Source organism: Myotis daubentonii, chromosome 4, assembly GCF_963259705.1.
Source record: "Myotis daubentonii chromosome 4, mMyoDau2.1, whole genome shotgun sequence".
In the NCBI taxonomy this organism is placed as follows: domain Eukaryota; kingdom Metazoa; phylum Chordata; class Mammalia; order Chiroptera; family Vespertilionidae; genus Myotis; species Myotis daubentonii.
In genome coordinates, this window is record NC_081843.1 from 22507745 (window position 1) to 22778804 (window position 271060).

At 45.4% G+C, this 271060-nt stretch overlaps 5 protein-coding genes across 20 annotated transcripts; 2 read left to right on the top strand and 3 right to left on the bottom strand.

Annotated features, from left to right (window-relative positions):
* Nucleotides 1–7245: 7245 nt before the first annotated feature.
* LITAF (lipopolysaccharide induced TNF factor) lies at nucleotides 7246–28920 on the bottom strand. Of its 2 annotated transcripts, none has more exons than XM_059693171.1 (3): nucleotides 14453–14675; nucleotides 10179–10335; nucleotides 7246–8838 (listed from the first exon to the last, which is right to left on the bottom strand). In XM_059693171.1, the coding sequence occupies exons 1-3, from the start codon at nucleotides 14667–14669 to the stop codon at nucleotides 8730–8732; spliced, it is 483 nt and encodes a 160-aa protein (XP_059549154.1). In that variant the 5' UTR covers nucleotides 14670–14675; the 3' UTR covers nucleotides 7246–8729. The 2 variants fall into 2 exon arrangements, with proteins under 2 accessions (XP_059549154.1, XP_059549155.1); XM_059693172.1 differs by lacking the exons at nucleotides 7246–8838; nucleotides 10179–10335 and adding exons at nucleotides 10379–10682; nucleotides 28897–28920.
* A 3964-nt stretch (nucleotides 28921–32884) lies between these two features.
* LOC132232589 (basic salivary proline-rich protein 2-like) lies at nucleotides 32885–38738 on the top strand. Its single transcript, XM_059691958.1, has 4 exons — nucleotides 32885–32953; nucleotides 33241–33346; nucleotides 33503–34119; nucleotides 38163–38738. The coding sequence occupies exons 1-4, from the start codon at nucleotides 32885–32887 to the stop codon at nucleotides 38214–38216; spliced, it is 846 nt and encodes a 281-aa protein (XP_059547941.1). The 3' UTR covers nucleotides 38217–38738.
* Nucleotides 38739–107861: 69123 nt separating this feature from the next.
* SNN (stannin) lies at nucleotides 107862–117617 on the top strand. Its single transcript, XM_059693184.1, has 2 exons — nucleotides 107862–107985; nucleotides 114339–117617. The coding sequence occupies exon 2, from the start codon at nucleotides 114427–114429 to the stop codon at nucleotides 114688–114690; it is 264 nt and encodes an 87-aa protein (XP_059549167.1). The 5' UTR covers nucleotides 107862–107985; nucleotides 114339–114426; the 3' UTR covers nucleotides 114691–117617.
* On the bottom strand, nucleotides 115591–190155 carry TXNDC11 (thioredoxin domain containing 11). 11 transcript variants are annotated; one of them, XM_059693176.1, is made up of 13 exons: nucleotides 189722–190127; nucleotides 178146–178362; nucleotides 174349–174446; nucleotides 168225–168354; nucleotides 157283–157376; nucleotides 140857–140969; nucleotides 138529–138729; nucleotides 130741–131533; nucleotides 127820–127962; nucleotides 126943–127052; nucleotides 122582–122662; nucleotides 119692–119779; nucleotides 118036–118298 (listed from the first exon to the last, which is right to left on the bottom strand). In XM_059693176.1, exons 1-13 carry the CDS (start codon nucleotides 189976–189978, stop codon nucleotides 118188–118190), a joined length of 2436 nt encoding a protein of 811 aa, XP_059549159.1. In that variant the 5' UTR covers nucleotides 189979–190127; the 3' UTR covers nucleotides 118036–118187. The 11 variants fall into 11 exon arrangements, with proteins under 11 accessions (XP_059549156.1, XP_059549157.1, XP_059549161.1 ...); XM_059693173.1 differs by lacking the exon at nucleotides 119692–119779 and having other exon boundaries at nucleotides 115591–118298; nucleotides 189722–190125; XM_059693174.1 differs by lacking the exons at nucleotides 119692–119779; nucleotides 178146–178362 and having other exon boundaries at nucleotides 115591–118298; nucleotides 189722–190118.
* A 6010-nt stretch (nucleotides 190156–196165) lies between these two features.
* Nucleotides 196166–234187, bottom strand: ZC3H7A (zinc finger CCCH-type containing 7A). 5 transcript variants are annotated; one of them, XM_059693186.1, is made up of 24 exons: nucleotides 234030–234170; nucleotides 233159–233277; nucleotides 220850–220951; nucleotides 219556–219595; nucleotides 217360–217557; nucleotides 215544–215702; nucleotides 214855–214935; nucleotides 214724–214762; nucleotides 214058–214091; nucleotides 213307–213590; nucleotides 212526–212730; nucleotides 210595–210659; nucleotides 209567–209753; nucleotides 208649–208810; nucleotides 207819–208015; nucleotides 207444–207544; nucleotides 206838–207019; nucleotides 206340–206416; nucleotides 205475–205608; nucleotides 204958–205063; nucleotides 201505–201613; nucleotides 199840–199973; nucleotides 198051–198214; nucleotides 196166–197073 (listed from the first exon to the last, which is right to left on the bottom strand). In XM_059693186.1, exons 3-24 carry the CDS (start codon nucleotides 220915–220917, stop codon nucleotides 196884–196886), a joined length of 2916 nt encoding a protein of 971 aa, XP_059549169.1. In that variant the 5' UTR covers nucleotides 220918–220951; nucleotides 233159–233277; nucleotides 234030–234170; the 3' UTR covers nucleotides 196166–196883. The 5 variants fall into 5 exon arrangements, 4 of the variants coding, with proteins under 4 accessions (XP_059549169.1, XP_059549170.1, XP_059549168.1 ...); XM_059693187.1 differs by lacking the exon at nucleotides 233159–233277 and having other exon boundaries at nucleotides 214724–214759; nucleotides 234030–234186; XM_059693185.1 differs by lacking the exon at nucleotides 233159–233277 and having other exon boundaries at nucleotides 234030–234186.
* Between the last annotated feature and the right edge of the window lie 36873 nt (nucleotides 234188–271060).

Genomic DNA, 271060 nt, shown 5'->3' on the forward strand with positions numbered 1-271060 from the left:
CCTGGCCACCACCGATCAGTCCTGTCTCTTTGGGTGTCTCTATTCTGGCATTTCCTCCAAAGGGAATCTGGCCACATGTGGCCTGTGCCTGGCTTCTCTCGCTGAGCACCATGACTTCAGGGTTCATCCCCGCGGTCCTAAGTATCAGCGCTTCGTTCCTGTCCATGGAAATTGGCCTCTGTTACATTTTAACGGCATGGGAAATGTTTGCTTCAGCCCAGGTACTGAGCCCAGGGGTTCGCAAACGGGGAGGACGTTTAGCAATGTCTGAAGACATGTTTGGGTTGTCACAGCTGAGGTGTGTGTGTGGCACGTGGTGAGTAGAGACCAAGGATTCTGCTCAGCAACGCACAGCCCTCCCTCCCCCCACCCCCCGCCCACCCGGCCCCCAGGAGTGACTGGACCAGGTGCCAATTGTCAGCTCCTTCTCTCTGGTTATTCAATCTGGTCCCAGGCCGCATGGAGCAGCATTTCTAACGGGCCTGCCCTTAGGAAGCAGCAAACAAACAAAGCCATGTCCCCAGGCCCCTCCCAGGCCTCTGCATGGGATGCTCCAGGGGTGGTGCCCTAGTCTGTATTTTAACTAGTCCACAGTGTATTCTAGGACCCGAGGCCTGCCTCTGCTATGGACTGCTCAGGAGGCCCATGGAAATCTCGCTCTATTTTGTGTCTGCGTTACTTCAGCTGCAAACGGTGACGTTTTTCTTTTCCACCTGGAACCGTTCTCGGCAGGACTGGTGAAGACAGTATTCGAGGAAGCATTCGAATGCAAGATAACCTTATCGTAACGTGCAAAGCCGTCCTAAGATGACGAAGCTCCTGCCTGAGTGCCCCAGAGCCGGGGCCTGTCTCCATCTGCTGCTCTGTCCCCGTTGCTGAGTGGATAGTCACGACTGATCCGACCACATCGATGGAGCATTGCAACTGAGAGCAAACATCAGAGTCGACAACCCGGGGATGAGCTAGAGCCACGTGCTGATGTCCCGGGCCCCTCCCTCCAGAAATATATTTCCAAGAGTGTGTTTTAAGACTGTGTTGATAGCCCCGGCTGGTGTTGCTCAGTGGCTAGCAGCGGTTCTCAACCTGTGGGTCATGACCCTTTCATAGGGGTCCCCTAAGATCATCGGAAAACATATTGTGGTAATGTACCCCGCGAATCACAGAAGGACGCCTCAAGTAGTCGAATTAAAGAGTCACATTTATTGCAATCTGGGACTATGAGGGGCCATTCCCCAAATCTCATAGTAGTAAGATGGTCGCAAAACCAGACTTATATAGGCAAAGATCACAAAGGTATTGATTACTATGGGGCGTGGCTACAGTGTTTTGGCCAGGTCCAAGCCTCGGACTAATGAAAGGACAGGGTCCTCTCATTGCCACGTGCAAGTCCCAGCTGGAGGGCAGGGCCCCCCAGCACAATCATAGTCAACGGCTGTGGTTGTAAGCTTGAACCTATGGTCCGAACACGTGGCCCCACGTGCCTTGTGATAGAGTTCGGGTGCATGTAGTTAAGTGAGGTTGAAACTCACGAGAATGCTGTAAACAACGTGATCACGCCCCTACTTTGCCTCGTGGCATCTGCTATAAAATAAAGACACGGCTGTGGGCGCTGGCGCTGTCTCCTCATCAGGGAGCAGCGTCCCACCGAGACCCAGCTTTCATTCTCTTATCTGTCTTTCCTTAATCCTTTCACCACCACCCCCCCCCACCACCACCACTCAGTTTGCCTTTGGCCGCAACAGATTACATTCCAAGGTTTAGAATGAGGAACCTGATGTGCAAAAAGCGGTTTACAGAAGCAGAAGCAGCATGTTATCTAAATTACAGTTTGGGGTCTCTGGATCACTGAATTGACATGAAACACATTATCTAGAGCCCTCGGGTCTGGAATGAGGAACCTGGGTTAAACTTAGGCATGTTATCTAAATTACAATTTTTGGGTCTCCGGAACACTGAGTCAACAGGGACGTGTTAACTGGAGCCCTCTGACCTTGGGATAACTGTGCTGTCCTTCCCAGGTAAAGGAAAATGTGCTTTCTGAGACCAGTATGACCACAACCAATGGGATATTCACAATACAATTGATAGGGTATTCAATCGAATGGGGTGATTTATATAATTCAGAAAATCAAAAATAACTTTTCTATTGTTAAAGCAAATAAGTACAGAAGCCAAATAGCAGGGCTAAAGTTAAACTATAGTTTCTACCTGAGATGATTGCTACCATACTTCAATATATAATTACATAGTGTTTTTGTGATAAATCACTATGCTTTAATTATGTTCAATTTGTAACAATGAAATTGGGGGTCACCACAACATGAAGAACTGTATTAAAGGGTCGAGGCATTAGGAAGGTTGAGAACCACTGGTAGAGGGTCAGCCCACACACCAGAGGGTGGGTTTGATTCCTGGTCAAGGGCACCTACCCTCAGTCTCAGACATGAACGAGAAATGCAGGCAATAGCTTAGAAAACGCTCCTGGAGGGCTGCGTGTGTTCTTGCCTCTGCTCCCTTCCTGCTCCTCTCGGCCGGGGACTCCTGAGAACAGGGCCACAGAAACCCGCCCACCGAGAGCTGACAGTGACTGTCAGGTGTTGTCCACTTCCCCTTTCTCCAGTGTCCTCCCTGGGGGGCAGGTCTGGTCAGGTGAGCCCAGGCTCAAGAGGAGGACCCTCTCTCAGGAGACACCTGGGAGAACTCAGGCCCTCCGGGCAGGTGGGGCAGTTCTGCGGAGCAGGGGCGGGCAGTCACACCCACAGGAATCCGCCCACTGACTGGGAGCCCGCCTGGCCCTTCCTGCTCACTAACGGGAAATCAGAAGACCTCGCGCCAGAGAAAGATTCCGTCTCTAGGGCTGTCACTCTTCCAGAGGAAACGGAAAGGCTCTGGGGCTTCGGCCCAGAGAGGGCGACGCGCACATTCCGTCACGGGCGACACAGGACAGGGGAACCGCCTCGTGCAGCCTCACAGTCCGCGGCGTGGACTCCCACGGGCTGCCCCTCAGCAGGAGAAAACGGCAGAATGACTTGATAATTTTAAAGGATGAGGTACCCCCTCCACCCCCCACCTACAATCCCTACAATAGGCTGTTTCCTGTGCTTTTCCTCCCTGGTTTGTAATGGTAGGTTTTCTTGTTTAATGTTCCCGCCCCCCCCCCCCCACACACACACACACACCACCACCACCACCACCACTTCCACAGGGCGGGGCAGCGTCCCCTCCTTGCTGCTGTAGGCAGCGCTGTGCGTACAAGTAAACAGGGCCCACGGGACAGCTGAGGACTCTGTTTCTGAGCTCACAGCACCTTCTCCAAAGAGGGTCCACGCTGGGGGGCTGAGCTGCGGCCACCCCCCTCCTCACTTTCCAGGCTCAGTGGGAGCCCCAGGAGAGCCGAGTGGGGTCCAGATGAGCCGAGAGGAGGCAGGCAGGCGGAGGCCCGGATCCTGCTCTCAGTCCAGCTCTGTTGCCACCAGGCTGCTCCGATGGCTCTCGTGATGGAAGATGGCAAAGTTCTCTACACCAGGGCGGTTCCAAATGGGCAGCCTTGCCAGATGCGGCTGTGCAATCGGGAACATTTAAGGCGGCACCGGGCAGTTCCTCAACAAGTTAAACTGAATTTCCATGACTCAGCAATTCCACATCCAAGAGAATGAAAACATACGTCCACACAAAAACCCGTGAACCAGCGGTCAGAGCAGCATTACTTGTGCTGGCCCAAAGGTGGGCATGGCCAAATAGCCATCTGTGGGTGAGGCATAAACAAAACATGGTGTAAACATACAGTTATTCTGCCACTGAAAGGAACAAAGGCACATGCCTGGCCGGCGTGGCTCAGTTGGTTGAGCGACGGCCCGGCCCGTGCACTGAAAGGTTGCCGGTTCCATTCCCCGTTCTCTTCACATGCCCGGGTTGCAGGCTTGATCCCGGATAAGGGATGTGCGGGAGGCAGCCCATCAACGTTCTGCTCTCACATCGATGTTTCTCTTTCTCTCTCCCCTCCGCCACCTCTAAAATCAATAAAGATATTAAAGGGGGCGGGTGGGGGGAACAAAGCAGTGACACCTGCTATGTTGGATGAGCCTTGGACACATGATGGAAGTGAAAGAAGCCAGACACAGCCGGCGCATAGTATATGGTTCCGTTTATAGGAAATAGCGAGAGCAGTGATGGCGAACCTTCTGAGCTCGGCGTGCCAGCATTCTGAAAAACCCTAACTTAACTCTGGTGCCGTGTCGCCTATAGAAATTTTTTGATATTTGCAACCATAGTAAAACAAAGACTTATATTTTTGATATTTATTTTATGTACTTAAATGCCATTTAACAAAGAAAAATCAACCAAAAAAATGAGCTCGCGTGTCACCTCTGACACGCGTGTCATAGGTTCGCCATCACTGATCTAGAGGAAGCAGATCCGAAGAACAAGAGGGAGACTGGTGGCTGCCAGGTGCTGAGGGGCAGGGAGGGGTGAGGTATGGAGGGGGAAGTGGGCTGCTGGAAATGTTTTGGTGATGGTTGTGCACTGTACTAAATGTCATTGAATTACACACTTTAATCTTAGGCGAATTTCAGTGGGGTTTTTTGTTTGTTTGTTTTAAAGAAGCCAACAGAAAAGTTAGCAGGGCAGTGCTGAGCCCCACTGCTCACTCTTCCCAGGCAGGGCTGGGTTTGGTACCTGGGCCATACAACACCTCAAAAACAGCTGGAATCAATCAGCTGTATGATGTACCAGGTGTTGCCCCTGGTGCTCCCTTTGCCCTGTGACCCCACACATACACAGCTGTAGAACCACAGGTTTCAAAACTCTATGGTTTCGTTGTACATGATGATGACACATGGTATTGACACACTAAGTTGATTTTGCCCATTTGGGAAACCCAGTACAAGATCACTTGAGACACTACAGTGTGAAGAACTTTAAAAGTACTTAAATGTGCCCTAGCCAGATTGTTCAGTGGTTAGAGCGTTGGCCCTCGGACCGAAGGGTCCCAGTTCAATTCCCATCAAGAGCACGTACCTTGGTTGCAGGCACCTGCGGAAGGCAACCAATCAATGTGTCTCCCTCACATCGATGTTCCTCTCTCTCTGTCTCTCCCCCTTCCTTCTACTCTCTCCAAAAATATCCCTGGGTGAAGATGAACAACAACAAAAGTACTTTAATGTGTGGTTTACCCAGACAATGGAACGTTACTCAGCGCTAGAAAGAAATGAACTGAGAAGACATAAATGCATGAGTGAAAGCAGCCAGGCTGCAAGGACTACAAACCCTGTTCCCACTGTATGACTTTCGGGAAAAGGCCAAACTGTGGAGACAATAAACAGATCAGTGGTTGCCAAGGGCTTGGGGTTGGGAGGATGAACAGGTGGAAGAGAGGACTTCCAGGGCATTGGGCTACGCTCTGTATGCCTCTGTAATGATGGACACGTCATTATACATTTATCCAACTGCACATACGCCAGAGTGAGCTGCAATGCAAACTATGGACTTAGGGGGATGGTGAATCAATGTAGGTTCGTCAGTTGTGCCCAATGGGCCACTCGGGAGGATTTGATAATGGGGGAGTCTGGGCATGTGTGGGGTATATGGGAGCTCTGCTCTTCTCAGTTTGCCATAAGCCTAAAACTGCTCTAAGAAAAGTTTATTTTTAGGGGGCAAAGGGTACTTAAACATGTGAACATTTTCCTAATACTACAGAGAACAGTCACAAAACAGTTAAGTAAATGCACTGGACTGTATACTTGGCCACGAAGTGTGTGTGTGTGTGTGTGTGTGTGTGTGTGTGTGTGTGTGTGTGTGTGTTTAATCTTTCTGAGCCCCAGAATCATGTTTCTATAAAATTCTTGGACTAAAAACCTCCTTTCCTCTTTCATCGCCCTTTCTGGGTCTACTTTCAATTCCCTCATATGCCTCTGAAAAACAGACGACTCATTGTAAACCTGTGAGTCATAAGTGCAGGAGATAACTTTAAAAGGCTTCAAATGCAAATGGGAACTTGGTCAGTCAAAGCACAAGCTCTACACTTACTCCTAACGGAGATCTTTGACCCCAGAAAGTCGGAAGGATTTTAACGTCACTGGGAAGAAAACCAAGGCCACATGGTGAATGCAGCCACATTTAGAAACAGTTCAGTGCCTATTAGAAGAGTTCTCGGTAGCCCTGGGAAGCCAGTTGTCCCAGAAAAAACATGTTCATGGGCAGTGCTGTGATCTGCCAGGAATCGGTCATGTGCTTCAAGCTGGCTTAGCCAGATGCAAACAACTGAGTAGATTTTGTTAACAAGACACAAACAAACTCTTACCTCACCTAGATGGACTAACCGTAAATACGAAACACAGCCATTTGGGGTTTAGAAATTGGTAAATTTCGTTAAGGTTCAAATAGATATAAAGCACTTTTATTAACTGAATGTGATTCAGTCTTTGCAACAAGCTAACTCCAACATCCCTAACAAACAGTGGCAGAACAAAGAGCCTTTCATTTGTACAAACATGTGAATGAGTCTGTACATTGAACAATAAAGTGGCATGTCCAATAAATGCTCAGGTGCGCCCAGGTTCAAGAGGGAGTCTCCAGGCATCTGACATTAAAAGTCCCACAGGATATGTTATGGTCCTTGAAGCAGGGCTCTTGATTTGAAGACTTTGCATGTGTAATTAATAACAGCTTGAAAACCCTTACTATACCACCATCTGAACAAAACTGCTGAATATGCATGGCTTTCCATTTTGTCAAGTGAAAAGAAAAACGCATGATCAGAACTGAGGGAGGAGCAATTTTTCAAGACCCTCAGATGGGTTTCCGTGACAACATACCCCACACCGAGATGACATTATTTCCCTGCACCTGCCAAAATGAAGCCCTGTCGCCAGGTAGGGGAGGATGACATTCACATTCCCTGCGCGTGACAAAGCTCTCCTGTTAGCGTCCACCACCACCCTGACCAATGAACAAAGCGTGTTTTGTTCGGAGAATGAATGGGGACAGCTTTCTTCTGTGCGTTTTATTAAAACTTGAAAGCTGTGGCTGGCTGCCATCGATGACGCCTATTGAGTTCCAATAGCCTAATGTTCAAATCTGACTCACCAGCAACCCACCCAACTCCACATCCATCGGCATCTTGACATCGCGGGATGCGCAGCAGGTCTGAAGTTTTTATCCGGAAGGACTTTCTACTGCGATGGAGCAAATACAGGTCCTTTGTCACGAGGGCTAGAAGAACGAGACCTTTCTTCGCACGGTAAGAACTGATAAATAGTTCACCAAGTGAACCAAAGCCTTTATTTTTTTTAAAGCAGATAAACACCAAAGTACGATGTAGTATCCATATTCGTTGAGAAAATAATTACTGAAAACTTTCAAGACATCAAACGGATACACTGAATCAACGATTATGACTAATTTTCAGCCGACACACAGATTTTCATTCAAGGACGAGGCTTGATTTCTAAATAGTATTACTCACATGCACTCCTTGGACCTATTTATTATCAAAATGGGGACTCTGGGAAGTCGAGTCCGGCTTTGTCTTGATTTCAGAGATGACACAGCAGCCCCCCGAGAACCCTGGCTTGCTGCTTGAGTCCTAGAAATCATGTCTCCCGAGGTTATACAACAAATTCCATTTCTGAAAACTAAAATCAGACTTTCGATTCCTTTGCAATCACTCAGGTCCCAAGCTTTTCAGCACCGTGGTACCCGACGTGCTCACACATGCTTTTCCTTGTCTTTCCAAACACACCCCCAGGACCCCCAAACGGGCCCCGCTCTGAGTTCCCTGATAGAGGTTCGTAAGGACCACACTAAAACCCAAGGAAAGGCAGGGGATGCCATTACCCATTGCTTTTTCTTTGAAGGAAAAAATGTGCATATGGGAGTGCCCTGGCAAAAGGGAAAATGACACCGATGATATGGTCACGGAAAATGGTTCTATAAATCCCTTCTGTCAAAATTATGTTCCAAGGTGTTTAAGGCCAAAAGGTCATAAAAACTGTTAATACAAATAATTTCTCCACAAGAAAAGGCCCTTCATGAAAAGTGGCTGAGGGTCTGGCACCCAGAACCGAGGGAAGCTGCCCAGGGACGAGGGCCAGCTCCGTACCCCTAGCACGCATCTATGACCTCGTGGGTGTGGGTCTGGGGGCGGTGAGGGGTCCCTCCAGGTCGTTAAAAATGAAGTAGAAAATGAAAGTGAATTTTTGTGCGAGCAGAAAGCCTGCAGTTACAGAATCTGAGAGCCAAGGCCTTAAGGCAAGATTTCTGCCATCGGACGTGAGATCAGATGGGTGCGATGGCAGCACCACCGGTTGGCTGAGTCCTATTCAGGCCAGAACGGTTTCAAAAATGAGGCCACCTGTGGCTTCTCAGTCTGAGCCGCCACCGGAAAGGCCCACTGAGGTGAGAAAGAAGCTGGCAAGGCCAATCACCAGAAGGTATTCAGGCAGGGCAACCATCACAGTTAGACGGACGGCTTGGGTCGTGGGCAGGCGGGAAACCCTTGACCCAGTCCTCAAGGTCAATGTCTTTGCATGTCCTGTGCACGACTCCAAGCAGCAGTTTCTGGGGTCTGGGAAGTGTGTTGCTTTTGCGATATTTCCCCCCCAAAAAAAGAAGACACGAAGAGACGGAGAGATGAGACCACCGAGGTGGGCCCTCCGTCGGGGGTGGAGCGGGTGAGAGTCGGGAAGGACTTCCTGCCACGCACGGCTCCCTCCAGGTCTGGTCGAGTCCTACAAACGCTTGTAGGTGCCCAGGAGAGCTTTGCAGTTGGGACAGTAATGGTCCACGTCCTGCAGGGCGTCCACGCAGAAAGGGATGAAGCAGCAGCCGGCGATGCACCTGGGGGACAGACACAGCCCACGCGGAGCAGGTTAGCGACTGGAGCAGTTTGGCTGGTGGAGGCCAAAAAGGTACGTCAGGCCCTAACACAGTGGTTCTCAACCTCCTGGCCCATGGTTTTCGGGGAGGGTCCATGGCCAGGAATCAGGAGGCCGCCTTTATTTGTTTTGGGGGGGAAATTAAATTGTGTATCTTCAGGTTTCTCTCAGAACAGAAACTATTGTCTCTTCCAATAAAATACCCTTGGTGCAGACATAAATATTTACACATCCCCTTGTGGAGGCAATGGGAAAAATACTTGGGCTCATAAAAGGATGAGGCGTTTTAAAGAGATGACTATCGAGTATTTTAATGTGCAGATGTTTAAAGCTTCTCTCAGAGCCAGGCAAACGTTATTATTTAGGACACGAAATTCTAGAAGAAAAAGAAATCCCTAAGGTATCACGCTATACAGATGTAAGTAGATGCTATGCTGGTCACTACATACAGGGAGTGGTGTGAGCAGATGAGCAAGAAATTATGGGCCTTGGCCAGTGTAACTCAGAGGTTAGAACAGTGATGGCGAACCTATGACACTCATGTCAGAGGTGACACGTGAACTCATTTTTTTGGTTGAGTTTTCTTTGTTAAATGGCATTTAAGTACATAAAATAAATATCAAAAATATAAGTCTTTGTTTTACTATGGTTGCAAATATCAAAAAATTTCTATATGTGACACGGCACCAGAGTTAAGTTAGGGTTTTTCAAAATGCTGGCATGCCGAGCTCAAAAGGTTCGCCATCACTGGGTTAGAGCATCAGCTCTCGCACCAAAGGGTCTCGGGTTTGATTCCCAATCAAGGGCACATACCTGGATTGCAGGTTCAATCCCCACCCCTGGTTGGGGTGCGTGCAGGAGGCAACCAATTGATGTGTGTCTCTCTCACATTGATGGTTCTCTCTCTCTCTCTCTCCCTCTCTCTTACCTTCTCTCTCTCTCCCTCTTTCTCTCTTCTCTCCCTCTCTTTCTCTCTCCCACTCTCTCTAAAAATCAATGGAAAAATATCCTCGGGTGAGGATTAACAAACAAACAAACAAACAAACAAAAAAGAAGAAATGATGGGACAGCGACTTCCAAGCTTTGATATGTTCAAGAGCAGTGGTTCTCAACAGGAGACGATTTCTACTTATTACGATTTGGGGAGGCGCGACCGGCACACAGTGGGTAGAGGCCAGGGACGCTGCTCAACATCCTGCATGCGTAGGATGGCACCCCACCAGACAGAAGTATGTGCGACAGCTGAGAACTCCTGCGAGAGAGGACGTGGGAGAGCCGGGGCTCCGAGTGGACCTGACTTACCCGAGCAGGCACAGGCTCCCACAGGAGAGCCAGGTGAGGGCACCGGCGTTGTAGGACAGCTGGGTCACAATCATCTTGTTGCAGGAAGGGCAACACATCTGGACCGGGCGGTCGAAAAAGGAGACTGGCTGCTGCACGTAGACCGTCTGCACGGTAACTGGTGGGCGGGAAGAGGAGAGAGCCCGATCAGTAAACCAGGAAACATCTGCTAGGAGACAAGGCAGAGGCAGGGCCTCGACAGTTATCTGCTCACCCCTGTTCACCACAGCTCTATTTCAAGAGCCAAATGCCCATCGATGGAGGAGCAGATAAGCAACATGTGGTCCATCCATACAATGGAGTATTACTCAGCCTTAACATATGCAACAGGGATGAACCGTGAGGATGTTATGCTTGGTGAAATAAGCCAGACACAAAAGGACACATGCTGCAGAATTCCTCGTCTAGGAGGCACCGGAGCAGTCAAATTCATAGAGACAGAGAGTAGATGGTGGTCGTCAAAAGCTGGGGGGTGGGGAATGGGGAGCTAATGGAGTTTCAGTTTTGCAAGATGGAAAAGTTCTGGAAATGGGTGGTGGTGGTGGTGGTGGTGGCACAACGATATGAATGTACTTAGTGCCACTGAACTTGTACTTGGAAATGCTTAAGATGATATATTTTATGTTGTATATTTTACCAGAATTTAAAAAATGAGGTGGGGAGGCCCGAGGCTGCAGGAATTGGGCAGCCACCACCAGGAAGCCACTGCCAGGGGCTGGAGCACCTTCGCCTGTGGATTTATTTTTCACAAGCTTCCCCGACAAAATGACTTGTAGTTGCATGTGCAGCACTTTGCTCTGACATGTATGCACTATTAAAAAAACAGACAAGTCTAATATATTAAAAAAAAAAACCACACAAATCTAGTATTAAAAAAATAGGGGGGATGACAGAAAGGGAGAAAGAGGAAAGTGGCAGAGTTCCAGACATGTCCTTTGAGGGGCCAACGTGTACAGACACTCGCAATCAGGAGAGAATCTAGGCATGTCAGTCCCAAGGCCCTCAGAGCTCTACATGTTCTTTTTGGTATTTGGCAAAGTTGCTGAAGCTCATATTTCTGTCGCAGGGACTTCCTCCTGGTCCTTCCTTGGGCTGTCAGAATGCCACTGCCCTAAGAGGAAACGAACGGCCGCCCGGGGCTAAGTGAGCCGAACACTTCTCAGAGGACTAGAAGAGGCTCCTCCCAGAAAAGCAGCACTGAAGCCTACTCTAGTACCTACGGGTCCGTTTTATTAAGACTTTGGGGGGGGGGGGGGGTGCAAGAATGAGTTATTTACTGAGCAGAGAGTGATCTAAAATAATCAAGTTATCTTGTCCTCTCCCTTCTCAAGGGGTCCAAGTTACTTGAGCACTTTTATGAAATGATTACTCATAAAACTTCATCTCATTTTAAGAACTCACTGATGTAGGTACCTGATGAGCCCTTACTTACTTACAGATGGGGAAACGGAGGCCCAAGGGGGTGAGGCCCCGGGCAGACTCCGGGGACCACTCTCTGACCTGGCGATTTCCTCCTGAGCTGCTCCTGATTTTGAATCAGCTGTGTCCTTAGGCAGCAGGAAGTCCCCAAGGGCAAGGCCATGAAGCAACAATGTGATGCTGTAACCGGATAATCAATGGATCCGGGCTGCCTGTCACTACTTGAGCCAATGAAGCAGAGACAGGGCTGAGTCATATATGAGTAGCTATTCCAGGAATGCCAGCAGGATGGGAGAGCAGCAGGTCACCCACAAAAATCTGCTCTGCCCCCCACCCCAGCCAGCTGCTTATAGTGGGTAGAAGGACAAAGATTACATGGGGAAGTAGGCAACGGGTAATGGGGGCTGGAGATCTGCAAGGCCTGCGGGTAGGCAAAGGCTGGGGGTCTTCAAAGGGCTGGTAGCTCTGGTTTCTGCAACAAGGCTGTTAATGTTGCCATGATAATAGGCAGCTCCCTGATGGGGAGGAAGGGCTGCATTTCCAGGTGAGCTCCCAGCAGGGTTAGCATGTGCCCTCTTTAATCAGAACAAAACCATCATGGTTAACGGAGCATGATTAATATTTCTTACAATTATAGCTGGCCCCCAGTATTCTATTTCTGCCCTTATCAATGTGACAGTGAGAGGGACTTGGGTTGCTGGTGTGGCTTTAAAGGTGGAGGAAGGAGGCCATGAGCCAGGAAGGGGACCGGCAAGGGGATGGGTTCTCTCCTAGAGCTTAGAGCAGCGGTTCTCAACCTGTGGGTCGCGACCCCTTGGGCGGTCAAACGACCCTTTCACAGGGGTCGCCTAAGACCATCCTGCATATCAGATATTTACATGACGATTCATAACAGTAGCAACATTACAGTTAGGAAGTAGCCACGAAAATAATTTTATGGTTGGGGGTCACCACAACATGAGGAACTGTATTTAAAGGGCCAGAAAGTTGAGAACCACTGGCCTAGAGGCAGGAAGGCAGCCCCGCCTAGACCCCCATTTCAGCCCGGGGAGACCTGTCAGACTTCTAACCCGGAATAACAGGCATGGAATAACAAAGGAAGAAGGAAGAAGAGAAGACAGGAAGAGAGGAAAGGAAAAGGATATGAGAACGTCACATCTGTGGATGTTCTGAAGTTACTAAATCATGATCAACAGGCCACCATATTGCTTGTTCCCAACTCAAGCATTTAACAGCACAACTCGATGAAGTCTGGGAAGCTGGAGCCAATGCCGGAGGCGGAGCCCACCTCCCATCACCTTTGACTCCTTTTCCTTTCTCTCCAGAAGGATGGACACTTGGGGCAAAGTCCAGTTCTCCCACGCTGGTCCTTCGAGGACCGATATCAATGGAAGAGCATGAAGAAACATCCGGCTTCTGGGAGAAGGGGTTGGCAGCGTGACCGGCTGCAACCATAGGAACCTGCCCCAGTTCATTCCGCAAAAAGAGGAGTTATTACTAGGAAATGCAGATGGGCTTAGACAAATGAAAAGATGATAAACCTCCCTCATCCTAAGGTACATGAAATTTAAAACTGTACTAAGAAAATTTTTCATTGACCAGGCTGGCAAAATTTCAAAAGCTGGACATTATACTCTGCTGGCACTGTAACAGAGAATGAAAAAGGTGTCTGTGCACTCATATGGATATTTTGTTAAGTGGGGAAAAAATAATATATACAAAAGAATATACATATACACACCCAGCATGTGTATAGCATGCTACCATTTCTGTAAGAAAAGGAAGTGGCAAGAACATTTATTTGTATTCATTATGTCTGCAAAGAGAAATGCTGGAGGGGGACTTCAATGTGGAGAGTGGTGACCTAAGAGTTGTGAGGGTCAATGGGGTGCCACGGGAAAGGGAGTGAGACACGCCTTGCACACCGGATTGTATGTGTCGTGTCCACACTGGTGTCTTCACTGGGCTACACAAATGAATGCCAGCGCGCCCACATCCTGATTGCCCCGGAGTTTAGCACTGCGGGTGCCAACAGACGGAGCCCCAAGCTTGCTCCCGGCAGCACCACGCGGCCTCAGCCATGTGGCCCTCTGTGCACTACACACGGTATACTTTTTTACATGTGCTTTCTTTTCAAGTAGTTTGGGAGGCAATGATTAGAGAACAAGCTTCGAAAGAAAGCACCCCCCCCCCTTCTGACAGGTGTGAGGTGATATTTCATTGTGGTTTTGATTTGTGTTTCTGATGGTTAGTGACAGTGAGCCTATTTTCCTGTCTGCTGGCCACCTGTGTGTCCTCTTTGGAGAAGTGTTATTTCAGGTTGTCTGCTCATTTCTTAACTGGGTTGTCTTTTTGGTGTTAAGCTGTATGAGTTCTTCATATATTTTGGATAGTAAACCCTGAGCAGATATAAAAATAAAGGTGCTGGGAGGCAGGGGAGCACCCTTTGCCCAGGGTGCGCTGGTGGGCTGGGGCAGGTTTCAGCTCCCCCGTTCCTCCCTCTCCTACTCCCGCCCTGACCTCAGCGGGAAGGGTGGGGTCTTTAAAAGCAAACTGTCATTGCCAGATTTCTCTGGCACAGTCTAAGTGCCAAAGGGTTGATTTATGGCGGACTTGAGAAAGCTCATAAACGGTACTTTATTATGGAAAAGCCATGGGCCTCACCGATGCAGAACCTAAGGGACTGTATGTAACATTTCATACGAATGAAAATCGGACTGACTTCGCTTAGACTCAGAGGCGCTCTCGGGATTCTCACGGAGCCCCCACGGCCAGGGTGGGAAGGGGGACCAGGGAGGCGGAGAGGTCGCACGTACTTGGATTGGCGTTGGGGACGGACACGGGCTGGGTGTAGTATCCAGGAGGGTTCATGCCCTTCCCATCAGGGCCAGTCACGAGCCCGGTGGTGGGCCCAGGCATAGGCGCAGGAGGCGTCGGGAAGTAACTGTTAATGGCCACCGTCTCTTCATAGGTTGGGGGCGCGGTGGGGATCGAAGGCCCAGCGGCCGCCTGGTACAATCCTGGAGCAGACATTTTCACCTAAGGCAAAACCAGAAGACACCACATAAGCGATTTAATTGGCATCCCTCTCTCTCTTCTCCACGCTCTTCTTTAATTTTCTACCTGACAAAAAGAAAATCTGAGGAAATGACTCATGTCCAGCGTTGGTCAAAAGCCAGAAAGGGAGTTCACATCCTTTCAAGACCCAAGAATTATCACCTTAATCAGGATTCACTAAGTAAAGATAAAAGGTAAATAATGACACCCGAAAATCGCCCAAACCCAGAAAACCCCGAGGGCAAACACCAACGAACGGAACTGGAGCAGAAGGTTCTTCACACTTCAAACCACCACCCAACGAGGACCCGTCTTTCACGTTGAGTGTTTTTCCGTGTTTTGAACCGCTGTGTTTTTTTTTACAAATAAAGTTTCCGACCCTGACTGGTTTGGCTCCGTGGATAGAGCATCGGCCTGCGGACTGAAGGGTCCCAGGTTCAATTCCAGTCAAGAGCATGTACCTTGGTTGCGGGCACATCCCCAGTAGGGAGTGTGCAGGAGGCAGCTGATCGATGTTTCTCTCATTGATGTTTCTAACTCTCTATCCCTCTCCCTTCCTCTCTGTAAAAAAAAAAAAAAAAAAAAAAAAAATCAATAAAAATAAAGTTTCCGATGCCAGAAAAGACAAAGGCATTCGAAACCAACCACAAGCTATCGCAAACAGAGTGCTGCGCAAAAGCCAGACGCCAAAAAAGCCCAGAGTGTGATGCCCTGGACACGAAGTTCCAAAACGGGCAAGATGAGTCATGGGGCTAGAAGATAGGAAAGTGGTGACTCCGAGGAGGAGGCGGCGAAGAGTCTGGAATGGGATGGGAAGGAGGCCTTTTTGGGGGGTGCTGGTCATGTTCTTTCCTCATGGGGGACGGTTACATGGATACGTTAATTTTGTGAAAATTTGAGTTGTACGATTATGCACTTTTCTGAATGTATGTTACAGTTTTTTAAAAAGTAAACACACACACACACAGAGTTCCCATTTTGAAAAATGAGTATCAGAGCAGCAAAGCCAACATTTCCTTTTGTGAGGGCAAAGAAAGGATTTTTTTCTGGTGGAGCTGATGCCCGCCTAGAATTACACGGCCTGTACCCAGGGTGTGTTCCTGTCTGAAGGCCCATGCTCACAGCCCCAGGGCAGCCGCGGAGAGGACACAGTGCCGTCCTTTGTGTGGCTCTGTTTTCCGACGGGGCAGGGCCAAGGCTGCTGTTAGGAGATCCATTCAAACCTGTCTCAGGAGAAATGGGGATATGAGCTCCCAGGGCAGCGAGCCACGGTCCGGAGGCCCCGGGGGCTCCGACGGCCTGCGGCCCCTTCCCATTGGGCTGGGTCTCCTAGAACCCGTGGGAAGCAGAGGCAGCAATTAATTCTGCTGCGGGGAGAAGGGGAGAATCCTTCGAGGAAGCGCTGCCATCAAGCCGAGCATGAAAAAAGACTTCTCTGGGGGAAGAGAAGGGCATGTATTTCAAAGTGGAAGGAAAGAGAGGCACGGGAAAGTGGACACGCACAAGACAGTCAATACGTAGAGCTCCTCGGGTTGGGGCTGGGTTGTAGGACATTTTGAAAGTTCTTTTGGGGTGTTTGGACTTTATAAGACTGTGCTGTCCAATGGAACTTTCTGGAAGGATGGAACGTTGTCTGTTTGGGTTAATAGGGTCGCCACCAGCCTCACAAGGCTGTTGAACACTTTAAATACAGCCAGTGTGACTGGGGAACTCAATTTTCAAATTGTTTTCAAGTTTAAGCAATCTAAACTGAAAACTGAATATGGAATTCATTTACTAGAAAACTTTTATGTAAGTCTGGGACACCTCCGGTAGGTGAATCTATTTTTGCAACAGCAAATTTAATAAACTCTGAATCAAGATCGAATGTTTTTGATAAAATTTTGGCATGTAATTTGGGATACGTCGATGTAAAATACACCCTCGATTTCAAGTACTTTTAAAAACGTGAATGTGAAATATCTCGTTCATAATTTTTGAATATCGGCTGTATGTCGAAATGATACTATTTCGGGTATATGGAGCTGAGTTACAATATGTTGTTAAAATGCATTTCAGCTGTATCTTTTAAATTTTGTAAAATGTGGCTACTAAACAACTTAAAATACCTACATGGCCCATTCTTGGTTCTACGGGAGAGCAATGCTAGGAGCAATGGGAACCATGGAAGGTTATAGAGAAGAGGAAGGTCCAACCCTAGAAAACGGAGATGACACAGACGGTCAGTAAGAGAAGCACAAAGGCCCCAAGTCTGGGTGACAGGACAGCAGGTTGGACACCCAAGTCTACAGGGGAGGGTGAAGCCGGAGGGCAGGCCACAGGTCACCTTTGTGAAGACAGGCTGAGGGGTTACAAATGAGAACACTGTGAAAAGTGGTTAAGGAAGGTTGCCAGGTCCCTCTGACATACAGATACAGAAATGCAGAAGGACAAAGAAAGACCACAAAGACCAGCCTGGGGCCCTTCTCTATCAGGCTCACCCCTATGTCTGCTGATGTCCCCTCAGGCTGCCCCAGGCACTTCCCCATCAGCTTCCTGCAGGGACTGGGCTCTGCGCTCCCCAGTCTTCAGCTGGGGGAACAGGCCGAGGTACTTTGCAGGAATTTGCATCCACATTCAGTGTCAAGGACCAAGGACGTGCTGTCCCTTCCTGTCTCAGAAAAGGCAGACCCTGCTGCTGACACCATTTATAATGAACACTGAGTCCTATGGAAAAACACGAGAGCAGAAAACGCCATGCGTGCGGCAAGCCTAAGATCGCCCTGTTTGCTGCGGTTGCAATCCGAGTGCTTTTGGGGAGGGGAACATAAGGTCTGGGGTCCCCTAAATTGTACAAGTAGTTTGGGTCAAACCGCTGGAAATCAGTGACTCAACCCAGAAGCGGAATTCCTTTACTTCAAAACCACCACCTCTCTCCTCCAAGAGCAAAGAAACGTGCCCAGAAACTGTAAAGAGAGGACATAACGAGTGTCGGGGGCAGGAGCCTCCTGTCCCTGAACTGTAAAGAACTCCTTGTTTTGTAAATTAAGGCCCAGGGTCCCGTTCATGAACCAGGCATCATCTTTCTCGTAGTCACATTCCATTTTCTGGAATGTCAGGGCACTGTCTCCTGGGAACATTGCTTTTGATCAAACAGCCACATAAGCATGCTTATAATTTTGGAAAGAACAAGAGCAACAAACTAGAATAGTAAAAAATAAAAATAAAAAAAAGAAAGAAAAAAGCAACAACCCATAACCAGCTGGTTTGAAAGCTTTCTAAATAAACTCCACAGCATTCCTTCCCCAGGCCCCAGGCCAGGAAATGCCACTTCACTCAGTCCCACGTCCACCCCCTCCGCATTGCTTTTTATTTGACTTCCCCCAGGGCAGGAGGCCCAGCTAGCCACCCACCTACTCACCCTTCCAGAAAGAATGCGCTCAACCCGCTCAACCCGCCTCCTCTCCCTCCTCCTACCCCCACAACATGACACTCTTAAGGGCAGCAGTCTCTCACCCCAACACACGGACACAGACACAGATGCCCACACACACAGCATACGCACACTCCACTGTCACCGAGAGCCCTTTGTCACCCTGATCAGGCTGCCTGTGTGCTGAGGTGCCAGCCCCATGATATCTAACACTCGTGTCCCTTTTTCTGGGACAAACTGGAAACCCTAGGAAAGCATCTCAGCATTTAACAAAACGCAACGCCACAGTTTTGCTCACAGAAGCACAGCCTTGAGCATCCTGGGCCTGGAGGCATCGCTGCAGAGCCCTGGTTGCCATGGTTACCGGGAGCTTTTTGTGGGGGGAAATACAGAAATAAACAAGGGGGGTCCCCCCCCCCCCGCATTGTTTAACTTTGTTGTTAAACCCGAGAATGGCTTTTCTCGACTGCTCATTTACCAGAACACATTGAAGGCCGGTCTCCATGACCTTACACGCACCCCCATAGAAATCAAGAAAATGCTGAGGAACGGAAAGTGTGACCAGGCAGGAACCTGTGCAGTCCCACAGGGCGCTCCACTCACAAGGCCCCTCTAGGGTGGGAACTCCGGGCCACCACCTTGACACTCTGGACACCTTTGGAAGGAGGGCCCTGCATCTCCTGCTGCACAGGGCCCAGTGCTCTGTCTCTGAACGTCAGTGCTGGTTACAGAAAAGGAAAAGGAGGCCTGGCCGGTTCGGCTCAGTGGATAGAGCGTGGGCCTGCAGACTGAAGGGTCCCAGGTTCCATTCCAGTCAAGCGCACATGCTCCGGTTGCAGGCTCGATCCCAGCAGTGAGTGTGCAGGAGGCAGCCGATCAATGATTCTCTCTCATCATTGATGTTTCTAACTCTCTCTCCCTTCCCCTTCCTCTCTGAAATAAAAAAAAAAAAAAAAAATATCCTATATAATAAAAGCCCAGTGACCAGAATGACTGCTCGACCAGTCACTATGAGGTGCACTGACCACCTCTCGGTCCCTTTCCCCCGCCTGCAGGCTCCAATCGCCTATGGCAAACAGGGAGCTGGGGTAGGTGGCGGGGGATGCAGGTGGCGCCAGGCCAAGGCTCCTGCCCCACCGGTTGCCCACACACAGAGGGCGACCGGTGTCAGGGGTGGGGCTGACAAGTGGGCAGGAATGGCCAACCTCTCGGTCCCTCCCCCGCCCCCCTCCCCCACTGGGTGGGGAACAGGGAACCAGGGTGGGTGGAGGCAGGGGGTGGGGGGTGGGGCCAGCTGCCGGCAGCCGGGGAAGATGGCCCTGACAGCAAGCAAGGCCTAGGGACCGTACCCGCGTACAATTTCGTGTGCGGGGCCTCTAGTCTATCATAATAAAAGCATAATATGCAAATTGACCAAAAGGCTGAACAGCAGAACGACCATCCGGACGACCTTCTGGACGAAGCCACAGCTGCAAAAGGCCTACTCTTGCACGAATTTCATGCATCGGGCCCCTAGTATATATATAAAAGAAAGAAGGAAAGGGAGGCATTTCCAATCCATGGATCTGCATTTCTGACGCAGGAACTGGGCTTGGCCTTGGAAATATTGGCTCATTACCAGCTGCAAAACCCTGGCCCCCACTTTCTTATCTATAACTAGGCCACTTGGAATGTTGGGGTCGCTCGCAGAAAATTTCCCCTGTTCCAAGTTTCAACGATTTGCTTAGTGAAACTTATTCTCGTCAATGGGCAGTGAGGGTTAGGTGGCTATCACCTCTGAGCCCAGGGGAACGCATCTGGGAGTCGCTCATTCATGGAACCCGTAGAGAACAGGATTTCTCAAGCTTGTTTCCACTGCAGCTATCTCCCCCACTGCCCGCCCACCCCCCGCTCCAGAGAGTAAAATTAAATTATATTTAAATTTAATTAATTAATTTAAACATAATTTAATTTCTGCCTAACAAGAGTAATGAAATACTGAGAAATAAGATTTTGTTGGGTAGGGTTGAATTTTGGAGGGCCACACACCACTGTAATATCTAAGATATTTTTTTCGCTTCTCCCGTCCCCCAACCCCAAGAACCAATTTTCACTCCCTTGGGTCTCCCCTGAGAATCCACAATGTGGGTCCAATGAGTTTTCCAAAAATCACCAACATCTGTTCATCTAGTATTTCTAAAATGTGTCTCCTCTTTTCTTGCTGTCATCAATGCAATCGTCCAAACGCATTTTAACCTGACCAAGTCCTAGTGTCCCTTCCATCTGTATATTCTTTTGCAGGCATGCCCAGCCCTCTCACACCTCAATCTCATGAGTCACAGCTGAGGGGTGGGCAGGATAGGGTGACACTCCTTTCTGCATTGTAGCCAAGCAGGGCTGGGCTGACCAATTCCTCTTGTCACCAGTCACTCATCTGGGTCTTGAATCTGCTGGGTTCTCACCCCAGAAAGAAACGGAAGAGTACTGGGGCGAACCAGATAAGGAGGCTGTTAAACCTTATTTTGGCATCTTTGAGTCCAAAGGTCTGGCTTGAGCAAAATCTACTACTCTCCACCCCCAGCCCAGATTCACAGCTGCATTTACATGAACCATGTGGGGCTCTTACTTTATGGCAGCGGTTCTCAACCTGTGGGCCGCGACCCCTTTGGCGGTCGAATGACCCTTTCACAGGGGTCGCCTAAGACCATCCTGCATATCAGATCTTTACATTACGATTCGTAACAGTAGCAACATTACAGTTAGGAAGTAGCAACGAAAATAATGTTATGGTTGGGTCACAACATGAGGAACTGTATTTAAAGGGCCAGAGGGTTGAGAACCACTGCTCTATGGTAATAGGCCCTGTGATGTATGCCCTTCCAGGTGCCATCCCAGGTAGTTTTCAACCCTCCAAGTCAGGAATTACCATCATCCCAACTTATAAATGAGAAAACTGGGGCCCAGAGAGGTTAAGCTGCTTGTCCAAAGTCACACAGACACCGTGGCAGGGCTGGGGTTTGAACCCACGCCCATCGAACTCTGGAGTCCTCCTTTAGGATCCACCAGAGCACCTCCCAGGCTCGGAGGTCCAGGCGCCATCAGCAGCCTCGTTCTGCACACGTTGCCCCCAATGAAACGAATAGAAAGTAAATTCTCACATGTGTCATACTTTCAAAAGTAAAGATTTTAAACATAAAAAATTAAAGAAAACTTTTTAAAGAAATTCTCAGTGGAAGCAACACATCTGCACACCTCTCCAGGCATCACTCTCCCTAACAAGGGTGAAACGATGCGCTTCAGGCTTTCACACCACACAACCGAGACAAAGGGAAAGACCTGGCTATAACTGAGTCTAAGTTTTGTCCCTGGGGACTGCAATGCAAAAGCGATCTGCTTTCACAAGGGTGGGGCCAGCGTCTCAATGATCAACCAGAGGCAATGTCCAGGAAGCTCTTCCTTCTAGTTTGAGGAGAGAAACAATGAAGGGGGAAACCTCCGAATTTCTGAGGTGCACATTTTGTAAGTGACTGTGGGCTCGGATATCTCCGCCACAGGCTGCAACACCAAGGGGAGGAAAAGCCAAAGGCCTCTAACCAGCTGAGTCTCAGAGCCGCTCAGTGCTGGCTTTCTAATATTGCTCTGTTGAAAGGGAAGGCAACCCAGCCCGTGTGGCTCAGTGAGCGTCGACTTCTGAACCAGGAGGTCACGGTTTGATTCCCAGTCAGGGCACATGCCTGGGTTGCAGGCTCCATCCCCAGTGGGGGGCATGCAGGAGGCAGCCGAGCAGTGATTCTCTCTCATCACCGATGCTTCTATCTCGCTCTCTCCCTCTCCCTTCCTCTCTGAAATAAAAATATATATATTAAAAAAGAAGGAAAGAAGAGACGGGAAAAGCCCTGGAAATCCTAGAGAAAAGCCACGCCTTCAGGCCCTGAGCGGCCATTAGTTAGCTGATCCTGAAACCCCAGAACGTGGGAATGAACTCACTTTCAGCAATGGATCTGCTCCTCAAACATTTGGCCTCCACAGCTCTAGAATCCGCGGACACATACCAGGAGGGCTGCTGCTTCAGGCGCGCGGCTCACCACGAGCCTGAGGGCAGTCTCCCTCGTCCTGCGCCCGCACCCGCATTCGTTCGACGCTTGGGAGCCAGGACTGGCAGCAGTCTGCCCGGAATCCCAAGCTCTAAGGGAAGAAGCTGACTGCCAGGAGCCTGGAGAGGGCTGGCTGAGCAGCTCTGTCACTGATAGCTCAGAGCCAAGACACCCCGGAGCCAGCCCTGAAAGCGCCGTGCCAAGAGAGAAGCCAGACACAAACGGCCACATCCTGTGTGCCTCCATTCATCTGAAATGTCCAGAGAAGGTAAACCCAGTGACAGAGAGCACGTCAGTGATGGCCAGGGGCGGGAGGAAGGTCGGGGAGGAGGTAAGGAGTGACTGTTCATGGGTACGGTTTCTTTGGGGCAGATGAAAATGCTCTGGGACTAGAGAGAGGTGACGGTTGCACAGCACCGTGAAGGTACTACATGCCCCTGAACTGTACACTCTGAGTGGTGTGTTTTATGGTTCGTGAACTTCACCTCAATAAAAGGAAAAAGGAGGCACTGCTGGAAATCTCTGGTGTCCATGTCACAAGCCAAGGCCCACAAGCCGAGCCCCCAAATGCACCACAGTCTTGGTTCAGCCCATCCCGTTTTGCCCATTTATTAAAATCAAGACCACTGGGGTCTTTCTGACACCCCCCTCCCCCCAACGCGCCCCACCAAGGTGATCAAAGATACCAGGTTGCCCAGGATGGAGGGGTTTCCCAGGATGCACTGGGCCCCTACTTCCCACCCCTCTCTCACTTTACCCCCTACCACCAGTGCAAACGTAGATCTTTTGTGCATCTGCAGCCTCGCTTAGATGTCTCCAACATGCCAGCCACCCTCTTTCTCTGTTTTATTTCCCTTCCTTCCCAAAGTGTCTACAAATTCTTTTCACCTATCACATCCCAGTAAGCATGTCACTCCCTCCAAGAAACAGCTTCTGGCCTTCCCAGGCAGAATTCCTCCCCAAACCTCTCCACCCAGTGCAGAATCAAGGGTGGTCACACCCAGGCTCCTCCATGTCCCACAGCACGACAACGGAGCCTCGGTTTTTCCATCTGTATAATGGGCACAATGGTAGTTTCTTAAGGTTCTTGGGAGGATGAAATGAGTCCTTGTGAAAGCACCAGAGCGAGGGACACATAAGCACTCAGGATGTGACAGCTGTTACTATAAGTGTTCCTCTGCTGCACTTGGCACAGAGCTTTTTTTTTTTTTATGTCTTCCTGACCAGTCTGTGGGCCCTATAAGAACAAGGATTGGAAATGTATTAAAATCTGCATCTCCAGCTCCAAACATCATGGGTGCTTCACAGGGTGACGCACCGTCAGTTTGCCCACCCTGGGTATGGGACTTTTGGTGCTACAGCTGGGAAAGTCCCAGGCAAACCAGGACACGTTGGACACCCTGGTGCTTCAACAAATGTCTGTGGAAAATACCTGGGTATAAAAAGGACACCAAGACCCATTTTGGATGGCATCAGGTCTGAAAGCTGATGTAAACGCGAGGGTCTTACCCTCAGAGCCTCAACTTAGAACCTGAGAAAAAAGTTTTTGAAGAAAGACATTCATGGCCTCAATCACGGAGGCTCTCAAGGCAACATGAGGATTTGGCCTAAGTGTCTCCAAAGATGCTCCAGAATTGGAGTCACTTAATTGGGTCTGGAATCCTTCGCTTCCTCCAGGATTCCTGGGGGGAGCGATGTTTCGCAACAGGGCACCCTGGGATGTGCAGCAGGGAAGCAAGTCAAGACGTGGGTGGAAAGAACTTGAAAGGGGAAGTGTGGAGGCGTGCAAACACCGACAAGATAACATCAGAAAGAAAACCACAGTCTCCGAACCTCAAGATCGGTTCATTTTTATTCCTCGATGCTGGTTGGGTTACGGAAGTGGCAGTTCCTGCGACTTTATTATCCATTCAAGATCTGGACTCGTGATCACAGCCACCACCCCCAGCTCAGAAATACCTGTCACTCCGTGTTCACTCCCTGGTCCTGGGTGTGGCTCGTAAGCCACTAGCTCAACATGGATGATGTGTCACCCATTCTCCAGCAATGACAACCTGTCCTTTTTCAGGAGAAAATTTAGAGACTCTAAGTTGCTTGTACCCTGAGACCCTACCATCAGTAACTCCTGCTGACTAATGTGGACAGGAAGGAGTTAGAGTTCACACCTCTCCATCCTCAGTGCTTGTCAATACCTGGCAAGGACGGAGGGGCTGACAGTGGCGAATGAGGGACTTATGGAATCTTGGGTCATTTTTCCCTCCCACCCTCGTCTCTTTCTGGTGGAATGACCCACCGGCAGGCAGGGCCCAAAAGCAAAGGAGGAAGAGGACAGAGGGATAATGCCCAACACTGAGAATTCTCCTCAGGCAGTTGTTCAAGATACGAAGGGCTTCATAGCAAAATCCAATCAGAAAATGACCTGGTGGGGAAACCAAGGCCACTGAGCTCAGAAATGTCACAGGACGGACAGCTCTGCCTGGTGCCCAGATGTGGCATTTTCAGAAACATCCGTCTGTGTTCCCCTGCCATTCACAAGCGTGGACAGGTACCACTCATCTCTCAAGGCACAGTAAGACTAGCATGGACCGTGGCCTGGCCTACTGAATACCCACAGTCACTCCGAGGAAAGAGAGGGCATGGAAAAAATGTGAGCAGGCAGGGCATGGAAAGGGGAATGGAAAATACTGAAAGAAAACAATATTAAGACAATGGGATTGGAAGGCAGGTCGAATATTTAAGTGCAGAAACTCTGGCACCAAGCTCCCTCAGTTCAAATTCCAACCCTGCCGCTTCCAGGCTGGTTGAACTTGGGTGGGTTGCTTCATTTCTATGTGGCCTCGGTTTCCTCATCTGGAAAATGGGTTGAAAAAAGTATCTACCCCTTGGAGGGCTGCTGTACTAATGAAGTTAGTGGGTGTACTCAGAACACTGGGCTTGTGGGTTGCTATAGGCATACCAGTTCTAATTATTTACAGGGAAGCTGCGGAAAGCCTGGAATGGGGGGGGGGGGGGTCACTTGCCCACAGTGACACAGAGGTTTCACGGCTAGGCGGCAGGAAGACACAAGCACAGAGCCCTTCCCACTGCGTGCATCCCATTCTCGGCAGTGGTTCAAATCTTTCCTTGTTAAAATGTAAAAGCACAACGCCCCTGTACCCTCAGCCTGGGCCTCGGTCCCTGGGGCTCCCTGCCTCTCTCCCACACCAACCGATTCACCCTCCATCTCCAGCCTCCTTCCTCCCTCGGCCTCCACCCCTCCCAGCCCACTCCATTTCCTGTCAGGCACCCACTCTGGAAGGACCTCCTCCTCTGGCCTGGCCCTGAACCTCTGTCTCCTACAAGGGCTGCTCCTTCCCCGTCAGTCCTTCTACAGCAGGTCCCTGGGGACTTGGGGGTCTGCACACAGTTCCTGTGGTCACCCTACTCCTCAACCCCACACCCATCGAGCTGACCATGACCCATCCCTGGACAACTTCGTCTTCACATACAAAAAGATGCTCATCTCTCTCCCAAGCAGGGAGGTGCAGTTAAAACAACAGAAACAGATGGTCAGGCTTAACATCGTCGGGGAAAAGTCACGGGGACATCACATACGTGCTCATAGGATGGGGTGAAAAGGGCATTTCAGCTCTGTGGTCTTCCCCCCCCCAAACCTCTGACCCCAGGCTCATCATGAGGAAACATCAGACAAACCCCAGACCGGACAACTTTTTACAGGGGAACAGGCCAGTACTCCTCAAAACTGCCAAGGTCAACGAAACCAGAGGAGGAGGAGACATGACAGCTACATACAATGTAGGATCCTGGAACAGAATCTGGTGGAAAAAAACTGGTGATCTTCACATAAAATCTGGAGTTTAGTTAATAGTAAGTAATGGTCCATCCACCCAAGGCAATGGTATGCAACGAGGAAGTTTTATGTGCAGAAATGCAGTGATCCCTAAAATATATCATTGCATGAATAGTTTGAACAGCAATTATAGCACATCAGCATTTGTGTATAAGAAGGATATGCGTATTTCCTTACATAAGATGAATGAAATATCTCTAAAAGGATACACAAAAAACTGATAACAGTGGCTGTCTGTAAGCAGGGAGGTGAACTGGGGATGCAATGGGGCGAACCCTTTTCATATTTACACCCTTGCTGATCTTTTGTATATTAAACCAGAGCAATATTATATAATCAAAATCACATTAAGAAAAAAATTAAATTACATATTATTTATAACACAATGAATTTAGAATTTATTGATTATAACAATATATATTTATAATTATATATTTACTAGAGGCCTGATGCACGAAATCCGTGCAAGGGGCTTGGCCCTTGGCTGCCTTGGCCAGCCCTCGCAGCCCTGGCCAGTCCTGCGTCCGGAAGGTTGTCAGGATGGTCAGTCTAATTAGCATATTAGCTCTTTATTATATAGGATAATTAAAATAAGTTCAACCTCTTAATGGGGGAAAAGGCCTCCTTTGCAAACCCTTATCTGCCTTCCCCAGGCTGGCCTCCTCTGTCCTCCCGCCTCAGGGTGAAATGACATCATCACAGCCCTTTGTCCCATGAACTGGGACTGTATCCCTGCCCAGCACCTGGCCTTGGGCCCCTCCCCGAATGTTTGCACAGTGATTAAGCTGATCATTTCTATTTGGTGAGATGTGTTCTCTACCATTCCTGCTATATAATTCCCAAATTTGAACCAACCACATCCTATTTATCAAAATAAAGTTCTTCTCTTTGCATTTCGTGCTATTATCCATTTTTCGTGGGGGAGGTTCTGAAGGCTGATGGTAGACGAGGGATTGGGGAGACATGGACCCTCCCTCGATGGCCCTAAGGAGCCCATATAGGAAGATATGGAGGCAGACACAAAGGGGAAACTGAGTCCAGATTCTAAGGCAAGTAAAGGGTCTGGGCACCAGGCTGGACCTACTGAGGAGGGACCCACACAAGGGTTCTATTTCATTAACCAGTAGCCCAAAAGCAACTTCAACCCCCCCCCAAAAAAAGTATTCAACTCCTGCCAAGGGGAGTTCAGATTCTAAAAATAAGTCTCAAAACCTAGAATACTGGGAGAAGCAACCACAGCAGGAGCCACCAACAACTCCCCCGTCAGTGTAAACACGCATCAAAGGCCCCACAGCCCATGGCCAAGGGGGTCCTCCCCCCAGATTAGGTCTAAACACAACGAAAATGCCAGTCTCATGATTTCTGGTGTTGCTTCATTCTGACAGTCTCTTTCAACATCCCTCCCCAGAAAGTATCTTAACCATGTCCTCAAATCGATCCCATACTTCTCCCTCCCTTCTTAAAATGAGCAAAAATAAATACATAAGAAAGTGCTTGTGTCGGCCATGCTAGCCCAGGCTGCCCCAGGTCCAACCCGGGCTGATGCAGCACAGCCCCAGTGCGCCTCTCCTCCTGCCAATTCACAGCTCCCTCCCGACTTCCCACGCCCGGAAACCAGGTAAAGTAAGAGTTACTAGTTTCCTTGGGCACCTCCTATGAGAAAGGTAAACAACCCGGACATCTGGCCAATGATAACATCTACACTCCGGGGAGTCCTATATTTGCTTCTTTCCTCAATTTTGGCTCTATTCCAGATGCCTGCAGGTACTGTAACTGTCATGTCTTTGAAAACGATGGAAAACAATAGTCTCCACTTTAGCAAGACTTCGGAATAAAGTGAGACCGGGTGTTAAACGTTATGCCTTCTGCTCTTTTCAAGCCTGTCCCATTCCCCCTGACCTAACCCATACCATCCAGCCCTTGTGACATATGCCTTCCTCATGCGTCCTAATTACTTCCTGTCTGCAAGTTAGATTCTGTTGCCCAAATGGACCACATCACACCCCTCCAGGCCAGGCAAGGGCTGTTCTGTTTCTCTGGGTTCCCCACCAGGTTTTCGGAAAGCGGAACACAGCCTACCTGTTTGTAGAGCTGAGATTTCCTGCACATAGATGACCTACATTACCCCAGACAACAGGCTGAGGAACTGGGGAGACGTGGACCTCCCTCGATGGCACATTTATAGTGCCAGCTCTTTTAAAGTGTGCATTTTTTTAAATTTAAATTCTTTATTGTTGAAAATATTACATATGTCTCCTTTTTTCCCCCACTGACCTCTCCCCAGCCACTTTCCCCCCACCCCCTAGCACATGTCCCCGCCCCCCTACTGTCTGAGTCCTTTGGTTATGCTTATCTGCATGCATACAAGTCCTTTGGTTGATCTCTTCCCTCCCACTCCCACCCACTCTCCCCTGCCTTCCCTCTGAGGCTCGATGGCCTGTTCAATGATTCCATGTCTCTGGACCTATTTTAGTTCAGAGAGGAAGGGAGAGGGAGAGAGAGATAGAAACATCAATGATGAGAATCATTGATCAGCTGCCTCCCGCACGCTCCCTACTGGAGATCAAGCCCAAAACCTGGGCATGTGACCTCCTGGTTCATAGGTTGATGCTCAACCACTGAGCCACACCTGCTGGGCTGAAGTGTGTATTTTTTAATTGAAGAAGACAAGTCTTCCTTACAGCATTCCCAGTGATATGCATCGACACCCTCCCCTCTAGGAGGTGGGGCCTAATCTCTTCCCTCCAACTCCTGGGTGGGAGCTGGATTTAGTATCTTGTCTTTAAATAATAAATGAAAAGAGAAAAAGAGTAGCTCTACAGTGGAGAACCCTGGCAAAGCCCAGCTTCACCTAGCGAGGAAGGTTACCGTTATTAGCGATGTCATGCAGCTACCATGTACCCCCAGGTGATGTGATATAACCGGAGGGGCAGTTCGCCTCTGTGCCATTCTTCCACAAACCCATGACCCCTGTGTAATCATGACAAAAACATCAGACAAACCCAATTGGAGGAAAATTCTACAAAATCTCTGCCTGGTACTCCTCAAGTACAGTCCTGAAAAACAAGGAAAGATTGAGAAACTAGACAGCCAGAGAACACTGGGAGATGGGATTAAAAGCAATGTGGTACCTTGGATGAGATCTTGGAACAGAAAATTGGACATCAGTGGGAAACTGGAGTTTGGATACCAGTGAGGTACCCATGTCAGTCTCTTAGTGTGACAAATGTACCGCAGTGATGACGTAAGATATTGACAACAGGGGAACTGGGTGAGAGTATATGGGGACCCCTGTATTAACTGCAATTTTCCTGCAAATCTAAAATTAAACTGTAAGGTGAACTGGGGCAGGCAGGCCTCATCCAAAGGCATTCAAGTTCAATTATACATGTGTGTGTGTGTGCGTGTTTTAAAAAATGCAAGTATTTTTTAAGTGTATTTTGGATAAATACAAAAGATTAAGTAGAGGCGGGGTTTCTAATATTTCTAATTGGGGAGGTTAAAAAAATTAAGGTTTCTAATATTTCTGGTTGGGGAGGCTTAAGAAAGAAAGAAAAATATACCCCCAAATTTAATGGAATGATCAGGCCTTAAGATTTAAGGAATCTCCCAAACTCCTACCAGCTGCATATACATCAATACTCCACAAATCTGTACCCTCTCCCTTAAGGTGTAGACTTTAAAAGACGCACAAAGTGGTCTTAACCACATGTTGGTAATAAACTCTTCTAAAAATACATCTTCATGATGTGTATAGAGCTGTTTTCTAGATTTAGGTATCAGACCAACACACAAAAGGACAAGGCCTTCAGAGAGAAGATAAAGCAGTGTTTTCACCACCAACTTAATCCTCTAAAATCAGTTCTTTCAGTAAGAAAAAAAGGAAGATTATTCAATTCCATTCCCCGCCTCCACTCTCCAGCCCCAGAAAAGAAACCCAGGAGACATCCCGGAATATGTGCCTAACAGAAGTGACCCCAGGAGACCCCAGGAAAGAAAGGATTCCTTCAGCAAAAGAAGGGCACACATGCAAATGGTCAGGTCTCCAAAGAAAATAGCTCAGTTTGTACACAAGGTGGAGGACCAGCTGGGGAAGGCCCCAAATATCTGGTCTTTTACTGTCTCCGGAGAAAACGGTTCTTTACAACAATGTGAGCATAAGTGAAACCTGATTACAAACGTCCTAAGGAACTCTTTCACTTATACATTTATTAAATCGAGTATCACTCAAAATTCCTAAAGTAAGGGCCACTGGCTAGCCATCTTTAAAGTAGGAAGACTCCACAAGGCTGTTTTTGTTGTAATGGAATTTAACCTGCAGATGGCTGCTCCAGAAAATGTCCAACATAAATGATGTTTCTTAAACTCTAAGTCAATAAGGAGAAAGAATTTAGACAAAAGAGGATATTGGGAGCTCCAGCCATCTTCGGGGAAGGAAGTGAGAAATTGTACCATGGTGGTTAGGCTATTTGACCCCCCAACAAATTCAAACTCAGGATCCTTCCCTAAAAATACAGAAGCTCATCACAGTGAAATTTTCAGAGAAATGCTTTCAAATTCCATCTTCTGAATCCAATCTGTTTCTGCGGGGCGGTATATTCCACAAGTCCAAGATAAATTTACCACAATCTGAAAGCCGGGTTCAAACATAGCGTGAGTACAAATTACAGTGAGTTGTGGAATGGAAAATGCTTCGACTGGGGAGAACCAGAGAGGCAATTTCCCTCTGGGTTCCCGCTGAAACCACAGCCCCAGTTTCCACAGGAATGATGGCTTTTGATAAAACTGTGCAATGAGAACATGATTGGGACTGCATCAAGAGACAGAAGTGTGTGTACCCTGATTGCAACTTCATAAAAAAACCAGGCACTGTGACAAAAGACCAGGCCGATGAATGAACAAACAAACCGTGCTAGCCGTTTCATTCACCTGGTGACATTAGCCTCATTTTCTTCTATCTTCCACACTTTCTGTAATACTGTTATTTTCTATATCACTTTAAAAAAATAGCAATGCATCATCTATGAGTAACCTTCCTGGACTCAAGGTTCAGGCAAGGCAGTGCTAAGCTCTTAAATTTACCCCAGGAACACGGTCAATTCTAAAGCTCCCTGAGCTAAATAGTTTAAATTCTCCATCAGTTAACACCAATAGGAAAGCGATGCAGAAGAAAGTGCCTCAGGCGTTCAGGATCCTGGTGAATTACCTTCCTACCTAGGAGATGAGCAGGAAATCACTACAGACACCCTCCATCCTGTCCATGCCTTAAACCCTATGAAATTACACACAGTCCTTCTACTGAAATAAGCAAGTTGAAGGGAGAACTTCATTAGGTACGGAAGTGTTACCACAGCTGCCCAGAGCGCCCACGCAGATTCAAACAACAGGATGAAATTTTGAGGATTCAGGAAAGTACCACTTTAGGCTCAAATAACAATTTTACGGTAAGTAAACACCAATCAAGTGCAGAACAGGCCATGGGCAGCCCAATGAGCACCAAAGACATCACAGACACGCCTGTACTAACGAGAGACAGAGTTAAGGGGGTCTATTTGCTAAGGGGGTCTATTTGCCTGAAGAGGCGGATCCCCTCACCCACAGGGCTATTTCACAGCAGCAAAAGCAGCACAGAGGACGAGTCCCACACCAAGACTCTGGGGCACCCTCATGTGGATCTATAGCTGTGGGGAGATTCACTTGGGGAGGAGAATTTTACGTCCCTGCTGGGCACCAGCCTATTCTCAGACCTCTGGTCACACACACCTCTGGTCAGCATGGGGGGTCGATGGCCACAGTGCATGTTTATGTCCTTGAAAATCAACTTGGACTGGAAATGCCTTCTGGCTCCTTCCCTCTCAGTGGTTCCCTTTTCAGTGTCCTTAACCCTGGGCATGTCTGTGCCTCCTCCGAAGCTTTGTTGAGATGCTTCTACAAAATGTGGAATGCTGTCCACCGTGTCCACATGTCCCTCAGCCAAAGGTGCTCAGGCCTCAGCGTTGCTACTAAACTTTTCTTGGTTACCCTGGCCCCAAGCTCATAGCACCCTCCCTCCCAGCCTCCCAACCCCCTTCCAGGCATTAGTGAGCACTGGCTCTTTCACAACGGTGCGTTTCCACTTTCCACCCACAGTGAAAACCCCTCAGGACCAGGAACATTTCTTCTGTGTCCTTTCCAGGGCAAGGGTAGCACTTGATTTCCCCACAGCCAGCCAGCCCATAAAATGGACTGAAGCAACAACGGGGAATTTACTCACCCAAGAGAGCAAATTACTTCAGTCTAGTATTTTAGAGATTTACCCAATTGATCCTCCGGCTCAGATCAATCACCAAGTCACTTAATCCAGGGAAACATTACAACAAGGATACTTTTTCAAAAGTGAATAAAAGCATCTATTATTAATGCCTTAAAGGAATAGGAAAGAGGGAAGATGGGCCTCTCCCACTGTAGATCTACAGTAAGTGTTTCTTAGAGAGTCTGGTGCACATTAGAATCCAAAGCCAGGCCTGGCTGTGGGGGAAGCCAAGTGCAGCATGGGTGTTATTCTAGCCAGATAGAGCGAGTCACCTGCTCTCTGGATTCTGATCCAACTATGATAAAAACCAAACGGTGGTAGAATCCCAGATACAATCTCTCTTCACAGGCATCCAGGTTAGTCTCAATTTAAAGGAGCCACCCCGAGAAGGCCCTGGGGGTAGGGGTAGGAAAGTAAGTGAGGCTCACATGAATGCAAACCATGGTGTTTCCTTAAAAGGGCCCCAGCAGGACGGTGGGCCAACTTTCCTCCCAGACCGCCCTGAACCAAGGCGGAGGGGAGAGATGTGCCCCCATGAGAAGACTGGTGGGAGAGCCTAACCTGATGGTTTACACAGGAATGCCCTGTGGCTTCCAGAAACGGGATTTCCCAACCACCAAAGCACAGCGCAAGGTGAGTGACATCAGCCCCACTGTCCCAAAGGACAAAAGTGAAAACTAGTGAAGGTCCAACGGGCCCGCTCCCTGAAATGATGGCCCTTCCATGAATCACCATTTCCCCAACACACACACCCCTCACCCCCCCCCCCGCCGCCCCCCTCCCTCACCCCCGCCCTGACCTGGATCAGGAGCTCCTGGCATAACACCCAACCCACTGCCCAGATGCACATTGACCTGGAAAGCTGAGGGGAGGGCCCCTGCCTCGCTTGGCGGGAGGGGCAATGTCCTCCTCTGCCACAGGTTCCCTTGCCTGTGCCACCAGCTTTCATCCTGACGGGAATGGGCAGACTCCTGCGCTCACCGGGCGCCAATCTCGGGGCGGGGCGCCTGGCCCGCCAAGGCTCCGGTTGCGTTGGGTCCGGGACTCTCACTTCCCGGTGCTCCCCAAGCCCTCAGGTGTCCACACAGGCACCCACTAAGGGCGGTCCTGGGTCCGGCGAGGCTCTCCCGAGGAGAGGACAAAAGCGCAGATGGCGTGGCCCCTAGAAGCCGAACTTATGAGACCTGCGTCCGGGAACTGGTTGGGTTTGGTTTGGTTTTGTTTCTAAATCTCCGGGTGACGATTCTGGAAATCTCAACTTTAAGATCGCGGGCGCCAGAGCGAACCCCGACTTTCCTGAAAGGACTCTGGACGTCCTTTCCGCGGAGGGAGCACCGCGCACCCGCAGGGGCGCGACCCCACCGCACGCGATCCGCGGGCGCCCGGCCCACTCGGGGCGCAAGAGCGGAACCCCGCCTGTCCCGCGGCCGAGACAGCGCTGGGGGCTGGAAACCGGCCCGCGAGAGAGTTCCAGCCGGAGCCCTGCGCCCTCCGCCCGGTCTCGCACCCCGGGACCCGCCTGGTTCGTGGGCCGCCGCGACCGGCACGATGCCCGGGACTCCCGGCCTCAACTGCGCCCGAATCCCGGGCAGGTGCTCGCGCCGCAGGGACCCGCGCTCCCGGCCCGGGGGCCCCCGCCGCCCCCATTAGCGTCCAGCTGCTCGCCGTACTCACCGCCGCTCGCGCCGCCAGTCGAGCCGGGAGGTCTGAGCCCGCAGCGCGGGCGGCGGGAGGCTGGACTCGCCGGGGCGGAGCTGCTGCCGGGGCTTCCGGATCCTCCCCGCCTCCGCGCGCTGCCGGTACCCGCGCCTCGTGCCTTGGCCACCCCTGATCCTCCAGATTTCGGCCCCCTTTGCCCTCCGCACCCCTCTAGTCGCCCATTTCTGGCATTCCTTCTCGTCCCCCACCCTCAGACACGCGGGCCACCAACCTGGAGTCCCAGATCCCGCGTTGAGGGATCCCCGCTCCCTGTCCTGGCGAGGGTGGCCTTTATATCCCCGTAAGTCAAGTCGGCACATTCAGGCGGCGCATCCAGACAGCCTGAGACGCTCCTCGTGCCTTTGGGCAAGTCAGTTTCTCTGGGCCTCAGTGTCCTGTCTGCAAAATGGGCATAACAGTACCTATCTCATAAGATCTAGTGAAAATTAACTGAGATAATGCAGGCAAAGGGTTTAGCACAGATTGTGTTTAATAAAACCTAGCTGCTATTTTACTGCCTTTGTGTGTCCCATCCCAGGATGGCCTCTAACCCCTAGGCACTGTCTCACTTCATTGCTAAAAGCTCTGGAAATCAGTAACTCCTGTTTCAACAGCCACTCAACCCTCTGTCCCCAAATGGGTGCTTCCTGCCTGTTTGATAAGAGCCCATCTGCCTGCTACCAGTAATAGCAGCGGTCCTAACCCAGCCAGGTTCCCTGGTGAGTCTTCATCGGGCTTTAATGAGCTTGTGCTTGGCTTTGAGAATATAAAGCTCTAACGTGGTTGTCTAGAGAAATGCCACTTGGGCAGACAGCTTATGAGCCCTGTCATGGGTGGATTCATAGACCAGGAGCCTGGAACTCCTCTGGTGGCAGAATCTCTTGCCTTTACAGTGAGACCCAAACAGGGAGAGTGACTTGCCCAAGGCCCCATAGCAAACTGTCCTCTACATCCCTGTCCACTCACCTCCTTTCACTACATCAACCCAGCTACCATCAGCCATGCACCTGTTACTCAGTCAGAGGATATTTCAAAGTCCTCCAAGTATGGGGAGTTGCCAGGTACACGTCATTAGTAAGGCCAATCTTTTAGTGCAGTGGTCAGCAAACTGCGGCTCACGAGCCACATGCGGCTCTTTGGCCCCTTGAGTGTGGCTCTTCCACAAAATACCGACTTCTGCGCATGGGTCATGAAGTTTCAGTCGCACTGTACGTGCGTGCCCGCACGTGGTATTTTGTGGAAGAGCCACACTCAAGGAGCCAAAGAGCCACATGTGGCTCGTGAGCCGCAGTTTGCTGACCACTGTCCTAGACCATTGCTAGCAAGACACACGCCCTACAGAAAATCTGTCAGAGCAAACTGTTAAAAAAGCAGCCTACTGTGGATGCTCTCCTTCACCCTCCCGTTCTTTGCTTTTTCCCTTCTATAGAGCGAAAACCAATCACATACCTGAATTTTCTTTTTACTTGGTGCTACCACATTTTTAGTCATTTTTTCTCCCCCAGACTGCAGGAGCTGGCTTTGTTTTTTCATTTGCCCTAAAAACTTACTACAGCTGTGAGTATGCAATTTTTTTATGGGGAGGACAGTAAAAATATGTTTTTACTGAATTCTGGGAGAGGAAGGGAGAGGGAGAGAGAGATAGAAACATCAATGATGAGAATCATCGAACGCTGCCTCCTGCATGCCCCCTCCTGGGGAACAAGCCCACAACCCGGGCTTTTGACTTCCTGCTTCATGGATCGATGCTCAACCACTGAACCACACCGGCCTGGCTATAGCTCTTTTGTTTTAATCCTGAAAAACCACAGAGATTGAGTTTCCAACCCAATACTTCCAAGGATGGAAGAAAAGTAAACTGGCCAAATGATGGTCTCAATAGACGCAGAAAAAGCATCTGACAAAAATCCAACACCGTTCGTGATAAAAAACAAACAACCAATGAATTAGGAAACTTTTGTTTTAAATATAATTTTATTGATTTCAGGGAGGAAGGGAGAGAGAGAGAGAGAGAGATAAAAAAATCAAGGATGAGAGAGAATCATTGATCAGCTGCCTCTTGCACGTCCCCTATTGGTGATTGAGCCTGCAACCCAGGCATTTGCCCTGTGAAAATACTGATGGGTATTTGTCATTATGTATTTGTCCAAACCCATAGAGTATATAATACCAAAAATGAACCCTAATGTAAACTACAGACTTTGGGTGATAGTGATGTGTCAATATCATTGCAGGCTTATCAGTTGTAACAAATGTACCTCTCTGGTGGGGATGTTTATATTGGGGAGGGCTGTGTACTTGTGGGGCCAGGAGATATGGGAAATTTCTGTACCTTCTTCTTAAGCTTTCTGTGAACCTAAAACCGCTTTTTAAAATTGTCTTGTCTGTCTGGTGTGGCTCAGTGTTTGAGCGCTGACCTATGAACCAGGAGGTCGTGGTTGGATTCCCGGTCAGGGCACATGCCCAGGTTGTGGGCTTGATCCCCAGTAGGGGGCGTGCAGAAGGCAGCCAATCAATGATTCTCTCTCTTTATTGGTGTTTCTATCTCTGTCCCCCCCCCTTCCTCTCTGAAATCAATAAAAAAATATATTTTAAAACAAATATAAACAAAAATTTAAAAATTGTCTTTTTTTTTAAGAAAATAGTTCTGGAGATGAATGGTGTTGATAGTTGCACAACATTGTGAATGTACTTAATGCCAGTGAGATGTACACTTAAAAAAGGTTAAAATAGTAAATTTTACATTATGTATGTTTTTACCACAAAACAATAAAATTAAATTAAATTAAAAATGGGCAAAGGCCCTGACCGGTTTGGCTCAGTGGATAGAGTGTCGGTCTGCGGACTCAAAGGTCCCAGGTTCGATTCCAGTCAAGGGCATGTACTTTGGTTGCGGGCACATCCCCAGTAGGGAGTGTGCAGGAGGCAGCTGATCGATGTTTCTCTCTCATCAATGTTTCTAACTCTCTATCCCTCTCCCTTCCTCTCTGTAAAAAATCAATAAAATATATATAAAAAAAATAAAAAAATAAAAATGGGCAAAGGACTTGAATAGACATTTCTGCAAAGGAGATGTACCAATGGCCAACAAGCACATGAAAAAATGCTCAATATCATTAGTCATCAGGGAAATGCAAATGAAACCCACAATGAGATACCGCCCATTGCCCCTGTAGCGGTCATAAAATGTTTTCAATGGAAATAAGTGTTGGGAAGGATGTGAAGAAATCGAAACCCTCCTATGTTGCTGGTAGGCATATAAAATAGTGCAATTATGCCCTAGCTGGTTTAGCTCAGTGGATAAAGTGTGGACTACGGACTGAAGGGTCCCGGGTTCAATTTTGGTCAAGGACACATGCCTGAGTTGTGGGCTCAATCCCCAATAGGGGGCGTGCAGGAGGCCACCGATCAATGATTCTCTCTCATTGATGTTTCTATCTCTCCCTCTCCCTTTCTCTCTGAAATCAATAAAAATATATATTTTTTTAAATAATAAAAATAAAATGGTGCAGTTACTCCTTCATCCGTAGGTATTCAAACAAAAATTCATACAGGAATATACACAGCAGCATTACTCACAATAGTCAAAAGGTGGGGAAAAAACAAATATCTATCAACTGATTAATGGATGAACAGAAGGTGGAATACCCATATGATGGAGTATTATTTGGTCATAAAGAGGAAGGAAGTACTGATGCATGTTACAATGTGGATAAGACTTGAAAACAATGTACTAAGTGAAAGAAGCCAGTCACAAAAGGTCACATGTCATATGAGTCCATCTACATGAAATTCTAAGAATAGGCAGCTCCTTAGAGACAGAAAGCTGATCAGTGGTCTCCGGGGGCTGGAAGGAGCAGGGAGTGGCTGCTAATGGCTATGGGGTTTCTTTCTGGGATGCTAAACGCGTTCTGGGAAGTTGACACAGTGGCATGTACTGTTGGTGTGCACTATATTTGGAACGTACTAAATGCCACTGAATTGTAGAATTTAAAATGTTAAGCTGTATGTTATGTGAATGTTACCTCAATTTTAATAAAAGTAAACCAGGCATCTCATGTATGCCCTGTTTGGACACAGAAGGGGGGGGGGGGGGGACACACAGTGTTACCTGAACTCTGACGGTTTTCTCTTCCCACTGAAGACTTCACAGCTATGCTCTAACCCGCAAGGGCCCAGAACAAGATCTGGGAAGTAGACACACACGCCAATACCGTGGAACCACAGGGACTGGACAGAAAGGGAGAGACTTCCTCTGGGTGAGAGTTCCTCACTCTACTTTAAAAACGACAGCAGCCTGAGGAGAAGGCATGTTGCCTAAAAAAAATACAGAATATGATACATTTTGTTTAAAAGAAAAATACACACACACCTGGAAAGAAGTCTTCATACTTTTTCAAGGATACAGCACACTATAAAAAGTTGTCTCTGAGTGATAAAAAGTAGGATTTTTTTCTCCTTTTGCTACTCTCCATTATCTAACATTTCAAGAGTAAATACAAATTGCTTTAAAAAAAACTAATTTTCAAAAAAGGAATTCGGTTTCCAGAAATAGCCTCCACTGACTGGTCTGTGTTATTCATAATAATGAATTCTGGTAACTAATGTTTCCATAACACCTCTTCCATTTCCAAAACACATTTCCCACGCACATCACGCAATTCATCCTCGCAAAAGCAGACATTCTGACTGGCAAGTTATGCAGATGGAGATACTGAGGCCTGGTAGAATTGCCAGATATAGCAAATAAAAACACAAGATGCCTGCCCGGCCAGCGTGGCTCAGTGGTTCAGTGTCGACCTGTGAACCAGGAAGTCACAGTTTGATTTCCACTCTGCATTTGCCCAGGTTGTGGCTCAATCCCCAGTGGGGGGCATTGATGTGTCTCTCTCTCTCTCCCTCTCCCTTCCTCTCTGAAATCAATAAAAATATATATGTTTTAATAACCACACAAAAAACCCACAAGATGCCCAGTTAAATTTGAATTTCAGATAAACAGCAAGTGATTGTTTAGTATAAGTATGTCCCAAATGTTGCAGACCTATAATACATGCCCAGTCTTTCACAGGACATACTGAAACTAAAAACACACAAACAAGAAACCCACGCCACTCATCGCCTAAGACTTATGTGTAACTGAGTATTCTCTATTCTGTCTGGCAATGTCAGCTGCCTGTCTGCTTCTGGCCAGGGCAGGAGTTCCAAGTCAGTCCATGGTCTCTGTGGGCGACTGCACCTGCAGCCAGTGCCCAGGGGGAGGCCCAAATACGCTTCCTGGGGCCCATAATTACCTGGTCAGCTGCCCCCACCCCCGCCCCCACCCCAGGTGTAGAAGACTGTCTACGCCTCTGCCTTCACCAGGCCCACTGAGTAGCAGGTGAGGCCTTTTCTGGCTGCCCAGAGGGAGGACCTGGTTACCTGCTTCAGGCACACCACAAACGACAGGGAAAATGTGACCTCAGGATGAGAGAGGCCGGACGCCCTTCATACCAACACCCAGATGCCATGCTGAGTGCCTGCCTCTGTTTCTACCTAACAAAACACGCGGCAGCCACAGCAATCAGCACGGGACCCAAATGAGCACCCACTGCAGGCTGATGATGACGACAGTGACAGCGAGGATAGTGGTGGGAAACACCGCTGGGCCCCCACTGGGTGCTTTTTCATTCATGGTCTCATTTTTATTCTTCCCAAACCCCTCCTGTTTTACAGATGAGGAAACTGAGGCCCAGAAAGGATAAGGAACAAGCTCTACATCACACGGCAAGCAGGTGACTGAAGGTGGAACTGAACTGGGTCCGGCTGACGCCTGAGCTTCCACACAGCCTCTTCGTTCCCTCAGCTGATAGGTGCCTCGACTGTCCTGGGGCTCGGACCAGGGTGATAAAGGGCACGGTCCTGACTCCCCTGGAGTTTCCTAGTATGTTCTGATTGGCAGCAGGGGAGATAAATAATAAGTCAATAATAAGCGAGTGCCCTGTGACTTTGCAATCATCGCTGGCTCCTCCTCGTAGCCTCCAGGAAACACGTTTTAGTGGCCGGGAAGAGCTTCATTCTCTGAGATCCATTCTGTAGCCCTGGGCGGGGAGGAGAGATGGTGTGGGTGGAGCATGCATCCCAGAATCCTGTTTATTTTACTATAAGTCCCATGGTGCACTAGGCACTGGCCTCCCAACAACTCTATGAGGAAGTATTATATCTTCACTTTGCAGATGCAACAACTGAGGCCCAGAGAGGTTAAGCAAGTTGCCAAAGGTCACACAGCTAGTTATGGTAGCCACGGCATTTTAACCCAGGCAGCCTGGCTCCAAGTCTGTGTTTAGTCACCAGGTCATGGAGAGCTTCTTGGAGCTTAGAGCCTTCTAGATCACCCATATCCGTGTCTTTCAGGCAGTTGAACCTCAGAGCCTTTCCCTTCGCTGCAGTCTCCACAGAGCCCCAACCCACAAAACAGAAACAAGCAGTTCCATGTGGGCTGAAACAAGACCCAGTCTGAAAGGAAGCAATCTGCCAACTTCCCCAGCCCAACCAGGTCTCCAAGCAGATTCCTCCCCTCGTTCGGGGCACCCACAGAGGCCCTCTGTCCCTTGCGCCATTGTCTCTCTAGGTGCCCGAGACACGGGTGCCAGCTTCCCACCCAGCTTTCAAAGGGACTTCCTCGTCTGGGGCTTTCTCCCAGGCACACCATCGCTGGACTGTTTCTGTGTTTCCTGGAGTTTGAACCTGAACACCAGTGTTTGTCCATCAGTCCTAGGTTGCCTAGCACTAGCTGCTGAACTTGGTTCAAGGTCGGTTTCTCTTCCAGCCAGCGGGAGAAGTACAGGCCGGGGGCTGTGCATGTCGGACCGGGGAAGCCTGGAATTGCCCAACATCCAGAGGGTCTGGCCAGGGCTTGGGGGTGGGGGATGGGCAGTCAGGCCCCTTCCGTTTGAGGAAATGGTCAGGGCAGTGGTGAGGCCTTCGAGTTTGGCATGAGGCCTAGACCACGTCACCTTCTTGGCTCCTTCCTGGTGGCAGGACCTCAGCCAACCTCTCTTGCCAGACTCCCCCATTTTCTTAGCTGCCCTGCCATCTCCAGTGTGGCCATGACAGTGAGATGAACTCCTGAAGGGAAGCCGCATGGCCCCAGGCCTGGCACATGGTAAGGCTTCAGTCGTTCATAGCTATTATTATCGTTGTGTTGCTGTTGTTTCTAAGCTCCCCTTCCACCCAAAACAAAAATCCACAGGCCTCTGGATGTGCCCCCTGTGTTTCTGGAACCTCAGTTTTGCTCTGCTAGCAGCAGCCACAGCTCCCTGATAAGAAAATGGTCTTACCCAAGCAAATGTACTCATGGCACAAACCCAGCACAACCTGAGCTCCTGACTCAGTTTCCTCACTGTCTGGAGAGGTGTCAGGACCCTCCCTAAGGCCTCCACAGCCCTATATGACCTAAGCCCCATTTATTCTCTGCCTTCATCTCCGAACACCCTGGCCCTTGCTCACCTGCTTCAGTCATGCACACCTCCCTGCCGTCTCAGCACAGTCCTGCCTCAGGACCTTTGCACTGGCTGTCCCCCCACAGTAGACCACTGGCACCCCAGGTATCTACATTGCTCGCCTCCTTATTTAAGCCTTTGCTTAAATGTCACCTTCACAACCAGGCCCACATGGATCACCCTATCTGAAATCGCAGCCTCCTCCCCCAGCCTCCTGACACCTCCCCCACTCTTCTATACCACAGTCTAGTTAACAGCATCATGTTTGTTATTCCACGTCTGTCTCCCCAGTTAGACTGTCAGCTCTGGGAGGACAGGGATCCTTGTGTGTTGCTGTCCATGTGCCCCAGATGCCCAGCACAGGTCTGGCAAATGAATAAAGAGAAGGCAGTGTGGAGGGAAGGGAGAGAACCCTGACACCCTCCACACACTTCACTCCCCCTTTCTGCATCTTGCTCCCAGCACAGGTAGCCCTAAGGCCCCGCCCAACCCGGGAGCATCGTCAGGAGGCTTTGTTATCCTGAGTTTCCACAAAAAAAGGTGAATTATGCTATTTCCCCTTCCACCTACCTACCTTTCTGAGATGCCAAATCCTATAACTCATTTAGCCCTGTGAGGCAGACACCCTTACCCATCGCCCTGCCCCCCTCAGACACAGGTTTTTGGGGCCACTGGAATGAGACACTGAGAGGTAGAAGGAACACTCGGGAAACCTGCTGGGGAAGGGACCTCTGAGATCGTTTCTCCCTCCTTGGCTAGACAGAGTTAGGGTTAAATGCTCGCTACCAGACCTCCCGCCTTCGGAACCACGAATATGCTCTTTCTAAAACCATAATTTTAAAAAAAGCAATTATTACATGCCAAATCCTATGAACTCATTTCACCCTATGAGGTAGACACCACTAATCTCCCCATTTTACATGAGGAAACTGAGACACAGAGAAATTAAGTATCTTGCCCAAGGTCACACAGCTAGTTAGTGCGAAGCCAGGATCAGAATCCAAACAGGCTCTTTCTAAAGTCTATGTGCTTGCCCTAGCCGGTGTGGCTCAGTGGATAGAGCATCGGCCTGTGGACTGAAGGGTCTTGGGTTCTATTCCGGTCAAGGGCACATGCCCGGATTGTGGGCTCGATCCCCAGAAGGAGGCGTGCAGGAGGCAGCCAATCAATGATTCTCTTTCATCATTGATGTTTCTATCTCTCTCTCCCTCTCCCTTCCTCTCTCTGAAATCAATACAAATATATATATTTTTAAAAAGTCTGTATGCTTACCCATCATTCTACCCTTTTTGCCAAAGAATTATAATCCCCGTTTTATAAATGACGGAGAGACTGAGACCCAGGGTTTTGCTGCTGTGTCAGCATCAGGATTTGAACCCAAGACAGGACTGCAACTAGAGGGCCCATTCTAACTCACTGCAGCTGCGGGCCCATTCCAGCTGTCTGCCTGTGCACCCGAGCCAGCTCTTACCACCCGGAAACTTACTCACCACACCAGAGAAAACAAAGGCCTGAGCCTAGGAACAGAAAAGCTGGCAGAGTAGACAAGTTTTGGAATCAGGGCTGAAGAGGGTCCCCTCCCCGACACCCTGGAGTGACAAAAGGGGAAGCTGAGGAGAAAGGAGAAGTGAACAGGGGACCGACTCATTTCTAAAACGCACATAGGTATTTCCCAGCATCATAAGCAGGTTGAGAAACAAAGCAGATACGAAGTCTTGTGTAGTCATTGGATGCAGGAGGGCAAAGGATCCTTCTACCCCCAGAAGCGCTCTTGATGAACCCCTCCCTGGGACCTTCCCAGGAGCAATCCAGACGTTTGAGAGGTGCTTGTGTCACTGCTCAGATGTCCTTGCGTCTGTGCGTGAATGGGAGATCCCCCAGAACCTTGCTGGTGACGGCCCAAACTGGGGACAACACAAACAGCTATTAAGAGGAATCTGACAGCCCTCGCCGGTGTGGCTCAGTTGGTTGGGTGTCAACCCATGCACCAAAAGGTTGCTGGTTTGATTCCTGGTCCAGACACATGCCGGGGTTTGGGGCTTAGTTCTCCGGTGGGGGGCATGCAGGAGGCAACCATCAATGTTCTGCTCCTCATTGGCGTTTATCTTCTCTTTCCCACTCCTTTCCTCTCTCTAAAGATCAATACAAATATTTTTTTTAAAAAAAAGAAGAAGAAGAAGCTGACAAATACATCATGAAAAACCACTCAGTAATTTCCTCTGTTGCTTAAGGAGGAAGAAATAGGCCTGCATGTCCACTTAGGGAAAGCAGGCTATGAAATCCTCAAGGGCAAAGAGAGTAAGAAGTACAAATTGCCAGTTATAAAAACTGCTGGGATAGAAAGCGAGGCATAGGGAATACAGTCGATAATACCGTAATAACTATGTGTGGTGCTGGGTGGGTACTAGCCTTATGGGAGTGATCACTTCATAAGCCAAATAAATGTCTAATCACTATGCTATACACTTAAAACTAACATAATAGTCTATGTTGACAATCATTTAAAAATAAAAATTTCTTTAAAAGCACCAGTGAGCAATCAACATTGTGTGTTAACATCTACAGCAGCTGTTCACAGACGGTCATGCCACGCCAGTGGGACATGAAACCATCTGACTGGGTTATGACCAGCACCTTTGTCTTGGAATGGAATGGAATGGAATGGAATGGAATGGAGTAGAATGGAATGGAACAGAATGGAGTGGAATGGAATGGAACAGAATGGAGTGGGGTGGAGTGGAGTGGAGTGGAACAGAGTGGAGTGGAACGGAGTGGAGTGGAACGGAGTGGAGTGGAGTGGAATGGAATGGAATGGAACAGAGTGGAGTGGAGTGGAGTGGAGTGGAGTGGAGTGGAGTGGAACAGAACGGCATGGAATGGAACAGAATAGAATACAACCCCATCCTTATAATAGTAACGCTGCATAAAACTTACGTTTTAAGAATATGCTGGTGTCTGTGTTCTGGGTTGCAATGCAAAATCTATTTTTTCACTGTGGCTTGAAAGTAATTTGAAAACCCTTGATATGGAAAATATCTAAACGAAAGAAAGGACCCAAACAGACCGGGAGGCTCCCTCTGAAGAGAAGGGAGTGGGAGCCTTATTTTATACAACTTGGTACTATTTGGGGTTTTCTTTTAAACAATGAGCATGTATTGCTTTTGCAATAAAATAAAGACCTTTTTAAACCTTTTAGAGAAAATAAACACGCCTGCCTCAGTCTCCAGGAGAGAGGCCGTGCGGGGCGAGCTGTCGACAGGTTTTTGATGTGAAAAAGACCATGTCCTGGCCCCGCGGGCTCTGCCTCCCAGGGGCCTGCAGGGCCGCCCTGGTTGGTTTCCAGGTGGCCTCCCCTCCCCTCCAGAAAGCCACCGGGTCCTCCAAAAAGGAAACACGTCTTATGATGTCAGTCTTCATTTTCCAAAATGGATTTTAGCGTTGGGTTGGCGGCAGAGCCCTGGGGATGCGGCTGCCAGCTGGGAAGCGGGGCTGGGACCCCCCTCGCCACCCACAGGCAGGTTTCCTGGCACTCGGAGCAATAGGACAACATCACAGGCTGTTAGGAAAGTCTCTGGACCCCCAGCCCAGCCAGACCATCTCCGCATGTGGGTATTGTGCTTTCAGCTTAGCGTGATATCGCAGTTTCCATGTTGGTAAAGAATTCTCATAACTCCTTTTAAGAAAAACTTTAAGACTCCCCCGCGCAGTCACAACATACCTGTCACACCCGATGACCTCCTATTGTAGATGTCGGCTGCAGTAGACAACCAAGGGGCGGTTGGCCTTTCTTTTCTTTTAGGATTAGTTCCTCCAGGCAAATTCCCAGAAGTCTGATTGCTGGAAAGGAAAGGGGAGACCTCTCCAGGCCCTGCAAGGCTCTGCCAACCTGCTTTTGGAAAGAGCAGGGGCCAGCTGGAGTGATTAAGGCACCGCCACCTCCTTCATGGGACCTGAATCACCTGTGACCCAAGAGCCCCCGTTCCCAGCCGGCAGAGCGGACCTAGCCTGAGGGCTCTCGGGGCAGCGAGGGTACCTTCCTCTCCTCCCTCCTCAGAAACCTGGAAGCCAGGTCCTCGGCGTCCCGAAGCCAGGGCAGGGAGGAGGGCATTTTTTCTGAATTATGCACATTGACTTGGTCAGTAGCTGTGACCATGAAGAATGTGGGTGTGTCAGTCCATTCAGGCTGCCCTACCAGAAAATGACAGACTGTGTGGCTTATAAACAACAGACACTTATTCCTCACAGTTCTGAGGCTGGAAGCCCAAGATCGAGGCACCAGCGGATTCGGTGTCTGGTGAGGGCCCACTTCCTGGTGCCTAGACGGACGTCTTCTCTGTGTCCTCCCAGAGTAGAAGGGCGGAGGGAGCTCTATGGGTCTCTTTTCTAAGGGCACTAATCCCACTCACGAGGGCGCCACCCTCATGACCTAGTCACCTCCCAGAGACCCGCCTCCTAATGCCACCATACTGGGGGTAAGTCTCAGTAAATGATGTGGGGAGGGGGACACACAAACATAACTCTGGGCACATGCTGAGCAGAGAAGACAGGGCCATCGTTTGTCCAGACAGGGCAGATGGATGGGTAGGGACCCAGCCCAGCGCCAGCTCTACCTTCAGGGACCGCCATGTGTCCCCACGAGACCTCGGGTCCCTCATGTCTGAAAAGCTGCTGCTTCCTGCCTCCAAACAAGACCCCCATTCCCCGGGCTGCCCACCTCCCAGTGTGTGGCCCCTTCCCAGCCTCGTCTCTGCAGCTCACAGCCGGGCAGGAGGAGAGTAGAGGGAGAGAGCAAGAGTATGGGCAACAAAGAAAGAAGAGGGGAAGGAGGGAGGAGAAGAAAAGGAACTGCAATGAAACAAGGAATGAGAAAAAAGAGAGAGATTGAGGGGAGAATAAGGGGAAAGGGCCCACAATGGTGAGTCTGCATGCTCTGAGCGGTTCACACACAGCCACACCCAAGACCGGCGCCCCCATGCCTGCCACTGACCATCCACTTAGAATTGAGACGCGGCCCACCGAAGCCTTCCTCTTCCGCCTTCGGGTCCCCATTTTCTCCTTAGAGCATCGCTCACGCGGGGCGTATAATCACCCATTTAGTTAAGGGATCGCTTTTTTGTTAAACTCATCATGGGCCATTACAAACACCTTCCACAGCATCTGCTGTCACCTCTAGCCCCCACACCGCCTTCCACCGCTGGATTTATTTTTAATAAACTCTTTTTAGGGGACTGCATTATGTTGGAGCAAATCCCTACCATCACATCATTTCATCTGTAAACACTTCAGTTTGAGTCTCTAAAAGACGAGGACTGTTTTTAAAAATATAACCACAAAGCCACGACGTCCCAGAAAAGAAATGAAAGATTACTGGACTTCATCCATGTCATCCAGCCCGGGTTTACATTTCCCTGACCGTCTCACAAACATTTGAAAAAGGATCTGGTTTGTTCGAAACAGGATCCTGTTCACTGTGTCCCCATCACCTGGCAATCAGCTTGTTTGGCAAATAGTAGGTACTTCATAAATACTTGCTGACTGAACAGATACGGATAGGGAATGGTTTAAAAAAACAAAAAACAAAAACAGCTCCCATGTTCAGAATACTTCTTAAGCTGGACTCCATGGACATTCTTATTTCATCCTGACAGCCATGTTGAGAGGTAACACCTTTTATTGTCCCTTTTTGAGGAGGACACACTGAGGCACAGAAAGGTGAAGTGACTTGCCCCAGGCCACACAGCGAGGTGGTGACTCCTGCAGGAACAGGTGAAGAGAGTGTGGGGAACTAGCTCACTGGCCAGGTGCTACACTTTACCTAACAACAGCCCTCAACCTGCTGGTGAGGAAACATACACACACACACACCAACAGCCTGTGCTGGGCCAGCCTCACCCACTCCCACCTGTTCCCCAGCATCGGGAGGACAGACTGGCAAGTGGCACAGTTTCCAGGGCTGAGGGTTACTCCTCACCCTACCAACACCCCCGTGGCCTCAACGGTGCCCTTCAGAGGAATTCCTGACCTGCTTTCCCTCCTCCCAGAGGACTCCAAGAATGTCTTCCCCTGGGCCGCAGAGGGAGGACCAAAGGCATCTCACTCTCCTCATTAGCCACACAACAAATATTTATTGACTATTATTAGATGCCAGCCATGGGGGCAGGTCATGGAGAACAAGTAGTGGTCAAGACCCACTTTGAGTCCAGTGGGGAGACAGGCCTTAAATGAGACCATTAGGTGCATTTATAACTGCCAATGGGCGAAGGTCACGGGGGAAGGATAGAGAGGCTCTGAGTGCACCTGGGTGGGGTGGTCAGGGAGGGCTTCCGGGAGGAAGTGAGGCCAAGGCCGAGGAATGTAAATTTCTGAAGCTAGTGGTTGAGTCCTCTTATTTATTTTGAACAATCCTAATTAAAATGAAGTACTATTAAAATAACACTCAAACAATAATGACAATGGCTAACAATTATTAGATTGTGTTGTTTTGTTTTGCTTTTTCACATATAACATATCCTTTAATCTTTACAATAATCCAATGAGACTATTACAAACCCCTCTTTAGAGATGAGGGAACTGAGGCTCAGAAAGGTGAAATAATTTAGCAAAGTCACAGAATTTGGTAGGTGGTAAAGCTGGGATTTGAACTCAGGCCAGCCGGATCGCAGAGTGCAGTCTGATTATGGCCTCTCCTTTCTGTTAAGAAGCCCTGCCACGCTGATGGACTCCGGCCTGGGGCCTCATGGCACCATTCCAGGTCATCACCCTTCTCTAGCCTTGGACCCTAGGCTGACACATGGAGTTAGGAATATGACCAGCCTTCAGAGCCACAGGCCCTGCATGAACAGCGCTCAGAGCCCGGCTGTTGGCCGACATGGGCCTGCAGTTGGGAGAACCTGAGTTCGACAATGGCTCTGAGGCTCAGAGGCTGTGTGACCTAAGGCAAGCTCTGCAACCTCTCTGAGCTGCTGCCTCAACCCCTGAAAAGTGGGGATGACAATGGGACCGACCTTGTGAGGCATTCCAGGCAGAAGGAACAGCAAGAGCAAAGAGGAGGGAGCCTGCAGTACATGTTTGGGAAACTAGATAGGACATAGGGCTTGGGGCTGGGGAGGCTGAAGGTAAAGTCAGAGTTTATATCAGGCAGTTTATTGGGCACTTACTAGGTATAAGGCCTAAAGACACCAAGGCCCAGGAGTAGGGATTTTTGTCCATTTTGTTCACTGCTATATCCCCATTGCCCAGAACATTGGCTGGCAACAGTAGGCCCCCAACTATTGATGATTGATGAATGAATGAATGCAGAATGAATGAATGGATCATTAAGTGAATGAGTGACTGGGTGAATTAAAGAATGAGTGTATGAATCAATAAGTGGGTGAGTAATATGCATTCTGACAGCAGTCTTAGTGGAATAGCTGGGGAGGAGCTGTATAAAGAAACTATCGTTCCCTAGCGGGTAGGAAATCCAATAAAGGCTTTATACAGGAGCTGATGCTCAGGTCAAGTCTTAATATCTGGGCGAAGCAGATAGGGAGGGAGAGCGTTCCAGGCAGAGGGCGCTGCGTGGACCAAGGCCTGGCAGGTTGACAATATGCTCGAGTTTGGAATTACGGGGGCATAGCATAGAAGTGGGTGTAGAAAAAAAAAAGATTTGTGGTTAAGTCAGGAGTGGGCCCCAAGGGTCTGGGATACAGCGTTTGGATGCTGCCCTTATGTACTGAGGAATCAGAGGAGGTTTTGGGTAGGAACACAGCAGGATCAGATCTGACCACTTCTGGCTACAGGAGGTCCCCCGGCCAAAAATCTTCACCACCACCCCGTCGTCCAGAGCAGGACTGGATTCCAAACACATACACCCCACCCCAAGGTACATACCATCTCATTTAATCCCCCCACAGCCCTGTGAGGTACGTAGCATTTCTGCCCTGTTTTATGGATAAAGAAAGTGAGCTCACAGAGATTTAAACTAGAGAATGGCCCAAGGTCACACAGCTACTGGGGAGTCAGTCCAGGACTTGGCCCCAGGCAGGCTGGCTGCGGAACTCCTGTTCCTTCTCTATTCTGAACGGCAGGGGCCCTGTTTTCGGCCATGAGTTGGGAACATAAACCACCGCACTCCCAGGAGCGGGAAGAAGGCCTTACATCAGAGGCTGTGACACTCACCATGGTGCTCCCTGTAGGGCTGGTGTTGAGGACAGAGCTGTCGCCTCCAGCACTTCTCCCTGGTCCCTGTTCAAGGGCCTATAAGAGAAAATCCTGCAAATGCCAGGCCCCGTGAAGCCACACTTCCCGGGAGCTCTTCATTTGTCTTCAACTTAGAAAGGTGAGGATCTTGAAATGCATTGTTTCCCTTTTTGCTCTAGCGACTAGGAATCTCAGACCAAAGGCACAGCCGAGCTCTGGAGGCAGGACTGTGTTTTAGCATAGGTGCTGTTTTATTTCCCTTCCCTCTTATTAAGAAAAAAATTTTTTTTTACCGTAGTTTCCTCATTTTAAAAAATCCAATTATTTTGTTGCTATCTTTGTTAGTTACTGCTGATCCCTTCTGGCAAGAGACAAGGTTGCAAAGAAATTACATACATGTGAAAAATGAGTAACAATGATACCATTCCATCAGGGTTTCTCAACCTTGGCACTGTTGATATTTGAAACCGGACCATGCCTTGTGGCTAGGGGCTGTCCTGTGCATTGCAGGGTGTTCAGCGGCACACCTGGCCTCTACCCACCAGATACAGTAACACCTACTTCCATCGCCACAATCAAAGATGCCTGCTGCCAAATGTCCCCGAGGGGCCAACTCATCCCCGGTTAAGAACCTCTGCTCTAGCCTAAGCTTCTTAAAGGCAGGATGAGGAGAGGGGTTGGACAACAGCCAGGGACTAACTTGAGGTGGAACTTGGCAGGGCTAGCTGATAAAAGATGAACAAACGCCCGCCCACTACCACATCACCCCTCCCCGGGCTTCCAGCCCCAGATCTCGTGTCATCTCAGTCCTCACAAGCAGCTCCATGAGGTCAGAATTAGACCCTCACTTCAGAAACAAAGGCACTGGGGTCCAGGGAGGCCCAGCGAGTGGCCCAAGATCACACAGCAAAGGCAGTAAGCAAAGGACGCAAGTGCAGAGGGAGCTCCCTGCCTCTGGCCGTGGCTGAGCGGACAGGGAGCGGCCACTGTGAGTAAAGGCTGGAAGCTGAGGAGTAAATTGGACTTGCCCGGGCAGGGGGTCCCAGCCAGGGCAGTCCCAGAGTGGGAAGGCCCTACAGGTAGGTATTTGAATGGTTTGCTTAAGACCAGGAGACTCCTGAGAGAAGTACAAACGTGCACACGGACGTTCATAACAGTATTATTCACAATAATAAAAAGGTGGAATTAACTCAAATGTCCATCAACTGATGAACGGATAAACAAAACATGGTCTCTTCACACAATGGAATAGTATTTAGTCATAAGAGGAATGAAGTTTGACACATGACACACGCTACGACGTGGATGAGCCTTGATGCTGAGTGAAAGAAGCCAGGCACAGAGGTCACACAGTGCAGGATTCCATTTACATGAAATGCTCTGAATAGGCGAATCCCTAGAGACAGAAAGTAGACAAGTGGTTGCTTAGGGCTGGGGGAGCAGGGGGTCGGGAGGTGATCGCTAAAGGGCACCGGTTTCTTTTCAAGATGATAAAAATGTTCTGAAACTGACTGTGGTGATGTTTGCACGACTCTCCTATACTAAAACCCGCTGATGGACCTGTACATTTTAAATGGGCGCATTGTATGGTATGCAAATGATAGCACAATAAAGCTGATAAAAAGAAAAGAAGGGGAAGGGGTACTCCCAAGGTAGAGGATTCAGGCTGCTGTGCTGGCTGTGACCACGGGCAGGTCACCTCACAGAACCCCAGTTTCCTCATCTGTAAATGGGTGCATCACTGCTCCCCCGCCTGCTCGGGCTGCAGAGAAAGTAAGGAGAGAAAGCGTGCAGCCTAGAGCCTGCCCTACGAGTGCTTAGGCTCTGAATGTGTCTCCTTCCTACCCTCTTCTTCCTCAGACTCCAGAAGCCTCGAGAATGCCCGTTCCAGGAATGGGGCGATTCCTTGAAATCTGAAAAGACTGCAGGCTTTCCTGGGCTGAGGAGGAAACAAAATCCTTGACTGTCATCCAAGTTCCAGATCCTAGCACACTGCCCTGCCGGCTTCTTTTCCCAGCCCCGAGGTCCAGCCGGCCATTTACAGCTTAAAACACCAAATGACCCCAGTGACCTGCAAAGGGGTCTTTGCGGCCACCACCACCACCACCACCACCACCACCACCTGGGGCCCTCGAATCCGTTGACCCCACTGTTCCTGGTGGTGTTGGGGACCCCAACAAGGCAGAGAGAAGCTGGCACTGACCCTGCAAAATCATGCAGTCCGGGTGGGGTGGGGTGGCGGGGAGACCCCACAAAGGAGTGAGTGTGCGAGGACCTCGGCGCACAATGGCCCCTCAGAAACCTGTCCCCGGGGAAAACAGAGGCTCTCTATTGACATGGCCGAAGAAAGAACGCCTGTATGCTGTGAGGGCCTGCCCCCGCAGGCTCCGGGCCAAGAATGTGCAGGGCAGCCACTATTACGTTTCTAAAATTATGCCTAGTCGGGGGGTGGCGGGCGGTTTGGCCAGGGCGAGGAGCAGGAGAGGATGTAGCGGCCGGCCGGGCAGGAAACCTTTAATCCTGCTCCTTGTGCCCCAGCCTGCACGCTGGGCAGTGGGAAGGGAGTGCCCCTCCAGCAGATGTCAGGTCCGCCCCCAGGAATCAAAAGCCCTTTTGTGCACAGCCTGGGCACTCAACTGTTTTCAACCAGGCGGGCGGCGGTGCCTTCCGAATGGCTCGAATTTTCCTTGGATCTAGGGGGTTGGGGGAATGGGAGTTGGGTGTCCGTCCGTGGGCAGCCTAGCCTGAGAAGTAAATGAGAGAAAGAAAAGTCCTGGTAGTCAAAATCCAGATGTGCAGGCGCGCTGCACAACAGCAGAGGGCGCTCTTCTCGATTACGGAGTCGCGCTGGCAGCCTGACCACCGTTCCAGGTGGCCTGTCACGCACCAGGAGGACCAGCTGGCCACGTGGCCAGGGCCTCACTCGTGGTGGGAGCTGGGGGGATGTGAACGAGTAGCCGGTTTGTATGTGGGGGACAGCAAGACCTCATCACAAATGTCAATCCTGATTGAAATAGTTAGACACCCGACTCCACAAAAAACTACATCTAGGAGGGAGGGGAAAGAAGGAAAAGTCAAGGGCATAAGGGCCTCAAAATCTGTGGGCTGTCCTACCACACCGGTTTGGTTGCCAGAAAAAATAGAGAACGCCCCATTAAATTTGAATGTCAGATAAACAACGAATAATATTTAGCATAAGCATGTCCCAAATACTGCATGGGATATGCTTACCCTAGAAATTATCTCTTGGTTCTCTGGCGTTCAGATTTAACTAGGCTTTCTCTGTTTTTATTTGCGAAATCTAGCAACCCTGCCCCCAGAGCACATGTCTATGAAAACTCTTTCCCGCCCACCATTGCCTGGGAATAGCTATTAAACCAGCAGCAAATTGGGAGCATGTCCCCCCAGGTCTTCTGGCTGCAGCGCAGTAGGCAGGAGAGCACTCCCCACCCCGCACACATACGTCATCACAGAGGCCTCCTTCCTCCCCTGGGGGCTCTGAAACCACCACCTGGCCTGGCTGGGAGGCTGTCGATCTGCATGTGGGAGCCGGGCAGGGCCACGTGGCCCTGGGGGAGGGTGGAAGCACAGTCATTGAGCCTCAGGATCGCAGGGCACTGCCCACGCCCCTGAAACTGGAGATTCTTGGGCAAGGCCTGCTCGCTCGCTTGGCCCCGACTTATGATCAGCTGGCCCATGTGAGATCAGGCCTCTCCAGTAAGTTAGAGCAGGTGGTTTCCCGAGACAGTGACATGGTGACCCCTGGGAGCCTTGGTGGCCTTGGGCTCCAGAGTCCTCTCATTCATCTGAGATAGGAGGGGGGGTGGGAGGGGTAGTCTGGAAGGGTGGTGCTATGACCCCTCCCAGGCTGTCCTGGGCTTTCTGGGAGGCAGATAGAGAATGAGGAAGTGCCCGAGGTAACTCCCAGGTGGTTTCCATGAGAACAGCTGGCTGACATTTTGTGGGGCCACCTGCAGCCACAGCAAACTGCAGATGGCCAGTGGGCCTGTAGCCAGCCCAGCTGGCGGGACACCCACATGCACAGGGAGCCTGGACAGAAAGTCACCCAGGGCCCAGGCAGGCCTGGCCTGGATCCTGAGCCCCTGGAAGGGCCCTGCTCCCCACTCCCCCACCTCAGCTCAGAACTGGCCACCAACGCCCCCACTCCTCCCCACGTCCCTGTTCTTCTGTGCCCCTGACAAGGCAGGTGGCCAGGTGAGGCGGGACTAGAATGACATGCTTCAGGGATGAGCCAGCCCTTTAGGCACGATTCCACTCTGCTAGACCAGTGGCCATTGGGCTCCTGAGCACTGTGGGTCCCTCCCCATCACGGGAACAGATTCCTGTTCCCTGGAGAGGCACAGGGGCACTTGGTCACAATGCAAAAGCAGCCCCATGTGGGACATAACTGGAGGCCGGAGGTGCCCTCTTCTCACCAGAGGGCCAGCCAACTGAGTGAATGATCTACTTTCCATCCCTGTGTTATGGGGAGAGGGAAGGACACCCACATGGACAGAGACCAGAACTCCTGCACCACTTGGGGGAACATGCAATGTAACCAGACGTCAGGTCCCTAGTCTGCTTTCTCCTCATTATCGGGATAATTTGGTAACAACAGGGTTCAAAGTATCAGACCCTGCTGTTCTGCCTCTTCAGACAGACCTGCCCGCTCTGAGCATAAGTGATTCACATCCTCCCCTCTGACTGCCAACTCCGGGAAGGCAGCGACCCTGCTGATTCAGGCGAGGCTTCTGGGAAGGCCTCAGAGAGAGGACAGTCAGGGAAGGCTTCCAGGAAGAAGCAGCTCTGGTGGAAGCCAGCATTTGCTGTGGGAGGAGTGGTAAGGGCATTGTCACAGGGGGACAGTAAGGTCAAAGGTAGGGCGCATACGCAGACTCAGCACTCAGGTAACCCCTAGGCAGTTCAGGCTGGTGGCCTTGAGAACACGGCGGGGGGTGGAGGGTGGTGGGCAGAGAAAAGGCTGAACAGAATGGGCATCCTGGAAACCAAGCTCTGAACTCAGATAGCAGGCCTCACCCTGCCACACGCTGCACGATGACAGATAACTCCGGGCGAGCCACTTTACTCCCTGAACCTGCTTCCCCATCCCTAAGATCGGAGCAATGATAGAGATGAACATCGCTGCCCTGTGGGGTCCTTGCCAGGCCTTGGATTTGCACATTTACCCATCACCTGCACATCTCATGCATTCCCACAGCACCACTAGTAAGCAGGTGGCACTGTTGTCCCATTGTACAGATGGGGCAGTAGAGGCCCATGCAGGTTCAGAAAGACAGCCCAGGTCTCAAGGTGAGCAAGCTTTGAACCCAGGTCCAGCAATGCAAGGCCTAGGTTCTAACTGCTCCACAGATGGGTGTGGGGGGTGGTACCCCTTTGGGATGTGGGCGCAGTTGTCTTTCACTCTCCTTTTTCCTTCCTGGGGTGGCCATATCAAATGACCACACGTCAGGTGGCTCGAATGGCTTGAAACAACAGAAATGTATTTTCTCTCAATTCTGGAGACCGGAAGTTCGAAATCAAGGTACCTTCCAGAGGTTCTGAGGAAGAAGCTGGTCCATGCCTTTCTCCCAGCTTCTTCCAGCTTCTGGGGTTCAGGACATGGCACCCCCAAATAAAGCACCTGGGGGTGTTTTATTCCACTGTATGAATAGACCACCTTTTGTTTATCCATTCAGATACATTGGTGGACATTTGGTTATTGTATTTTTCTTACTTTTTAAAATGTGCCTATTAGAGAATACCTCCAGCTGAAGGAGTTTGAGAAAACGGCAGAAGCAGAAATGTCCCTCTGACCTTGGCCGCTTGCTGTCTTCCCTCAAACAGGTGAATAAAACCTCCATGTGACAGGTCCCTTCCCTGCACCAGGAGGAAACAAGACCTTCCCATCACCAGGGTGGGGGGCTGGGGCTGAGAACCCTGAACAACTCAGCCTTACCTTCCTAGTTATTTCTGCACCACGTACTCCCCAAGTCCCCTTGTCTTGTCACTCTTCACAAATGTATTGCTTCTTTGTCCCAAAGGTACAAAAGCTCCCGGCTCTGGTCACTCTTGGGGCCTTCATTCTCCTGTGACGGCTCCCATGCGCATGTAAAATTCCATCAAGTGTGTGTCCTTCTCTCCAGCTGGCCTGGCTTGGGAAGGTCAAGGAAAACTTTTCTCCTCCCACAGGGCAATCCCGGGAGTTCCCTGGCTCGTGTCTAATCCCAGTCTCTGCCTCCACCAACACGGGCCTTCTCCGTCTGTGCCCCTCCTCTTCTTATAAGGACACTTGCTGGATTCGGGGCTCCCCTACATCATCCAAGACGATCTCACACGGAGATTCTTAACTTAATCACATCTGCAACAACCCTTTTTCCCAAGAGGGTCATGTGCACAGGTTCTGGGCAGACACATCTTTGGCAGCGGGGAGTCAGGGGGCTGGGAGGCTCCATTCAACCCACTGCACTCATCTCTGGGAGGGAGGGCTCGCCAGAGGGGACAGGACCCCAGACAGGTTCTGAACAAATCAGCGCCAGGGAGTTCGATAAGGGAGGGGCTTCCCAGGAAAAGGTTTACTTCCCGGTGGCTCCTCTGAAGAAACCAGAAGCCCTCGCCTCCTCCTAGTGCCCAGCTGTCCGGTGCGGGAGTTGCCAACCGCACAGGCTGCTGAGAACCCGAAATGTGGCTGGTCAGAGCGGGACCGCGGTGCCCGTATCCAACACTCACGGATTTCAAAGACGTAGCCCAGGAAAAAAGAATGTAAAATTCTCATTCCTAACTTCTCGTATCAATTACATGCCGAAACGACATTTTGGATAGGTTGGGTTAAAAAAGGTTGTTCCAATGAAGTTCACCCCTTCACTTTTATGTTTTCAATTGTAGTAAAATTCACATAAATCAACTGCTTTAAAGTGAACAGTGTGGTGGCATTTAGTACATTCACAAGGTTGTGCCGCCCTCACCCTGACCGAGCTCCCAGACATTCCCGTCGCCCCAGGTGGAAACCCGCCCATGAGCAATCATGCCCCTCTCTCCACAGCCCCGGCCACCATGCCTGCCTTCAGTCTCTAGGATTTATTTACTCTGGATGTTTCATGTACGGAGAATCACACAACATTTGTCCCTTTGTGCCTGGCTTGTTTTACTCAGCAGAAGGCTCATCCACGTTGTAGCATGTATTAGAAATGCATTCTTTGTTAAGGCTTAATAATATTCCACTGTATGAATAGACCACCTTTTGTTTATCCATTCAGATACATTGATGGACATTTGGTTATTGTATTTTCTTACTTTTTAAAATGTGCCTATTAGAGAAGTTTAGGTTGCCTGTGCAGCACACGTTATATTTCAGTTGGTTCAGCTCTATCCTTGACAAGACCGCCAGGAGTTCAGCGGCCCCTTGGTGCCAGGGAAAACCTGGCTTCCAGGACCGCGTGGAGTGCTGCTAGATAGGCCAGCCGCAAACCCACCTGAGCCAGATCTGTGTACCTCATGCAAAGCTGTTCCTCCAGCCCCCAGCACAGCCCCCAGCACAGAGTGGATCTCCCGAAACATGTGCAGTGGGAGAAGGAAGGACTCAAAGGAGGGAGGGAGGGAGGGCGGGAGGTTGACAGGAGGAAGGGAGGAAGGGAGGAAGGCTTACACTGTGACTCTGAGGGAAATCAGGGCAGGAAAGTCCAGGGCGACGGGGATGCTGGGGAAGGAGAGAAGGGGGATTCTAGAAAGGGAAGTGGTTCCTGGAGTTCATCTGCCCTTCGGTCCGAATGGCCTAGGTGGCAACTCAGTGGAAAAGTAAAGATGCGGGTTGCCAAAACCGGTTTGGCTCAGTGGATAGAGCGTCGGCCTGCGGACTGAAGGGTCCCAGGTTCGATTCCGGTCAAGGGCATGTACTTGGGTTGCGGGCACATCCCCAGTGGGAGATGTGCAGGAGGCAGCTGATCGATGTTTCTAACTATCTCTCTCCCTTCCTCTCTGTAAAAAATCAATAAAATATATTTAAAAAAAAAAGATGCGGGTGAATAAAAATATGTATCTGGTCTTTGTCCCGGGTTCCTAGCACAGAGCCCTAAAACCTTTGGAATTTCCTGGTGAGTGTGTTTTATTTTTTAATTTTTATTGTTGAAAATATTACATATATGTGTCCCCTTGTTCCTCCATCAACCCCCTCCAGCCCATCCCCACCTCCAGCCCCAGGCCCTCACCACCCCACTGTCTGCATCCATGGGCCAAGCATATATGCATACAGGTCTTTGGTTGGTTACCTCCACCCACCCACCCTCCCTTGCCTTCCCTCTGAGAACTGCACTCTGTTCCATGTCTCTGGATCCACTTTGTTCATCAATTTATATTGTGGCTTAGATTCCACATATGAGTGCGATCATGTGATACTTGTCTTTCTCTGACGGACTTATTTAGCATGATCTCCAGGTCCCTCCATGCTGTCTCAAAGGGTAAAAGATTCTCCCTATTTACTGCTGCAGTTTCCATGGTATAAATGTACCACAGCTTTTTTACCTGAGTGGTTTTTTAAAAATGTTTTTATTGATTTTAGAGAGAGAGGAAGGGAGAGGGAGAGAGAGACAGAAACATCAATGAGAGAGAAACATCGATCAGCTGCCTCCTGCACACCCCCTACTGGGGATGGAGCCTGAAACCCAGGCATGTGCCCTGATGGGGAATCGAACCAGTGACCGCTTGGTGCATGGGACAAGGCTCAACTACTGAGCCACACCAGCCGAGCAAGAGTGTCTTTTGCATGGTGAAATGACTCAAGGGGGATGGTCACCAGAAAACCTAACCAAGTGATTAGGGTAGGAACTTTCAGCCCCGTCCCCTGACCTCCAGGGAAGGGAGAGGGGCCACAGCTCAAGCACTAAGGGCCGATGACTTAATCAATTGTGCCTGTGTAATGAAACTTCAATAAAAACCCCTAAATGACGAAGTTCGGGGGACATCCAGGTTGGTGAATACATCCACGTGCCAGAGGGTGGCCCACTCCAACTGCACGGGGCAGACCCTGTGCTCAGGGCCCTTCCAGCCCTTGCCCTGTGCCTCTCTTCACCTGTATCTTTTATAATAAGCTGTCATAGTAAGGATGGCACTTCCTCCAGTTCTAGCACATCTTTGAACCTGTACTTGGCCGGGCAGAAGAGCAGGTAGCCTGGGGACACCTTTCATGGCTGGCGTCCGAAGTGGGCCTGCGCTAACTCTGGTTAGTGTCAGCATTGGATAGTAGGACACCCAGGTGGTGTCAGAGAATCAGAGAGTGTGTCTGACGGGCTCCTGTGGGCTTCTGTTGTGTGGGATGAGCTAACAGCGCGACGGCTTTCTTTCTGGTAATGAACTTGGGTAATGCCCTTGCTGCCTGGTGGGTGGAGTATTTCAGGGGGTGCACAGGCCCGTCTTAAGGATGGATGGGAAGATGTGGGCTGAGAGGAAGACACTCCACCGTGGGCTCAAAGGAAGACACTCCCTGTGGTATGATCGCTGAAAGCTGGCGTCCCAAGGGCCCTAAATGTCACGTGAACAATGGGGCACTTCACTCTGTGGGTGAGGGGCTGCCAACTCAGTCCCCTTCAGGGGCCAGGCCAGCAACAGCAATAGGAGAAGGGAGCAGAGTGGGATTATAACCACAGGACATTCTTGGCTAATATTTCACTTTCCTATTTTTGAAGACGATGTGGGCAAAGGAAGTTTGTATGCTGTAAGGAAATCATCAGTACAAGAATGGTGATGGGAAGAACTAATCCTCAGCCTCCCGTCAGGGAGGCATACAATAGGGAGTGGTAGGGACTGTGGCAAGCTGGAGAGCAGGCCCCACGGGCACTGCCATGGTCCTGCCCACATGCTTTGGCAGCTACCATTCGAGTGCGTGTCAACAGTGTGAGTGGTCACTCCCCATCTGTGACTTTCTACCTGAGGTGTTTCTCTTGGACAAACTGGCAGTGCCAGGGAATTCAAACCCCAGACGTAGCCCGCCACCCACGACAGACAGGAGTTGGCGGGAAACACCCAGTTCCCTCGCCCCTCAGGCAGTGGACTCTGAGGCACGTTCAATGCAGTCTCCCATGTCCCCCGTGGGACTGAGCGCCAGCTGCCCACAGCTGTAACCGCTCACTGACGCTCAGTGGTGTGTGGGCCCCTTCCCTTCCCCGCCCCACTCCCCCATCTCCCAGCTGTGCTTCCTGGGACCCCCTCCCTAATAAACTGCGTGCATTCCGGTCTCAGAATCTGCTTCTGAGGCGACCACAACTAAGATAAGGGACCAATGAACTGCTCCTTAGCTACAGCCAATTTTTGCCGGATGGAAAGGCAGGTCTAGTATTGCAACTTTTACAAAGAAACCAGAATCCAGAGTTTCCTATGAAACCGTCTGAGTTTCCATGGCCAGCTCAAATCAAACAATACGGAACCAAATAACACAGAAACAAAACAAAACAAAACGTGTCTATGGGCCCACGCTGGTCCTTCACAGACCTGCCAGTTCAGAGCTGGTAGTGGTGGGGGGAGGGCACAGAAAGCTGCAGGCAGCGGGACGTGGTCAGAGGGGTGCTTTCAACTCACCCTAGTGGCCTGAGTGGGGACAGGCCAGGAGGCCCGTGGTAGGCCGGGCTGCATGGAGTGTTTGTGGGATCCCAGCTGGAAGCATCTGGAGGGCCTGGCGTGGTCCCTCTGAGCCAGCAACAGTCCCAGAGTAAACAATCAGCCTGCGTGCTTTTCAAACATGCAGACCCTGAGCCGCCGGCTGCCTCCCCCGGCTCCCGGGGTGGGGAGAAATCCCAGGACCCTTCCACCGCCTGACATCCAAACTCAGGCCCAGGAAAAACAAACTCGAGGGGGCCAGAGCGCCGAGGAGGAGGCAGCCGTGAGAGCCACTTCCAGACCCCACACTGCTGAACTTCTTTTTAATTCTGTGCAGATGGAGGAGGCTGTCTTTACAGATTTCCATCTCCCTGCGCTGCCCCTTCTCTCCTCTTGCAGAGAAAACAAAAGGGTGCCTCCTGAGATTCTTTTTGCACCATTTCACATGGTTATTTAAAGCCTGCCTTTTCAGCTGCCTCCTCAGAGTTTAAATTAAGAATACAGGTGTAGCCCTAACCGGTTTGGCTCAGTGGATAGAGCATCGGCCTGCAGACTGAAAGAATACAGGTGTCAAGCGCACAAGTGGGCAATGCAAACTGTTGGTTCTGTTTGTTGTCCTGCAGCCAGCCCAACCCATCCATGCCTGTTCCAAATGGTTTCATGGATTTAGTAGATTTTAAGTTGGAACTGTATTCCCTGGGGGAGGGGAGGGAGAAGAGGAATTCCTGAGGGTTGGCCTTTAATGGGCCACCGATGGGCCACAAAGTTCATATGTTGTTAGCGCATTTAATTCTCCTAGTGACTCAAATAGCTGCATAGGACTGTATTCTTAAGGTATCTTTTGGTTGTAAGGGATAGAAACCTAGAGCAAAGGGAAGTGATTGGCTTGCATCACTGGAAGGTCCATGGTAAGGGCTTCAGGCAGGATGAATCCAAGAGCTTGAATGATGTCGTGAGGAATCCCCCTCTTCACCTCTTGACTCTGCTCTCCGCTGCGACTGTTTCATCCTCAGGCAAGCCCTTTTCTTATGCTTGTAAAGATGGCCCCCAGCAGGTCCAGGCTTCCAACCAGCCTAGCAACCCCAGTGGAAAAAGAACACCCCTTTCCTGAAAGTTTTGGCCAAAGTCCCATGACTGAATCTCATTGGTGCAGCTTGGGTCATGTGCCCATCCTTTGACCAATGACTGTGGTTAGGGTGATAGATTCCTGACCACATCTTCACCCCTGGAGTTGGAGAGGGTCAGCCTCGCTGAAATACAGGTGGTGATGGAGAGTGACAGTACCAGAATTTGGGCTGGACACCGGGCATTCAGAAATAACAGGTGGCTACCACAGGGAGGCATATGAACAGAATGGATGAGTCCCATGGCACCTGCAGGGTTGCCGTGACCATTGCACAGGTTGTGCATTGCACGTTCTGAAGGAACTCCATTTACATGCACTGTCATTGTACTGGTAAGTGTCTTATGACTGAAAAAAATTATAGAAAAACATGGCCACAGTATTTTGTAACTCTTACCATCAAGGATCTATGACCTCACCCTGTAAATCTGGGCTGGCCTTGTGACTTGCTCTGACCAACAGAATGCAGTGGAAGTGACGCTGTAAATTAGAAGGCTGGGCCTTAGGAGGCCAGGCTTCCACTCTCGCCCTCTTGAAATGCCGCCTGAGACCGGCATGCCAGGAAGGGAATAGCCTATGGGGGATGAGAGTCACCTGAGGGAGAGCCAAGGTGCCCAGCCACCTCGCTCTGGACTGAAGGACCCCAGGAGCTGGCACAAACTTCTGGGGTGAACCATTTAGGGTGGATTTAACTCACGTAAACTGGGAAGCCAGTTTCCCAGAACCACTTCCCCACGTGGTTCCAGGTTAGAGTTAGCCAAAAGAGGAACCTTAGCAACATCTGAGGGTGAGAGCAGAACAGTGGATGAAACTACATAAAGGTCAACATGGTCAATGCAGTGACTGTCTCCTGGATGACCTCCTGAACAAACCACTCGAACCCAATCCTGTCTCTGCCGCTGCTTCTGGGGGAACTTTCTCTGAGACAGGCTTCTCAGGGGACCCCAAGTACCCCTGTGCTGTGTGCTGAAGGAGCCCAGTGACAGCTCCAAGCAGAAAGAGATAAACCTTTCCTTCTATTCATTCATTCATTCATTCATTCATTCAACAAATAGTCAACAAGCTCCTTATCTGGGGATAAAAAGAGCCCAGAACTCAGAGTCAGCCATGCTGAAGCTAACCCCAGCCTGAGACAGGGGCAAGTCCCACAACCTCCGAGCTGCATTTAGTCCTCACAGTGGTCTTCTGAGGCAGGAATGTCATGGTTCCCATTTTCAGATGATGGAAAAGAGGCACAGAGAGGTTGAGTGACTTCCCCAAGGTCACATAACTAGGCATGGCATGCCAGAGCCAGGAGTCGAACCCAGGAGTCGGCCCCAGATCCCACATTCTTAGCCACTTCTGCAGGAGTTCTGGGCTAAGTGAGGGAAGTCCCAGAATGTAGAACTTGCTCCCATAAATGGTATGATCAGCTCCATAAATACTTGTGAGAAAAATCTTGTTACTTTCCTTTTCTAAGTCTGAAGAAATTGGGATCTGATGCCCCTTGCCAGGGGGGCAAGCCTTGGCAACTCAGAAGCCTCCCCAGAGACCCTCACTCAGCCTCTCTGAGGCAGCCAGGTCCCATTCCCCAAGTTTCCCTCATGTAGACAGCGCCTCTTACCTTTGCAGCCAAAGCTTTCCTTCTTCCTAGCCCCACCCCAGGCTCTTGGGGCTGAGTCATGCACATGACCAGGCTGATCATAGCCATTGCTTCAGTCATGGTCATGTGACCCAGGCTGAGCCCCTGAGACTCAACCCCAAGACTCTTGCTGGAGTTATTGAGTAAGAGGAACTCTCCACTAGGCTGGTGAGATGAAACCCTGGCGCTGCAAGGTGGAGAGCGCCCACCTGAGAACGAAGCCAACACAGGAAAGCAAAGTCAAGAGATGGAGACAGATGCCCCACAACACTGCTCAGCCCTGGATCCAGCTGTTCCTGAAGCTGTCACACTCCTCCTGACTGTCCAGCGACATGAAACAATATATTCTGCTTTGGCATAGCTAACGTCAGTGGCATCCTGTTTATCTGTAGCTGGATGCGTCCTAACATACTAACTAGGCTTTAATTGGCCCGGGCCAAACACAGCCCCTCAGAACATAAAGACACAGTTGCTCTTTGAAGGGCATGGAGAGAGGAAAAAATACTCCTCATTCTTTTGTAATGAATCAATAGCCAAAATAAGACCTAGTTTGTTTCTCAAGCAGGTCATTCTGCCTTACAACTATTACTCATCCCAGCTCCAACCAGTCCCGAGAGCCTGCTACACTCGGAGCCTCCCCAGATTTTCCATGGTCATGTGAGAAGAATGTCTGTGTCTTTACTCTTTGCTCCTTCAGCTCCAAGTCCTGGTAGCTGGGTTTTCTCCAGCTCCAATAAAACACCGTATAGAATGTCCAGCCAAATCAACACCCAACAAATGCTTGCAGTGCACAAGGAGGCCTCCGGAAATCCCGCCTCTACAGGATGTGATCAAAGCAGCTGGCCTTGCCCCTTCTTGCCGACTGGTGGGCTAGCAAGGGTCCTCAGAAGCGAGGGGGAGGGGTCTGCAGGGGCCAGATGAGGAAAGGCTTCGAAGGCTGAGCCAAGGAAGTGAGACTTTCTGGAAGGACTGGGGATATAGGGGAAATCAGACATGACCTCATCTTAGCTTAGCTCCCTAGAAGCAGAGCCTGAGATGGGGCTCTGGGTGCGTGTGGCTTGTTGAGGAGAATGCTCCCTGGGGGAGGCGTGGCTAAGGCGGCGGGGGAGATAGCTGTGAGCTGCTGGCCAACACTCACAGCAGCTGGCACACAGCAGCCTGGTAAAGAGGGTCTGGGCAGCCTGTCCTCCTTCCTTGGGACCACATACCTGCTTTCCGGGAAGAGACTCCTCGACTGGTTGCAGGTGGGATGGGAGGGATCCATGGGAGGGTGTAGCTCAGTGGTTGAGCGCCCAGGGCTTTGGGGGCAGACAGAGCTGGGCTCAAATCCTGCCTCTGAGATGCTCAGGCTCCTGCCTGGAGCTGCAGTGGTACACAGCTCGCAGGACATGGTGCCGATGAAAGATGATCGTGTGTTAGATGCTCCTTCACCCAGAGCCCAATGTGTGTGTGTGGGGGGGGGGTTCCCCCAAAGTCTCAGTTTTGCACATATCTCCAGTGTCCTAGGCCTGGGGGCCATGGGGGCCTGAGTAGGGGCCTTCTTGGACCCTTCCCAGCACCCACAGACACTGTGTGCCAGGTGTCACCAGACCCCTGGTCCTTGGGGTGTCCAAACCTCTCTGTGTTGGGAAGTCCTAGCTCCCACTTTCCTTCCCATTCTCAGTCCATCTGGTGGAAAAGTACCTCAATTGGCATGAGAATCAGGTCTGGGGCACAAAGTGCAAGTCCAAACGGAGAGTGACTCAGTAAGAAATGCAGGAAGCTTGGCCTTGAACTGGAATTGCTCAAATGCTTCAATGACCACGAAGGCCTTGAGGACAAGTGCCAGCCCCACAAACTATGCTGGGGGGAGACCTCTTAGGACTCATTGTTCACCCTAAGCCACTTCCTGTGTCCTGGCCGCTCAAACTATGGGCGAGTCCCACGTGCTCCTGCCCCGGGCCTTTGCATAGGCTGCTCTCTCTTTCCAGAAGGCCTTCCCCTACCTCGTTGGGGCCTACTTGTCCTTCTGCTCTGACCTCAAGCCTTCCCTGATTCCAGGAAGCCTTCCCTGCCCCAGGCCCCTTTGGATGGGGTCCTCCTCCCATACCGTGCCCACCTCCTCCCCCTGCAATCACTCTCCTTCCTCACTTGCCCCTGAAACAAGACTGAGTGCATCTGGGTTTGACTGATTTGATATCTACAGTATAGATGCTCAGGCAATGGGTGTGGCATGAATGAATGGAAGCTGGTGAGTGGGGTGGACGGCCCCTTCTGCCAGTGGCCAATCAGATGCCACCACTAATTATATCCACTTACATTGCACCAAACAACAAGCTAAGCCAGTACTGCCAGCTAATTTTGACCATGGTTTTAGATGGCCAAAGACTGCAAGATACATTTATTTATAATGTACACCTTCCCCATCAAATTAAAATTCTCCGTTTGCCTTCAATGCGTGGACTACAGGTCCCACCCCGTGAGTGGCAATAGCCATGACACTAGCGACCGCCGCTGCAGGCTCAGCTAAGCCTGTCCACGTGTTTTTTAAATTACTGTCTCTGGCATGGGTGGGCCTGGAGACTATTATGCTAAGCAAAATAAGCCAGTTAGAGAAAGACAAATATCACATGATCTCACTTACATGTGGAATCTAATGAACAAAATAAATTTACGAACAAAATAGGTCTAGAGACATGGATCCATGGAACAGACTGATAGATGTCAGAGGAGGGGGGGGGGGCAGGAAGAAATTAACCAAAGAACATATTGGGGTGGGGTGGGGGTTAGGTGGAGGGGGGCAAAAAGGGAGACCATGGGGAACATCTGTAATACTGACAACAATGAAAGAAAGAAAGAAAGAAAGAAAGAAAGAAAGAAAGGAAGGAAGGAAGGAAGGAAGGAAGGAAGGAAGGAAGGAAGGAAGGAAGGAAGGAAGGAAGGAAGGAAGGAAGGAAGGAAGGAAGGAAGGAAGGAAGGAAGAAAGAGAAAGAATTGTCTGTTTCACATTTATAGAAACTGAGGCTTAACCGGGTTAAAGTCACCAGCCCAGGGCAGGTGGTGGAGTGGCGACTTGAGCCCAGGCCTGCAGAAAATAAATAACCAGGCTCCAGCAGGCACTGCAGGGGAGGGGCTGTAGGTGCTGTGTCAGTTTCTCGGGGCGCCTGTAACAAATTACCAAAACTGGTGGCGTGGTGAAGGCCTGGGGTGGGATGGAGGCTGGGTAGAGGGGGGCAAAGGGGAGAAAATGGGTGATATCTGTAACACTGTCAACAGCAACAATAAAACCCAGAAACGTATTCTCTCACAGTTCCGGAGGCTAGAAGTTTGAAATCAAGGCATCAGCAGGGCCAGGCTCCCTCTGGAGGCCTTAGGGGTGAATTCTTCTTGCCTCTTCCAGCCTCCAGTGGCTCCAAGCATTCCCTGTCTGGTGGCTTCATGACCCCAGTCTCTGCCTCCAGCTTTTTCCTCTGCATCTCCTGTCTCAGTCTCCCCTCCTTTCTCTTATAAGGACACCAGTCGTTGAGTTTAGGGCCCTCCCTAAATCCAGGAGTATCTCATCTCTCGATCCTTAACCGAGGACCTCTGCAGAGACCCTATTTCCAAGTAAGATCACATTCATGAGGACTGGGGGTCAGGACGACATCACTGTTCAGGGGGCTACTACTCCAGCCGCTGCGGGGGTGGCGAGAGAGCAGGGTTAAGCTCCACAGGGGCTGAGCGGGGACAGGGAGCCACCAGGCTTCATTCCCTGCTCCAAACCGTGTACAGAGGAAGCAGTTCAGGAGGCTCCGAGGCTCCCGCCGGTCCCAGCTCAGGACTCACAGCTGTGGCTGACTCCCCAGAGCCCCGCGATGCCCCGCCCACACCTCTGGCCCTCTGGCCGGTGTCCTGGTGCCTGGGGTCCCTTGGCCAGGCCCATCCTGGGGGAGGCCTGGCAGAGCCAGACCAGGCTCCTGGCCAGACTCCAGGCCCAAGGGAGATGCCCCCAGGCTCTATTTTCCGTTCTGCAAATGCCACCCGCCCTGCTCCCTCCAAGGACAGAGAGTCCAGCCCCCATTTGCACACAACCCCCGCTGTGCCCTCAGCCCCCCGCTGGGTGGAGTATTTTAGGCGCCTCCCAGGCCCTTGAAAGGCCGAGTGCCTACAATTCCATGTGAATTCCCACAGTGCCTCCCCCTCCCCGCTCCCACCCCCAGCCTTTGGCCCCCAGTAAAGGAACAAAGGCTGGCTCTGGGACTGGGAGGGGGGTAGGGAGCGCAGCTAGCGCTTCCATTGCCTGAGAGAGAAAAGATAGCCCAGGTCTGGAGCTTCCAGTGCAGGGCCTGGTGAGGGAGGCCTCTTGGACCCCATCACACCTGCATACACATACGTGTATTCCCCAACACACACGTGCACACAGGGGCCACAGACACACCCACATAAGGCCTGACCACACACGCAGGTGTGCGGCGCCTTTCCCCGACTTGTACATCACGCTAGGGCGGAACATAGGTGGTCACGGGCAACCCAGGACCGTATGAGGGGGAGCTGGTGTAGCCTGAGGGCTGAGGAGAGCAAGCCAGCCTGGTTTCAGTCCCACCTCTGCACCCTCGGCCCAGGCACTCAACCGCTCTGTGCCTCAGCTTCCTCATGTGAAAATCAAGATATGTTAGTACCCATTTCAAAAGTTGTTGAGAGGGTCAACTGAGCTAATGCACGCAAGCACTCGGCAGCCTGGTACCCAGCAAGTGCAGTATAAGTGTTTGCTACGATCATTAGCATAAGCACACGGGTATGTATGAGGCCACCTACCTATACACAGAAACGTGTAGAAAGACATAAGTAAGCCCTAATGAAAGTTCACATGCAAATACAGATACATGCTTGCGCACACAGAGGCACGCGTACACATGGGTCCACACAGATACACATTCAGAATATTTACATGATGCACATATGCCACATGCAGCATGTATGCACAGTGATGTTCACATATACCCACATGCCTGCATGCAGACACCAGCCAGCACAGGGAACCCTCCAGCCAGCCCTTGCGGCTGGCTCACTCTTTTCAGTGCTTCGTCTCCCTCTCCTCCCCCACTGCCCAGCTGTGGACAGGACACATCTGGGAGTGGCCATGGGGACCAGAGCCTTCCCTGTCCTCCAAGAAGCACCTGTGACATCTCGCAGGTTACAACACACCATCACACATAGGCTGGTTTCTGTCTGTCTGACCACAGACACCTCAAGGCACACTGTTCCTGCTCTGCCTGAGGTCTGGCACCAGGAGTGGGAACCTCAGCGGGCACTGCTTGGGGCCTCTCCCCCATGCTGGGTTTCAAAGGCGGAAATGACCAAAAACCCAACTGCAACAGGTCCTCCCGCCTCCGGAAGGACCAGGACTCCCACAAGGGCCCCTTTTGTCCTCAGTGCCCCACCCGACCCTGTGGGTTGAAACTTCTTGTCTGTCGGACAAAGGGCATTTCTGACCCAGGACTCTAGCATTTTAGCTCCTCGGGGGCCTGCATGTGGGCCTCCCCGCCAGCACCACGCGGGGGTAAGAGCAGTGCTGGGGCGTACAGAGACCCAAGGCCTTTATGGAGAGGCAGGAGGACGGGGAGGAACAAGGCTGCTGGGGGACCGTTCCTCCCTGAGCCTCTGTCTGCTCACCTATGAAGAGGGTAAGAGGAGCAGCACCTGTGTGGGCGATGGGCACTGTTTGGGGCGGCCCAAGGCTGCCCCTTCCCACGCTTGGGAGTCTCAGTGGGAGAAAGCCCTGCTCCTCACAGGGAAAACTGAAGATGGCAGCCTTGCCTATCGCCAACCCCTGGCAGCTAGGATGCGGGCATGTGTCCCCGGCTGAGGAATCACATTCACGGGCCCCAGACAGAGTGGGCACTGGTGCCACAAAGAAGTAGGAATGGGGGGCTCCCCCGCAGGCGGCCGGGACACCCACCTGAAGGCTCCAGGCATGAATTTGCTGCCCACTTTGCAGACCATAGTCAACCGGGGGCCGAGTCCTCCAGTGTTCTTCCTGGAGATTTCTTTTCTGCTGACACCAGCCGGGTCTGTTTCTGCTGCTGGCAGCTGGGACCAGGGCTCATCCATCCCCTGTACGTTGGCTGTGAGGAGCGAATGCAGTCATCCACTGGAGGACTCAAATCCTGTGGCAAGCCTGCTATTAACATGCTATTAGCCCAGGAACTGGGCATATCACGCCACCCCTCTGGGCCTGTCTTCTCAGCTGTAAGATGGGCTTATACTAGTTCATCCCCCCGTGACATAATAGGAAATAGGTATTTGGTCTCTGCCCCCAGTTCCTGGCACAGAGCTCCTACGTCCCTTGGGATCTCCTGGATGACAGGAGTGCCTTTTGTTCTAATGAGGTGACTCTGGGTGGGCTCCTGGGTGGGGGCTGGTCACCAGAAAGACCAAGTTGTGACCAGAAGCTTGAAACTTTCAGTTCCACCCCCCTCCCCACCCCGCCCCATCCTCAGGGAGGGAGAGGGGCTGGAAACTGAGTTAGTAATCAATAGTGCCTACATGAGGATGCCTCCATAAAAATCCCTAAACTACGGGGTTCAGAGAGCTCTGGGGTCCAACACACCCACATGCCAGGTGGGTGGTGCACCCCGACTCCAGGACCCTTCCAGACCTCCCACTCTGTGTATCTCTTCATTTGTCTGTACATCTGATCCTTTATCTCATCCTTTACAGTAAACTGGCAACATAAGTAAGTGTTTCTGAGTTTTGTGAGCTGCTCTAGCACATCACTGAATGTGTGGTGGAGGTTGTAAGAACTGCTGACACTGTAGGCAAGTCAGACGGAATTGGGGGTACCATGGGACCCCGTCCTTATGGGTGTCTAAAGTGAGCTTGGTCTTGTAGGTCTGAGCCCTTGACCTGTGGGGTCTGACACTAACTCCAGGTAGTTAGGTCAGAACTGAATTAATTTATAGGACACCCGTTGGTGTCCAGAGAGTTACAGAATTGGTTGGTCTGGGGGAAGGGAGGATGCACACATTTGGGGTCAGAAGTGTTGTGAGTAGAGAAACAGTTGTCTTTTATCCCCAGAGGGTGGTTGTGAGGATTCAATGAGATGACACACATAACAAATGGCCAGGAAGTATTTCCCATTGGTAACATTTGCCTTAACTTGGTAGCAGCATAATTTATTTGGATTTTATCAAATAAGAACTGAGTAGGGGTCCTCAAATACAAAGGATGGTGGATTTAGATAGGGGAAAAATACGTCTTTGTTTTCACTAGTCTGCAACTAAAATTTAGCATAGAGCTTCAATTCCTAATGCAGCAACACACCCACAGTAGTGTTAGCAGGACTTGTGACTTTGTCACCCTCATGAATCACAGGTATTTTTTTAATCCTCACCTGAGGATATGTTTTTGTTGATTTTAGAGAGAGAGAGAGAGAAAGGAAGAGGGAGAGAGAAGTATTGATGTGAGAGAGAAATATCTATCGGTTGCCTCCTATACACTCTCTGACTGGGGGATTGAACCTGCAACCTGGGTATGTGTCCTGACCGGGCATCAAACCCACAATCCGCCGGGGAGAGTAGGGGTCAGAAGGGGGGGTGGGGTAAGAGATCAACTGAACGAATTATATGCATGCATATAAGCATAACCAATGGACATAAGACACTGGGGGGTAGGGGAGGCCAAGGGATTGTCAAGGGCGGGGGGAAAAAGGAGACATATGTAATACCCTTTGTCATACTTTAAGCAATAAAACAATTTAAAAAACCCCCCACAATCCTTCAGTGCATGGGATGATGCTCCAACCAACTGAGCCACACCAGTCAGGCAGGAATCACAGGTATTTTTATATTCTATGACCATTGCAGATATATATAGCTAGTTTTCCTTGTAACCTGTGTATACTTTTCTGCATTGAAAAGTATTATTCTAAATATTCAATTCTGGTTATTACAATGCATGCCAAAGTGTTTAAAGGGATTGGTACTGTTGTTAGCAATTTACTTTGAAGTACATTTAAAAAAATAAGATGCCTAGATAGAGTTATGAATGGATGGATGGATGAATGGATGGATGGATGACAAAGGGATAAAAAAGAGACAAAGCAAAATGAAATGTTACCTGGGTGCTGGGAACATGATTGTTCACTGTACAATTCTTTCAACTTTTCTGTATGTTTGAACATCTTCACAATAAAATGTTGGGAGAAATGATTTCTAAAAGAGAGAAAAGGATAAAACTGAGAAGTAAGGCGACATTCAAAGTATGGGCAAAGGGAGAAGATTCATGACGTGTGAAAATTCTGAGAAGTTTACCAAAATGCATGCTTTTGGAGTTATTCTTGTCCTTTGAGTGGCAGGCCAACTGTGGCTGTGCCGGAAAAGGCAGAATTGCTGTCTTCCGGTTATCTTTGGGGGTAAAGACTTTATTCCTTCTTCCTGTGATCAGTAATCTGGGAAATACTGCCAAACTCGTGCTCAAGATATTCAGAAAGAGCCCTGGCCTGTGTGGCTCAGGCAGCTGAGCATCGTCCCACGCACCAAGAGATCACCAGTTTGATTCTTTGATCCGCATTAGAGGGTGCGCAGGAGGCAGCCACCTCATTGATGTCTCTCCCTCTCCCTAAAATCAATAAAAAACATATTTTCAAAAAAGATATTTAGAAAGAAAATAAAATTTTTATGGTAAATATATTTTTTAAAAAAAATATCCAGTGCTAAATCAACAAAAAATAAAACCCCAGTTCATCTTCAAGAACCAAACAAAACATTATTTTGGAAGGAGTCCATGGGCTTTGCCAGAGGGGTCCCCAGGAATCGAGGTGTCCCAGCTGGTCCCCGGTCCACCTGCCCTTTGAGAACCACGTGCACTCTGGTTGGGGCTTCCTTCCCTGTTTTTAGATGACTGCCATGAAAAGATAGTGGTCATGAAAACATGAGGCACCATGTGACAGTCGCCTGACCCTCTGTGGGCAGTGGCCCTGGCCCTGACTGGGCAGGCACGCACTTTGTCCCTCCTGTCCTTGCTTCAGAGCAAGGAGACTTTGGGAGGAATCTGGGCAAGTGACAGTCCTCCCCCATCCTGCCAGAGCCTGGCATGGAGCTAAGTCAGAGCCCTGAGCCCCCCTAGGGCAGTGGGGATACCTGAATTCTGGGAGGTGGGGCCAGGCTGTTGTCAGCAACTTACTGGGAGGCATTTCCTAGATGAGGGCCTTTTTGCTGCCCACCTCCCCAGCCCTGAGCCTTACTAACACATTTCAAGCTTGTTCCAGGTGCTGGCACCACACAAACATTATCTCATTTCGTACCTACACACCCTGAAAGAAGAGCGATCGTTACTTTCCCTACTCCACCAGCAAGGAAGCAAAAGCAGACAGGCGAGTGACTGGCCCAAAGCCACACAGCACAGGGCCATATTCTTGACAACCACCCCATCCCGCCTCCTTGAGGATGGGCCAGAACCCAAATGGACCCCGATGAATCCCAGTTACCCATGCCTGCCTGAGAGACACTATGCCGCTAGCCAGATCCTTTGCCAGGAAGAGCTGCTCCTCCACCATGTATTCCGCAGCCTGAGGCCATTCCCACCCACAAGTCACCCGACCAGACACCTAGGAGTCTCCCTCAGCCACCCCTAAGCCTGACAATGCTTCCTCCACAGGCATAAGTGTCTCCAGCCTCAATCCCTTTCCCTTTAACTCCTCCCCTCTTTACCAACTGAGTGACCTGGGGGCAAGTCACTTCCCCGTGCCTCAGTTTTCCCATCTGTAAAGTGGGGGTAATGATAGGCCTATTTCCTAGAGTCATCATAAGATCAAAGCGAGTTTTTTAATTAAAATACACACCCATATGAATATATCAGGGCTTACCGTGGGCCTGGCACAGAGTCCGTGTTCAATGTTCTTTCACTACCATAATTATCATCTGCTTCCAGAGCCAGCAGAGTGGATGGGATACCGGAAGCCTCACAGCAAATGTCTAGCAGGCTTCAGATGGTTTCACAGGCAGATCCAGTCATGTCCCTCCCAGCCAAAGGTGAGGCACAAACGCCTCAGGCTGTCTTAGGAGCTGGTGCTAATGTCCCCCACCCCCTCCTCCTGCCCACTGTGCTCCCTCATCCTCCAGTGAACTCCGAAGCCATGACCCTGTCCTGCCTCAGGCCCTTTGCACGGCTGCTTCCCGGCTCAGGATGTTCTTCCTCCAACACCCGGCACAGCTGCTCCTCCCATGCTTCAGTCTCAGCCCACAGGTACCACATGTAATTCCTCACCCGGGGTCCCTGCCTCCCCCGCCCAAGGGCCAGCATGTGGCTCCTCTCCTTCCCGGCACAGACCACATTCTGTCAATTTAGATTTGCTTGTTTTGACTGTCCCCTCACTAGAGTGTCTGCTCTCTGAGTGCTGGGACCTCATGGGGCGCTCCTGGCTGGATCCCCAGGACTTAACACAGCACTCGGCGCCTGGAAGGTGCTCCACAAATGTTTGTGGGATGACCAAAGGCATGAATCAGTAAGTGAACAAGTGAGCAAATGGGGGTCTCATCCTGCTGTTCGTTTTGTGCCTGGGAAACCGAAGCCGAGATGAGGTGACTTCCCAGGTCACATACATCAAGTGGGTGGAGCCACCTACACATCTGAGGTTATTATTATGAAATATTTTGTAAGTACAGAGGGACGCATGCAATGCAGACAGAGCTCTAGAAGGCTCCCTCTTTGATTTGCCACCAGCCCTGGTGGCTCAGGCAGCAGAAGGCTCCCCCAGTCACAGCCCTTCGTCACGGCCACAGCTACCCACACCCGCTAGGATGGGGTCATGAGGACCCTCTGGCAGGTCACACGGGAGCTCTGCTCCGTTGGGTGGGAAATCTCATCCTAACTGCTGAGTCACACACAGCCAAGAGGGAGGCTGGGTCATGACAAACACTGTTCATTCCAAACTCAGTCCCAGCCCGGCTTTCCCCTCCCCACACAGCTCAGCTGTATTCAAGTCTGCTTCCTGGCAAGACACTGCCGAGGAGGAAGGAAGCAAACAAGCCCAAAGAGAGTGGGCGCTGGTTTGTGGTGGGCGGCCTGGACCCATGTCCCGTGTGTCGGGGAGAGAACTGCGTCACCATTCCAAGAATAACCAGGCCCACAAGGTGCTTAGTTAATCCTTGCCCACACCCCTGCGAAACGGTCAGAGCTGTTATCTCCATTTCACAGATAAGGAAACAGGGCTCAGAGAGGTTGAGGGTTTTGCCCGGGTCACACAGCTTGTCACAGCTACCTCTGGGCTAGCACTCCAGAGCCTCCCCCACAGCTGGTTGTAAACTACCTTTGGCCACAATGTCAAGCGCTTAGAACAATTTTTTACCACAAACTTAGGAACTACATGCTGTGTTGAGCCCCATTTTACAGATGAGAAAATCGAGGCTTGAATAAGAAAATTTGCCCAGAATCTGTAGTCAGGGGCTGGCAGAGGCAGAATTAGAACCCAGTGTATCTCCAGTGCCCATGCGCTTCCCTCCGCACCCAGTGCCTCCTTTGTCATGTCAGATCGCCGGCCAGATTCTTGGCTTCTGTACAGCTGGGCAGAGAGCAGGTGAAGTGACCTCCAGGCCAGGAACACCGGGCTGCAGCCACCCCTGCCCCGGCCACAGGGAGTCTCCACCTCCCTCCTCTCCTGGGCCCCTCTATTAGACAAGCCCCAACAAAAGTGACCCACATCTGCATGCACTAGAGCAGGAATGGGACACAAAGGACATTTGCGAGTGACACCCCTGGGAGGTTGTGGCTGGGGAGGGGCTGAGGGTTGGCTGCCCTCCCATATAGGAGCTGGGACAGAAAAGTTGGTGGCTCGCCCTGTCACATGCTGGTGGGTGGGACGGCTTCCAGTGAAGCGCACCTCTCACTGCCCCTGAGAGGCCATCCGACCACCTGGGCCCTCCGGCTGTTCCTGTCTTCTGGACCCTGCTCTCCGTCCACTGAGCCCACCTCTCTTCTCAGACCCCTTGGAGGAAGGGAGAAGCTGGGTGTGTCTCCCACCTGCGGTGCTCTCTCTGCATCCCCTCTGGGCTCCAGTCCAGGCCTCGGGCTCTCCCAGCACTGGTGTAACTGGTCCCCAGGTCGAAGCCCCTCTATTCGCAGGTACATCTCCTGCCTTGGCCATGCGACCCACCCAGCCACAGGAGCCCCTGTTAGAGTGTGAGCGGAGCTGGAACGAGGGGCCAAGGCTGAGGGATGGACAGATGAACGGACAGCCTGGAGGCAGATGGGGACACAGACAACTACGCCGAGCAAAAGAAAGCAGGCGTTGCGCATGCAAAATGTTTGCTCCGGTGTAAGCAAGGCAGATACAGGGATCTGTGTAGCTGCAGAGCACAGAGCAGAAATAAAAATGTCCTGATTTCTCATCAGCCAAACATGCCCCCTAGAGGCCAAGTGTGTGACTTTTAAAGAAATACCCTGAAAAGGGCCTGGCTCAGCTGGGAGCCTTGGAACCTTTTTTAAAAAACAGCTTTATCAAGATATAAGTCAATGCCACAGAATTCACCCATTTTGAGTGCACATTTCAATGGTTTTAAGTAAAGTCACAGATAGGTGTAACCCTCACCAGTCCATTTTAGAATATTTTTGTCATCTCAAAAAGAAACACTTTAGCTATCGTGTCCCTAGCCTTCATCCCCACCCCCCTAAGCCTTAAGCAGCCAGTAGTCTGATTTTCTGTCTCCATGCATTCACCTATTCTGGACATTTCATGTAAATGGGATCATGCAATTTGGGTGCTGGTCCCAGACGGTGTTGGGGAATGACCCTGGGCAGGTAAAGCAATTTGACACCCACTGTAGGGCACTGCCTGCCAGCTCAGATGTCCTGGGGCTCTAGGATTGCCCCCATCACCCTTCCAAGATGTTGCCCAGGTCTCCAGGGAAGAGGTTTGCCCTAGTCTAGAGGACTGTCAGCCCAGAATTTCAGGTTCTAATCCTCTGAGATCATCAGTCCAGGTGGGGAAGGTCAATTTTAAGGCCAGGGCAGAATATGGGACCAGGAACGGACCACTTGGGCCATTGGCCTGTGCGCACAAACTCATGTAGACACACATGTGTGCACACATCCGTACAAGCTGAGCATATATACATGTGTGCACACGGGAACACGTTTACATGTGAACAGGATCGTGCAGGGGTAGGAAAGGGATCAGTCAGGACTCTGAGCTGCAAGAAACAAAAATGCAACTCGAAACGATGCAGGCATATAGGGAATCTGCCGGCTCATGTTTTAGAGATCGATGGTGGGGTCCAGAATCAGGCAGCAAAGCCACCAGAATTCTCTCACTTCTCACGTGTTTCTCTCTGTATATTGGCTCCGCACAGGCAAGCCATCTTGTACCACTGGCAGCCCCACCTGGGCTCACATCTTCCCACCCCTGTGCCAACTCCAAGTAGCAAAAACCCCAGGGAAGGCTTCTAATTGGCCCATCTTGGGTCACATGTGTGCATTACTGGACCAATCACTATATTCCAAAGGAGGAGAGTAGCAAGGATTAGCGCCCGAGGGAGGGGACTGCTACATGGAAAATTACTGTGAGCTGAAAATGTATGATCTATACAACTAACTTAGTCTCTCGGGTTTTTTCATCTAAAAGTAGGAGAAATAATCAAACCTGCCTCAGATGTGCTTATAAAGACTAGATGAGTTCATATGTATAAAACACTTAGCACAATGCCTGGCCCATGGTAAGTTATACCAAGTGTTACTTATTGTTGATTACTATTATGACTCCAGCCTCCACGGTCAGCAGAGCCGTGCTGGGAGGCACGCATTACCCCCAAAGGCCATACAGAGCCTGCAGGGCTGTGCACTTTGGGGAACTGAAGAGTCATCAGATACCAGCTTCGTGGAAGTTGCCTCAGGGGGCTGGGAAAAGCATGATGGTGCACTATTCAAGTCTGCCTATCACCAGAGTAGAAGTCTGAACACTTTGTGCCCACTGCTTCTTGGTCTGTCACCTGGAAAAATACAACTTGGTCAGGCGCTGTGTGTCCCGAGGCTCCAGTCACATCGAGAAGAGACAGGACAAGTCAGCTTCAGCAGTGGGCATCCGTCCCCCATGGCCTGAGGCTCCCTCCCGGCAGCCAGCCAGGGCCATTGGCCTGCATGCACAAACACCCCTGTGTCACAGAAAGGACCTCGTCCCCTCCCCATGGGGGACAGATATATGGGTGGGGTTGGCCAGGTGCCATATGAATCACATCCTTAAGCAGAACAAAGGAGCACATATTAAGTCTGAAACAGGGGAAGATATACCCACACAAGGCGATAAGCCAGCGGAGACTGAGCGGGCTCTTTATCGCCTGGGAGGGAAGTGTTCCAGCCCCAAGGCGTATTCTTCTGCAGCCGAAAGGGGGTGGAAAAACTGCACGCTCCAGACTGCTTTTCCCAGGACAAGGCAAGGCAGATCAAGTTCAAAGATCTTGAGGGCTATCTAGAGGTTATCTTAGTCCAGGATTTCTCTGCCTCGGCCATGCTGACATTTGGGGCTGGGTAATTCCTTACTCTGGGGGCTGTCCTGCGCGCCATAGGACACTTAGTAGCACCTCTGGTCTCTACCACTAGATGGCAGTAGCACTCCCCCCTCTCCTGAGTTGTGACCATCAAAAATGTCATCTGGGGGTAAAATCTGTTGAGAACCACTGATCTGGATAAATCCTGTCGAATTACAGATGAGGAAATGAAGGCCTAACGAGGTGAAGGAATCAGAGCCAGCTCGAATCCCCGCCACCGCTGTCATTGCCTCCCTCACAAGCAAGCTGCATATGAAGCTCAGAAAGGTCAAGGGACTTGCCCGGGCCACATAGCAGGGAAGTGGACATCAGAGCCCAGGCAACCTCCTCTGTGAGCTGAAGATGAACCTCACTGAGGAAGTTTTTGTCAACAGACAACAGATGCTGGCAAATTCTTTCCTTATGTCGGTTGACACGTCTACTGTCAACTGCAAACATCTGTGTGTTTACGCTGGAGTCGGCTTGGCTCCTGCCAGTTCCTGCGGCCTGTCAGCTGTGGGCAGAATTACAGGCTCTGGTTGATGGGCCACCTTTGGCCCATATTATCCAGGGTCTCGGTGGGCAGGTGGCCCTGGTGGGTACGTGACCATCTGTCACAATAAAATCATAAGCTGTTGGGGCCAGAATGTACCTGATTCAACACCTGTGTTCTCCAAGTGGGAGACTGAGGCTCAGAGAGGGGGAGCACCCTGTATACGGCTGCACAGGGAGCTGGGGCAGAGCTGGAAGGCGAACTAGCTGTGCTTGTTGCTTATTTGCTCTTCTTTTAACAACTTTATTGAAATATAATTCACATACCATATAATTCACCCACTTACAGTGCCTAATCCAATGGCTTTTAGTCTATTCACAGTCAGGGGAACAGGCTCACAGGAGCGAAGGGACCAGCTCAAGGACCCAAGTCAGAGCTACCCCAGAGATCTCAAACTGGCAGCCTGAGGGCCACACAGGACACACTGTGTGTGGTTTGGACTGAAAACCATTTCACAGTTGTTTGTATTAGCTGCCCACATTTGAAACTTGGGAGTTGTGTTTAAAAATAAACAAACAAACACAGCAAATCGATTTCTAGCTTCTCATGAAAAAATATTGAAAAACACAAGATCTGGCCCCACAGAGCCTGCCTTTCCCTTTCCAGAAGGTTGGTGACAGTTCCTGCAGGCGGGTGCGTCCCCTTCGGACAGCCCCACCTGCTTGGTTAGGATGAACACCCCAGCTTGCCCGGTCTGTCTGAGTTTGCAAACGGAAGGTCCAGTGCCCAGAAAGTCCTTTGTTCCAGGCAAACCAGGATGTTTGGTCATCCTACTGGCCCTGAAGCCTCGTCGCCTGCCACCCCTGCCACCCCCCACTGCTCCCCAGAACCTTTCACTGCACAATCACCCTCCAGCTTTTGTCGAATGTCCTGTGCTCTTGGTCATGATCTTTAACCATTTCTCACTCTGCCCATATTTTCCAGGGCTAAAGACAGCCCTAAACTTCTCATGGGTCCTTGTCAAGATGAGAAAAATTGAGTCTGAATTCTTCGTTGACCTAGACCAGTGGTCGGCAAACTCATTAGTCAACAGAGCCAAATATCAACAGTACGACGATTGAAATTTCTTTTGAGAGCTAAATTTTTTGAACTTAAACTATATAGGTAGGTACATTGTTATTAACTTAATTAGGGTACTCCTAAAGCTTAGGAAGAGCCACACTCAAGGGGCCAAAGAGCCGCATGTGGCTTGCGAGACGCAGTTTCCGACCACTGACCTAGACTTACTCCATTCTGAGATGGAGGCCTTCCTGCTGTTCCGAACATCCTTCCTTTTATCAAACAACTAGTGGCCTGGTGCACGGATTCGTGCACATTGAAAGGAAATTAATTAGAAGAAAGATTCGTGTGTTAATTATGTTACTGCAAAAAATTATGTCAAAATAATATATACTAGAGGCCCGCTGCACCGGCGGGGTCCCTTGGTATGGCCTGAGGTGATTGGGCCAAAACTGGCAGTCCAACACCGCCTGCTGCTCCTGCCTGCCGCTCCCACTCATCCTGGCCCCACTGCACCTGCCACAGACTTGCACCCAGGCAGTCCCAATCGGGAGAGTCTCACACCGCCACAGCAGCGCTCACCAGCCATGAGCCCTGCATCTAGAACCTACTGGTCAGCTGAGTGGCGCTCCTGCTGTGAGAGCACACTGACCACCAGGGGGCAGCTCCTGCATTGAGCGCCTGCCCTCTGGTGGTCAGTGGGCACCATAGTGACCAGTTGACTGGTCATTTGGTCATTTCGTCACTTAGGCTTTTATATATTATAGATAATATAGTACTATATTATATTAATATGTATCACACATGTGCGAGTCAACATTTATTTTTAAATCACCAGTGCGCATCATATGTACCTGCCAGTCAGTCGGTCAGAGAGTCAGACAGACGGATGGTCAGTCACTTAGACTTTTAGATAGATAGATAGATAGATAGATAGATAGATAGATAGATAGGGAGGGAGGGAGGAAGCGAGGAGGGGAGATGGCTTGGTGAGGTTTTTAATGTCTTCATTAGTTTAAATAAAATGTTAACTATCTTATGTCCACCCTCAAAATGTTTTAATAAACTTTAAATTTTAGAATAGTTTTAGATTTAGGGGAACATCGTGAAAGTAGTGCAGACTTCCATATACGATATCACCTATTATTAGCATCTTATATGAGTCATGCATTTGTCACAGTTAGTGAACCAACATCAATACATTATTACTAACTCAAGTCTGTGCTTTGTTCCCATTTCCTTAGTTTTTTCCTAATGTCCATGTTATGTTCCAGGATCCCAGCCAGGAGACATTACATTTATTATTTATTTATTCCTTTAAAAATGTTTAATGTCAACATATGACTCCAACAAAACAAACAAGCGTATCAGGAACTCTCTACACACCCCCAAACAAAATAAGCCGACTTTAAAAAAAAAAAAAAAGAACAAGAACAAGTAATTTTGAAATTAAAAGTTACTTGAATTATTGCCCGTCCGACGTGGCTCAGTGGTTGAGCATTGAATCAGGAAGTCACAGTTTGAATCTGGGTCAGGGCACATGCCCAGGTTGCAGGCTCGATCCCCAGTAGGAGGTGTGCAGGAGGCAACCAATCAATGATTCTCTCTCATCATTGATGTTTCTCTCTCTCTCCCTCTCCCTTCCTCTCTGGAATCAATAAAGATATATTTTTTTAAACGTTGCTTGAATTATAACTACACAAAAAGTTTATAAGTGAGCCCACCTCTTGCTGAGACCCTGAGTTTCTGGACAGCCGGCTCACTGGCTCCCTCGTGCAGGCCAGCCTCAGGGCAGAGCCCTCCCTGCTCACTTCACTCTTCCTGTGCCAGCAACAAGCCTTTCATCATGTCTGCGTGATCACATCAGCGGCTCACCTTGGGATGAGCAAGGAGCTTTTCCAGCGGGACGTAAAACTTATTTCCTAAGTAGAAAGCCTTGGGAGACGTCTCTAGGTTGAGTTTTTCAAGCTCTGTGAAGACTGGTCCAGAAAATGTGATGAGCCCAGTATCACTTACTTTATGACCACATTCCTAGCCGTTCTGTAGCTACTCAGGCTTGAGACACAGATCTTTGTCTCATGCTTTGGGAGTGAATGCGAGTTTGAGGACTTCTTTTTTCTGAAACTCGAGTATGAAACTGAATAAACAATTTCATAAGCATGCGCACCACTCTGCCTGCAGCACACGATTTGGTTGGCGGCGCTCCGGTTTCCAATCAAAGACCCCCCTCTGGGTACAGCACCCAACATTCCCCGCTCCTCCTGTGGTTCCCACACCAGTAAACTCCAGAGCAATTGTAGAAAGTGGCCACGCGCAAGGCCCAGCGAGACCACGTTACATTTAGTTTCATGTGTCCTTAGGCTCCTCCGAACTGTGACAGTTTCTCAGACTTCCTTGTCTCTGGTGACCTTGACCGTTTTAAGAAGTATTCGTCATATATTTTGTAGAATGTCCCTCAAGTGGGATTTGTCTGATGTCTTTCTGATGGTTAGAGTGGGGTGCTGTGTTTTAGGAGAAAGACCACAGAGGCGAAAGGCCATTTTCATCACAATCACAGCAAGGGTATGTGCTCTCAAGATGCCCTATCGCTGTTGGTGTTGACCTTGAACACCTGGCTCATCAAGGTGAATTATTTGGAATTCTTCTGCCTAGGAGATTTACCCCTCCCCCAGTTAAAAATGTACTATCAGCAAAGCCCTAAATTCTGGCTGTGATCCCTGCAGACTCCAGATGACGGAATGGGTCTGCTAGAGGAGAGAGAGCCCCCTCTGTGTGGGGCGCATTTTCATTTCACCCGGGAGGCCAATTTCTGAGGCTCAGAGAGGCACAGTGATGAGCTCCAGGGTTTGAATCCACCGGCTTCCCACCCACCTCCCCTCCGCGCCCCCTCCCCCTGCCCCCCACCACCACACTGAACTGCGCTTGCTAAAGATAACTGCTGACCAGGAAGCTGGGAAATTATACCAGCCTGGATCCTCCACCCTCTATGCAGGGTGCACCACCAACCCTCAGGGAGAAATCCCACAGGGTGGAACTTCAGAGGGCTCCCACTGTTGCTCCAGAAATCTCCAGTTAGACAATTAAAAAGGTCAGGAGATAGGCTACATGGTGCTCTGGCCTGACGGGTGCCACCTGGCTTTGGCCCTCCCTCACCACCCTTTACACAGGGCGTGCTGGGCACCTACCCACAGGGAGAAGCCTAGACACTGCATTCGGGTGTCTGGACTTATTCCTGGACCACAGCCCTGAGGGTAATCTCCATCAGTCCCCTGCCTCCCAGCTGGGTTGGGCTGGGCTGGGCATTGGTGAAACTGGGGGTCCTGGACCCCACTCTTGACCTCTAAGGTCTCTGTAGTGTCCTCATACCTGGGAGATGCAGCTCAGGTTCCTGGGCAGGAACACAGGATTAGGGGACCTAAGATGCTGATTCACCCCCTTGGGGGAGCCCTTTCTGCTCTCTGGGCCTCGGGGTTAAGAGCTGACTCCCTGCTCCGGCCAGTGTGGCTCAGTTGGTTGGGCATCATCCCGTGCACCGAAAGGTTGCCAGTTCAATTCCCATCAGAGCATGTGCCCAGGTTGCAGTTCAATCCCCAGTAGGGGATGTGCAGGAGGCCTAGCCGATAGATGTTTCACTCTCACATCGATGTTTCTCTCTCTTTCTCTTCCTTCCTCTCTCTAACAATCAAGTTAAAAATCTTTTTTAAAAAAGAGCTGACTCCCCGGAGGCTGCCTGGAGGCTGCCCAGTCCTGACTCACTCCCGGGCGCCATTCACCCAGCTTCCCCGCACCAGCAGCCAGTGACAGTGACAGTAGCATCCTCCTCTGACCTCCCTGGTGCCTCCCCTGCTCTTTGCCTCCCCCTGCAGGTCATTCTGGGAAGGGCAATTTGGTTGGAAGCCACCAGAGCTGGGTTTCTAGACTTGGGCTCTCTGGGTTACGATCTCTGCTCTACCAGCTACTAATGGAACCTAAGTGTGCCACCGAACCCCTCAAAACTTAGCCTAATGCGCTGTCATTTGTAAAGTGCATATAACATATAACATATTTTTTTTCTATTTTTGGTTGAGGTGTAAAGCCCTTACATAAAATAAAAAAGGTACACATCTTAAGTACACTCCTGCCCTGGCCAGTGAGCCTCAGTTGGTTGGGCACTGTCCCATGCACTGAAAGGCTGCCGGTTCGATTCCTGGTCAGGACACATGCCAGGGTTGTGGGCTAGATCCCTGCTCAGGGGTGTACAGGAGGCAGCCGATGGGTGTTTTGCTCTCACATCAATGTTTCTCTTTCTCTCCCCCTACCTTCCTCTATCTGTCTCAAAATCAGTTTGAAATCTTTTTTAAAAAAAACCACACTGGTGAGCTACCCAGGGCAAGAACTGAAGCATTATCGGCATCCCAGAAAACTTACACTGCCCACCCTAGTCACTGCTCCCTTCTTCTTCCCCAGATGTGGCCATTAGCCTACATTCTAACACTGCATGTAATGAATACAGCAGATGCCTTTCTCATAGAATTGTGATAGAGGTTAGATGCGGGTAACATGTAGGAAAGTGCTCATACTTGGGCTCTAGTATCATTTTCTCTTCCACTCCACCCACTCTAGTCAAGTGACAGAGAGTCCTTTCCTCAGAGCTGTCTTTGTAACCCACGCTGAGTGATGTAGAACAAATGGCTAGATAAACAAGTGACCAACACATCTTTGCTCTCGGTGGTAACATTTGCCCAGGGACTTATGGCCCTCCAGCCTCATCCATTCTGCATCCTCAGTACTGTCATTTCCACCACCATTCTAATATTGCTCTGTTGAAAGAGAAGGCAGCCCAGCACGTGTGGCTCTGTGAGCATCGACTTATGAATCAGGAGGCCATGGTTCGAGTCCCGGTCAGGGCACATGCCAGGGTTGCAGGCTTGATCCCCAGTGGGGGGCATGCAGGAGGCAGCCAATCAATGATTCTCTCTCATCATTGATGTTTTTATCTCTTTCTCCCTCCCTCTCCCTTCCTCTCTGAAATCAATAAAAATATATTTAAAAAGGAAGGAAGGAAGGAAGGAAGGAAGGAAGGAAGGAAGGAAGGAAGGAAGGAAGGAAGGAAGGAGTCACCCTGAGGCTCTGCCGAGGGCAGCCTGGGCATGTTTAGAACCGTGGACAGCACCCCCAATCACTTCTTCCATCTTTTCGTTCAGTTGTGCCTATAACTGGGGCGCTCAGAGGCTGACCCCAGAGGGGATCAAGGACCACTTGAGATCTGTTGGTCCCCATATCTTGGTCAGCTACTGAGCAAACCCCCATCACGCCCAGCCTCCCTACTAGCCACTCCTCACACCCTCCTGGTCCACTTGAGCCCACCTATGCTCTCTTCCTCAAGACCATCATGAAGAGCAGGAATCAGCATTTAACTCCTCACAATGCCCAACCAGGTGGGAATGGGCCTTCCCACTGCCCAGATGGAAAAACAGGCTGAGAGGTATTGAGTTGCCTGAGCTTATGCCACTGGGAAGCAGCTGATTCTGGCATCTGTGCCCTTGTCCTACCCCCACACTTTCCTCTTGTTGGCTCATCCTCCTGGGAAGCCTGGTCATGGGGTGCTGGTGGCCCATGCCAAGGACTGAGTCACCCTCATTTTGTGTGTGTCATCTCCCCAGCAGCAGATGAGAGCTGGGGTCTGCAAATATGAACTGGAGGCAGGAAGGCTGTTTTCCCAGTGAGAAAGGAGCCTGCTGTCCAAGCACCCTGGACGTCTCCTGCCCTCCGTGTCCATACAGCCAATGTGTCTGACCCATTCTGCCTCCAGAGTATCCTGGAGCCTGTTCCCGCTTCATCAAAGCCAGCACCCTGGCCAGGCCCCCGGCCCCTCTTGCCTGGACTGCGGGAGCTTCCATCAGTCTCCCTGCTCCCTTCCTCGCTCCCTCAATCTGCTTTCTGCCAAAGAGAAGCGGGCAGATTCCTCATATGCTTTGAAGGTGGGAATAACACACTTGTGACAAAATGGACAAATGAGCACAGTTACTAGTAGCTGCTGCCAACATCAATGTGCCTTCCTATGCCTCATTGTATTTCTTTTCAGATAACCGTACGGTGGAAATACCAGGCCCTCCACAGGCCTGAAGGCTGGGCCAAGCCCCTGCACCCCACCCTTCCACTCCACTTCCTGCTGGAGGCCACTTAGAGGCAAGAAATCAATTACAAGCAAGGATAGCGCACTTTCTGCAATGACTAAAACACAAGGAGATTTTAAAAAGAGAATTTTTGCCCTGGCTGGTATGGCTCAGTTGGTTGAACATCATCCCGTACACCAAAAGGTTGTGGACTCGATTCCGGGTCAGGGCACATGTCTGGGTTGTGGGCTCGATCCCCAGTAGGGGGTGTGCAGGAGGCAGCCAATCAATGTTTCTCTCACATATTCTCTCTCTCCCTCCCTTTCTTCCTCTCTCTTTTAAGTCAATAAAAAAATATATTTTTTTAAAAAAGAGAATCATTATAGCTTAAAAGGAAGTTAAGAGATAAACCAGCCAAATCCAATGTATGAACTCTGTTGCTTGATTTAAACCACTACCCATAAAAACATATCTAGGAAACAATGGGGGAAATGGGATTTTAGGGGATATTATAGAATCATGGATTTCTTCTAGGTTTGAAAATGGTAACTGAATAAACATGTAGTGATTTAAAGGAGTTCTTATCACGTAGAGATACATTCTGAAGAATTTATGAATGAAGTAATATGATGATATGATTTGCAATAGAATAATCCAGCAGGGGGCCGGGGTGGGGAGAGCTGAGACAAGCTTATCTAGAGGAAGTTGCACCTTTCTCAAAACACATGCGTCACATGATTGCAGTAAAAGCAGTTTGTCTGGAAACTGGGCCAGCCTGCAGTTTACTGGTGCTGATAAGAACAGGAGGGGAGCCCTAGTCGGTTCGGCTCAGTGGATAGAGCCTTGGCCTGAGGACTGAAGGGGCCCGGGTTCGATTCGGATCAAGGGCACATGCCCGGGTTTCGGGCTCAATCGCCAGTAGGGGGCGTGCAGGAGGCAGCCAAGCAAAGATTCTTTCTCATCATTGATGTTTCTATCTCCCTCTCCCTTCCTCTCTGAAATCAATAAAAATATATTTTAGAAAAGAACAGGAGGGGACCTGCGGTTGGTCCACTGAGAGGCACTGACACTTGTTTATCATACAGTCATCCTCTTTATTGCTGAGTATATTGGGGTGAGGCAGTGAGGGCTTTGGAGCGAGGCTGCATGGTTCAAACCCTGCCTCGGACGCTTTTTGTGCTTGTGACCTTGGTGGGTCACATTCCTGCTGTGTGCCTCAGTTTTCCCATCCGCCAAATGGGGGATAATAATGTCGGCCTGATAGGGCTGCTGTGAGAGTCACAGGCGTGGGCACTTAGAACATGGTCCAGCACATCACCCGCACTAAGGAAAGTTAGTTCTGATTATTGCTATGAGGCAATATTTGAGTCTTCTCATGATTTTTTTTAATTTTTATTTTTCACTTGTCTGAGATCTTGATCCCCACCCACAGAATACCTGAGGGTTTTTTGTTTGTTTGTTTGTTTTAAATATCTTTATTTATTTCAGAGAGGAAGGGAGAGGGAGAGATAGAAACATCAATGATGAGAATCATTGATCAGCTGCCTCCCGCACGCCTCTTACTGGGGATTGAGCCCAGAACCCGGGCATGTGCCCTGCCTGGCCAGGAATCGAAATGTGACCTCCTGGTTCACAGGTCAATGCTTAACCACTGAGCCATGCTGGCCGGGCTGAGGTTTAAAAAATGTATATATATGTATATATATATTGAGATATAATTCACACACATTACACAAAATCCACCTATTTAAAGTGTACAGTTCTGTGGTTTTTATTGTCTCCATGGAGTGAGTTATGCACCATCACCCCAATCCGTTTTAGAACATTACCCCAAAACAGGGCACCGCTTCAAGAAAGGTGGGGTAGTGACTGGGAGCCCTCTGACTTCCCTTAGGACAGAGGGGTGGGCTGTGGGGGCCACCACTTCCCTGGGGCTTCTCTCCGGTGGGGCCGATGGCAGGTGCTGTGGTGTTCTTGCCGGCTGGCCCAGCTTCCAGATGCAATGCATTGCCTGCGATTGCGTGAAGTACAGTATACTGGTATCTTTAGAGAAAGGTGCCCACAGACCTCAGTACCGCTTCTCTAGATCCATAAAAACCTGACACAACTTATTTCCTCCTTTTTCTCAAGAGGGAGGGAGCGATCACCTCTACTGATGTGGAGGGTGTCAAAGTTGGTAGAGGGCCCACCAAGGGGCATGTAATAACCGGCCCCTGAAGGAAAGATGGAGAATGGCTCTAGGGTGTGCAGCTCAGCAGCTAGGGACCTGGTGGCGGCATTCACCAAAATGAGGGAAGTGAAGAGAGGCAGGAAGAAAAGGGGTGAAGGATAACTTCGGGATGAGGCTGAGCTGGGTCCTGATTTGAGAGCCTCACGGCCTTGAGTGAGTCACCCTGTGCCTGGTCTCCTGCTCTGTAAACTGGGGTCTGTGCGATCTGAAGGGTCTGTATGAGGGTCCTGGGGTCCTGGGGGCTGGCCCCCAGCAGAGGCCCACGCCCAGTGTTTTTACAGTCGGGGGGTGGGGGTGCAGGAGGGGGAAAGGCTAGTTCCCTCTCTGGCTATAGATCCTGGGGAAAGTCCAGCCCAGCGAGTACCTGTCACGGGGGAGGGAGACAGACGCTGGAAAGACCCTGAGAAAAGGGCTGAAACAGGGAACTACCGTGACGGGGTTTCTAGGCTGGAGGAGAAGGGAGATTCCGAGGGTGAGGGAATGGAATCCATCACTCCCTGTCTGAAACCTGCCATGTCTCCACGGTGTCATGCTCAACCCCCTCCCCCAGCCTGGTCTACCCCTTCTCTGGCCCTTTCCACCACTTCCTCCCCTCCCAGGCCCCTGCCTTTGCCCTGGAGCTGTTCCCCCCTGCCATGTTCTTTCCAAGACTGGTTTCTTTGCACCCTCAGAGGGGCCCACCCTGAACTCCTCTAGATGCAGCCCCAGCCCACCCTCCCTCTTAGTCTCCATCACATCACTTGTGAGAGCGTTTGTCCCTCTCTGAAATTCTATTGCACAAGCTGTTATTAATGTTCTTCTGTCTTCCCGTCTCCCCCTCTAGAACATCAGCCCCATGAGGGCAGGGGTCTTGTTCACAGTCCACCCCCAGGACCGCCATGCACATCCTGAGTGGCTGAAGGGACAGTGGGCAGGGGCTTCCTGGGAGGAGCCTCAGGGAGCCCTGGGTCCCCAAGGAAGCCTGGGGAGGGCCCTGGGCGCTTAGCCCAGAAGGCAGGGAGCTCCCAGAGGTGGTCACCCAGCAGCTCCAGGGGGGCGGGTCCAAGATGTCTGTGTCCAGAGGGAGAAGGGTCTGGCTCCTGAGTTTTCTGTGGGGACAGGATCGGCACCCCTCGTGTCCCAGGCCCATGGCTCTGGCTCTGCGCTGGTTGGTGGCTGGTGGGTGGCCAGGGACCTGGCGGCTTCTTGGACCTTGCTCCTGAGAGCAAGCTGCTCCCTGCTGGCCCGGACCAGCTCAGGTTGGACACCTGGGTCCTTCCCTTCCTCTATCTGCAGACCCAGTCCATGGCTGGGCCTGTCACGGGCTCTTTGCTAAAAGTCCACCGACTCCTCCAGACACGGTGCCTCTCAGTCCAAGTCACTCAGAAGCTGCAGGAGCCGCCTCCTGCTCGTCCAGCCCCTCTGAATTTTCTCCACAGGCAGACACAGCCATCTTCCCAGGATGCCAAAACCCTTCGATGTCCTCAAATTGCTCTGAGGATAAAGCTCAGCCACCCTCCCACCCTAACCTTTGTGGCCTCTGTGGCTCTGCTCTGTGTTCCCTGACCCCTGTGTCCTTTAACCCCTGGATCTTTCCTCTGCCTGGAAAGATCCTTCTGCCTCCCTCTGCCCAGTTATTCTTTCCGAAGCATCGCTTCTTCCAGTAAACGTCCTCAGACCGTTGGTCAGGACACATTCCCTCTGCTACACACTCCCATGGTGCCATGTTTGCCTTCAGGGACCATATGAGGTGGTTATATAATTACTTGTTTCACATCTGCCTACCCTTGGACTTCAAATGCCCCGGAGGCAGGAACCCGCGCTTCCGGGCCTCAGCTAGCAAAGCAGCTGGTACATCAAAGTTTGGGGGCAGGGGGAGACGTGTTACTTCCTTCCTACATTCATTCCTTTGCTCTCAATAAGCATTTACTACTGAGAATCCACTGTCGCTGGCTACAAAGTTGGCACAGATCGGATCCAGGCCCTCAGGGGTTTCAGCTTGTTGGGGACCACAGAAGCTACAGTGAGACCTGGGCTGGGCCGGGCCACAGAGCAGGACTTCAGGGAAGGCATCCTGGGGCCGAAGTGTTAAACAGTGGGTAGAAGTGTTCCAAGGGGGGGAGGGAACCCCAGGCCATGGGAACAGCCTGTGCCAAGGCCTGGAGGTGGGGGAAGACACAAGGTGCCAGGGAAGTGCTGTGGCTGAGCGTGGATGCAATGTAGGGAGGGAGGAAGTGAGCGGAGGATATGACAGATGGAAAGGCTGAGGCCCCAGAGTCTGAGCAGGAACTCAGGGCCTGAGCTGCCTTCCTGCCCCAGCCTCTCACTCCCCTCCAGTCTCAGCCAGGACAGGTCAGGGCCTGCAGGAGACAGCTCACCAGCTCCAACCCCTCCCCTCAGGGCCAGCGCAGCAGGGACAGGGCCTGGCTGATGCCAGGGCAGTGTGGGTGGTTTTCTGTTCGTGCATCAGGAATTAGGGAGCCCTGGGAGGCACCAGCTCTGCTAAGAAACGCGTCTCATTTCCCTGCACACCCCTCTCAGCCAGAGTTCTTAACAAGTGCCCTGGCTGCCCATGTACCAAGCCCATGCCACAGAAGGAGAAACGGAGGCTCGGAAAAGTGGGGTCTCAGAGCTGTGATGGGGCAAAGCCAGGCCTGAACCCACAGCTTGTATGGCTCAGAGCCCAGAACAATGTTCCCTGTCTCATTTCCTGTAGAACCCGTTCCAGGTGGGGGAAAGGCCCCTCCCGGAGCTGCAGGGCCCATCAGGGTTCAGGACTATCTCACCAGCATCAGCTACCACATAAGGAGCTTCCGGGCCCCGTTGAGCACTCTGCACATACAAACGACCTGTCTCACCACAGCCTCAGAGGCAGGGACTATTCGCCGCCCCCCCGCTCCCCACCACCACATCAGCCCATTCCAGATTCATGGGGGTTCTCAACAGGGCGGGCACACCACCTGGAGCCCCAGCGTTTACAGAGCCCCATGCGTGCCCTGGCAGAGCTCACTGGCTCGGGGTCCCCAGGAAAGGAGGGAGCAGCTGATCAGGGCACAGAGAGTCCTGGAGCTGGGGGTGGGCTAAGGTGCCAGAGGTGCCCTCTACCCACCTCTCTCCTCACACGTGAACCTGCTAACAGATGGCTTCCATCTTGATTCCATCCTGGTTCATAGGTTGACGCTCAAATGCTGGGCTCAAGATATATTTTCAAGTGAGGAAAGCAAAGGACAGCCATTGCATGTTTGGAATAGTACCACCTATGCTTTTTAAAATTGGGATATAGCACTCACACACTCAACAGCAAAAACAAACAATCTGATTTTAAAATAGGCAGAGGATCTGAATAGACACTGGCCAATAGATACATGAAAAGATGTTCAACATCACTAATCATCAGAGAAATGCAAATCAAAACCACAATGAAACTGATGAACAAAATAAAACCAGAGACACTGAAGCATGCAACAGACTGATGTATTTCAGAGGTAGGGGGTGGGGCAGGAAGAGATTAACGAAAGAACTTATATGTACTGGTATATATACATAACCCATGGACACTAACAATAGTGCAGTGAAGGCCTGGGGAGCAGAGTGGAGGGGGTTATTGGGGGGGGGGGCATCTGTAATACTTTCAACAATAAAGATATATATTTTTTTAAATTATAAAAAACACACAATGAGATATCACCTCACACCTGTATAATGGCTATTATAAAAGAGACAAGAAATAAATGTTGGTGAAGATGTGGAGAAACTGGAATCCTTGTGCAATGTTAGTGAGAATGTAAAGTGATGCAGCTATTATGGAAGTTCCTTAAGAAATTAAAAATGGAATTACCATATGATCCAACAATTCCACTTCTGGGTATTTATCCAAAGGAAATGAAAACACTAACTTGAAATGATATCTGTAGCATCCCCACCCCCGCCACCAATGTTCATTGCAGCATTATTTACAACTAGGATTCATGCACCAGTGGGGTCCAGCAGCCTGGCCTGGGCCCTCTTGCAATCTGGGACCCCTCAGGGGATGTCGGACTGCCAGTTTCGGCCCAATCCCTGCAGGCCTCTAGTATACATATAAGATCTTTGGTTAATCTCTTCCCGCCCTCCCCGCTCCCCTTCCCTCTGAGATTGATGGGTCTGTTCCATGTTTCCATGCACTGAGCGTCTGCCCCCTGGTGGTCAGTGAGCATCATAGCAACCGGTCGAATGGTTGAACAGTTGCTTAGGCTTTTATATATATAGATAGACAAGACATGGAAGCAACTTAAGTGCCCATTGATGGATGAATGGATTGAGAAAATATGGTATATATGTGTATGTGTGTGGAGGGTGTATATGTGTATATATATACACACAATGTGTATATGTACACATACACAATAGATTATTCTTCAGCCATAGAAATAAGGAAATCTTGCCATTTGCAACAAAATGGCTAAACATGGAGGGCATTATGTTAAGTGAGATAAACCAGATGGAAAAAGACAAATACCATGTAATCTCACTTATATGTGGAATCTTAAAAACAAAAAACAAAACAAAACAAAAAAACAACCCCTGAGCTTATACTAGTAGATACTGAGTACAGATTGGTGGTTGCCAGAGGGGAGGGTGGGTGGTGGATGAAATGGGTGAAGGTGATCAAAAGGTGCGAACTTCCAGTTATAAAATAAAGTCATGGGGATGTAGTGTATTTCATGATGACTACAGTTAATAATACTGTGCTGTAGATTTGAAAGTTGCTAAGAGTGAAGATCCTAAAAGTTCTCATCACAAGAAAAAAAATTTTTGTGACTATGTAGGGTAATAGATATTAACTAGACTTATTGTGGTGATCATTTCACAATATATACAAATATCAAATCATTATGTTGTACACCTGAAATTAATATAGTTACATGCCAATCATATCTTTTAAAAAGGCTGAAAAAATAGGGATATATTTATATATCTCTCCATCCATCTACCTGTCCGTCCATCCATCCATCCATCCATCCATCCATGTCCTGTGTTTGTACAGAATATCTCTGGAAGGACACAGAAGAGACAAGAATATCCCTTGCCCTAGTTGGTTTGGCTCAGGGAATGGAGTGTCAGCCTGCGTCCTGAAGGCTCCTGGGTTCAATTCCAATCAAGGCCACATGCTCAGATTGCTGACTGGATCCCCAGTGTGGGGCATGCAGGAGGCAGCAAATCAATGATTCCCTCTCATCACTGATGTTTCTATCTCTCTCTCCCTCTCCCTTCCTCTCTGAAATCAATAAAAAATATATACTTTTTAAAGTACCCCTGGACCCTACCCCCTTATGCTTCCCTCTCCTTTGTTTTACCCCCTAGAATGTATATGGCATATTATTCACTTCGCGTCTTTATTTATTGTCCGTCTCCTCCCATAAACTGGAAGTCCCATAAGGGCAGAGATGTTTGTCTGCTGTGTTTGCCACTGTGCTTCCCACACCAGTAAGCGAGATCCTACACTGTAACCACCAACCATGAGTGGTGACTGGGCACTTGAAATGGGGCTGGCTGGAACTGAGATGCGGTGTGGGAGTAAACACACTTCGGGTTTTGAAGACAATGTGTGCTATAGACTGAACTGTGTCCCTCTCAAAATTCATGTGTTGAAGCCCTAACCCCTAGTTCCTCAGAATAGGACTGTATTTGGAGACAGGGCCTTTACAGAGGTGAATAAGGTAAAATAAGGCCATTTGCGTGGGCCCTAATCCAACCTGACCAGTGTCCTTATAAGAAAAGATTAGGACACAGGGAGAGGAGCCAGAGACATACACACAGAGATAAGACCACGTGAGGACAGAGCAAGAAGGTAGCCAACTGTAAGCCAAGGAGAGAGGCCTCAGGAGAAATCAGCACTGCCCACCCTGATGTTGGACTTATGGCCTCAAGAACTGTGAGAAAATTAGCATCTGTTGTTTAAGCCCAGTCTGTGGTATTTTGTTGTGGCCATCCTAGCAAACTAGTACACTATAAAAAAATCACTAGGATCTCATTAATAATTTTTATATTGATTCCATATGCTGGGTTTGGATAAGCTGGGTTAAAGAAATATATTATTAAAATTTATTTTTTGTTTCTTTCTACTTTTTAGATATGGCTCCTGGCTTGTGTCATATTTCTATTGGACATCATAGCCTAGCATGGTGCCTGGCACATAGTAGGTGCTCAACAAATAGCTGTTGAATAAATAAATTAAATAGCTGTCCTTGAGAACTGACTGGAGAAAAGGAGGGAGGGAGACTGGCTTTTCCCTGTATTCCCTTTGATTTGCCAGGAATGAGTATCTCCTTTAAAAATAAGAGGTCTACAATGAAGTATAATAAACACACCCCATTGTGATGGCAAGATATTAAGATAAGATAACAGTTGCATCATATACTAAGAGATGCTTCTTACATGTATGGACATAACAGTGGGCCACCAGGGGCGCTCAGATGGATGACTGTGTCAGCCAGGAACAGCCCAAAAGCTGTGACTCTCAGATGACAGGAGGGATTCCTCTTCACACCCCAGGCTCAGTCAGGGAAACAGCCCCCCACCCCCACCTCACCCTCGCCCAGAGTCCCCTGCACAAGCCCCTTCCCAGGATGAACAAAACAGGGCTGTCGGGGATTTCACTGTCAATGCACTAAGGCCCCTGCTCCCTCTAGCCCTCCTCCCTGGCGCTGGGTCTGCTTTGTTCATCTGTAAAATAGCACACTGGGCTCACTCCGCTTCCCACTCTGGAAATTTTCAAACACATACAAAAGCAGAGAGAATAGTAAAGGGAGCCTTCACGCACACTGCCCCTCCCCTCAACAACCATCAGCTCGCGGCCAATCACTCTGTTCCACACGTAACCCTCCCGCCCTGCTGATTTTAAAGCAAATCCCCAACAGCATATCACTGTGGCTGTAAGTAGTTCAATATGTTTCTCTTAAAAGATAAAGCCTCTTTATTAAAACAGAGCCACAATACCATTAGCACCCCAAATAAAAGTGAATAATAGCAGGGTCCCCTTGGGGTTTACATTTCCCAAAGGTCAACTTTAAAAACAAACAAAGAGTTAACATTTTCAATTCAGGATCCAAACAAGGTCTCACATTAAAATCGGTTTATATGTTCTTTAAATGTCTTTTTTTTAAAATATGTCTTTATTGATTTTTTTTTTTTTTTTTTTTTTTGAGAGACGGGAAGGAAGAGGGATAGAGAGATAGAAACATTGATGAGAGAGGAACATTGTTGATCAGGGCTGCCTCCTGCATGCCCCACACTAAGGACCTAGGCCACAACTCAGGCATGTGCCCTGACCGGGAATTGAACCAACAGCTTCCTGGTTTGACACTCAATCTCAGCCATACCAGTCAGGTCTTAAATATCTTTTAATGTAGACTCTAAATTACTCCCATCTAGTAGGTCCCTCTATCCCCCTAACCCAGCCATGGGCAAACTATGGCCCGCAGGCCGGATCCGGCCCGTTTGAAATGAATAAAACTAAAAAAAAAAAAAGACCGTACCCTTTTATGTAATGATGTTTACTTTGAATTTATATTAGTTCACACAAACACTCCATCCATGCTTTTGTTCCGGCCCTCCGGTCCAGTTTAAGAACCCATTGTGGCCCTCGAGTCAAAAAGTTTGCCCACCCCTGCCCTAACCTGTCTCTCCCCCTTCTGCCAATATCCATCCTATTAATTATCTATTTGCTGCATAATGAATTACCACAAAACTTAGTGACTTAAAACAACAAATACTTGTTATCTCAGTTTTTGTGAGGCAGGAATCTGGGCTGACTTCCTCCAGCTCAGGGTCCCACACCAGCTGCAATCTAGGTGCTGGCGGGGCAGTGGTCTTGCCTGCAGGGTAATGGGGAAAGGACCTGCTTCCAAGCTCACTCAGTATATGTTGGCAGCATTTGGTTCCTTGCCATGCAGGTCTCTCCAACAAGGCACCTTGTCGACCCATGAACCAGAAGGTTACAGTTCAATTTCGGTCAGGGAACATGCCCGGGTTGCGGGCTCAATCCCCAGTAGGGGGGTGTGCAGGAGGGAGCCGATCAATGATTCGCTCTCTTCATTGATGTTTCTACCTCTCTCTTTCTCTCCTCTCCTCTCTCTGAAATCAATAAACACAGATTTTTTTTAAAAAGTGGAGTCTCACCTTGAATGTGGACTAGACTTAGTGACCCACTTCTGATGAACAGCATATGGTGCAGTGACAGATGATGACTTCTGTGACTAGGCCATGAAAGGCATTCTTGCTCTCTATGTAGACCCGCTCAGGCTAGGGGAAGCCAACGACTGTGCTGTGCCACTTGTTGGGGAGGCCCCCGTAGTGAAGAACCCAGGCCTCCTGCCTACAGCCATGCGAGTGAGCCTCTGGGCGTAGGTCCTCCAACCTGCCAAGCCTTCATGTGACTGCAGCTCTGGCTGGCATCTTGACAGACCCTGAACCAGAACCAACCAGCTGAGCTGATTCTGAATTGCTGACCAACAGAATCTATAAGAAAAATCAGTGTCTGCAAAGTGTTGGGGTAATTCGTTATGCAGCAACAGAAACGAATACAGCCCATAATTCAAACTCGGGTCTGTGATTCCAGGGGCTCCACTCTTACCCCTGCCCTTCGTCAGGGCCTTCTAACAGGCAAAAAAGAGAGATGAGCTTTGTTCAGTTTCTGGCATGGGGGTGCATGAGCCTCCACCCCAGCCATGGGCAGACCTGGGGAGTCCTCTGCCCCCCACCTGTGCACCTGCCTGATCCTAGGAGGTCTCTGTTTTTCCCGGGGACCTGAGACTGTAGGTGTTATGGATGCCAGACTGACCTGATCACCACTGCAGGTAGCTGGACACACAGTAGGTGCTCAATAAAAAGTTGTTCCATGAATAATCAATCACCTTTAACCCGCTTTTATGGGGGGATATATTGTCTTACTAAAAGCCATTTTTGCAGGGGGTCTGTCTCTCCCAGGGGGCTACAAACTCGCTGAGGGGTCACACAATCTCCATATTCCCAGCAGGGCCTTGGGAGACAATCATTGAAAGAGCAAATGTGATAACAGCGACTCCATGATCAAGGCCACTTGGGCTACTCACGTCTCTTATGTGGGTTATTTCTAAATCTTTTAGCAAGGCCAGTCCAGTTATTCCCATTTTATAGATAAGGACATTGAGGCTCAGAGAAGGTAACTGGAAAGTGGCAGAGCTGGGCTCCAATGCAGCTCAAAGCCCTTTGTCCGAGTCGCCCTCCAGTGGGAAGCCACAGCCCTCAGATCTAGAGAAGAGGGATGCTTGTGCTCAGGCTCAGCTGTGGATAAAAGCTCCTGAGAGCTGGGCCTAGGGAATAATGCCTGCCTGACCACAAAGCAACCTCAGGCCCAAGATGGCAGCTGTGAATAATGGATGACACTGGGGGGGGGGGCGGGGGGGGCGGGTAGGGGAAGGAACTATTGTGGCCAGTGATTCATCTCCACAGTGCCTGGCCAACTACCTGTGGAGGGGGAGGATGGATGGACTTCCCCACCAGACCAACATCCTCCTTTCCTCCCCAGCCTCGCTCCAGCCTCAGAGTCAAAGGCAGGGCCCACAAGGGAATTGGGGGTCAACCCCACTGCCTACCACTCCCCCCATTTCAACTTCCAAACCCTTCCTCCTGGAGAAGCAGCCATTTCTCCCCCCAGCCCAGGGGACTGGACTCCGGAGGACAGAGGAAGGGAAGGGAAATGGTTTTGATGTGTGGTGGTGATGGGTGAGGGACCTATTCATCCTATATGAGATGCATCTGTAAAGTGTAGAAAATTCCATCTACTTCACACTGTTGTCAGGGGTTGAGTTAATAACATATGTAAAGTGCTTAGCACATCACCTGACACATAGTAAGTGTAAACGCTAGTTAGTGTTCTTATGCTGTGGATCTGGCGATGCGGGAAGCATTCTGCATAACTTATTTCATGTAATCCTCATGGAAACCCAAGGCAGTATCTAGTATAATTCCCATTTTACAGATGAGAAAACTGAGGCTCTCAGAGATAAAGTTAAGATCTTAGACAGTCCATTGAGGATTTAAACTCAAATCCAGTGAGCAACTTCCAGTACACTAAGAGTTCTAGTCAATTATCCTGTCCCACCATCCTCAAAATAAATTTGTCTCCTATAAAAGCTCCTAAGATTATACAACCAATCACTCATTACACAAATATCAACTCCAGATTAAGAACTTACATGCCCTAACAAACAAATAAAAAAAACAACACTTTAAAATCTTTAGTGGAAAGTATAGGTAAATATCTTTTAGACCTTAATGTTGGGAAAGATGACAGATTATGAACTTAAATGTCAAAAGCAAAGCTTCAGAAAATATAGGTGAATACAATTTCGACCTTAGGGTTGCGAAAGTTGTTCAGCATCATTATGCTCAAGTAAGTGCAGATTAAGATCTCTACCAGTAATAATTTTACATTCAACTGGCAAACATTTTAAAATTTAATTATACCAAATAAAGGCGAGGGCATGGATCTTACACGCTGTTGGTGGCAGTGTAATTAGCACAGCCACTTTGGAAAGCAGCTTGCTATTGTCTCCTAAAGGTGAACATTCACATGTTCTGAGTCCCAGTGATTCCACATCCAGGTAAACACTCTAGAGCAGGCGTAGGGAACCTTTTTTCTGTCAAGGAAAATTTGGATATTTATAACATCATTCACAGGCCATACAAAATTATCAACTTAAGAATTAGCCTGCTATATTTGGTCAAACCTTGAATAAACTCACCCCTAATGCCTTGGCAGGGCCAGGCCAAATGATTTCATGGGCCTTCTATGGCCTGCAGGCTGGGAGTTCCCCACCCTGCTCTAGAGCAACCCTTGCACGCATGCAGCAAGAGCCACTTACCGAATGTTCATTTTAGCAGACAACGGGACACCACCCAGAGGCCATCTATATGAGAGCAGATGGTACAACTGTGGTACAATGACCTGGTAGAATATGACACAACAGTTAAAACAAGTGAAGCACAGTATGGGTCAGTCTTAACTATATACTATTCCATGAAGAAATGAAGTCCCAGAATGAGTATAAGATTCATACAGCGTATACTCATTTTTGGTTGTCTGGATTCTGTTTGTTGCAGATTGAATTGTGTCCCCAAGGAGCTATGCTGGAGTCCTAATCCCCAGGAACTATATATGTGACCTTATTTGGAAATAGGGTGTTTGCCGATGTGATTAGTAAAGTTTAGAAGTCATACTGCAGCGGTTCTCAACCTGTGGGTCGCGACACCTTTGGGGGTCGAACAACCCTTTCACAGGGGTCGCTTAAGACCATCGGAAAACACATATATAATTACATATTGTTTTTGTGATTAATCACTATGCTTTAATTATGTTCAATTTGTAACAATAAAATTGGGGGTCACCACAACATGAGGAACTGTATTAAAGGGTCGCGGCATTAGAAAGGTTGAGAACCACTGTCATACTGGGTTAGGGTGGGCCCTAAATCCAATGACTGGTATCCTTATAAGAAAAGGGGAACATCCTAGCCATAGCAATTAGGAAAGAAAAAGAAATAAAAGGCATCCAAATTAGAAAGGGAGAAGTAAAATGATCTCTGTTTGCAATGACACGATCTTATATACAGAAAACCCAATTCCACCCAAAGGCTGATAGAATTAATAAATAAATTCAGTAAAGTTGCAGGATATAAAATCAACCAAAGTTATTTGTGTTTCTATACGTTAACAACAAACTATCTGAAAAAGAATTTAATAAGACAATCCCATTTTTAATAGCATCAGAAACAATAAAATACTTAGGGATAAATTTAACCAAGGAAGTGAAAGACACTGAACACTATAAGACATTGATGAAAGAAATTAAAGAAGACACACAAAAACGGAAAGCTATACCGTGTTCTTGGATTGGAAGAATTAATATTGTGAAAATGTCCATACTACCCAAAGTGATTTATAGATTCAGTGAAATTCCTCTCAAAATTCCAATGATATTTTTCACAGACATAGAGAAAACAAAACTTTCCAAAAATATGTATGGAACCACAAAAGACTCCGAATAGCCAAGGCAATCTTGAGAAAGAAGAACAAAGCTGGAGGCATCACACTTCCTGTTTTCAAGCTATATTACAAAGCTGTACTAATCAAAATAGCATGGTACTGACATAACAAAAAAACACATAGACTAATGGAACAGAATAACAAGCCCAGGCATAATCCCATGCATATATGGTCAATGAGCACACAATGGAGAAAGAACAGTCTTTTTAATAAAGGGTGCGGGGAAAACTGGATACCCACGTGCACAAAAATGAAACTGGACCCCTGTCTTAGATCACTCATGAAAATTAACTCAAAATGGATCAAAGATGTAAATGTAAAGCCTGAAACCATAAAACTACTAGAAGAAAACATATGGAAAAAGAGTCTTGACATTGGTCTTGACAATGATTTCTTGGATAAGACACCAAAAGCTCAGGCAACAAAAGCTAAAATAAATAAGTGGGACTACATCAAACTAAAGAGCTTCTGCACAGCAAAGGAAACAATTAATAAATTGACAAGGCAACCTACAGAATTTGAGAAAATATTTGCAAACCATATATCTGATAAGGGATTAATATCCAAAACAATCCCTAGAACTCAATAGCAATAAAAGCAAATAATCTAATTTAAAGCTCTAACCTGTTTGGCTCAGTGGATAGAGCGTCGGCATGTGGACTGAAAGGTCCCAGGTTCAATTCCGGTCAAGGGCATGTCCCTGGGTTGCGGGCACATCCCCAGTAGGGAGTGTGCAGGAGGTAGCTGATCGATGTTTCTCTCTCATCAATGTTTCTAACTCTCTATCCCTCTCCCTTCCTCTCTGTAAAAAATCAATAAAATATATTTAAAAAATGGACAAAGGATCTTAATAGATATTTTCCCAAAGAAAACATTCAAATAGCCAATAGGTACATGAAAAGGTGCTCAACATCACTAATCATCAGGGAAATGCAAATCAAAACCCCAATGAGATATCACCTCACATTTGTTAGAATGATTATTATCAAAAAGACAAAAGATAGCAAATGTTGGCGAGGTTGTGAAGAAAAGGGAACCCTTGTGTATCGTTGGTGGGAATGTAAATTGGTGCAGCCATTATGGAAAACGGTATGGAGGTTGCTCAAACAATTAAAAATAGAATTACCATATGATTCAGCAATCTCACTCTTGGGTATATATGTGAAAGAAATTAAATCAGTATCTTGAAGAGATATCTACTCTTCCATATTCATTGAAGCATTATTCACAATAGCCAAGATATGGAAACAACCTAAATGTCCTCCAACAGGTGAATATATTGAAAAAATATATATATATATAGTGTGTGTTTTCCATTATCTATATCTATCTATCTATACACACACACACACACACACACACACACACACACACACACACAATATTCCATTGTATATATTCAGGATGTCCTCAAAAAATGTATACACACTTTGAATAATTATCAATTCCAATGGGTTAAATATGAAAAGAAAAAAAAACATCAATTGAGCTACCAGCTATTAAGTGTTTATACATTTTTGGGGATACCCTGTACATACACAATTTTTTATTCAGCCATAAAAAAGAAAATCCTGCCACTTACAACAATGGATAAACATGGAGGGCATTAGGTTAAGCAAAATGAGCCAGACAGAGAAAGACAAATACTGTGTGGTTATCACTTAAATGTGGAATAAGAAACAAAGAAAAGAAAACTGAATTTGTAGAAACATAAAGTAGAGGGGCTGGGTGAGGGGAACATGAGGAGATGTAGGTCAAAGGGTACAAACTTTCAACTATAAGAAGAATAAGTTCTGAGAATCTAATGTACAGCATGGTGACTATAGTTAATAATTTGTTATTGTATACTTGAAAGTTGCTGACAGTGGATCATAAGCATTCTCACCACACACACACACACACACACACACACACGAGGTAACTATGTGAGGTGGCAGATATGTCAATTATCTTGATCTGAGTAATTATGTGTATGTATATAAAAGCACCATGTTGTATATTTTTAAAATATATACAATTATATGTCAATTATTCTTCAATAATTTTGGGAGGAAAAAAGACACAATGATACACGGAGTAGAATGCATGTGAAGACAGAGACAGACTGGAGTGATGCATGTAGAAGACAAGGATTGTCAAGGATTGCTGGCAACCAGCAGAAATCAGGAGAGGCAGGGAACAGATCTTTTTCCAGAACCTTCAGAAGGAGTGTGGTCCTGCTGATACCTTTTGGCCTCCTAGTCTCCAGAACAGTGAGAGAATAAATTTCAATGGTTTTAAACCATCCAGTTTATAGTAATCTGTCCCAGCAGCCCTATGAAACTAATATGTATACCCTTTTAATAAAGTTAGTAAGGTAGGATGTAGGTATAATAAAACTGTCCAGGAAATTACGGAGTGATAAAGACAGGATTCAAAGTGACAGGAACCCCAGGCAGGGGATGAAATGGGGGGGATCTCAGGACTCAATGTTGGCCATTGTTAGGGTCCTAGCTTTTGTTTTAATTGATGGGCTACCTGGTGTTTATTACATGATTAAAATAACTATGTGTCCTGGCCAGTGTGCCTCAGTCAGTTAGAGCATCGTCCTGTGCACCAAAAGGTTTGATTCCTGGTCAGGGCATATACCCAGGTTTCCGGTTTGATCACCATTGGAGCCATGAATGGGAGGCAAGGGATCAATGTTTCTCTCTCACATCAATGTTTCTCTCTCTTTCTCCCTCTCCCTTCCACTCTCCCTTAAATCAATTAAAAACAAGAACAACAATGAAAAATCACCAGGTTAAAAATAATAACAATAAAATAACTATGAAATTTTAAATAAAAGCAGGTCATACAAGGATGAAAGAGGAATACACCATGATCTGGAGTATAATCTATCCATCATTCTGTGTACCCGAAGTTCACTGAAAAATTACTTAAAAATAAAAATAAGAGAGATCCCTGCCTGGTGCTGGCTCATTATCTGCCTGCTTCCACATCTGTGAGTTTCTCTGGTGTCAAGACAAGGCTGCATCTGTCCCAGTGCCTGACACACCTTCTCAGAAAGGCCCTCCACCTCTACCCCGCCATGCCCTCACACCTCTTATTTTACTCTCTTTCTCTTTTTCCATAGCACATACACTGTCTGACATGCCATATATTGTACTTGTTTCTGTGTTTATCATCCGTCTTCTCCTAGAACAGTGGTTCTCAACCTTCTGGCCCTTTAAATACAGTTCCTCATGTTGTGACCCAACCATAAAATTATTTTCGTTGCTACTTCATAACTATAATGTTGCTACTGTTATGAATCATAATATAAATAACTGATATGCAGGATGGTCTTAGGCGACCCCTGTGAAAGGGTCGTTCGATCACCAAAGGGGTCGCAACCCACAGGTTGAGAACCGCTGGTCTAGAAGACTGTAAACTTCATGAGGGCTAAGATTTGCCTAACTGGCTCATGGTTGTATCCCCAGCCCCTAACACAGTGCTTGACACATAGTAGGTGCTCAATAAAGATTGGTTGAATGAATGAATAACTGAATGAATGTATGATTAACAGGCTCCAGTGCTTGTGTGTGTGTGTGTGTTGTGTGTGTGTGTGTTTGGCGGTGTTGGTGCTACAGATGGAAAGCAGGGCAGGCTGTGGGTGGGGAGCATCTCAGGCTGGGCCTGCCAACCCCGCTCCCTTAGTCTGCTCCTCATCACACTGACACTGACCACAGACCTCAGGAATAAAGCCCAGAGTCAACCTAGGCCCCACTCAACCCAGGAAAACATAAATGGACTTTTCTGGCCGACACAGAGCCTGTGGGATGTCTCTGCCTCGGGCTGGTGGTCTGCTGGGCCCTGCAGTAAGAAGTCTGTGGGGTGCCTAGGCTGTGAGCAGCCCTCTGGTTCACCTCGAGCAGGTTCCCCACTTCAGCTAACATTTGCCACTGTCCCCACTGCTTTCATCTCCCTGTACCACCTCTAGTTACTTCCCTTAATACTTTGCTTTAACTCACTTTTCCCCCTTAATGGACGGATTTTTAAAGGGATAGGTATGTCATTATCACAAATGGAAAAGCAATACCTGAGCCCAAAATAGAAGGTAACTGTAAACATAAATACGCAGAAAATGACACATTATTAACCTCTAGTTCAAGAATGTGGATTGCCCACACGTTGAGCCTGAGGTTTGCAACCTCCTGGTTATGAGGGAAGCCAGGTGGAGAGATGTTAAAGCAAGTGAGGCCTTCTCCCCTTGAATGAGAATTGTTGTCTGATTCATTGCTAGCTGTCCCACCTGACCTAACCCTGCAGAACTCACTAGGGGGTCACCTCTCACCTTTTGGGAAACTCCCCTCTGGCCAAGCAGTTTTCATTTCATTTTAGGTCTGGAACCCTTATGGGGATGCCCTGGAAACAGAGGCCTGTGCAGCCTGGTGGCTGGTGGCGAGGCAGAAAGGCCCAGTTGGAGGGAGTCTCCCACGAGGCTGGCTGAGACCTCCCTACTCCTTAGCAAGTCCCTCTCTTGTCCCACCTCTCCAGCAAAGGGGAGCAGGCACAGGGCCAGACTGGCACAAGGCAGACTCAGCTGAGCCATGGCAATCCCCAGGGAGCCAGGATGAGCTCATCCCTTGCCCTTAGTTATCTTCCTGGCTAATGAGCATCTGAGAGCCTCTTTGCAATCGCCAGGGAGGACCCCTGGGACACTAGAGGCAGGGGGGTACTATGGGCCAAATGTCAGCTTGGAGGTAGAGGCCCCGGGAGAGGAAATGAGCTTGGGGAGGGGAGCTCTACTTCCTGCCTCTTCTTTGTAGGGGAGAAAGCTGGGGCTGGGGCTGGGGCTGGGGCAGGCAGGGTGGCAGTTAAGCACAGGACTCTGAAGCCTACCGTGTGAGCTTGAGTCCAGGCTCACTGCTCATCATCTACGTGGCCTTAAGCAACGGCTTTAGCCCCTCACTGCTCAGAGTGTGGTTCCCCAAATATCAGCACCACCTGGGAGCTTATAAGAAATGCAGAATCTCACACCTAGACCTACTGAGCCAGAATCAGCATGTTTGTTTGTTTTTAATCATCACCCTAGGATATTTTTTCCATTGATTTCTAGAAAGAGATGGAAGGAAGGGAGGAAGGGAGAGAGAGACAGAGAAACATTGACCTGAGAAAGACACATTGATTGATTGCTCCCCACGTGCCCTCCTACCGAGGCTGGGGAACCTGCAACCATGGTACATGCCCTTAACCAGGAATCAAACCCACGGACTGACGCTCGCCACTGAGCAAACCTGCATTTTAACAAGACCCCCAGGTAATTTCTGTATACATGTGCCATTCTGTGCCTCAGTATCCCCATTTGTAAAATGGGGATTAAAATGAGTTTATGCACATGGAGTGATTTGAACAGTGTTTACTGCCATTATTATTATTATTATTATTATTTATCGTTATTCTTGAAGCAACTCAATTTGGGCAAGATGATGGCTGAGCCCAAGTGGGCTACTCTCAGGCCCCCATCTCTCAGCACCCCAAAGGGACTTACATGAGACCCAAATGAAGATGAGGAGCCTGAGGCTCAGAGAAGTACAGTAACTTGCCCAAGTTCCAAATAGGGAAGTCCAAGTTCACCCCACCTGTCAGACCCTGCTACTAATGTTAACATTAAATACCAGGTAGGTGGAATTGCTGCCTCTGCACCAAGCTCTTGAGGTGCTCACAACCACTCTGTGAAGTCAATCTTACTGTCTCCCCTATTTTTCAGATGAGGAAACTGAGGCACAGAGAGGTTAGGCTGCTTTTCCAAAGGAAAAGCTGGATTTGGACCCAGGAAGTCTGACTCTCAACTTCTATGCCATGTTGCATTCCACCTTACCATTTGTTTCTCCCAGAATCTTTTCCTCACGTGTCCCTGCCTCCTCTGTCATCACTTTGCCAGCTCTGGCTCTGGGGCTCTGAGACTGCCCCTCCCACATCCTCCCCATTTATGAGGTCTTTGCCAACTTCAGGCTGGAACCACAGAGGCCACTGGAACTGGGTCTGCGGGAAGAACCTGTTTCCCTCTGTTCTGGGCTCCCAGATGTGACAGGAGCCTTTGAAGGCAACGCTGGACAGACGGAGGTTGTTTGAGATGCTTGGCTCGGGCCTCTGGGGCAGCTGGCCTGGAGCCGGGCTTCCCTCAGTCTCTGTCCCCTATTCCCATTCAACCACCAGTTCACCATCTGGGCCTGGCCTCTTGGCAAGGATGCAGCTGGGCCAGGCCTGGAGCTCTTCAGACTAATCATTCATTCATTCATTCAACATATACACTGAGTGGCCAGATTATTATGACCACCCCATCAGTACTTCGTTGGGCCACCTTTTGCCTTCAATACTGCGGCGATTCTTCTTGGCATTGACTCCACAAGATGTTGAAAGGTGATGCGAGGAATCTGACACCATTCCTGATGAATAGCACTGTCCAGTTCTGTGAGATTTGATGGTTGTGGAACCAGCTGCCTGATGGCTCTTTTAACTTCGTCCCACAAATGCTCAATTGGATTGAGATCTGGTGATTGTGGGGGCCACCTAAGCAAGGTAAAGTCTCCCTCATGTTCTTGAAACCACTCCTGCACAATTCAAGCACCGTGGCATGGTGCATTGTCTTGTTGGAAGAAGCCATCTCCATTGGGATATGCCATCAACATGATAGGATGAACTTGATCAGCAACGATACTTAGGTATGTTGTGCTATTCAGACATTGTTCCACACGAATTAAAGGGCCCAAATCATGCCAGGAAAACATGCCCCAAACCATAACACTGCCCCCACCAGCTTGAAGGGTTGTACTCATGCACGTGGGGCGCATGCTTTCATGCTGTTTTCGCCAAATTCTCACTCTGCCATCTGCAGACCACATGACTTTTTTCCAATGCTCGACTGTCCAATCCTTGTGTTCCTGTGCGAATTGGAGACGTTTTATCTCGGTAACTGCAGACAGCAAAGGTGTTCGAACAGGCCTTCGGCTTCCATATCCCATATGATGCAGTGTACGGCTAATTTACCTACAAACGTCAGGTGGTCATAATAATCTGGCCAGTCAGTGTATATATTCAACACCTACTGTGTGCCAGGTACTGTTCTGCAGACGTGGCAATGAATGAAACTGCCCTACTCCTAGAGAAGAGACAGACCAAATTTAATCACACACCCTCAAAAACGTACAATTTCACAATGCACCAGGCGGACAATAACAAAATAACAAAAGAATCATTTAGGTGGAGATCAGGGAGGGCTCTCCTGAGGAAGGACATTTAAGCTGAGATCTGAAAGATGAAGTGGAAGAATAGTGCAGCTAGAGGACACAGCACGGGCAAAGGCCCCGAGATGGGAAACAGCTTAGTGCATCTGAAGCAGGAAAGAGACCAACCAGCCAGTCTGCCCTGGAGGGAGTAAGGAGAGCCTGGCCCCCATGGCATTGTGAGTTGAGTACTCCATCTTCTCCCAGAGGGTCTGCTTGAGGCTGGGAGAGATGTTTCCAGCTGACAAGCCCCCCAGCTCTCAGAATGAGAGGCTTCCCCTGTCCCTTCCTATCTTCCAAGCCAGAGGCAGTGACCCAGGAGACTTGGGCCACAGAGGTCTTGACGGACCCATCTCACCTTCTTGCAGGCTCTAGCTGGCCACAGGGCCCGGTGTCCTCTCACTGGATTCCCTTCTTGGGTGCAGGCCTGGCCTCAAATCCTGCCTCCACCACAAGAGAGCTGTGGTACTTGTGTCCTGCGGACCTCGGGTTCCTCATCCCCACGTAAAATGGGACAGTTCTCCTTTCCGAGTCACCTTGAGAAACGTGTTCAGTGGTTAGTACAGGGCGTAGCCCTTGGTGGGGGCCTAATCGAGGTTATTACGTTAAATAACCATGATTATACGAAGCCAAGGGGCGGCAAACTCCTGGCAGCCTCAGCCCTCAGCAGAATGAGAGCTCCGTGAGGGTGGCCGGGATCTTGTTTGTCTCCTTGTTAGCGGTTGCCCAGGTACAGGGTTGGTGTTCCATAAATGTTGAATGAATGAAAATAAATAAATGAACTAACAAATAAGAGAATAACCAGTTCCCCGCCCCAAGCAAGGACTTTCAGCTAAGGGATCCTGCTTCTCTCCAGCTCCGGGCCCGGAATCCCGCCGCTCCCGCTTCCGGGCAACACGCATCTGCAGTCAGCCTCAGTTTCCCCCTCGGTACGGGATTGGGGTGAATACGAGCAGCCTCTAAGGTCAGAGGGAGGTTTCCTGGCCCGGGACCCGCAGCCCCGGGTGCCCAATCCTCGCGCGCTGAGGCTAAAAGTGTCCCCCCCTCACCCCCCTCCCCGTCCCCCTTTCTGCCAGCTGCGCGCAGCTCCCGCCCCGCCTTAGCAGACCGGCCCCGCGCGCACGTGACCCCGCCCCGCCGTCCCAGCGCGAGCTCCCATTGGCCTAGCCACGAGGGCCCCGCCCCCTTCCAGGGCGGTGCCTAAAATGCCCCGCCCGCCGCAGAGCTGGGGCTCCTGCGTCCCGACGGAGCGCAGCGGCCGGACCGGGCTGGCAAGCGGGTAGAGGCGGGCCCGCAGGGCTGCTGCGGGGCGATCGAGCCAGGCTGCAGGCGGCGCCATGGTGAGCGGGTCCGAACGGGCTGGGAGATCGGCCGTATGGGGACTTACAGGAGGGGAAGGGGCAACCCTGGATGGGGTTGGGGCGCGCGCTGGGCGGCTTGGCCGTGGGCCGGAGGGAGGGGGTGTCCCTGCGGCGGGGGAGGGGCAGCCCGGGCGGGGACGCGGGTTCGGGGGAGGGTCTGTTCCGGGGAGCCGCGCCCGCGGGCGGGGGTTCTTTGTCCGCTGCGCTGCGGCGAGATCGGGACAAAGGAGGCGGCGGGGGGGCGGCGGCCGCTTTGCGGGGAGCGGGTGTTCCCCCCTACGCGGCGCATGCCCCCTACTGCGGCCCGCAGTTTAGAGCCCTGGCCGGCCGCCGGGCTTCTCCCTATACTTCGGGTTTTTTTTAAATAACGGAGGAGGCGCGGATCCTGGCAGCCCCCAGGGTGGTCAGGAGGGTTCCGGGTGGCAGGGATGGGGTCCTGGCGAGGTCTGGCACCCATTTGGCAGGTGGAGAAACTGACGACGGTCCCCAGTGTTTGGTGCCGGGTTCCGTCGGTGGTGACTGCGCGGCGTGGGCATGACTGGGTCTCGTGGTCCCAGATCCCCCTGGCTTCCCCTCCCCCCCCTCCCCCCAGTGTGGCCGAGGGAGTTATCTCTCCAGTTGTCCTACCCGCTCCAGCTGTCGCCCCCTGGGCCAAGCCCCTTCCTCCAGCCTCGCATAGCTCCTTAGTTAGAATGGGAGAGACGACGGCTTTGGCTGGGAGGGTTAAATGAGAGGATGCCTGGAGCGCGCCTAGCACCGCGCCTACACGTCGCCGGCGCTTAGCACGCGGGAGCTGCTGGGGCGCTTGTCATCCCTGTGTACCCCGCATCGAGGTCTCAGCCCCCGTCACCCAGCCTGCTCCTGCTGGGTTGGGGATGGGGAGAAGGGAGGCTGACTGGGGTTTACCTGTCCCCTGGCCCTTCAAGCACGGGATTGGGGAGGTGTGGGTCAAGAGTATCATAATAAAATAAAATAGAATATCACTTTAGAGTCAAGGTTGAAATCTGGGATTCTGGATTCAGGCTGGCTGTATGTGAATCCCTGTGCAGCAAATTTCGAGCTGTGTGACCTTGGGCAATTGACTTCTCTGAGCCACAGATTCTTTATCTGCGAAGTGGGCATAGTAATAACTCTTCTCTGGGCTGTTTTGAGGCTGAAAGGAGATGATTCTGTCAAGTGTTTAGCCCGGTGTCTGGCACACAGTAATCATCGCCAACTTTTGTCAGGCATCTGTTATTACCAAACTTGTTTAGCCAAGTAGGCTGACCCTGGGGCAGCCTGTGAGAATTACCAGTGGCTGATTCACAGGGTGGGGGCATGAGCTTCAGACCTGGGTCTGCAGGAGACCCCGTCTGACCTTGGTACAGTCCCCAGGCTCTGCCCCAGGCCAGCTTCCTCTTCTGCTCAGGGGAACCTAGGGGGTTCTGGTGCGAGTTTCCTCTTCAGGAGGGTGGGGGTAGAGGATGAGATGACACTGGCCAGAACTGGGCACAGCCCTGTAATTGTTAGTCTCCCATGAGGATCCCCACTGTTCTTGGTCCTGGCATTTAGAGGACAGGGCCCTTGTGTGATGTGTCCTTGGGTCCCAAGGACAGCTGGGGCCTGGCACAGAGCAGATGTTCCACCTGCACCCTCACTATGCCCAGCAGTGTCTCATCCTCTCTACTATTCTATGTTCCTAATCAGAAACCAGGCAGGAAATGTTTCTGATTTGTGAACTGGGGTCCCATGAAGAGGTGGAGCTGGGTTTGTTGGCATACCTAGCAGATGGCTTTGTTAGGGGAAGGGTGTGGCTTAACCCCTAGGGGCAGTGCTGGAAGCCCCTGGGTTAGGATGGTTGGCCCCCTCTAAGCAGGGCAGCCCCAGAAGGCGGGGGTGGTGAGGTAGTGTCCAGCTGGGCTGGGTGACACTCGTGATATGCTCAGTTAAGTGAGAAGGCAGCAGCAGAGTGTCCCTGAGGAAGGGACTGTTTGTGGCATTGGGCTTGGGCCAGACTCTGTACCCTTCTGGGAGACAAGTCTTTGGAGAAAATGGATCCTAAGGGCTCACTGTGCTCTCTGTGGCCCTTCCGTTTTCACATTTCTTATCATTTCTCATCCTCCACACAATTTGATGGGTGAGGTCAGGGCCTCATTCCCATTTTGCACACTGAGAAACAGGTTATTAGGAGCAGCTTGCTTGGCTGGGTCAAAACAGCTCAAAATAGCAAGTCAAGGAAGAAGTGGGGTGGGTGAACAAGGGGTCTCAAATCTGCTTTTTGCTGGCTGTGGCCCCACATGGGCCTTGAGTGTGAGCAGTGACCCATGGAGTGGGGTTAAGGCTCAGTTTGGGGGTTCCATGAAGTGTCAGGGATAACTGAAAGAAACCCCACCTAATAATGGGCCTCTTAGGGGCAGCAGGACAGTGAGAGGTGTTGGCTGTGGAGAGGACTATCCTTTTGAGCCCATTGGTGGGCAGAGGGGGCATGGGGTGGGGAGCTCAGAGGAGTGGCCTCTGCAGATTGGAGAGGCTGGGCTTTAGCGCTTGGTGACTGTCTTGAGGGGGTCAGGTTTCCAAGGTGCCATCCTGGGTGTCTACTCAGCCCAAGCCATGGCCCTCCCTATCTCATCTGGGGGCTTTCCTGGATTCGAGTGAGGGGACAGCTAACTTGCAGAAGACACCTTGGCTCAGAGGGGCACAGAGGTGGGGGATAGGGAAAGCCCCAGTAGAGACAACACAAGTAGGGTGGGGGTCACACTCAAGCAATCCAGCCAGCCTCCCTCATGCTTCATGTCTCCTCTGGGCTATGCTTCTGGGAGGCCTCCTCCCCTCCCCACTGCTCAGTACTTGCAATGACAGCTGCCCTTCCATGGGCTCAGGCCTGCCCGGCCTCCACCTGCACACGTTGCTCCCACCCCCACACTCAGGCTGCAGCCTGTCCTCCCCTGCAGGCTGCTGGCTTCCTGAGTCTGTTCAGACAGACAGGGGGACCCATGACCAGGGTCCTGGGAGTGGCTTTGGAGTGAGGGAGCTGGCTCAGGGATGGGTAACTGCCAACCGGGATCCCCATGACAACAGGGTCTCCTGTGACTCATCACTATATCCCTGGGCTTGGAGCACTCAGCAGACATTTATTGAGCATCTGTTGTGGGGCTAGGGATCCCGCAGTGGACAAGATGGTCAGTGCCCTCCTCTTTCTGGCTCAGTCCACTGCAGGAAGGAGACAGTAGCTAGGGAAACGTGTTCCCTGACCCAAGAGGATGTCAGGTAGCAGAGAGTGCTGGGAAATAAAATGAAGTAGTGCAAGGTAGTGGCAAGTGTGGGGTGGAGGGGTATCGAGCCAGGGTGGTCTGGGAGGGCATTCCCCAGGAGGTACCTTCTAAGAAAGTCCCCCCAAACAGGAAGGAGCCAGACATGGAACAATCAGGGAAGAACATTCCAGGCAGAAGGAACAGAAAATGCAGAGGCCTTGAGGTGGGAGGGTTGAGAGTGTGCAGAAGCTTCGGGAGGCAAGGAATTTAGATTCTTTGCTGATACTGGGGAGGTTCTGAACAGGGGATGATCAGATTTTTTAAAAGGTGAGTTCTCAGGAAATACTTGCTGAGTAAATGAAGGAACAAATACACTCAGGGGAGGGCCAGAGACACAGGCCAGGCGTGACTATGGCCTGGTCACCTGGCTCTGTGCTCATGGGGGTGAGGGGCCCAGACCTGGCTGTGCCCACTCCTGGCCTGGTCAGGGGCAGCAGGCACTTGGTAGTGTCTTTTGAGGTTACCACATCTCCAGAAAGTCCCTTTGAGTCAGGGGGCTGCCTCTGCTTTGGTTTCCTCATTAGTTTGGGACTTCTGGCTTCAGTGGGATTGGCCCTTGGGTTCCCCCCATCCCCAGGTCCTGCTGCCATTGTTTGATTTCCCAAACCACCCCCACTCCCCAAACACACACAGACTTCCCCTTCTGAATTGATAACTGACTTCCTGTCCATGAGCACTGTGGGAGTGTAGGCACCCCAGCAAACACTGGGCAGGAGAGGTCCAGTGGGGAGAGGGAGGTGGGCAGGGACAAGGCAGGCAGGTGGTCTCCCCAGCAGGAAGAGAAAATGGAGGTCAGGGTGGGGTGGGGGGTTAGCCACCTGTCCCATCTGGAGGGCTGAGAGGACAGGGCAAGCAGGGTTGTGGGAGAATACAGCAGCCCTGATGGTGGCAGGGGAGAGTCCAGGGTGACCTGTACACTTGGGATACAGAGGTGTGCAGGGCCATTCATGGAGCACACAGTCTGATGGGTAGGTGGGTGCTAATCAGATGACTATGCTACAAAAGCGGGGTTGCAAGCTGAGGCTAGTGCCCTGGAGGGAGGACTCAAAACCAAGAGTCCCTGCCTGAGCTGGAGTTAACTAGGTCAGGGTGTCTCCACCTGCACACTGTTGGTCTTTTTTGGGGTTGGGGAGCTGTCCCATGCTCTGTGGGGTCTTGAGCAGCATCCCTGCTCTCTACCCACTCAGTAGCAGTAGCACCCACACACACACCAGTTGTGACAACCAGAAATGTCTCCAGATATCGCCAAATGTCCCCTGGGGGACACAGTTGCCCCATAAAGAACCCTTAAACAAGGGTAAGGGGAGCAGAGTGTTTGGGCAGAGGGACTGGCCTGGGCAGCAGGGCTTGCAGATGCATCATGAAAGGTTCTGTAGGTCACTGTAAGGACTTGTGGGCTTTTGCTCTGGGTCACAAGGGCACTGGCTGCAGTGGGCCCACATGGTAGACCAGTTAGCTGTAAGCCTGTTGAGAGTGATGGCAGTGGCTTAACCCTGGAGGTGGTAAGAAGGAGGCAGACTCCAGGGATATCGCTCCCAGCTGCCCAGGATCCTTCTGCAAATGTGGGCATGGTGGCAGGTGGAACTCGGGTCTGCAGTTTTCCAGGGCCTGGTCCCCAAACAGATGCCAGAGTGTTGACCTTCAGGATAAAAATCATTTCTAATTAAGGCTGTTATTGCTCAAGGATGGCAAATTCCATCTTGTTGGGAGGGAAAACCTTCCCCTTCCAATGCTGTCTACCTGCGTTGGTGTCAGTCTTCTCAAAAAACCGAATTCAAACAAGTCACTCTTACTGAGTGACAACTTGGTGCTTTTCCACATCCTCGTAACCACACCACCTGGGTGTTAGTTACTGTTATTTGCTCTGCTTATGGTGAGACGCGAGAAAAAAAAGTGCAGGGACTTGGGACCCAGGGGAGCCTCCTAGCTTCAGCACTTGAATCTCAACAGGCTGCTAGTGGCCTCACCTATAGTGAGTCTTCTGCACTTTCCGCAGCTGCACTCTCCTTAGCCTCTCACCAGCCCCATTAACAGGGCCTCTGTGAAATGGAGTTGTCTGAGGTTAGGAGGCCAGGAAATGGTGGTCCAGTACATGTACATCCCCTCCCACCAAATCAGCTGATGCTCCATCTTCAGCTCCTTGCACTTGTCTACAGACCCTCTCTTGCCTTCAGAGCCTTAGCAGATGCTGTTCCCAACGGCTGGCTTTTCTTGCACATCTTAGCATCAGCATTGCCTCCCTAAGTATGTCCTGCCCCACCAAGTCTAGCATCGTGAGACCTGGTCCCCTATTGTGCTGGCATGGCATTCCTGCATTTGTAGTGAAAGGTGGTTGGTATATTGATCTATCTGTAGTCTGGCTCCTACACCAGAAGTTGAGCTTGAGGAGGGCAGGGCCGTCTGTCTTGAGTGCCTCCATCTTCCAGGACTTTGCTGCCTGGCTTCCCTCTCAGCTGGTGTGGTGGATCGGGGCTCTTCCCAGGCGGCTGCTGTTCCCATATGGGCAAAGGCTGTCATCTCCTGCCTCCTCTCACAGGTTTTCCTGAAGACTTAGTTGAGCTACCACCTGTTCATGAGGGGCTGATGCCACTTCCCCGCTGTCAAATCACTCATCTTTGGCCATCACGAAGCACTGGCTTTCGTCCCTGAATTGCTGTGAACACCCAGTGGTGCTGGCCTTCGAGAACATTCACCTTAAACAGACCCTCTTTTGAGCCTACGCTATTGTGGGGTTGCAGGTTGTAGATACCCTTCTCCCCCACCTCAGGCTCTGTGGCTGGGCCAGGGTGGCTGCCTGTCTGGTAGCAGAAGCTCCAAAGGTAGTGAATGGAAGTGGGCCAGGGTGAGTGAGAAGGCTGGTAACACCAGTCAAAGAAACAACAAAAGCCAACCAGCATGTTTTCACTAGGATGAGGACAGGATGGTCAGGCTTCAGAACTGATTAAAACAGATCCTGTGGAAGAGCCAACATGAGCTCGCGAGCTGTCCAGGTGGGTACCTTGCAGAGTCCCCAGTGGAGCCTCATGTCGCTTTCTCTTTCAGGGCTCTCGTGTACAGCCTGAGTTCCAGCCTCACTGAGCCGGTTACCCCCAAGACCTTCCTGCGGAGGAAGCCTCCCCCAGCGCTGACCATGTCTATTATGGACCACAGCCCCACCACGGGTGTGGTCACAGTCATTGTCATCCTCATCGCCATCGCTGCCCTGGGGGCCTTGATCCTGGGCTGCTGGTGCTACCTGCGGCTGCAGCGCATCAGCCAGTCAGAGGACGAGGAGAGCATCGTGGGGGATGGCGACACCAAGGAGCCCTTCCTGCTGGTGCAGTACTCAGCCAAGGGACCATGTGTGGAGAGGAAGGCCAAGCTGACCCCCAATGGCCCAGAAGTGCATGGCTGAGCCGGGATGCGAAGGCTCCTGGGCCTGTTTGCAGCCAGCCAAGAGGCGTGGGAGGGGAAAACCACAGACGTGCCGCCGTTTGAGAGGAGGGGTTGACGCTGGCATGGCCTCGCCGGGCTTCATTATCGCATGCACTGACTCCTGGGGTCCCAGCTGTCCTAAGCCAGGACTTGGTGGCCCTGGGCATTCCCTCTGCCTCCTGGTGGAGCTGCCCATTGCAGGCAGTGGGCAGACCTGACCTTGCTTTTGTTACTTGAATGTTTAGCTGAGCCTGTTTTGATGGCGCTACTACTGTAACGCGTGAACTCACAAACCTGTGAACTGTAAATAGGACCCAGAAGCACGTGCTTAAACCTCTTTTGCTGATTTTAAAAAATACTGCATAGTGTACATGGGATTGACCGTACTAATAAGCTGAGTCAAGGCTGTGGGGGAGGGTCTTGGACATGTAAGGCCCAAGTTGCACTTGGCAGGGGCCTCTAATATATGTGTGTGTTCGTAGAGGATGTGACGTGTTTGAAGTTTCAGAGCTGACCGGCTGGGGTGCTGTGGTGATTTCTGCTTGGTTAGCAATAGATGGGAGAACCACACCACTGTCTTTCTATGTAGGTTCGGTCGTTAAATACCAGTTGCTGTTGATATTGCAAGGAAGCTACTGCAGCTGCTTGGGAGCCAGTGAAGGACGAGTCAGGCACACGTCCTGAGGGCTGCCAGGCATCCCAGTGGCAGAGCAGTTTCTTGCCCCCCTGGTCTTGAGCATGCTGAGCACTCTGTCCCCTCCCCAAGCCCACCCCCACTCCCACCCCCACCGGGCATTACTTAGCACAGGCTTAGTGAGCAGGCAGTGGCTTTTATCTGGAACCCAATTGGCCCAGGAAAGAAAATTGAGGTTCTTATTTGTTGTTGTATTTAATATTTTCTGCACTGGAGGGGAGAGGAGGGAACTGGGGTTTCCTCACTCCTTCCCTTTTCACAAATTAGTTTCCTTTCTTAAATTACCACTCACCTGCTGGATACTGGATTTTACTTTCCTCAGCAGATCACCTAGAACAGGGGTAGGAAACGTCCAGCCCACAGGCCATATAAGGCCCATGAAATCATTTGGTCTGGCCCTGCCAAGGCATTAGGTGTGAGTTAATTAAATGTTTGACCAAATGTAGCAGGCTAATTTTTAAGTAGATAATTGTGTATGACCTGTGAATGATGATGTCAATATCCAAATGGCCCTTGGCAGAAAAGGGTTCCCCACCCCTGACCTAGAAGGAGAGTCCCCTGACTCCACTAAGAGAGCACCAAGTGCAGTGGAAGGGCATTTCTTATGTGCATATGTACACAGGAGCCCCCAGATGTGCCCTGACTGCCTGTGCTTAGTTAGCACCTGGGGGGACGGGGGGCAGGGGAGAGTGAGTTTCAGTTTCTGTACTTAGTTTTCAAAAAGATGAGTTAGTGGCTCTTGGATCGGGCCAGTGCCTCCACAGCCTGCATCTCCAAGGTGTCCCTTGTATGAAATCACTTGGATTTTTAATTCCACCACTGTAAACACATTAACGGTCACAATTAACTAGGATTTGTATCGGCATCCTGGGTAATAAACTGGAGGCCAGCCTTGTTTTAACCTTGGTGCACTGGCCTTTAGCACTTGAGTAGCCTGCCAGCAGCATGGGCATGGAGCTCCCAGGAGGCCCTCAGCCTCGCTCGTCAGCTCCCACCACCATCAGAGCCCTGGCTTCCTGGTCAGGCTGAAGGCAGCTTACTTATGGCTTCATTCAAGTCTCCTCTAGAAAGCATGTTGAACTAATCTACTTTCTAGAACCCCAAGGAGGGAGCTTAGGGAGCATTTACTTTAGCAGCATATGTCTAAATTGGGGACCAAACATTAATAGCTTAGAGGGAGGGGTAAGGGCAGTTAGGCAATTTGAGCTAAAGGCAAGAAGAAATGTCCCTGGCCCTTAACTGAGGATGGCCAACCATGAGAGTTAAGCTGGAGATCAGCAGAGGCCCTTTGGGCTGGGAGTGGAGACAAGTTCCAAAGGTGCCGACTTAGAAATCAGGGAGATTTACTTTCTAATGAAGGATGCTCAAGAAAAATGGAAGGTGTAGGGGCATTTGATCCATTCCCCTCGCATTCCAGAACCTCCAAGCTTTCTACCTCTAACTTTCTGCAGCCAGCAGCTTACACCTAGGCTGTCTTTCACCCTAGTAACCCGGGAGGCACCTGGGACTTGCATTTTCAGTCTCTGAAAATGACCATCACTTGACTGTCAGACTTGCCCTGAGGTTTTTACCGTGCCAGTGAAGTTTGAGTTCTGAAATGTTGAAATGTCGCTTTCTCCTTAGTTTCACGTCTGGAAGTTCTTTATTCCACTCCTTGGTTGCCAGGGATGACATCTTTGCAGCTTGAATCAGGCCCATCCCATCAGCATGGTGGGGCACTCGTGGGGGTCTCTGGGAGGAAAGTGAAAGTGCCTGTAGAACTGGTGAACAACCACACAATAGCTCTCACTGTTCTTATTTGTCAATAGCTACTTTTTTAGTACAGAGACCAGAGCCACACACTCAACTGGCTTAGTAAGTTATGACTCTCATTAAGTTCATTCTGAATTGACCACTGTTGTGTTCAAGTTTTCTGACTAGTCAGTCAAGAAATTAACATCTCATTCTGTATGTCATCACAGAAGCAACAATAGGAGAATGGGGAGGGAACTCTGACGCAGCCACTAAAATATGGACTAATTTTTCAGACAAATCTTCAAATGGACTGTGCTACTGTTTTTGTCTCAGTTACCAAGTTTGTGCAATAAGTGGAAGGGATGCCATCCCTGTTCAATAAAAGCTGAATGACATTCACATTGATTTTCTAGACCACTGAGAAAATCTTTATTTACAATAAATTTCAATAAAATTTGCATAAATATATTCCCAATGTACAGATTTCACCTCTGATTTCTTCATGTCGTTTAAAAAGTTAGTCTGTCCTATTCTCATTGCTCCTTTCAGCCGCCAGCGAGGAGCTGATATTGGCAGGTGGAGGGGTACTGCCAGGTAACCGGGGGGACCCTGAGGGCTCAGGGTAGTCAGCGTGCCCCTCCTCCGGGGGAGAGAGATTTTCAGCTCCGTCCTTGCTCTCCAGTTTCCGCTCCATGGTCGCCACCAGGATCTTGAGCCATGTGTTCTCCGTGAGCAGGTTTTCTGAGGCGTCGGCCAGCTCCTGGAGCTTTCGGGCCACCTCCTCCAGCTCCCTGGTTTTCTGCTCATACAGGGCCTGCAGCTGCTCACTGTGCAGCTGGAGCAAGCTGTGCTGCTTCTTCAAGGTCTGCTGTTGCTGCAGCAGCTGGTGCTCATCCCTGCGTGCGCTGGAAAGCTGAGCCTCCACCTGCATTTGCGCTCGCTGAAGGGTGCTGATTTCAGCCCTCAGCTTCTGGATCTCTCTCTCCAAATGGGAGATGTGCCCCTGCTGTAAGACTGCCTCGCTCTGAAGACACTCTTTGGTAGAAGGGTTAGCCAAGTTCTGGGGGACAGAAGCAGGGTCTGAGTGATGCAAAATGAACCTCAGCAGGTTTGGAAGGGTGATGGGAAGATCTTCGGGGTATTTCACACTTAGGTCCTTTCTGAAGGGAAAGGGAAGAGTCAAAGATGAGAGTCACACCAACATGTTTAGTCCAAAACCAGACTGCTACTGAAGATCAGGCCATTTATTTCCTACAAAAGACATTCCGAGGATTGGACTTAAATCAGCAAGGAAAATGTTGTCTGGGGAAAAAATTTTATACAAAGCTGAGGATGTGCCACATGCTCATTCTGTAATTAAGGTGGCTTTTCTCAAACATGTCTATTCCTGAGGAGAAAGAGCTGTTTCTATTCACAGCCTTCCAAGAAGACAAGAGCTCCCAGACCTAAGCCTAAAGCCAGTGATCAGGGCCCTGGGAACCGAGGGGCAGAGTGGCCTCTGTATGTTCCGAGAGGCCCAGGGACATGTCCTGGGGCAGAGCTGTCCCCCATCACTCCTGTGGCCATCAACAGTGCTTGGTAAAATAGGAAAAACCTGACACACTCAGCTCAGTTTCTTCAGCAAGCATTTATTCCATATTATCCAAGGCAGGAGTTCTTAACTGGAGGTGACTGTACCCCCCAAAGGACATTTGACAACATCTGGAGACATTTTGATAGCCATGATGGGGGAAGATGTTACTGGAGCCCTGACCCTTGACAAATAGAGGAACTGAAGCTGCCTGGTCCTGAGAGCACAGGATAAGGAGGGAGGGTGACATATGAAGGGGGTTTGTCCAAAGCTTAACTGCAAGTCCATTTGTAGAAAATTCTTCTTTAGAACTTGTCATTTAATTGTCTGATGAACAAGTTTCTACCACAGATATATTTCCCTGTGTATACAGAACCTGGCCACAATACATCAAAACCACTAGTTTTATGTATGAGCTGGACAAACAACGGTTATCGTCACCTTTGAGTATTAAAGAAATGGAGGTTAAGAGCAAGGCCTCCAGAAGCTGCCTGTCGGGCCAACTCACAGGGCTAATGCTCACTGTCAGGGGCTCCCAGACAAGTGGCTTCTCTGTGTCCCTCCATTGCCTCATCTGTAAAAGGTTAACAAGAGTACCATCTCCCTCACAGGATTGCTGTAAGGATTACACTAGTTACCCAAATGCTCAATGAGTGTCAGCTTAAAAAAAATGTTCCTTAGAAAAACCTGAAACCATTCATTAAAAACTTGCACACCCTCTCCAAACACAGAGCCAGTGGCCAAATACCTAAGAAAAGATAAAAGGTGTTCTCTTAATGGGTAAGTACTTGCCCTAGGAAATAAAAATCACAGGGAAATTAAAATCAGATATGCCCTATTTTTATACAATCTTAATGGGAACTTTCAGGTAAATGGATTAATTTCAAACATTTTGGGGATAAGTATATAACCACGCCCTCCTTAAAGCATAGTTTTCTAAACATGCAAGCTGTCTTTAAGTGGGGCCTCCCAGCCATTCTCACCTGGCCTCTGCAGGTGAGGAACAACAAGCAGAGGCTGATCTGCAGCACAAACCTGGGCAGAGAGCTGCTGAGAGACCAGTTTATGTACCTGGAGACAGTTACAGGACAGAAAACGGGCATGTCATTTTAGAGTTCCTGGCGCAATCTTCATGAATCTACCTGATGGATATGCTAAAATGCTTCCAGCCTTTTTATAAGTAGCAAGGACAGAATGTCAACAAACTGCTCCCCCAAAAATAATCACTTTGAAAGTGTGGTGGTAAAGGTCTCACTATTTACCTGACTCTCCTCTAAGTTCACTAGGAGCATGTTTATTATGCACCTCTGGCACGTAAAAGGCCAGATAAAAAAAATAACAAATGGGGTCTAAGGCTCTACTCCCAAGAAGGGGCTATCATACTGAGGGAGGGTGGGCCTGCTCCTCTGAAGAAGTGAGGTCCTTCCCCAGGGGATACACTAGGGTGAACCCTGCCACACTTCTGATATCCTAGCCCAGGGCTGGGCCATAGCACCTATATCAGTGATGGCGAACCTATGACATGCGTGTCAGAGGTGACACGCGAACTCATTTTTTTGGTTGATGTTTCTTTGTTAAATGGCATTTAAATATATAAAATAAATATCAAAAATATAAATCTTTGTTTTACTATGGTTGCAAATATCAAAAAATTTCTATATGTGACACGGCACCAGAATTAAGTTAGGGTTTTTCAAAATGCTGACACGCCGAGCTCAAAAGGTTCCCCATCACTGACCTATATTATGAAATGTCACACAGAGTGGTGGAAGGAAGGTAGTTCTAAGATGCCCCTGAACAGGAAGGCTGGCCCAGCCAGGAGCAGGAGGGGCCCGGGTGGCACACTGTGTCAGAGGACAAGCTCTTTCATATAGTTTTCCTTTAATGATTATAAAATAAGATGTGCTCACTGTAGACAATTTGCAAAGGATGCAAAAAGCACACAAGAGACACCACCAGATCACCCGTAACCCTCACTCCTCCAAAACAATCATTGTCAACATCTTGACATCTTTTCTTCCCTTATGTATACATTTTAGCCAGTGCAACTTTGTATTTTATCAAAACACATTTCATATTCTTTTCACTAAAAATAACATAAGTATGTATACTTTGAAAAAGGTCTTGTTACATGTTATCAAACAGTCTTTTTTATTTCCTCTTTTGTGAGCTGTCAGCTCATATCCTTTGCCCATTTACTTCCTGAGTAAACTGAACACTCACTTTGAACGAGGTAATGAGGCACTTACTTCTGATTATAATTTATTTTGAGGAAATAAGTACAATTCCATTCCAAAGCAGTAATGCTTTAGTTTATCAAGGAAGCTCTTACCATTAAAACAGAACTGGACAGTCTTTTCATGTTTAATATTTACCTTCTTGATTTTTCAATTCAAGGAATATACTAAGGGGCTGCAGTGACCCCAACGAGGGTGTGGAAAACAATCTCACCTCCATGCTGACTACATCAGACAACTTTAGAATGAAAGCTACTCAAGCCAGACTCAGGCCCCCAAACACACAACTTCCTGCCACCAAGTCTCTGGGTGCTTTCCCTGTCTCCTACTATATATTCATGGATTCTAGTTGCTGAGAACTTCTTTATGCAAAGGCCAGAGCTGGATGTTATGGCTTTAATACTTTTGTAAACTGTGTTTGGAATTCTAAAATTATGTTTCATTAAATTTCATGCCCAGCCTCTGACCCATAGAAGGAATTGTTAGTGTTACTGTCCATGATTCTGTGGCTGTGTGGCTCTTTAAAGCTCCTTAGAAAGAAAAGGGTCATCACAACACGTCAGTAGTATAATAGGGTGAGTCATGCTCTGTTTTTAGTGTGTGATTTGACAAGACTCTACTACCACAGGAAGTATTTCAGAAAAAATTCTTTGAGATAAAGAGGAAAAAACAAGGAAATGATTCAGTATGTATGAAGGAAGCACTCTCCTGGAAAAAACACAAAAAGCAAGGCAGTGGCTACAATAAATGGTAAAAGTGAGCGCAGGAAATTAAAACAATAAATGTCATATATGAGTTAGGGACCTCACTGAAATAACTCAGCAAATGCTTTTCCCCAGTAAAGCCATGTGACTGGGTCCCCAAGGACCCATTCTTTTAATAACAAAAGGGAAATCTGTAAAAAGGGAGAGAACATCTGGTTTATTGGCTTTGAAAGGCCAAGAGTTAATTTCCCTTCCTACCAAAACATCCACATCCACATATGCTAAGTCGTATCCCTTTTGCTAACCTTCACCTCTACTTGCCGGGCTTTCAGAATAGCAGCAGTAATCACTGAACTTGGAGTAGCACTCAGACAAATATGAGCAGATCCAGGTGACAGCCCTGTGGTAGATGTTCACAGAAGTCTGCACACTTGGAGAAAAGGCTCCTTGACTGCTATTTCCTCTTTGCATTGGAGGAACAAGGTAGTCATGGCCAGGACTCAATGAGAAGAAATGATACGCATGAAATCTAGGACAGGCGGGCCCAACACACCTTGTAAGGCTCAATAGGTGCCTGTTGTTTTGCCCCAGAGGAATGTGGGGCTCTCTGCTGTCAATCTTGGCATCCATTGTATGCTCATAAGGCCAAGAAAGCAAATGAGTTTTGATGGTGACATCTTTGCTGGTGTAAAACACACACTCAGGGAGGGGCAATCTTCTTAAAAAAACACACACCATCACCACCACCATAATGTGACCCCAAAGCTGTTTTACCTTTTTCCCTAATAGCATTTTTTGCTCAATACATTTTATTCAAAGCAATTTAGTAATAACTAATGATTTACATATCACTTCCATTAAGTATCTTAAACCCAATTTATTTTCAGCAAGAGAATCCCATCTGCCCAAATATTGAAAAAATTCTGCATTACCTGTTACAGGGAAAAAATAAGACAGTAGGAAGTCGGTCAACCATAAATTCCCAAGGAAGATCATTCTGAGATACATCAATCCTAGAAAAGGGAAAGAAAAGAAAAAGTAAAAGACCTGGGAAAAATTACTCTGACATGAAAGAACCTTGTCAAATAACTGAAGATCCGAGAGCATTTTCTTCGACCAGCCCCTTCTCAGTGAGTGTACCATTAGGTTTTAAGTTGGGCACAGTTCATGCCAGATGCACTGATACTTCCAGAACATGAATCTTCCCACTTTACTTACTGAGTGGAAATGTGAAGTTGTGAAAGTAAAAATGAACTTCCCAAAAAATGCCTCACTGACAACCCTGGAGTAGTCCCACCTACCTGACAAGATCTGGGCAAATACTTTAATTCCTAAATTAGCTCTGGAAAAACAAAGGAAATCATTGTACAAAATACATCAAGCCTCTCTGAAGATGCAAGAAAACTAGAAAAAAGCCTCAGAGAGGGCACCAAAAAAAAAAAAAAAAAGTAAATTTGAAAAGAAATGCTATATTTTATATTTTGTAAATCTGGACAGAGGAACCAAACGGTGCATTTTCTTAGCAGATTTAAAATTAATTTTCTAATACAGAAAATGACATCTGTGCTAAATTACCCCACCTACCTGTGTTTAATTACTATTGAACTAGGTGGTAGCCCCTCCTGCAGCTAGCTATACGTGGGACATACTAGGGCTCAGCACGAAAAGAACATTCTAGAGCAGCAGTTCTCAACCTGTGGGTCGCGACCATCGGAAAACACATATAGCATATCAGATATTTACATTATGGTTCATAACAGTAACAAAATTACAGTTATGAAGTAGCAATGAAAATAATTTTATGGTTGGGGGCACCACAACATGAGGAACTGTATTAAAGGGTCACGGTATTAGGAAGGTTGAGAACCACTGTTCTAGCGGGAACCGATCGCTCAACCCTATTCTTGCAAATAGTGCATACAAAAGATGGAAATGTTTTGACTCATTAACTTGACAGAAATTTTCAAAAAGTATTGGTGGGATGGGATTAGTGCCATTTGTCCAAAAGGATAAAATTCACATTAAAAAATGACATAACCAAATTATAATGTTTAAACAGCTTTACTATTAAAACAGCATTCCTGCCTACCTAAAACATTTGAGTTCCATTTTTTAAACAAATGGTGATGAATACTTTATTCTATAATCAAATGGTTTTTTCCTCCTGATTTTGGCTTCAAAGAAAGACCAAACTGTAAAATTAAAAGAAAATCATTTGTAAGCATCCACTCAGAATTCCATCGGACTAATCAGGACCTTCTTTTTGGGATTCTCATTTAGGCTTGATATAGATGCCTACATATTGTTAAGAGCAGTAATCATATATTTTATCCTCAATTCTTTTCAATTAATTGTATGCAAAGCATTGTTCTGAGTGGGTCAGAATTCCATCAAATGCCCAACCATTAATCTACTGCTGTATACTAATAAGTAATGTTACCATGCCTAGCTCATGCATCTATGGAAGTTCTATTTCCTTAATTCCCCAAAGTGAAATTAACTAGGTCAACAATGCACAACTACTCTTTGATTTCTTACAGTGTTGCTAAAATGCTTTCCAAAAAGTTACATCAATTTATTTATTCTGTTAGCTACATCTAACTATGCTAATTTCACTTTATTTTATCAAAGCAAGATTCTGTCACTTAAAAACATGTTAATTTAATATGCATAAATGAAACTTATTGCTTTAATTTACATTTATTATTATTTCCCCACTTGTTTATTTACTCTCTCCTCTTACATGAAAAATCTGTTCATGCCTTTTCTTTTCTCTTCTTTTCTTTTCTTGTTAATCCTCACCCAAGGATATTTTTTCCATTGACTTTTAGAGAGAGTGGGAGGGAGGAGGAAAGGGGAAGAGAGAGAGACACACACACATATTGTTCAGTTGCCTCCTGCACGCACCTTGACTGGGGCTGGGGTTCGAACCTGCAACCCAGGTATGTGCCCTTGACTGGGAATTTAACCCATGACCCTTTGGTGCATGGGCTGATGTAACACCAGCCAGGGCTTGTGTCCTTTCTTCACACTGGAATCCTTCTTAGCTGTTTCTCCACACCCCCTCACCATTGTCTTTTATTGTGATAAATAATATGCAACACAAAACTTATTATCTTAACCATTTCTAAACGTACACTTCAGTGGTATTAAGTACATCCATAATGCTGTGTAACCATCATCTTACAAAACAAAACTCTGTACCCATTAAACAACTTCCCATTCTACCCTCCCTGCAAACCCTGACAACCACCATCCTACTTTCTGTCTTTATGAATCAGACTAATCTTGGTGCCTCAAGAACCATACAGTATTTGTCCTTTTGTGTCTTATTTCACCTAACATTATGTCTTCAAGATTCATTCATGTTGTAGTGTGTGTCAGAATTCCCTTCCATTTTAAAGTTGTACTCCATTGTATGAACCCGTTTCCTCTTAGCAGTTTCTTAAACCATTTTAATTTTTCAGGGTCTGGAGCACAAACAGTTGCTTCTGAATCCTGGTCCCTCACAGGTTGTGTGACTCTGGGCAAGTTACCTAATCTTTCTGTGCCTCAGTTTCCTCCTCAGTAAAAAGAGAGTGATACTCATTCCTGTTTCACTGAATGTTCTGGGATTAAGTCATAATACATACATATATATATATATATCTTATATAATAAAAGAGAAGCATGTAAATTAACCGTCCCTCTGCTATGCTCACCAGCCAAGCAGAGTATGCAAATCAATCTGACAAAGATGGCGGGTTAATTTGCATACACAGGCACCAGGCAGCCGGGGCAGGACAGATGTGGGGGAAGTTCTGGGCCCGTGGCCACTTGCACAGGCACTAGCACCGGGGAGCTGGGGGCAGGGTGGCGCGCATGGACATCGGGGAGCCGGGGCTGGGGCAGAAAGCACAGGCGCCGGGGAGCCGGGGGGGGGGGGGTAGGGGCGGGGTGACGCACGAGGACGCCAGGGAAGCTTCTGCCTGGCTGGCGCACATGTGTAGGTGCTGGGAAGCCAGGGTTAGGGTGGTGAGCGCAGAAGTTGGGGGCAGGGCCTGGAGACGCAGGGGAAGCTCCCACCCCACTGGAGTGCGTGCACGCCAGTGCCAAAAGGCCTGTGTCCCCAGGATAGGTATCCTCAAAAGCCAGGCCACCCCGAGCCTGTAGGCCCGCCCCTAAGCCCAGAGCAGCCAGGGTCCCAGAACATGACAGAGGGTGCACACTGGGGTGAAGGGACTCCCCTCCCTTCGTCCCCCCACACCCCGCACGAATTTCATGCACCGGGCCCCGAGCGTGTGTGTGTGTGTGTGTATATCTATATATCTATATATCTATATCTATATATATATCTCAGTAATGTAACTCCTCAAATTTGGCTCTCATCATCACTTACAGAATATATAATAGGTAAAATATATATGACATAAAATACAACTATTACTTTTTTTTTTTAGTCTGTTTTGCTGATTTATTTTCACTGCTCAATTTTTCTAGTGGAATTTGTTCATTTTCTTTCATTATTTTTTAAACTGCTTCACTTTGGAAGTTTTCATTTCTCAAAGGAGCTAGCCAATCCAATAGTCTATCTTCTATTTTATTTCTGTGATTTGATATTTCATATTTAATTGTAATCTATCTGGAGGAGAGGGAGAGAAGATATACCTTATATCTAAATAATTTTCCCCAAAAACTGCTTTTTCCTTATCCAAAACCTCTTTATTTGAGCCCTGTTTTTACAAAACACAATTTTAAATTTTTTGTTTGCTGAGGAGATCACATACAGTTTCCACAGAATCACAAAACTAGAACATGTGGATATCGACCAATCTTTCCTTTCAATTTTACAAATGAGGAAAAAAACAAGGCCTGGTGGAGAGATTTACTCCAGGTCCCAGGGCTGGCTGGCAGCAAACCAGGGACTGGCCTCCTTTCAGTGGGCCGAGGCCCTAGTGCTATGCAACTCCAGGGCACCCTTCCTGTGGTATTCCAGGAAGCTGGCCTCTCCAGGGGGCTGTCCTAACAACCAGGTCAGCACTGCTCCCACAGAATTACACTCATTCACCCTCTTATGAATTCAATCAGGGCTAAATATACTCAACATCATAGAAAAAACACTCACTCAGAATTCTTCTGGAAATCTTTGGTTTCAATGAGGCTTTGCTCATGCCTTTAAGCTGATAATTAAATTCAACCAAGTCTTTCCCAAAGTTAGTGAAAAATGGGCAGACCCTTGCAAACCATATGGCTAAGCTGTAAGGAAGAGTGAAGATGAACATAGCCAAAGGTGCTGCAGAACAGGCTTCCTTACCTTGCCACAGTGAATGTATCCGTTGGCAGGAGGCGAGCTAGCTGGATGAAGACATGATTGAGGGAAGGACAGAAGCCACACCACTGTGCATAATAAAGCAGCAAAACATCCTGTGGGAAAGGGGAGATGGCTGTGACTGCGATCCTCAGGCCCTCATTCTTAGAACCCTGCAGGCATTCAATAAATGCTGCTTGTGTATATATTACAGTGAAAAAATTAATCCTCAGATTTTTCTGATTATGTGCTTTCGTAAGAACTTTTGCAACTAGAAAACCACACGTAATTCATACGTTTGTCCTGTTAATCTTCTGTACATCAAAACCAACCACTCACTCCAGCTTTAGAAATAATTTTTTTTTAAATCCTTACTCAAGGAGAGAGGATATTTTTTCCATTGATTTTTAGAGACAGTGGGGGTGTGGGGGGGAGAGAGAGAAAAACACCGACATGAGAAAGACACATCTACTATTTGGCTCCTGTTCACACCCTGACAGGGGCTGGGGATTGAACCTGCAACCAAGGTACATGCCCTTGACTAGGAATCGATCCCAAGAACCTTTGGGTCGATGCTCTAACCATTGAACAACTGGCCAGGACTAGAAATAATTTTAATAAGATAGATGGCTTGATTTCTGCCTCTCTCATGCTTCCGTACCTGCTTTTTTTTTTTAATACATTTTTTACTGATTTCAGAGAGGAAGGGAGGAGATAGAAACATCAATGCTGAGAGACAATCATTGATAGGCTGCCTTCTGCATGCCTCCCACTGGGGATCGAGCCCACAACCTGGGCATGTGCCCTGTCTGGGGATCGAACTGTGACCCCCTGGTTCATATGTCGATGCTCAACCACTGAGCCACACTAACCAGACCCGTACCTGCTTTTGAAGGACTATTTCCCAGAAGGTATCAGTTGTCACTTCAGTGATTAAATGCTGAGAAGGGAACTGGGCAGAGTCACTTCCAATAAGATGTCTTTTCAAGGGACTGTAGAGAACACTGAAGTTTTGAATAAAAGACTCTAAAAATAAAGAGAAAATGAGATCAACTTTTCTCTAAGTACAAGGAGAGTATTTGGCCTACTTTAAACTCTACATTTTAAAAATTGGGATGACTTCACAGGCTCACATTTTTAACACTTCAGCTACATGCAAAACCCTGAACATAGCTGCCCAGAGTGGCACCAGGTTTAATTTTGGTGATATTAACTCAGCAGACAGTAATTTAAATAACAAAACACCATGCATTGTTAGATGCTCTAATATCCTGGTTTTTTCCCTAACAAGACACCTGAGATTGCATAAATCATCAACATGCCACATCTTTTAAGAGATTTCAATCTACAATACTAAGACCTTTAAGTATAACTACACATGCAATAATTGCACCAGTCTACTGCAATGTATTAGTTGTTTAACACTCATTAATTTGAGGACAAGGAGCTATGTTTTTTGTTTCATTTATTGAAGTTCTTCAAGTTTCTTTCTTAAAAGGTTAAGAAAAATAAACCCAAATATACTTAGCAGAAAAGCACGTTAAAAAACACACATAAATAATCCAAAAACCTAACTTGAACCAACAGTTTTACCCTCCCCGAAAAGGCCACTGTATCATCTAAAGCAGCACTAATCTGAGTTTCACTTCCTTTTCTTTCATCTAACTCTCTCCATTTTGAGGTCTTAAAGAGCAATGCAATGTTCTGCAGAGGGAGAGGAAGTGAAGAATGTCACATGAATGCTAAAGAGAATTCATTACCAGCACTGAATAACACTTACTTGGATATGTGTTTGAAACATAAAACCAAGAATTATTTCCTATTCTGTATGAACCCTAAATTCTGAGATTGCCCCAGAAACAGCTGACTTAAAGAGTCAACTCTCCTAACTGACCATGACTCCTAGTATATGTGGGTTGTTTTTTTTACAAGGACCCTTATTTTTGACACCAACTACAGGGCAAAGAACTACTGAGCTCAATGTTCCAGAATAGATACAGAAGATGAAAAGGAATCTTAAGAAGGCTTCTTTCAAATTACCCTTAAATTCAAAGTGACTACATTATGAGCTCATTGAGTACTTGGGTATAACTCAGCGGTTCTCAACCTGTGGGTCACGACCCCTTTGGCGGTTGAACGACCCTTTCACAGGGGTCGCCTAAGACGATCCTGCATATCAGATATTTACATTACGATTCATAACAGTAGCAACATTACAGTTATGAAGTAGCAACGAAAATAATTTTATGGTTGGGTCACAACATGAGGAACTGTATTTAAAGGGCCAGAAGGTTGAGAACTACTGATATAACTGAACAGAATTCAGGAAAATTCAATAAACACTTACTTAAAAAAATACAGGCTTATTTCATTTTAAGAAAACTCAGTACACCAAAATGTAACTTAAAAAAACATGAATTGGAAGCAATTTGAAAAATTAATAAGAATACACAAAGTGACAGGTCACAGGGTCCTTTAAACACTCAGGTGCCTTCCTATTTATCCTATATAATGAAACCCTAACATGCAAATAGACCGAACAGTAAAATGACGGATCGCTATGACACGCACTAACCACCAGGGGGCAGACGCTCAGTGCAGGAGCTGCCCCCTGGTGGTTAGTGCCCTCCCACAGGGGGAGTGCCGCTCAGCCAGAGCACCACTCACAGGCTGGTGAGTGCAGCAGCAGTGACGGGAGCCACTCCTGCCTCCACTGCAGGCGGGTGGTAAAGAGTGAGGGGTCCCAGACTGCGAGAGGGTGCAGGCCAGACTGAGGGACACCCCCCACCCCCCGCCGCCTCCAGTGCATAAATGTCATGCACTGGGCCTCTAGTAATATATAATTTGATATAGAACAAAATCATATTGACATAAGCCTTTTCAAATGTGTCTAATGGAAGAAACAAGCTTCACCTGGACTCTAAAAACGACAGCTGAAAGGACTGTTGCTCAGGGCTCTAACTTTATTTTTATAATACTCTCTAAAACTTGAAAACAAAAGGCTTCTTTCCCTACCAAATTCCTCCTGTCTCCATTTGGCAAACATTGACTTTCCCTGGTGTTTCCAATGAGGCTGAACTAACATGGCTTTTGAATTCTCACTTCCTTGTGTGTATATCAAGGATGTCAGCATGGTCCTGGGAACAGGGCAGTGTGGGTTAGATACTGCAGCTGTCAAGCCCCTAGCAGTCCCAAGGGCAAGCTCTCCTATAATGACTGGTCTTACCCCACAAAAGGTGGTTTGCAACCTGACACTTGTTTATTACAATCTAGGCACCCAAGGTCATAGTAGCATTTCCCAACCCTTATAAAAGAGCAGCAGAAATTAGGCCTTAACACTTATAAATTTAAAGCTTTGAGACAAACAGGGAGGACAGGCGGTTCTATTGTTCACTGATTTCTGTTTAAGTTCCTTGAGAATGAAGCTGTTATTAGGACTCACACTCATCAGCCCCATGGGACATTCACACCAAAAGGGCTCCATCACAGTGTCCAGGTTTCTACCACTGCAGCTCACCCTATCTTAGAAATGTGACAGGTACTGCCAATCTGGAATGTTTGACTCTTACCCTTAAGGGCTAAATGACAAACTTACCAAAAATTTTGAGTTAGAAAGTTTCTGTTCCATTTAATAGACAAAATTAGCTTCTTATAAATTATGACCAGTGTAGCCTAAATATTTCAAATGAGCTAAAGAGTTGACATCACCCCCATGACCAAATGTAATGAGATCCCTAGATAAAAGTTACCTATATCAAGTTATGCAAACTTATTGTGCTTGGGGAAGTAAAGTGCCTACAGTACCTAGGGTGAACTTCATAAGAGCTTGTTTTGGATCCAAGATATAGTGAGATTCTTCTTTCACATCAACAATTGCAGCAAATTCTTTCACCTGAGCGGTGCTAGGAGCACCTAGCCTTTCTGCATATAACCAAAACAAATTTGAATCCAACAGGTAGAGGTTCAGGGTCTTATTGGTTCTGCAGCTCAGGCCTGTGAAGTTTGTGCTATTCATGTCCACTTCAGGAAAAACATGCCTGTTCTCCTCAATGTGAGGAACGGAGCTTGGGGTATCAACCTCACATTCTTTCTCGAGGGAAGAAAATGCAATGTTTGGGGATTTGAAGACATCTGGTTCAGAATCAATGAAGCCTGCCACACCCCTGTTCATAGTCCTGCAACATGCAGTGTAGTAGCTGAAAGGGCTGTAGGAACTCAGAAAATTGCTACACTCCATGCTGTCCGACACCACATGATAAAAGGCCTGTTCCTTGAGGTAGAAAGAATCCAGAGCTGCTGCCATCTCGAGAAAGCTGCACTGTGGCACACTAACGGAGCTCAGCCTAATGCCCACAGCTGTCTGGTTGACACATAGTTCACAGACATTGTGGGTCCTGGAGATGGAGTGCCACTGGGGCAGCACCACAGTGTTGCAGCAGGGGGACGCCGTTATCAGCGGCGGGTCCAGCAGCTGGACTGGGGGCTCAGATGCCAGAGACTTGACCACCGGGGCATCCACTCGCCGCAAGTGCTGAAGGAGCCGCTCCACCACCTGGTCCCCGTGACAGTTGTTGTACTCCAAGGCCACCTCGGTGATCTGCAACACAGGGTGGGCTGCATGAGGCATGCGATGACAGAGGCCTACAAATCATCCGAATCTGATTCACAAGTAGGAACCCTGGCTGGAAGCACTGTGTCAAATCAAAAGCTGTCACACCGAAATCTATTAATAAGGAGGCTAGGGTTATTTTTCAGAACATGTAATTCTATTAACAAATAGTGAACCAACTGTTTAGAGACGAAAGGGGTCTTAGGATAGATGTTTTGGCCCATCATATGACAAGAACAAAGCATGGAGGGGTGAAGTGGCTCACCCCACAATATACATCCAGGTTGTTGATGAAAAACCAGAAAAAGAATTTAAATCTCAATTCCCAGTAAATTTCCTTTACACCTGGAAAACTCCTCCATACGTCTTTCTTCGTCTAAACTAATAGTAAAAACCTTCCCAAATAACTAATGAGTTCAATCAAAGCATTTCATGCCATATTTCCAAATAAATTCATGCCTCACAGGCTGCAAATTCAACATTTTTTAAAACATACCCATCCATCTTGCCTTCCCCCATAATCTCTTTTTCCTCCTGTACCCACCTCAGGAAAAGGGCATCATCAAACTGGAAAAATCTGCTTCACTGCAGGCCTCAAATCCAGTCAGTTCTGAATTCAGGTTGGGAAAGCAGGTCCCTCATTTGCATCCCCATGGCCGCTGCCTCAATTCAGGCCCTCAGCTGTCACAGACCACCATTTTTTTTGCCCCTACTTTAACTAAGCTTCCACACTGTGAATACTTTTTTTGTTTTGTTAATCCTCACACCCAAGGATTTTTTCCATTGATTTTGAAAGAGAGTAGAAGGGAGGGGGAGATACAGAGAGAGAAAAATCAATGTAAGAGAGACACATCGATTAGTTGCCTCCCACAAGCACCCTGCCCGGGGCCGGGGACTGAGCCTGCAACTGAGGTGTGCCCTTGACCAGAGTCGAACCTAGGCCCCTTTTGTCTGAAAGCTGATTCTCTATCCACTGAGCCAAACTGGCTAGGGCACCACTTATTTTGTTTTTAATATTAAAATTTAATAGCAAATATCAATACAAATTCAGAACTTTAAAGTTACATATATATATATACACTTTAAAAAGTATATTCCTAAGGCCTGTCTGCAAAAATGGTCTAGAAACAATGACATCTCAGCATCAGTGAGCATTCCTAGAACCCAGATGTTGGTCTCTAAGTACCATAGCCCCACCAGAGGGAACAGTGGTCTCTGACAGAAATGACTCTGTATCACAGGCAGGGAGAGAGCACCTTGCATCTGAGAGCTGGGAACCCAAGTCAGGTTTTGTTTGGAGGACTGACAACTGCCCAGGCAGCTCTCCCCCAAGGACGGCTCCCCAGTAAGAAATGCTTCCCAAGGCCCACGCCCCTTGGTGTGGTGCTGTCATTGGTCTCCACATCAGAACCAAGGCTTGCACGGACTCCAGCTGCCCCTGTGGGGACTTAACTGGCACTGGGAGCTGGCGGTGTAGATGCCGACCACCTCTCATGGGTCCTGTCCCCGCCCCTCCCCGCACTGGCCACCACCTGCCTCAAATCCGGCTGTGCTGCTCAGTGAATCTCGGGAGCCTGTGATGGATTCGGTTGACCTGAGTTCACAGTGTCTACAATCAATTGGCACTTAGGGATGAGATTATGGGGTTGGCCTGCGGTTGTCTCAGCCTGGACCTGTGTGTGCAGAACAGCTGAGGGTGATGCTAGGCTCGGGAACAGTGCCAGGGTAACTGACTATGACTCAACCAGGCACTGGCCCCTTCTATAGGGGCTCAACACAGATGATGTACGGTGGGATGGGCCTGGCGGATGGTCTCGCTTGAAAGAGTGGTCTTTAGGGAGGAAAAAATTAGAGCAGACTGGAGCCCTTTCCCGAACTTGGGAGCTGGTGCACCAGACTGTGTCTGGGGGTGCGTCCAAGGAAAGGACTTTGATCTGGGGACCCTCTGCCCCTCACCCCCACCCAGTGCAGATAGTCTCTCAAAGGCAGGTCTTCTTCCTGGGAGGGAGGTGGGCTGACTGAGGCCCCTGCTACTGCCACTGCAGCTTTTTTATCGCCCTGTAGGCCTGCACAGCCCGCTCTCTCTCCTCCGCCATGATCCGGGTCATGGAGGTGGATCATGGAGGTGGATGGAGGCCAGGACACACCGCCAGGGCTCCAAAGCATCACATCAGTGATTTCTTGCCAGGCTGGCCCGTGCTCATGCTCTTCCTGGGCTTGGCGGTCAACTCAGGGGGCTGCAGGGCGACCTCACCAAACTTCATGGTGCCTAGAGGGACAGAGGAGCACGCCTGAGGCCTGGGGTCACCTGAGCCGCTGGGGGGCACCACTTATTTTTAAAAATACTGCCTTAAACATAAGACTCCTCTGGAAAATGGCATTCAATGGCTCCTATTACCTGTAGCAAAAAATCTAATACAATCTGGCCTGCGTATGCCTTTCCAGTGTCACCCCACCCTCTTTAGACCATGCCAGGCCCATTCACAATGCCATGCCTTTAGAGTCCTGGTTGGGACCTACTCCATCTGACAAACCTCAATGCCGTCCCCAAGACCCAGGACAGGGTGGCTGCTTCAGTAAAGCTATCCCCATCCCCACCCCAGAAGAGTTGGGTTCTGCATCTTCAGGGTTCCAGAGCCCTTTCCAAAGTATCTCATAAGTGTCTGCTGAGATGCCCCTCTTCCCAAGCTATGAGTCCTCATGGGCACAAACCACATTTGATTTATCCTGCTATCTGCAGAGCCTAGTACAGAGCCAGGCACAAAACAATGCTCAATAAATACCTGTTGAACAAAGTGGCACTTACATGCTCCCATTTCCTAGTAAGATTAACTGTTAGCCCTCAGGTATTAGCCATTTAGATTTACATTTCATTCCAAGACACTTCCATTTCCAAACTAAGTAACTTTCACCACCCATCACTCACCCCAGTTTCAAAAGAAAGACGAGCAAGTCATATTCCAAAATGTATTTACTCTCTAAAATAGAATCATATGCTAAGTTCAATCAAATCTTGCCAGACAGTTAAAAGGAGAAGCCACTCGGGATTATTTTTCATTAAATGTGTGTGAAGGCCATTTAATGAGTGCTGTTCCAATTTCAAAAAACCTCCAAATTTAATAACATATATTTATAGAGAGAGTTAATCCAAAACATATGCATTTGTACAGAAAAATAGTTTGAATAGTTCTTGGGCACAAAAGAAAGGTCATTTTAGATGATATCCAGTGTTTTGTTTCTTTCCCATAACAAAACATAAGCCTCTCAGCCCTTTCTGGATAAGACTCTGACAGTATATTATACTAGTAAGGTCAGGCCTCTACAATCCATAAAGAGCCCAGCTGCCCTCTGGCCCCATCTTGGTACTGCTTAATATTCAAAGACACAATAGTACATTACCACTCCTACCCATGACCCCCCACCCCCCGCCAACTCAAGCATTTACTGCAGTTTTTTACAAAAGGTCCAAGTAGGAGTATATTAAGTACAGCAAAATTCCTTAAAAAGTCTTTTTTCTCTCATCTTTCATTCTTTTTCTCACAAAGCAGCTATATCAAGGATATTTTTAATTGAAGAAACTATTCTGTATAGAGTAACGCTCTTGAAGAATGAGGAATTTTTATTTTTCTCCTGTAAAGTGAGCCAGTTTTTACTTTTATATTCCTTTTTTATATATTCTTGACCCTAGGATATTTTTCCCATTGATTTTTAGAGACAGAGGGAGGGAGGGAGGGAAGGAGGGAGGGAGGGAGGGAGGAAGACGTCGATTGGTTGCCTTCCACTTACGCCCAGACCCAGGCCAAAGATCAAATCTGCAACTCAGGTACATGCCCTTGACTGGGAATCGAATTTGAGACCCTTCGGGGTGTGTGGGGGGGGGGGGGGGGGGGGGGGGCGGCAACACTCTGATCACTGAGCTACACCAACCAGGCCTATATTCCTTTTATATAACAGGCAGTTTTGAAAACTGTAGCTCAAGTTACATCCCATATGTAAATCACTTGATGCCATATTTAATTTCATGTGAACTAATAAGGAAATTTTGGCAAATAAGTTTGTTTGCACTGTAACTGCTTCATTCCATTTCTTTAATCAGAGAAATTGGTAAATCTGAACAACATAACCACCTTTGCTCACCAAACTCACAGACTATGAATGCTTCAAAGCAGGGCTGTGAGAGCTGAAAACAAGTCACAGAGACTCTGCTGGCTGCGGGAATCATCTCTTGATAAGCACACTGAGATGTCTTATGACCTCTCTAGACTCTAGTGACCCAGGGGTCATGGCCTGAGGCTGTATGCAGTACAGGCTGTGCTCTCCTGTGGGGAGAGTGGGTCTGTGTGTGGGAGCAGCTGCCTGGTCCTGGACTGGGCCTCACAGTGTGGCCACCACATGGCCATCTTACTGACCCCCATCACGTTGCCCACCACAGCTGCTCCAAACTTCCTTGCTTGGCAAGCCCCCAACTCTACTACCCTCATTCCACGATTACCTCATTCTTCTCACAATGTAAGCTTCCTCAGCTGTCTGCCCAAAATTAGGCCTAAAGGTGGTAATGGAAAAATAAGGATTAAGGCTTAAACTATTTTGTGTTTGAGGAGCCAATGAGTTTAGAACTCACCCTGTGAAGTGTGTTCATTCCTCCCACCCTTCCTACTTCTGGTCAATGTGTCACTATTTCCCTGGCATTACCCCCTTCCCATCCCACCACCAGCATCCAAGTTCAGGATCTTACTATTCTTCTCTTTTATGGAACACTGCTACCAGGAAAACTTTAATAATAGTAACACACAGCTCTCCTGACATTTCTACACTGTCAGTGAGACTTTGATAGCTATGATGAATGCTAAAGTCCTCCAAGAAGCACCTAAGGGCCCTCTTCCAAAGGTTTTTTTGGGGTCTTCTCCAACCAGCCATTTATGAAAGCCAGGCAACTTATAGTATTTTCTAAAACTGCTGCAACTTCCCCAGCCCTGTGCCTTTGCTCAAGCTGTTCCTTCCCATAAATTTCTCTCAATCCATTAAGACCCTGGCTGCTAATGAAGGTCTGTCTCAAATACTTGCCCCTCCCACAGCCTCTCCCAACCTCTGCTTTGCCCAGTCCCCAGCATCCTGGAACACAGCCTTCTATCCTTCAATTCCTGGGGCAGACCTTCCTCTGCCTTGAATTATAAGCAGGCTCTTGCTCCCCTATTGGACAAGCCCCTGAGACCATGAGACCAAACCTGTATCTTTTCCAACTTTCTCCCCTGTGGCTCCCTGACATGGTGCTCAGTAAACATCTCCTAAATTTTACTTGCTAAGTAATTCCCAATACTGCTAAGATGCCACTTGGTTTTCAGCAACTTTAACCACACAGGTTAAGGGAATCCATTCACCTTGCAGGGACACTATGAACCCTGCGGGAAGGAGCCATAGGCAAAAGTGTAATAAACAGAAGGCCTAGCCATAGACAAAGGAGTGAGCAGAGATGGGGAGAGACATTCAACCAGGAACAAAGGGCTGGAAGGGAAGAGTCCTTACACCAGGTGTCTAAATCCAACCACAACCTCCTAAACCGAGAAGTAGGCTCTACAAAATACCACCCACCCAGGACCCTGGCATGCCCAAACTAGACAAAATAAAATTCTCCAGAAGGAAAGTTTAAAAATTAAAGTAAAAAACCCACATCTTGCTTGAAAACCCCTCCTTTTCTACAAAGTTTTAAAGCTCTTAATATTAGATGCAGTAAAGGCCTAATAACTCAGAAGAGTGTATCAGGTCATACTAGTAAAATGTGTAGTGAAGATTTTCCCAAGAAATTAAGTCTTAAGACTTCAAATCCTCCTTAATCAAAGCAGAAACAAAGCTACTTCATTTCTCCTTTCTTCCTCTAAACCAGGATAGCAGCGAACATTCAGAATGTCCCCCTGCAGGGATAATAACTTAAACAAAGTGAAGGGTCTGGCTGGACAAGAACCCTGCCTCCCATTCCCTCTAGGCACACCATTAGGCTCACACGGACAGGCTGGGGACAGGCGGTGTCTGGTTAACCTAGCCAGTGGTAAACTGGCTGTCTGAAATTGGTTTTGACCAAATTAAGGGATCCTTGAGGGAAGAAAAAAATAAAACCCCCAGTAAATGCAATTTAGCAATCCCAGGTGCTCTTTGCTGATTGTTATTGCTCTCTAAGTGGCTCCAAATGATCCATGTATGAAATAAACTCACACCCAAAGTGAGTACACCAGATGAAGCAGAAAGGCAGGAGGGAGGGGCAGACTCTGGCTATCTGCGTAAGAGAAAGGTTTAGAAAAATAAGGGATTCCAATGTCAGCACTATTGCTCCTGGCTCTTGAGCTGAAGATGGCGAGGGCCAGCAATCTGGCCGGCCCCCATGACAATAGCATCTCCTAGGCCAGTGGTTCTCAACCTGCGGGTCACGACCCCTTTGGGGATCGAGCGACCCTTTCACAGGGGTCGCCTAAGACCATTGGAAAACACATACGATTACATATTGTTTTTGTGATTAATCACTATGCTTTAATTATGTTCAATTTGTAACAATGAAATTGCGGGTCACCACAATCATGAAGAACTGTATTAAAGGGTCGCGGCATTAGGAAGGTTGAGAACCACTGTCCTAGGCCATACTAAACCCTGCCTGTGTTGCTGTCCATCCCACTCCCTGACATTAGTCATCAAAGAAAGAGGGACATATGGTCCTTCTCTGGGGAGGCATGGTTTGGTTTCCCTGTCCCCTCCGACTCACCCAGACCTGAGCAGCTGTCAGTAAATGTGGCCAGAGAGGCTTTGGTGGATCCTATCCTAGGCATGGCTCTCCTGCCCCTTTACAGGAGAAAGGGGTAACTGTAGGAACACAACTGCCACTCCTGGCAACCACTCAGCTACTCGTGGAAATTATTCTGAACATGCAATGAAAGAAGTCCCAGGGATGGAGATTTTCCTACTCCTTATGAGATACCTTTTAACATTAGGACTCTTACCTCATCTATTAAAGGATGACTTTCAGCTAAGGGATTAAAAGGAATAAATAAAAAAAGGGCTGGTCCTTTCTTCAGTTCATTATTCAGCAGGAGACTCTTTCCACCATGTGGCCGCAGCCATCGAAGGAGTGTCTCTTGGTTTTCTAAGGCCCACTTGCAGATGTTCTCAGCTGTGTAGTTGATGACCTCCCTGGGAAAGACCTGTGAAGGACAAACATGGGATAAAAGGCAGGGCAGGATCAAAGCACAGCAGCACCGTCCTCAAGAGAACCAATTAACCCTACCACTTCACAGGTGAGGAAAATGAGGCCTAGAGCTGCCACACGACCTGCCCCTGCCCGTGCAGTTAGAACCTGGCTCTACTTCTCCAGGCAGAGCATTTCCTCACAAGTGGCTGGAAAAAGCAAAAGCAGTTGCAAGAGGTGACTTTCATATCGTGTGATTTATCTTTTTCCCATTAGACAGATTCATCGATCAATAAATAATTCTCCCTGCCTGCTTCTGGCAACAGGGACCTCTACCACCTTATAAAGGGGAGCTATTAGTGTTATTGGGCTATTTTATAAAAGGATCAGTGAATATCTAAGGAAACAGAAATTATGGAGTCATGGTTCATTTAAATTTTCACCTTGCCCCTCAAAGGCTGGCTCATAAGGGCAGGAATGAACCTTCCATTAGGACACAATCTGTATCTGTTTTTCTCATCTACAGCCCAAGTGGCTAAGAAGAACACTGACACTGAGCTGAAATTCAATAAATATTTGAATGAATCCATAAATGACCTTGAACTTGCATAAGGCCACGAATCACACTTTATGTGTACAGAATGAAGGAAAGAGATGCTTAGATTTTTTGCTTTGTTTTCCTACAACAACCCAAGTGAGTCAATATATAATTATTTTTGAAATTCCAATAATATATATCAGTAAGTTTGAAACAAAACTTACACAAAAGTGCTTTGGAGGGCTCCACACAATGAGGTATTTTATACCCTGCCACCCCCAAAACAACAGACTTACATAGATTCATAACAAAGATGTCCATTGTATTTATTTTTTAAAATACTAGTATCATGACAATATTTCATTTGATAAAAGGAATTCTGCTGGTAAATCAACCAACCAACTTTAATCTATGGAATGGATGCAGGAAACCCAATATATTTTTCAGTGTCATTCTCATAGTCCTATTTTCTTTTCTCCATCTATTTTAATTTCTTCCTCAGTACTCTTTATTATAAATATGATATATGTTGGTTATATAGCATGTTATGAAAAACAGATGAAGAAAAATGATAGACAGCAAAAGCAGTTGGAGTTAAAAGAAGCTTAGACAGGGGCGCAAGGAGAGTGGGTGTGTGGAGGAAAGATAATCACAAGCAGTGATTCTCAAAGTAGGACGATGAGAGTTTAAAATAACATAAACATCAGAATAAACATTTTATTTAGAAAATACATTTTATTTTGGGGGATATAAATTGCAAGAAGGAAAGCACAATATGTGGTCTACTAGAAATATGCAGAAGCTGGGGTGACTGGCAACCAAGGAGGGGTCCCCTGGAGAGTGCTGCCGACCTGTACCTACAAGGCACAATATTTGTCTGCTGAGCCAAGGCGGGTACAGAGAGACTATTGGTCTTCACTCGACCTTTAAGTCACTGATACTGTCAATGAAGTTAGAAATAGAAAATATTTAAGAGAAGTAAACTCTCAATATTGGGACCAAGGAAGCAACAATAAATAGAGCAGAAGCACAGGACTAGCAGGATACAGGTCAAAAGTTCAGAAATAGCTGAGTTGAGGTTGGTCCACCAAAAGCAAATGAAATCAGGAAACAAAGACAACAATGGAGGTGAGAAGTCATCAACTTCTCACTGTGACTTGACAAGAACTTCAAAATTCATTATATCAGCTAAGGAGAAAAGCATGCCATATTGCTACTCTTTATCGATAAATGGAACCAATGAACAAAGAGCATCACCCAATGGAAGCTTAACCTCTGAGAACATGGGCCCAGAGTAACAATTCCCCAACGGAATAGTTCTGTAATTTCATCCAAGAAGGAAAACTAACAAGGCTGTCCCAAAACCTAAGAATATAAACAAAGAATTTCTAGATTTTAAATTCAAGAGCCCTCTAATGCATGGGTTCTTAACCAGGGGCATGGGCCCTAGAGTGGGATTGTAAGAACTCTCAATTTGCATATAAAATCATGTGCACTTTCCTAGGGAGAGTATCCACAGATTTTATCCAATTCTCAAAGAAGTCTGTGACCTAAATAAGGTTAAGAACCACTGCACTAATAGAAACGTGATTTCAAAATACTTACAAGTGATGTGTTGAAATGTCTATGTAAATACACACTTCCAGAGTGTACTAAGGATACCAGTTTCGCAAGATGTTTATTTGTGATAACCCCAAATCGTACTGTTCCTAGGTAATCTGAAACAGAAAATTTTCCTTTATTAAAGAAAAGGCCTATGCCTTAAAACAACCACAAAACCCAATGATCAAGTCTAGACGCACAAATTCCCCAGAGCAAAGCCCTTTGTGGTCACCTAGCCTGACAGGAATGGAAGAGGAGCTAAGAAACCCTCTCCTGACACAGACCTCTCGCCTACTCCTGAGTAACACTCTGACAATCACCTCCACTGCTTCTGTCCATCTGTGCTGATCTGACTTCATTTTATGCTGCCCCTCACTCACCAGCCCCACCTTAGAGCCCAGGCATATGCTGCTCTCTCTCTGTCTGGACACTTCCATGGCTAGCCCCTTCTTCTCATTTAGGTTTCAGTTCCGACTGCACCTTCTTTGAGAAGCCTTCTCTGACCATCCCACCTCAGGGCAAATAATCAGAGGATAAAGTCTGTATGGGAAAACTGGGCTCCTTCCTTACTCAGGCACTCTCTCTACCATTACCCTATTTTTAATAGCACTTACTAACATCTATATAATTTTACTGACTTAGATTTTTTTAAAATCTAACTTCTTAAGTTCTGTGAAATTAGAAACCTGGTTTATTGCTGTTACCCCAGAACTTACAACAGTGTTTGGGCATATTATAAGAGATCAATAAGTGAATGAGTCTAGCACATACAAAATCTCATACAAATTAGTAAGAAAAAAAGTTAAAAATGAGCAAATCGCCCTGGCTGGTTTGGCTCAGTGGATAGAGTGTCGGCCTGCAGACTGAAGGGTCCCAGGTTCGAGTCTGGTCAAGGGCATGTACCTTGGTTGTGGGCACGTCCCTGGTGGGGGGTGTGCAGGAGGCAGCTGATCGATGTTTCTCTCTCTCATCGATGTTTCTAACTCTCTATCCCTCTCCCTTCCTCTCTGTAAAAAATCAATAAAATATATGTTTTTTAAAAATGAGCAAATCACAGAGAATAAAATGTTAAAGGCTAATAATTACATGAAAAAACATTCAACCTCACTATTTCAAAGGAAAGCAAATTAAAACAAAATAACACCTTTTATCCTCAGATTGTCCAGAACTTGAGATAGGAAATATCAAGTATTGATGATCAATAAAGAAATGAGTACTCTGATAGGATGCTGATAGAAAAGGTAAAATGGCAACCACGAGGGAAAGCAATGACACACGCTGTACTGATCACAATGACACATGGACATAACCTACAGCCCCGCAATTCCACTTCTTAGTATCCACATATGTGCACTAAGAGTCGGGTGAGGAAAGAAACACTCTGCAGATGTTAAAAGCAATGGGGCAGGGCTACCTATAAAACATGCATAGGTTTAAAGGCATACGTGAGTGAAAAAGCTGAGGGAGGATAGTTTACCTTTTCTTTAAAAAAAAATACCCCAAACAAACAAACAAAAAACCCCTCACATTTATAAAACAGTATTTTTTTCCTACTGGCACACATGTTCAGAAATGTACAAAAGTATCTCAAAGAATATGAGATGAAGAGCAAAAAGGACTTTATCCTTATGTGTGAAGCGTTCTTTCTTTCCCCAAGGAGTATATGTAAGACTTGTATGATTAGAAATGGACTTAAATATTTAGATGATGAATAAGATGGTGTAGGAAAAGATACACTTTTTTTCCCTATCCACTTTCTACTTTATTAGCAATACGATATTGGTTACATTTTAACGTTACCAAATTATACCTAAGTAGCTAAAATATAAAGTATTACGGTACTAAACACACGAGGTTTCTGCACAAGCAGTGGTGTCTACCTCCCAGCAGTGATGTCTTTTCTTTCAGAGGAATGGCTGTCAAGAATGAAGTAGAAATGACTATGTCCCTAATACCATGCTGGACAATCTTTAATACAAACCTGATGAGTTTAAAATGGCACAAACCCAAAGAAACACAGGAAGAATAAACCAGAAAGTACAGAGATTGGTTCCTTATATGATGGGGGGCAAAGAAGTAAGAATAGAAACTGGAGAACAAGGATGAGGTGGCCTGACCCTCCTCTGAGTAGACCATTTTTATATCAGACTCTTGTTTCACACCCTTCACGTGCTCAAAAACGAAACAAATCATTAAACCAACCCATATGTGGGGAAACCTAATGTGGAATACAGACACGAGAAATTACACCTAACTTTATCACAAATGTACCAAACTACAATGAAGGGGTGAAGGCTTAGGGATAAAAAACTGAGTAACCAGAAACAGTATCTTAACTGGATACCGTAAAACTAAAGACCGTCAGAGCTAGGACTCTCAGGGCAGAGAGAAAGAAGTTATATACTAGTATTAAGAAGGGACCCCTAAAATGAACCCTGTAGTATCATACTGGAACCAGAGGAAATCAGTATAAACTATGGCTTTTAACACACACAACTATAGATATGTGCATATGCGTGGATATAAATACATGAAAGGATAGGGACTTATTCAAAGGACATGGGAACTAACCCAAGATGCTCCTAAAGGCCAAAGCTGAAAAAATCTGAATAAAATAAACACTCACCACTATTTTGCAAAAGTATCAAGGTTATAAAAGATAAGGAAAGAAAGGAATTGTCACAGGGTGCAGAAGACTAGGGAGAAAAAATAATTAAATGTGATGTGGGATTCCAGACTGGATTTGGGAACAAAAAACAGACTGCAGTTTAGTTAATAATACTGTACCAATGTTAATTTCTTGGTTTTCACAAATCCTATCTAATAAAAGAGTAATATGCAAATTAACCATCACTTTGCAATAAAGATGGTGGCACCCACAGCCAATAAGGAGGGAATATGCAAATTGAAGCAACAAAGATGGCAGCACCAGCCAGAGCCATGGAGCCGGCCAGAGAGTGGGCGAGAAGCCAAGCCTGGCCAGAGAGTGGGAGAGTGGGCAGGAAGGCTTGGCTTCCTGGGTCACCCCAGCGACCAAGGAATGGGGCTAGGAGTAATCAGGCTGGCAGTGAGGGAAGTTGAGAGCGAGCAGGCTGGCAGGGGGCGCCAGTTGGGGACAATCAGGCTGGTGTGGGGGGAAAACGGGATGAGCAGGGGGATCCAGTTGGGGGCAAAGAGGCTGGCAGGGGGGACAGTTGGGGGCAAGCAGGCAAGTGGGGGGGGGACAGTTTGGGCTGAGCAGGCCAGTGGGGGGGGACAGTAGTGGGCAAGCAGGCCAGCGGGGGGCAGTAGGTGGTGAACAGGCTGGCAGGGGGGCAATTGGGGGTGAGCAGGCTGGCAGGGGGGCAGTTGGGGGTGAGCAGGCCAGTGGGGGGACAGTTGAGGGTGATCAGGCTGGCGAGGGGGCATTTGGGGGCAATCATGCCAGCAAGGGGGGGCAGTTGGGGGTGAGAAGGCCAGTGGGGGGGGGGGCAGTTGGGGGCGAGCAGGCTGGCAGGCAGAGTGGTTAGGGGCAATCAGGCAGGCAGGCAGGTGAGCAGTTAGGAACCAGCGGTCCCAGATTGAGAGAGGGATGTCCGACTGCTGGCAGTCGGACATCCCCCAATGGGTCCCAGATTGGAGAGGGTGCAGGCCAGGCTGAGGGACATCTCCCCATCACCACCCCCCCCCCCGACCCCCCCCCCGTGCACAAATTTTGTGCACTGGGCCACTAGTGGTTATATAACATGTTAACATTGGGGGAGGCTAGGTGAAGGTAGGGAATTAGGGAACTCTCTATTTAGGCAACTTTTCTGCAAGTATAAAATTAGTTCAAAATTTAAATAAAAATTTAAAAAAGCATGTCATAAAAGTTCAGATCCCAAAGCTGTCAGAAGAAAAAGCAAGACTTAAGATAGGACATGAATTGGCAGAACCAATGGACACCACTCTCCAGGAGGGGATTGAATCTTGGTGGACAGCCAAAGCTAAAAAGAGAAAAGAAGGAAAAAAGCAGCCAGTAAGGAAATTCACTTGATAGTCTGCCAAAGTCACCAACATGATTTATTGGATCAGAAGAATAAGAAGTGACAGCTCAACCCGAAAGTTGAAAGGTCATTCAATAATCCATTTAATTAATAAGAATGGAGAGCTTGCCTGCACAGAACGAAACAGATTTTATCATGCCCAAACATACCACAATTTCAAAACTTTATTTTTTTTTCACATTGAGAAATTTATAAAAATCACACATCTATTTAAGTCTCTGCATATCGGGGGCATCTTGCTGGAAAAGCAGCTTAAATTTGCCATTTCATATGTACAAGGAGTAACTGAATTAGCAGAGGAAGTTCACAGTGTAAGTATGATGCAAGAAAATAACACTTCTCATCTCCATAGCCAGAACATTCTCTGTTAAGCAGAGCTCATGGCTTTTTACAATAGGGGTCTTTTGTTATTTATAAAATTGAATAATTTTGTCCGAAAAGTAATGAAGCTTCAATATTTCAGTTAAGGACTCTGAATTTGTTGATTAAAAATAAATTCAGGTCTGGCAGGGTGGCTTGGTTGGTTAGAGCGTCAGTTGGTACACCAAAAAAGGGTTCGGGTTTGATCCCCACTCAGGAGGGGGCATACAGGAGGCAACCAATGTTTCTCTTCCACATTGACAGTTCTCTCTCTCTCAAATCAATAAATATATCCTTGGGTGGGGGTTAAAATAATTTTTTAAAAAATATATTCAGGCCGAAACAGGTTTGGCTCAGTGGATAGAGCGTCGGCCTGCGGACTGAAAGGTCCCAGGTTCGATTCCAGTCAAGGGCATGTACCTGGGTTGCAGGCACTTCCCCGGTGGGGGATGTGCAGGAGGCAGCTGATGGATGTTTCTCTCTCATGGATGTTTCTAACTCTCTATCTCTCTCCCTTCCTCTCTGTAAAAAATCAATAAAATATATTAAAAAAAAAAAAATATATATATATATATATATATATATATATATACACACACACACACACACACACACACACACACACACACACATATTCAGAAAAATGCTCTCCCATCCTTTCACAAAAAAGGTCCAGCAGTGGCATAACTCTATTCAAGTAGTCAAAAATAATAAAATAAAAATCTCAATAAACTCAGCCAGGTAATTGGCCAGTTTAAAGTCTCTATTAAACATCCAGTGAAAGGTGTCAGAAAGACCACTGCAAGATATAATGGGCTCTTAAAAAAACATCTGGGTAAAATTATTAGATTCTGAGCAGTATCTGCAGCTGGTCATACAGGCAACTAAGTAGGTCAAGGTGACTTCAGCATGAAGACTGGCTTGCCTGCTGCTTGCTGGGAAAGGTGGAGCCCTTGGGCCCATGTCCACTTCCCACCTAGCCACCATGTAGGCCTACTGCATCACATCCCAGGGATACCGGGTGGGGATACAGGCAAGAGAACCAACACTACTCATGCCGATTCACTGTGTGCTTTGAGTAACAAATGGCCTTCCTTTATCCATTAAATCTCTACTTTGGCGCTTCTGCAGGTTTACCCTTTGCTATCTTTTATGAGGTTGGGGTTCTTCTCTGCCACTAACAGAATGCTCCATCCCTCTTCCCACACTCCCCTAGGCAGAGATTCCACTGACCTTTTTGTGCCTTTCATATTCCACTGTCACCATTTACCTTGAGTTGAAATTCCATCTGTTTTCCACTCAAATTCACCTGGCTCACTTGTGATCTCTCTGGTTTGCATCAAGGTTTTTTGTTTTTGGCTTTCTATATAATACATTATCATCAGACTACTATATTCTGCTTTAAACCACTTGCCTCAAATTCAATTTTTAAATTCAATTTTTTAATAATAAAACTTCAGTTTAGTATTAGGGTAAAGCACAAACACTCTGAGGCAAGAACTACCTCAGTGAGACAAGATATTAAAATTTTCAAACATTCCAGGAAGAATAAAATTAGTTTCTTCTGTTAGGAAAGAGAATATGTTTTTAACTGTGCTTTAAAATTAACAATGAAGGGTCCTGCCAGAGGCAAAGCTACACAACTCACACTCACCAAGTAACAGACTACCAGACACTCTGAAATGTTAACAACACAAGAAAATGCCTGCAGTAGACTCAGTATCTTATGAAACAATTGCTTTTCCCTGGACACTTGGATAATAAGGCCTGTGCCACAGCTGCACCATCCTATATTGGCAGCCACTAGCTAAATGTGGCTAGTGAGCACTTGAAATGTGAGCAACCTGGAAACTAAATTTTTAGCTTTATTTTATTTTATTTTTTTTAACAACAAGGATATGTTTATTGGTTTGAGAGAGGAAGGCAGAGAGAGAGGGAGAGAGAGAAACATCAACAACCAGTTGCCTCCTGTACAAGCCTGACCAGGAACTGAACCCACAACCCAAGTATGTGCCCTAACCGGGAATCGAACCTGAAACCTTTCGGTGTACAGGAAGATGCTCCAACCAACGGAGACACACTGGCCAGGGCTGATTTTAATTATTTTAATTTTAAAGTGATATTCAACACAGTCATTGGAAACTTTTATGTATGTTTACAAACACTTGGGTATGCAAATGGCTTTTTCAACTATAAATTTCATGACATCTAAATACAGATCAAGTATTTCCGATAAAAATTTAGCATCTGAATTGATATGTGTTGTTAAGTGTAAAAGTATAAAAGACTTGGTTTAAAATAAAGAATATAAAGTAACTCAATAGTTTTCGTATTAATACATGTTGAAATAATAATTGGGACACACTGGGTTAAATAAACTATATTATTAAATTAGTTTCACCTATTTTTCCTTAAATTTTAATTCAGCCACCAGAAAAATTTAAAATATCTACATGGTTCATGCTATATTTGGACAATGCCAGAGTAGTAATGATGAAAAAGCAAGATTCATTTAACTCAGGAAGAAAATTAGGCTGAAATAATTAATCCAGTAGCCAGTAAGTCTGAATAATGGGCAATTATCTAAGAAGGATACATAAGACAATATTTCTCAAATTTGGGGGGAGAAAACCCCTCCAACCCCCTCTCTCTTCAGATAAAGGGGGAGGGGGCCCTCCAGACCTGGTGGCTCTAGGTATAAAGTGCTCAGCTTCTGAAATAAATTCTCTCTTAGAGGCCTAAAGTAAGCAGTACTTGCTGTACCACGAAGTAAGGTACCTAAGGACACTGAAAGAATAAACAGAATGCCTGAGTGAACAATATGGAAATTTTCACATCAGGACTGGCCATCTGCTCTCTAGAAGACTTCTGTGTGAGCCAGTCTCTCCACAACCACTGAAGTGAAATGGAGTATCAGGTCAGGAAAAACCCTCATGAAAATAACTACTAACAAATAAATCATGATATACTTCAAAGCTAAATACCACTGGACTACATCACATGGCTTTTAATCAGTATGGCTAGGAAGTCATATATTTCCTGGGGGAATTTCTCTCACTTCTTTACTCTGGGAAATAGTGACATTCCAAAAGGCAAACCTGTAATATGGTACCTTCCATCCTGGAAAGAGTCCTCATTTTACTCTATACTCTGCCATTTTATTAACTTCTGCTTTCCCACTCTTCTTTCCAAGGTTTTGGACAAGGAAGAAAAAAGAAAATGATAGGATTATATAACAGGTAACAACAACCTCTCCAATGTTACTAAGCACTTACATAGTGACACAGTCACTCAGTGGATAATGACTCACGCATTTCCAAAGATAAATACATTACCAAAATTAAAAAACCTTGAAAGAAATGTAATAGATTACAGAGATGTTTGTTTTTAATAAATGAACTCTCAGATTACTTGCATTTTCCCCTAGAAATTCAGCTTTGGGATGTGTATATTTTCAAAATTCTTAATATAAAGCACAAAGCAATTACCTGGAAAAAAAATCTGGCATTTGGGCACCATAAATACAATATGCATATTCTGATGCTTGCCAAAATACTGCTAACCCCTAAGTAAACATGTAAGTCCTTAGTTGTGATTTTTTTTTTATTTCTTATGAGTTAGGGAGGAGGGGAAGAGAAATCAGTTCCAACTACATTATCTTAGGGGAACATAGACTAGAGAGCTAAATATACACTGGCACATATACTAATATGAAAGTAAACTAAATACCCTCACACCAGCCAATCCCATTTAACCAAAGCACAATATTAAACTGATCAGTTAGAATACATCCCTTGTATGTATTTCAATTAAATTCCTTTCTTTAACAGCCTTGTTGAAGGAATCATTTCATAAAAGAAACATATCTGCTTAGAAATGCCTCCTACACTCCCTTTTAGGCTGTTCTTTATCGTCCAGCATGGAGTCACATGTTCACCTCAAAACAACCCTTTACAAATATAAAAACAATTCTTAGCTTGCAGGCCTACAAAAACAAGCCAAGAGCCAATGCATTTTTCAAGTTGAAGTGTCCTTCAGAGGCAACTAGGGCAAGACTCCCTTATCTTACAGATGGGATCTGAAGTGAGAAGGGGTGACTGAGTGGGTCCTGGTCACACAGGATACTTGCCACTAAAATGATTTGTTTACTGCCTATTGGAACTTCTTGTTAGGAAGAACCACTGAAATCCAAGGGAAAATAAGAAAACAATGCTAAGTGCTAAGTAGGAGACAGCCAACCAGTGCAGAAGTTCCAAGAAGGGGACCAGTGATATGGAAATCTTCATTTCATGTCCACAGTGTGCCCGTCATCATCCTAGCTAGACAATATTTATCAATCCCATAGGCCTTCAGTTACACTTTGAAAAGTAGACAGGAAATATTAGCGAAAGGCACTATATTTAAAGCAGTATCATGGGCAAGGCCAGGAGGTAAAAATCAGCATATTGTACCACCTGCCTCATCCCAGGAGTACAGCAATAAGTGGAGTAACTTGGTCCTGGGCTCATCTCAGCTCCTCTTTTATGGTATCTGACTATATTAATTTGCTATTTCTGCTATAAAAAATTACCACAAACTTAGTAGCTTAGAACACCATAAATTTATCCTACAGTTCTGGAGATGAAAAGTCCAAAATGGGCCTCACTGAAATAAAATCCAGGTGTCAGCTGGGCAAGTTCCTTTAAGGAGTCTCCATCTCCTTGCCTTTTCCAGCTTCTAGAGTTTACCTGCATTTCTTGGTTTGTGGCTCCCATCCATCTTCAAAGCCAATAATGGCCAGACAAGTCCTTCTCAGTGTACCACTTTGACATTATGCTTTAGCTCTTGATTCCACTTTTAAGCATCCTTCTGATTATATTGGATACTCCAGGATAAACTCCCTTTCTCAAGAAGAGATGACTAGCAACCCAATTTCATTTGCAACCTCAAATTCCCCCTTGCCACGTAACATAACATATTCACAGGTTCTGATGATTAGAATGTGGACATCTTTGAGGAGCTATTATTCTGCCTACCACAGTCACCATGAGTCAATAAGCAATCTCCTCAGAGCCTCAGTTTCCTCACCTGAGATAATAACACTGAGCTAACAGTTCCTACTGCAAAGAGTGGCAGTGAAGACCGAATCATCCAGGTAAAGTGCTTGACTCATGAAAGGGCTCAGTCCAGAGTCAGCTGAGCATGTTCAACTTTACATAAAAAGTGGTCAGACAGAGGTCAGGACTGGGTCTGTCTGCACAGTTTATTCACTATAAGCTTGTGACCTTGTTATATAAGAGTGTTTCAAGATTTTTAATGTTTGTGGTTCATCATCTATGAGTCTTATCACAGCTTCAAAACAAACAGAAAACCTAGAAGAAATAAGATCAACACACACACTCTAAAACAGGACAACTTAAAAAGGTAGAAATTATCACAAAACAATTAGAAAGTAAAGATGGCACAATTTAAAAAACAACAACAACATATTTTTATTGATTTCAGAGAGAAAGGGAGAGGGAGAGAAAGAAACATCAATGATGAGAGAGAATCATCTATCGGCTGTCTCCTGCACAACCTCCACTGGGGATTGAGCCCACAACCTGAACATGTGCCCTGGTCAGGAACCGTGACCTCCTGGTTCATAGGTCAACGTTCAACCACTGAACCATGCCAGCTGCACAAGATGGTATGATTTTTTTAGATACATGGATTCAAGGGATCAAAATATATACAAAGACCACTAAATTTGGTTCTGAGCTTCCTGCACAACTTTTGCTTTCTCCAATCCCTTATATCTTCCTCTCTCTCTAGTTCTTAACACACTTACCTGAAGGCTGACCCCTCATTCTCCTGGGAAACCCTCCACACCCCTAGTGCCAACTCCTCAGAGCAGTCTTCCCTGAACTAATCCAATCAACTGACCTCCACGATCCAACAAAGCTTGTCATAGACCTGTCACCACACTCATACTACGGAAAAGCCTACATATTGGCCACACTAGCTGGTGGCACTACTGATGTCAGGGAACAAGTTTTATTCATCTTTATAGCTGTTAAGTATAGTGGACCCTCAAATGTTTGTTGAAGTACTAAGTCATGCTTCTGAGTCTAACTTAAAGTGTGAGGAGATCCATTTTTGGCTTTAGTTCTTATGTAGCAGCATTTACAAGACTTAAGAGATATGTAATAATGGGAATAAAAGCATCTCTTATGATATATGATGACAACCTTGCTAAAATAATAGCAAAATATTAAAAAGTCAATTTTAAGTATGGGTACCAAAAGTATGAAATTCCTAATATGTTTATTCTAATGTACATTAATCAGTACCCAGAGGACATGACAGATAGAAAATGATTTCCTTCTATGAGTAAGTGTAGTGACAACTATGAGATTATCAGAGAAAACCAAGGGATCCTAGAACGATCTTCAATCATGGGCAATTGTTAAACCCAATGCCTGGTCCAAACTCTGAAGAGTTAGACCCAGGGCCCTGGCAGGTTTGGCTCAGTAAATAGAGCATAGGCCCATGGACTGAAGAGTCATGGGTTCAATTCTGTTGCCCAAGAAAACTGACATCTTAGGCAAGATTGACGCTGAAATTGCTTTATTTTCTTTATTGCTTTATTTTCTTGGGCTCCTGGGTCCCTTTTGTTGTTGTTGTTGTTGTTGTTGTTGTTGTTAATCCTCACTGGAGGATATTTTTCCATTGATTTTCAGAGAGAGTGAAAGGCAGGGGTAGAGACAGAGAGAAACATTGATGTTAGAGAGAAACATCGATTGGTTACCTCCCAAATGCACCCCAAATAGGGTTCGAGCCTGTAACCGAGGTACGTGAATTGAACCCATGACTTTTCAGTCCATGGGCCTATGTTCTATTCACTAAGCCAGGGCCCTAGGACTAACTCTTCAGAGTTTGGACCAGGCATTGGGTTTAACAATTGCCCATGAATTTCAGCATCAATCTTGCCTAAGATATAAGTTCTTTGTTTTTTAAATGACTTTAAGAATGTCACCTACAGGGTAAGAAAATCCAACATCAAATATACCCTTGATGTTGTATAAAAAGCTTTATTTATGAATAAGGCAATTTTATATATACTGACTCAATTCTACCAGCAAAGCACAGCACTATCAGATGCCACCTGGTGGCACAGAGGGACCCTACACTGGAATTATAAGTTTTTCCCCCTAATAAATTCCTCTTTAAAAAATTCATTACAACAGTATTTCCCAAAGGGTGTTCCTTAGAACTGATGCCACAAAGTTCCCTTGGCAACTAAGTTTAAAAATTCGTAAAGGCGTTAGAAGGGAGTGAAAATGTTGTCTTTAGTTAATAGTTTAGTGTATTTCTTTTTTTTCCATCACCATTTATTCCCCTACACCCTCCTCTTTCACCTCCACCCACTCCCCTTCCCCCAAAAACACACTATTGTCTGTGTCCATGAGTTCTTCCTCTTTTGCCTTTTTTGCTCAATCCTGATCCCCGCCCCCCCCCCCCAACTCCCACACACACACAAAGCTGTCTGCCTGCTCTCTATGAGTCTGTCTCTATTTTGCTTGTTAGTTCAGTTATAGTCTATTTTCAAGGTGACACTTAAGTATCATGTGAATTTCAATTCAATTAATTAGGATTTTAGTGTCAGGGACACTGAGAAGCCAGTGAAAAAAGTAAGAAGAATGAACCAGGCAGGGGCACCAAAGAGCTCTGTTGTAAATGATTCCTACATATTGATCTATGGAACCTGAAAGGCCAGGCATGAGGAGAGTGGTGGTGGTGAGAGGGGACCCAAAATGACTTAACGTACCACTACTAAAATCATTCTCATTTGAGCAATTTCAAGATAAAATGCCCTTTATTAGCCATTCATTCAACCTCTCAGTTACAACATTGATCAAGCTGTAGGAGTAAGAAGGCAAAACTTTGGCTTCAAGGCACTCAATAAATATTATCTGAACAAATTCTTTTCATTCAACCTACCCTAGAGATGCAGACAGTTCTATAGTGAGGACGCCATGAAGTACAGAGAAGCAGATATGGAGTGCTACAGGAAAAAGGAGGAGGAACACCTGTGCCCACTGGTTGGTCACGTTACATAATATCTGGTGTAGATGCTTTTAAGAAAACAGACACAATACTTGCTTAAAGTGCTTTCAGCCAGGTGGCTTTCTAATTAGGCTATTTTAAGACTATTACTTTATTCATAATCCGATGTATTTCACTCAGATGTGACTTCGTAAAACAAGCATTTAACTCCACCCTCTCCACCCTCTCTAATTTGAGAGAGAATCTCAAACACAGAAAAGTCAAATATTTTGTTTGAGTTTCCAGATTCTGTCCAGGGCAGACAAAGGGTAAGGATCAGGCACTGCCAGTTCTCGAGCTAGTGCTGTACTCCCAACAGCACTATTGTAGGTTGAATGAAAAAAAGAGTACTTCAATTTATTGCAAATTTTCTTTTTTAAAAGAAGTCACTAACCACAGAATATAACATTTTACCAGAAAACATTTTTACAGCGAATAATGAAATAAGATGGAAAAAAAATCAAGTAAGCAACCAGGGAGAGGGAGAGGGAGGGAAGAAAGGGGGAGGGGAATGGAGAAACATCAATGAGAGAGAAACATCAACATTGATTGGCTTCCTCCTGCAAGCCCCCTGCTGGGGATTGAGCCTGCAACCTGGGCTTGTGCCCTGACCAGGAATCCAACCAGTGACCTCTTGGTGTATGTGTCAATGCTCAAACACTGAGTCACACTGACCCAGCAAAAAAATATATTTTTTAATCAAGAAAGAAAAAAATCCACAATTCAGCCAGTGTGGCTCCGCAGTTGAGCAAGGACCTATTAACCAGGAGGTCACAATTCAATTCCCGGTTAGGGCACATGCCTGGTTGCAGGCTCGATCCCCAGTGTGGGGAGTGCAGAAGGCAGCCAATCAATGATTCTCTCTCTTCATTGTTGTTTCTATCTCTCCCTTTCCCCTCCTCTCTGAAATCAATAAAAATATATTATAAAAAAAGAAAAGAAACCACAGCCTTGGCTGGGGTGGCTCAATCCCGAGCACTGAGAGGTGACAGGTTGGATTCATGATTGGGGCACATGCCCAGGTTGAGGGCTTAGTCCCCAGTCAGGGTGCATATGGGAGGCAACCTACTGATGCCCGCCCCCTCTCTCAAATCAATAAAGAAAACATTTTAAAAATAAAAAGAACCACAGATTTAATTACACAAAAATATAGAACTGCTATATAAAAAATGATAATAAACCAGCTAGGAAAACAATAAACAGAAATATAACAAAGGGTTACTGCCCACACCACCTAACAGGCAGGCCCACATAAACTGACAAATCAACACCAAGACTGAGATCAACAGGTAAAGGACATGGGTAACTGAGATGAAATAGTTAAAACAACAAAAAGAGAAAGCAGTTAACATTAAGTGCTGAGGTGGTAAGTAAAAATCTCCCTAATTTCCTTATTATAATGTGCAAAAATATCAAACATTAGATAAATAGTATTAAAGGAATGGCAATGGTAAAGTCCCATGGAAACAGATCTTACAACATTCTTGAGGGCAGGAATGAGCTACCCGCCCTCTTAGCACCCCCCTAGGACCTAGGCACGATGCTTCATATATGGTACATGCTCAAAATATTTGTAGACCAATGCCCAGCTAGTTTCAAGGATCAAATGCCACAGGCTATTTCTAAGATAATTTTTAAAAAATTACTAAGGCAATGGAAAGACGTGCATTTTGTAAATGCTTGTGGCTTGTTGAATGAGAACATCTGCTTTCTACAACAGTCTAAACACTTCTTCAGTTAAGCTCTATAGCCAAATGTTAAGTGTGTCACATGTTCCTCAGGCCTTATTTTGTGTATACAATCTAAACACAACACTAACTCAGAATTTACACTTCAAGCTGTACCATTAAAAAAGAAGTGTGCATATGTTTCACTTATTGAGCATCTGCTATTAATAAATAAGTTAAAACTATTTGACTTCAGGGTAAGAGAAAGAAAAGAGGAAAAAAAGCCTAGATGCCCAAAGCATGATTTACTTTAGGTAGTTCTTCATAGCACATATTATGGAAAATCATTCCAAATTTGTCTTTTTCTTCTAAAAATGGTTCACTAAGCTAAGTGGCAGATTATCCGCAAAAAATTAGGTGAAAAATGATTAATTAGAATTAATCTCACTTCTTGCAACAGGATTTTACAAGACTGAACTAGAATCACAAGATAGGAAAGAAATGTAATAAAGCTAAGCCAGACTAGATTTATTCTAAGAAATTTCATGTAATCATTTGTCAAAATTAGTGAATTTTGCCCAAAGAGCTTCATTTTGTACCTTCAAGTAGTTTTTACCCATTTAACGCCTTCCTTTGCTTAAAAACAGAAAAGAAAAAAATGGGGATGAAAGGCTACTGAAAGGCTTTTGCAAAAAGCAGCAATATTTTGGAAACCTCTGAATGAAAAGTAATACAAGATGAATCATTATAGCACATTATATAAACTAACTAGGTAACTAAATATCTTTCCACAATCTTGAAATATCCTTTGACTAAGAACTTGAATATTACCATCACTTTAGTGAATGTCTCTAGATTTCCCTTTCATATGTAATCTTCCGTTGAGATCTTCTTCAAAGGGCTTTACTTTTCAAAGATTTTTGAAAGTCTGCTTCTTAAGCTTAAAATGGTAGTATTTTGTTTTCAAAATTCAAACTAAGTCTTCTTAATCATCTGAACCTGTGTAGCTCAAAGTCTTTAAAATGGACAGAAGACATACTATGTGTCAGCTTGATCTCCTCTCCCAATGTCCCCTGATCAAAAACATGAATACAGATTTTCTATGCATAAAACTTTAAGATAATGTATATATTAAAATTGCCAGTCATATAATTGTTTGATATATTAATAGTATACTATTATAACCAAAAAATAATAATAAAGCAATCTAATACCCAGTAATAGAAGGATAGTTACATATTTTTAGTTGAGCTACTGGGGAAAAGATGGTATGGCCATTAATCTGATCACTCACTTGGCAAATAGTGATTGAGCCCCTGCTATGTACCAGACACTGGAGAAAGAATGCTAAACTGAAGACACACGGTCCTACCCTCAAAGTCTCACAGTCTGGGGAAGAAGGCAGACATTACACAAATCATCTCATAAATACATACATAAATACTAACCATGTTAAGTACTATGAAAGAAAACAACAGGGTACCCAACTGAGATTGGAGATTGCAGAAATGATATTTGAGGGGATTCTTAGGTATGAATAGGGGTTTGACAAATGGGGAGTTGAGCCCTAGGGACCGGGGAGGCAGGGGGCACAGTACAGGCAGAAAGACAATACATGCAAAGGCCAAAGTGTGAGGGAAAAGGGGCTAGAATGAATACTAGTTAAGTGACCATTGGTCTAGCCCAGGGAAGAGCAAGGGGCTTGGACCAGTGTGCTAACAAAGGAGATGGAGACGAGAGAGCGGATGAAAATGTATTCCACAGAGAATGGACATGATGCTATAACTGATATAAAGAAAGAACATGGAACAACATGAAAAAAGGAGTATGATACAATGTTTAATTTAAAATGTAGGACCTCATATAATATATGATTTAGCTAAAGTGAAAAAAATACATTTGAGAATTATGAAACTGGCAGTAGGCTTATAGTGTAATGTAACATGACTTTTATACTTGCAAACACTTCTTAAAGGAAATGTATTCCTTAATTATGGTACATCAACTGACAATATAACCATTACAAAGTTGGACCAGAACTTATAACTGTGAACACAAAAAAGAAATTACGACATAATAAAATTTAAAGTGCAAAACCTGTAATTGCAGACAGTATAATCAAGTTACATTTTAAAAAGCTAAACATTTAAGACACTACAGAACATAAAACAATACAATTATTTAATACAAATACAGAGAAAAGGAATCAAGAAAATGAAAGTAATCATAAAGGTAACACATGCAAAAGAAGCTATCAATATACATATGTTTTTGTTAAAGTTCTAATGTCTTACTACAAATGATTTTTACCTTTCTTTAATGAATGTAATGCTGATGTGAAGAAGGTCAAATAACCAGGTGGCTGGGGTGAACCACTGAACTCAAAGTACCCAAGTACTCCAGGCTGCAGGAACAAGAGCAGAATTAGGTGACTGAGGTATCACTAATCATTGTGCAATGGGGACATTTTAAAACAAGAAAGAACATGGCATTATAATTTGACAATTGTCATTTGCTGCGTTTAATTTTTTTTAAAAGCCTAACCACATGAAAAAATTTTGGGTTTAGGGTGGACCTTTCCTTCCATTTAGACAACAGGGTTAAGGGATACAATTGCAGCAGCTTTTACAGGGGGAATTAATTCAGAGCTGAAACTTCCTTCCCTCTTCTTAAGCAGGTCTTTCCACTCTCTGTTGACAGTTCTCCTAGGTCCCTGGTTCAAAACCTCACCATCAAGTACAAGTACTCACTTACTTCTGTTTGGCAACTCCAGACAAGCTGTCAATTTCCTCGTAATCTTTCTTAGATTTATTTCTCCCTCAAATTGCTTTCTCGCATCCCAACACCCCTTCACACTTACTGGAAATCAGGTTAAATCTGATTTGCTCCACTTGTGTTCCAGGTAGTTCTTCGAGGGGCTCTTTTCTCTCCCACACCCAGAACCCAGCATTCTACCATAAAAACCCTCTTCTCTTGTCAGATCAGTCTGCAAAGGGCCCATCTCCTACTCTCTTGCTCCTCTTCCCCCACAAACTTATTTCCACCTGTTCATTCAACTTCTCTAAGCTTAGGACAGAATTCCCCTCCATTCTGCTAAACCAATAAATTATCTCTTCCATATACATCCTGCCTTCCTGTTCAGAATAATTCCTTCCATCGCTAAAGGCCCTGTGGCACTCATTCTCTCTGGTTTTGTTCTGAAATGATTGTATCTGTCTTAAAAGCCAAACTGAGATCCCTGAGGAAAGAGTGCTGAGCTTGGAGTCAGAACACTTAAGCTCAAGTCCAAAAGCTAAATGATCTTGGGTGAACATTTCAAAGAGAAACCTCAGTTTCCTTACATAGCAAATGGGTCAATTCATCATAGGGTTACTGAGAAGAATGAGCTTGATGAACTATACAGCACTAGGCAAATGTAAAGCATTCTCTCTAGCCCTAAAGCATGCAACATCATGCTCTTAATAAATAATTGTGGAGCTGATTTGATCATTGGGGCAAAATCAGACCCAAAAGATAAGGTAGGAATTTCATCTGTTGGTAAAATTTTAAATCAGTAATTTGTATAAAAAGAAGAAAATTTCTGATCTGTAGTGGAACATACTGTCTTTCAAATCCAAATCACATGCTTACTCTCATAAAATTTTATTTATTTATTTATTTATTTATTTATTTATTTATTTATTTATTTATAAAACTAGAGGCCCAGTACATGAAAATTCATGCACTGGAGGGGGGGCCCCCTCAGCCCAGCCTGCCCCCTCTCACAGTCTGGGAGCCCTCAGGAGTGGGAGATGGCCTGGAGATCAGGGGAAGGTGACGTCCATCACACCTCTGCTGCTGCCACTGCCAGCAGTGCAAGCCTCGGCCGGCCCTGGTCACCTGAGCCTCGGCCGGCCCTGGGTGGCTGGGCAGCCACCATCTGAGGCCTGCCTGCACCTTGGGCCGGCCCTGGGTGGCTGGGGGGCTGAGGGACTGGGGGACTCCAGAGGCAGGCTAGTGGAGCAGCCACACGCCTGCCACCACAGCGGGGCTGAAGGGACTGGGCGCCATCATCTTGTGGCTGGGGTGCCACCATCTTTGAGGGCGTGGCAGTCAATTAGCATATTCCCTCCTTATTGGCTGTGGGTGCCGCCATCTTTGAGGCAGGGCAGTCAATTAGCATATTCCCTTTTTATTGGCTGTGGGCACCACCATCTTGCGACAGCATGAGGATCAATTAGCATATTCCCTCTTTATTAGATAGGATATATTTTTATTGATTTCAGAGAGGAAAGGAAAGGGAGAGATAAAAACAATAATGATGAGCGAGAATCATTGATCTGCCTCCTGCATGCTCCACACTGGGGATTAAGCCCGCAATCTGGGCATGTGTCCTTATCTGGAATCGAACTGTGACCTCCCGGTTCAACTACTGAACCATGCTGGCTGGGCAAGATTCAATTTTAAATAAATCACTTATTCTGACAGAAACTGAGATAGTCAGAATGTTGAGTCCTAATACTATCTAAGAAAATCCAGCAGGAGAACCAAGATGGCGGCATAGGTTAACGCCGGAGTTTGCTGCTTTGAACAACTACTTCAAAAGTGAAACTAAAACACGGAACGGACATCACCCAGAACCACAGGAACGCTGGCTGAGTGGAAGTCCTACAACTAGGAGGAAAGAGAAACACACACGGGCACTCAGAGGAGGCGCAGTGGTGAAGTCAAATTCTGAGGTGCGGAGTGCGCGGAGTGGGCTGGCGGTGGAGGGCGCGGTTGTTGTTTTCAATTGGGAGGGAGTCGCAGACTCTGAGCACCAGATCCGGGCGAGTCTTTAGGGACCCAGACTCAAACAGGAGAAGCGGGACTGTCTGGCTTCGGTCAGAGCGAGTGCAGCTTTCTCTCCAAGCTTTGCAGCGGGTGCTGGGACTCAGAGAGGCAGAGCCCCTGGGGACAGGACTGAGAGCTGCCATAACTGCTCTCTCAGGCCCACCCTGTTGATCCTGTGCGACCCGCCCTGCCCAAGCCCTGCACAGAGGCATTTGCCGGGTAGCCTCAGGCAAAGGCTAGATTAGCACCTCCCTAGAGGACAGAAGTTCTCTCACTGCTGACACAGCTGATTCTCATAGCCACTTGGCCTGGAGGTCAAACCCTCCCTGGAATTAGCTACAACAATCAAGATTTAACTATAAGACTGCGAACAAAGACCACTAGGGGGTACACCAAGGAAGCATAACAAAATGCGGAGAAAAGAAACAGGACAAAATTGTCAATGGAAGATATAGAGTTCAGAACCACACTTTTAAGGTCTCTCAAGAACTGTTTAGAAGCTGCCGATAAACTTAATGAGATCTACACGAAAACTAATAAGACCCTCAATCTTATATTGGGGAACCAACTAGAAATTAAGCATACACGGACTGAAATAACGAATATTATACAGACGCCCGACAGCAGACCAGAGGAGCGCAAGAATCAAGTCAATGATTTGAAATGCGAGGAAGCAAAAAACATCCAACCGGAAAAGCAAAATGAAAAAAGAATCCAAAAATGCGAGGATAGTGTAAGGAGCCTCTGGGACAGCTTCAAGCGTACCAACATCAGAATTATAGGGGTGCCAGAAGATGAGAGAGAGCAAGATATTGAAAACCTATTTGAAGAAATAATGACAGAAAACTTCCCCCACCTGGTCAAAGAAATGGACTTACAGGTCCAAGAAGCGCGGAGAACCCCAAACAAAAGGAATCCAAAGAGGACCACACCAAGACACATCATAATTAAAATGCCAAGAGCAAAAGATAAAGAGAGAATCTTAAAAACAGCAAGAGAAAGAAACTCAGTTACCTACAAGGGAATACCCATACGACTGTCAGCTGATTTCTCAACAGAAACTTTGCAGGCCAGAAGGGAGTGGCAAGAAATATTCAAAGTGATGAATACCAAGAACCTACAACCAAGATTACTTTATCCAGCAAAGCTATCATTCAGAGTTGAAGGTCAGATAAAGAGCTTCACAGATAAGGAAAAGCTAAAGGAGTTCATCACCACCAAACCAGGATTATATGAAATGCTGAAAGGTATCCTTTAAGAAGAGGAAGAGGAAGAAAAAGGTAAAGATACAAATTATGAACAACAAATATGCATCTATCAACAAGTGAATCTAAGAATCAAGTGAATAAATAATCTGATGAACAGAATGAACTGGTGATTATAATAGAATCAGGGACATAGAAAGGGAATGGACTGACTATTCTTGGGGGGGAAAGGGGTGTGGGAGATGTGGGAAGAGACTGGACAAAAGTCGTGCTCCTATGGATGAGGACAGTGGGTGGGGAGTGAGGGCGGAGGGTGGGGCGGGAACTGGGAGGAGGGGAGTTATGGGGGGGGGGAAAAAGAGGAACAAATGTAATAATATGAACAATAAAGATTTAATTTAAAATAAATAAATAAATAAATAAATAAATAAATAAATAAAAAGAAAATCCAGCAAATAACCAATTTCTAAAAAAACTGATAACATCAGAAAATAAAGTATTGAAAATAGGAATTTTCTTTTGCTAAACTCTTTCAAAATCTTTTTTTTTTTTTTAATTCTCAACTGAGAATATGTTTAGAGATGAAGGGGGAGAAAGAGAGAAAGAACAATGATGTGAAAGAGAAAAATCAATCGATTGCCTCCCATATGCGCCCTGACCAGGTATTTGAATCCACAACTAGGAATGTGCCGACTAGAAATCAAACCCGCAACCTCTTGGTGTATAGGACAATGTTCCAACCAACTGAGCCCCCCAGCCAGGGCTCCTCCAAAATCTTTTTAACAAGCCAATCCAGAATTGGCTGAAAGTAGAATTGCATACTGTTTTGGTTTCAAACCATGCTACAATGGTTTAATAAACCTTACTACAAAGAACAAAAGAAAAACAAATCTTCTGATATTCTAGTAACTTAGTTAATGTTGGATGCAAGATTACAAAAATGAAAACTAGTGGAAACAAAATGGACTTATTTAAGTTTCTTTATATTACAACCAATCTCCCAAACCAAAAGCAAATGAAATAAATTCATCTAAATACTAATAAATGTTTCATTGCTAAAAATTAAATGAGATGAATGTCACATCATGTTATCACCAATGGCTTCACAGAAGTGAACATATGGCCCATAAACACATTTATATCTACATGAATGTATGCAATTATATATATGTTTATATATAGAAATGCACACTTGTACAGACATTAATGGAAGTAAAAAAGTTTTTAAACCTGAGTCTTCAAGAGAAACTGCAATAAACCTTTAAAAATGTACAAAGGGCCAAACCAGTTTGTCTCAGTGGATAGAGCATCGGCCTGCGGACTGAAAGGTCCCAGGTTCGATTCCGGTCAAGGGCATGTATGTACCTTGGTTGCGGGCACATCCCTAGTAGGAGGTGTGCAGGAGGCAGCTGGTCCATGTTTCTCTCTCATCCATGTTTCTAACTCTCTATCCCTCTCCCTTCCTCTCTGTAAAAAATCAATAAAATATATATATTTTTAAAAATGTACAAAGGTTGGACCATTTGCAGGGGTCCTTTGTGGACATTTCTACAGGTTTATTCTTGTCGAGGGCATCACTGCTGCAATTTTCCAAGGGGCTACATAGCTTGGACAAAGGAGCCTATCTTCAGAAGAACTGGTATTGAACTTTTCAAGTAGTTTGACCAAAGAAATTTCATAAACAATACAAAGCAAGTAATATCATATGCAAAATTATTTTCTTTTCATTGTCAAAAACGCAGATAAGATTCAACAACTATGAGACGATTTAAAGCTGTATATCAGCTATTTTAAAACATACCAAAAAAAAAAAAACAGACAAAATATATTTTAAGTATTATTTTTAAAATATTCACCATGCTGTGACAATCTGTATAAGTTTTGAAAATTGGCCTGTTTGAGAATGTAACTTAAAATTAATATTTCAAAATAATAAAAAGAAGAAATAAAGTGTTAATTATCTGTTTATTTCTATTACAAATTATCATTTAAAAGTTACTAAACTGGCTCTGGTTTTGCTTAAGATCAAACAAATTTTGCAACCATTTCCTCAAAGTTTCAGTCTTGCCTAACAGAAGCTGTATTTGAAAGGTGATTACATATCTCAGAGTTCCTTCCACAGTTCTTTCTTAAATCTGGAAAAAGGGGAGTTTGGGGAATATAAACCATGCATATTCACATATGTAGATCTTTCTAGGTCAAGGTCCCTTGTTTGCTCAGCTGCAAATAAACCAGGGGCTGGTTGAAAGCACAACTGTAACCCTGCCTAATATATTTTGAGGCTCTCTTTCAGCACATAAGCCAGCCTGACACTGGGTTATATAGTTGGGGTGCAAGCCCTGCTGGTACATAAGTTGTCCCTCCTCACTCTGCTGCTTACCATGTGTAAGATCACCTGACCCCAGATTCCATCTGCAGTGTTTCTATTAATCCACTCCCAGATTCTTACAGCTATCAGGTAAACAGCCACGGGAACTCAACTGCAAACAGGACACTACTCAACCCCCTACACCTTATCTGTTTTCCTTTGTTATCTATCTCCACTTTAGAACTCCATGAAATAGAGGCACTCTCTTGTTCATCACCATGTTTCTAGCACAGAGCAGACACAAAATAAACATTTGTTAATAAATGAACGGGGATAAAAACGTGAATAAGACAATACTCTTTTATCAAGTTTACAATTTAGCAAAAAACATAACATAATGAATGCCACATTATAATTTGACCTCCTTTGTGTTTTTAATTCCATTCCATAATGTACAGTATATTCAGTACCTGCTAAAATGAGGTTAAATAGACTATAGGAGGCCAGCAAATCCTCATGAGCATTAAATATTTATTTCCTAAGTGAATACTATTTGCAGTTTGGCATAAATTTCAGCAAATGATGTATACAACCTCTAGTGGTGTGTTTTTATTAGTGGCAATTGAAATATTTCTGCACTAATGTTAACTCACACCTAGAATACTTAAAACTATTTAGTCCACAGTGCTATAAAACTATAAATTGACAGAAACAGTATATCTCTTTATTTGCTCAACATTCAGAGTATTTTTACTAACAAATAACAGTATAACAGCAGGTAGCAGACATTCTATTAGATGTTTCTCCAAAATACTCAGGTTTTCTGTCACCTGGCAATTTACTCAACACCATCCTTCCACCTCCAAAAGAGTCCCAAGCCTTTTCCCATCCCGTTTAAATATAAAACAATTTGGTTTACCATAACTGATAAGAATAAATGAATGGATGCATGCAAAATCACTACTCTTAAACGGATAAATTATAGAAATTCATGAAAAGACAGAAAATATTTTGGCCCCATATGTAAGATAAGAGTTAAATAATATTGTTGGCACTTAGTGGGTAGAATAAAAGATACAAATCAGATGATTCTAACAAAAAAATAAAAAAGAGCCCGGCTGGCATGGCTCAGTGGTTGAGCATCAACATATGAACCAGGAGGTCACAGTTCGATTCCTGGTCAGGGCATATGCCAGGGTTGCAGACTTGATTCCCAGTGTGGAGTGTGCAGGAGGTAGACGATAGATGATTCTCTCTCATCACTGATGTTTCTATCTCTCTCCCTCTCCCTTCCTCTCTGAAATCAATAAAATATTTATAAATAAGTAAAATAAAAAATGAAGCATTACTGATGTAGAAGCTACCATAACCAATTGATACCTAAAAAAATACCAAAATTATGCCCTGACCTGGTGGCTCAGTTAGTTAGAGCATCATCCCCAATATACCAAGGTTGTGGGTTTGATCCCCGGTCAGGGCACATACAAAAATCAATCAATGAATGCATAAATGTTCTAAACTGTTCAAAATATCTGGATTAGAGACAAATGAACAAATTGATGTTTCTCTCTCTCGATTCCTCTCTCTCTAAAATCAATAAATTTAAAAAATACAAAAATTAGAAGAGCCATAGACTAATGACTTTGAAAGTGACATTACCATAACTTAGTCCTATCTCCTTTCCACCAAACTTAATGTCCACCAAAATAAAAATGACACTGGGATATGCTTCCCTATGTTGTCCACAAGTAATAAATCACATTTTCCTGTCTGTATCTTAAATAGGCAAGAAGAACCTCCAGGAAGAAGGATTCTACATTTAGAATAAATGAAGTAAAATTTCTTAACATGGTTTACAATGAGATGACTTAAAGCTCTTGAGCTCCCTCTGTAGTATGCATTGGCAAGTTCACTTCAGTTTTTCGCTAAATTCATTGTTTGTAAGGTAGCTATGATTTTAGTGCATATCTGGGAAGAAAATTCTAGAACCGATTCTGTCTCAATATTATGATTATCATACATAGAACACTCCCAGTTCTGCAGAATAAATGCTAATGACCCAATAAATAATAGCAGGTTGAGAGAGAACCAAGATGGTGGCATAAGTAAACGTCTATACTTGCCGCCTCCCACAATCACATCAAAATTACAACTAAAATAGAGAACCACCATCATTCCAAACCACCTGAAAGCTGGCTGAATGAAGTCCTACAACTAGAGAAGTAAAGAGGAAAGCACATTGAGACTGGTAGCAGGGGCAGAGCCTTGGAACAGGCTGGTCCCACACCCATGTTTGCCATTTTTTAATTGGGAGGGAGATTGACCCTGCGGAGGCTGGGAAGCAAGGGGTCCAAGCTCCACACCAGACCTTAGCCCAGGGTTCCAGAGCTGGGAGAAGTCTACGGGCTGTAAAAACCAGCGGAGATTGTGGCTAAGAAACACGAAGGCTGCTGGAGACCCAGCTGTTCCTTTTAAAGGGCCAGCGCACAAACTTACTCGGACTGGATACCTCTGAGCTCCAGCACCGGGTAGCTCTGGGGGACCCAGACACATAAGGGGAGCAACTGGATTGTCTGGCATCAGGGCAGAAACTCAGGGGTGGCTTTCTCGCAGACAGGGATGTTCACAGGGGTCACTGTTCCTATGCTCCTTCCCCGTTGCAGGGCTGACTGGCAGCCATAGCTAAGTCTCAATCAGCCTGGAGCACACTATTTGCTCCACCTGAGGATTCCCTGAGACCCTGCCCCATCCAGTGTGCAGCCCTGCCCAAGCTGTTTGCAGCAGCTTTTCCATATGAATGGCCTGTCCTGGCTCAGGCTTTGCTAAAATCAATCAAACAAGCTGCAGTGGGTAACAGCATGCCCCAAACCTAACAATAAAAGGCCCAAGACCAAGCACTAGTACCAGCCTGCCTAGCTTTAAGCTGGGCCTCACCTCCTACAAAGCAGCTCTCTCACTATAGTCACAGATGGTCTTCACAACCAATTGGCCTGGAGGCCAACTCCTCCCAGAGACGCCAACAGCAATCAAGGCTCAACTACAAGACTGTGCACAAAGCCCACACAGGAGCACACCTAGAGTGCCCAACTCAGGTGACTGAGGAGGCTGAGCCACTGGGCCCTACAGGACACCTATTACACAAGGCCACTCTACCAATTTCAGGAGACATAGTAGTTCTACCTAATACATAGAAACAAACACAGGGAAGCTGCCAAAATGCAGAGACAAAGAAATGTCACAAATGAAAGAAATGGAAGCAAGCAAACTACTGGTTATAAGGTTACTCAAGGATCTTCATGAAACTTTCAAGGATCTTAGTGAGAATGTCAAAGATATGAAAAAAGTCCAGTCAGAAATTAAGCATACACTAACAGAAATAACAATTTACAGAGATTCAACAGTAGAGAAGATTCCAAGAATCAAATCAACAGACCTAGTTAGTGCTACCAAAGACACTAGGCCCAAATGCCCTACCTCCCAGTGTAGCTCGGGCCTACCAGCCTACCCAGGCAAAATGGGAGACAACATAGTGAGGACCACGGAAATCCGTTCTTTATCCACCTTAAGAGTAAAGAATTTGCTCTAATGTATATCTGAGAACTACAAGCAGAACTAAATATTAATACTGCTGCTTGGGGAATCTGCTCATAGTTAACATATAAATAGTATTTCTAACATGATTGAAAAAGCTGTTAATGATGTTCTGGTGAAAGAAATGAATATCCAATCTACATAAAATCTACATAGCACAAAAATTCAATCCATCACTATTACTGAATTCTAAATTATGAGGTCTGGTTTCATATGGTATTTATCTGTATCTGGTAACTTAAGGTCCTGATTTTATTGTATCTAAGCACCATTTTTCATTTTTTCTAGTTCTCTGGTGGTCTAGTACAGTGGTCGGCAAACTGGCCCCTTGAGTGTGGCTCTTCGACCAAATACCACGTGCGGGAGTGCACGTACAGTGCGATTGAAACTTCGTGGCCCATGCCACAGGGCCAAAAAGCCGCATGTGGCTTGCAAGCCGCGGTTTGCCAACCACTGGTCTAGTGCAGTGGTTGGCAAACTCATTAGTCAACAGAGCCAAATATCAACAGTACAATGATTGAAATTTCTTTTGAGAGCCAAATTTTTTAAACAAACTATATAGGTAGGTACATTGTTATTAACTTAATTAGGGTATTCCAAAGGCTTAGGAAGAGCCACACTCAAGGGGCCAAAAAGCCGCATGTGGCTCCCGAGCCTCAGTTGGCCGACCACGGGTCTAGTGGATTCAGCACTTTCACTTGTTGTACCCAAATATGACTTTACACTTGCTCCAATAAATTTTTGTGAAACTATTTTTACAATTTATTGAGATTATTTTAAGCTTTATACTGGTCTCCCAATAATAAACTGTCCTGCACATACACTGAACATCCTATAAAAATAATTTATCAGGTGTTGAAATTGGCAATGGAAAAGCAGTTAAGACCTTAAAATAGTTATACATTTAAAATATAAAGGAATGTATTTTCAGTTTTGTTTTGCTTTGAAAGGCTAAACTACAACTGACAAGAAAAACCAGATACCTCATCAGTAAGATGCCATAAAGCATCAAATAAAATTTTTAGAAATTTGCCGCTGTATATAAATTGTAAGTTAATTCTTACATACTCTAAGTTAATTGTGAGGCAAATTGAAAGTTTGTTGGAAATTCCCAAATAAAAAATAAAGGTTTTGCAAAGCATTCTATTTTCTTAAAACTCACTTGGTCAAACCAACCCTATAATCAAGTATCTCAAAAAGCATTTAATTTGGGCTTATCTATAACGTAACTTTTTAATTGCTACAAAATCAGGAGGTATAAAAACTTTTCTATACAAACAATCCAATACAACCCGGTGAAGTCTTGGGAATATAAGGAGATATGAAAGACAGGTACCTCGTAGTTTGAGAGAAAATCTAGTAATTCTGATTGAGATGGGATGTACAGAAGTGGTTTCATCACCCGGCGGACAAACTTCTCAATGTAAACAGCACTCATGGGGCCTTTGTATTCGATTGGTCCAAAACTAGTACCAAAAAATAAAAAATAAAAATAATACACCATGCATTAAACCTGTAATGTGTAACTGAAATCAACAACATAAAATGAAAATGTCCTGCTTTAGGATCCTGACTAGTTCACATTAAGCAGCCTTCTTTGTCTCAGGAGGTGACTGGAGAGCCAATTAAGAAGCATTTATGTGAGGAAAGATACAGCAGCCATCACAAGCAATCTCTGAAAAACGAATTAATTCCCGCAATATTTCCTTAAAAAAACAAACAGAAAGGCAACCTTGGAAACTGGCCAAAAGCTAAAGGATTCCAGGATCTGAACCACACAATTCAGAGGGGCAGGCTTTCCACTGAGCAATTGGCCCTTGGCCTACTACAAAGCAGTTATTAAATATCCCCAACCTAGCCATTTTGGCTCAGTGGATAGAGCATCGACCTATGGACTGAAGGGTCACAGGTTTGATTCCGGTCAAGGGCACATGCCTGGGTTGTGGGCTCGATCCCCAGTGGGGGCAGTGCAGGAGGCAACCGATCAATGATTCTCTCTCATTGTTGATGTTTCTCTTTCTCTTTCCCTCTCTCTTCCTCTCTGAAATCAATAAAAATATCTATATATATAAAAGGCTAATATGCTAAGCGTCCATTTGGGTAATGACATCTTGTAGCAATGCCCGGCTTCCTCTCCATAGCAACTGGCCTCCTTGCAGTTTCTTCAGCCCAGGAACACAACTTGCTTTATAGCCAGGTGGAAACATTTTACAGTGTAACCAAATGTCTGTGAAGCGTTTTCCCCTGTCTCATCTCATTTGATCCTCACAGAAGTCCTAGAGTAGGTAGATAGGAGACTCAGTGGAATCCTATTTTCTTTTCATTAGCCGGAAAACAGAGATTTAGAAAGCTTAGAAACTTGACCCGACTGAAAAGAAGAAATGGTGGACCTTGAAAATGACTTCAGGTTTTCTTACTGTGCAGAATATAGTCAAACACTGCTGCAGTTAAATATTTTACCCTTTGTTCTCCCTGCGTGATCTACAATAATAATCTGCTTTGTGTTGATATTTACTGCTATGTTGCTGACAATTACCTGAAAGAGAAGTTGGGGTGCTTCACTGGGCTGGAAAAAGTTTAGCTAAATCAGAAAGCAGGTCTAATTAAGCAAGTTTATTCTATATCTATAAAAGGCTAAGTTGACTCATGCATGCGCAATACATATAAAGCTCTCACTGGTGCCAATCGCACGTGTGTCTTTCGATCTGTCATTGTCGATCGTGAATTTGGTTGACACTTCTATTATAAAGAAAGGATGAAGAGAATATTAAAATATTTCTTCTAACTATTTTCCTTTCAATGTGCACAAATTCATGCACTGGGCCACTAGTATTAAATAAAAATAAATAAATATTCACATAGGCACTTACACAAAGGATTATTAATTGAATGTTAAACCCAGTTAAAGCTTTATTACAACAAAAAATTATGTGATGGTACAAGTCAGGGGCCTGTATAAATGATTCTCCATTCCAGCTGTATTAGGGGATGCATAAGAATTTGATTTGGTATTGCTAAGAATACTACTAATATTTGGCTAATCTCCTAATAAGCTGATCAAGAATCCTCAAATGGCTTTCTTTGATTTTGTACAATACCAAGAGATATTGCTCCAATATAACTGGATGGTATGTGGAGTGGATAGGAAATAGAATGACATTCAGCAACTCCATAACCATTCTTCTCTCTAAACAGAAATTGACATTAAGCTTACTGTTAATAGCAAGAATAGACAGAGCACAGTTAAGAATTATAAAAATGCCATGGTCATAATAATATAATATTTGATTACAGAAATTAACACAAATATATAATGTGATAAGATAAACACAATTCTTCAGTGTGCACTGCAGAATGATGCAAAGAAATATTAGCATGAAAAAGTAAAAATAGCATTCTACGTGCACAACTGGGAGACAGTTAAGAATTCTATAATTCAAGACTTATTACAACTAATTTTTTAATTTTAACGGTTAGTTTAAAAAATCACCATCAGCCCTACCCAGTATAGCTGTGTATAGAGCATTGGCCTGTAGACCAAAGGGTGCGGGGTTCGATTCCGGTCAAGGGCATGTAACTTGGTTACAGCCTCCTCCCCAGCCTGGGTTCTGGTGAGGGCTCATGCAGGAGGCAACCAATTGATGTGTTTCTCTCACATCGATGTTTCTCTCTGTCTTTCCCCCTCTTCTGCTCTCCCTAAAAATCAATGGAAAAATATCCTCAGGTGAGGATTAACAAAAAAAATAAAAATTAAAAATAAAACAAAAATAAAAATCACAACCATCAACAACTCCAGCAACCATGAACAATTTTTAAAGGCCTGGCTGGTGTAGCTCAGTGGTTGAGTATCAACCTATGAACCAGGAGATCACAGTTCGATACCCAGTCAGGGCACATGCCTGGATCACGGACTCGATCCCCAGTGCGGGGTGTGCAGGAGGTAGCCAATCAATGATTCTCTCTCATCATTGATATTTCTCTCTCTCTCTCTCCCTCTCTGAAATCAACCAAAATATATTTTTAAAAAACAAAAAATAACTTTTAAAGGAAGAAATAAAAAATCATCTGATAACTTATTTTATTCAGCAAAAAGGAGGCAACCAATCTGGAAACCTCATCTATTCAAGCAAACAGACTCTGCTGAATTTCCTGGCATGATGTTATAGAGTCCCAGTGACTTGTAATGAGAAGATCCCAGAATGCAGGATGGGGGACATATTTTAGTAACATGCTATAGTCATTGCAGTAGGACAAGCTGACCTAAGGCTGCTGAACTTTATATAGTGTTTTGAGAAACTACTGCCTCAGAGCCTTTATAACTAGTATTAATACAAGCCAAAAAAGTGGAATCTGTGCTCCCTTTGGCCGCACATATACTTTTAAAAAAAGTGGAATCTAGTTTCACAAAACAGAAGTCTATTAATTTCTTTAAGCAGCTACAACTAGGTAAGTCATTATACAAACAAACACAACACACACAACAGTCTATCCAGTGATGAGACAGACTCAAGGATGACATTTGCAAGCACATTAGCCAAAAAAATCTCAAGACTACCAAATACTCAGAAGAGAGTTTAATTAGAGGAACACATTCATTCATATGTGTTTCATGTAAAATAGAGGGCTTGAAGATTCTTAAATAGAATATGAAAAGGCTACCTTTCAGATATTTCTGTGCCTTAGCACTTACTTCTGTTTTTGAGACATTGGGAATGACTTACCAAGTGAAAATTTAACAGATAAAGATGAGGGGCAAGCACTTCAAGATGAGTACTAACCTCAAAGTCCTCATCTATATAATGAGAGGAGTGGACTAGATTTTTCTAAAGTCCCTTCCATGCCTTTTCAATCTTTCTATAAAACTAAGAAAACAAGCAGCGTAAGACAACATTGCAACTCCACATAAACCAAAATGACATTTTTTATTCTATTCAAGGGAATTCTTCTAATTTTAATCAAGTTAAGTCCACCTCTGGGCAACTGGCTTGGTTATATATTGTTGCAAGTCTTTTACTCCCTGCTAGGCATCTGTGTCCTATTTCCTATTTCCAAGAAAAGAAACGCAGGGACCTTCATGAGGCAAGCTCATTATCCATTTGACAGAGCACAGAGTTTTAGAACCTTCAAGCATAGCACCTTATACTTACCTTAAAAAAAGAAAGAAAAAAGAGCCCTATCTCAAGCATGTCAAACTCAAAGGCTAACACAAGCCAAATAAACAAGGCTTAAGTTTATATGGGCCACAAAAAAACAAAAGCTTCAATTTTCATAGAAACGTAGGTTTATTTTGATAGAGACATGCTGAATACAAAGGGCTAAAATAAATGAGTAATCGTTAACATAAAATAATAGAACATTTTAATAAAAATTAGTATTTTTCTTGAACATTAACTTACCAGACACTGAATAACTGCACAAATTAATAAGCATAATGCAAATAAACCTATTTTTCTTGTTCTTCGAAAGCAAAATATTTCCTGTTGTGGACACCAAACAAGTTGGTACAAGACTAATGACATGGCAATTGGCTGCTAAAATATTCACTGCGAGTATTAGTGGAGAGAAATGGTGTGTGATTATAGATATCAGTCACTAGCGAACACTGTAGTTCTTTATTAATAATTATGTATAACAGAATACTGTAAAAATTAAGTTACGACACTTCTGTTAAAACATTTCTTACATACCATTATATTGGCTGGGCCGCAAACATATTCGTTGTGGGCCGCATGCAAAACATGAGTTTGCCCTAGCTGGTTTGGCTCAGTGGGTAGAGCATCGGCCTGCGGACTGAAGGGTCCTGGGTTTGATTCTGGTCAAGGGCACATGCCCAGGTTGCGGGCTCAATCCCCAGTGTGGAGCTTGTAGGAGGTAGCCAATCAATGATTCTCTCTCATCATTGATGTTTCTATCTTTCTCTCCCTCTCTGAAATCAATAAAAATATATTTTTAAAAAAAAGAAGAAGAAGGAACTATGAGAAAGTTCCTCAGAGAAAGTATTCATATACCTAGAGGAAAATTTGAAGTTGAAGATGGGGTAGGAGAGTATGTTTTTGCTATTTACTAGCTCCCAAGAAGTAAAATTATGTGCCACACAACATTTTATGTTAAAGTCATGGAAATGTAATGGAATATGACAGATAATCCACAAATGGTAATTTGTTGATGCTTATTATAAATCCCCATTGATTAAGGTCCAAGAAGTTTGGAGGGAGGGAAAAAATAAAATCTAAAAAGTAAAACTCTTACTAATCACATCATTTTTACCCAATTTATCATCATTAACAAACTTTAAGACAACTACATTGAACAAAGTCCAGAATCCCATCAAATGTCTTCAAAATCCTTTAAGTCAAATTTTAGACATTACTTAACACCCATAGCAATGGTCAGGCAGTGCTCCAAAAACAAGCACCAATATTTTTCTGCAGCAAAATGAATAAACTGGCACCTTAAGTGAAATAAAGACTATAGGCAACCTCTTATTATTTTAGGCCAGATGAATGTATTTGGGGACAAAATTTATGAAGTCTTTAGGTTTCCAGAGCTCTTTGGATTTCAGAATTATGGATACAAAACAATGTACTTGTAGTAATTTTCTTCCCAGTTGAAAAGATGGGAAGATACCCTCTTGATTATGCTATCCTGTCAAGTAACAGGATAAAGACTTTTATGTATTTTTTACCACAAAACACTTTTAGAATATTTGAAATGTATAGCCACACAATGGAGTAACTGGTACTATTAAAAACAATGCTTTAGAATATATGTAATGACATGAAAAGTAAGAAAAACCAGTTTAGTCCATCTGTGTGGCTCAGTGGTTGAGCGTGAACCAGAAGGTCACGGTTGGATTCCCAGTCGGGGCACATGCCTGTGTTCCAGGTTCAATTACCAGTAGGGGGCGTAAAGGAGGGAACGAATCAATGATTCTCTCTCATCATTGAAGTTTCTACATACAGCTCTCCCCATCTCCCTTCCTCTCTGAAATCAATAAAAAATATATTGAAAAAGAAAAAGTTTAGGAAAGAATATTACTACAGGGTAATTTTTTTTTTTTATTTTTAAAGGAGAGGATGTATTTATAATAATAAAAGGGTAATATGCTATTAGACCAGACGTCATTCCAGACGAAGCCAGGGCTGGAGGAAAGGCAGCTGGGTCCTGGGTGCTGGAGGGGAGCTGGTGCTGGCAGCCGGGGGAAGGAAGACCTACTCTTGCATGAATTTTTGTGCATCAGGCCTCATGTGTGTGTGTGTGTGTGTGTGTGTGTATGTGTATACAGAATATAAATCAAAACACTTAATGATTACATATGGCTGATAAAATAATGCAGATCCTTTTTTTATTTCTGCTTACACGTGTTTTCTTAATCTATCTAATATTTTAAATGAGAAAAAAAATCACTTCAAAATTGATAAACTTAGTTGGAATTAGAAACATTACTTAAAATGTCTTACCTCCGATGATATAGATATATTACAGGAAAATAAAAGAAATGCTTCTGTTTTCTGCATTTCCCCTGGTTCCACCAACAGTTAATTGCCACAAACAACACCTGCAGAGTCAAAAAAGGTTTCAAATGACTATAAATAACAACTGAAAAACTACGAAGACTTAAAAGATAAACTTGTAAATATGAACTATTCCTCTCTGAAACAGAAAGTGTAAAAAAAATTGTTCCAAGAGTTCAAAGAAGGTCATCACTGACTGCTACAATAAAAAAAAAAAAAAGACTCTTATCTATAGTGTCTAGCTAGGACTAAATAATTTGGAGTCTGGCCCAAGGGGAAAATGATTTCCTTTGAATTCTAAAGTGAATGAGCATCAGAGCTTTTCCTAAGCATGATTAATATGAAAACTTGGTAAAAAGATATGTCTTTTGATAGTCAAACTGAGTATCTGAGAATGAAAAAATATACAAATCAAACATCACAAATTTCAAGAGACCATTTTAAATGATTACATTAAAAACTAATAAAAATAACAGATGATTAAGGCTATTTTCTAAAATATAGTACTGAATAGCAAAAATATGGATTAAGTACATATTTATAGATGGATGTACTTAAGAAGTGTCCCTATGTCTGCAATTTACTTTGAAATGTACCAAAAATAAGATGGATTAATAGTTAAATTGGAGAAAAATTTTCCAAGTTTGGCAGAATTGAAATTTTGGAATTAAACTGTTGTGAGGCTTTTTTTCCTTGTTGCTATGTGTGTTTTTATTGTGGGGGCTGTCCTACAACAAAAGTAAACACAGGATGGTGTAGAGCGTTTAGCAGTATCCCTAGTCTTTTACCCACTCGATGCCAATAGCGTTCCCCTCTCAAGTACCAAAAAACCCTCTCTGTACATCACCAAAGGTCCCTGGGGGGGGGGGGGGGGGGGGATGGGACCAAACTGCCACTAGTTGAGAACCACTGATTAGAGGGATAAGATGAGTAAATACATAATAAAATGTTAACAGTAGAATTTAAGTGGTAGGTATACAGAAAATTCCTTCACCTCTGCTATATGTTTAAAAACTTATAACACTGAAAAAAATATGAAGACTATAAAAAGTCACTTTTAGATGCCTTATACTTACTAGATAGCAATATTGCTCAAACTTAGTGGAAGCTCTTTATAGCTCCTTTTGGAGTCTATGTATGAGAAAGAAAAGCAAAAATATCTTTACTTAAGGTTGACATTTCATTTTTTTACCCAAATATAAGGCAGAATCTACCATGGTCCCTCATTTTATTAAGCAATGTGGCTCAAAAGATTTTTGCCTGTTTCTGAAAATAAGCCTGCTCCTTTTCCCTACTGAGAACTTGGAAAGGAGCTAGGAAAATTTGGGGGGGGGGGGGGGAATCAGTGCCGGTCAGTTGTTTATGGCACTATGACCTCAATCATTTGTCCTGTGATGTTTAACAAACTGTTGTGCCCTCTAAGTCTGAGGTCTTGCCTCAGAAGAACAGGAACACCAGCATCAGCTTATAGAACTGTTGTGAGGGACAGCATAGGGCAGTGATAGTGAACCTTTTGAGCTCGGCGTGTCAGCATTTTGAAAAACCCTAACTTAACTCTGGTGCCGTGTCACATATAGAAATTTTTTTGATATTTGCAACCATAGTAAAACAAAGATGTATATTTTTGATATTTATTTTATATATTTAAATGCCATTTAACAAAGAAAAATCAACCCAAAAAATGAGTTCGCATGTCACCTCTGACACGCGTGTCATAGGTTCACTATCACTGGAATAGGGCCAGGCATCCCAAATACTATTCCTATGTAACCACTCTAAAGGGCATATTGCTTAAGTTGATAATAAGATAATAAGTGATTGATACCCTAATATATAATATATTCTCTACTTATTCTCTAAATTCAGAAAATTTGGGGAATGATTGGCAAAGTGGTGATTTCCTTTATGCTAATATACTACTTGCCTCCAGTGCTCCATTACACTTCCTATTTCCTCCCTGGAAGTATCTGCCAGTGTGGTTACTATTTGCCATTTGAAAGGGGGAGAGGGTGTAAAGGAAAGACAGGAATAGATCAAATCTATTGACCCACAGTTGGAACACAAAATCATACCCCACCCCAAAGAATCAGTGTTAAGGGAATGAAGAGTTATATTTAAACAGTAATTGGTACTACATTCGGGGATATATAATGGTTTAAAATGCTTTACTAGGCTGAGTAGGAAGCCTAGTCAACATTTAAAACATTGTTTCTAAGAAAAACCAACTGAGAGATCCAAATGAACTTCTGAAACTCAGCTGCCTGCTTAAGTAACGTCAGATCAGTAGGTCCCAGCAGCAGTCTCTTAGAAGTCTGTGGATGCTTTTTAGCGACTTGCAATAACTGGGGAAAGGAGGGAGGGGGCAGTGGGGACAGGGAGGCTACAAGGCATGTGGTCGGTGGTGGGCAGGGACTGTGGTAGATATCTTGCAATGCTCAAAATTGCTCTGCAAGGGAAGATTCATCCCAGAGCAGTAAATGCCCTGCCCAACACTGATGTTGAGGAAAACCCATTTGCTATTATTAGAGCCCAGAACCTAATTCCATTTTATATGTGAAACCAAAACATGGTTTTTGTATACACTGAATTTCTCAGGAAGGCAACTTCTGTGTCAACTGAGGGCAAAAAGTACTTTGTTTGGTTTAAAACTTTACCAAGACCTTTTCATTGTTTAGAAAAATCAAATCACCGAGTGCAATGCCCCCATGGTATCTAAGTCCAACACATACCTTTATCAATCTACATTTGTAACTGTTCCATCCACAGTAACTCTACATAAAGGTACAAGGACCTATTTTGCCCAAGCATTTACAAACTGAAATACATATGATTTAATTATACATTACTTTGCTCCCTTCTACCTTTGTTATAAATAATGCATTAGATGAACTATTTTGAAATTTTATGTGTAGGAAGGTTGCCTTATCTATGAATTCATTTTCAAGGCATAAAAAGGAATAAATATAAAATACTTGTTTTATAAAAAGCAATCAGGATCCACCTGGTTGAAAACCACTGTCACAGATAACTCAAATATTTGCCTATATATCACTCTTACCTATCATAAAGGTTGCATTCATTTATTAAATAGTTGTTAAATACAGTTCTCGTCCAAGTATGGGTATTTAAAAGGTCAGTCAACTACACTGTAGTCATGATGCATAAATTTCTCCTAAATAAAATACCTAATTAGCAAATATCAAAGAGATAATCAACTAGGACTTTCAGTTCCCCACCTACTTCAGCATGAAAACTAAATAGCATGGCACCTGGGAATGAGCACTGGCTTAGTCACAGGATGCAGAATCTGTTCCCCATCCTGCTAACTGATTAGGATCATCACAATCAGAAATCTTTTTTTTCTTTATAGAAGGCTTTAGAATTTTAAAAGTGCTCCTGGTAGCCCTAACCGGTTTGGCTCACTGGATAGAGCGTCAGCCTGTGGACTGAAGGGTCCCAGGTTCGATTCCGGTCAAAGGCATGTACCTCGGTTGCGGGCACATCCCCAGTAGGGGTTGTGCAGGAGGCAGCTGATCGATGTTTCTCGCTCATTGATGTTTCTAACTCTCTGTCCCTCTCCTTTCCTCTCTGTAAAAAATCAATAAAATACATATTTTTAAAAAAAGTGCTCCTGGTATTCACCTTGGCAAAATCAGCCAGCTGCTAAGATGTCTCTATAGGGACAATCTGCTCTGCAGCAAAACTGACAGTCATTTGATTCTTAGGCCGAATGTCAGCATTACCTGGTCTGAAAGCTGACTCGCCGCTTGCTCAACTTCTGCCCTGGCAGCGATGGACTGTCCACACCATGGGGCGTAGAAGAACAGAAGCACCACCTCTGAGTGCCGGCGAACAACCTCTGCGTAGTCCAGCTGACCCTGGAAGAGGTCAAGAACCGGAGACCTCGAGGAGAAAAAGCTGACAGGTGGCTTTGCTGGTATTATCACATCTTTTGCTCGACTAAAAAAGAGTAAACACAAATAAGATCACTGAGTTTATTTTCGTCCAACAACAGCTTCATGTGGAAGGAGAATGAAACTTAAATATTCTGTGATAAGGCAATATGTGGCTGAGAAAATGAAAGACATGAAATATATGCTGGAAATTATTCTATAATATTGTCTTCCCACATGTGGAGTGGGAGGGCAGTGGAGAGCAGAGGAGAATGTCTTTGAGTAATCCACATTCTTGCCTCCACACCCAAGATTCACATCATCTTTCTGCAGTCCTGTTCTCCACAGGAGCCACTGATCTCCAGGGCTTCAGAGCCACCACGTAAGCTTGCTCAGAATTAAGGGGAGGGAGCACATGTGGCTACTGCTAATAAGATTTCTATAGGAGCCCTAGCTGGTTTTGCTCAGTGGTTAGAGGTCAGCCTGCGGACTGAAGGGTCCCGGGTTCGATTCCGGTCAAGGGCATGTACCTCGGTAGCGGGCTCGATCCCCAGTAGGGGGTGTGCAGGAGGCAGCCGATCAATGATTCTCTCTCATCATTGATGTTTCTATCTCTCTCTCTCCCTCTCTTTTCCTCTCTAAAATCAATAAAAATATTTTTTTTTAAAAAGATTTCTATAGGAAATGCTTACAATCAACTCAACTTTGAGAAAACTTAAAAGTGTATTAGCTGGAATTGGCCTGCACTTATCCAGGGCATTCAGGCAAAAGTAATAACCCAAAAGAAGGCAGAAAAGGATCAAGAAAAAGACAAAAACCAGAAAGTACAAATGGAAAACAAATAGCCAGAAGGTAGACTTAAACCCAACCATATCAACAATTACATTAAATATAAACCATCCAATTAAGAGGAAAAGATTGCCCTGGCCGGTTTGGCTCAGTGGATAGAGCATCAGCCTGCGGACTAAAGGGTCCCAGGTTCGATTCCAGCCAAGGGCACATGCCTGTGTTGCGGGCTCAATCCCCAGTAGGGGGCGTGCAGGAGGCAGCTGATCGATGATTCTCTCTCATCATTGATGTTTCTATCTCTCTCTATCCCTCTCCCTTCCTCTCTAAAATCAATAAAAATATGTTTAAAAAAAAAAAAGAGGAAAAGATTGCCAGACTGGATAACGAAGCTATCTAAAAGAGACACATTTTAAACATCAAGACATAAATAGGATGAAAGTGTAAGGATGGGGGGGGAAATAGTCCATCTAAATAGTAAGCATAAGAAAGCTGGAGTAGCCCCAACCGGTTTGGCTCAGTGGATAGAGCTTCGGCCTGCGGACTGAAGGGTCCCAGGTTCGATTTTGGTCAAGGGCAAGTACCTTGGTTGCAAGCACATCCCCAGTAGGAGATGTGCAGGAGGCAGCTGATCAATGTTTCTCTCCCATCAATGTTTCTAATTCTCTATCCCCCTCCCTTCCTCTCTGTAAAAAGTCGATAAAATATATTTTAAAAAAAAAAAGAAAGAAAGCTGGAGTAACTAATTAGGTGAAAGGATAAACAAACGGGGGTATACTCTTACAATTAAACGATATGTACTATATATAACTGGATGAGTCTCAAAATAATGATAATGCATGAAAGAAATCAGACAACTAAAGAATACATATAGGCTAAGCAAAAGTAGCTTTACAGTTGTGACTACATCACTTTATTCTTATATTATTACTAGTGGCCTGGTGCACGAATTCATGCACATTGAAAGGAAATTAATTAGAAGAAATATTTTAATATTGCTATTTGTCCTTTCTCTATAATGTAAGTGTCAACCAAATTCACAATCGACAATGACAGATCGAAACACACGTGCAATTGGCGCCAGCAAGAGCTTTATATGTATTGCGCGTGTGTGAGTCAACTTAGTTTTTTATAGATATAGAACAAACTTACTTAATTAGACCTGCTTTCTGATTTAGCTAAATTTTTTCGAGCCCAGTGAAGCACCCCAACTTCTCTTTCAGGTAATTGTCAGTAACACAGCAGTAAATATTAACATGAAGCAGATTATTATAGATCATACAGGGAGAATAAAGGGTAAAATATTTAACTGCAGCAGTAATTGACTATATTCTGTGCAATGAGAAAACCTCAAGTCATTTTCAAGGTCTACCATTTCTTACTTCTTTTCAGTCGGGTCAAGTTTCTAAACTTTCTAAATCTCCATTTTGTGGCTAATGAAAAGAAAATAGGATTCCACCGAGTCTCCTATCTACCTATTCCAGGACTTCTGTGAGGATCAAATGAGATGAGGCATGTGAAAACGCTTCACAGACACTTGGTTAAAGTATAAAATGTTTCCACCTGGCTATAAAGCAAGTTGTGTTCCTGGGCTGAAGAAACTGCAAGGAGGCTAGTCTCTAGGGAGAGGAAATCAGGCATTGCTATGTGACATCATTACCTGGATGGAGGGAAGGACACTTAGTGTATTAGCCTTTTATATAGAGAGAGTAGAGGCCCGGTGCACAAAAATTTGTGCACTTGGTGGGGAGGAGGGGGTCCCTCAGCCCGGCCTGTGCCCTCTCGCAGTCTGGGACCCCTCGGGAGATAACAACCTGCTGGCTTAGGCCTGCTCCTGGGTGGCAGAGGGCAGGCCCAATCCCTAGGTGCAGCCCCTGGTCGGGCTCAGAGCAGGGCTGATTGGGGAGTTGGGGCGCCGCCCCTGTCATGCACAGAGCAGGGCGGATCAGGAGGTTGCAATGTCACCCTCAGTCACGCTCAGGGTAGGGCCGATTGGGGGGTTGGGGCACCACCCGTCACACTCAAGGCAGGGTCAATGGGGAGGTTGCGGCGCCACCCCCTATCACGCACAGAGCAGGGCCAATCGGGGTTGGGGCGCTGCCCCCTGTCACTCACAGAGCAGGGCCCATCAGGGGGGTTGGGGCTCCGTACCCTGTCACACACAGAGCAGGGTCGATCAGGTGGTTGGGGAGCTCCCCCCTGTCACTCACAGAGCAGGGCCGATAGAGGGGTTGAGGAGCTCCCCACTGTCACTCACGGAGTAGGGTCGATAGGGGAGTTGGGGCGCCGCCCCGTCACACACAGAGCAGGGCGGATCAGGGGGTTGGGGCGCCGCACCGTCACACTCAGGGCAGGCCCGATGGGCAGGTTATGGCTCTACCCCGTCACACACAGAGCAGGGCCCGTGGGGGGCAGTTGGGGTGCCGCCCTCTATCACCCACAGAGCAGGGCCAATCAGGGGATTGAGGAGCTCCCCCGTGTCACTCACAGAGTAGGGCCAATAGGGAAGTTGGGGTACCGTCCCCTGTCACACACAGAGCAGGGCGGATAGGGAGGTTGTGGCTCCGCCCCCTGTCACACACAGAGCCGCAGGGCGATCAGAGGGTTTGGGCACTGCCCCCTGTCACGCTGATCCCGGTGCTGGGAGGCATATTACCCTTTTACTATATAGGATAGAGGCCTGGTGCATGGGTGGGGGCCGGCTGGTTTGCCCTGAAGGGTGTCCTGGATCAGGGTGGGGGTCCCCACTGGGGTGCCTGGCCAGTCTGGGTGAGGGGCTGAGGGCTGTTTTCAGGCTGGCAGGTGACTGAAGCTCCCAACTGCTTTTTTTTTTTTTTTTTTTTTTTTATTCTGGGCCAACTTTAGCTCTGAGGCTTGGCTCCAGCTCTTAGGCCTCTGCTGCTGAAAGCAGGTATCTGGTTTGTTTGGGTTCTATAATCAAAACTCTGTATCAACTCCAGCTCTGAGATCCCGGCTGGCTGAAAGCAGGTTTCTGGGGTTTTGTTTAGCTTCTATATGTGTAACAATGTTTCAAACTGCAAGCTCAGAGGCCGGCAGCAGCAGGCGGGGAACGTTGGAGTCCTCCGTCACTGAGGCAAGCAAGCCTCATGTTCGCTTCAAGCTGCCTGGCCGCCAGCCGCTATCTTGGCTGGCAGTTAATTTGCATATTGCCCTGATTAGCCAATGGGAAGGGTAGCGGATGTACGGCTAATTACCATGTTTCTCTTTTATTAGATAGGATTATACTAAAGGCCCAGTGCACAAAATTTATGCAGGGGTGGGGGGCGGTTCTTAGCCCAGCCTGCACCCTCTCCAATCCAGGACCCCTCAGGGATGTCTGACTGCCTCTCACAATCCGGGACCGCTGGCTCCTAACCGCTCGCCTGCCTGCCTGCCTGATTGCCCCTAATTGCTCCCCTACCAGCCTGATCGCCCCTAACCACCTCTGCCTCACCCTGCACCCAGGACCCAGGATTCCCTTTGGCCGGTCACAGGCCCCGGGACCAGGGCTTCCCTCCCTCTGGCTGGCCGCTGGCGTCCTGGACCACGGGGCGCGCAGCTTGTCCTTCTCCCATGCCGCAGACACAGGCGCAGCCGCTTGTGTCCCGGACCGTGGGGCATGTGGCTTGTCCCTCTCCTGGGCCGCAGGCACAGGCATAGCCGCTGGCACCCTGGGCCACAGGGTGGGCAGCTTGTCCTTCTCCTGGGCCACAGCCTGGCTGGTCCCCATTCCTCTCCCCCCAGTGTTGAATGTCTGAGCCATTACCACGTGACAGCGTGAGGGTGTGATGACCATTTGCATATTAGCTCTTTAATATATAGGATTACTTTCCATGCAAACAAATGTAAACCTACTTTTGCCCACCCTGTATAATATGAATGCATTTATATGAAATCCCTAAACAGGCAAAGCTAATCTATAATGAAATAATCAGCATCAGTGGTTATCTAGAGTAGAGAGTGGGGTAGAAACTAACTACAGAAAGGTACTGAGGAAATTTTCTCTCAGCTCCCTATTGGTTGCCTTCATAGCTCTTACCAAACTCTGTTACTTATTTTACCTTTTTATTATTTATCTACTCTACAAGATAGATCATTAACTCCATAAGGGCAAGGACACTATCTTTTACACTGTTAGATCCTCATTGTTTAGTAGCTGCTGTTACTATGAAATTCAGTAACTTGTGAAATGAACAAACCTCCCCTACTTACCTCACCTGAACATGTGAAAGGAAATGAAATATAAATCCATACAGACATATATTATTAAGAAGAGTCTGAAAGAATCAAAGTGTCAGAAGGCCCATTTGCATTACTAGGGATCATTCCAAAGGACACCTAACTGCACTCTAACTTTACAGGTGTGCAAATGAATTTGATAATCTGATTTCTCAGAAAACCGTCAAGTACAATCAGTCCTCTGTATCTCTGGGTTCCACATCCATGGATTTAATCAATCTTGGATCAAAAATATTCTTTTTTTAAAATATTACATTGTTGCTGATGTTTACTACATAGTTAGGCCTACCATGGTTGTGTCTGTACTGAACATGTATATACTTTTTATCTTATCGTTATTTACTTAACAATACAGTATAACAACTATTTACATAGCATTTACATCGTATTAGATATTATAAGTAATCTAGAGTTACTTAAAGTATATGGAAGAATGTAGGTAGGTTATATGCAAATACTACACCACTTTACATAAAGGATTTGAGGATCCAAGGACTTGGGTATCCGAAGGGGGTCCTGGAATCAAGTCCCTGGCACATACCAAAGAAGACTGTAGTAGGAAGGAGGAATGTGAAGGAAGGTGCTGACAAGTCTGAGATATGCAGCAGATGCAAAAAAGAAACATATCTTCACCTAAGACCTAGAACTAAGCTACTCTAAGAGCCTTGGGTCATTTAGTATGAGGGAAAGAGTCCCACATTCTCCTTTGCATCTAAAAGGTGTTAACTTCCTGAATTAAGAAGACACTTTTAAATATATCACTTAACTATTTTTTAACAAAAAATTATTAACATCATAAATGTGTTAAAAGTTAGAGCAAATCTATTTATTAACTCAAACTAACATTTTAACCTTGCAATCAGGGAGCTTGTCTATGTAAAATATCTTCATAACCTGAAAAATTCAGTCACAAAATACAGTCAAACCTCAATTCTCGAACATCTCCCATCTCAAACAATTTGCTTCTCAACCTGACAACCCTTTCATGCTGATAGCTATATGATGTCACAAGGCTCTCAGGCAACAAACAAAGGAGAGAATGTGTGAGTATGAGTCAGTTTACTGCCGGGGTCCAGCCCCAGCGGGTCCAGGGGTCCCCAAAGGTGTAGACGGAGTCGGTGAAGAAGGAAGGACACGGAGACAGCGTTCAGTTGATCAGCAGCCTAGCCAGGATCTCTAGCCAGGATCTCCAGCCAAGTTCTGGTCTGGATCTCCAGAGAGGTTCTGCTCAGGTTCTCCAGTCAGGTTCAGTCACCAGGTTCTAGTCAGGCTCTTCTGCCAATCTCCGCAGTCAGGTTCAGTCCAGGATCCCCTGCCATACTCTCTTGCTAGGCTCTGTCTCTAGGCTCCGAGGCCAGTCCCTGTCCAGGATCCTCCGGCATGCTCTCGCCAGCGAAGTTCTTCTGTCCCTAGAGACCGTTCTGTGTAGGTTCTGTGCCTAGGCTCTGTCTCTCTTGGTCCTGTCTTCCAAGCCCTGTGTCCTTAGTTCTGTGTTCTGAGTTCTGTCTCATGAGTTCTGTCTCTTGCTGTCTTGTTACATCTGTATTTATACCAGTTGATTCAATCCTATCAATCTCTATTACAAAGGTTAGGGCGTTTCTTATCTCCATTCCAGGGAGTAAAGATTATGTAGCTTAAGCATGATTGTTCATAGTTAAAGTGATTAATTACCCGCCTGGCACTTAGTTGAGGGGTTTTATTCCCTCCCTAACTTCAGGGGAAAATCCCTACCTGGGGATTCAACCTTTCTCGGAGAGTTGACCTTGGTTAAAACACAGCGCCAAGAAGGTGAGCAAACATATTAAGAACCGTATGCCATATATGCCAGGTCCCTTGAAACAGCAAGGATGGACCGGCTCCCGGCAGTTTACTACTGTTAAAATCTCAGGCCGTAACCGGTTTGGCTCAGTAGATAGAGCATCGATGAGCCTGCGGACTGAAAGGTCCCGGGTTCGATTCCGGTCAGGGGCATGTACCTGGGTTGCAGGCACATCTCCAGTGGGGAGTGTGCAGGAGGCAGCTGATCGATGTTTCTCTCTCATCGATGTTTCTAGCTCCTATCTCTCTCCCTTCCTCTCTGTAAAAAATCAATAAAATATATTAAAAAAAAAAAATCTCAGAATACTGTGCTGTGAATATTTTCATGGTTTTTTTTTTGCTTTTGTTGCTGCTTGTTACTAAATTTTCATTTTTTATTGTACATTTCCTTTTCTTTTTGTTCAATTTTCATTTATATTTCAAGTCCTTTTTGTTTTTAAAGTGTTCATTTATAGACTAGAGGCCCGGTGCACGAAATTTGTGCACTCGCAGGGGTCCCTCAGCCCAGCCTGTGCCCTCTCGCAGTCCAGGAGCCCTTGGGGGATGTCCGACTGCCGATTTAGGCCCGCTCCCCTCAGAGGAGCGGGCCTCAGCCGGCAGTCAGACATCCTTAGCGCTGCTACGGAGGCGGGAATGCTACCACTGCTGCACTCGTCAGCCGTGAGCCCAGCTCAGGGCTTCTGGCTGAGCAGCACTCCCACTGTGGGAGCACACTGACCACCAGGAGGCAGCTCCTGCATTGAGTGTCTGCCCCCTGGTGATCAGTGTGCGTCACAGCGACTGGTTGTTCCACTGTTTGGTCGATTTGCATATTAGCCTTTTATTATATAGGATCAGACAGTACATTAGACATGTACTATATATATATATATATATATATGTGTGTGTGTGTGTGTGTGTGTGTGTGTGTGTATGTATATGTATGTGTGTATATATATATATATATATATATGGCGATATAAAAGGCTAAGCAACCACCTGATCGTCTGACCATCCGGTACCTATGATGCGCACTGACCACCAGGAGGCAAACACTCAACACAGGAGCTGCCGAGCTGCTGTGACTTGGCAGCGGCAGTTCTCAGGTAACACGCCCTGGAACCAGAGAGGAGGGAGCCGACTCCTCATGGGGCCGCGCTGGGGCACTGTAGGCCCCAAATCTGGTTTATTGCACACTTGCATTTGGGTTCTACACACTGTATGACAGCAACTTTGCAGAGTGCTCTCTCGCACCAGGGACCCCTTAGGGGATGTTGGAGAGCCAGTTTCAGCCAATTCCCACAGGCCAGGCCAAGGGACCCATCTGCTGGAGGGACCCTAATCACTCCAAAGATGCCCTTCAAGCCAGTGGAGGAGGGACTGCAGGAGGTTGGCTCCAGGGTGTGTCCAGCCCATCTTGCCCAGTCCCACCCCACTGGCCACCTTCTAATTAATTTCCTTTCAATGTGCATGAATCCATGCACCAGGTCACTAGTATATATATGAAAGGTTAGAACAGGCAATCATTTGGGGGTCTGAAATGGATTAGTTCAATTTACATTGTTTCTAATGAGAAAAAATGACTCAATTTTTGAACAGCCTTCTGAGTTTCCACTGTAATTCAATAAAATGTTCATTGAGCAAACCTTATTGTGCTGCAGGCACTGGACTAGATACCAAAGTGAGCAAAGATATGTCCTCCAGGGGCTTATTTTTCTCAGGGAGGAAGGCAAGCAAACAATCAAATATGTAAACAACAAACAATAAAAACACAAAATGATCACTGCTATATGGGAAATTTAACTAGTAAAAGTGGTTATCTTTTTAAGCTGAGATCTGAATGATAAGACAGCATGCAGAGTCATAAAAGCGCTGTGTTGCAACAAAGACACATTTTCAAGAATTCCAAAATTCTGCTCTTTGGAGGTATTATTTTTCTACTATTTTAGTTGCATGTTAAGTGTTAAATAACATAATCTGAGGGAAAATGTATGTCTATGACGGCCAAGCAAAGGACAATTATCAACGTAGTACTGCAGCTTTGCATGTTCAGAGTAAACACACCAGATAAGACACGTGGCACATCAAAAAACAAACATGCCGAAACTGGTTTGGCTCAGTGGGTAGAGCGTCGGCCTGCGGACTGAAAGGTCCCGGTTCGATTCCGGTCAAGGGCATGTACCTGGGTTGCGGGCACATCCCCAGTGGGAGATGTGCAGGAGGCAGCTGATCGATGTTTCTCTCTCATCAATGTTTCTAACTCTCTATCTCTCTCCCTTCCTCTCTGTAAAAAATTAATAAAATATATTTTTTAAAAAAACAAACATTAACCAGGGAAGAGAGACATATACTTCTGCTCCTTCAGACACATTCACAAGTTTCTATTTAACTCTTAAATTTGCTAAACATTTTTTGAGAAACTATACATAGATCAAATATTTCCTGCAGCTTTCAAGTCTAAGTCTCAGGTACAAAAAACTCAAGACTTGATTGCAAACAAGAAGGCCTGTTGCAACTCCCGATTATATATAAAAAATAAATACACACACACACACACACAATATTTTCCTCCAAGTCAGGGTAAAAGGAAAGTGAGCAGGAGGAAGTCATGGAGATTCAATGCATAGAAAGGCACACAGGATAGAGGTTAAATGCCCAGAAATAAAGAATTATTAGTTGTGTTTCAACCCCAAATCAACCTCTCTTATGTTATCTGGTTTGAACTCAGCTAAGCAACAGACACTGAAGAGGGTTCTCCCTTATTTCAGGTCTGGAGCTATTAACAACAATTAAATTTAAAAAATGTTACTCTTTATTAAGCCTCTGTCTTCATTAACACAAAAATCTTAAAAGTAACATAGAAAAAGAGGGCCAGAAATGTGCAGGTCAGTTGTACAGTGAAAATATAGTATCATGACACCATTCAATCAAATAGGACTCTAAAAAAAAATCAATCTGAGTCTATTAAAAGCCTGTCACATCTGCCAGTGGCACGGCAAGGAGCTGGACAGACAAGCTGTGGCTCTCTCTCCTAGCTGAAGCAGGCAGGGATCTTGTTCTGTCTGCTCTAGTAACTGGATTTACACTCTTCCTTCTTCCTGAAATTTGAAAGGCCTTTCCTACCTAGCAAGTCATTATTTCTATAGTCAGATAAACTAATGTCACTAAGTTCCCCAGCCTTAGAGGGGGGGAAATACCTCTCTTGCCAATTTGAACCCATATGCCACCTTGCAATTATTTTACCTTGTAAAATACTTTGCACATTTTCCTTGATGAAGGAAGTTATTGATAAAGAGCAAGGTTAAGAGCCTACATTAGAACCTGACAATAAAGGATTAATAGGTGGATGTGATTTGGGGCAAGTTTTTGCAACATGACCAAGGCTCAAATCCTTTATCTATAAATCAGAAGGACAAGAAAGAGCAGATCCAGACTTTACTGAGAATTGAAATTTAAATGATCCATACTAGGCCCTCAGATTCTGCAGTATATTAATATTAATAAATGCATTCTTGTAAGCTATAGTTATCAAGCAGGCACTTCTGTTGGGGGAGGGGGGGACATCTGGCAATGTCTGGAGACATTTTTCGGTGTCACATCTGCACAAGTCGGGGATGCTAAACATCCGACAATGAACAGGATGGCCCTGCACTTAACACATCCAATAACAATGTTTCAAGCTGAAACCTTCCTCTTGGCCAATAGGCCACTCAGTGGCAACACAGACGTAAACTGAAGTCCCAAGAGATACACTGTGTGGGAGGCCCACACTGCTCCTGAAATTTAAAGTCAACGTTGTATTTGTGGTCATTTCTCAAAGAGAGGCACATCCACTCTCACCTTCCCTGCTCAGGCCTCTCCTAGTTCCAGGCACACACCCGGCTCGTCCAGCTTCCGGGCTGTCCCACTTGTTGTTCCCGCTCCGTGGGACTCTCTTCTTGCCCCCAGATCGTCCCCTGCTGGCCCCTTCCCCTTCTTGTGTAAGCGTCCCGTGTGGCTTCCTTAGGAAAGAAAGCCTCTCTGCCCCACCCTCGCTGCTCCCACGCTCCCTGCAGCACTGACAGACACCCTTTAAAACGAAGCGTCCGTGCTGACTGCCTGTCCCACCCTCCCAAGTAGGAGCTTTTATCTTCACCGCTCACCTGGCCGAGGGCTCCACAGTGGGTGCGGATAACTAATCGTTAGGTCAATGACTGCATGAATTTTCAAAGGGGTCTGGGGACTCCAATGGTTGTGCATTACTACATTCGAAGCAGAAAGGACACAAATTAAGCGATGAGTGAGGGCCCTACGGCTCAGGCAGAAGTGACAGGTGCACCCCCGAAGAAACCCCCGCTGAGCACCTCGGAACCTGGCCCACCTCCGTCGGCACAAAATGGGATGAAGGGGCGCCGGGCGGCACCCGAAAACCTCGCCAAATGACTGGGTGGCCGACCAGAGCGAGGGGAAAGTGGCCGGCAAAGCCGCAGGCTGGGGGAGGGAGGGGAGTTCGGTCCGACTTCACGCCGCGAAAGCCGCTACCACCCACGACCTGGCCACGCGCCGCCCGCCCGGCCGGCCGAGAAGGCGCCGGGCCGGTGCCCCGGGGGTGCGGGCCGCCTCACCTGCAGGTGAACTTGAGGGTGAAGAGCAGCGCGCAGCCAAGCGCCACGGCCCCGCAGAGCAGCTCCGGTCGCCGGCGCGCCATGAGGAAGGCGCCGCGCAGTCGGCGACGGAGCCGGTCCGCCGAGGACGCTCCGGCCGGGGCCGGGGCCGGGCTGAGGGAGCCGGAGCCCGCTGGGCCGGCGCCGCCACCCTCCTCCTCGGCGTCGTCGCTGCTGCTGCTGCCGCCGCCGCTGCCGCGGCCTCCGCATTCCGACATTACATGCTCCCCGTCGCCAGCTTTATACCGCCGCCGCCGCCGCCCAGGGCCCAAGGGCCCGGCCCGGGCCGTCGCTCCCCAATCCCGCAACTCGTAGTGCCCGCTAACCGTGACCCTCCACGTCAGCCCAGCTGCCGCTGCGGCTCCCGCCCCCGAGCGGGAGGCCCCGCCCTCCGCCCTCGGAGTCTGCGCGGACGCGGACACCGCCCGAAGCCCCGCCCCCGGAAGGCCTCGCCCCTCGACCTTGGAACCCGCGCCGGTTCCCCGCCCCGCCCACACGTTCTGAAGCCCCGCCTCTACCCCGCGGGCCCCGCCCTCTGTCCACAGAGCCTGCGCAGGCGCTGGGCCGCGCGCCTGGCCCCGCCTGCTCCGAGGTCCGCCCTGTGCCCACAAACGGAAACTCCGTACCCGGAGCGTCCCTGCCTGGCGCACTGGGTTTTAAGAGCCATGATGGTAACAGAACACGTGCCCACTCGTCTCACTACTGTCCCCGGAGGAAGTAGGTGCCATCTATGATGTCCGCTTGGTAGGAAAACACGTGCGGAGGCGAGAAGTGTCCAAGAACACAGGAGTGAGGCGGGAACCATCCGTCACTCGGCCTCGGTTTGCACGCCTGTAAAATGGGGTAATAGCAGTAACTCGCTCTCGGGGTTGTTTGGAGAATTAAATGAGGTAACTCATGGAAATGCCAATCAACCTACCCGTCATTTTGCTATTTTCTATATCTCACATCTTTTTTTTAATCCTTTACTTTTTTCTTTTGTATTTAGTGAATATTTTCTAGTATACCATTAGTTCCTTTAAAGATTTTAAACTTTTTTGTTGTAAGGGAAGGTTGCTCTAGGGATTACAGTATACATTTTTTCGGAATTTCCGAATGAGTACTGCAGATTTATACTAAAGTTAGTAAGATATAGAAACTGCTCCAATGTAGCTCCATCCCCTCCTCTCTTTTTTGTTACTATTACTCTTTTAGTCTGTTATGTTGCAAACCCAATAATACAGTGTTATATTGTTTTATATAACCTTGTTTAAAGAAGTGAAGAGAAAATATATATTTGTAGTTTTTAATTTATATTAACCTTATTTGCCATGTCTAGTTCTCTTTTCTTTATGTAGATTTGAGTTACATTGCTAATGAAAACAAATGTGGTAAGAAGTCACCAGTTCCCATTCACAGCAGGTTGCTATTACAATCTACCCTATCCTTCCATAAGACATCTGTTCTTTGCACAGGCTTTTATAAGGTTCAAAGTACTTTTGCTGCCTGTAGGTTATCTCCTGAGACCCACAGGGCTTGTAGGGTGGCGTCTTACAGGCCAGGAAACCACCCTGGATTAATAAAAGTATGGTCCTTTCCTCTTCTCTTTCTAGACATCTGGCTGCTGCTCTGGCACTAGAATATTCTGAAACAATGATACATTTATTTCAGAATACAGCAGGTTGTCAGGGTCAGGCTGTACTGCTCTTCAGGGCTAGGTTAGCCCTAACCTGTCCACATCAACCAGAAGATGAGCTTTTGTAGCCATTTTTTATACCCTGATCAAGTGGTGGACTAGCATAGGAGTCAAGAAGAATATTTGAGTTTTTATTACATACTAGAGGCCCGATGCACGAAATCCGTGCAAGAGTAGGCCTTCCTTCCCCCAGCTGCTGGCACTGGCTTCCATCTGGCACCCAGGACCTGGGCTTCCCTCGCAGGCCCGGCTTCATTTGGAAGGACGTCTGGAAGGATGTCCAGTCTAATTAGCATATTGTGCTTTTATTATTATCGATTTTTTAAAAACACACTTTGACAACTGTTAGCAGAGAGCCCTCAACATTCATTTCCACTTAGTTCCAAAGTTCCAGGGACCTGCATCCATTGAGAAACGGAAGAACACATTTCCCAGGCAGTTAGTACAGGTTTCAACATATCCCACATATTCATCCTTTCTTAGAACCAGAGAGAAATAAGGCTCATTATTTTTTAAAAGCTTCTAAGCATTGACTTAACAAATGGGATGTAAAAACAAGGTACAGGTTGGCAGATAATAAAGAGGGAAGCCCATACTCCCTAAGCCTGGGTATTCTGGACAATGGTATTCTCTCCAGTGTTTCTTGGAGTCTTTGTATCAAGACCCCAAAATCAGCTTTCCAGAAATTGGCATTTATCCTTTGTAGCCAATACAATAAGTCAACTAAGGAGTGTTTGAAACCTGCACTACCGGGGGAAGTGTTCTTTAGTTTCCCAATTGATGCAGGTCCCTGTTGGAGGACTCTGCAAACAGTCCTCAAGGAGCAGACAGCCCAGGGAAGGGGAAGGTGGTGGAAAGAGGTAAACACCCCTGTCACAGAGGACTGGGCACAGGCAGGATCCTTGAGAGCAAGGACCCACTTGCAACCTCCCACATGCCTCTCTAGGGCAGCTTATAGCAGCCAACAAAACTTGTACATGAATATTTATATTCACAAGAGCCCAAAACAGGGAAACAACTCAAATGTCTGTCAACAGAGGAATGGATAAAATGTGTATATGAGTGAAATGGAGTATTATTCGGTAATTAAAAGGAATGAAGTATCCATAACCTGTGACAATATGGACGAACCTTGAAAACATTATGCTCACTGAAAGCCAGTCAAAAAAGGTCACATTGGCCGAAACCGGTTTGGCTCAGTGCATAGAGCGTCAGCCTGTGGACTGAAGGGTCCCAGGTTCGATTCCGGTCGGGGGCATGTACCTGGGTTGCGGGCATATCCCCAGTAGGAGATGTGCAGGAGGCGGCTGGTCGATGTTTCTCTCTCATCGATGTTTCTAACTCTCTATCTCTCTCCCTTCCTCTCTGTAAAAAATCAATAAGATATATTTAAAAAAAAAAAAAAAAGTCACATTGTGTATTATTTCCCTTACTAGAGGCCCGGTGCACAAAAATTTGTGCACTCGGGGGGAAGGGGGAGGTCCCTCAGCCTGGCCTGTGCCCTCTCGCCGTCTGGGAACCCTCGGGAGATAACGCCCTGCTGGCTTAGGCCTGCTCCTGGGTGGCAGAGGGCAGGCCCAATCCCTTGGTGCAGCCCCTGGTCGGGCTCAGAGCAGGGCCGATTGGGGTGTTGTGGCGCCGCCCCCTGTCATGCACAGAGCAGGGCTGATCGGGAGGTTGCAATGCCACCCCCAGTCACGCTCAGGGTAGGGCTGATTGGGGGGTTGGGGCACCGCCCCCTGTCACACTCAAGGCAGGGTCAATGGGGAGGTTGCGGCGCCACCCCCTATCACGCACAGAGCAGGGCCAATCCGGGGTTTGGGGCGCTGCCCCCTGTCACGCACAGAGCAGGGCCAATCCGGGGCTTGGGGCGCTGCCCCCTGTCACGCACAGAGCAGGGTCGATCAGGGGGTTGGGGAGCTCCCCCCTGTCACACACACAGCAGAGGGGATCAGGGGGTTGGGACGCAGCCACTGTCACACTCAGGGCAGGGCCGATGGGGAGGTTATGGCTCTACCCTATCACACACAGAGCAGGGCCTGTGGGGGGGGGGGGGGGTTGTGGCGCCGCCCTCTATCACCCACAGAGCAGGGCCGATCAGGGGTTGGGGCGCCGCCACTCTCACACTCAGGGCAGGGCCGATGGGGAGGTTATGGCTCTACCCTGTCACACACAGAGCAGGGCCCGTGGGGGTGGGGGGGGGCAGGTTGGGGCACCGCACCCTGTCACACACACAGCAGGGCCGATCAGGGGGTTGGGGCACCACACCCTGTCACACACAGAGCAGGGCCGATCAGGGGGTTGGGGCGCCGCACCCTGTCACACACAGAGCCGCAGGGCGATCAGAGGTTGGGGAGCTCCCCCGTATCAGGCACAGAGCAGGGCCAATCAGGGGGTTGGGGGGCCTTCCCCTGTCAGGAACAGAGCAGGGTGGATGGGGGGTTGTGGCCCCGCCCCGTCACACACAGAGCCGCAGGGCGATCAGGGGGTTTGGGTGCTGCCCCCTGTCACGCTGATCCCGGTGCCGGGAGGCCTCTCGGCTCCACTGATCCCGGTGCTGGGAGGCATATTACCCTTTTACTATATAGGGTAGAGGCCTGGTGCATGGGTGGGGCTGGCTGGTTTGCCCTGAAGGGTGTCCTGGATCAGGGTGGGGGTCCCCACTGGGGTGCCTGGCCAGCCTGGCTGAGGGGATGATGGCTGTTTGCAGCTGGTCACACACCCTTCAGGGTAGGGGTCCCCACTGGGGTGCCTGGCCAGCCTGGGTGAGGGGATGATGGCTGTTTGCAGCTGGTCACACACCCTTCAGGGTGGGGGTCCCCACTGGGGTGCCTGGCCAGTCTGGGTGAGGGGCTGAGGGCTGTTTTCAGGCTGGCGGGTGACGGAAGCTCCCAACTGCTCCTTTTTTTCTTTTTCTTTTTTTAATTCTGGGCCAGCTTTAGCTCTGAGGCTCCAGCTCTTAGGCCTCCGCTGCTGAAAGTAGGTATCTGGTTTGTTTCGGTTCGAAACAATGTATAACTCCAGCTCTGACTCCAGCTCTGAGATATATTTGTTACAATGTTTCAAACTGCAGGCTCAGAGGCCTGCAAGGCAGGCGGGGACGTTGGTTTCCTCCTTCACTGAAGCAAGCAAGCCTCATGTTAGTTTCAAGCTGCCTGGCTGCCGGCTGCCATCTTGGCTGACAGTTAATTTGCATATCGCCCTGATTAGCCAATGGGAAGGGTAGCGGTCGTACGCCAATTACCATGTTTCTCTTTTATTAGATAGGATATGAAATATCCAGAACAGGCAGATCCATACACATAGAAAGCAGATCAGTGGTTGCCTATGGCTTGAGAAGGAGGGCAAGGGGGAAAATTGGGTGGTGGGTTGTTTTTTAAGGAATGAAAATATTCTAAAAACTCAGTGTGATAATTGTAGCACAACACTTAACAACACTCTGCTAAACACTGCTTCTCTCATCTATTTACTGAAAACCACTGGATTGTACTTTAAAATGGTGAAGTTTTTGTTGTGACTTGTATCTCATTTTCTTAAACGTTGAAAAAAATTTCATCCTGTGGAGATAAACATATCCAAGTAGACATGCCAGTGGTTACAGTTTCCCCTACTATTAGTATCGGACTTTTGCTCTTTCATACTCTCCCCACTCCACCCTCGTCACACCACTCTGTCTTCCTCCAAAATTACCCCTTTGGTTCTAGGATGGGGTGTGACTTTACCTGGAATATTTCATTAGCTTCCTAATGCTGAAACCAAGGCTGTGGCAGGGGGGCGGGGGGGGGGGCATTCTTAGTACAAACCAGAGCAAGTCATTGGCTCATTTAGGTGGAAATGGAATTTACTGAAAGGATGGTTGAGAGCACAGAGAATCAATTGCAAGAAGGAGGAAAGCCAAGATACAGAAAATGCAGATTCCCAAGGATCTGTAAACTGAAACAAAGCACCAGGGAAAACTTTTTAACATTTACTGTTGTCCCTGGAAAGAGAGGACAAAAGTAGATTGGGAGAAAGTGCGGAGAAAAAATTTCATGAAGACCGTCAAACTAGGAAGACCTAGCAGAGCAGTAAATTTGCCAGCCTATTCACAGTGTCACTCCTAACAGATTATTTGACAAATAAGATGCATTCCTAATGCACCTGCCAAATAAACTGGTCCCGCTGCCTTCTCACACACAAGGGAAAAACCAGTCTTTCCTACAACCTTCAAGGTGTCACGGGGGCTTGCTTGTCACTGCAGTGCCGATTGTGCTAAACTCTGCTTCCCTCATCTCACTACTTGGCAGCTGTGCCCTGCCCTCCACCCTGGCTGGACTCACAAGAAGAAACATCTGTTCCCCCAAACCCCACTCATTCAAGGTCATGGTGAAGAAGTGACTTTGTCTGAAGGTTTGAAGGGTTGGTACATCACAGCCTGGCAGATCCCTGTCTTCAAAGTTTGTCAGCCATTCTCCCTAACGCCCCATCCCAACAAGGACTCTGCACTAACAATGTCCTCATGAGTAGCTGCCCCAAACCTGGATGATGACTTTTCTCCCTAGCTGGCTGAGTTCCAGCCTCTGAAACAGGTTAGTCTGAGAGAGGACAGCTTAGCCCTTTCTTTGTCTTTGTCAGTCCATGTCTTCAGAGGTCTTTCAACGATCAAACATCTATTGAGGGTATTATGCTAGACACTTGTCTCACAACAATTCTTTGTGGGGAAAGTATCACACCAAAAACTAAAGGACATCTACATATAAAATCTTTATTACAGGCAATATTGGTCCATACACTACACAATACCGACAGTACAAGTTTAATCTTTCAAAATCATCATTTAAACAGCAAAAGACCAAGAAATAAAATTTGAGTCAGCTGATTATTTTTCAAAATATTCTCAATGCATTTTTATCCTCGGTTCCCTTATATAGTGAAACATTCAAATAGAGAAAAATACCCCATTTAACGTATACTAGTGTTAAATGGTTATTTGGCTTAAAATCTGAGTTAAGAAAATCCTTTTTAGCAACCTACATACAGATAAGTAGCAAACTTTATTAAAAGAAATTCATTCTGCTTAAAATGTGTAAAGAATTTCATCCATCATGTGTTCTGATTCTAGTACAAGTATTTAATCTCTCACCATCATGGTTCTGATCTGAAGGACCATCTCAAGGAATTGTCCTAGACATAACCCTATCCTCTTCCCCAACACACTTCATCCAAAAATCTGTTCAACAGACGGCGACCGGGAAGCAGTCACTTCGCCATTTGATGCCAATGGTGCTGTGAGAGCACGGCCAAACCTGTTAAACAGCCCTTTTCCTACCTACTGTGGTTGCTGCTCAGGAGGGAGGATAGACGCCAATACAAGCAGAAAATCTGCAGCTCCTCTGCTACGTTCCTTAGAACACTTTCAATTTTTCTGGTCAATGCTCTGATTAGGTAACATACATAAAAGCCAGCATATTAGTTTAAATCTTTAAACAAAAAACTATATTTTCCAAAGTCATTATCATTTGGGGCAATTAAGTGATCTTTCCTTGCTTTGTTGAGCTTCATCTTTAGGGCATCTCTTCTTTCTTCCCATTCATGAAGTTCAGCATTTCCATGTGCAAATTTACAGCTGCTCCCTTCTGTGCAGGTACCATTCATATACCTGTCAGGACAAATCAGCTTTGTAAGTGTCCACGAGTTGTTTATGAAAATCTTAAAATGTACACTTTCCTAGCTTTATGATTTGCATAAAACTTTTAGTTCAAAATCTTAAGCCTAGAAAAATGGATATTTTACAGCCTTGACACCCATAATAGAGAAATTAATACTTTAAACGATTTCAATGTATTTAATGAATATTATTATTTTATTGCTACAATTCAAACATTTTCTTAAACAAATGTATCTATATAAATTGATTAAATGAACTTTTCCTGATTTTTGTAATATGGTTAAAACAAAGAACTCATTAAAAAAAAAAAAAAAACATGAAAAACACTGTTTAAATGGGAGTAGGGGGGACTACAATCCTTCCTGATGCAGGGTAGGGAAATCAGAAGTGACACTGAGTAAAAACTGCCTTAGATAATTTAAGTATCACATGGATCTAAATTTGGAAATTAAATATCAACAGTGTTTTAACAAAATGAGAAGCAATTCCAAATTATCTCGTTTGCCATTGAAAAATTTTCTGCATAAACACAGGAGTGATACATTCTCCTTTGACCCCAATAAGTTTCAGATTTACACTTGAAATATTTAAAGGTAGTTTCAAAATTGATGAACATCTACAAGAAAAGCTGTGGTAAAAGGTTAGACAGTCACGGCTGGGAACTCAAAAATGGTCTGGGGGATAATGGGAGGAAAGCAAGGGGGACACCTGTAAAAAAAAAAATTGGGCAAACTCAAATGAACACACTAATCTTAAGATATTTCAAACTGGTATCAGCAGACTACTAAACCTTTTCCTGTAACCACAGAAGAGTAAAGAAATGTTCAAAGAGCAACTAAAGCTTTGGGTCCAAATCTAAGCCACCAATATTAGAGGACTTATCACCCAGATAATCTGTCTACTGACATAATGACCATCAAAAATATGCGAGACCAGCAGTTTTCATGTGAGAAATTGAAGAAACCTACCTATCACAAATACTAAAATATCCTGTTGGAAAGCGATGCTGCCAGCAGTACTGGTCGTCTTCGGTGTGGAAAACCTTCTCTTTGTGCTTCTCTGAGGAGATGTGGCCTTGCCACTGCTTCTCACTGTTACAGTTCTTCCCACACATCCAGCAGTGAAAGTCCACCTAAAGAGCACACAGACATGAACCCCTCAGCAGGTGTTGTCTGTGTCCCTCACACACGGACCAGGCATCAGGAAGACTAGAAGCCACCCAAACTAATGGGGAGCCCATCTAGTGGGGGAGCCAGGCAAGAGCATAAAACGCAAAGTAAGAAACAAGGAAAGGATGCCACACTGCGAAGCGCGCCCTAACAGGCAGCAGAGCTCGGGGGCAATGGCTTCAGCCAGGTGTCCAGGAGGTCTCCAGCAAGGAGATGACAGGAGCTGGTTTGCAAACAAGGATGTCTGTTGGGAGGACAAGGGGCCCGGTTCAAACAAGGATTCTGGGAAGGAGTAACACCACAGGAAAAGCCGGGAAAGCTCAAGGCTCGCCAGCTGTAGAGAGACAGCAGCACCTGCGTTCAGTGTACATGAACAGAAGCCCTTACTATGGGCCAGGATTTGTGCCTGCTGGGAAGACACTGCCCCTGGGGCACACACCTACAGAGAAGGCGCTTGGCTGGGGGGAGGGGTGCAAGCTTTAAGTGTCTGAGTAGCGTTTCCCAAATGCCCTGTGTAAGAATCATTGCAACACTGGATAAGAATAGACTGGGCACTTCCATGAGATTCTGACTCGATATGTCTGGGATACAGATGAGAATCTATCTTATTAAACACCACAGGTAGATCTCATGCCCCAGCAAGTGTGGTGGCCCTGCTCTGGGAACCCAAGGAGGACTTAAGAAAAGGTGGCATGGGAATCAGAGCTAAGCCTTGGCAGAGAGGGCAGATTCACAGGCTGTAATGTAAGCTGAGGCGCAGGGCAAGGCCAGGCCACGATGTGACCTGGATCAGACTGAATCAATATGGAGAGGAGCCAAAAAACAAAACAAGCAGCACAATAACGCATGCATTTACGTCAATTTAAAAAGTACGCCAGGCAGAACTATAGATTCGGAATAAATATGTCAAAGATATGTACGCATGGCCTGGAAAAATACACACCGGATCTGGGCCCTCTGGGAAGAGGGACAAATGGGGTTCCAACTTTATCTGTAACATTTTATTTATTTTACAGAAGCAAATACAATAAACTTAATATCAGTTCATTTAGGATGGTGGGCTCAAAATAATCATTATATTATCCTCCCCAGTTTTCTGAAAATTGTAAGACAATTACAGCAGTAAAAGACCACAGGTAACTTAATGTTTCTATAGAACCCTGGAAGCAGGGGCCAAACTGCAGGCAGGTAAGGATGGAATGGGGAAGAGGGGAGGGCCCTACATTTATTTCCTGAGCCCCTTCTGTGGCTTAGCACCAAGATGGGTGTACAGACTCATTACACTTTACTTCTCCATCACCACAGCCCCACTCGGAGATGGTTAATAATCTGCCTAGGCTAGTAAGAAAGGAACTTAGACTTGAAATTCTCTGGTTCCCAAGTCAGAAAAAGGATCAAGGAGGGGATTTTAGAATGAAGAGACTTAAGCTAAGAAAGCAGCAGGCCACCGGAGAGAGCGAAGATGAAGATGCCAGAAAAGGGCAGGGAGTGAGTGATGGAGGCAGGTTTTAGAGAAGGTGGGAGAAAAAGAAAGGTTCACTCTACGGTTGAGCAGCAATGGAGAGGTGACATAACCAACAGTACTTACAGTAACTTCAGCATAATCTGTCGGCATGTGGATTTGTTTTCCATTTTCCTTGTTGGACTGGCTGGCTCCATCATCACTTTTTTCATTTTTTTGACTCTTTAGCCAGAGTTCATAAAACTGCTCCATATCTTGTACTAAAGAAAAATAAATCACTTTCAGCAACAAAGGTCTAAACATACCATTTAAATAAACGCAAGGTCATGCACGCTTTTTGTATCAGTCAGCATACATTTTCAAAGGAAAAGCGAGAGGCCGAATGGAGACTGATTATATCAGGCAGGGAGAGGCGGTCCACGTCCAAGCAGCAGGTGAACTATCACGGGCAAGAATCAAATTCAGCACTGTCAGCCCGCAAACATTAGTTTTCAAGATTAATGAACTCCTCCCTGCATTTGCAAGACACTTTGGTTGGGGTGTTTACAATTCAGAAACCATTATAAGGGCACCACTGAAAACAAAACAAAACAAGCCTCTGCGCAGCTTCACGTTGCCCACAGTAAACACTTGTTATCACTGCCGTCACCACACAAGCGACTTACTCAGCTTGGGGGAGCCTGGAGCTGAGAGCTCCTCACTGCTTACTGAGAAAGAGGAGAACATACTACTATTGGGACCGAGATTCTGACTCTGATGGGAGTCCATCAGTTAAGCCACGGTCCCTGAGGACCAACATGCTGGGGTACAATGTACAGCACCACCGTGACCAGGTCCTGGAAAGTGGCTGCAAGCTGTTCCCTATGTACAAACAGGTGCATTACTGTCAAGTGCTAAGACCAGGTTTCTCAACCCCAGCACGGTGACATTCTGGGATGGATAACACTGCTGTTGGGGGCTGTCCTGTGTGCACTGTAGGATGTTTAGCAACATCCCTGGACTCCACCTACTAGATGTCAGTAACACATTCCCAAAAGTCATGACAATAAAAATGTCTCCAGATATTGCCAATGTTCCCAGAGGGGAGAAGGGTGTGTGTGCCCAATTTATCCCCAGGTGCTGTTATGTCCCTACTCTAAGCAAGACAATGAGGAGTTCCACCCACATAAGCCACTGAATTTTGACATAGTTGAAACATGGTAGGTGACAGGCTTAAATCCAATTAATTCTTGTAATCCAGAAATTGCAGATCTTAAGCAGTCTGTAACTTGCCATTGGTTAAGATTACTAGTAAAGAACAACGATCCTTGCAACAAAACATTTTCTGGTCAGAAGTGAAAAGTTGTCTGAAGCTCCTTTCAAAAACTCCCACAGTAAACTAGAAGTGTGACCAAGATACACGTTCTCTCCTTGCCTTTGAATCTGGGCCTGTTCTACCACTAAGGCCGCCTTGGAGAAACCTCCAGTTTAATCTGCTTGATTCAGGGGGTGACTATTCACAGCAGGAGATGATCTGATTTAAGCAGTTGTGGAGGGACTGAACTCCCCAGACCATTACTCGGGAATACATCTACCACACTGAAGGATGCAATCCTAGGTCTCTGTATCCAAATCTGACCTAAGCACAGATCAGATGTCAGATTCCGCTCCACTGATAAAACGGTACAATTGTCTCAGATGCAAACTGCTTTCTGCTTTCACGACAAGCTGGCGTATTTCCAGAGAGGAAAGAAACTTTCAGGAGAGCTAGATTTCATGGATATCAAGGCCACAATTAAAACATCAACTTACTCCCATTTTCCTTCATATAAGTCCACACTTCTCGTTCCTCGGGACTATGAGCAAAAGAGCAGTTTCCAACATATTGACACTTTTTCCCAGAAGCAATATGATTGCACAGCTGTATTAAAAAAATACGAATATAAAACATAATATACTTAGTAAAACTGCCTAATTTTTACATTTAAGCAAAATAAGCATTTTTATACATGCTAATGCTGAGTAATACAATTTTAAAATAAAACTGATTTGACACTACTCAAAGTGACTGTAAGCCCAAAATACATGAGATGATATTAAGCTTTCCATTTCAAACATTTTCAAGAGAAAGAAAATATGGAACTGGAATGTGGGACATTTTCTTACAAGAAAATGTTTACAAATTCACTTATTCAGAGTGTCTGCTTTCAACACAGTGGAACATTTTTATCTCTGAAGGCAGATCTCTGGCCCCTCAGTCTGACAGCTCCTACTCTCCCCTACCTACGACCCAGGATGCCTCCTTTCCAGCACTTGGAAAGCAGTTAAGAAACTGTAGACTACTCCAAACGTACTAAACAGTGTCAAAAAAAATTTTTTTTGGACATTTAGTTTCCTAATAACCAACACTGACAGTGAACCTTGGCCATCATTCACTAGGTATGCATTTTCTGAAGATGATTATTACACTAACCAGGCCATCCAGTTACATAGCATTCAAACAATATCTCTTTTTACAAAGTAAATACAATGATGTTGGTGGGGAAATAAAGTGATCAGCAGAATGCAGACTTCCTAGGAACCTTGACTATGAAGAACTAAGAAAACCTCCATCAGCCCTGGCCAGAATCTCACTTGGTTAGAGTGTTGTCCCAATACACCAAGGTTGCAGGTTCAATCACTAGTCAGGGCACATATGCAAATCAACCAATGAATGCATAAATAAATGCAACAAATCAATATCCCTTCCTTTCTCTATTTCTCTCTCTCCCCCTTCCTCTCTATCTAAATCAAACAATAAATAAGATTTTAAAAAGAAAAAAGAGCCCTGGCCAGTTTTGCTCAGTGGATAGAGCATCAGCCTGCAGATTAAAGGGTCCGGGTTCGATTCCAGTCAAGGGCACATGCCCAGGGTGCGGGCTCAATCCCCAGTGGGGGCGTGCAGGAGGCAGCCAATCAATGATTCTCTCTCATCACTGATGTATCTCTCTCTCCCCCTCTCCCTTCCTCTCTGAAATCAATAAAAATACATTAAAAAAGAAAACCTCCATCACCGAGAGCTCATTCTTAAATATCAAGAATAAACTTCGCCCTAGCCGGTTTGGCTCAGTGGATAGAGCATCGGCCTGCGAACTGAAAGGTCCCAGGTTCGATTCCGGTCAAGGGCACATGCCCGGATTGTGGGCTCAATCCCCAGTGGGAGGCTTGCAGGAGGCAGCCAATCAATGATTCTCTCTCATCATTAATGTTTCTATCTCTTTCTCCCTCTCCCTCTCCCTTCTGACTCTGAAATCAATAAAAAATATAAAATTTAAAAAAAGAATAAACTTCTCTGCACTGGCCGGGTGGCTCAATTGTTTGGAGTGTCATCCAATACACTAAAAGATGGTGTGTTTGATTCCAAGTCCGGGCACATACCTAGGTTGTGGGTTCGATCCCCACTTGGGGCTCATACAGGAGACAACTGACAATGTTTCTCTCTCACATCAATGTTTCCCTCTCAAAAAACCAATAAAAACATATCCTCAGGTGAGGATTTTTTTTCAAAGCAACCTATTAAAAAAATACACTTGTCTTTATAGAACATAAATCCTAGCACAACTGTTAGCTTATCTTAGCTTATTTATTTGTATTTCAATAGGAGCTGGCCTTATATATTAGCTTACATAATATTAGTTGCTTAGCATCAATTTTTGCTAAAAATCTAAAGCAGTGCCCTGAACACTGTTCATTTTCTCCCCTTGGACCAAGATCAGTGACCCCCTCCTCTTAGGATCTTCTGTATTCAGTAGTCAATAAAACATTCTGTGACTGACTTTATTGTATTCTTTTCCCAATCAAACCCCAGTAAGTACTTAGGCATTACTAGGGAAGCATTTACCATAGTCTTTAAAGCTCAAATAAGCAGCAGGGAGAAGAGAAGACAAAGGAGAGGGCTGGCCACTTTGCTGGGTTTTTACATAATACCATCTCATGTAATCTTCCCTGTAATACAATTATTCCCATTTACAGATGAGTTGACTGAGGCTAACTTGACCAGAGCCCTTGTGGCAGACTCTGAAGCCCATTCTTTCCACCTTAGGACACTGCCTACATACATATACACAGAGTATTATTTCCTCCTTTTGCAAAAAGGATCCCTAAGCAATACCTAGTATGGAAGAAAAAGGAAATAAGCTACTGTAACATCATACAGCAGTATACCACCTCCGAGATTTCAGAATAACCAGTACTAGGCAGCTGCCTCACGAACTAGAACTGTTCTCAGGTAACTCTGTTTTAACAAAGTATTTAAGGAATTTACCCATAATCTCCACCATCTTTTAAAGCCCAAGATACCAGTGGTTCCAATCAGCCTTCTTCCCCTCCTACATAACCCATGGATTAAATCACCCAAATCTATGAGTCTGAAACCACTGTTGATCAAACACACCACTTCTTCCAAGACTGACCTTGTAACCAGTATAAGCTTTACAAACTGCAAGGTACTCTGGGTGATGGGACATTAATGTCTCTTCCTCAATTCTTTCTGACTAGTCAGAAAAGGAGGCTTCCTTTACCCAAGGCACTGTCCATTAACTCACTGCTGACATCCCTCCAGACTCTCTCCACACCGCTCCCATGAAGAGAACAGTCCAGAGCCATCTCACAGAAGACCGTGTAAGGCAACAGAGGACACAGAGGTGAAACATGCCACCTCGTGAATGAAGCACTATCCTGACTCTAAGTTGGTCTGGCATTTTCATTCTAAGGGTTTTTGAGGAACAAGGTCCTCTAACATTGAACATGTTTCCTTTGGGTTATTTTTAGAAGGTCTTGTCAAGTGGGGTATCTTTTAGTTAGTATCCACTGCTTCAGTGAAAGAAACAGGCATGATTAAAAAATAGCTCATCCACAGCATTCATAACAACACAGAAAGCCTTGGGTTTGATAGCAAAGCTGAGGAATCAAATTTAAATGAAATTCTCTTCCATTCCCTCCCAAAAGTAATTCATCTGACAAGTTAAATCATGCCCAGAAGTCTCTCTTCCTTGATTCTCTATTTACTTTTTCCAAGTAACTCCTAAAATTCCAATCCATCTGAAAACTGCCCCAGAATCATACAATTAAATACTAAAGGGAAGGAAAAAAGAGAGGACCATTTAAATTTCATTATTTATGATGAGCATTATTTAAAGGGAGCCAATTTTGATCTGAATTACTACTACTTTCTAATAATTTGAAATGCCTAATTTAAAAAAAGCGGCTTAAAAATTACGTATGTACATCAAACTGTAAAGGCATTTGTTTCTTTGTGGGGAGAGGACGGATGTTCATCCACTTCTTACGTTCAACAGACATCACTCTCATCGCACGGCGATCTTTGGTCCACCTAAGAAAAATGGAGTTCAGAAAAAACAAAGACACACTGGCAAAAGGCATCACATAAAGGGACAGGTGCGCAGTTTGTACCTAAAGGACCAGAGATTTTTTTTCTCAACCCTTCTAAAAGAAATGCGTTATGATGCTGTCATTTCTTTTCCTGTTGATATTTGTAAATACACATTCCCTACAAATCCTAAAGAATGAACTGATAAAATATAAGAAAAGTACTATTGAATTTTGTTGAATTCTTATCTACTAAAGCCTAAAAAATCTCTTTCCTTGTGCTTTGTAATTTACTCCTAAATTATCTACTTTCCTCTCCCCTCTTCAAAGTCTTAATCTTTTCTCACACATGATTTTACACCTATGAAACAGATCATTATGAAATAGGTATTGTTTCCACACACACGCTACTTACGAATGCCTTGCTTTTGCACTACAGTATTTTCTGTTTTTATCTGGTTCAATGACTTGACCATTTCTCAGACACTGAGCACACACAAATTTTATCTTCATATTAAGAAATCCAGGCATTATTTGATTGCCAGGTACCTTAAACAATTAAAAGATCAGTTTTAATTTTAACAGAAAACCAGTTTTCTGAAAATAGCGAATCGCCATGCTTTTTTTTTTTTTCACAATAGCATACAATATAGGATATCTCTTTTTGTCTGGTTCGATGATTTGACCATTATATATGATGTGATAACTAAATCTCCAATTCTCCACCCATATGCAAGAGAATATGACAAAAAGCAGATTAAAGATGTCAAACCTCAATTTATAAAAATAAGCTTTGGAATTGATGACTGGTAGTTTTTGGGGGGGAGAGGGAATAGATGTGCTAGATGGAAAATAAAACTATATCCACCTCTTTTACATAATACAAAATATAACTTCTGTAACTTAATATTCCTTAGTTTCAGTATGATTACATATCTATACATTATATACTTATACCAACTAATATTAATTATGAAGTCTTAAAATTATTCTTTTGGATAATAGTAGAATCCCCAAAGCTCAAGATCTCAATTGTTCTGTCAATTAGGCTGAATAAGAAAATTGTGTCCTATATACCTGGCAGATATTATGGGATGCCTAATTTTTTATGATGACCAATTTTTTAAAATTCAGAATTTTTTTTCACATTAAGAATTCCTCAACTCAATAGACATTAAGAAAGTAATGGACTGCAATATGAACTGCCTCTGCTAACAACTAACATCCATTAGACCATTCCAGAAAGATCCCAAATGCAAAAAGTACACAAGATAAAATACCTGAGCTCCAGGCATATTTGCTTCCAAATTTTGCCAATATCTTTTAGATTCTTGAGCAATAGCATCATGTGAGATACCTGGGAAATGTACAAGCCTTCCTTTAGGTTCTCCATGTATTAACAGCCCACCAATCAGGTCACAGTCAGACTCAGTTCCCTAATTACCCCCAGCCAGTGTAATCTATCACTAAGGAGGAATGAACATCACATGACTCTTTTTCAAAATGGAATATTTACAAATAGAGCTCTTGGTGCTTTCCCAGGAATCTTCCTCACAAAACCATACTACATGCATGAAATTTGTGCCAGCAATTAACTACATAAGAACATACTAAAAATAAGCCACTCTGAAAATGAAAAGTAACTGCATAGTTTAAAAGCTCAGAGCAAAATCATCGGGGTTGCCACATCAGAGTGAGAGAGAAGAGGCTCTGAGACTGTTTTCATCAAGTCTAGACTGCTCTTGAGACATGTCTCAGTCACACACAAAGACACCTACCTGTTTCACTCTGCAATATCCAGACTTTCAATTCTACAAGACTGTGAGCATAAAAGCACTCATCTTCCCTTAAACAGCCATACCGAACCTCATGTCGACATAAATCAAGCTGACACTGACCATGAAAAGAACGTATTTTAGAATATTTTACTGTTGTCTCTCGCAAAATGTGGACAAGGCACCTAAGATGAAAAGGGAGTGACATTTTAATATCATCTGCCATAAATTTTAAAATATATATATAGAAAATGTCAAGTTTAGACTAGAAATACATTTTAAATCTTTATCAGAAAAAATAAATTGCTGTGTACAATTGTTGGATTAACTGGGGGGGGAGGGGGAGATAATTATAGGTTAAGTCATAGAACACCTAAATCCATGTCATGAGCAACTGAAAGTCAATAATGCTTTTCTATACTAAGTAATTTAGTAATTCATTTAAAAACTCCTGGCAAAATTTACTAACAGACATTTAAAAAGAGTCATTATCATTCAAAACAGCAAAAGAAGAGGGAGGAAAGCCCGAGTGGATACTAGTCCGGTTTTATTTGGAGCAAAGAAAAGAATCTATTTTGTCACAATAAAAATTAGAAACTAGCAACATACTTATTGTCTTGAAACTCATGCTTTGTAACCGGGTGAGAACAAGAAGTAGAATTGTCTTTATTTCTTTTACTGATCATTCTAGGCTTATGATCAAAACATTTCTGGAACAGACAGAGAAGACAAATTATCACAAAAACATAATACAAATTATAACTTCTTACCCCGAATATTTCTTAGATTCAATATTATTACATATTTACACATTATATACTTATACCAACTAATATTCGCTCTAATCTTTTGGGTAATAATAGAAGCTACCATTGCCAAGTGAATGCTTTAGCAGCACCTGCACTAAGTACTTTATACTTCTGAGCTCGCAAGTCAGAAACTATCACCAATTTTACAGCAGAAAATAAGGTTTGGAGACAGCACCTCACAAAGGAATATAAATTCTCCTAGATGCTCTTGCAGAAGTTTGAATACAGTAAGGTGGACCTTTCCGTTGCCACCAAAGAAAGCCTCTCTACTGAATGCCCCTTTCCGCTCCAGCGTCCAGACATCTATCTCTTCTTGGCAATAAGCAAATGTGCAGTGGCCTGAATATCTACATTCCTCCTCAGCAGCAACATCTAGAAAGACAGAGAATTAAGACATTTATAATGTGGACCACTGGTTTTTCAAAACCAATGAATACTAAATACATTTAGGGCATCATTTGAATTTTTATAACATTCATGGAGAGTTTCAAACAATGATACCCATGTTACTATCCAGAAATGGTATTAACTCTTAATAAAACAAAAACCCAGCACCACAAATAGAAATTTTTTTTTTCCAGACAGGGGAAAAAAAGCCTTGATATGCTCATGTACCCTACCTAAGTTTAAAAAATCATTTAGAAACATTCAAATGTTGTTCAGATGAAGTGGCTTAACAAAATAAAAATACTAAGTCCTTTCTAAAGCAGCTTAAAGAACAATATGTTTTCTTTCAAAGCCTTAGTTCAGTGTCTGATTCTGTTTAGACCACGTCACAGAACTTAAAGTTTGAGACAGTTTCTGTTTAAAACCTGTTCAAAAGTCCTGTTTCCATGACCAGCTACACCACGAAAGAAGTTTAAAACCAAAGTAAAAATAATATAAACGTCTCAATCCAAGGAACTTGCCCTTAACTCTTAACATTTTTAGTAACAGCAATCCTGGGACCATTACAATAAATGCAGCATATCATTTGTCACACTAAGTAATTATAATACTACATACCTTTACATATATAATAAGGTCCTTCATAATTTGTTTTTGTTGGTCTGGGGCGTATTTTTTTCCATGATTTATCTTCAACATTCTTTATCCTACCAATTAAAATATCTTTCTTACATTTATGGTCTGAATCAGCAAGGTAAGTGAAATCCATTAACTTAGGGCCTGAAAAAAGATGTAAAAAAGATTGTTCATATGCACAAAAAGTGTCATTTCATTTTACAGGCACATTTATAAGGAGGTGTGAGCAGATTCACTGATTACTAAATTCCTACAAAAATCCCATTTTCATAACACCAAAATGAAAACAAGCCACTGAAGTAACTTTTTACTTTTACGGTGTTTGGTGAACAACACATAGTTCCTTTCAATACCAGTCATCCCAACATATACCCATATTTAGGATAGGAATTCTGATGGCTCATAAAGAACAATATTAAACATAAATCTAAGGAAAAAAATGAATTGGGAAATAGAGTATGTTTCAACTGAGAATAAATTATTTTAAATCACTTAATTTAGGGATGAAGATAAGAAATAAACCAAGATAAAGTACTTTAATTTCCATAAACATTATACCATATACTGGTCTTATAAAAAAATTTTTGTTCTCGCTCCATTTGAAAATGACCAAGTTCTTATACTTAGAACATAAATAATTTCATAAAAATCTCAATAAGCTTTCAAAATCAGGTAAATATTCTATTGCATATGATTCTATAAAGAAAATTACACCAAATCAGAGAAGAGACTTTAAATTAAACTCCAAAGGCCCCAAATCAATAACTGTGGCTTCTTTAGAAAGAATTCAAACAGGGGCTGAAAAGTCAAACAGCTGATGTTTGCTACATATATTTACAAATTCCTGAGCACTCTCGAGTTACTAGTTCAATACTGTCTGCTGCTTCGGTCAGTCCTGACCTGATTTTACAAAACAGATCTGACAGGCTTGTCTCAGTTCATGGGTTCCTTCAAGGGGATGTCTTGGGGTCACTGATGAAGGTGGTTTTGTAATTGTACTTCCAAAGGAGTTTCCAAAGTCATTTCTAGGGTGACTTGAAATTCCCAGGAAACTCTCAGAAGCAAACAAACTTCCTGGTCCATTCATCTGCAAGAATGAAAAAAACAAAAAACGAAAAACAGCCAACAAATATTGATTGCACTATCATTAAAGCAGGAAACAAATTCTTCTGAAAAATAAGGAATTCTTCACAGACTGAAGTTTGTATTGTTCTGTCCCTTAAAAGGTTTTATTTTAAAAGGCTTCTTTGTACATTTTCCTCTCTTTGGGTCTTACACCCCTCCCCCACCTTTTCTGGCCCTTCATGAGTTGTTAAATGTAATAGGTAACTGTTCTGTTTCATAGCAAGCACATCTTACATGCCCTGATTTTATACAGTTGACCTTGAACAACATGGGGATGAAGGGGCTGACCCCCACAGTCAGAAATCCGCATATAACTTCTGACTCTACAAAGATTTCAATTGTCCAGCAGTATCCTCAGGAGATCGGTTCCAGGAACCCTGAGGATGCCAAAATCTGAGGATGTTCAAGCTCCTTATATAAAATGGCCAGATCAATGCACACGGTCAGCTTTCCACATCCACCAACTCCCAACATCAGTTCAAAAACAGTACAGGTACTTATTAAAAAACTCACAGTTCGAACCCGTGTGGTTCAAGGGTCAACTGTATTTCCCTGTTTTGTTCACTCTGTGCTAAAGCCTCTTACACTGTCTGCAATGGTGGTTAATTCGCTACGACAGATCCATCTTAAACACAGAGCATTTATTACTGGATGTTCTAAGAGAGTCTTATTCCAACACTATTTCCCACAACACACAAAATTTTAGGGAGACTGTCTCGTCCATTCAAATAGCTCAGTCACTTAAGTAAAAGACCTTTTTTCAATTTAACTGACGTATTTACAAAAGAGGAAGTGGCACTTACAAGTAAAAGGGAAGAATTACTGTTGTTAAGCGATGTTCCCTCTCTAGAAGTTGAGGTGGGCAGATCTAAAATAATAAAAAAACTTCAACAGACCTTTTCATTCTAATCAAGTAATAAGAACATCAGGACTCAGTAACTGACTATGGCTTCCCACGTTATTGTCCATCCCAATTCCTAGGAGCCTTCTTGCTCCAGATTGACACTCAAAGAGGGCTATGGAGTTTTTCCTTTCCTCTAGAAACCAAGGATATAAAAAATCCTTAGATAAAAATAATTTAAATACAAAGCTATTTTCAGAGATAGAAACTAAGGCAGAGCCTACCAAGTGAGACTTAAAAAAAAAAAACCTAAAAGCCCTGGACTGTTGTGGCTCAGTTGGCTGGAGCAACATCCTGGACCTGGAAAGGTTGCAGATTTGAGCACAGGTCAGTCTGGCACATACGAGAGGCAGCCAATTGATGTTTCTTTCTCTCTCTCTCTCTCTCTCTCTCTCTCTCTCTCTCTCTCTCTCTCTCTTTCCTCCATTCCTATCTCTAAAATCAATTTAAGAAAGACTAAGAGCCCAGCTGACGTGGCTCAGTGGTTGAGCATCAACCTATGAACCAGGAGGTCAGGGTTCGATTCCCATCAGGAGACATGCCCAAGTTGTGGGCTCAATCCCCTGTGTGGAGCATGCAGGAGGCAGCCAAACAATGATTCTCTCTTATTCTTGACTAGAGGCCCAGTGCACAAAAATCCGTGCCCTTGGGGGGTCCCTCAGCTTGGCCTGCGCCCTCTCACAGTCCAGGAGCCCTCGGGGAATGTCCAACTGCAGCTCAGGCCTGCTCCCCCGTGGCTGCCTCTGTGGAAGACGTGGCGCCGGGACCGGGACAGGGCTGCTGCCTCTCCTGCTGCCTCTGCAGAAGGGGGGGCACCGGGACCGCCATGGCTGGCCTGGCAGCTCAGGCTCACTGGCCCCGCCCCCTACCCACTGGTCCTTCTGGCAGGTGGTTCTGGAAGGTCTTTCCACAGTCTGGTCTAATTAGCATATTAGCTCTTTACTATATAGGATGTTTCTATCTCTCTCCCTCTCCCTTCCTCTCTGAAATCAATAAAAATATATAATAAAAAAAAGACTAAGAAAATAATTCATATTCAATGGGAAAAGAGCCTCTACTTTTAAAAATATGAAGCAAGAACTCACTATAACATTAAGAAAATTAGTGAGGTTCAATTATTTTCTTTTTCTTAATCTACCACTCTATTTTCTCCCTGCCATCTGTCTTCCACAAATTTTAGTTTCTTCCATTGTCAATCTTTAAATCAATTATTTTGATTTTTCTTTAACCGCACATCAATACCTCAGAAATATGATGATTTATATTAGTACTATTGTTGAAAGTATTTATTAACCCTGGGATTATAGAAACAGAAGTCCGACCAAACACTGAGCAATCCCTGTAAAACTAAGGCATAGTTTACTGAGCTGAGTGGGTGCAGCCTGAAATAGATCTAATTGTTATTATTCTGAACATTCATCTTAAGTTAGTTTTAAATATGTATTTGCCCAGTTCAGAATTTAAAAGGATAGCCTGTCCTTAAGACCTTTCGGGGTACACCTTTCTTGGAGAAAATGTTGAAAGTCATTTCACCTCCTAAAAACAATAGATACCCAGCTTAATAAATTATCTTATAAAAAATCCAGTGCCACATACATTCCTGTTCTCCTTTGCTTCTTGATCTCCCGAATGGCACATTTAAGTCAAGGGGAATTTAAAATTGAAGGTTTTATTTTTATATTTTCAGCTACAATGAAAATAATTCAAGTACAACTACCAAGAGTTAAATAATTGTCAAACACACACAAAAATAAAAATAAATAACTGCCAAATATAAATTATCATTTTTAGAAAATGAACCACAATTGTTTACACAAATGGCTCGATTCTTACCTCGTTTGGATTCACTCATTGAGAATGAATTTAAAGAAGAACAGAAATCTTCGAAGAATGAGGTCAAAGGTGGATACATCTCTGAGAAGGAAGGTGGAGGGGCATACCTCGCACCAATGGGCAAGGTGCTCAACAGAGACGCTGAAAAGGGTATGCTAGGGGTGACACTGGCTGTCGGAAGGGGTCCTCTGACTAAAGCTGATGGCTGAAAAAAACACAAAAGATCTGATGACAATCCATGGATCTGTTCCCAGTTAGCTGAGCTGCTTTTAACATTCACATATATAAAAACAAATCATTAAACAGGGTAATAAATTACATAAAGTTGAAATCAAAATCAAAACTCAGTAGAAGAATCTAACCTACAGAGCTTATTTTTTTTCTGTTTTAAAAAAAAGAACTGAAGAATGAGAAGTCCTCATCCATAAAACTTATTTTGCTTTAAATATCAAATGCCTATTCTTTGTTCCAATGTTAACTTTACCCTTTTCATAGATAGGATTCCAATAGGAGTTGAAGAAAAATGGGCTAATTACTAGAGAGTATGTATCTTTTTTATTTCAAAATTTACCAAATTAGCCACTTATCACCAAAGAGAGACAAAAATAATTTTCAAGATAAGAAACCCAAAGTTCAGCAGATAGGCAATTCTGAAAATATCTTACAGGTTATTTTGCCATTTTTATTTATTACTCTTTTCTTTTTTTAGTTTCTCATATTGCCTTTTCTTTTTTAATTAAGCCTGCCTTAATTTTTTAGAAGAGGTGACACTGAACGTTACCATAACAGTTTCATTAGTTTCAGGGGCGGAATCAAGGAGGTCATCTATTTCCTCTCCAAGGACCATGTCTCCATCATCTACATAAGCTTCTGGCATCGTGAAGGGGATCTTTCCTCCATTTGCCAAAACTGTTGATGGCAGAGAGCTCTCTTCCACTTGCAGTGGCAAAGCAGAAGATAAGGGCATAAGGGAAACTGAGGCCAGCTCACTTCCAACGTGGTGAGAAAAACCGGATGCAGGTACAGAAACAATAGGAAGTGTTTCTTGCTTTGGAGTTAATAAATCTGTAACATAGATAGAAATGTACTCAATCATTTTCAGTGTGTGTACATAATACTAATGTTAATAAACAATAAGAGAATATAAAGAGCAATGATACAAACAAATAAATACGTAGATACAATAGTAAAAGCAATTCAAATAAGAGTAAATGTAATTCTAAAAATAATTTGTTTCTCCCAGGCATAGATATATTCATTTGAGGAAATATTTCCTTCTTTCTCAAAATGCCTGGGCCCCTCATGGGCAGAGCTGTTAAGATAGTGGTAAGGCCCTAGGGGGCATTCAATGACTGCCTACTGGTATCAGCATTATCAATCGCATGCAGGCTCAGACAGGAGCATAAAAGTGGTTTTCAAAATTATTCTTGCTCTCATACTAACAACCACATAGAAATCTCATTTGACAACTATAGTACATATGATGTCTAAAATGGGCACTTTTCAGATTAAGATGACATGGAAACACATACCTGGCTCGATATCTTCAACAGAACAGTTCAAAGCCTAGAAATTAAACCAAATAATGAATCACAGTATTTTCAGGATTCTAAACTATAAAGCAATCTGCAAAACTCACTGTAAGACACTCCCAATCACTATCCAAGAAATGAATGGAACATGTCAATCGTTGTAGTGAGTGGTGTCAAACAGTGCTGGTCGGCCAGCAGCACCACCTGTCTGTTCTGTGGACCAGTATTTCTGACAGGTTCAGGAGCTGCCAGTTCCAGAGCTAGGAGCCTGGCCACCACTCACTCCCAACTCCAAGTGGCCACTAGCAAACTAACAGCTCCAAAACTTACCTATGAAAGAACAACTTGTTAACTGTGTTTACCCCAAAGACTCCCAAAATTATTTATTTGGCCTATACCACTTTTTCTAACAAAACCTAACATCTCTGAATACCCTGAAAAGTGTTCCATCAGACTTCAGGAGACGCTGGGTAAGAGTGAAAGGTTCTACTCAAGGTGCCTGTTTTCTTTTCCCAGGACAGGAAGCTCAGGCCAATAATGTGTCTGAGGAATAAAAAGGTCCCAAAAATAGACACAAACTAAACATATTAAAAGCAAAACTGCTAACATGCCTATCTTCTCTTTTTCATTTTCATGTTACGATTTTTATAGAAGTAATAGCTTTACCTTGGTAGCCCTGTCCCCAGGAACTGATTTTAATGACTGCTGAAAGAAAACAAAGATGAGAGCTTAAAAATAGAATTGACTCCAGGTTACAAAACAAAACGAGAACACCTGATGAAGAGAACTCGGCTTACCTCAGTTCTAACATATGCTTTTCTTATTTTAAATCCCAATTTCTGAGCTAGTTCTTGAGTTAGTTTTATTACATGTTCATCCTGAAACAAGTGAGAATATATAATTAATGGAAAGTTATATTTTACTACCTGTGAAGATTAGGCAAAACTTTTGCCTATCTTTATATATAAAAGCCTAAGCGACTGTTGCAAACCGTTTTACAACCAAACTACTGGAACAACCGGAATGACCGGTCAACTAGTCACTATGATGCACACTGAGCACCAGGGGGCAGATGCTCAATGCAGGAGCTACCCCCTGGTGGTCAATGCACTCCCACAGCCAACCTCCCACAGCCAGCCAACCTCCCATGGTCCCTCGCCCCCAGGCCGCTGGCCAACCTACTGCAGTCCCGATCTAGACTGGGCAAGACAGCCCTGAATGGCCTGGATCACAACCAGGCCAAGGGACCCCACCCATGCATGAATTCGTGCACCAGGCCTCTAATATAACTTATAACTTACAAATTTATATAACTGTTACTTATAACTTATATTCTGTCAGAACATTTGCATTATCGGTAATTAGTCCCAACTGAAGCAGGCTGATGGCTGGTTGGAAAATGTAACTCTTTATATGCCATATATCCACAAGGAATTAATAAAATGGTAATGATATAAACAAATGAACAAAAATACAAATCCCATACCTGAGGCACCGCTAAGGAGCACTTGGCTACTGCGTCATAAGCCTCTCTGTATCTTCCCAAATTACTTAGAGCCTTAGATTTCCGATACAGAGCTTTGCAGTTACTGGCATTTAAACTGAGGACTTTATCACAGTCTTCTATAATTTTATCAAGGAAACCCTGGTGTATAAGACCAAATATAGTTAGCAATCAAACAATCTTGCACTGATGTCTCCCTGTAAATAAATGCAAACACTTTAAGACCCCAGGCTATTCCCCTCCTTTTAAACTCCAGGTTAGCAGTATTAGTTTTCTTCTTAAAATTATTTTCAGCATGAGATTTCAAATACATAAAAGTAGAAAGAATAGCCCTAGCCGGTTTGGCTCAGTGGATAGAGCATCGGCCTGCGGACTCAAGGGTCCCAGGTTCGATTCCGGTCAAGGGCATGTACCTTGGTTGCGGGCACATCCCCAATGGGGGGTGTGCAGGAGGCAGCTGATCGATGTTTCTCTCTCATCGATGTTTCTGACTCTCTATCCCTCTCCCTTCCTCTCTGTAAAAAATCAATAAAAAAATATTTTTTTTTTAAAAAAAAGTAGAAAGAATATCATAAACACCCATGTACCTGGCACCCAGATCAGACAAAGGTTAACATCTGGCCATAAAGGCCACAGATCTTCAAGAAAGAAAACTTTCTAGACATGACAGATGCCTGCAGGTGTCACTCTCCTGTCCTATTCTCCTCCCATCAGTAGTTTCCCCTTGGTGGATCTCACTAAAATGTCAAATGAAAATGTAACTCCCAAATTGCTAGACAGTGAGAAAGGAACACATTAGAGAAAACAAAATAAATAGCAACGAATGTTCATTAACAAAGAACTAGGTGACAACATGGGTACCTTTCTTATTTTCACGGGTAAGTTTTACGGAATGTCCATAGTGAAAATTATAGGCACATCAAAATATTGCTTTCTAAGAAAGTTTATTAATTCTTTTGAAGGCTAACTACCTTTTGGGCTAAAAAATCTACTTAGAGGACTGAATCTTGACTGAGAAGTGAATTGCTTCCACAAGTACTTGACAGATACACTTATCTCTGAACACTTGTATCTTTTCTCCCTGGGCTGATTTTATTTTTATTTTTTTAAGGTGACACTCCACCCAAAGGCATACTCAAATGGGAGTCTCCATAGATCAGTAACTAAGAAACAAATTACTTTTAAAAATCCCTAAACATTTGCCCATAACTGATTTTTCAAAATTTCAGGCAACTCTAAAAGCAGTTAATAACATCTTTACTTAAAACTGAAATTAGAGCCCGGCCTATGTAGTTCAATGGTTGAGCATTGACCTATGAACCAGGAGGTCACGGTGTGATTCCCAGTCAGGGCACATGCCCCGGTTGTGGGCTCGATTTCCAGTCAAGGGCATGCAGGATCCAGCCGATCAATGATTCTCTCTCATTAATGTTTCTCTCCCTCTCCCTTCCTCTCTGAAATCAATAAAAATATATTTTAAAAAAAACAAAAAACACTAAAATTAGCCCTCGCCAATTTGGCTCAGTGGATAGAGCATCGGCCTGCAGATAGAAAGGTCCCAGATTCAATTCCAGTCAAGTGCACATACCTCGGTTGCAGGAGGCAACCAATCGATGTGTTTCTCTCACATCAATATTTCTCTCTGTCTTTCCCTCTCTCTTCCACTCTCTCTAAAAATCAATGGAAAAATATGCTCAGGTGAGGATTAAAAAAACAAAACAAACAAAAAACACCTAAAATTAGATATTGACTTATTAATGTATGATGTTGAAACACTGTTTTAAAAACTGCAACTCACCATATTAGAATAGCAAGCAATACGATTTATATGTAGTTTTTCAATGATTTCTTTAGGTATTAAAATTTCTTCAGACTTTGCATAATCAGCTATATTCAAAGCTTCCGTGTACTGGCTCATTGAGCTGTTCCAATCACCTTCCCGATAAACATCATTTCCTTCATTAAAAAGATTTCTCACAAGAGCACGTAAATATACCTAAAAAAAGAAAGTTACCACTTGAAACCATTTAAGGAACAAGTCGGGTACAAGTAAATTTTAATTTTTGTATCTAAAACTTCAGATAAATAATTTGACAGAGCAAGAAGTACTGTTGTAAGAAATTACAAAATCCAGGCCACTACCTCAGTGTGGGTTTCATCTGGCTTGCTTTTTCAAGAGAAAAATTCAGTGTTTAATTATTAAGAAAAATGCAGCAAAAGCACCCAGTAAATATTTGTCCACATTTCCAACTCTGGGCCTGGGATACATTCCTACAGGTGGACACTCTAGGTCAAACAGAATGAGACGTTTAAGGCTTCTTACCAGTATTTCTAAACTGTCTTCCAAAGGCAGTAACAACAGATACTTTTGGTGGTTTCCTTTATAGCAGTGGTTCTCAACCTTCCTTATGCCACGACCCTTTAATACAGTTCCTCATGTTGTGGTGACCCCCAATTTCATTGTTACAAATTGAACATAATTAAAGCATAGTGATTAATCACAAAAACAATATGTAATTATATATGTGTTTTCCGATGGTCTTAGGCGACCCCTGTGAAAGGATCGTTCGACCCCCAAAGGGGTCGCGACCCACAGGTTGAGAACCGCTGATTTATAGCATCTCACCAACACTGAGTAGCATGTAGGCACTTGTGCATCTAAAAATCTCTACTAATTTCTAGTGAAAGTGGTTCCTTTTTATTTGTGTGTCTTTGACTACCAGTGAGGTTGAACTTTTCCACATTTTTGTGGACCTTTTGTATTTCTGCTTTTATAACCTGTTTGCTCAGGCCACTTAGAGGGAGAAGGATGTTTTGTTTTTGTTTTTTTTTTTTTTTTTTTTTTTTTTCTTTTTTTTTTTTTTTTTATTGCTTAAAGTATTGCAAAGGGAGGGAGAAGGATGTTAAACCTTTTTCTTATTATGTAAGAATGCACATCCTTTTGGTATGTAGAAAAGTTTTTCAGATTCCTTTGTGTTTTCTATCACAGCTTTAATATTTCAGAAGTCCTTTCTTATCACAAGATCAAATAAATATTCAAGTCTTCTGTCTCATCTTGTGAATTCAGGTCTAAGTAGTAAAGAAAACTGGACAGATCAAGCTTTGACAATTGAGGTGACTTCTGACATGCCACTTAACCCCTTTTGGACCCCAATTCCAATTTAAATATAAGGACTGTAAATTGAATTACTAAGTAAATGGATTATTCCATTTATTTGCAGCCATCATACTTCATGATTCTACATCTGTTTGGAGGGAGGAAAGGAAGAGGGCAGAAGTCACTGAAATAAAGGAGAGGAGGGGACAGGCAGAGACAAAGAAGTGACAATTAGAAGCACCAAATCCCTCAGAGACACCAAACCACAGGTGAACTAACAGTCTGGAGAGACGAGAACCTGTAGAACTATCTCGTCACTGACATGCCTTACAAAGGTCAGTCAGAGACTGACCTGGGCTTTCTAATTAATAGATTCACCCCTGGCTCTTCCTATTACTCAGTCACCCTTGACCACTGTTAGAACTTCTCTTCTCCTAAATAAAAGCAGAAGATTCTCTGCTCTCTCCTTCTCAACATATTCTTATTTTCGATGAAATGAGAAGAAGGCTGGAACTAATTTTTTAGGGGCTCAAAAGATATATTAATTCAATACTATCCTAATAGAGGAAAGAAAATATAGGACAACTGTCCAAGTATGGAAAAAAACAAATGTCCGATATATGAGGGTCAGTATATCTTTTCTGTAAATGCCCAGATACTAATATTTTAGGCTTTGTGGGCCACACCGTCTCTGTCCCAACTACCATATTTTGTGAAAGCAGCCATAGATGATACATGAACAAATGAGTGTGGCTGTCTTTCAATAAAATTTCATTCACAAAAACAAACAACGGGCCAGATTTGGTCAACAAGGCCATAGTTTGCCAAACCTTGCTACATATTTACAGTTCACAGGCTACTGAAGAGTTTTTCAGTCGACCTTCTCAGAGTCATTACCTCATATTGTTCCTGTGTGCCTGGATAAGACAGTGGCGACCTAAGAAGAAGAAACAAAGTAATTGTAATTATCAGGCTCTTATCAGGATTTGTTCATCCAGAAGGCATCTTAAATATGAAGGTCTACGAGCTTGCTGCTGGTTCAAAGCATGTTTTAAAGACCTACTTCTCCTTATTCACATATAACTGTAGTCGTGATTTAAGACATCTAAAATTATTCCTTTGTCTTTTCTTGACTAAGTACATTTTCTTCTCAAACCTACTGCTACAGAAAGAAGGCCTAATGTTTCACATGCCAGAAACGTTTTAAAAATAGTACAAAACCAATAACACCACTGGATCCAATTTACTGGAGTGTGAAGAGAAGACTGTCAGCTTCCTGGGAAGCACAGAGGGACCTCTTCCTGGACACATCCACCCAGGCCCCATCTGGCCCCTCACTGGCATGCCTTACAACGGTCAGTCACAGACTGAGCTTCTCAACAGAAACGTTTGATCACAAAAGCCCTGTGTTGACAGATGTTCACTTTCACTCATCAGAACTGTTCTCATGAGATTAGGTTAAAATTCCTCAGTCTAACATTCTCAGGGAAACTAAAGGATTTCGGCTCTAACAACCAGTGACAGTAAGATCCAGGTCAGGCCCTGACCAGTTTGGCTCAGTGGATAGAGTGTCGGCCTGTGGACTGAAGGGTCCCAGTTCGATTCCAGTCAAGGGCATGTACCTTGGTTGCAGGCACATCCCCAGTGGGGGGTGTGCAAGAGGCAGCTGGTCGATGTTTCTCTCTCATCGATGTTTCTAACTCTCTACCCCTCTCCCTTCCTCTCTGTAAAAAATCAATAAAATGTATTTAAAAAAAAAAAAAAAAAAAAGATCCAGGTCAGCCCAGCCAGCGTGGCTCAGTGGTTGAGTATCAACCTATGAATCAGGTCACAATTCGATTCCTGGTTGGGGCATATGCCTGGGTTGTTGGCTCGATCCCCAGTGTGGAGCATGCAGGAGGCAGCCAATCAGTGATTCGCTCTCATCATTGATCTTTCTGTCTCTCCCTCGTCTTTCCTCTCTGAAATAAATTTAAAAAAATATTTAAAAAAAAAAAAAAAAGATCCAGGTCAGAACACAAAGAAATCAAATGTAAAAGAGCAAAAATTACTTCTGGAACAAAACACCTAATTTCTAATCTAAATAAATGGGACTTATGATATATAACTAAAGGTTCTTAATCTCTGTGAAATGTACAGCCATATCAAAGTTAGCAGGGGTTGAGGACACAGGTATGAATTAAGCTCTTACTGTATAAACTGTAGTCCTTCCTTAATGCTCTGCTGCCTTTTTCTTCTCTCCTCGGACACACTGGACATGTTACCCCACACATCCACTTTCTAAGTGAGCAATCTGGAAAGAAAGAACACACAAAATGGCATCAGGCAGCACAACCTGGACCCCCGTTAGAACACCCATCATTTAAGGTTATGTCACAGATTCGTTGTGGACACGTCCCTCTATGCTGACGTGACTCTCCAGTTCTCAAAGCCAAGAGCCCCGTCTGCTCTACTGCGTGGTGCCCGGGGTCTAGCTCACATGGCGTAAGGTTCTTAGACTCCTTTAGGTTAATCAGCCAGGCAGACTTCGAAGGCTCCTCCAAGTACTCTCCATGAAAAAGTCATTTCCCTCCGCTCCCTTCTCCTCTCTCCTTCAGCCTCAGGATTTGTTTATTTCCTTCCCACGCGCTCACGGACGCTGCCCTGAACAGTCGCGGCCTTGTTTTGCTTCTGGAAGCTCTCCAGAAGTAAAAAGGTTTCACATCCGCTTGCCTCTGAGGGAGTCTGACTTCCTTATGAGCAGACTCTAAACCTTCACACTTACTTTGTTACACAAACTTCTACAATAATCCTTGTTGATACAACTGACAAAAATAAACGATCTAGCCCAGCCGGTGTGGCTCAGTGGTTGAGCGTCGACCTACAGGAGGTCATGGTTCAATTCCCGGTCACAGCTCATGGTGGGGTTGTGGGCCCGATCCCCAGTGTGGGGCATGTAGGAGGCAGCTGATGATTCTCTCATCATTGATGTTTCTATCTCTCACTCTCCCTTCCTCTCTGAAATCAATAAAAATACTTTCTTTAAATTAGTGATCTAAATGAATTTCCTTCCATTGGAATTTTCTGGAAAGTTAAGGGTTTACCTTCCAGGTAACTGGCAAATGTCAATACGTGTCATTGCTGGTAGTATCTAACCCACTAATCAGTGCGCATTAGGCAGCTCCCAGCAATGCAAAGGAGGACCACAGGGAAGAGACCTGTGATAAAACAGCATCTCCAATGTCCTAAACTAGGGTTCCTCAAGTTCAGCGGCTGCGGTGGGATGGGGCTGTCCCGTGCACTGACAGATGTTAGCAGCATCCCCGTCTCCAGCCACGAGATGCCAGTGGCCCTCCCTCCCCCCTCCCTTGTGACAACCAAAAAGGTCTCCACGTTCTGTTAAAGGTCCCCTGCTGACGACCAAAAAGGTCTCCATGTACTGTTAAAGGTCCCCTGCAGGGGACGGTTGGACTGGGTGGGGCACATCACCCCAGGATAAAAACCAATGAGATCTAAGCCTCAGAAGACATCTTATCACATAAACCATGTATTTGGACCCACGTGACAGATAGGAAAATGTCACTCACGCTTCAAATACATAGCTGAAATGTTTCAGTTTCATTATTGCTTACCAGTGGTCTTGTCTTTAAATCTACCTTTTTCAAAGTGTAGGGGTGAAGATGAAGGTTGGAATGCCCCAAAGGTTGACAGCTGGTACTAATTCTTTTTGTCTTTTAACACTAGATTGCCCAAGGAAGTCATTTTGACTGCTTTTTAATTTCAATTAGAAAAACAATTATGTATATAAGGACACAATGTCTTAGAATTTTGTGACTTTTTGTACAACATATAAATGCGTTTATTAATAATTGTAGTTACCTCCCCCTCCTTCCTTCATTTCCGGTATATATATATATATTTTATACCTATATTGCCCAAACGCAGTCATTTTGACTGCTTGGGAAATTTTAACTCTTATTATTGAATTGAGTAAATTTCTTATATGAGCAGTTCGGCTCTGTATTGAAATAACAGTTTTCATTTTTTTTCGATTACCGTCACATGATAACATACAAGTACATGATAAATTGTCGATACTTGATAAGTTGCAGTTGCTCAATAAGCTAAACTAGTACTTGTTATTCGAATCTTTATGCAGTGATACTTGTTCTAATAAGTTATTTCTTTTGCACCCTAAATTCATGAAAGAAATGTCGAATAGAAGTGAGTTATTGGAAAAGCTAAGGAACATAAGTGAAGAGTGCTCCGATATTATTCTTTCACAATGCAGTCATTTTGACTGCTTTTGGGCAATATAGGTATATACTAAATTTCAGTCTTTCTAGTGTTAAATACTGTCAGCTCTAAATACTTCAATCTCATACTGAAAGGTTGGTACTTTGTTGAAGTGTTTACATGTGAAAGGATAGAATATCTGGAACTTGCCTTAAAATACTCCAGCAAACAAAAAAGGGAGTGGGGGGGGGCGGGTATGAAACAACAGAACACTGATAACTGGTGAAAGCACAAGGCTTTTTCCTAGTACTTGCTCTACCTTGTAAGTTCGAACTCTTCTAAAATAAAAGCTTTAAAAGCCCCTTACACTGAAGTAAAATGGCATTATTTCTGGAAAATTTGTTTGTTTTTTAATGTATTTTTATTGATTTCAGAGAGGGAGAGGGGAGAGAGAGATAGGAACATCAATGATGAGAGAGAATCATTGATCGGCTGCCTCCTACACGCCCCCTGGGGGGCGGGGGGATCAAGCCCACAACCCGGGCATGTGCCCTTGACCAGAATCAAACCCAGGACCCTTCGGTCCGAAGGCTGATGCTCAATACACAGAGCCAAACCAGCCAGGGCTTGGAATTTGTTTTTAGGCTAAAGGGGGATGAATGGGTAGAAGTGAAACAACGGTGCCATAAATATGGGTAACTGCCCCTTTTGAACAATGGGAGGAATGTGTGCGTTCATTCGGCCCCTCTACTGGTACAGGTCTGACCGTTTCTGTGATAAAAAATGTAATTCATACTTGTATGTACAAAGTTATTTAAGGAGGCACTACTTGTAAGAGAATAAGATAGCAAATTAACTCAATGTCTATGAAAAAGGAAATGGCTAAATGGAGCTGGGGAAGAAAGAGGCAAGGAGCAATCCCCACAATATGACTCTGGTTTTTTGTTTGTAAAAAACAAACAAACAAAAAACTCCAGATGGAATCCCAAAAAATTATAGCAGCAGCAGCAGAAAGGGTGGGACAGTCTTTTCACTGACTACCTTTAAAACTTTTGAGTCCTGTAAATGAATTATATCTGGGGAAAAATTAAAGTATTTTTAAAAGTCTATGTAGCCTCTGAGCCCTTCCTTGGAAAGATGGCCCTTCTGGGCCCCGTAAGGTGGCTTTTCTTTTATTTGATTTTATTTTAAGCAGGGCCAACTCAAGTCAGAACTTCAGAGCTCAAAGGCCCCCAGAGCAGCACTTGAGGGTCTATGGCAGTCAGGCCAAAGGCCTGGGACAAAAGCAGACACCAATTTCAGGAAGCATTGTTCCCTCTCCTCAGTGAATGGCAAACCTCTCCCCCGACCTCTGTCCAGTCAGGTGAGAAAGGAGTTTTGGTTCACTGAGAAAGTCAATCTCTTGGCTAAGAAGGGATGCCTGGGTAATGATAATCCCCCAAACTAATCGAGAAGGGCTGTTTCCCCAGATAGCGCTGGAAAACCTTGAACCTGGACCTCTTAGGGACAAAGGGCAGGTGGCAAAGAGCTGACAACTCAGATAAGTGATTAAGAGGAAATGAGATGCAGACTCTTAATTGCATGAAATATACGCCTCCTTTACATGTTAAAGATTTGGAAGCACAGTATCAGGTGATATTTAAACATATGACAGAACATGAAATGTTCTATAATTTTCCAAAAAAATGTTATGAAAAATTTTACACACACAAATTAAAATTTCTTTTCACAAGGCACACCATATACCAACATAGTATCTATATTCTACAATTAATATTTTGCTATATTGATCACATCTGCCTGTCTTTATCCATTTGCCCATCCTTCTGTCCTTCCATCAACCTAAATTATTTTGGTGAATTGCAATGAGTTACATTTAATTCATCAATTATAATTCACCTCTAAACTCTTCAACATATTTATCATTACCTAGAATTTAACATTTGTTAGGTTTCTTAATGTAAAATGCACAAATTTTAAGGCATGTTTTGACAAATGATAAATTCATGTAGCCCAGACACCAATCACGATATAGACCAATAGTCATGGTCACTCCTCATGCCCCTTCCCCAGCTGGCTCCCAGCTACCAGATTTTTTTTTCCCAGCGTAGATTAGTTTTACCTATAAAATAAGCCTCCTCCACCTCCCATTTTGAAAGAAAGAAAAAGATCTATGCCTTACACACCATCATACTTTTGGATCCAGTTAAAATTTTGCCTCAATTTTAATGTCAGAAAGAATTTAATAAAGTTAACCCAACAGCTACTTTTTTAAACTGACTTTATTTTTTAAAATATCTTTTTATTGATTTCAGAGAGGAAAGGAGAGGGAGAGAAAGATGGAAACATCAAGGATGAGAGAGAATCACTGATCTGCTGCCTCCTGCACACCCCCCACTGGGGATCCAGCCTGCAACCTGGGCATGTGCCCTGACCGGAATCGAACGATAGATCAATGCTCAACCACTGAGACACACCACCAAGGGCTTTCCCCCCCCCTTTTCTTATTCAAACTCAAGTCATATGTCACAGGTGTCCATTTCCTCCTTGAAACTGGGATTCCCTCTTCAGCTGACTTCTGAGAGCCCTGGGGCTTCATCAGACCTTCTCACTCCCAACCACTCTTCCCTCAGGGACCCCACACTGCCCAGATGTTACCAACCCTCATCTAGCGCCCCTACACTCCCCAGTCCATCCCCAGGCAGACCTTGATACTCTCCACGGATGTGACAGTTCTACCTGGATGTCTCGTAGACATCACAAACTGGTTTGTTTTTTTGTGTTTTTTTTGTTGTTGTTGTTTTTTTTAAAGTTTATTTTATTGATTTTTTTTTGTTTTACAGAGAGGAAGGGAGAGGGATAGAGAGTTAGAAACATCGATGAGAGAGAACATCGATCAGCTGCCTCCTGCACACCTCCCTGCTGGGGATGTGCCTGCAACCAAGGTACATGCCCTTGACTGGAATCGAACCCGGGACCCTTGAGTCCGCAGGCCAACGCTCTATCCACTGAGCCAAACCGGCCAGGGCCACAAACTGTTTTAAAAGTAGTATCTTATTATGACAATGAAAAGAAATGTCTCCTCCCAACCCTGTCACTCAACCACCCTTTTGCCCTTCCTGAGAGCAATCAACCACTGTTAGATTATTCTGTGTATAGACACAGACCATAGAACACACACACACACACACACACACACACACACACACGTACATGTAAAAACTGGTGAAAACTGAGTAAGGTGTATTTGGTTACAGTATTATACCAACGTCAATTTCCTGGCTTTGATGTCACTCTAGTTATATAAGATGGCACCACTGGAACTCTACATATTTTTGCAATTTCCTGGGAGTCTATATTTCAAAATAAGAAATTAAAAATAGCCCATGCATGTTATTTTTTATACAACCTGGGGCTCCTAACATGTTCTGCACCTTGCTTTTTACATGAAGCACCTAATCTAGAGGGTCATTCCATATCAGGACCTAGAAAACTGCTTTATCCTTAATAGCCCTGTAGCCTGTTCTAGGATATGATTGGACTATAACTACACTAGGTCTCTAGTGATGAACATTTTGGTTGTTTCCAATCTTTAAAATTCATCAGATACATAGGACACATGTGTATCTTTAAAGAATTTCTAGTCCTAACCGGTTTGGCTCAGTGGATAGAGCATCGGCCTTCGGACTGAAGTGGCCCAGGTTCGATTCCCGTCAAGGGCATGTACCTGAGGCACATCCCCAGTAGGGAGTGTGCAGGAGGCAGCTGATCAATGTTTCTCTCTCATCAATGTTTCTAACTCTCTATCCCTCTCCCTTCCTCTCTGTAAAAAATCAATAAAATATATTTTTTTAAAAGAATTTCTATAGGATAAAGAGTATATGTTGTCTTTATTTTACCAGCTATTGCCAAGCTACACCAAATGACCCTACCCAGAAACAGTACTTGAGGGTGTCTATTTCACTGCTTCACCAGAAATTATTAAATGTTTTCATCTACGTCAACCAGGAGGTGAGAAATATGGCTTCTGGGTTTTGATATACTCAGAAAAGCCTTCAGCACTCTGAGATTATAAAATAATTATCCATGTTTTCTTCTAGTACTCATATTCTTTCATTAAACACTAGAGGCCGGATGCATGAAATTCATGCAAGGGGCCTGGCCCTTGCAGCCCCAGCCAGCCCTCACAACCTCTGGCCGGACCTCACAGCCCTGGCTTCATCCAGAGGGTCATTCAGAGGTCGTCTGGATGGTCCTTCTGCTGTTCAGTCTAATGAGAATATTAGCTCTTTATTTATAGGTTATTTTTTAATCAGATCTGCCAGTTTACTATAAGGCGTAATGTAGAGATGCACTGTATATAATTCCCTCCCAAATAGCTACCCAGTTGCCCAAACTTCATTTACAAAATGTAAAGTCCTCTATTCTACAGCAACATGTGCAAGGCCACCTGCTCTGTTTCTGACTTTTATTCAGCATTTCTAACTTCAGTGGCTCTAATCCTCTGCCCTCCTCCCAATCCTAAGGCTTAGCCCAATCTTACCTTTTCAGTAATGAAACCACCTTCCAGCCAGTTGCTCAAGCCAAAAACCAGGGGTTACACTCCTCTCTCTCTCACATTCCACATCCAATCAACCCACTGACAAAGCCTGTCAGCGATACCATCAAAATAGGTGCATGCATCCCAAATCCAACCACTCAAAACCTCCTTGGCCTGCGTCACACCATCTCATATGAAGGTGGCGATATCCTCCTCTCTCAGCCTCTGTCTCAGCTCCAGGCATCTCCTCTGCCCCTCCCCCTTTCATTTCCTACACGAAACTAAAAGGAATGCTCTTTTAAAAACAGAAATTAGTTATTAGCCCTGCCTAAAATCCTTCACTGACTTCCCTAAGCATTTAGAAGAAAACCGAGATTCCTTACCTCGACCTACCCGACCTGGGAGGACTAACTTCCCGTAAGTCTTTTCACAACGTCCTCGCCCTGATTCGCGTACTCAGCTCCTGTCAGACTGGCCTTCGGTGTGTTCCTAAAATGAGTCAAGGGCTCTGTACTTCTGGGCCATTGTGCTTGCTGATCCCTCTGCCCATAACACACTTCCCAGATCTGCAGAGCTGGCTCCTTTTCAGTCTGGAATCTTGACTTACTAGTAAGTGTACCTTTAGAGGCCTTCCCTTTCCACCCTAAATTGTCATCACATCCCATTATTCACTTCAAGAGGTGCCTTGTTTTATTTACTCCTGGTTGCATCACAATACCTAGGACCAGGTCAAGAAAAACTTGAATGGAAGAATGAATGAATGCAAAGTTGAGAGGCCCAGAGTTAAAACCTGTTGACAAAAACAGACAAGCAGGAGAAAGGAAGGTGTCCGGGAGGAAAAGACTGGACATAAGCAGAGCTGGCTGTAGGGGACTCTGCCCCAACCCTGCAGGGGAACACGTTGGGGAGTAAATCAATTAGAGACAGACACAGAGAGAATCTGAAACCATAAGACTCCTGAAACAGTGCTGTGATGCCAGGGGAAAAGCAAGTCAGACCCATTCCTTCTCCTTAAATGAAAAGGAAATGGGTTGGGGGTAGGGGAGCTTTCAACTGCATATTAAGGCAAGAAATTCAATTAGACATGAATTTCATTAAATTAACTAAATTCCTACAAACTGGAATATCATCTTTCCAGAACCAGTTGATTTTAAAATTGTTACTCATTCTCAAGTTTTATATAAGAACAAAAAAAACCCTGGATCGTTATAATTCCTTTAAGTATTTACTCAAGGCCTATTAAGTGAAACTCATTATACTCAAGTCCAGTACAATGTACAGAGCTAATAACTAAGCAATTTATTCATACCCATGAAATTGCAGCCTTCCATAGTAACTTTAGAAACTAGCTCCCATTAACACAGCGGTTCTCAACCTGTGGGTCGCGACCCCTTTGGCGGTTGAACGACCCTCTTTCACAGGGGTCGCCTAAGACCATCCTGCATATCAGATATATACATTACGATTCATAACAGTAGCAACACACAGTTATGAAGTAGCAACGAAAATAACTTTATGGTTGAGTCACAACATGAGGAACTGTATTTAAAGGGCCAGAAGGTTGAGAACCACTGCATTAACAGAAGATACCCAGGTAAATGAAATGTGACTGCAACAATAGCACAGATAGGAACGATAGCTAACACTTAGCGCGCTTGCTGCATGCCAGGCATTGTTCCAAGTGCTTTACATGTATTAAACCATTTAATCCTTATAATAACCTTAAGACATAGGTCCTATGAGGAAACTGAAGCACAGAGAAGTGACACAAGTAGTCCAGGATCACACAGCTGCCAAGTGACAGAGCCAGATTTCAAAGTCAGACAGGCTGGCTCCAAGCCTGAACTCATCCACCACCCTCCTTTGCACTGTTAATGGTGGTGCCGCCTGGAGGAGGGGGAGGGAGCACAGGTAAGTTGGCCCTGGGCTCGGCTCTCAAAGACAAATGCAGCACTGACAGACAGGTGGACACTTGAAAGCCACTCAAGAGAAACAAAATAAACATATGTCTTACAGGTCCAAGAAGCGCAGAGAACCCCAAACAAAAGGAATCCAAAGAGGACCACACCAAGACACATCATAATTAAAATGCCAAGAGCAAAAGATAAAGAGAGAATCTTAAAAACAGCAAGAGAAAGAAACTCAGTTACCTACAAGGGAATACCCATACGACTGTCAGCTGATTTCTCAACAGAAACTTTGCAGGCCAGAAGGGAGTGGCAAGAAATATTCAAAGTGATGAATACCAAGAACCTACAACTAAGATTACTTTATCCAGCAAAGCTATCATTCAGAACGGAAGGTCAGATAAAGAGCTTCACAGATAAGGAAAAGCTAAAGGAGTTCATCACCACCAAACCAGGATTATATGAAATGCTGAAAGGTATCCTTTAAGAAGAGGAAGAGGAAGAAAAAGGTAAAGATACAAATTATGAACAACAAATATGCATCTATCAACAAGTGAATCTAAGAATCAAGTGAATAAATAATCTGATGATCAGAATGAACTGTTGATTATAATAGAATCAGGGACATAGAAAGGGAATGGACTGACTATTCCTGGGGGGGAAAGGGGTGTGGGAGATGTGGGAAGAGACTGGACAAAAATCGTGCACCTATGGATGAGGACAGTGGGTGGGGAGTGAGGGCGGAGGGTGGGGAGGGAACTGGGAGGAGGGGAGTTATGGGGGAAAAAAGAGGAACAAATGTAATAATCTGAACAATAAAGATTTAATTAAAAACAAACAAACATATGTCTGCATACACAGTGACGTAAGTGCTCAAGAAACATAATCTAAAGTCATTTAGACAAAGCAGAGGGTTTGCACAGGAATGTAGTCAGTGGACAGTGAGTCAGGATACCACTCCAGGGAAATCTTTACATGGAAGTCCACTTTGCCCTACTATAATGTAGTTAGATACAAAGAAGAAATATTAAAGGACCTTATTTACAAGATGTTCTAACTCAGGACCAGAGAAAGTGTCCCCAGGGAGCTGGGCACTGTGCTAGTACTTTTGCCTTAAAAGGTGTTCCTAAGTTTCAAGTGAAAAATTGTAGTTACCATCAGACCCAAGCTTCTGTGTAATGGCTAAACAAACAGGCAAACAATAAAAAGTAGTTAAAGTAGCATTACTGTCAAGCCTGTCTTGCAATAATGTATTAGCTCACTCTGGCAACACTTACAAAAGCAGGTGGATACAATATAACCCTATGACCACAAACCCAGGCAGTGAAACATTATTACAGATGTTCTACCACCTTCTTGCAACTGTCTCTCCTACTGGATACTTTATGAGACCATTTTTCCCTTTTACTGAAAATGAAAAGGGATGATGGAGGCTGTGCTAAACATCAGAAAGGTAATTTCATAATTTTGCCTGCCACCCTGGACTTTCATTTTGAAACCAGATACATATGCCAACTGCCTCCTACAGTGCCCAGCCCTGCTAAGGCACAGGGTTCATCTCACCTCATACACCATCTCTATATCGGAGGAATCAACAAAAATGTGAAGTTTCTGTCCAGCCAGTGTGGCTCAGCAGTTGAGCGTCGACCTATGAACCAGGAGGTCATGGCTCAATTACCGGTCAGGGCACATGCCCGGGTTTCAGGCTTGATCCCTGGTAGCAGGGTGCAGGAGGCAGCCAATCAATGATTCTCTCATCACTGATGTTTCTCTCTCTCCCTCTCCCTTCCTCTCTGAAATCAATATATTAAGGAGGGGTGGGGGGGTGGGGAGATGTAAAGTCTTCAAGACAAATAGTTTGCCCAGAGTCACGCATACTGCCTGTGACATGCCCAGGACTGCAGATGAGGTCTTCTCAAGGGCCACACTAATATCTTGCTCCAAATTCAGGTATTTTCATAAAATACAAAGGCTCTGGGTTTTGTTTTTGTCAAATAGAAAATTACTGACTCTCTCTTATTGGTTCTAGTATATGGTTCCTGAGATTTTTAAGGTATGTGAAATTAGTTAATTATTAACTAACTAAACACATTGCTGAACTCATAAAAAAAAACAAAACAAATTTCTTGTTGGGACAAAAACCTCAAAGAAAATCACCTCGCTTAAAAGAGTGTCTCCTTTCTATTCTGTGTGTGTGTGTTTTTATTAAACATGTATTATCACAAGCATTAATTTTTAAACTTCTGGATTAATATTTCTTCCTTCTAAAAATGTTATCCAAAAAGTTTTTGCTTGATTTAGAAACACGTCACATTTTAGAGAAAAATTTTACTTCCAATCCTAAGATTCTGGAGAAAAATATTCTCATTAAAACAAAACATTTCAAAAAACAACAACAACACTTCAAGATATAATCTAGAAAACAAGTTTCCAAACATCATACTTATTCTAGAAAGCCCACTCTAGAGTGAGGCAAATGGATACAGACATCTTTTGTTTCTACCTGGTCCTTTACTGGAAAGCTCAAAACTTTCCAAGAGTCACTGTCACCATTCCCAGAATTGAGGTTCTATTCTAAGTCTCTCCCAAATACAGCATTAATTTAGCCTACCCAAACTGGCATGTTTTTAAATCAATCAAAAAATTAAGAATTGTGGGACAATAGGGTTGACAACCACTATTTTTATGGGCAAAAACTGACTGTATCTGAGGAATGGGAAGGTCAGAGCAAGACGAACCAGGCCCCAAGCAAAAGGCACAGTAACTTGGAAGGAAGGCCTGAGCTCTCCAGTTCCTTTAGGTGGCAGGAGCCCTGCAAATTAACATGCTCGCTGCACAACCCACACCCGACAATAATGAGAACATTCAACCTCAATAAAACGTGATCTGATTCTGAGTTAAACATTACGTGACTATTTCCAGACTCCAGTACACAGCAGATACAGACGTTTTTTGAAAAAAATTCTGCCCATGAACATGAATTATTCTGCATATTAGGACAAGATCCTCATTATGCAATCAGCTCCAAAGTTCAGTTCAGCTGAGGGTGAGAAGGGGGTGGGGATTCCTGGAGAGCCTGCCGAATAGGAGGCAAGATGCCATCAGAGAAGCAGGAAAAGATAAGCAAATGGCAAGGGCTCCCAACCACCCCTGCCCCCATTCACAGGCTCTATGTGAGCCCTGTCCAACAGGAATATGTGAGCCACAGATCTAATTTTAAATTTTCAAGTAGCCATATTAACAAAAGGAAAAGGAAAAGTGACATTAATTTTAATAACATACTTTAGTTAACCCAATACGTTCAAAATATCTCAACATGTATTATTTAAGCATAAAAAATTATAAATGAGCCCCGCCATGTGGCTCAGAGGTTGGGCATCAACCCAAGAACCAGAAGGTCGCGCGGTTCAATTCCCAGTCAGGGCACACGCCTCGGAAGCCGGTTCGATCCCGGGTAGGGGGCGTGCAGGAGGCAGTCCATCAATGATGTTTCTCTCTCATCCATGTTTCTATCTCTCCCTCTCCCTTCCTCTCTCTCAAAAAAAATCAATAAAAAATATTTTTCACAAAATTACGAGATGTTTTACCTTTTTTTTTTTCCATAGTAAGTGTTTAAAATCAGGTGTGTCTCATTCGCCAAAATTCGGTCTACCCACATTCCAAGTGCTCAAGAACCCCCTGGGGCCAGTGGCCACCTTCCCGGGAAGCAAAGGTCTAGTTCCAGCAGATCCTTGCTCTTGAAATGATCTAAGGCGCGCACCTCCTTTCATCTCTCATCATGGGGGGGGGGGGGGGGGGCGGGGAACCGGGAAAAATACCCAACTACTGATAAGCTCACCCAATCAGGGAGCAGGCACAACCTCTCGGCCCAGCCAGCGCTCTCCAGCTTGACCACACCCCTGCGATGACCACCTCCAACAGGAAACTCACGCCAACGGCAACTGACAGGTCCTCATTCTTTAAGGGAGAAGGGGTTTAAAGACACCTAAAACCTGGCAGTCTCCGCATCCACGAAAAAGGCAAGAGACCATTCGCCGCGCGTCCTCGACGTGTGTCCCGCGCAAAACAAAAAAGGGGGGGCGGGGGGAAAGGGGGAGAAGGGGCGGGATTAACCCGAAATAAATGAGCCACGCACTCCGCGTGCATCCTCCCCACCCCCAAACCCAAAATACTGAATTAGGGAAACCGCGATGACCGGAACAGACACAAATCATGAAAAAGAAACTGTCTTTGAGTTAAATAACCAGAAAGGAGGTATCTGGCCAATGGAAATGCATGCTGGCAGGGAATGGCAGGGAGAAGCAGCCCTTTTCGCCCCCCCCCCCGCCCCCGGTTGAGCCCCCCGCCCCCGGTTGAGCCCCCGGCCCCCGGCTGAGCCCCCCGCCAACCCGGGAGGAGGAGATGGGAAGGGGAGGGGACCCCGGGCGCGCGCGCCCACGTCGGCCCGAAAATTCGTGCCCGATCGGGGGCGCGCCCCGGACCTTGCCCCCCCGCGGGCCCTTTGTGGCGGAGCCTCCCCCTCCGGACCCCTCCGTGCCGCCTCGGAGGACCCTGCGCGCCGCCCCTCCCACGCCCGGGGCCCGTTACCGGCCGCGCGCGAGCACGAGGCGGCGGCGGGCGCGCGCCCGGCGGGGGCACCGCGCGGGGGAGGGGCGGCGCGCGAGCCGGACGGGCGGCGGGCGGTGCGGGCCCCGACGGTGCCCACCTACCTGCGGGGACGGCCGCGCCGGCCAGCGGGCGGGAAAGAGGGCGGCGGCGCGCAGGGGAGCGGGCGACAGGGGCGGCGGTGGCGGCCACGGCCCTCGCTCGCAGCTTCCCTCCGCGACCGGCGGCGGCTTCCCGGCACCCGCGCAGCGCCCTCTGGCGGCGGGAGGCCGCGCGCGCCGCCCGGGAGACGCCGCCATTGGCTGCGCCCGCGAGCGTCGGTGCCAGGGGCGGCCGCGGCGCACGTCGGGCCGGGCGGGGACGGGGACGGGGACCGGGGATTGGCACAGGCGGTAGCGACCCTGTGCCCTGCCGGCCGCGGGCCCGTCCCTAAACCGAGCGCGCTGGGCCTCCGGGTTGAGCCAATAAGGGGCCAGATGGTGCCCAGGACACCCCCGTGCTGCTAACGGCCCGGTGGACGTAAAATTCAAATTCATCTGCGACTGGTGCATTTTTTTTTCTAGTGTGTGGCCCCGGGGTTAGCACCGCATCTCGCAGGGAACTGACCTAGTTTGGGTATCAGGAAGGCTTCCCGGAGAGACTGTTGGTTTAGCAAGTGCTATCTAGTGCTGACTACTCTGCGATTAGTAACTCTTTGGAGCCTCAAAACAACCATTCCTGTCCCCGTTCTTACAGATGGGCGGGCGCACGGAGCTCAGTGGCAGCTCTGGGTTGGAAAGACAGCCTCCCACCCTTGGAAGGCCTGGCTCCCTGTCCTCCAGGTCCCAGCTCAAATGCCACATCTCCCACTGTATTCTCAACAGCCCGGTGCCCCTGTGGGCAAGGCCCTTACCGTGCTCTGGGGCTCAGCAGTGGGCAAGGCAGAGTCCCCGCCCTTTGACCCGATGGAGAGTGGGGGTGTGGACCAAAAGGACACAAAGAAGACCAATGGGGACAGTGAAAAGGAAAGCAACTAACGCAGGATGACCTGACCGTGATGGGAGGGTTAAAGAGGGGTGGGGAGAAGTCAAGGAAGGTCTCTGAGAAGGTGACAGCAGAGCTGAAATGGGAAATGAGCCCCACAGAGGGGAGGCCCTGAGGCTGTGACATTCAAACACTCAAGGCCTCTCTGACCAGAGACTGCTCATCACTCAAGTCCCTGCTCAAATGGCTTCTTTTTAAAAATAAATAAAATTAAATGGACCTGACACACATTCATAGCAAGTTATTAAAGAAATAAAACAAAATTGACTTCTGGTTGCCTTGGTTTCCTTTCAGCTGGGCACCAAATTAGACATCTTAGTGAAAGAACCCCGCCTCCTAGCACTCATCTTGAACTTTGGGGATGATTTCTCCTTGGCCCATGGGGTCTTTGGGCAGCAGATCCTACACCGAGGCAGTAATAGCAATAGTATTTCTGTTTGATGAATAAACTCCTCCAAGATTCTCAGCTGAAACTGCCACGCAAATATGACAAAAGTGTATTTTTAATATATATTCACACCCTAAGTTCCCTCTGAAGGCAAAAGGTGTTCTTTATTGTTACAAATACCACACTTTCTCAAACTCCTCCAAATAACATAAGATAAATGTTATGGACTGAATGTTTGTGCCACGCCCCCCCCCTCCCCCAAGTTTATATATTGCAATCCTAACCCCAATGTGATGGTATAAGGAAGTGGGCCTGTGGGAGGTGATTAGGTGATGAGGGTGGAACCCTGTTGGATGGGATTAGTGCCCTTGTAAAAGGGACAAGAGAGAGATGATTCCTTTTGTGAGGACACGGCAAGAAGATGGTCATCTGAAAGCCAGGAAGAGTCGCCCCAGACTAGGACTTCCCAGCTTCCAGAACTGTGAGAAATAAAGGTTTGTTGTTGAAGCCACCCAGGGCAGCTCGAATGGACCAAGACAGTGAACCTCTACGATATGAGTAGTTGGTAGGATAGATAGCACAATGGTGGGAGAGGAGGAACTTTGGAGTCTGGAGAACACAGGTAAAGTTCCAGCTCACTCCTTACCCATCTGGATGGCCCTGGGCCAATTTCTTATATCTCAGAGTCTTAAGTTCATCATCCTTAAATGTGAATAATGATTCCTCTGGCATGGTGAGGAGTAAAAAAACGTGTACGTAAGGCACCTGGCAGAGAGGGTGTTCAATAACTGGCCATTATCTTTCCCTAGAGCAGTGGTTCTCAACCTTCTGGCCCTTTAAATACAGTTTCTCATGTTGTGACCCAACCATAAAATTATTCTCGTTGCTACTTCGTAACTGTCATGTTGTGACTGTTATGAATCATAATGTAAATATCTGATATGCAGGATGGTCTTAGGCGACCTCTGTGAAAGGGTCGTTCAACCGCCAAAGGGGTCGCGACCCACAGGTGGAGAACCGCTCCTCTAGAGGTTTTGACTAATGAATGGATTAAGCTTTCCAGCATAATCTTTGGAGTAGGGAGGGACCCTTGCACCCCCCAGAAATTGTGAGGCATGCTCCCGGTACCCATGGAATTGCTGCCATTGGAGAAACTGTTCTTGAGGGGTGTGATGAGGCTAGCAGGCCTCTTAGGTGCACTGAGGTGGAAAATGCTTGAGAGTCACTGGCTTAAAAATGAAGCCAAGAGAGAAATCCCCTTGCCAAAACCGGTTTGGCTCAGTGGATAGAGCGTCGGCCTGGGGACTGAAAGGTCCCAGGTTCGATTCCGGTCAGGGGCGTGTGCCTTGGTTGCGGGCATATCCCCAGTGGGAGATGTGCAGGAGGCAGCTGATCGATGTTTCTCTCTCATCGATGTTTCTAACTATCTCTCTCCCTTCCTCTCTGTAAAAAATCAATAAAATATATTTTTTAAAAAAAAGAGAGAGAGAGAGAGAAATCCTCAACCTTGGGGCCATTATCACAATGTTGCCTACAAAAATGGGTTGAGCCCTAACTGGTTTGGCTCGGCAGATAGAGTGTCGGCCTGCAGACTGAAAGGTCCCAGGTTTGATTCCGGTCAAGGGCATGTACTTTGGTTGCGGGCACATCCCCAGTAGGAGGTGTGCAGGATGCAGCTGATCAATGTTTCTCTCTCATCAGTGTTTCTAACTCTTTATCTCTCTCCCTTCCCCTCTGTAAAACATAAAATATATATATATTTTTTTTAAAAAAAAAAATGGGTTGACAACAAGGGAAACCTCAAATAAGGAAGAATAATAAAAATGCTCCATTTGCAAATATGACATACCTGTACAAGAAAAAGAAAACATCCAATTTTATAGCACTCAGAACATGAAAGATATATCTGTTTGCCAAATGAACATATGATACTTTGACAAGCCACATACATTGAACTTCGTCAGTACTTACACAGGAACTGCTCTGCAACCTAAATGTGTAGCTACGTGAACGTTACCTCCTAAACATGTGTAAGGCAAGAGAATTACCCAGGGCGGGGCGGGGGGGGGGGGAGAGGAGATACATAAATAATTTGGGAGATTATAAAACAGACTTTGCGTTTTACTTGTCTGGAGTTTTCCCAGTAGTTCTTAGGAGGCTACTCTGCACACTGGCAGGAAAGCAGATCTTTACTTCTTTTTTTAAAATATATTTTTATTGATTTCAGAGAGGAAGGGAGAGGGAGAGAGAGAAATAGAAACATCAAAGATGAGAAAGAATCATTGATAGGCTGCCTCCTGCACACCCCACACTGGGGATCAAGCCCACAACTTGGGCATGTGCCCTCACCAGGAATCGAACCCAGGACCTGTCAGTCCGCAGGCCGACTCTCTATCCACTGAGCCAAACCAGCTAGGGCCAGATCTTTCCTTCTAAAATGAGTTCCTTTGGTTCTCAGCATGGATTTGATACACAGTTTAATACCACAATGTGTCCCCATGTCCCCTGCTTGTATTTGGGGGAGATACCTTTAATATTAAGAAAAAGAATTATTCCAAGTCTAGTAGCTTCTGAAAGTGAAGGAGCATGAGAAACCAAGAGTGCTTCCTTCCCAGACCCAGGTCCAGTTATTTCACCTGCTTCTTCCTGCCCTGAAGTTGGGAATGTGTCCTGTCTTCCACTCCGTACCGATTTCCAGATGATTCCTCCTCCCCCACCCTCTGACTATGGAGTTAATCCTGAACATAATTCCTATTGCCTCCAGCCTGTGGGATCTAAGCCACTTCAAATTGGCCTTTCCAGAATCGTGGGTGGAAGTCGGAGAGCTCCATCCATCTGTTCAACATATTTAGGTGCCAACTATATTCGGGGCAGTTTGCTGGATCCCAAAATCTACGGGTCATGGTTCCTACACTCAGGATACTTAAAATTAAACCTGCTGTTTCAAGATCACCAAAATGGGGTTTGGGAAATGGGCTATAGAACAGAAAGGAGCACAGAGACCCCATGATTAAGCAAAAACACAGATTAAGGGAGCATGATATGTTGGAATGGAGGGTTCAAGATCTTTCTCTTTCAACATGATAGGTTGTTGGGACATGTGTAAATGAGAATTAACATGAAATCAGAATGAAACTCATCTCTGACACTGCCATTTAAAAGATGCTTCAAAGACCCTAGCTGGTTTGGCTTAGTGGATAGAGCGTCAGCCTGCAGACTAAAGGGTCCCAGGTTTGATTCTGTTCAAGGGTACATGCCTGGGTTGCGGGCTCGATCCCCAGTGGGGGACATGCAGGAGGCAGCCAATCAATGATTTTCTCTCATTATTGATGTTTCTATCTCTCCCTCTCCCTTCCTCTCTGAAATCAATAAAGATATATTTAAAAAAAATAATAATAATCTATATATATAAAAACCCAGCAACTGAATGGCAGAATGACTGGAACAACTGATTGCTATGATGTGCACTGCGGCAGCCAACCGACCCTATCTGGGCCCCAATTGGCCCCCACCAAACCTCCCATGGCCCCTCCCCCTGGCTGGCCCCACCCCTGACTGGCACCCCCATCCCGATAGGCCCCCCACACCCCAATCAAAGGCAGGGCCGGCTGGCCAACCCTCCTTGACCCCTCCCCACCCCCCCCCACCCCCGCCAGCCAACCTCCCAGGACACCTCCCCCGGGCTGGCTACCCAATAGGCCTCCATTCTGTCCAGGCCAAGGGACTCTACCCATGCACAAATTCGTGCACCCGTCCTCTAGTAATAAAATAAAAGATGCCGCAAAGAAAACTGCTGTCAGACTTCCTTTAATTCAACAAACCAACAATAGAGTGCTAACTTTAAAGAAAAAAATATCAGCAAGGATTATAAATGTTACAAAGTCTTCTATAGCCTCTGGCAGGGTGCCGAGGCTTATTAGGAAATTTGCCCAAACCATAAATATAAAAAATGCACATGTCCTCCCTTGAGTAACCACATGTATATTTTCCAAAAATATATCCAAAGCCATTTTCTCTTCTGTGATCTTGTTATAAAATGTACTTAGCATCAATCCACATCTGCTGCTCTAGACTTATTTATTGCAAAATTTTAAATCAACATGTTTTAAATGTAAATAAGGAATAAAGGTGAATAAATTCTAAATATAAATCATGGTAATCTACTTGCACTATAAAATTTAAATATTAATGTAAGAAAAAATTAAAATCCTGAGCCAGCTCTGCTCCCCTCAAGCCTGATATTTAAGGCCTGTGTCTTCAACAGAAGAGATGTTTCTAGAAGCATGCACTGCTCCAGGTGCATATGTGCAGAGAACCAAATATCCGTGTGTGTGTGGTCCTTTGGAGGAAACAAATTTCATCCAAAATTTTCATATAAGTATATTTCACATAAGTTTATTACAGGAGAGACTTAAATCTTCTGTTGTTGTTTTTTTTTTTTTTTTCAGAATAAACTAGATTTTAGACATTCTGGCTTTTGAAGAGCTTTCTATGCTTCTCAATTTAAATGTTAATTTTCTCCGTTTCATCTAAACTATCAGTGAAGTTTAATCAGTGATATCCACATCGCTTTTTTTGTTTTCAGTTTTGATCAGGAAATGTTATCCATAGTACACATTATGGTGGTTTAGCACAATGGTCAGCAAACTGCGGCTCGCGAGCCACATGTGGCTCTTTGGCCCCTTGAGTGTGGCTCTTCCATAAAGTACCAGGTGCGGGCGCGCACATACAGTGCGATTGAAACTTCGTGGCCCATGTGCAGAAGTCGGTATTTTGTGGAAGAGCCACACTCAAGGGGCCAAAGAGCCGCATGTGGCTCGCGAGCTGCAGTTTGCCAACCACTGGTTTAGCACCTTTTTAAAATAGGACATGAGCTCTAGCTGGTTTGGCTTAATGGATAGAGTGTCGGCCTGTGGGTCCTGGGTTCAGGACCCAGTCAGGGCACATGCCCAGGTTGCGGGCTCAATCTCCAGTGGAGGGTGTGCAGGAGGCAGCCTATGAATGATTCTCTCTCATCTTAGATGTTTCTATTTCTCTCTCTTCCTCTCTGAAATTAAAAAATATATATTTTTTAAAAATAATAAAATGAATCAAATAAAATAGAGGGACGTGAAAATTTAACAATGAAGTCCCTCTAACCAGGGTATCTGTACCATAGTGATTCAGATACCCTTGGAGGGCCAGTTCCCTCTCAAGCACTTTACTGGCATTTTTTAAGGAGTTAAAGAATAGATATGTCAAGAATTTTTTAGTTGCAAGGGATCTTGAAGTAGTGAACCCTACTTAAACTAGGGCAAGTCAGAAAGCAAATTTATGAACTCGTGTAACTTAGGCCAGGGAGCGGGCCTAAGCCATCAGTCAGACATCCTTAGCGCTGCTGTGGAGGCGGAAGAGGCTCCCGCCACTGCCGCTGTGCTTGCCAGCCATGAACCTGGCTTCTGGCTGAGCAGAACGCCCCCTGTGGGAGAGCACTGACCACCAGGGAGCAGGTCCTGCATTGAACGGGATCCGGCAGAAACTCACTCTCCAACATCCCCCCTCTCCAACATCACCTGAGGGGTCCTGGATTGTGAGAGGGTGCAGGCCAGGCCGAGGGACCCCACCAGTGCACGATTGGGCAGGGAGGGATGCAGGAGGTTGGCCAGCTGGGGAGGGACTGTGGGAGGACTCCAGGGCATGTCCGGCCCCTCTCACTCAATCTCAATTGGCCAGACCCCAGCAATAAGCTAACCTACCAGTTGGAGTGTCTGCCCCCTGGTGGTCAGTGTACATCATAGCGAGTGGTTGAGCAGCCTTAGCATATCATTAGCATATTACGCTTTGATTGGTTGAACAGATGACCAGATGACTGGACATTTAGCATATTAGGTTTTTATTATATAAGATATTTTGTTGACTACATTAGTATTTATTGATGTATAGCTGTTTACTGAGAAAAGTTTCCTATTGGAAAATACTCTCTAAAAAAGAGAGTTTACTATTAGAAATTAATCCAAAGTATAGCAGTGATGGTTGGTGGTGATGGAAAGAAGTTTAGGAACATGTGCTCCTTCATGATCACTAGTCTGCAACACAGAGATTCTAAAGGGAATATAAAGAACAATCCTGAAAGATTTCTTTTTTTAAAAAATATATTTGATTTCAGAAAGGAAGGAAGAGGGAGAGGGAGATAGAAACATCAATGATGAAAGAGAATCATTGATCAGCTGCCTCCTGCACATCCCACACTGGGGATCAAATCGTGACCTCCTAGTTCATAGGTCGAGGATCATAGGTCGATGCTCAACCACTGAGCCATGCAGGCTGGGCCTGAAAGATTTCTATGTAGCATGAAGGCTCTTGGAAGATATGAACGTCAAAAAGAATGCTTGTAACATTTTATATTTAGTTATGAAAAGCAAGCAATTATTAAATATCATTTTATCTATGGTGATTGAGATGTCACTGGGAAAGACTAGATCAGTCCAAGAGGAAACAAAGCAAAGGCTGATAAGATCAGAGGAAAAGCCAGGGAACAAAATGCAAAGACAAGGAAGGAAGAGCAAACAATAAAGATGTGAGCAGCCAGGGAGCAAACTGTCCTTTAAGGAAGTGAAGACTAAACCAAGTTCAATGTGTTTACAAACAAAAGTGGCACTTCTGATGCCAAAATATGTGTTACATGCTTTTTTACCACAATTAAAAAATAAAAGTAGCTGCTTTGCAAATCATTTGCCTCATGAGGCAATTAAATAAATTCCTTTCTTCTTCTTTTTTTATTAATCCTCCCCCAAGGATATTTTTCCATTGATTATATATATACTAGAGGCCCGGTGCACAAAAATTTGTGCACTCAGGGGGAGAGGAGGTCCCTCAGCCTGGCCTGTGCCCTCTCCCAGTGTGGGACCCCTCGGGAGATAACGACCAGCTGGCTTAGGCCTGCTCCCGGGTGGCAGAGGGCAGGCCCAATCCCTAGGTGCAGCCCCTGGTCGGGCTCAGAGCAGGGCCGATTGGGGAGTTGGGGTACCACCCCGTCATGCACAGAGCAGGGCAGATTGGGAGGTTGTGATGCCACCCTCAGTCACGCTCAGGGTAGGGCCAATTGGGGGGTTGGGGCACCGTGCCACCCCCTGTCGCGCACAGAGCAGGGCCAATCAGGGGGTAGGGGTGCCGCCACTCTCACACTCAGGACAGGGCTGATGGGGAGGTTATGGCTCTACCCCATCACACACAGAGCAGGGCCCATGGGGGGGGGGGGGTTGGGGCACTGCCCTCTATCACCCACAGAGCAGGGCCCCTCAGGGGGTTGGGCCGCCGCCCTCTATCACCCACAGAGCAGGGCGGATCAGGGGGTTGGGGCACTGCGACTCTCACACACAGAGCAGGGCCCGTGGGGGGGGGTTGGGGAGCTCCCCCCTATCAGGCACAGAGCAGGGCTGCTCAGGGGGTTGGGGCCCCGCCCCCTGTCACGCACAGAGCCGCAGGGCAATCAGGGGGTTTGGGCGCTGCCCCCTGTCACGCTGATCCCGGTGCTGGGAGGCATATTACCCTTTTACTATATAGGGTAGAGGCCTGGTGCATGGGTGGGGCCGGCTGGTTTGCCCTGAAGGGTGTCCTGGATCAGGGTGGGGGTCTCCACTGGGGTGCCTGGCCAGTCTGGGTGAGGGGCTGAGGGCTGTTTTCAGGCTGGGAGTGACTGAAGTTCCCAACCGCTCCTTTTTTTCTTTCTTTTTATTTTTATTCTGGGCCAACTTTACCTTGAGGCTTGGCTCCAGCTCTTAGGCCTCCACGCGGCTGAAAGTAGGTTTCTGGCCTTTGCTTACAATGTTGCCAATCTGCTGGCTGAAGTCCGGCGGTATTTGTTACAATGTTTCTTAAACTGCCCGCTCAGAGGCCTGCATCCGCAGGCGGGGAACGTTGGTTTCCTCCGTCACTGAGGCAAGCAAGCCTCATGTTAGTTTCAAGCTGCCTGGCTGCCAGCCGCCATCTTGGCTGACAGTTAATTTGCATATCTCGCTGATTAGCCAATGAAAAGGGTAGCGGTCGTATGCCAATTACCATGTTTCTCTTTTATTAGTGTAGATATATTTTTAAATATAGTTTATTGATTTTTCACAGAGAGGAAAGGAGAGGGATAGAGAAGTAGAAACATCGATGAGAGAGAAACATCGATCAGCTGCCTCCTGCACACCCCCCACTGGGGATGTGCCCGCAACCAAGGTACATGCCCTTGACCAGAATCGAACCTGGGACCTTTCAGTCCGCAGGCCGACACTCTATCCACTGAGCCAAACCGGCCAGGGCTCCATTGATTTTTTTAGAGAGAGTGGAAGGGAGAGAGAGAGACAGAGCAAAACATCGATGTGAAAGAGACACATTGATTGGTTGCCTCCTGCACGCACCCCAACCAGGGCAGGTACATGCCTTTGACCGGAATTGAATCCGGGACCCTTCAGTCCACAGGCCAACACTTTATCTACTGAGCCAAACTGGCCAAGACTAAATAAATTCTTAAAAGGTGTGAAGTAAAATAGCTTTAAAATAGTGAGCAACTGTTAATTTTATAGACAAAAGCAATTCATACTAAGTATCCATTTTGGAAGGTAAAAGACCCCAGACAAATATTATAGATCGAAAACAAAAGTTAAGGCAAAGGATATGGAAAAAGTGACCTGCAAGGAAAAAAAAAAGATGAAGTGGATCTAAACAACCTCAATATGCAAACATTAAAAGGTAAAAGCACTGGGGAAAATACCAAAAACATAAAAATGTTTTCCCATCAAACTCTGAATGCTTTGCTTCAGAATACTCTAAGAGCACCCTGGGAACAGTTGAAACTATCTGTTTTTAGACATTTTAGCATCCCCCATCTAAAGAAGGGTGGTGACATCTGACATATTATTGAAATAATTCAGGAATAATTAAGTAATAATAAAAATATATTATTTTATTAAAAAATCAATAGGTCAATGTAAGCCATTATTAATGTTTTGGTCTAAGTTTCTATAACTTTTTTTGCAAGATCAGAACCAAAGTTTGACATATGATGAACATTTAAGCCAATTTATATATTTTATATGTGTACACATATACCATAGTGCAAACATTATTTTGTGGATGTAATTATGCATGTTATAATTATGAACCATCCACTTTGTGGACGAAAAGGGGTCACAAGCTCAGGGAAGGCCTGGGCGGTGGCCTTTCAAACTCAGAGACCTAAAGTAACCACAAAGGATGGCCTGAAATTAAAACTTTTTAACTAAAAGCAGTTTATGGTGTGTAGGCATGTCCTAGGCCGGCATCGTCCCTGACAAAGGTCAATCTTTCCCTTAACTGAGCCTATCTATTGTCTCTCTGTATCTGTGATAACACATCTTTGGAGTGGCAAATGATTTTCCTTTTTCCAGACCCCTCAAAGCACAGGCACCGCTCTGCGGAGGCCACAAATCCCCTCGTTATTATTGAGTTAATGTAGGCTGTTAACTGTTCTGTACCCACCTGTGTAAAAGATGTATGTGTCTATCATTTTACTTTTCATTCAATCCCAGAAGTTTCTCTGCTTTGCTTTCCCCCACCTCCCTAATCTATCACCAGCGGATTTCATGTAACCCACCTGCATCTTCTCTTTTTTCTTAATCCTCACCCGAGGATATTTTTCTGTTGATTTTTTTAGGGTGGAAGAGAGAGGGAAAGAGAGAAATATCAGTGTGAGAGAAACAGCTTGATGGCTTGCCTCCTGCATGAGCCCTGACCAGGGCCCCTGCCGGGAAGGAGCCTGGAACCGAGGTACCTGCCCTTGATCACAATCGAACCCGGACCCTTTGGTCCCCAGGCCAACGTTTTATCCACTGAGGAAAACCAGTCTTCTCTTTCGGTTGTAATGTATAAAATAAGGTGCAAAACTGCCATTCTCTGGAGCATTATCTCCATTCCTTCAGATTTTGCTTCCTGGCAATTATCAACAGTTGGCTCAAATAAACCCACACAAATTCTCTATAAGTTTGAATGTTTCTTTTTAAGAAATATATTTTCATTGACTTCAGAGAGGAAAGAAGAGGGAGAGATAAAACATTGATGATGAGAGAGAATCATTGATCAGCTGCCTCCTGCACGCCCCGCACTGGGGATCGAGCCCACAACCTGGGCATATGCCCTGACTGGGAATCGAACCATGACCTCCTGGTTCATAGGTCCATGCTCAGCTCCTGAGCCTTGCCAGGCAGGATGGTTCTTATGTTGACAATTTGTAAACGTAAGAGAGCTGATTTAGTGAGCTTCAAATCAGGAAGGTTTTATTGTATATGCAGCAGCTGATATTTTCCAGGTCTTACCCATGTTCTTGTGTCCCTTCTGTATAACTGTTCAGAGGATCGTCCATGGACCAGCAGCACTGGCACTTTGAACTTATTAGGAACCTAACTCAGGTCTGGGGTGGGGCCTGGGTTTTGCACTTCTTACAAATTCTTAGGCCATGCCAGTCCTACTGGACCATGGACCACATTTTGAGAAGCAAGGCTCCTCTAGAGAATGTTTTCTTTAAACTCTATTCATTTTCTTGGGGTTTTTCAATGTTTTCACCTAAAAAAAAAAAAAGATGAAATATCAGGATTTCAAAATGCTTCCAATCAGAAAAAAACTGTGCTTGAATGTGGCTGTTTTTTAATTTTTTAACATGGCCAGGTCCTTTCTTCATGAATGACAAATTTTGTTTAGGGGGAAAAAAAAAAAATGTAAGAGTGCTATGGCAGGCCACTAGTGACACTGTGTGGCCACTTCTTATAATGACAATAGCATTTTTGGGCCCCTTACAAATGCAAAGTTACGAAAATTACAAAACCTGACATTGTGGTTTGTGGGTTTTTTTTTTCCTTTCACTTCAATAGTTTGTTTAAATACTATTTAAAATTTTTTAACTTTTTATTATGAAATAATTATAGATTCATAGGAGCTTGCTGAGAAATTTATAGGAAAGTCCCATGTGCCTTCCCTCAGCCTCTCTCAATGTTAAGCTACTATACTATCGAATCCAAGAACCTGGCATTACTCATATTTCACAAGTTATATATGGGCTCATTTGTGACAATAGCATGTTTTAAATTTTATTTTAATTAATTTCTTATATATTTTAATTATTATTGACATACTAGAGGCCCGATGCATGAAAATTATGCAAGAGTAGGCCTTCCTCCCCGGTGAGGTTGAAACGGCCCCAGTGAGGTTGAGACAGCACCGGCGAGGTCGAGACGGCCCCGGTGAAGTCGGGACGGCCCTGGTGAGGTTGAAACAGCCCCGGTGAGGTAGGGATAACCCCGGTGAGGTAGGGATGGCCCCAGTGAGGTTGGGACGGCCCCAGTGAGGTCAGGACGGACCCTGGTGAGGTCAAGATGGCCCTGGTGAGGACGAAACGGCCCCAGTGAGGTTGGGACAGATAATGGGGACCAGTATAGACTGATGAACAGGGGTAGATGCAGAGGCAGAGCAGCATTGAACAGACTGTCAAACTACAGTGGGAAGCCTGGGGAGGGCTGGGGGGCGGGGGGCGGGGAAGAGATCAACCGAAGGACTTATATGCATGCATATAAGAATAACCAATGGACACAAGACACTAGGGGGTAGGGGCCGGGGGAATGTCAAGGGGGGAGGGGGGGAAGGAGACATATGTAATACTCTTTGTAATACTTCAAGAAATAAAAATTATTTAAAAAAACAAAAAAAAAACAAAGAGTAGGCCTTCCTTCCCCCAGCTGCCGGCACTGACTTCCCTCTGGCACCCGGGACCCGGGCTTCCCTTGTAGCCTTGGTTTCATCCAGAAGGACAGAAGGACGTCTGGAAGGATGTCTGACCTAATTAGCATATTATGCTTTTATTATTATAGATAATATTAGTTTTAGGTGTACAACATAGTGATTAGAGCCAGTGGTTCTCAACCTTCCTAATGCCGCAACCCTTTAAATACAGTTCCTCATGTTGTGACCCAACCATAAAATTATTTTCGTTGCTACTTCATAACTGTAATTTTGCTACTCTTATGAATGGTAATGTAAATATCTGATATGCAGGATGTATTTTCATTGTTCGCGACCCACAGGTTGAGAACCACTGGTAGACATTTATATAACTTACCAAGTAATAAGTTTAGTTAGTACCCATCTGACACTATACATAATTATTACAATACTAAAAAACGAATGCATGAAGATTCGTGCAAGAATAGGCCTTCCTTCCCCTGGCTGCCGACACCACCTTCGCTCTGGCGGGAGCTGCCTTTCCACCTTCACACACTGCCCAGGTGGGGCGGGGCAGAACACCTGTGTCGTCACCATGGCGACGATGCAAGCATCCTGGCCTGGCCACCACCATCTTTGTTGCATCAATTTGCATATTCCCTCCTTATTGGCTGTGGGCGTCACCATCTTTGTCATGAAGTGACAGCCAATTTGCATATTCTGTCTTTATTAAATAGGATTACTGACTATATTCCCTATGCTGTATGGCAATTAATACTTCTTAATCCCTTCACCTTTTCCACTCGTCCCTTCAACCTCTCCCCGCCCCCACCTAGCAACCATCAATTTGTTCTCTGTATCTATGAGTTTGTTTCTGTTTTGTTTGCCTCCTTTGTCATAGATTAATTGACCATATGCTAGTAGGTGTGGGTTTATTTCTGGACTCTGTTCTATTTCACTAATCTATGGACTTGTTTTTATGCCAGTACCAAGCGGTTTTAATTACTATAGCCTTAAGATATAGTTTGATATTAGGTCTAACTTTGTTCTTTTTTCTCAAGATTGCTTTGGTTATTTGGATCTTTTGTGGTTCCATATAAATTTTGGATTATTTGTTCTAGCTCTGTGAAAATTGCCATTGATATTTTAATAGGGTTGTATTGAATGCATAGGTTGTTTTGGGTAGTGTGGACATTATAATAATATTAATTCTGTTTATAAGCACATATACCTTTCCATTTATTTGTATCTTCTTCAATTTCTTTCTTCAGTATCTTACAGTTTCCAAGTACAGGTCTTTCACTTCCTTGGTTAAATTTTTTCTAGGTATTTTATTCTTTTTGATGCAATTGTAAATGGGGTTTTTTAATTTCTTTCTGATAGTTCATTATTGCTATTTTTAAAAATGCTACTAGCCCTAGCTGGTTTGGCTCTCTCTCATATCGATGCTTCTCTCTCTTCCTTTCCCTTCCTCCCTCTCTAAAAATAATTAATGGAAAAATATCCTTCAGTGAAGATTAACAAAAAAACATACAAAACAAAAAAGCGGCTGATTTCTGAATATTAATTTTGTATCCTGTTACTTTACTCCCATTACTGTATTAGTTCTAGTAGGTTTTTTGGGGTTTTTTTTTGTTTTTTTTTTGGGGGGGGAGAATCTCCAGGGTTCTCTATATATACACTGAGTGGCCAGATTATTATGACCACCTGACGTTTGTAGGCAAATTAGCTATAATTTTGCGCTGAAGTTGCTAGAGGGCCAGACCATTATAAATAGGGAAGCAGGTAGTTTACCACAACAGTAGAAGTGATTTTTTTCTGAAGATATGTGTAAATAACGCGATTTAACAGCCTTTGAACATGGGCTATATATATACTAGTATCATGTCATCTGCAAATTACTGTATGACAGTGCTGGGGTATTATCCTGCATCTAGAAGGGTTCAGGAATCTGGAAAAAGGGGCTGCAAGTAAATTAAATAAACTAGACATGAAATATAAATTTGGAAGGCATTTTGGGGGGAGCCAGATGGAGCTTAGCTTTATTAACTAAGTTCTTCGAATCTTTGGACCCCTAGCTTTTTATTAACACATTTTTGCCCTATAGCAAAGCAGATACACATATCAAAGGTAAGATTTGGTCAGGTTGGGGGAACTGCCTTTGGCTGTTCCAGCAGCAGGCAATAATATATGCAGATTTTCAGGTTTGGGGAAATGCATTCAGCTATTTCAGCAGCAGGTAATATAATTCAGCCCTGCTGAATATAGAAGCCCATGAACCTTTTGAGGACTTCTTGCATTTATTATGACATGCTGGAATTAGCCTCCAGCATGACAGTTTTACTTCATCTTTTTCTATTTGGATGCCTTTTATTATGTTGAAGTATATTCCCTCTTTTCCCACTTTGCTGAGGGTTTTTATCATAAGCGAATGTTACATTTTGTTAAATGCTTTTTCTGCCTCTATTGATATGATTGCATAATTTTTATGTTTTATTTTGTTTATGTGGTATATCATATTAATTGATTTGTGGATATTGAACCAACCTTGCATCCCAGAAATAAATCCCACTTGATTATGCTATATTAACTTTTTAATGTATTGCTGAATTTGGTTTGCTAATATGTTGATGAGGATTTTTGCATCTATGTTCATCAGGAATATCGGCCTATAATTTTTTTATAGTGTCTTTGTCTGGTTTTGGTATCAAGGTAATGCTGACCTTGTAAACTGAATTTGAGATCTTTTCCTCCTAATTTTTTGGAATAGTTTGAGAAGGCTAGGTATTAATTCTTTGAACGTTTAGAACAATTCACCTATGAAGCCAATGAAGATATGACTGAGGCAATGTGCTTACAGAGGAGTCTGCCTGGGCAGCAGGGGAAAGAGGAGACACAGTGAAACGGAGAACAGCAGCAGGAGTGCCTGTCTGAGGTTAGGAGTCATGATTTGAAGGAATCCTTATTGTCTCATTTCTCAGGAGGTTTGGCTTCCTGGCTTTGCTGTATACAACTTGCATGGTCCAGTGAAGTTACCAGAATATACAGGAGGGTCTGAAGGGTACGAAAAGTTGGGAGCCCACGAGGGACAAGAAGAAAGTCAAGGGCTGTGGGAAAGTAAAGAGGCAGTGGCATCGGAGGATTGGAGAAGTCCATGTCATTTGAGAATTGTCAAGTGAAGGGTACAAGATAAATTTCTCTGAGTATAAGGGGGGGCTGTGTGGTATGGATGGGATGGTTTGGGGTCCTGACAAGGTACAGGACACTCCCACGGAAGTAGGTAACTGATGGGGAAGAGAAGAACAGGACACTGCAGGTGAAGAGGGCCATGAACTCAGCCCCTGTCATCTTGGATTGGTCACCTTGCACATTGAAATTTGCAAGAATTGATGTGAAGAGCCAGAGTGAGAGGCAGTAGCCAAATTTTCAACGATGGTGGGATGAGAGCAAGAAGGCGGATAGTTGCAGCAACAGGGAAGAAGAAACTGGTTCCCTCTTCTGACATGAATTTGAGAGAGCAAGAATTTCTGGAGAAACAGAGATTCCACAGAAGCAACAGGGAACCAGAACATTCCAAAATCAGATAGTAAGATTTTTTATAAGTCAGAGTTTATTTCTATTTAAAACAATGCGTACAGGGGTCCAAAGGCCCAAAGATATTTGGGTCTAATAGAAGTTATAGTCTAGTGCCTGCTGCCCATGGGTCCATTTCACAATCAATATTTCTGCGCCCCTGAGTGTTTCCGAGGTTTGATAATTCTAAGGCGGAAGGTGAATCTTCTGAGTTTTGGCCAGCTTCATAGAAAATGAACATTACAACAATAACGGCAAAAACAACTCCAGAAACAGCCATTATCATTGCAAGAGGAAAAGGTATATCATTCGATAAGAAAGCGATCACAGAAATTCCCAGTAGGACAATGCTTAATCCAATATTTAAAAATGAGATATATTTGTAAAAATCCTGGGGAAACCATCTCTGCCATATTCTCAGCAGCCAGCTCCTCTGGTTGGAAGCTTGAGAAAACGGGATCATGATGAGTCTTATCTGCAGAAATTAGAAAGAAGAAAAAAAAGTCAGATAAGTCAGAGGCTGATTGGAAACCTATCGCCCCATTTAGCATGACCCTGCTTCTAGCTGAAGTTTTGAAATCCATTCACTCTCAGTTATCACGTGTCCTGATGATGTCAAACGAAGGGCTATTGGCTAGGATAACCAAGGAAGGATGCCAGGAAATCAGGGATAACGAGTATCTATTTTTTTAAATCTTCTTTTAAATTGATTTCAGAGAGGAAGAGAGAGAGAGATAGAAGCATCTATGATGAGAGAGAATCATTGATCAGCTGCCTCCTGCATGCTTCCCACTGGGAATTGAGCCCACAACCCAGGCATAAGTCCTGATCAGGAATTGAACCTCAACCTCCTGGTTCATATGTCGATGTTCAACCACTGAGCCACACCACCGGGTAAATACTCTTTCTCAAACAGCAATTCTCAACCTGTGGGTCGAGACCCCTTTGGGGGTTGAACGACCCTTTCACAGGGGTCGCCTAAGACCATCGGAAAACACATATATAATTACATATTGTTTTTGTGATTAATCACTATGCTTTAATTATGTTCAATTTGTAACAATGAAAATACATCCTGCATATCAGATATTTACATTACGATTCATAACAGTAGCAAAATTACAGTTATGAAGTAGCAACAAAAATAATTTTATGGTTAGGGGTCACCAGAACATGAGGAACTGTATTAAAGGGTCGCAGCATTAGGAAGGTTGAGAACCACTGTTCTAAAACCTTCATGAAGCTATCATAAACTTCTAGAACTTTTACATAGAGACAATATTCAATTGGGGCATTGCCCACAGTCCCGAGGTTTGCCTGGGGATGTATAAAGACTTAAGATACACATTGCATTTTCCAGGCCTGTCAGGATTACCCAAGAGTGAGTATATTTAAGATTGTTACACTAGTTCTAGGACAGATCATATGGAACACAGAACAAGGGCCCTATTAATTCATTTAGATTCAGATATAATGTAATAGAAGCTGAAAGCAACACGCGCTTAAAACAAAGCCTAACAAGGGAAATTTGAACTCCCACAGAAGGTTCTGTTTTAATAGCCACTTTCTCATCTGAATAGAGTTACTCTTTCTCCCCTCTTGAAAATTATCTGGGATATAACCCAGTTGACCAGTGAATCCTGCTGATGGGCACATTTTATTTCACTTTAAGAAACATTTAAGAGGCAATGTCCTACCACAAGATCATGAAGTCCTATGTTGTTTTTTAATATATTTTTATTGATTTCAGGGAGGTAGGGAGAGGGAGGAGAGAGATAGAAACATCAATGATGAGAGAGAATCATCTATTGGCTGCTTCCCCACGTCCTCTACTGGGGATTGAGCCCACAGCCTGGTCTTGTGCCCTGATTGTGATTCGAACTGTGACCTCCTGGTTCATAGGTCGATGCTCAACCACTGAGCCACATGAAGTTCTATGTTTTGATCCTATTGCTATTCATTTTAATATATTGAGAATTTTTGTACATTGCATGAAGCAGAACTGTATTTTTTCCCCAAATGAATAGCCACCTATTTCTCTACCATCTTTCCCCATTAATTTGAAATGCCAACTGCATCATATTAAGCAAACCTATTCCCTTCGCTATGTGTTTTGACACACTACCTTCTATTGATCAATCCTTTGCCAATTCCCACTTGTGCTGAGTTAGAACCACTTTTATTATCTGGTTTCAGGTGTTCCCCTTCAACTTGTCTTTCAGACTTTTCTTGGCATTACCCTCAGCACACAGATATGTTGCAAGGGAGGGGGGCTTTGTTTGTTTTTTGAAATGTGGGAAAATAACTTCTTTGGAAGACATTATATTCTTATAATGCCGTATTTTCCTTTTCAGAAAATTCTCTCTACTAATTGAATTCATCTTTGTATTCTTCATTACAGTTTTATTTTTATTTTCTATTTACTCTTTACAATTCTGTTCATATACCTTACATATAATATATGCATGTATACAATTACAATTATATCATGTAATTTTATATAATTTATATTATGTATTATAATAGGGAATTTTGTCAGGTCTATTTCAACAGGTAATTATACTACGAAGGAAAAGTACTGAATTTGTGTACCAATACTTGCAGCTAGTCATTTTAATTTATTACAATAATTCTAAAACTTTTTTGAAATTTTTTATTGATTTTTTTAGAGAGAGGAAGAGAGAGGGAGAGAAAATAGAAACATCAATGGACTGCCTCCTGCAAGCCCCCTACAGGGCATCAAGCCCACAACCCAGGCATATGCTCTGACTGGGAATCAAACCAGCAACCTCTTGAACCCCTTGGTGTGTGGGATGACCCTCAATCCACTGAGCCACTCTTTAAGATTCTAGATTTTCTAACTGTACAGTCATTTCCACATACAACACAAATCATTTTTCCAATAGCCATACCATTTTGCTCTTCAATTTTATTGCATTATATTGGTATATAATTATAGACTAACTTTAAAAAAAAAATAATCTTCACCAGAGGATATATCGTTCATTGATTTTTGAGAGAGGAGTAGCCAGGGTGGGGGAGGGGAGAGGAAAGGAAGAAACATCCATTGGCTGCCTCCCCTAGCGCCCAGATCAGGAAGCAAACCGGTTTGGTGTATGGGACAACACTCCAAACAGCTGGGCTAGACTAACTTTTAAATAATTTTTTTATCTGACTATATTTCTTGTCTCATTCAGGAGATGCTAATTATTTTTATGGGATTGCCATAAAAACCTACTAGTCACTTTTCCAAGAAGTAGGTTTTAATTCATTCCAGCAGGAGTGGATTTGTTATTTTAGGTTTTCCTATTAAAGTCCTCCATTTCCAGGTTTGTTTGTTTTTACTAATTCCTCATATTAAATATATGTTTTATTTTCAGTCTCCCCCCCAAAATGTGAAATCCATCATATTTCACTTGGAAAAAATGAGACAGAAACACCACATGGGGAAAAAGGGGGGACATCTGTAATACTTTCAACAATAGAGATAAATTTTAAAAAGAAAAGAAATATTACTTGCATAATGTAAGACACGTTGCACAAAGTTTTGGTAGATGTCAGTCTGGAATTATATATTTTATACACATAGAAGACAAAGAATTACAATGCTTATCTATTTAAAAAAATTTACACATAAGGAACAGAGATGTGTGACTACGGAAAAAATAATTTACACATAAGGAAATAAAAACAAGAGAAAAACCGAGTATACCGAGAAACCCACTTCTGAGGAATTGCAATGGTCAGTGAACCTAAAAAGACATCCCTGACCTCACCTAGTTATAAGAAAAAGAGCATCTCTAATGACTTCCAATCACACCACTACTTTTATATAGAGTGAAAACATTGTAGCATGCTTTACCTGGTATTAAATGCAGTTCTTGGGCAATGGAAACCAGCAAACACCCTTCAAGATGAAATGCCAAACACAGCTCTTCGTGTTGCTTTTATAGGAGAAGGCATCTTGATTGAGTAACTGTCACAACCTGCTTCTCCTGGAGAGGCATTTTCACCCATCAGTGTGGCTTTCTCTCAATTAATCCAATAATCAGGCCTGGATGCTGAGGAGCTGAGGAAACTCCTTAAAGGAGAGACTGGTGACAAACACTTGTTATATGGTAGTTAATGATCAAGTGCCCATGTTAAAAAAAAAAAAAAAGCGAGAGAGAGCTCGGAAACAAATCATCATTTGTTTTCCCCTAATGTTGATGGTGGTGGTTTCATCTGGCTTCACCTGATGATAGTTTGGTCAAGATGAGGAAAGCCTCCTTCCTTCTCAGCTACCACCACTTTATACCAATTTCCCAGCCACTCTGGGCTCGACAAATTTGGGGGCTCTTGTTGAAAGCACAGTTCTCCAGATTCTTTCACGGAGCATCAGCTTTCCACAAGCACCGCAGGAGGATCTTAATGCCAGTGAACACTGGGGGGATAATGCTTTCAATCATTCACTCTGTGCTTCTTTACTCACGTCTTCATAGCTATAAAAACGAGGTGCCCAAGTTGCACATATCCTAAAGGTATAATTCAGTGAGTTTTGGCATCTGTATATACCCATGAATGCATCAGTACAATCAAGACCATGAGCACATATCACCTCCAAAGTTCCCTTTGTTCATCCAGGCTTTCTTCCCTCCAACCCCCAGGCAACCACTGGTCTGCTTTTTATCCATTACCTGGCATTTTTAATATATTTTTATTCATTTCAAAGAGGAAGGAAGAGGGAGAGAGAGATGGAAACATCAATGATGAGAGAGAATCATCATTGTCTGCCTCCTACACTCCCTGCACTGGGGATCGAGTCCGAAAACTGGGCAGGTGCCCTTACCAGGAATCAAACCTCGACCTCCTGGTTCGTAGGTCGATGCTCAACCATGAGCCACACCGGCAGGGCCTTTACTTGGCATTTTATATAAAGAGTACTATTTAGTCTAGACACATCTGTTTCTGACTCCTTTCTTTTTTTAAAGATATATTTTATTGATTTTTCACAGAGAGGAAGGGAGAGGTAGAGAGTTCGAAACATCGTTGAAAAAGAAACATCGATCAGCTGCCTCCTGCACACCCCCCACTGGGGATTGTGCCCACAACCAAGGTACATGCCCTTGACCGGAATCGAACCTGGGACCCCCCAGTCCGCAGGCCGACGCTTTATCCACTGAGCCAAACCTGCTGCAGCCGTGGGCAAACTACGGCCCGTTTGAAATGAATAAAACTATTGAAAAAAAAAGACTGTACCCTTTTATGTAATGATGTTTACTTTGAATTTATATTAGTTCACACAAACACTCCATCCATGCTTTTGTTCCGGCCCTCCGGTCCAGTTTAAGAACCCATTGTGGCCCTCGAGTCAAAAAGTTTGCCCACCCGTGGCTAGAGCCTGACTCCTTTCACTCAGCATAAATATTATGAGATTCATCCATGTTGTTTTGCACATCAATAATTTGCTCCTTTTTCCCAGCTTTTTTGAAATATATAATGGACAAATACTAATCATATCTATTTAAGGTATATAGCTTGATGATGTGAAATGTTGGTAGATGTAGAAAGAGGGAGGAGAAAACTGGTTTCTCTATCTGTCCAGTATTGGAGAGAGAGGACTTCCCCTGGAAGAGACTTCACAGAGGCAATAGAGGAGAACATTACAAAAATCAGAGTAGCTTTTAAAAACCAGTGTTTATTTTGCAAATAAAATGCTCAAGAAACTTTAAAAAGGTCCAAAGGCCTAGGGATATCCAGGTTTCAGATAAGATTATAGGCAGGTGCTGACTATTGGTTTCCCGTTACTAACGCTTAAACATCTATGTGCTGGATTCTGTAGTTCCATGATCCTTCTTGTTGGGGAGTTAATTCCTCCGACTCTCGGCGGCATACATCAACTTCCACCACAATAAGAACGATAAGAAAAACAGTGGCAGTAGCTATCAATGTCATTGCCAAGGGAAACATTTTCTGGCCCGGGGAGAAACCCGCCACAGCAAATCCAAAAATCAAAATCGTTAATCCAGTAAAGAAGAAAAAGTATTGTTTGCAGAATCTATAGGAACACATTCTTCGGATTATTCTCTGCAACAGAGTCCGCTGATCATAAACTCGAGGTGTTCTGATCGTGATGAGTCTTATCTGCAGGGATTAGAGGAGAAAGAGGTTAAGGTTAGATAAATACAAGGTTGACTAGGAACTTATCCTTTCTCTTTTTAAAAAATATATATTTTATTGATTTTTTACAGAGAGGAGGAGAGAGGGACAGAGAGTTAGAAACATCGATGAGAGAGAAACATCGATCAGCTGCCTCCTGCACACCCCCCACCGGGCATGTGCCTGCAATCAAGGTACATGCCCTTGACCGGAATTGAACCTGGGACCCTTCAGTCCGCAGGCTGACGCTCTATCCACTGAGCCAAACCGGTCAGGGCTTATCCTCCCTCTTGATGTGGCATTGCATTTATTTATTTATTTATTTATTTATTTATTTATTTATTTATTTATTTATTTATTTATTATTGATTTCAGAGAGGAAGGGAGAGGGTGAGAGATGGTAACATCAATGATTTCTAACTATAAAATTTCTTCTGAACTTGTGTTTTTGAAATAAACACTCAGAGACATCTTTTTTTATATTAAGCGGTATAGACCATTTTTAAGCAAGGGTCGTCTTCAGTTTTGGTAATGAATGCCCTTCTTTACAGGAGGTGAAAGTTCAAGTATTTAAGCAAGAAATACGTAGAGTCTGCCACTTACTCTCCAATGATTCAGCAAACAATAACAGCAATAATAATAAATTACATAAACACGTACCAAAGTTTCCACAAAATGTTAATTTGTTGAGACTAAGAAAGGTAAGTGAAGGTAGTGTTCATTGGATTTTAACCTTTTACACACGTGCAAATTGTGATTAAAGGCTGAAGAAAGGTAAGATTTATTTTCTCACTGTGTTAGGAACTTGAACATGTATATTGTAAAGTTAGACTATGCCGCAGTTTTGCTGAGGGGATTTTTAGGGCACTGGGGACAGGGTAACATTAACGTTGTCAAAAGGTACCTTTGCAAAGCTTCCAGAGCTCAAAGCAACAGGCCACTCAGATCCTCCTCAGGTGGAGGGATCAATATATTCCTCATCTAGAGTGATTTGTCTGCCAGTTTCTGTCACTTTTTGATTCAATTTTGGCCACTTTTCAAGAAAACTACCCCTTTAACCTAAATTATTAAGTATTTTGACATAAAGTTGTACATTACCTTTTAAAATAATTCTTCATGCCTGACTATAGATCTTATATTGTTCATAAATGCTTTTTTAATTGTTTTGACAGAATTGATTTGTCACTATTTCCAAGAACAAGCTTTTAGTCTTACCCATCAGTCATAGTTCTGTTTGATTTACAATTTAATCTAGGCTTTTCTTATTAAATGCCTCCTCTATTCCCATTAATCTTATTTATTTATAGTTCCTTAGATTGAATGCATGTTTTGAGTCTTGCTAATATAGAAAGCACTTATGGTTTTTTTTTGTTTGTTTGTTTTTTAAATATATTTTATTGATTTTTTACAGAGAGGAAGGGAGAGAGATAGAGAGTTAGAAACATCGATGAGAGAGAAACATCGATCAGCTGCCTCCTGCACACCTCCTACTGGGGATGTGCCCGCAACCCAGGTACATGCCCTTGACCGGAATCGAACCCGGGACCTTTCAGTCCGCAAGCCAACGCTCTATCCACTGAGCCAAACCGGTCTCGGCAAAAGCACTTATGTTTTATTTAGAAAAACTAAATGGAAATGCCTTAAAGAAAACAACTCTCTTGAATGGCATCATAGACAAAGCTATGATAAGTGACAGATTAGGAGAACACACAGGATGTCTCAAAAAATGCATATACGCTTTAACAGCTGATAGCTCAATTTTAAAAATGAAATGCATTTTAGTAAACCCTGCCTTTATAATTATTCAAAGTGTGTGTATACATTTTTTGGAGCACCCTATATTTTACACAGATAGAAGAAAAAGATTAATATCCCTCATAAACAAAGAGCGTTGACAAATTAAGAAGAAAATAAGGAAATAGACAAAGGGCATAACAGGAAATTCACATCTGAGGAATTACAATGGTCAGTGTAATTAGACATCCCTGGTCTAATTTAGGAATAAGAAAAAGAGCATGTAAAATGATTTCCACGCACATATAATCACTACAGTTATATGTAAAAAATAAAAAAGTAGATTCCTTTACCTTAGTTAATGCAGCTCTTGAATAGCCAGAAAAGTCAAACTCCTTTCAAGACGAGATGCCAAACGCAGCTCTTTGTGTTTCTTTTATAGAAGATAGGATCTTGTTTGGATAATTGCAATAACGTGGCTTCTCATGGAAAGCCATTTTCACCCATCAGCATAACTTTTTCTCAATTAATCTGATGATTAAGATCCTGAGGGGCTGAACAAACTCCTTAAAAGAGAGACTGGCCCTTGCCGGTTTGGCTCAGTGGTTGGAGCGTCGGCCCGCAGACTGAAGGGTCCGGGGTTCGATTTTGTTCAAGGGCATGTGCCTCGGTTGAGGCTTGATTCCCCTGGTCAGGGTGAGTGTGGGAAGCAAGCAATCTACCTGTCTCTCACACATGGATGTTTCTCTCTCTGTCTCTCCCCATCACTTCCACCCTCTCTAAAACTCAATGGGAAAAATATCCTCAGGTGAGGATTAACAGAGAGAGGGTAGGGGAGAGAGAGAGAGGAGAGAGAGAGGGACTGGTCAGCACTTGTTATATGGTATCAATGATCATGCTGGTTTGGTCAAGCCTCCTTCTCAGCTACCACCACTTTACACAGAGTTTCCCAACTTGCCTGAGCCTGAGATTCTCTGGACCCTTGTCAAAGGCACAATTCACCTGGTGCTTCATGGAGCAGAACCACGGGTATGTGTTTTCCACAGCACCCAGAAGCTGCTTTATCAGCAAAGACGGGGGAAACACTGCTTAAACTCGTGACTCACAGCTTCATGGAGTTATGAGTTTTAAAAAGCTGCGCATATATAAAGTGTACACATCAATGAATTTGACATTGTATGTATCCATAAAATCATCAACCCAATGAAATTAAAAAGCACATCCATCGCCACAAAAGTTCCTGCGCCTCCCTCCTCCCAACCCCAGGCAACCACTAATAGGCTTTCTTCCACTGTAAATAACATTCATCTTTCTCTACGTATTTTTCTGACTGCTTTCAGCATAAATCTAGGGTGTACCAAAAAAATGAATACACACACTTGGAATAATTATAAAGGTAGTGTTTATTAAAAATGCATTTCATTTTCAAAGTTGAGCTACCCTGGCCCTCACCAGTGTGGTTAAGTGGTTGCAGGTTTGATTCCTGGTCAAGGGCATGTACCTGGGTTGCAGGTTTGATCCCTAGCCCTGGTCAGGATGTGCAGGAGGCAGCCAATTGATGAGTCTTTCTCATCTCTCATCTCTCTCTCTCTCTCTCTTTCTCTCTCTCTCTCTCTCTCTCTCTCTCTCTCTCTCTCTCTCTCTCTCTCTCTCTCTCCTCCCTCCCTTCCACTCTATCTAAAAATCAATGGAAAAAATAGCCTCAAGTAAGGATTAACAAGGAAAAAAATGCTATCCTGCATTTTGAAATTTCTCTATGTGGTTTTGAGTATCAAGAGTTTGTTCATTTTCATGTTGAGCTGTATTTCATATTATGGATACATCACAGTTCATTTATGCATTTCCTTTTTGATAGTCTCTTTCCAGCTGGGGCCATTACAAGTAATTTTAGATAATTAAAGAGGTACAATGAGGGAGTGATTACTTTTTCTTTAAAACAGTTTTATTAAGAAAACCTTGAAACTGCCCTAACCGCTTTGGCTCAGTGGATAGAGCGTTGGCCCGCGGACTAAAAGGTCCCAGGTTCGATTCTTGTCAAGGGCATGTACCTTGGTTGCAGGCACATCCCCAGTAGGAGGTGTGCAGGAGGCAGCTGATCAATGTTTCTCTCTCATCGATGTTTCTAACTCTCTATCCCTCTCCCTTCCTCTCTGTAAAAAATCAATAAAAAATATATTTTTTTTTTAAAGAAAGAAAACCTTGAAATTATAGATAGGGGGAAAGTGGGAAAAGCAAATCCTTGTGCATATAGAAAGCGATGGTCAGAAAATATACCATCTTTCTGTCAAGAGTGGGCCCTTGGCCCAGTCGATGTGACTCAGTGGTTGAGTGTCAACCTATGAATCAGGAGGTCACAGTTCAATTCCCAGTCAAGGGACAGGCTCCATTCCCTGTATGGGGCATGCAGAAGTTAGCCAATCAATGATTCTCTCTCATCATTGATGTTTCTCTCTCTCTCCCTCCCTTCCTCTCTGAAATCAATAAGATGTTTTTTAGGGTATGTTTTTTCTGTTATATTGCTTCCTGCACTGTCTCTGTGTCCTTTGAGTGTGTGGATCATGGCAGAGGCATTCCTCAAAGGCTCTAATTTCTGGGCTCTCCCTTCATTTCCAGAGTGAGGCATGGTGTGTGTGTGTGTGGGGGGTGCTGTTGACTAGGGCTTATTTATGGGTAGAATATCTAGTAGGAGTGGGAAGAATGGTAAGTCACATTTCATTGTGGAGTTCCTAATGTCAATTAAGGAAGAAAGACGGACTTTAGTTGGGTATCTCAGGAAAGAATTTGAGATGAAAGAATGAGAGAACCAGTAAAAAAAGGGGCACAGCCCTGACCAGGTTGGTTAGAGCATCCTCCTGATATGCCAAGGTTATGGATTTGGGTCGATCCCTGGTCAGAGCACAGACAAGAGTCAACCAATGAATGCATAAGTAAGTGAAACAAGTACTTGATGCTTCTCTCTCTCTAAAAAGCAATCAATAAAAATTTAGCTCTGCCTTGTGTGTTCAGTGGTTAGAGCAGTGGCCTGTGCACCGAAGGGTCATGAGTTTGATTCCCAGTCAAGGACATGTACTTGGGTTGCAGGTTCCATCATTGGCCCTAATTGGGGCTCATGCCAAAGGACAACCAATTGATGTGTGATATGTGTGTGTGTCTCTCTCTTCCCCTTCCTTTATCCCTCCCTCTAAAAAAAATCAATGGAAAAATATGCTCGGGTGAGGATTAGCAAAGCAATAAAACACATATTCTGCACACCCCAGGACCTGATGCTTTTCCTGGCTAGCATTTTTGGCTCAGTAAACCCTTTCAGAAAAACTTTCTGCCTCAAAGATTATCCTATCTAATAATAGACAAAGATTGAAATTGACCATACCTTCACTATGCAAATTAACCGTCAACAAAGATGGCGGTTAATTTGCATACTAGGCGCGAAGTGGCAGAGCAAAGACTGAAGGCGGCTCCGGCAGGAGCGGCACAGGGTTTCCTCCAGCACCCGGGACCCAGGCCTATTGCACGAATCTTTTCGTGCAACAGGCCTCTAGTTGTTTAATAAGCATATGGGCCCTGGCCAGGTAGCTGAGTAGGTTAGAGCCATTGCCAGGATACTCCAAGGTTGCAGGTTCAATCCTGGATGAGGGCACATACAAGAATCAACCAAAGAATGCATAAATAAGTGGAAAAACAAATCAATGCTTCTCCTTTTTTTTCCCTCTCCCTCTCCTCCTTTCCTCTTTCGCTAAAAATCCAGGAATAATTTTTTTTAAAAAAAGGAGGCACATCGCCGAAACCGGTTTGGCTCGGTGGATAGAGCGTCGGCCTGTGGACTGAAGGGTCCCAGGTTCGATTCCGGTCGAGGGCATGTACCTGGGTTGCGGGCACATCCCCAGTAGGAGATGTGCAGGAGGCACCTGATCGAAGTTTCTCTCTCATCGATGTTTCTGACTCTCTATCTCTCTCCCTTTCTCTCTGTAAAAAATCAATAAAATATATTTTTTTAAAAAAGGAGGCACAATCATATGAGTCCATTCATATTAGTGATTGTGATTTTATGGAAATCTTGTCAGCTTATGTGATTTATTCCAGCACATTTACCTTCATGGACTCGTGTACATGTCAGATAGTTTGTCATGTTTATATGTGACCACACAGGTAGAATCTTAGGGGGCATAGAAGGTGAGGAGTATTTCGTAGAGAGAACCCCAAGGGGACAAAGAGAAAGTCAAGGTGCTGTGAGATAATGAGGCGACCTGGGCATCAAAGCGTCAGGGAAATCCATCATATTGGAGAATTTCCAGCTGAGGGAGAGGAGAGGAAGTGATGAGTGATAACTGCAGTGTGGTAAGAGAATGGGGTTCTGGAGCATGTTTTGGGGTCTCACAGATGGCAGTGGTGACAATCGACAGGCTTCAACTATGGAAGTCGGTAACTTATGGGGAAGAGAAGAACAGGACACGGTGAAGAGAGCTGTGAGCTGGGGGCACCTGTGGGTCACCTCTGGGCACGTTAAAATCTGCAGGAGTAGCCCAGCTGGCATGTCTCAGTGGTTGAGCGTCAACCTATGAACCAGGAGATCACGGTTCGATTCTGGTCAAGACACATACCCAGTTTTCAGGCTTGATACCAATTGTGGGTGTGCAGGAGACAGCCAATCAGTGATTCTCTGCAGGAGTTGACATGAAGAGGCAGAGTGAGACAGCAGCTGGATCTTCAATGATGGTAGAAAGAGAGCAAGAAGGGTGAGAGACGCAGCAACCAGAAGAAAACTACTGAGCCAAATGAATTTTTTTTTTAATTTTATTTTTAGAGACGACATAGGAAGGAGAGAGAAAGAAACATGGATTTGTTTTTCCACTCATCTGTGCCCTGACTGGTGATCAAATCGCTATCCTTGGTGTAGCGAGACGATGCTCTAACCAACTCAGCTACCCTGCCAGGGCCAGATGACATGAATCTGAAAGCAGGAAGAATTTTCACAGAGGCAATAGGGGACAAACAAGAACATCCTAAAGGAGACCAAGTTTGTGAAACCCAAATTTATTTCTATTTAAAAATGCTCAAGAAACTTTAAAAAGGCCCAAAGGCCCCAAAACCTAAAGGCATCCAGGTTTAATTTCAGATCATCCTGACTTGGCGTACTTCCGTTTCTCCTTTTGTGAGGCATCGATTTGATCCTTGTTAATGAGACACCTCGGCAATTCTAATTGGATCGTGGTGGCGTCTTGTGACTCCCGGTATCTGTTATAAGTGGCCATCACATTATGAACGATGAGAAACGTAAGACCAGAAATAATCACTGTCAATGAAAGAGAGAAAGTTATATAACTCAAATGGAAAGCCATTACAACAATTCCAAAAACCAAACTTATTAATTTAATAAACAAACCGAGACGTCTGCAGATTTTACTTGAATATCCTTTCTGAATTATTCTTTGCAACCAGGCCCAGTGATTACTTTGAGTAGGGGAGATCATGATGAGTGTCACCTGCAAAGACTGAGGCACAAAGGAAATTAAGGTCAGATAGGTCGAAAGGTTGACTATGGATCTCTCTCACCATTTGATCGCACGGTGCCTTTATTTTTTATTTATTTTTTTTAAAATATATTTTATTGATTTTTTACAGAGAGGAAGAGAGAGAGATAGAGAGTCAGAAACATCGATGAGAGAGAAACATCGATCAGCTGCCTCCTGCACATCCCCCACTGGGAAAGTGCCCGCAACCCAGGCACATGCCCCTGACCGGGATCGAACCCGGGACCCCTCAGTCCACAGGCCGACGCTCTATCCACCGAGCCAAACCGGTTTCGGCATCTAGGTATGTATCTATTATATTAAACTGGACAAGTAATTTTTTTGCACAAAGGTGGTACTGGGTTTTTGTAGGAGAATGCCTTTCACTGTAGGAGATGCATATTCAAGAATGTCATGATGTCTGTGACTTACTTTCAAATAATTAAGCAAATTACAGTGATAATAGATTATGTACATATGTGCCAGTCACAACAAATGTTAACAATTTATTGCATCTGAGTGGAGAGTAGGTAGGTGTTGTGGGTGTTTTTTCTAAGTTGTCTGCATAATTAAATATTGTGATGAAAGGTTTGAAAAAATACAGAATTTTATTAGCTCATGTGTTAGGAATTTTTACAGGCATATATTTAATTTAGAAAAGATTCCAGTTTTGTTATGGGGATTTTTTATGGGCACTGGAGCTAGATACCACCTTTGTAAAATGATTTAGAAGCTTCCAGAGCTCAAGGTGATTGGCCTCTAAGGCCATACTTATATTGATCTGTGCACATGTTTTTTCTTTTAGAAAGATTGATCTGATTGAAATTTCTATCTCTTAGGTGATTTTGGTAACTTTTGTTTTCAAGAAAGTTACCTAGTTTGTGTAAAATGTTAAGTGTATTGAAATGAAAATGTACAAAGCCTTCTTAATAATCTTTTAAAATCTAATGATATTTCTAGTTTCATTTAGAAAATGCTAATTTTTCTTGGTTTGCCAGAGATTTAGGTACTTAACTTCTTTCAACAACAAATTTTTGGTCCTGGCCAGTTGCTCAGTGGTTATACTCGCAGGGTTGGGCAAACTTTTTGACTCGAGGGCCACAATGGGTTTTTTTTTTTTTTAAATATATTTTATTGATTTTCTACAGAGAAGAAGGGAGAGGGATAGAGAGCTAGAAACATCGATCAGCTGCCTCCTGCACGCCCCACACCGGGGATGTGCCCGCAACCAGGGCACATGCCCCCGACCGGAATCGAACCCGGGACCCCTGAGTCAGCAGGCCGAGGCTCTATCCAGTGAGCCAAACCGGTTCGGCCACAATGGGTTCTTAAACTGGACTCAGAAGAAGGAGCTGCGGCCGTGTTTCCTGACGTTGCCATGTTAACACTGCTGCTGGTAGCGCAAGAGAACCCTCCGCTCTTTCGGCTCTGCGGGCCCGGATAGAACAGCCAAACGGGCCCGCCGGCCGTAGTTTGCCCACGGCTGGGTTAGAGTGTCAGCCTGTGAACCAAAGGGCCAGGGGGTCAATTCCCAGACAGGGGCATGTACCTAGGTTTTGAGTTCACTCCGCACCACAGGTAAGGGTGTGTGCAGGAGTTGATGTGTCTCTGAAGACACATAGGTGTCTCTTTCTCTCTCTCTCTTTCTCTCCTCCTCCCTCCCCCCCACCTCCCCTCCTCTATGAAAAAGCAATGAAAAAAATATCTTCTGGTGATGATTAACAACAACAAAAACACACCAACAAAACAAGCTTTTAGTTTTATCCACCAATGGAGTATTTGCTTTCTAATTTGTTTTTACATTTCCTTATTAAATTCCTCCTCCATTTCTATTGGTTTTATTTTTTGTAGTTCCTTAGATTGAATGCACATTTTGTGTATTTTCAGACTTGCTAAATAGAAAAGAATGTTGATTTTTACTCCTCTAAAAATGATTTTTAAAAGGACATTTTTACCCCTTGAATACCCCCAAGACATCAGAAACAACATAACTTCGTCAGTGACAGATAAAACATATTTTATATACATAAAAGACAAAATATCCAGATTGTGAAGAACATTGGCAAATTAAGAAGCAAGCCAACAAAAGTGCATAAGAAGAAAAATCTGAGAAAACGCAATGGTCAGTGATTGTAGAAAGACAAAAGGAGTGTCTTTAATGACTTTTAAACACACCATTACTATTATCTATGTTTTTAAGAAATTATAACTCGGTTTACCTGGTATTAAGTGCAGCTCTTTCAGAAAGAAACCAGCAAACACCCTTCAAGATGAAAACAGCAAACACAGCGCCCTCTTTGTGTTGCTTTTATAGGAGATAGGATCTTGATTGGATAATTGCAATAACATGGATTCTTCATAGATTTGTTTTGCCTCTGATGTTGATGGTGGTGGTTTCATCCGGCTCCACCTGATGATGAGGTCACAATGAGGGGAGCCTCCTTCTCAACTACCACCCTCTGTATCCCAGAGTCTTGCAACCTCCCTGACCTTGAGAATCCCAGGACACTTGGTGAAATTATAAGTCACCTGGTGTTTCACGAAAAACCTGGGACTAGAACCCAGTGTGTGGACTTTCACAGCACCCAGGGGCTTCTTAATATCAGCAGAAATTGGGGAAACACTGCTTAAACTCACTCACTCTATATTTCTTCATTCACAAATTCATAGAGGCGTATAGGAGGCACAAAAATAGCACATACTTAAAATATATATACCAAGGAAAGCATCAGCACAAATAAGACAAAAAATACACCTACTGCCCCCACAGAGTTTCCTTATGCCCTTTATGAGCAACACCTCCCTCCCTTCTATACCCAAGCAACTATTGATCCGCCCTCTGTTACTATAGATTACTTTCCCTTTTATGTAAATAGCATCAAGGATGTCATGCTTCTTTTACTTAGGGTATTAATTCTTTAGAGATTCACCCAGGTTGTTTTGAGTATTAATAGATTGCTCCTTTTAATGTTGAGTTGTACTGCATGGTTTGCATATTTCGCTGTTTGTTTATCCATTCCATCATTTATGAGTATTTAGATTGCTTCCATTTGGGGCCATTACAAACAATTTAGGTAATTAAAGAGATAGGATAAATGACAGTTTAGTCTTTTTTCACTGAAAATGCAATTTTTATAAACAATCCAATCAAAAAATGGACAAAGGACCTAAATAGACATTTTTCGAAAGAGGACATACAGAAGGCCAAGAGATATATGAAAACATGTTCAAAGTCACTAATCATCCGAGAGATGCAAATCAAAACGGCAATGAGGTACCATCTCACACCTGTCAGAATGGCTATCATCAACAAATCAACAAACGACAAGTGCTGGTGAGGATGGGGAGAAAAGGGAACACTTGCGCACTGCTGGTGGGAATGCAGACTGGTGCAGCCACTATGGAAGACAGTATGGAGTTTCCTCAAAAAATTAAAAATGGAACTTCCATTTGATCCAGTAATCTCACTTCTAGGAATATATCCCAAGAAAATAGAAACACCAATCAGAAAGGATATATGTACCCCTATGTTCATAGCAGCACAATTTACAATAGCCAAGATCTGGAAACAGCCTAAGTGCCCACCAGCAGATGAGTGGATTAGAAAACTGTGGTACATCTACACAATGGAATACTATGCCGCTGTTAAAAAAGAAGGAATTCTTACCATTTGCAACAGCATGGATGGACCTGGAGGGTATTATGCTAAGCAAAATAAGCCAGTCAGAGAAAGATAAATATCACATGATCTCACTCATTTGTGGAGTATAATGAACAACATAAACTAATGAACAAAAATAGAAACAGAGACATAGAAGCACCGAACAGACTGTCCAACCTATGAGGGAAGGTGGGTGTTGAGGAGGCAAGAGATCAACCAAAGGACTTGTATGCATGCATATGAGCATAACCAATGAACACAGACAGTAGGGGGAGAGGGACATGTGCTGGGGAGTGGAGGAAACTGGGGAGAGGTCAATGGGTGAAAAAGGAGACTCATGTAATACTTTAGACAATATAGAATTTAAATAATAAAAAAAGAAAATGAAATTTTGACAAAAATTTGAAAAAATATGTTCTGGCTGGTTTGGCTCAGTGGATAGAGTGACAGTCTGCGGACTGAAGAGTCCTAGGTTCGATTCCAGTCAAGGGCACATGCCCGGGTTGTGGGCTTGATCGCCAGTGGGGGGCGTGCAGGAGGCAGCCTATCAATGATTCTCCCTCATCTTTGATGTTTCTATCTCTCTCTCCCCCTCTCCCTTCCTCTCTGAAATAAATAAAAATATATTTTTTAAAAATACTTGAAAAAATATAGACTGGGAATATAGGTAAGTATTTAAAAGCCCTATTTATTTGGGGAAACAAGACTATCAGAAAACCCATCGTCCTTATGTTTGAGCGTTGGTGGGCTTTGGATATTATTTTCTTATAGATAATTCATCTCAGAAATGCAAGACATTTCAAAAATATCCTGGGTATGTATCCTATTTCAATGATGGAAAAACCAAGACAAAAAGTTACAGTTGTTTTTAAAACAATCCCAAGAAATGGCCTACATGAGATAGCAGAAAGGCTGAGTACCATCTACCCCAGTGATGGCGAACCTTTTGAGCTCGGCATGTCAGCATTTTGAAAAACCCTAACTTAACTCTGGTGCCGTGTCACATATAGAAATTTTTTTAAAAAATATATTTCTTTATTGATTTCAGAGAGGAAGGGAAAAGGAGAGAGATAGAAACATCAATGATGAGAGAGAATCATCAATCGGCTGCCTCCTGCATACCCCACACTGGGGATGGAGCTAGCAACCCAGGCATGTACCCTTGGCTGGAATCGAACCTGGGACCCCTCAGTCCGCAGGCCGACACTTTATCCACTGAGCCAAGCCGGCTAGGGCTAGAAATTTTTTGATATTTGCAACCATAGTAAAACAAAGACTTATATTTTTGATATTTATTTTATATATTTAAATGCCATTTAACAAAGAAAAATCAACCAAAAAAATGAGTTCACGTGTCATCTCTGACCCACGTGTCATAGATTCGCCATCACTGATCTACCCACTACTGCTTTTGGAGGGATTTATCTTCTCCTTTTGGGAATGTATCTTCATTTCCTGTAACCTTTCACTGAGTTACTGGGCCATTGATATATCTATATATAAAGGCATTGGAGGGTTTGATAACTGCATCATATTTGAGAATTGTCAAGTAGGGGAGTGAGAAAGTGATCAAGAATGATGGGTGAACTCCTGTTCAACATAGTACTGGAAGTGTTAGCCATTGCAATTCGGAGAGAAGAAGAAATAAAAGGCATCCAAATTGGAAAAGAGGAAGTAAAACTGTCCTTATTTGCAGACGACATGATATTATACATACAAAACCCTAGAGACTCTATCAAAAAGCTACTAGACTTAATTCATGAATTTGGCAATGTAGCAGGATACAAAATTAACCCCAAGAAATCTGAGGCATTTCTATACACCAATAGTGAACTTTCAGAAAGAGAGATTATAAAAACAACCCCGTTTACCATCGCACCAAAAAAATTAAGCTACCTAGGAATAAACTTAACTAAAGAGGTAAAAGACCTCTACTCAGAAAACTACAGGACGTTGAAAAAAGATATAGAGGAAGACATAAACAGATGGAAGAACATACCGTGTTCATGGATTGGTAGAATCAACATCATTAAAATGTCCATACTACCCAAAGCAATCTATAAATTCAACGCACTTCCCATTAAAATACCAACAGCATACTTCAGAGATCTAGAATGAACTCTCCAAAAATTCATCTGGAATAAAAAAAGACCCCGAATAGCTGCAGCAATCCTGAAAAAGAACAAAGTAGGTGGGATTTCAATACCAGATATCAAGTTGTATTACAAAGCCACTGTTCTCAAAACTGCCTGGTACTGGCGCAAGAATAGGCATATAGATCAATGGAATAGAATAGAGAGCCCAGAAATCGGCCCGAACCAATATGCTCAATTAATATTTGACAAAGAAGGCAAGAACATACAATGGAGCCAAGATAGTCTCTTCAATAAATGGTGTTGGGAAAATTGGACAGATATATGCAAGAAAATGAAACTGGATCACCAACTTACACCATACACAAAAATAAACTCAAAATGGATAAAGGACTTAAATGTACGACAGGAAACCATAAAAATTCTAGAAGAATCCAAAGGCAACAAAATCTCAGACATATGCCAAAGCAATTTCTTCACTGATACAGCTCCTAGGGCACTTGAAACTAAAGAAAAAATGAACAAATGGGACTACATCAAAATAAAAAGCTTCTGCACAGCAAAAGAAACCATCAACAAAACAACGAGAAAACCCACTGTGTGGGAAAACATATTTGCCAATGTCATATCTGATAAGGGCCTACTCTCCAAAATTTATAGGGAACTCATACAACTTAACAAAAGGAAGATAAACAATCCAATCAAAAAATGGGCAAAGGACCTAAATAGACACCTTTCAAAAGAGGACATTCAGAAAACCAAGAGACATATGAAAACATGCTCAAAGTCACTAATCATCCGAGAGATGCAAATCAAAACAACAATGAGGTACCGTCTCACACCTGTCAGACTGGCTATCATCAACAAATCAACAAACGACAAGTGCTGGAGAGGATGTGGAGAAAAAGGAACACTTGTGCACTGCTGGTGGGAATGCAGACTGGTGCAGCCACTATGGAAGACAGTATGGAGTTTCCTTAAAAAACTGAAAATGGAACTCCCATTTGACCCTGTGATCCCACTTCTAGGAATATATCCCAAGAAACCAGAAACACCAATCAGAAAGGATATATGCACCCCTATGTTCATAGCAGCACAATTCACCATAGCTAAGATCTGGAAACAGCCTAAGTGCCCATCAGTAGATGAATGGATTAGAAAACTGTGGTACATCTACACGATGGAATACTATGCTACTCTAAAAAGGAAGGAACTCTTACCATTTGCAACGTCATGGATGGAACTGGAGAGCATTATGGTAAGTGAAATAAGCCAGTCAATGAAGGAAAAATACCACATGATCTCACTC

Bases quoted from the DNA above. Each gene is read 5' to 3' on its own strand.
- LITAF (XM_059693171.1), bottom strand. From the start codon at position 14,669: ATGTCTGCTCCAGGATTGTACCAGGCGGCCGCTGGGCCTTCGATCCCC. The intron at 10,336-14,452 runs GTACGTGCGACC...CCCGCCCACCAG, and splicing joins CGTCCCCAACGCCAATCCAA to TTACCGTGCAGACGGTCTAC. The intron at 8,839-10,178 runs GTAAGTCAGGTC...TCTGTCCCCCAG, and splicing joins GGGAGCCTGTGCCTGCTCGG to GTGCATCGCCGGCTGCTGCT.
- LOC132232589 (XM_059691958.1), top strand. From the start codon at position 32,885: ATGGTTTACACAGGAATGCCCTGTGGCTTCCAGAAACGGGATTTCCCA. The intron at 32,954-33,240 runs GTGAGTGACATC...CCTCTGCCACAG, and splicing joins CCACCAAAGCACAGCGCAAG to GTTCCCTTGCCTGTGCCACC. The intron at 34,120-38,162 runs GTACCCGCGCCT...TTCCCACTGAAG, and splicing joins CCCGCCTCCGCGCGCTGCCG to ACTTCACAGCTATGCTCTAA.
- SNN (XM_059693184.1), top strand. From the start codon at position 114,427: ATGTCTATTATGGACCACAGCCCCACCACGGGTGTGGTCACAGTCATT.
- TXNDC11 (XM_059693173.1), bottom strand. From the start codon at position 189,978: ATGTCGGAATGCGGAGGCCGCGGCAGCGGCGGCGGCAGCAGCAGCAGC. The intron at 178,363-189,721 runs GTGAGGCGGCCC...ACTCTTTTTTAG, and splicing joins ACCCTCAAGTTCACCTGCAG to TCGAGCAAAAGATGTGATAA. The intron at 127,053-127,819 runs GTACGGGTCTGG...CCTTTCCCACAG, and splicing joins AAATAGTCCTTCAAAAGCAG to GATGTTTTGCTGCTTTATTA.
- ZC3H7A (XM_059693185.1), bottom strand. From the start codon at position 220,917: ATGTCCAGTGTGTCCGAGGAGAGAAGAAAAAGGCAGCAGAGCATTAAG. The intron at 214,763-214,854 runs GTAAGCCGAGTT...GTTTTCTTTCAG, and splicing joins AAGCATATGTTAGAACTGAG to CAGTCATTAAAATCAGTTCC. The intron at 209,754-210,594 runs GTAAGTGCCACT...TCATTCTTGCAG, and splicing joins GTAATTCTTCCCTTTTACTT to ATGAATGGACCAGGAAGTTT.